Below are 288,358 nucleotides of genomic sequence, written 5' to 3'. Positions count from 1 at the left end.
ACTAATAAATCACACTTAAGGACAGGAACATGACCAAATATGGAAACAAGAGGCAGGAACACATGACAGACACGACAGAGGACTGACATTACTCCCCCCTCCCGGAAGGTGCGACCCACACCGTAACAGTTCCACCAGGGAGGGGGGGGTGGGCACTCTGGAGGCCCCTCAGGACAGACATGGACAGGAACACAGGACGGGGACCTCCAGAGCGGAACAGACAGAGGCCATGGCTGAGCTGGGAGCTCAGGCGGCCATGGCAGATGGTCTTCGTGGCCATGGCCACATTCTTCAGCCCGCCCACCCACCCTACCCAGAGCTCTACTCAAATTACACAAATGATTAATAATAGGCATATAAAATAGGCTGACGACTTACTCCATATATTGTGACAACATGCCAAATCATCTCTCTATATTAAATTAATGTCTACTGAGTTCTGAGAGGGCAGCTGAGAGTGTAACGGGGCAAACGAAACAGGAGTCGAGCGGATCCAAGTGCAAGCTTTTATTCCTTAACAATTAACATGATCATAAAACAGGCAGGGTCAAACAACAGCAAACAGGTATGGCACGGGCAAGACACAAGAGTATTCCTAGGACAAGCGTGGGTCTTCGATCTGCAAACAATATCCAGAGGGCTTGACAAGAGGGGTAATCTGATAACGTGAGCAATAATCCAAACAGGAGCAAACAGAGTACAAAGCGACAAGACTAAAGATAGATCCAAGGCGGACTATAAACTAGATAAACTAGACTTAAACTTAGACTAAGAAAAAACGGATGGGCTCCGTAGAGTAGCTATCACTGGGAAAGCGATAAACACTAGACAATACTCGGCAACTAGATCAGGATTTGAGTGTGTTTTATATAGTGTAATATATAGTGTATGTAATATAGTGCAATAGCTTTCAGGTGAGCATGTGATTGTTTGATCAGTGCAATGGATGATGGGAAATGCAGTCCAGTGTGAAGTGTGGTGTGAGAGTCAATATGATGAAGAGGCGACGTCTTGTGGCAGTCGGACAGAAGGCCACGAACCAGATTCGTGACAGAGAGTGCTGTGTAATAGTTTCTATAGTAACAAGAATACATCCACCTGCCTAATCTTCAAAATGCTTCATTACCACATACGACCTACACTAGTTCACAAACAGTAGACAGCAGTGAAACAGAACATTTCCGTATTAATTCTATAGGTTAAAACTAGGTAACCTGCCATTGTTGTTCTGATAGAGGTGCACCAATAAGATGTGTCACTGACTCACAGTACAGTATGATACAACAGCATGAGACTCTCTGCTGCCCCCAACAGCACTGGAGTACCAAGAGTGTTTATGTGATATTGCTGCAGGTTGATAAATGTGAATGATGTTCTCGAGAAGATTTTAAGAGTTTGAGGTAAGTTGTTTATTATGTAATCTATTCATATTATCCCAACATGGCAATCACCAGATATGAATGGAGGCTTCATCTCAATTTATGTGCAATTTAAACAAAATGTGCTATTGAAAGAACTTCAAGTGTAGGACCAATAAGTGAACATGGACCTATGATCTTTTCAGAGTAGGGCCTACAGGTATATAGGCACCATGAGACAGAAACAAAAGAGAAGGATAAAAATCTCTTCTGTTATATTGAAAATACGCACGTGTACACGGATTTCACTATTAGCTCTGTTTGTGTAGGAGAGAGGGGCGGAGCAGTGGAGCGCTCTGACATTTATAAGAGGAAGACAGGAGGACCCAACGCTTGACTGTCATCTGACTAGCAGCATATGGCTATTCACATGGCCATTGAAAGAGCCTTTAATCATGTTCTCACTAAGCCATATACACTAATGGCTCTCAAGAGACAACATCTGCCAGCTTGATTCTTCTAACTTCAGATGCCTTTAAAGGGACAAAGATAAAGAAGCCTGGCAAGAGTGTTTTAGTCCAACAGGGCTACATTAATTAGATGGAGGGAAAGAGAGACAGTGAAACAAAATGTGGTGGTGTGTCTTCGTGTCCAGCTCTCACTCAATGTGAAGCTAAATGAATGTTAACTGGAGAGTGAAATTATCAGTTTGGAAGTGCAGTCACCATTAAGGATTTCATCCACAGCTGCAGTTTTTAAAACTATGCTTGCATAGTAAATGGCAACTTTTTGATGTGTTTGCAAAAGTCTTTTTCCCTCATTGGGTTAAACAACTCGGAGCATGGTGGGTAATACCTGTGGCTTTTTTTTTTGGTGACATACTTCTCCACCCACTTATTTCTCAGCACAATTAGCTAACCATAATCATGACAGAAGATCTATGCTGTTGGTTATTCACTTTCTATTTTAATACTGATTTTGCAGATTACAGATCGGTTACATAATTATACGTTTCTACGTTAAGTATTTGGTGTGATGGAAAAGTGCTAACAAATCCATTTAAAACCATCAAAATAAATTCTTAAAGTTGAATAACTACATTGAAATCAATTAAGCATTTTTAGAAAGGGTTTCTTACAACATTAATCTGTTCTTGTTTTGTTCTTCTAAAAGTATCCTCACATCACATGTGTGCAGCTCAGGAATCATTTGATATGAAACTCCCTTGGCATAACTTTACAGGGAGCTGTTTAATGAATAAATGCAGTGGTGTTTTGCTTTTCCCTCTGAAATCTGTCCTCTGAGCTTCCAGATTATTACATGTGAGACTTTACAGCAATGAGCTGAGACTTGCATAAATTACCCATCATTTTGTTTTACTAATGAGCAACGTTGTGCATTTGTGAACTGATGTATAATTTTTCAAAAGAGATTTGAAAATGGCTAAGTAGGAGGACATTGGAAACTGAGTAACACACTAAAATGATAACATTCACAGAGGCAATTTTCTGATAATTGTACATAATGCATGCATAGAAGACAATGTAATGATTTCCTTTAGCTTAGGAGCAGGTTAAAATGGTACTAAAAATACTCTGTCATTGTGTTTAACTCCTTTTTTATTCCTTTTCTTTGCCATGGAATTCCTGATAGGCTGTTTTGTGGACTTGCAAGGTTTTCTGGGGGCAGCAAAATTATATGTCAGCACTTCAGACCACAATTTCATACATTTGAAAAAAGGAGTGAGTGCACTTGAAAGGAGAACACCTTATTCTGCAGCCCTGGTTTGAATTTGTTAGCATTAGCTTCTTCATAGCCACCAACAGCAAAGTCACCACTGATAAAATAATTGGAATTGTACATGCAAAACTATTTTACTTTGTGCTATGTCTTATGCAACTATGTCTTATGCAACTATTTCTTATGCAAATCAGGCCCCTCGTAGCATATTTAATCTATGGGTTCAGAAAGAATGCATAGTGTTAGCGTCACCTGTTTGACACAGGATTAATTACCACAATATCCAGCGGCACTGGCTTCCTGTGTCCTCTCAGTGCTCAGCAGTATTAATATTAGATATATATAATATTAATATAGAGAGCTCTACGAAGGGAGGAAGCCAAATACAGACATTACACAACATGCACTTTTAATATCTTTTTTGAGTTCAGTGATTGTGAATTAAAAATAATTCACTTTTTATATTGAAGTGTAAAAGTAAGATGAAGAAGGAAGATCCAAAGCACCAAATTCAGCCCTTGACATGAAAAGAGGCTTTGAGGATTTTTCACTTCTCGCTTTTGCTGTCAGTGACCCTGTTCTTACAAATTTTTGAAGAGGGTGCATTTTTGAACTGCATATAGGTTATATCATATCAACAACAGGCTGGAAAACCAAACTAATTAAACCAAACTCTTATATTTTACAATAAACAGACTCAGATCAGGAAATATAGCCTACATAATTCAATGTTTTTCAATGCACTCCTAAAACACGTTTTTCAAGCAGACTTTTTCCAGGACTGAAGATTTACAGGGGAGATACAGCAGATGAAAGCTTTCTGGGAGATTTCTGTTTTTGTCTACAGGTGGAGTGTGTCTGTACTGTGCAGTTTGAATGTTTTTCTGTGTACAGAGTGGAAAAGAACAACTGCAAACTAATTAACAAACCAGACCCCAAATTGTCCCCACTTCCCATTTGCTCAAAGTGTTTGCTTTTTTATTATCGTTTTGCTATAATGTGCAAAATAGCTCTTTCTGCATCTTCTGTTCTCTGTATGTTGTTGAGAATTTCCTGTTTTCCTCTGAGAGTATCATTACTTTAATTGGGATTTTCCATCAGCATCAACCCCAAACAGGCCATAACAAGCCTATGACCAAGAAGAGCCACAATGACCTAGAGGGGAAATGGAATGTCAAAGAGTTTATTTGTTAAAGAAAAACCTGTAGTAAGAAAAAAATTAAGTGAAAATAAATATATGTACTTTAAGTGCTGTAGGCCTAAATATATGGAAATTTGAGAAATTAAGTGAATAAAGTGAATTTTGCTGGAAAATAATTCATTATTAGCATAAACAGACTATAATGGCTTGTGAATCTGTGGTCATTCATGAAGCACTGATGAACATTGCCTGCAGGTGGGGTTCTGCCTGGGCTTTCAATTCTGTAAATATGTTTGTTAACCATGGTTCCATGGTTTCTCTCCTTGTTTGCAGAAATATGCCCTGGATGGCAGCATAATTTGGTTCATAATTATCCTATGATGATCATGACATGCACCTTCCGGTGATAAGCAGACATTTCTAAAGAGCTCATTGATTTCACTGGATGACACCATATTGCATTGTCTATAAACACATTCTTATAGTTTGTTTACCTTGGCATAATATTTATTATGATCCTTAGAAATGGTTTCAAGGTGTCAATTGGGGGTTCATAGCTTGAAGGAATGTCCTCTATCTTTTGAAATGAAAGAGATTTTATTAAAAACTGCCAAAAGGACTCATTTTGAACTTCGATATGTGAACTTGATTGCCACATTTACATGTTAACAATATCTTTTTGGTAGGCCTGGCATATCACCTGGACTAGCCCAATGATTGATGTGAAAGGACAGCTGACAATCAAGGAAAAGTCTTTGTGATAGCCATGGAAAGATAGATGACAGATAGAAATAGACCCCATTGGGGTTTGTCATGGGCTAGCTGCCTATGGCAGCAGTCCTCAGTTCATGTTGGACACATTCAGTTTTGGCTTTTATGCCAAATAGTCCCTGAAGTACCTCTCAGCAGTCTCACAGAGGACTACGAATGCTCCAAAGTGAGACTACAGAAGACAAGGACTCTTGTGACAAGACCATCAGAAGTGCTGCACTGACCTTATCAACCGGACAAAAGTGGATCCCATCCGACGTCATGCAGCAGGCAGCATAAACCATGAGGCATAGAAACATCCAAAAGGAAGAGGCAGCTTTGGTCTGGGGTCACATCACAACTCCAGAAAGATGATGGTGGTTGAGGAAGTGCGATGGCAGAGGCTTTATATCCACATCATCCTGTTTAAAGAGGGATCCATGGTCAATCTCTACAAACAACCATCAATTCCAAATCAAAGCCAGATTGCAGAAAATGTTTTCAGTGGCTGTGGATTAGGCTAAAAGGTCTCCTAGTTAGATATGGGAAATTTAGAGTTTAACGATTCTAGTTTCTGATCCCAGTTAATGATTCTTAAAGGTTCTGTTGATGATCTTTTATTACTTGACAAGAAGAAATATTTAGAAAAAAAGAAATGCAATTCCACTGCCAAACGATGAGATAACTACCCTGATCATAAGTCTAAAACAGATATTTCTTGAAAAGTTATCCCTCAATTCTGATTGGTTGATTGGAATGTTGTTCCAGGATCAACAAGGATGTTGATCCAGGAACATGTTGTACTTGGTGAAATCACCAGTGGGGTAAGATGAGCCGCAGATCCTGATTTTGCGACATGTTTCTGGATCAACATCTTTGTTGACCCTGGAACAACATTGTGATTAACCGATCAGATTTGAAGAACCACTTTATAGTTTTTGTGAAGTTTAGGCTTACAATCAGTGTTTGGTGCTTGTACATCAGTGTCATTCATCTATAATTTCTTCTGATTTTAGGGATTACTCATGGTTAAGGTTAGGTTTAGGTGCACGCATATGGTCAAGACTACATTTTTGGATTAAAATGTTGTTCCAGGGTCAACAAAATATGTTGACCTAGGAACACATCTAACTCAGCAAAATCAGGATGTGCAAGATGAGCCAGTGGATAAGCTGACCCATTCCCTGTAATGTGCCGACTGTACAGTTTTACATATATTTTGTAACCACCCATAATTTCTGCTAGACTGTGAAAATAAGAAACACACGGGAGGAGTGAAAGACACCCATTTACTTTAAAAAACAGGGCTACATTTTTTTTTTTTTCAAATGGCAGCTATATGGGGTGAAGTAAATCTAATGCTGTGGGGTAAAATGAACCAGCATTTAAACTTATCCCACCATAAGGCACTGAAGTTAAGTTAAATCTCTGAAGTATAAACTGGTATTTTAATGTGATATTACACATCTGGTTTTGTTTACCATACACTGTAAAAAATATATATATACAGTTTTTACAAAATAATTTTGGCAGCTGTGGTTGCCAGAATAATTTTGTAAAAAATACAGAAAAACTGTAATTTGCGAATAAGAAAATTTGAATGTAAACCAGTTAATTCAAAAACACACTGCTATTAGAATCTGTATTGTACATTTAACATACTGACAACCACCATAATAATGCAGGTGGTAAAAGAGAAAGCCACATGAAGAATCAAAGCTCATCACAAATAGCTTTGCCACAAGCAGAAGTATATACTAATATATGGAGGGTGCACATGTCATTCATGCAAACACAAAACACCATCATGGTAACACACATGATACGTAATAATGCAATAAACTTTCATTAAACAACAGAAGATGTAACATAAAGCCCAAATGTACATAACGGATAACAAAAACTATTAAAAAACATGATTATTTAAAGAAAATACTTTTAAATGTGGAGTGTCATGCAGGGAATTCTGGGAATATCAGTTTACAGTTTTTGACTGTAAATTCTACATTGATTTGTTATTTTTTACTTCTAAAAACTGTACAACTAACAGCATTTTACTGTAAAATTACATGAAATGTCTGGTTAGATCTTTTACAGTTTTTCCCTGTATATAGTACGGGAACTTACTGTTAACCTATTAATAGTTTTTTTTGTTTTTTTCTGTAGTGTTTTTACAAAATTTTACAGTTCAAATTACACTCATTTTTTACAGTGTATATATATAAGAATTTGATCATTGCTCAACTCATGTTGGTCCCTTAGTGCTGGCCCTGCACGGGCAGCCCTCACTAGGCCCACACAGGGCCCGCACAATTAATCTACAACGTACATCTGTTTCACTTTAAATTATTTTCAACTACTATAATTTAAGTCTTTGGGAAAAAAAACAGATATTATATAATGATATTATATAATGTCTGTATTGTCAAAAATCTAGAGTAGGGATTTCAAATCAATTGATTTATTAAATACAAAATAGAAAACATTAAATTCATATGAATACAGCTAATTTAACACTGAAACAGACTACAAATTATCTATTAAGTGGATCCTCACTGTTTTGCAAGGTTCATAATGTGCAGAACTCTCCCACTTGAAAAAGACAGCCGACTACAAGAAGAATTCAACTGGATTTCACTCATTGACCACACTTTTGCACTCCTTTTCCCTTTTTTATTTTGAAAGTTTGATGCAGCGTTCATTCAGTCAGTCAGTCAGTCAGTCAGTCAATTAACTAGTCAGCTGAAAACCTTTAAACAAATACAAACACCACTTTTAGAGCAAGCACAAGTAGATACAATAAATACACACAGGATTTAAACCCTTGGTTTTAAATTACCATAAAGCATACCATGTAAACCAGTGGTGCCCAACCCTGTTCCTGGAGGTCTACTTACCTGCAGAGTTCAGTTCCAACCCTGCTTCAGCAAACCTGCCTGTAATTATCAAGTGCTCCTAAAGATCTTAATTAGCTGGTTAAGCCGTGTTTGATCAAGGTTGGAGCTGAACTTTGCAGGAAAGTAGATTTCCAGGAACAGGGTTGGGCACCATGATGTAAACAGACAGCCAATATTCACACATTTACCATTTACAAAGTAAAAACACTGCTTTTTAAATTTTGATGATTTGATGATGACAAACAAACCAATAATGTTCAAATACATTCTCAGAACAATACAATAAACAAAAAACAAACAAAACAAAAAAATCCAATTTCAACCAAAAGAAAAGTATGAAAGCTCACCGGCTACAACTCTATTGATTATAGTGGGCTTAATTCTGCACAGAAGAATTTGCTTCAGTTCAAGTAATGGCAAGTTTGCCACTTCTCAGTGCTGCTTTCTGCTGCTGCTCTACAATAGGCTTGTTCGGCTTCATGCGGCACCACAAAGATCGGCTGCTGATGGCTCTGATGTCTCTGTAGTGGTCATATCGTTTTGGCTGAGCACAAAGTTATGTTTCATAAATTATTTATTTATTAATCGTAATACAGCGCGGACTTTGTTGCATACATTTGACTGAATTATTTGCTTTTGTCTTTATTTCCTATTACATAAGTCTCTTATACTTTATACTTTTATAATGGCTATTATTGTTCATTAAAACTGACATTTAACAAAAAAGGCAGAGTTGTGCTTGTCATATTTAATTTTATTATAAATACAGTGAAGAAAATTAGAGTATATGTGCACATATTGCCTAAACCACATATTAATATGTTTTATATTTTTAAAATGAAAACGAAAAGGCAGTGGTGTTTCATTTCGTTTTTATTGTAATGCGTCTCGTTCCCTGAACTACATTTTTGCGGCTATTAATATGTTTGAAATATTTCGTTGTATTGTTGCAGTGTTAACCGGAGTAGCCAAGCGAGCTGAGTGACATTATCAAGTACACTGCTGTTCCATTTGCAGAATTAACGGACTTGTGTTCTCCGTCCTCAGGAGTCCGCACGCAGTGGCTCGAGCCCCTGCCCCTTTGAGGTCCGACGGTAAAGTGCCCTTGCGGTCCGGTGCCCCCAGTCTGCGATTTCTGCCGAGACGATATGACGATTTTTGAACACGATTTTCGTGAATTATAAAAATGTCTCCACGATTTGCTTTTTTGAAGAAATATCATATTATCGTACTTCAGCGCGCATTCTATCAGCTGCAGTTCTGGCGCCGCCGTCTCTATATACTGTACAACGCCACATACATTCACATCAGTGTTAACTCAGCGGTAGAGTTACTCTCACGGGACACTGCACTTATTCGCAGTCACCAAAAGTGCATTATCTGCATCTGCTTCAAAGACTTACTGGTTAAACGTTTCACTCAGTGTGCTGTTCTGACGAGCGCCTTTTCTGAGCGCATACACCCAAAGCGCGTGCTCTAAAAAGCCCGTCAAACAGCGCCTGATTACTGAACTAAGTTATGTTTTGTGCTAATACTGTCGAAACACACCAGGTTTATGTATAGACTCAGTTGGTTATGTCTAAAATGAAGGTAAACAGCTGAGAGAAACGCATGCGTGCCTGTATATTAGATGCGTGCAAGTCTTAAAGGGACAGTACTAAATATGCTGCCGACTGTAATTAAAGGGATAGTTCACCCTAAAATTGTAATTCTGTCATTATTTACTCACTCACATGTTGTCCCAAACCTGTATTAATTTATTTCTTGTGCTGAACACAAAAGAAGATATTTTGAAGAATGTGGGTAACCAAAGAGTTGCTGGTCCACACTGACTTTAACAGTAGGAAAAAAAATACTATGGAAGTCACTGTAGACCAGCAACTGTTTGGTTTTCCACATTCTTCAAAATAGCATTTATTTTCAGCAGAAGAAACTCGTTCAGGTTTAAAACAACTTTTGAGTGAGTAAATGAAGGTATACAAATCAAACACTAGCCTATTTTAATTTTGGGGTGAATTATTCCTTTAATGTTAATAAAACACCAAACACAAAGAGAAAAATCACTCACTACTCTTGACTGAAAAACTTTAATACAGATGCTTTAATAGTAATCAATCTATACAATGTTTTATTTTTATATTTGTTCATTATTGTAGACTACCTGAAAATAAAACACTGTTTATTTTATTTGTATATTATGTGTATTTGTAATGTGTATCTTTGCTCTCATTTTTTAATAACAAAGATAAAATAATGACAACGATTTTTATCTTCACCCACTTTGGCCTAAATATCCGCCATACTTTTTTATATTTTGTTACCTTGAAAGGCTTTGTCTTTATAATAGGGAAATTAGTTTGGCTGTACTGCTCAAACAGCTTGCAAAATATTTTGAAAGTTTGATGCAGCGTTCATTCAGTCAGTCAGTCAGTCAGTCAATTAACTAGTCAGCTGAAAAACCTTTAAACAAATACAAACACCACTTTAAGAGCAAGCACAAGTAGATACAATAAATACACACAGGATTTAAACCCTTGGTTTTAAATTACCATAAAGCATACCATGTAAACCAGTGGTGCCCAACCCTGTTCCTGGAGGTCTACTTACCTGCAGAGTTCAGTTCCAACCCTGCTTCAGCAAACCTGCCTGTAATTATCAAGTGCTCCTAAAGATCTTAATTAGCTGGTTAAGCCGTGTTTGATCAAGGTTGGAGCTGAACTTTGCAGGAAAGTAGATTTCAGGAACAGGGTTGGGCACCATGATGTAAACAGACAGCCAATATTCACACATTTACCATTTACAAAGTAAAACACTGCTTTTTAAATTTTGATGATTTGATGATGACAAACAAACCAATAATGTTCAAATACATTCTCAGAACAATACAATAAACAAAAACAAACAAAACAAAAATCCAATTTCAACCAAAAGAAAAGTATGAAAGCTCACGGCTACAACTCTATTGATTATAGTGGGCTTAATTCTGCACAGAAGAATTTGCTTCAGTTCAAGTAATGGCAAGTTTGCCACTTCTCAGTGCTGCTTTCTGCTGCTGCTCTACAATAGGCTTGTTCGGCTTCATGCGGCACCACAAAGATCGGCTGCTGATGGCTCTGATGTCTCTGTAGTGGTCATATCGTTTTGGCTGAGCACAAAGTTATGTTTCATAAATTATTTATTTATTAATCGTAATACAGCGCGGACTTTGTTGCATACATTTGACTGAATTATTTGCTTTTGTCTTTATTTCCTATTACATAAGTCTCTTATACTTTATACTTTTATAATGGCTATTATTGTTCATTAAAACTGACATTTAACAAAAAAGGCAGAGTTGTGCTTGTCATATTTAATTTTATTATAAATACAGTGAAGAAAATTAGAGTATATGTGCACATATTGCCTAAACCACATATTAATATGTTTTATATTTTTAAAATGAAAACGAAAAGGCAGTGGTGTTTCATTTCGTTTTTATTGTAATGCGTCTACGTTCCCTGAACTACATTTTTGCGGCTATTAATATGTTTGAAATATTTCGTTGTATTGTTGCAGTGTTAACCGGAGTAGCCGAAGCGAGCTGAGTGACATTATCAAGTACACTGCTGTTCCATTTGCAGAATTAACGGACTTGTGTTCTCCCGTCCTCAGGAGTCCGCACGCAGTGGCTCGAGCCCCTGCCCCTTTGAGGTCCGACGGTAAAGTGCCCTTGCGGTCCGGTGCCCCCAGTCTGCGATTTCTGCCGAGACGATATGACGATTTTTGAACACGATTTTCGTGAATTATAAAAATGTCTCCACGATTTGCTTTTTTGAAGAAATATCATATTATCGTACTTCAGCGCGCATTCTATCAGCTGCAGTTCTGGCGCCGCCGTCTCTATATACTGTACAACGCCACATACATTCACATCAGTGTTAACTCAGCGGTAGAGTTACTCTCACGGGACACTGCACTTATTCGCAGTCACCAAAAGTGCATTATCTGCATCTGCTTCAAAGACTTACTGGTTAAACGTTTCACTCAGTGTGCTGTTCTGACGAGCGCCTTTTCTGAGCGCATACACCCAAAGCGCGTGCTCTAAAAAGCCCGTCAAACAGCGCCTGATTACTGAACTAAGTTATGTTTTGTGCTAATACTGTCGAAACACACCAGGTTTATGTATAGACTCAGTTGGTTATGTCTAAAATGAAGGTAAACAGCTGAGAGAAACGCATGCGTGCCTGTATATTAGATGCGTGCAAGTCTTAAAGGGACAGTACTAAATATGCTGCCGACTGTAATTAAAGGGATAGTTCACCCTAAAATTGTAATTCTGTCATTATTTACTCACTCACATGTTGTCCCAAACCTGTATTAATTTCTTTCTTGTGCTGAACACAAAAGAAGATATTTTGAAGAATGTGGGTAACCAAAGAGTTGCTGGTCCACACTGACTTTAACAGTAGGAAAAAAAATACTATGGAAGTCACTGTAGACCAGCAACTGTTTGGTTTTCCACATTCTTCAAAATAGCATTTATTTTCAGCAGAAGAAACTCGTTCAGGTTTAAAACAACTTTTGAGTGAGTAAATGAAGGTATACAAATCAAACACTAGCCTATTTTAATTTTGGGGTGAATTATTCCTTTAATGTTAATAAAACACCAAACACAAAGAGAAAAATCACTCACTACTCTTGACTGAAAAACTTTAATACAGATGCTTTAATAGTAATCAATCTATACAATGTTTTATTTTTATATTTGTTCATTATTGTAGACTACCTGAAAATAAAACACTGTTTATTTTATTTGTATATTATGTGTATTTGTAATGTGTATCTTTGCTCTCATTTTTTAATAACAAAGATAAAATAATGACAACGATTTTTATCTTCACCCACTTTGGCCTAAATATCCGCCATACTTTTTTATATTTTGTTACCTTGAAAGGCTTTGTCTTTATAATAGGGAAATTAGTTTGGCTGTACTGCTCAAACAGCTTGCAAAATAGAAAATCCAATTTATTTTCTAAAAAAAAAATTGTGGTATTTTTGCCATATCACACACCCCTAGCTGAGGGGGACCAAACCCATACATGGTATTGAGAAACGGCCTCTGTCTTTGCTCTGCCAATTAGTAGATCAGCTTCACCTGGTGCACGTGGCTGGTGCATTCTGGCTGGGAGAGGCACCCCCAGCAGTCAGTTTGCCATAACAACAAATATATACATATGTGTATCATATACATGCTCAAAGCAGTGGAGATGATTGTAGACTTCAGGAGAAAGCCCCCTGCACTCCCCCCACTCACCATCATGAACAGCACTGTGGCTGCAGTGGAGTCATTCAGGTTCCTGGGCACAACCATCTCCCAGGACCTAAAGTGGGACACTCACATTGACTCAGCAGAGGTTGTACTTCCTTCGCCAGCTGAGGAAGTTCAACCTGCCAAAGGAGCTGCTGAAGCAGTTCTGCTCCGCCATCATTGAATCCGTCCTCTGCACTTCAATAACTGTCTGGTTCGGCTCAACTACCAAATCTGACATCAGAAAACTACACAGGTTAGTCCGGACTGCTGAGCGAATTATTGGTACAACCCTCCCCACTCTCCAAGAACTGTACTTATCCAGAGTGAGCAAAAGGACAAAATCACTCTGGACCCCTCACATCCAGCAAACTCCCTCTTTGAACTGTTGCCATCTGGTCGACGCTACAGAGCTCTGAGCACCAGAACAGCCACGCATAGGAACAGTTTCTTTCCTCAGGCAATCCATCTCATGAACACCTGACAATAAACGTGGAACACACAACACTATTTATACACTTGTACGCTTATCTAACATACATAGTTTACTCTTTGACTTTGCACATAATATACCTGTACATACAAAACTGTCTATTGTAATATACCTGTACATACAATGCCACGAACACAAATTGGCAATAAAACTCATTCTGATTCTGATTCTGATATATATATATATACAGTGAGGAAAATAAGTATTTGAACACCCTGCTATTTTGCAAGTTCTCCCACTTAGAAATCATGGAGGGTCTGAAATTGTCATCGTAGGTGCATGTCCACTGTGAGAGACATAATCTAAAAAAAATCCAGAAATCACAATGTATGATTTTTAACTATTTATTTGTATGATACAGCTGCAAATAAGTATTTGAACACCTGTCTATCAGCTAGAATTCTGACCCTCAAAGACCTGTTAGTCTGCCTTTAAAATGTCCACCTCCACTCCATTTATTATCCTAAATTAGATGCACCTGTTTGAGGTCGTTAGCTGCATAAAGACACCTGTCCACCCCATACAATCAGTAAGAATCCAACTACTAACATGGCCAAGACCAAAGAGCTGTCCAAAGACACTAGAGACAAAATTGTACACCTCCACAAGGCTGGAAAGGGCTACGGGAAATTGCCAAGCAGCTTGGTGAAAAAGGTCCACTGTTGGAGCAATCATTAGAAAATGGAAGAAGCTAAACATGACTGTCAATCTCCTCGGACTGGGGCTCCATGCAAGATCTCACCTCGTGGGGTCTCAATGATCCTAAGAAAGGTGAGAAATCAGCCCAGAACTACACTGGAGGAGCTGGTCAATGACCTGAAAAGAGCTGGGACCACCGTTTCCAAGGTTACTGTTGGTAATACACTAAGGCGTCATGGTTTGAAATCATGCATGGCACGGAAGGTTCCCCTGCTTAAACCAGGCCTGACTTAAGTTTGCCAATGACCATTTGGATGATCCAGAGGAGTCATGGGAGAAAGTCATGTGGTCAGATGAGACCAAAATATAACTTTTGGTCATAATTCCACTAAACGTGTTTGGAGGAAGAAGAATGATGAGTACCATCCCAAGAACACCATCCCTACTGTGAAGCATGGGGTGGTAGCATCATGCTTTGGGGTGTTTTTCTGCACATGGGACAGGGCGACTGCACTGTATTAAGGAGAGGATGACCGGGGCCATGTATTGCGAGATTTTGGGGAACAAACTCCTTCCCTCAGTTAGAGCATTGAAGATGGGTCGAGGCTGGGTCTTCCAACATGACAATGACCAAGCACACAGCCAGGATAACCAAGGAGTGGCTCTGTAAGAAGCATATCAAGGTTCTGGCGTGGCCTAGCCAGTCTCCAGACCTAAACCCAATAGAGAATCTTTGGAGGAGCTCAAACTCTGTGTTTCTCAGCGACAGGCCAGAAACCTGACTGATCTAGAGAAGATCTGTGTGGAGGAGTGGGCCAAAATCCCTCCTGCAGTGTGTGCAAACCTGGTGAAAAACTACAGGAAACGTTTGACCGCTGTAATTGCAAACAAAGGCTACTGTACCAAATATTAACATTGATTTTCTCAGGTGTTCAAATACTTATTTGCAGCTGTATCATACAAATAAATAGTTAAAAATCATACATTGTGATTTCTGGATTTTTTTTTAGATTATGTCTCTCACAGTGGACATGCACCTACGATGACAATTTCAGACCCTCCATGATTTCTAAGTGGGAGAACTTGCAAAATAGCAGGGTGTTCAAATACTTATTTTCCTCACTGTATATATATATATATATATATATATATATATATGATACAAATTAACATTAAAAAAAATATAAATATATTACTTTGACCTCTGCTGAAAATATGTTTTAGTGTGCTAAATTCATTGGCAAAGCTCACTCTTCCCCTGAGGTCTCTCAGCTAGTCAGCAGACGGTGGTAGCGCTCCTTTCATCCACTCGTTCTGTCTCTTGAATTCTGCAACCAGACCTTTATCTCACTCTCAACTTCAGAATCAGGAAGACTTGGCTGAAATGGCCATTTTCAAACAGCCTCTGAAAAGCAAATAGGCCTATATGAAACAACTCTGTGTGTAGTAAGTAATTTATATATGCTATTTCTAATACTACATGCTAGCTTACCTGTTACAACCCTTCTTAGCCTCAGGTTCTGAAAATGTGTCTTTTGGTTTGAGCCATTCCAGTTGATTGGCTAATGAATGGTTAATCAATGTTGTTAGTATTCTCCTATAGTTGCATTACAGGTCTGTCTACACAAAACCTGCATGGGCCTAAATGTCCGTAAGGTGATCTGGGCCCGAACGGGCTGGCCCACACTGGGCCATCATGGGATTAATGTGGGCAGTCCCATAGTGTGGGCCCCACAGAATCATGCTTGCTGTCTATTGTTTAACTGAAAAGAACAGGCACATTAAAAGCATTTGGATGCTGAGATTTGGGATTTGGGACTGAGTAGTTTTGATTCAATAAAAAGAACCATACGAGTCATTCGTTTGTGAATCGCTTGTGCTGACTGTATAATGCCATAGTTTCAGTAGCGATGCTGCAGTGCCGCTGAAAATGTACGCAGAATAAAAATGTAGCCTGGGATCAAACTACTGTATGTCGGAGTATTTTAGTGTGGTTTTCCATCTATATTGGGAATAGTAAATTAAAATGTATACGGTTTGTTATGTAGTTCTATGCATGTGCTCTGTGCTGTCTATATTTTTCTTTCCACTTAAAAGAGTAAGCTGACATAGCTATCACAAATCTCTCTCTCTCCCTTTCAAACACACACTCACACAGAAACGCTTTTTACGAGGAGTCAGCAATGCCAAAGCCAATCAACAGCAAAACAAAAACAGGCTCCTGAACCTAAATGAAATGAGAGAGACAAGACTGTTGGAGAAAAACACATTTATTGAGGATTGATGTAGGAATGCATGGATGGATGGACAGATGGATGAACACACAAATGAATACAAGGCTGAAAGGACAGACATATGAGACAAAAAGATTGCTGGACAAATGTATGTGTGGATGGATGAATTGCCTTGACATTTCTGCATCTCTGAAGGAGGGGCTGTCCCTGCCCGGCCCTGAAGCCAAGCGCTAATGCTATCAGAGGGCCGCTGACTCAGTGCATGATGTCTGCCATGATATTCCAAACAGAGCAGACGGAGGAGGATGTTACAGATGATTACTGCTATTAACTCATTCTGTCAGTCAATGGAATAAAAAACACTGTATACAGCACAGGCTAGCGAACCACATTTGGTTAATGTAGAAGTTGGCACTACATGACCAAAATCTTATATCACGATATGAGTAATTTTATATCACGATAAAGATTATACATGATGGAGTTATTTTGCTTTTACAAAGGTTTTTATGATATCAAAATTTTTGATACCATAGAATTTACAAAATTATTTTCACCTGTGTCAATATCACACACAAAAAACTAATACAAACCTAAAAAGAAGAAAAAAAGGGCTGATTTTCAATTTTGGGTGAACTAACCATTTAATCGTGTCTATTATATTAGGGACGTATATTGCCTACATGTTTGGCCCTGTGGACATTAAAGGATAATTCATCCAGAAATGAAAATTCTGTCATCATTTGCTCACCCACAAGTAGTTCCAAAACTGCATGACTTACTTTCTTCTGTGGAATAAAAAAGATTTTTTTTGTAAACAAAAATAATATTTTAAAGTGCCCCTATTATGGGTTATGAAAGGTTCATATTTTGGTTTTGGGAGTCCCCAACAACAGGTTGACATGCATGCAAGGTCAAAAACACTTTCATTGTCTTATAATATGATTTTTTTTTTTACCTTATTTGTTCAAGGACTCCCAAACATTCGCTCAGTGATTCATTTTTTCAAACCCCTCCTCGCCGATAGTTGCATTACAGGTCTGTCTACACAAAACCTGCATGGGCCTAAATGTCCGTAAGGTGATCTGGGCCCGAACGGGCTGGCCCACACTGGGCCATCATGGGATTAATGTGGGCAGTCCCATAGTGTGGGCCCCACAGAATCATGCTTGCTGTCTATTGTTTAACTGAAAAGAACAGGCACATTAAAAGCATTTGGATGCTGAGATTTGGGATTTGGGACTGAGTAGTTTTGATTCAATAAAAAGAACCATACGAGTCATTCGTTTGTGAATCGCTTGTGCTGACTGTATAATGCCATAGTTTCAGTAGCGATGCTGCAGTGCCGCTGAAAATGTACGCAGAATAAAAATGTAGCCTGGGATCAAACTACTGTATGTCGGAGTATTTTAGTGTGGTTTTCCATCTATATTGGGAATAGTAAATTAAAATGTATACGGTTTGTTATGTAGTTCTATGCATGTGCTCTGTGCTGTCTATATTTTTCTTTCCACTTAAAAGAGTAAGCTGACATAGCTATCACAAATCTCTCTCTCTCCCTTTCAAACACACACTCACACAGAAACGCTTTTTACGAGGAGTCAGCAATGCCAAAGCCAATCAACAGCAAAACAAAAACAGGCTCCTGAACATAAATGAAATGAGAGAGACAAGACTGTTGGAGAAAAACACATTTATTGAGGATTGATGTAGGAATGCATGGATGGATGGACAGATGGATGAACACACAAATGAATACAAGGCTGAAAGGACAGACATATGAGACAAAAAGATTGCTGGACAAATGTATGTGTGGATGGATGAATTGCCTTGACATTTCTGCATCTCTGAAGGAGGGGCTGTCCCTGCCCGGCCCTGAAGCCAAGCGCTAATGCTATCAGAGGGCCGCTGACTCAGTGCATGATGTCTGCCATGATATTCCAAACAGAGCAGACGGAGGAGGATGTTACAGATGATTACTGCTATTAACTCATTCTGTCAGTCAATGGAATAAAAAACACTGTATACAGCACAGGCTAGCGAACCACATTTGGTTAATGTAGAAGTTGGCACTACATGACCAAAATCTTATATCACGATATGAGTAATTTTATATCACGATAAAGATTATACATGATGGAGTTATTTTTGCTTTTACAAAGGTTTTTATGATATCAAAATTTTTGATACCATAGAATTTACAAAATTATTTTCACCTGTGTCAATATCACACACAAAAAACTAATACAAACCTAAAAAGAAGAAAAAAAGGGCTGATTTTCAATTTTGGGTGAACTAACCATTTAATCGTGTCTATTATATTAGGGACGTATATTGCCTACATGTTTGGCCCTGTGGACATTAAAGGATAATTCATCCAGAAATGAAAATTCTGTCATCATTTGCTCACCCACAAGTAGTTCCAAAACTGCATGACTTACTTTCTTCTGTGGAATAAAAAAGATTTTTTTTGTAAACAAAAAATAATATTTTAAAGTGCCCCTATTATGGGTTATGAAAGGTTCATATTTTGGTTTTGGGAGTCTCCAACAACAGGTTGACATGCATGCAAGGTCAAAAAACACTTTCATTGTCTTATAATATGATTTTTTTTTTTTACCTTATTTGTTCAAGGACTCCCAAACATTCGCTCAGTGATTCATTTTTTCAAACCCCTCCTCGCCGATTGGTGATTGGTCAATTTCATTTTCATTTCATCATGCCTGTAATTCCTGATAAAGCAGCCTTTGTGAGCAGTGCTGCTTTGTGTACAGCCATTACCGGGGAAACAGCTATTTTACTGCTCCAAAAGCGGCACCTAGTGGCAAAGAATGAATTTGTATTTTTATTCTTGGATTTACCCTTTGCCTTGCTGTTTCTAACTGTGTTTGCACCTCGATCACGTTTAAGACATTTTAAGTTTAATTATAACACGCATATTCACTATTATTCAAACAGCGAACAAATTATACAGCGAACAAAGAACATTTACATTATCAAAGAATATTACTGAAGTGTGAGTCTAAGCACTCCAAAAAAACTATAAGCTATAATCAGTGATGTTGTCTGCTATTTATGATGAATTAATCTCTTACATCGCACGTAGGTACATCTGCACTTTGTTATTTCTGATGAGAGAATTCGATAAATTGCATTGACCAAAATTTTTGCGTATCAGCGATGTTAATATTTAGTCAAATCCCCTTAAATAATAGAAATATTAAAGAAATTACTGAACTAAAAGCACAAAAGCACAAATAGATATTGGTTCGCATATAGGCTACATCTTCATTTGTATGTTAATCTATAAGAGTTTGGGCTGTTTATAAGATTTTGTCAAAAATCCCCCACTGTGGCCCCGCACTCCACATCAAGCCTCGCCCCCGAGCACCCCCCCAGATAAAATATGTTCCAGCGGCTATGGCCGTCACGTCTCAGCTAATCTTCCAGAGTCTCATCATGTTTCAGCTGATCTTCCCTGCTGATCTTCCAGAGTCTCATCACGTCGCAGCTGATCGCCCAGAGTCTCATCACGTCGCAGCTGATCATCCAGAGTCTGGTCACTTCCTATCTGTTACTCCCAGATCTCCGAGGTCAGTTTGTCAATATTCCAGACTGGCATCCAGCGTGGATGATCCACTATTGGTGTCAGCAGGCGCAGCTGGTATCCCCAAACCCGTTCACTCTAGCCCTCCAGTTCCTGAACTGATTCCCCTGTCTGAAGCGCTTCCCATGATGGGGATCGCTTTTTGGTGTGTTTGGGCTGCATACACCACCACAGAAGCTCCTGAGGCGGCGGAGTCCACTATGGTATCTCCAGAGGTAGCGGCTGATGCTGCAGAACCTCCTGAGGTAGTGACGCCCGCTGCTGTGTTCCCCGAGGTTTCAGTTTCTCCAGAGATGGCGGCGTATGCTGCAGAACCTCCTGAGGCGGCGGTGCTCGCTTCAGCTCCTTACTCGGTGGTGGCGCCCAACGATGCACTCTCAGTCTGTCATGTCGCTGTCGAAGGAACCGTTGCCGAACTCTTTACCTGTCCTCTTAAGGAGAATGTTAATGAACTCTCCCTGTTTCCTGATGGTCCCGCTGTACAACCTCCAGAGGTGTCAGTGGTATCAACCACCTCTGGAGGCCGTCTGTGAACTCTCTGCCAGTCCTGAACTGGCCATGGAGGCCAATTATGAACTATTGTCGTGTCCCGACCCAGCTGAAGAGGCTGTTTTTGAATTATCAGCCTTGTCTGTCATTGCCAATGTAGGGTCAAAAATAATCAAAGACTTCTGCTTTCCTGTCCCAAACCTATCTTGAGTAAGAAAAGGGCCATTTGGCATTCCTGAAGGCACAGGTTTGCTAAAAGTGATCAAAGCCTGTAGGCCAAGATGTGTATACATTAGGGGTCTACTAATTGTCACACCTTTTGCCCAGTGGGTGAAGCTGTAATCTGCTGATTGGTCAGTTTGAATGTCTCACATTTGGGTTTTAGTCACACGGTCAAGGAAGGGATAAAAGAAGATTGCAACTGTTGCTCTGTCTCTCTTTCCTGTGCTGCCTCTTTTCTTTGCTGGAGCTCTCTTCTTGGGGTTCTGCCTTCTCTCCCTCTTTTTCTTCCTCTCTTCTTCTTGATTTTTAGCTATCTGCCAGTTCTATTCCAGCCAATACAGTTGATTTTGAATGGTCTGTCTTTCCAGTTACAGTCAATAAGCCTGATTTAGAACTGTCTGACTGTCCAGTTTCAGTCTGCGAGCCTGTTTATGAACTGTCTGCCTGTCCCGTTTCAGTCAGCGAGCTTGTTTATGAACTGTCTGCCTGTCCAGTTTCAGTCAGTGGGCCTGTTTATGAACTGTCTGTCCGTTCAGTTTCAGTCAGTAGGCCTGTTTATGACCTGTCTGCCCGTTCAGTTGTCACCAGGGAAACTATTGATGAATTTTTTGTGTTCCCTGCCTCGGCCCTTGAGACCGTATATGCATGTATCTCTGCCATGGGTCTCTGCCCCATCTGATTTGGCCTGGTGGTCTTCTGTCCTGCTCTGGTGGTCTTTTGCTCCGTCTGCTCCACCGTGGTGGTCTTCAGCTCAGTCTGCTTTGCCGTGGTGGTCTTCAGCTATGCTCTGGTGGTCTTCTGCTCCGTCTGCTCCACCGTGGGGGTCTCCTGTTCCGCTGGTTCCGTCCTGGCTCCCTGCTCTGTCGGCTCCGCCCTGGGTCCCCGCTCTGTCAGCTCCACCCTGGCCTCCAGCTCCGCCCTGGTTTCCTGCCCCGCCGGCTCCGCTCTGGCTCTCTAATTCCACATGGACCTGGTCCCCCGTCCCTCCCCCTGTTCAGCCTCCGCTCCATCACCCTCCTGGATTGTGTTGAGTTGGGAGCGTCTGGAAGCCGCTCCTTGGGGGGGCGCTCTCTTGCCACCAGAGGTCACCCTCCCATTATATTGACTTTCACATTACACAGACTGTTGCATGTCAGCTATGCGAATGGATACACCAAAGTGTCCTACTGTTAGGAAGGTGGCTGTTTATGTCTCAATATTTGATTGTTCAGTGCATTTCATTGCGGCTTCTTTGATACTGTAAACCAGTTGTAATTCAGATTTACAAACAGAATTTTACAGAAAAATATGGACCAGACAATAATGCTGCAACATGTCATGTTGTGTCATGTACAGTCAGACAATTTTTGTCACAGTTTTTGTCAAAAAATTTGCTGTTTATGCACTAAACAGTCAACTTCACATTTTTCTTTTAGTAGCATTAAAATTTTATTTAAATTGTGAGGTGATTTAAATTATATACAGAAGGTGAGCAAAGAACACTGACTGAGTTCTACTCTCTCACTAAAACTCTCATTATCAGTGATGCTGTACACAATGAATCTCTTATTTACATTGTGTCTGCTGCATTGTATTAGTAAGAATGAAAACATTAATGAGAGTACTGAAATTAAGTTGGAATGTAGCGGTTATTGTAATGGGAGAAGAACTAAAAAAAAGGAATGTTAATAATCAAAATTTTTCACAATTAGTTGATATTAAAAACTTAAAACCTTATTGTAAAAGTAAAAACTTAGCAAGCTTTTAAAAGAGTTCCACATGTAATATTTCATATGCAAAATGTTACCCAATCATATAGGAGGGTAACATTAAATACTAATTTAATATTAGTAGGAGTTTAAAACTAAATCATTAAACAGTTCTTTGTTCTACATGGAAATGTTATTATAAAAGCTGCAGTGTTATTCAAATTGTTTTTTAAATTTTTGAGCCAAATGTCAAATTTGTCCTATGGTGTGACTGTCTCAAGCATGGTTCAATAAATTCCAACTTTTATAAATTAAAAAGAAAAGCATAAAAATGTTAATTGTACAGGTATCTATTCTAGTGAATGGCAATCATTTTTTTCATCCATATATTTCTGAAAGTGTAGGAACTTGATACATTTTGTCTCTGAAAACCATGTCCTATGATGTGACACCATATCCTGATTTTAAATCGGCCAATTCCAGAGAAAACTTTAATTAGTTGAAGGACCCCATTCATGGTCCTGTTACTGAAGCCCACTGTGAAGCCCATGACATGTGTACATGGTCAAATTTTGTCTCAGAATTGTTCAAATATTTAACTTTTTTGGAACCACCACAAAAGTGTTACGTTTTGTTGTCCTTTGGTGTGACACCCCTAAATAATATTTTTTAATTAAAAACTGCATGTTAAACTACATAATCATGGAAAATTATGCAAATGTTTCTTGCTTACTGCTAATGGCAGGTTAGCTTTGAATAGCAAGGTCATTAATTTACAGAAAAAAGGCTGAAACGTTCTACGGTGTGACAGAAAACATCCTCTGGTGTGACGTCTGTACTGTCACACCACAGGACAAAGATGTCACACCAGAGGACAACGTCTCTTTAAAAAGCATTTTAAATAATTAAATAAGATTGAACTCCTTTTTATTCTTTTTTGAATATTTTCAGTGTTCTTAAATGCAATAATTACATTAATTAAACTATTTTCTGATGTTTTTGCAGAAAACGTGTACTGTTATAAAGTGTCATGAAAATAAGTATAAAATGTGATACTTTGTTTTTGAAAAATTAGTGGAAGAGAGAGAGGACGCGGAAATATACAGAGAAAATTAACAGGGATCCACCAGAAGCGAGGAGATCCTAAGAGAACAATGCAGAAAGTAAATAGAATCAAAATCATGCCTTAAAAAGAGTAGCTATATAGTTAAAAATAATAATAATTGACTACGACTGAATTTTGTTGATGAAAATTATTTTGTTTTGTTTAAAAAAAAAAAAAGCATGATATTGTTTGTATCAAAATTAAACTTTCTTTCTCATTTGACATGTTCAGAATTAAATAGAAATACTTTAATAACTACCATTTCTGTTCTTTAGTGTGACATTGAAAAAAAACTGTTGAGTATTGCAATAGGGGAGATATCTCTCATCTTAAAATGGTTTAATTTTCAGCAGTTTTGAACAGATGACAGCAAAGTTTGTCTTGTTGTCAACGTTGGTCTTGAAATTGTCCAACAAGTCATGGTGAAAAAATTATGTTAATTATAATTTCATATTAAATAAATGACACTATATGATAATAAGTGTCTAACAATGAAAATAAATATCTCTCAAGCTATTTATATATTATTAAAAGTTTTTTGGGGTTTTTTTCTTAATTTTTGCTGTCACACCATTTACATCACAAATTTATGGTACAGTTCAGTAAAAATGTAAAAAAAAAATAATAATAATAATTCTCAAAGACCAGACTTCAAAGACCTTATGCATTTCTTCTTAAAAAATGGTATTTAAAAAAAAAAAAAAAGCATTTTTTACTGGCTATTTGTCAGCTAACAATATCAGCCACTTGGCTGGATATAAAAGTACTCGCAGTTGAAGCAAAACTCAGACTCTCAGTGTTTTGTGTATGTTTTTATGTATTTGTAATAAATATAATTTTAGCGTATTTCTTATTCAAATGCTTTCCTTTTTGCTGTCTCCATCCCTCTTGCGGCCAGAGAATAAGCAGCTGACTGTCGGATGTGTGAAACTGTTCCTTAGCTCTTTGTTAGATTAATATTGGGCCTGCCCCCATGCACTCATTGGTAATGGAAGCGAGTTAGGCATTAACTGCAGGCATCTCTATGGCTAGCCACATGCAAGAGTTGCTGTCTCTGCAGAAATGATCCCCCTCCCTCTCTTTCCCCTGCCATTCCTCTCTCTCTCTCTTCAGTTAATTACTGTAATGGTTCGGCTGTCCTTCGGGGGATGCTGAAAGGTCAGGGTTTGGCCGAAAAGAAGAGGGAGAGGGAGAGGACTAGTAAGTCATGGTTAGCAGCAAACAGTGGCACTAACACCCCAAAGACATGTTCATTAAGAGTGGACCTTGTAATACTTGTTTTCTTTCATGGAACACAAAACAAGATATTTTGAAAAATGAGTAGGGAAAAATGCCTTGTTTTTTTTTTTTTTTGTCCATGCAATTATGACAAATGAGTCAAAGGTTGTTTTGAATCTCAGCGAATTTCCAAATATTCTTCAAAACTCTCTTTCCCCCCTCATTACATGTGTAAATGTCAGTATGCACAGGTTTTCTCTCTCCCCCAGGCATGTGTAGACACTGAAGTGATTACTGTGCTGACTGGTTTTATTACTGGGTCGCTTCCTCAGCCTCTTTTTTAATGATCACTTCAAACCTGCAGAAAAGCCAGGCTCCACTAGATGATTAACTGTGACCAGCGTGTATTTCCTTTATTTTCGCATATGGCTAACATTCCTTTTAATGAATTTGATATTGAAAAACCATTATGTTTAGCAGGCGGTTCACTCAGTCAAGTGTTCGATGTGCTCACAAAATCGTGCGTATTTGACATCATGAATGATTTGGTGTCTTTTTTTAAATACAAGCCTATTCTTTTTTAATTCCTGTTTGAGAGGTAATTGATGTCTGTCGATTTCAATTTGGAGTTTTGCAGGAACAAACAAGGATTGTTAACAGCAGCCTGTGTATGTAGCTTCAAGAAAGTAACAATACATCTGTGTTGTGATTTATTGCCTTTATTATTATTTTATTTATAATTATATAATTATGATAATTTAATAATTAAATTTAATCACATAATCATTTATTCATTTTTATTATATTACTTATTATTTTGCTTATTTTCCTTGCCCTTGCATGCCTGCTATTGTTGTGTAGTCTTTTGATGATGGGGTTTAATGTGTTGTTTGTCTTAATGAGTAAGAGATAAGAGGGACAAAGTCAAGATGAAGTTCAGATTATGTTTTAGCATTGAAACATAGACTACTTTTATTTTATTTTTTAAATGTAGAGGATAGAAATGTACATGAATGTGAAGGAAAATTGAAGTAAGAGAGAGAGGCTGGAGGGGGTTGTGGGGAGGACGAGAGACACGAGTGCATGAGCACGCAAGATTGAGTCTCATTACCGGAGTGACCCCAGACTCCCACAGCAAATCACATTTATTAAGTCAACAGACGAGCATAAGCATGCACACGCATACAACCGTTGCTGTAACACAACATATCAAATGACAACATGCACACACAACATTAAAGCTGGATGATACGCACCATTTGTAATGTGTTTGTTTGTGTATGGGGGAAGACCCTTGTCTTGTTTGTTTGTTTTTTTCTCTTCCTGACTCACCCTGTCTGAGAAACTGCATCACGCTAACTGAACCGAACCATAAACCATAAAAAAAATCTACACTCAAATAATTTGATCCAAAACCACCATACTTGTTCAATACGCAGAGAGCACAAGCGGCATGAAAATAGATCCCAAATCAGTGTCTGGTGAACCTCCCTTCAGGACACGTTTAGAGTCCTCATCATTCCCACAGTGAGATGTTTCATTAAGATTGAAAGGAAGTGGCTATTTTTAATACTTTCACACGGTGAGAGTGGTCTTACATGTGATGGTTTATTTATTGCCTGTATGTCTGTGTGTGCAGCATGATTTATTTATATATTTCTTTCTTCCCTGAGCAGACACACTGACCTTTATGCGGCTCAGGCAGGAGAGACGGCTACAGGGTCACGCACAGATCTCAAGAGCCATGAGCAGAGAATACAAGATGTGCAACAGTGCGTTAACTGTGCGTGTTTGTGCTCAGGAATGAGTGGAGTTTCCACACTAAAACCCAGACAATTACTTCTGTTCCTGGTCCTTATTTTTTCTCTCTGTCACACACAAACACAAAGCCTGTACAACTTTTGTGGCGACCACATTTCAATATCACTGTCGATCAATTTAAAAATGGCCATCAAAAATAATTTCTAGAAATGCAAAGCAATTTGTCAAGATACATTTTTTGACTTTTTTTTTTTCCAGACAGTTTGAGAGTGGAGAAAAGCAAAGTAAAAGGATACTGGAGCGTAAATTACATGATTCCAACAGAGCGCTGCCCACAAGGATATTGGAAACTACTATTATTTTATATAATAAAGAGATATTTTTAATGAACATATCTGAAATTACAGCGCTGTGGTCTCTGAAGTCAGTGAAGCCCTGTGGAGCCTCTGTGGAGCCTCTGCGGCCAATATGCCTCAATTATTAACTTTATGAGGGAAAATGTGCACCATGTGATTTCAAGCTCAATTCGGATGGCCATGGAATGGTTACATTTGAGAAATGTTGGTGAAATTCAGCAGGCAAAAGGTTCATTGTGCATTAAGTGCATTAAGCACTGCTCACACAGAAGTCACTTTTAAAATGATTTTCTATTGATCAACACTAAATCCATGTGACCAACTTGAACCTGCTTGAAGTCACCTTTATTTATATAGCGCTTTTAACAATACAGATTGTGTCAAAGCAGCTTTACACTATTAATAGTGTGTAATAATGCAAACCAGTAAGCAAGCCAGAGGCGACAGCGGCAAGGAACCAAAACTCCATCGGTGACACAAATGGAGCAAAAAAAACCTTGGGAGAAACTAGGCTCAGTCGGGAGGACAGTTCTCCTCTGGCCAGCTGGCAAATCTGCGAGGGAAAATTTTAGCAAAAATGTCATTTTATAAAAGAGGTTTTATGTATAATTAATAAGGCATTGCTATGTGGAATTTCTAAAGATGGACTTTTCACACACTTCTTTTTGACATGCATATGGTTTAAGCCTCACCCACATCCAGTTGTAATCCAAATACAGATACAAATCATTTTGTGAAGAGTTACAGATACATGAACAAATAGTAGCTGGATACTTTGCTCTTTTTATTGAGTTCAAAGAAATGCACTTTTGCTATAGTCAATATTTAACCCTGCACGCAGGAATGTTATGAATATGCAATGATTTCTCAGGAAATAACATTAGCCGTCATGATTTATGAAAGAACATGTCAGGAAGTAAACAAGTGAAATACTCCATCATCGATTTAATTAGTCTGGAAAGACAGGCACCAACATGTTCTGGGGAGAAGGTGTTACACCTGGGCCAAATTAGCATTTTGATATAAAACAGCACACACATACGCACAGCCGTGCACAATAAACACTTTTTGAAGAAAGGCAACTGTGAGAAGACATCCCTTGTGAGAAAAACTGAGAAAATTGATGGGCCTGTGTCCTAAACTCTTCTGTGTCCTGTGTGTGTGTGTGTGTGTGTGTGTGTGTGTGTCTCATATCTCTGGCTGTTGAGAAGGGTGTTAGCCCCTAGCACCACTCTGGGAAATAACAGTATGTCTGGGCAGTCGAGGCGTGAATTCCTCATAGACATTTCCAACACGATTCTCCTACCCTGCTGTTTTTCTTTTCCTCACAGCTCAGAACGTCTGAAAGCTCCATAGGCGACAACAGACTTGTCGCTTTGTCTAAACAGATAAGATAGTATCGAATCAATATGGATTATTTTTTCCTCACTGGAAAGTAATTGAGACATGACCTCAATTCAGTGGCCCCTTAAAGTGACAGTTGGTGATTTGAATTGGTAGATTCATTTTTTTTAAATGAATGAATGAATAACCTTGTGTTATGATTTAATGCGCATCTCTTTCACCTTCAAAGTGTACAATATGTAAATGAATTAACTCTAAAGTTGAACATACAGGTGCTGGTCATATAATTAGAATATCATCAAAAAGTTGATTTATTTCACTAATTCCATTCAAAAAGTGAAACTTGTATATTATATTCATTCATTACACACAGACTGATATATTTCAAATGTTTATTTCTTTTAATTTTGATGATTAGAGCTTACAGCTCATGAAAGTCAAAAATCAGTATCTCAAAATATTAGAATATTTACATTTGAGTTTGAATAAATGACCATCCCTACAGTATAAATTCTGGGTATCTATTGTTCTTTGAAACCACAATAATGGGGAAGACTGCTGACATGGCAATGATCCAGAAGACGAACATTGACACCCTCCACAAAGAGGGTAAGTCACAGAAGGTCATTACTGAAAGGTGTGGCTGTTTACAGAGTGCTGTATCAAAGCATATTAAATGCAAAGTTGACAGGAAGGAAGAATTTGGGTAGGAAAAGGTGCACAAGCAACAGGGATGACCGCAAGCTTGAGAATACAGTCAAGCAAAGCCGATTCAAACACTTGGGAGAGCTTCACAAGGAGAGACCTGAAGCTGGAGTCAGTGCATCAAGAGTCACCACGCTCAGACGTCTTCAGGAAAAGGGCTACCAAGCCACTTCTGAATCAGAGACAACGTCAGAAGCATCTTAACTGGGCTGTGGAGAAAAAGAACTGGACTGTTGCCAACCTGATCTCACAGAATTCCATGTAATGTTCACAGACTTAATTAACCCCGAATCTGTGGTGGTATCACGGAATCGCCGAAAATTCCGTGATGATCTCACAGAAGGCATCAGCCGTGGTCCATGCACGGATTCACTGGTTCAACACCAGCGCTGCATCGGACCACGTAAAAAGAGTGACTCCGATGCAGTTATACTTTCACTGGAGTACCTGACCCCACCCCTACCCTAAACCTACCCAGTTCTGAACAATAATGATGACGATAAATTTCCCAGTATCGCGTCGGCATATTGATGCTAAGGGTTTCCGTGCGTGGAGCACGGCTGATGCCTGTCACTGACTTACATTGGTATCACTTCTGTGAGCCCATCACGGAATTTTTTTCTGTGAGCCCATCACGGAATTTTCGGCGATTCCATGATGCCACCACAGATTCGGAGGTTAATTAAGTCCGTGAACATTACACGGAATTCTGTGAGATCATGTTGACTGTTGCTCAGTGGTCCAAAGTCCTCTTTTCAGATGAAAGTAAATTTTATATTTAATTTGGAAATCAAGGTCCCAGAGTCTGAAGGAAGAGTGGAGAGGCACAGAATCCATGTTGCTTGAAGTCCAGTGTGAAGTTTCCACAGTCAGTGACGATTTGGACTGCCATGTCATCTGCTGGTGTTGGTCCACTGTGTTTTCTGATGTCCACAGTCAACGCAGCCATTTACCAGGAAATTTTAGAGCACTTCATGCTTCCTTCTGTTGACAAGCTTTATGGAGATGCTGATTTCATTTTCCAGCAGGACTTGGCACCTGCCCACACTGCCAAAGATACCAAAGCTGGTTCAATGACCATAGTGTTACTGTGCTTGATTGGCCAGCAAACTCGCCTGACCTGAACCCCATATAGAATCTATGGGGTATTGTCAAGAGGAAGATGAGAGACACCAGACCCAACAATGCAGATGAGCTGAAGGCCACTATCAGAGCAACCTGGGCTCTCATAACACCTGAGCAGTGCCACAGACTGATCGACTCCATGCCACGCCGCACTGCTGCAGTAATTCAGGCAAAAAGGAGCCCCAACTAAGCATTGAGTGCTGTACATGCTCATACTTTTCATGTTCATACTTTTCAGTTGGCCAAGATTTCTAAAAATCCTTTCTTTGTATTGGTCTTAAGTAATATTCTAATATTTTGAGATACTGATTTTTGACTTTCATGAGCTGTAAGCTCTAATCATCAAAATTAAAAGAAATAAACATTTGAAATATATCAGTCTGCGTGTAATGAATTAATATAATATACAAGTTTCACTTTTTGAATGGAATTAGTGAAATAAATCAACTTTTTGATGATATTCTAATTATATGACCAGCACCTGTACACCATGCAATTTCCGTCTGATTTTCAGTCGATTTCTGAGTCGTACGACTCTTTTTTTGAGTCAGGCCGAATTTCGCTGCTGTTACATAAAACTGCAATTCGGTGGTGATCATGAACAGAGTATTTAATATAAATAATGTTTAACTTCTCGTCTACTCTGACATGCGGGTGTCTGAAACAAAAAGCTGTGCAGTGCTGCCCTTGTACACTACTGCATTTTTGCTTTCCATAAGCATTCCATTTTTTTTTGTTTTTGTTTTTTTTACATTGTTCTGAACAGACAAATGCAAAACATTTGTGTTTTATTGAAGATACTATTGGGCCGTTCACAGAGAACACGTATTTGCATTTAAAATGCAGAGCATAGACATGCAAGGTCTGTGCAAGAGATGTAGATGTGTTTTTTGTAAATGATGAAATTATTTAATTATTTAACATTTTTAAAACATTGTGTCACACACAAAAGACGTGAGCGCAGCAGTCAAACATATCTGTCTAGTGCATGTTTACACAGAAAGCTCAGTTCACCATCCACTGCATGCTACTCCGATGCTGTTTACAAACCCATATAATGACTATTGTTCATAGTGTTTTGTGTATCTTAAGCTGTTTGAAGATGATTGATAGGTATAACGACTACATGGTGAATTTCTTAAACTGAAAAAATCGACCCTCCAATAAAAAGGCTCGACTTGATAATCAACAGTTTTATTTACCAGAACTCTTTTCTGCAGGCTCTAAATTATTGAGAAGTTTCCAGATCTGGCATTTTGTCAGAGTTGTTGTTGTTGTTCTTAGTGAATTACTTGTCAAGATAGTTTGGTATTGTTTGCATAAGTGTGTGTGTGTGTGTGTATGTGTATGTGTTTGCAAGCATACGTGTGGCCTTTATCAATAATGCAGAACTAGAGAGAGCTGGCTGTTAACAGGAAATGAGTTCTATGCACAGTAGGACTTTCTTCTGTGACATTTATAGGCGTCCGGATCTCCACACATGCCCTGGCCACCCACCAGCCCAACGAGTGGCTTTAATGACACCCCCCACAGCCACACGCACTCAGGATATGCAACAAACACCTGTTAGATGGGAAAACTTGAGGTAGTGTAATGTGTATATGTGGGTGCACACAGGTTATTTATTCCGTTCTAATGTTTGATTGCATCTGATGTTGAAAACCTTTAAAAATATAAAGCCTGTGTTTAATACTTCATTAGCTGCAATTCTCACCTCACCTACTCTTCTCTGAGCCCCTTTTGTTGCCCCCTTCTGTGTTTCCACAGTGGTATCTCCTGACGTCTGACACACGTCTCTTCCCCTGACACCTGAGCTCCTCATTAATGCCAGTGCTATTGGGGAAAAGATTGGAACAAGGAAGAATGGCTGAATTAAATTATGCACAATCTACTGTTAGACAGAAAAGAGAGAGCGAGGGAAGGGCTGATGAATAAAGAGACAGCGAGGCAGAGAGGGAGAGAACAGCTGAGGATTTGAAGAACTGGGTTGAAAGAAACTTCTCTCTCGCAGACCATATTTCACTCTATTTTGTTCCAGTCTTGATTCATAATTTAACTCCAGTTATTAACAGTCCCATCTAGTTACTGATGAAGAATGTGCACCAGAAATATACTTTTTGAGAATCTCTAGAAAGCATTGTGTGATTATCTATTCATTAGTTAACTCTTTGTTGTTTACTGCACTTCAAAATAAATTCATATTTTAAAAATCTGAATTAATTAATCAGAAACCATAAATAGTCCTATCTGAGACATAATTCAATTGTCCAGAATGAAACCAAAACGGTTTACTTAAATTGGTGATTTTAAAAGCTGGATTTAAAAAGCTTTTCTTTTTCAGTTTAGATAAAAATGGTGTAATAAAAATGTATGACATTGTTCATGCTTCTTATTAGGTTTTTTTTTTTTTTTTTTTTTTTCATTTGCTTCTGCTGACACCACGTGGATACAGGATGACATTACAATAGCACATCATCCAGTGACAGCATGTAAGTTTGTATTTCTAATTTTGTTTATTTTGTTATATTAATCACCATATCACGCGTTTTCTTTGTTTCTTTCATTTATTTTTTATTTTCTTTTATCCTTACCCCAAACTTTTTAATGGTAGTGGATCAAAGTTTTCACAAAAACATTAAGCAGCAAAACTAGTTTTTAACATTAATAACAAGAAAAGTTATTTAAGCACCAAATCAGCATATTATAATGCTCTCTGAAGGACTGTGTAATGGCCTACTGAAGACTGGACTAATGGCTGCTGAAAATGGAACTTTGCCACCGCAGGAATACATTATATTTTAAAGTATAAAATGTAAATACAGTAGGTGATTTAAATTAAATTATTTTAAACTGATAGTTAAAGTTAGGGTTACAGTTTATGTACAATATACATACATACATACAAACACAGAGCCTTAACTTTTTTTCTTGTTTTAATTGAAGTGATTACTTCATATAAAACATTTACTTACTGTATGTTTGTCAGAAGCCATATGTCATTCCTGGCCACCAACAAACACACCATACTGCAACTTATTAGGTAATCTTCAGAATCAATGCATGTGCAGATTCTGAAATAAGTTTTTGTGTATCCAGCAGGGAACTTCCTCCTGTGGATGCCACTTCAGAAACAGTTCATAGAGATAAAGATCAAAATTTAGGCTCATGATTAACCAGTGACTGAGACAGATGTTAATTTTATTTGACATATATAATTTACATAATTTTACATATAGTTTGGTAGTAAAACATAAAGCGTTGCAAATCTTATTTGTGCAAAGATGAGTTTGTTTATTTTCTACAACATTTGTAAGTGCTTTTTATCACTTAGTTAGAAGGACCACAATTACAATTGTCACAATTGCTATAGGGACTACTGAACAGACATTTAGTTTAGTTTTAGTTTTTAAGGCAAAGTATTGAAAATCAAAATAAAGCTCTGTAAACGCTTGCATTTTCACAACACTAAAAATGCAAGTGTATCCTATCAGGGAACGAAAAGTTCTACACACACTTGTGGTCTTCACCCCCACTTGAACACTTACAGGAACACTTACTTGAACAAATACAGTATGTCATGTAAGTAGACAAGTGATCAAGAGCAAAGACCGCAAGTGTGAGTATTTGGACAAGCTCAATGTCTTGTAGAGTGAAATGTGTTTTAACTGGAAATGACATTGGCGCCAACCCACAGCCAATGAGAGAGCAAGATTACGGGTAACACTTTAGAATAATAGTCCGTTGTTAGTAACTATGCAGGAAGTAATAGGTAGTACTACATTAACACTCAACTTAATACTATTAACTAATAGAGAAGCAAGATTAACTAAGCAGTAAGTAGTAGCAAATTTAGGAGAAAGGTAGTTCCTTATTAGATATGTGATAATTATTAAATAAAAATCTCCTCATTGAGAACTACTTGTGAACTATGACCAATTAATTAAGAACAACCAATTAATTACTAATCACAACAGTAACGTCTTAAAAGTGAACAATTGGGTTCTTTGTGGAAACTAATTTATGAATATGATATCCCCCAAATAAGTCGGCTACAGTTTGAAATTATGACTTCTACTCTTACCAAAGGATGGATGTTCTCCGTTTATTTAAATCAAAAACAGAATAATAATAAAAAATAATTCATTTAAAAATGTTAATAATTAGGAAGTGATTGAATTAGTTAACAATTACGAGCTCTAGTTTGTGTCAGTTCAGTATGCCTCCGACTCCAAAAGACCTACCTTTAGTGACAGTAGGCTTCTCTTGAATATAAATAATGATGTTCTCTTGACAAAAGCAATTTACATCCTTAATGAAGGCATCGACTGCATTTATATTGTGTTAAGCACAAAACAGCATATTCCAGATTACAGTGTCTGGTAAAATATCACTAGTGCCTCACACAAATGTATGAATGTACACTATGTGTCAGATTTAAATATTTTGGTTTCACTTTATTTTGATGGTCCCTTTAACACATTCTGTTGACTATAAGTAATGTTGCACCTACATTTCTACTGACTCGTGTTAGAGTGTTAGTAGTGTATTAGTTGACTGGTAGAGTTAGGGTTAGATTAAGTTGACACGTTCTTGCAAAGTTACTTATAGTCAGTAGAATATCTGTTGGGAGACCAACACAATAAGGAGTTAGTAGATATGAAGCAGACAGTCTACTAATACTCTTATGAGAGTTTGTTGACATGTCGTTGCAACATTACTTAGTGTCAACAGAATGTTCAAAAGGGACCATCAAAATAAAGTGTTAAATAACTTATTAAATTACTTAGTAATTACTGAGTGGTTAAGGTGTTTTTCACTTTAAAATAATGGTCCAGATCACTAGTAGTTCCTGCAGGCTGACAAGGTAATGTTTGAGAGGGGTTAATGTATTTTTCACTTTAAAGCTAAGGTACTACTAAGGAACTACTAGTGATCTGGACCATTATTTTAAAGTGAAAAACACCTTAACCCCTCAGTAATTACTCACACATAAATTAATAAGTTATGTAATGTTTTATATCTGACACATGATAAAGTCATACATTTGTGTGAAGTACTAGTGATATTCTACCAGTAGATCATGTGGAGTGGGATACATATTGAAATGACATAAAACAGAGTTCATAATTTTGAACTAATTCAATCATGAGCTTGTCAGCATCACTTCCTAATTATTAACATTTTAAAGTAAATTATCGTTTTTATTATTATTCTGTTTTTGATTGAAATAAACGGAGAACATCCATCCTTTGGTAAGAGTAGAAGTCACAATTTCAAACTGTAGCCGACTTATTTGGGGGAAATCATATTCATAAATTAGTTTCCACAAAGAACCCAATTGCTCACTTTTAAGACGTTACTGTTGTGATTAGTAATTAATTGGTTATTCTGTATTAATTGGTCATAGTTTGCAAGTAGTTCTCAATGAGGAGATTTTTATTTAATAGTTATCACATATCTAATAAATATCTAATAACTACCTTTCTCCTAAATTTGCTACTACTTACTGCTTAGTTAATCTAGAGTGTTAATGTAGTACTACCTATTACTTCCTGCATAGTTACTTGTTAACAACGGACCATTATTCTAAAGTGTTACCGTCTTACGTCATTCCCCTCATGCATACAATTTGTAAACAAAACATAGTTGCTGGGGATTTCTCCTAAATATTGTGTAAGGTGTGACCCCCAGTTGCCGATCCGTTGTGTAATGTGCAAACCACAGCAACTTCTTGATACCCAAAACAGGCGTGTAATGTGAAAGGAACAGTAATCCATTCCTTTGAAAATCATATGTATCGGATGAAATGTAATGCATCCCTTGCTCCATAAATCAATCAATCAGTAACCAAAAACTTGTTAACAATAGTGTTAGGTAGATTACATTTATGCAAACCTACATGTGTTGTTCACACATCTCTAATTTGGTGTCTATAAATATTATAATGGAAACAGTGGGGAAATTTAACAAGGAAGTAGTGCTTGTTTAAAAAGTCATTCCAAATGAAAATGAGGAGATATGAAAGAGAACTAGAACAAACAATAGACAGCACAATTGCTGTGAATTCCAACTGTGAATATAATGAACATATTTTTAAACAAGAAGTTCTGACTGCTCTGCAAAACAACTGGTTAATGAAAGAAAGAAGATGAGATAATAGATTGGTGTAAAATTTCTTAGACTTGGACCTGTTATAGAAAGCTAAATTTCTATAACAAATATGAAATATTAAAAAGAACGTATGGGTCAGTCTTGGTTACCCAACTGTGCTTTTGCTGAGCTTACCACTGCAGGCCAGAATTCTCACAGACTTGTCAGGCTGTAGACACTCACGTAAGCTAATTCTCCTATCAGCTGTTTTCTGTTTGCACAAAAGAAACCTGTGTCACATATAGCAAATTTGAATAGTCTTTCTCAAAATCATGACAGGACAGGCATTCTAGACAAGCAGGGTCACGCAGGGTCAAAGTGTTATGTGTAGTATCAGGGAGAGTGTATGTTTGTTATGGACAGTTCAAACAATAAAATAATTTCCTTTAAAAGTCAACAGGAAATCAAAATTGACCCGAATTTCTTAATGTGCATTCTTGTCTTATTGCGAATGATTCATCTGTGCATGTTATTCCAAAAAAAAAAAAGAAGAAGAACATTTGTCATCATAATCTTCATAATTCTTCTACCAAAATGCAATGACTTCCTCTTCTCCTGTAACAGCTTTCCTTTTGGCAGAACTTTGTTTATTCTGAGGTTTAAAAAAAAAATTGCAGATTTTCAAATGTTTCAGACTTTTGGACCCCACTCTATACAAACACTGATGACAGCAAAAGATACTGGCACACTGCACTGGACTAATGAGTGTTAATAATTTTCCTGTTGACAAAAGTTGATTAAAGGGGGGAATGTGAAGAACATATATATATAAAAAAGTTTACAGTAAAAACAGTAATTGCACAAATGCTTTAATGTACATTTGACGTCATTATTAGAAAAAATGATGCAAAAATCAAGGCTTACATTAATGTTATTAAACAAGGTTGCAGTGCAGGAATTCAGAAAACAATATGGGTCATTTTGGTTAAAAACATAGAAATACTTAGTACATATCAAACAATTTGTAATAGACATAGCAATAGTAACAGGGTAAAAACACTGTTACTATAAAATATATATATTTTTATATATGACGTCAATATGACATCATAATGAGACGAAATATGAAATCAAACATTTTGGCTGCTTGGTTTCAATAAAAGCTGTTTTTGGCCTAACAAAGATGTTTTGAGTTCTGAAACAGGATGTTTTCATAGTGTAATGACCATTTATATGTTACAAGATCAAGGTAAATTTCACAATTTCAATCCATGACCCCTTTAATTTCTGCTTTAATATACAGATTTTGTGGGCACTTTATGTACATCCCTGATTACATGACTTTTTCATGACAGCTCTCGTGCAGAAAGCTTTGCATCATCACACTCTGTTGACTGTTGGCCAGTGTGGCAATCTGTTTGATTTGGACATGCCTCTGATATCACTAGTCTGGCCTTGGCAGATGATACTTTGTGTTTACATGTGCTGCAATTAAATGAACACATTGCCTACTGACATTCTTTTCTCTCTTTTCTATTGGATCAACATTGATTTAAAGGCAACACTTGATAAAAGACTGCGAGTGTGATAAGATACACGCACGGCTTGTGATGTTCTACAGCTTAATCTTTGGTGTATTTTTAAAATGTTATGTGGAAATTAAGTATTTTATCTACCATGCCATATACTAAAATATTTAATGCTTTGAATTCCTCCTTATCATTATTCTTATCTTTATACGGGTTTTTCTTTAACAATATAAAGCCAGCAGCTGCAGTAAAGAAAAAGGACAGATGTTCTGTGCCATGATCATGAATCCATGATCCTCTTGGAAGGAAAAACATTTTTAGATGATAATCAGAAAGGTAATTAGTCAGTAATGTTTATGTAAATATTTCTGTCTACTGTTTACTTATTTCTACTCCATAGCATCAACCATTTAAGCTTAGTTTTGTTGCAAAAAGAAGGTCATGAAAACCTAATGAGATGCTTTCTGTCTAGTACAGACACTTTAAACAGTTGTCATTCTTACTGTCATATCTTTCACGAATGCATTAAATTCTCTCCGCTAAAACTCTTCAGACACAGTTTGAAAGTGATGGGAACCTATAGTATTAATGTTAGTATTATGATTATTTTCTTTCTCTATTTCTCTCTTTCATTCTGTCTTCCTTGGTATTTTTCTTCTCTGTTGTCATGTGATATGGAGAGACTGTGTGATTACTATATTCCTGTTTTAGGAGTGTGAAGTTTTAGTCAAAACAACATTCTGAAAAAAAATCAGCCGTCATCTGACAAACCTAGAAACAAATGCACTCACAGAGTGAGAAATATGAAGAAAGCTAGAGAGGGTGTAAGAATAAGTGAGACTGGAACTGAAACAGAGATGAAAGTGGGAAATTTTACTGTTAATATAAGGATGGGTGAGGAATCTTCATGAGAACAACAAACAGGAGATAAATTGAGTTGCAAAACCTATTTTTCTAACATGACTAGTTTATTGCCTTATCAGTGCAGGATAACCATTCACCACTGTTTCTGTAGAATAAGGGCCTTAGCCTGTGTTGGAAAAAGAAGATTATTATTATTATTATTATTTTCAAAAATGTCATCAATATACACACTACTTGATACATAGTCCAATTCATAATGTCTCATAATTAAGCACATCCCGTGAACAAGAGTGCTGTTGTTTTGTTGGAGGAGCATACAAAGTTTCATAAACAAGAAATTGACATTTAGTAACTTACATTTAAACACAATGTTAACAGTTACTTTGTCTATTATTGCTCCTCCAGCAAAAATGATTTCAAATGAAGGCAATTTATTGGCTGCATTCAAAATCACAAACTTCCCTGCTATAAAGCAGGCAAAGAAAAAAATGAACAGTATGTAAAAGAGTAGTATATCTGTAGTATGTTAATAAAACAGGCATAAAGTACCAAGATGACCTATTACTTTTAAAGCATGAATCGGATGGGCACTTTACTATCCCATGAGGCCATGGGAGAGGATTTGTGAATGCCACTGAAGTGACGCATCAGATGATGGTAGGTCACATGACAATTCAGAGGCTGAATCCTTTGCCAGCTGCATTAGCCACCATGTTAAATCTGTGTCTTAAGATCTAGTTTAACTAGCAGTTAATCAAGTGGTAATCATCCTTACTTCTGCCTTATTTATACTAGACCAATCTACATTTTTGTAGATTTTGTAGTAACTGATTTTGAAAAGTTATGACTAGTCTTGCAGAAATAAATTAGATGACTAACTTTTAGTCTAAGCAGTTCATACAACTGGCCCCTGCTGTTGTTAAATGGGATGGTCTAGCCTGCAGAGGATTGCTCTTGTCGCCTAGCAACTGTGACAGCTGCCTTTTTTAAAAGTTATATTCCACTGTCTGAAAACAAAACAGGGTTCACAACCTGTCTAAATACGGTATGTTCACCTTTGTCTATTTATGCACATAATATAAAGTATAAACTATCTATAAATTCTAAAGTGTTTTTGTAACATTTGCATAGACATTTCACAATGTTGAAACCCATGCACAAAAAAGAAGATTCTTTTCATCAATTGTACAAACCCGATTCCAAAAAAGTTCCCGATTCCATATCAAATGTTGAAAGTGAGACATTTTGAAATGTCATGCCAAATATTGGCTCATTTTGGATTCATGAGAGCTACACGTTACAAAAAAGTTGGGACAGGTAGCAATAAGAGGCAATAAGAGACTTTTAAAGCAATAAGTTATCATCATCTACAGTGCATAATATCATCCAAAGATTCAGAGAATCTGGAACAATCTCTGTGCGTAAGGGTCAAGGCCGGAAAACCATACTGGATGCCCGTGATCTTCGGGCCCTTAGACGGCACTGCATCACATACAGGAATGCTACTGTAATGGAAATCACAACATGGGCTCAGGAATACTTCCAGAAAACATTGTCGGTGAACACAATCCACCGTGCCATTCGCCGTTGCCGGCTAAAACTCTATAGGTCAAAAAAGAAGCCATATCTAAACATGATCCGGAAGCGCAGGCGTTTTCTCTAGGCCAAGGCTCATTTAAAATGGACTGTGGCAAAGTGGAAAACTGTTCTGTGGTCAGACGAATCAAAATTTGAAGTTCTTTTTGGAAAACTGGGACGCCATGTCATCCGGACTAAAGAGGACAAGGACAACCCAAGTTGTTATCAGCGCTCAGTTCAGAAGCCTGCATCTCTGATGGTATGGAGTTGCATGAGTGCGTGTGGCATGGGCAGCTTACACATCTGGAAAGGCACCATCAATGCTGAAAGGTATATCCAAGTTCTAGAACAACATATGCTCCCATCCAGACGTCGTCTCTTTCAGGGAAGACCTTGCATTTTCCAACATGACAATGCCAGACCACATACTGCATCAATTACAACATCATGGCTATGTAGAAGAAGGATCCGGGTACTGAAATGGCCAGCCTGCAGTCCAGATCTTTCTCCCATAGAAAACATTTGGCGCATCATAAAGAGGAAGATGTGACAAAGAAGACCTAAGACAGTTGAACAACTAGAAGCCTGTATTAGACAAGAATGGGACAACATTCCTATTCCTAAACTTGAGCAACTTGTCTCCTCAGTCCCCAGACGTTTGCAGACTGTTATAAAAAGAAGAGGGGATGCCACACAGTGGTAAACATGGCCTTGTCCCAACTTTTTTGAGATGTGTTGATGCCATGAAATTTAAAATCAACTTATTTTTCCCTTAAAATGATACATTTTCTCAGTTTAAACATTTGACATGTCATCTATGTTGTATTCTGAATAAAATATTGAAATTTGAAACTTCCACATCATTTCATTCTGTTTTTATTCACAATTTGTACAGTGTCCCAACTTTTTTGGAATCAGGTTTGTATAAGGTTTCTCATAAATTTTTACATAATTGCGTCATGTTAAACAGACTTGAAATGGTAACCTTTTTGCTCAACTCCATGTTTACATTTGGAAACATGTTTCGAACATGTTTCAATCCAGTTGCTCAAAATAAATTTCACACTTTCCATCATGCAGTGCATGAATTTTTTAACAAGATAAGAAAAAAAAATATATATATATATTTTTTTTTTCATATGTTTAAATAAATCTATAAATAACATATTTACTGATATATCACTCAAGACTTACTGATATAAAATTTATAATTAAACTTTATTTGGAGTATTTGTGCACAATGCACATTTCTTAATATTAAGCCTGAAATGTGTTTTAATGTCAATATTGATGAGGTTTGTGTGATATTTGAATAATATTGGTCTTTAAATGCAAAATATTTAAAGTGTACTTAAAGTATACTTGCAATGGTTCCACTTTAGAACAATCAATATATTTCATTTTATCTTTAGTTATATGCACTACTCCTGCACAATTAAAGTGCATTGTTAGTTGTTTCAGTTTAGCAGACTTTAAGTATCCCAGTTTTGTATACCAACAGTACAATAAAGGTATTTTTATTAAGTACAACAATATGTATATGTATTTTTAGTATACTTAGCATGAAATAAATGTTGTTGTTGTTTTTTTAAATGGGTCCTTTTATGCTCTTTTACAAAGTCTTGATTTTGTTTTGGGGGTGTACTAGAACATGCTCTCATGCTTTGTGGTTCGAAAATCGCATTATTTTTCACATAATTTACATTATTACCTCTCTCACCAGCCTGGCACAAACGGCTCGATTAATTCTGGTTTGATGAAGGCCCGCCTTCTGAAAAAACGAAATGTGTTGTGATTGGTTAGCTGTCCCAGTGTGTTGTGATTGGTGAACAGCTTAGATGGTGTTTCAGTACTGCCCCGCCCCTTTCCAAAGCAGCATGTTCGTCAATATTGCAAGTATAGGTCTCTGCAGCTAAGTAATGGGAGTTACCAGATCGGGGCGTTTTTCGACCATGTTACCTGATTGGCTGAAGTCATAGTGACGGTAGGTTTAGGGGTGGGGTTAGGTCAAGGGGATCATTTTGATTGCATGATTTAGAAACACCCAGCAGTTTGAAAACGCCCAGCAATTCAGAAACACCCAATTTTGCTCTGCAGAGACCTCAATCTCCAATATTGCCTTATCAATTCAGACCCCGAGAATATTGAACAAGAGGATCGTGCAGAACCTTTGCACGCACGGATATTGCAAGACATATTAAAGCGGTAACGTTATTGTTGTTGGGTTTTATTTTGTGTGGCTAAATCACGTTTTAGATAGGATGTCAACAACAGCTTAAAAATAACTCCATTTACTATGTACAATATGAATGAGAAAATGAATGAGATGAAATAATAAAATATATTTATACTTTAAATATACGTAAGAGATTAAATGAAAATGACATCCAACATTTTCTGAAAACAGTCGGTTTCCTTCAGAGATACAGTGATATAAAAACACCCGTAGGCTACTGGGTTTCGATTTTGAAACGTGCAGTGCTCAACCAAGCGTTCTCCACACCTGCCAACCATTCGAATTTCCGTAGGCGGGATTTATTTTAATGATATTTCAATGGGCCAATTTGTGATATACAGGAAAACAACTTTGTAGTCCCAACGAGCCATTCATTGTAGTTCTTGAAAAGGGATTTTTTTAAAACGAAATATCTCCCTTTGACTTTGAGATTTGTAATTTTGTAGATCTTTTTATGCCCAAACATATACACTACATAGTGACTAAAATTTGAAAAGTGAAAAAGCACAATAGGACCCCTTTAATACATTTTAGTGTATTTATTTTTCACTTGTGTAGACTCCACAATGTTGGGACGTTTTTTAAAATTTGAATAAAATGAAAACTAAAAGACTTTCAAATCACATGAGCCAGTATTTTATTCACAATAGAACATAAAGAACATAAATGTTTAAACTGAGAAATTGTACACTTTTATCCACAAAATGAACTCATTTCAAATTTGATGCCTGCTACATGTCTCAAAAAAGTTGGCATGGGGGCAAAAAAGGTCTGAAAAGCAAGAAATTTTGAAAAGATTCAGCTGGGAGAACATCTAGCAACTAATTAAATTAATTGACATCAGGTCTTTAACATGATAAGCTATAAAAGCAATGTCTTAGAGAGAGACGTAAAGATGGGCAGAGGCTCTTCAATCTGTGAAACAACATTCCTCAACGTCAAATTGCAAAGGCTCATCATCTACAGTGCATAACATCATCAAAAGATTCAGAGAAACTAGAGAAATCTCTGTGCGTACGGGACAAGGCCAAAAACCTTTGTTGGATGCCCGTGGTCTTCGGGCCTTCAGACGACACTGGATCACTCATCGGCATGATTCTGTCATTGACATTACTAATTGGGCCCAGGAATACTTCCAGAAACCACTGTCGGTAAAAACTATCCGCCGTGCCATCTGCAGATGCCAACTAAAGCTGTATCATGCAAAAAGGATTCATATGTGAACATGGTCCAGAAACGCCATCGTGTACTGTAGGCCAAGGCTCATTTAAAATGGACTGTTTCAAAATGGAAAAGTGTTCTATGGTCAGACGAGCTAAAGAGGAGGGAGACCTTCCAGCATGTTATCAGCGTTCAGTTCAAAAACCAGCATCACTGATGGTATGGGGGTGCATAAGTGCATATGGAATGGGCAGCTTGCATGTTTTGGAAGGCACTATGAATGCTAAAATATATAAAGGTTTTAGAGCAACATATGCTCCCCTCCAGACGATGTCTATTTCAGGGAAGGCCTTGTGTATTTCTTCGTAGTAGAAGAGTCTGGGTGCTGAATTGGCCTGCCTGCAGTCCAGATCTTTCACCTATAGAGAACATTTGGTGCATCATTAAACAAAAAATACCACAAACTCTTCAGCAGCTGGAAACCTATATCAGGCAAGAATGGGACCAAATTCCAACACCAAAACTCCAGAAACTCATAACATCGATGCCCAGATGTCTTCAAACTGTTTTGAAAAGAAGAGGTAAACATGCCCCCATCTCCAACTATTTTGAGACCTGTAGCAGGCATCAAATTTGAAATGGGCTCATTTTGTGCATACAATTGTAAAATTTCTCAGTTTAAACATATGTTATGTTATCTATGTTCTATTGTGAATAAAATATTGGCTCATGTGATTTGAAATTCTTTTAGTTTTCATTTTATTCAAATTTAAAAAACATCCCAATGTTTTCGGAATCCGGGTTGTAACATTTAATGTTTTATTATGTTAGCATTTTAAAAGACATTCTGTTATGTTTTTGGGTGAGTTACCATTGTGGTGAAGTTTCCATACAATGGATAAATGTTTTCTCTACTCTAACGCTTCATGTAGGATGAGCTAAAGTGAACTCAGTAACTAAAATTAGACATGTCAGATAAACTGATTCAATCATGTGGAACCACTGTCCATGATTGAATCAGGTTCAGCCAAAAACTTTTATTTACTTAAAAGTGTAATCTGGCATTTTCTCCCAAAAATTCATCATCACCAGCATTTAGTGAATCTTGGGATGGTCTAGGCTGCAAAGGATCTATCGGTTGTATTTTTCATAGCCTGGGAAATGAAGAACAATTTTCGAATACAGCATTTGAAAGATGCAGCCTCTGAATTGGGACACAGCTTATATTGCACATGGGTCATTCCTGGGATTTGGTAACATTTCAACTTATTCAACTACATATGATTCATTTTCTAAATACCCCACATCATTAGGCACATATTAAACCTCCAAAAAATAATATTTTCCCACCTCAGGCATTAAAGACCTTCTATTGTTTTCAGATTTGTGTTGTTGTTTTTTCAGATTTAGACACCTTTTTTTTTTTTTTTTTTTTTTACATAGGATTTTATATATAACTTGTTATAAAACAAACATCTACCTACTGCTCATGTCCCTCATAACAATTTAATGATAACAAATTTAACATCTATCATAATTTTTTACATTTTTATAGGACTGAAGCTAAAAATAGACAAATTTTGTGTCTATGGACTCTTTATTTTTATAAAATAAAATAAAAGCACAGTTTTATTGTATTAGTCCTTACCATGTCAGATGGTAATTAGCAAGAAATGCATTAATTCCTAATTGTCTTCCCAATTTTTCCCCAAAAATATTAATGTGACAAGGTGTGACAGGGTTGAAGACTGTAACACATTTAAAGGGATACATTGCCTTCAATTTTAATTTTCTCTTTTGTTTATCTCTCATATTGTCCCCTTGTTTCTGGGCCAACATATCTGCAATGTGGGTGCAATTTCTGATGTATGATGCTTGTCAAAGTTTAAGTGGACATATTACATCAAAAATTCGATTTATAACAAAAATATGAGTTGTCATGGTTTTGGTAAGTATATATTTACTGAAACCATGACTATTTTATATTTTTTAATTATAATTATTAATAAATGAAGTAAATAACTCAAACCTGTTACAAGTTTACAACCATGTAACAATGAGAAATATATTTGTGACAGGGTTGTAGTTTTTCACACAAAATGGCCACTGCTCCTCATGTAGTGTAGAAGAGTAGATCATACATGGCAGCAATAAAAAAAAGTACATTGTATATACTTATGGATTAAAATAAAATGTTGAAAAATAATAATTTTCCATGTTAATTTTATGTGACGGTGTTGAGTTGTTAAGTTTGACAGTACCTGGCTCCCTGACTATAATACGCCTCAAAAATAGGAATAAAAGGTAATGTACTGCTAACCATTTCTGCACCACTATTAAAGAGACCTGAATGATAATATTTCTGGTAAATAATGTCACATATGAGTGGAGTCTAAATTATTATGAGCGTAGAATGGTTAGTGTGATGGGGTTGAGTTCAGACTGAGGGACATAGAGTAACTTTAAAATCATTTTTTTATAAAATATCTGGCATTTGTTTTTTAGAAAAATTATTATTTACAAGAAAGAAACACTAATAAATGCTTACATTATTGCCAAAAATCATAGACACTATGCACATTTTGTAAAGAATTTTCTAAGTACAAAATTGCCTCAGGGATAAAATGCTTCATTTAAGATAGATTTAAGACATTATTTTATGCTAAAAATATTAAAATGCAATTATTATTTTTATTTATTATAATGGGCACTTTAAAAACATTGGGAGTCTGAAGTGTTACCGAATCCCAGGAATGACCCACATACTTTTTGAAGTCACAAAGTAATTCCTTATTCAAAAGAAATCCCTCCTTAGGGAGTATGCAGTGGCTGCAATTACACTGTGATTCAAAAGTTTGGAATCAGTAAGATGTCTTTAAAGAAGTTTCTTCTGCTCACCAAGGCTGCATTTATTTGATCCAAAACACAGAAAAAACTGTAATATTGTGAAATATTAATACAATTTTAAAAAGTTTTCTACTATAATATACTTTAAAATATATTGTATTTCTGTGATGCAAAACTGAATTTTCATCAGCCATTACTCCAGTCTTCAGTGTCACACGGTCCTTCAGAAATCCTTCTGATTTATTATCAATATGCTGATTTATTTTATTTTTCAATGTTGGAAACAGTTGTGCTGTAATTATATATATATATATATATATATATATATATATATATATATATATATATATATATACTGTATATATATATATATATATATATATATGGAACCTGTCATACTTTTTCCAGGATTTTTGATTAACGAAAAGTCTAAAGGAACAGCATTTATTCAAAAGAAATATTTTCTAACAATATAAGTCTTTACTAAATAAAAGTATTACTTTCTTTCAAAAAAAAAAAAAAATGACCCCAAACTTTTGAACAGTAGTGCATATTACAAAATATTTTGTAAATAAATACTGTTATTTATTTTATTTTTGAAAGAAATTAATACTTTAACTAATTAATACGCTTTATTCAACAAAGAATCAGCATATTAGAATGATTTCTGAAGGATCATGTGACACTGAAGACTGGAGTAATAATGCTGAAAATTCAGCGATGATCACATGAATATGTTTTACAATATATTCACATGGAAAACAACTATTTTAAATTGCAATAATATATATATAAAAAAATTATTTTCTTTTCTGTATTTTCGATTAAATAAATGCATCCTTGATGAGCATAAGACACATTTAAAAAAAAAAAAACGCATTACAACATGGGCATGTAATTTATGTCCCCTTGCAAAAATGGAGGGTTTTTGAGAAAGGGCTGCATCCATAGGTTGCACCCCATCAAAGGGCCTGTGAAAATTTATTTTGTGTTCCCCTACTTATAAGAACAACTTTTCTCTTGTGTTTGGTTTGATTTCCTTCACTCTCTTTATATAATGCACAACATTCAGTGAAACTCTGTTTACCATTTCTCTCTTTCCCCTCCTCCTCATCCATCCCTCCCTCCCCATCTCAGTCTTTAAATCCTGCCGCTCTTTGCCAGTGGAAACAGAGCGCCTGTGGTTGGCCCATATTCACGGGGGTGTGTAAATGTTACATAATCATTAGAGGATGAAAACCTGCATCTAGTGAGTGACAGAGAGAGAGAGAGAGAGGTCAGAAGTGAGAGTGAGTGAGAGAGACAGAAAGAGATTAACAGGATCCAGGCCTCCCAGTCTCACAGCCAGTGCGACAGAAGAGCAGCACTGACTGTGTACATGATAGTGAATACGCCTGGGTGCATATCACATCACTTGCCAACACTCTCCGTTCTCTGGATCTGCTCATTGTATCATAGGATTGCAGCAGAACTTTCTGGCCTGTTCATTTGTTTACATCTGACACCTGCTCTGGTTTTGGACTGAATCTGGACTCGACTGGACAAGTGAGTACAGCGTGGTCTGTTGTGTATATGATGATAAATTAGGGGAAATGTATTAGATACTTTTCATGTTGCAGGGAAAAGCCTCGTGCTGTTAACTTTGTTTTGAAGAGTGTGTATGTTTAGAGATCATGTGCACGTGGTGATGCAACTACTACTATGCCAATATTATGAGTCGTTGTGTGTGTATGTATGTTCAGAACATTTCCTAAACCTAAGAGTATTCTGTGTCAGATTAATATGTGCTTATATTCAGTGAATTTTTATTCATGAGGATTTGGTCATATATAGAACCACCCAAAGTTGCACAGTATATGAAATGGCACTATATCAGATGCTGGTTAATACTGGATATATGTTGGTCAGTTTGGGATATTTAATTGCTTATGTTTTCTCCATTTTTATATTTAAATGACCTTTACCCTCATATAATGCACACTTATACTTAATCTTTAAAAACGCTAATAATTTAATAAGACTGTTACATTTAATATTTAAATCAAATTTCTAAATGAAAATCTATTTTTAATGCACATTATACAGTAATGTTGTGATGCCTAAATTTCCTTTGTAGCATTTAAAATTACTCATTTGAGTTCTTAGTATTTATTTATTTTTTTATACAGAATTGTATAGAATTTTAGTATCATCCTTTTTATTGTTTATTGGTCACAACATACACATAATTATTAGCTTAACAGACACCATTTTAATATCAGTCCAACACATTTTTTGTCCAAGTGTGAGTGAGAGTGTAAGAATGCATGTGCACGATTATTTCAAGAAAGAATACAGGACAGTGGAACACAGAAACTGAATCTTGAATCTTAATACTCTATTTAAAAAAAAAACCCCAAAAAAAAAAAACATGGATTGTATGACCTTCGGTCAGTTGTTTGGTGTGGAACTGTGCAACATAAACTAGCTCACTTATTCTTGCAGAATTAAGGACATATCAGCAGCATTGTTATTTACATAAGACGACAAATATTTGCACAAGAACAATAGAATGAAGTCATACTACCTGAATGATCAAAACAAAAAGCCACTTGAGTGATAGTGTGTATCTGATTGCATGTCTTACTGACATGGAATGGTATTCGAGCAACTTGGCAAATCAATTGTATTTTGTTATCATTAACTTATTCATCATTCAGCTCCAGAGAGGATAAAAGCCTGTACAGAGTTCAGTCTGGTGTTGTTTAATATTTAAATGATTATAAAACACCACAGAGAAACAAACAAAGAAGAAGACCCCCAACTTTAACACTCAGTCCATGTAAATCTCATCAAAGCAGGATGGAATAATTTGTTCTTGACAGGAGATAACAGAGCTCATGTACTACACATCCACAAAAAGTCAGTCACAGTGTCTGAATTAGTTCACCGAGGGAGGTTAAAGGCTACAAGTTCTCCACATTGTGTTTAATAAATCAAGTTGCAAAACAAAACAAAACAAACAAACAAAAAAAAACTTTGTGAATGTGATTCACATTGTGAATGTGGATGGACGATATATACTGTATTATATATAATATAAAATCTTATTGTTGTATATATATATATATATATATATATATATATATATTATTTATATTTATTAATAAATATTTTAGTTTAGTTTACTCTTTACTACTCTTCATTGTTTAAGCATGTCCATATTGACTTCTGGGGTTGACATTAGCTCAGCTTGTAAATTCATAAAGTTGTGAATTTGTGTTTGTATTGCCTGAGCAGGACTCATCTGTCCTAATGGCAAAACATTTGCACTGCTCAGAATGTAAAGACACAGAACATCTATCTACCTGAGCTCTAATGGACAAACACCGCAGGAAGTGTTAGTCAGGTGGAAGGAGAGGTGAGGGAATAGACTGAAAAGAGAGCAACAGCGAGCAACAAAAGGCCCCAAAAAAGCTCTGCTGATGTATGGCTCTATTTAGATTGTGTACGGAGGTGGCTGAGCATGTTGATTTTACCCAGCTTGGCCTTTTAGGGCAGTGTTTAGAGTAATTTAACGCTAACTGAGCAATTTTGGAAGGCACCAATAGGCTGAACATTATATTTTCTCTGTAATTTCCCCTCTTGGAGCTGTCGACAGGTTCATAGGTGTGCCACAGCCATCTAAATTATGGTTTATTATGAAAAAAATATATATGTTTTTCCTTTCCAAAGGTGGGTAGCTTAACTCAAAGCAGCTAATACACTTATTTTACTGCACCTCACTGATGTTAAAAAAAAGAGGTTGTTCGTTGGATTTCCCACACGAACAAAGTTCATGTTGACACAGAAATCTTGATGAAGGGACACCTAATCACCCAATAACTTTCCAGTTCAAAGTTTTTCTCTGTTTATGAGCTACAAACCCACTGACTCTTTCATTCAGCCACTGCTGCCTTTGACCTGTGACCTTTAACCCAGAAAAAGCCACTCAAGGAATTTCTCCATTTACAACTACTGTCTTTACTGCCTATACTTATGGACTGCACCTCTCAATATGTATATGCTGATCTACTGATGCTTTCTAAGTCTTGTATAAATAATTATTTCACTCATACTTAGAGTTACAGATTTGAACAAATCACCAACCCTGATTGTTGAACTTTGGCCTGCAGCCTGCTGTAGGTTATATGTGTTAAGATTTTCTGCAGAGAACAAAATGAGTGTTAAAATCCCGTAGACATGATACATTGGAGGAAAGACAGAACAAATTAGGGACAAGAATATCATAGAGAGGGCATAGGGCATTTTTTTTTTTTGTCTTGGGACAGTAAGCAGCTACTTAGCAACTGCACAGTTTAAAATTACATGAATTATATGAACAAGATTGTGGCAGACACTTTTGCAAATCCCAGTTTTTAAAGAAAATGTAGTTGAGTTTTTATGCATTTTTATTTCAAAATATATAAATTGAATGTGCTAAAATATCAGCATAAATATGTGGTTAGTACTTGGAGCCAATCATAGAAAAATCTAACTTGTAAATATGCAATGCTGTTCAAAAGGTTAGTGTGTTCGTATCGAATACACAGGTGGGTGTAAAAAGAAAGGGTTTTAATATTACGTCTGCCATCAGAGACAGTGTAGGTGAGATACAGACAGAAATAGAGTAAAATAGTGAAATGAGAGTTAGCATACCTGGGCGTAATTCATAGTTTGCCTCCCACTGAAACACATCTAAATACAGGTACATTTGAACAGACACAATGGAACAGTTTTTATAGACCAATCAGGGAAGTATAACATTTCTGATGACCCTCTCTAATTCATCAAGCAGCATCTTCAATTATAATTGTATATATATATATATATAACTGATATATTGAGGGTTTTTATTTAAAACACTAGGATAAACTCAAAGATACCCAGCCACCCACACACACACACACACACACACGCACGCACTAATGTAATGCTCTCACATAGCTACAGACACAATTAATTCAACACCAACACGGAAAGACGTAATTAAGTAGCTTTGGAAGATAAAACAGTTTAAATGACGACCACAAGATGGCAGCAGTCCCTTACTACAGCAGCTTCAAAACAATGTGGAAAGTATAGACATAAACTAGTGGAAATTGAAAGGTTTTGAAATACTTAGCGGCTCGTTCGAGTTTAATTGACCTATTTTGTTGAAGACAGTAAGACACCAGAAGCCTTGGTCCATTCTAAAGTGTGTACAGATCATTCATTTTCGATTTTGTATGTATTTTTAAAACGGATTTATGAAGGATAACTACAACCGGGGCGATTTGTTCATCTTTGTCTTTTCTGTTTGTATTTCTCTAGGATGCTCCTGCATTTGGGAGGGTCCAGGGGGAAGATGGGCATCCTGCTCATCAGGAGAGTGGGTTTGTTTTGTCGTTCTGCCCACTTGTCTCCCCAAAACCTGGAGTATCGACCAATCAAAAAGGTCATGGTGGCAAACAGAGGTAAAACTTGTAATCGAGATGAAATATTTTGCAAACAGTGAAAAGACCGTGGAAAGAGAAAGCTTGATCCCTGGATTAGTGCTCTGAAAATCTAAATACACACAGGCCCAGGACTCAGGAGTGCTGCATTTTAAATTAATTTTCAGCAAGATCTAAAATTATTTACTTGTTATTATTTACCCACCTTCTTGTCATTATTTACTCATCCGATGCTTGTGTTATTATTTATTCACTCACTCACTCACTCACTTGTCATTTCAAATCTGCATGCTAACGCATGGCCTCATAAGATGCAAGTTTTCAACTTTTTAATGCCATGTACCCCCAAATATGATGATCTCCATTTCATACACCCTTTTTCAACCATTTTTTTTATGGTGCTTTTTGCTATCATTGTCTTTTGAGGAACTGACAGTTGTGCTCATTTCGGGGTGAACTAGCACTACCGTACACTAACAGTATACACTTCACACATTTCAATTCATTTTTTTTTTCTTTCTTGTTTTAAAATCGTTTCTCTTTCTCCCATCAGGTGAAATAGCCATCCGGGTGTTTCGTGCATGCACAGAGCTTGGGATCCGTACAGTGGCTGTATATTCAGAGCAGGACACCGGGCAGATGCACAGACAGAAGGCAGATGAAGCTTACCTCATTGGCAGAGGCCTGTCCCCCGTTGCAGCCTATCTCCATATCCCCGACATAATCAAAGTGGCTAAGGTTAGGCAGTTATATATCTATCCATCAGACTGTGATTCACCTCATCTGTCACTCTCTGAATGACGGCCTGTCTGCATTGTGCAATAAACGCATCTCTTCCGGTACTTAGTATTCACATCAGCACTTCACTATATGGTGCTCAAATAGATCCATTCCTGTTTTTTTGGATCAGTGTCAGAGATGCCAGCCAGATTCAGATCCTTTGGCGAACTCTCTCATTATGCCACAGGCAGCTCATCTCTCAAACCAGCAGCTTAGCCACCACAACAATGCACTAATAATGCATAAACACAAAGCATAACACACACACAACACCACACCGTATTAAAACCGAACAAGCAGCCAACATCATCGTCTCTAACCTCAGCAGACGGCCTCAGAATAATTAGTCTTTCTCCAATGCAATTACCATGTTGCACGCAGTCAGCCAACAGAGAGAGAGGGGCCTTTCAAATTCTCTCTGATTGGGATTTTAATGAAATTAGTATTTTCCAGCATCAGAATAATTAGTCCTGACTGCTGTGCCACATAAACATCCCTGACTAATGTTTTTTTCTTTCTGTTCTCATTTCTCTCTCTGTCTTTCTATCTCTTGCCCCTTCTGTCTTTCTCTGCTTGTGCTTTTCTCCCTCTCAGGAAAATAATGTGGATGCAATCCACCCTGGTTATGGCTTTTTATCAGAGCGTGCAGACTTTGCCCAAGCCTGTGCTGACGCCGGGGTAAGATTCATTGGTCCTTCCCCAGAGGTTGTGCACAAGATGGGGGATAAAGTGGAAGCCCGTGCCCTGGCCGTAAAAGCAGGTACCAAAAAAAAAAAAACTCTTTACCCCAGAGATTCCCTTCGGGGTAGGATGAACAGTACCAGGGGAACCCTAGCACCAGGGTACTTGCAGTATAATAATGCAATTCTAGATTTATATTATTAACTTAAGTGTTGCAGTTGATGGAGCTGAAGCTTTATAATAACAGTGTAGAATAAAACAACCAATAAGTTATATATTTCATATTAATTACTAACATTTGTTCATATTATTAATATTTCATTCTATTTTTTTTTTAAACTAGTATTTGCAGGCAAATTATTTTTTGTGTTACTTTGTTTATTTTTTCTCTGTCAACAAAAATAGTTCTAAATGAACCCACAGCAGAATAAACTGCATGTTCTTGAACAAATTGGTTGAGTGAATGAATCAATGCCTCACTTGTAAACACTCGTTTCCTGAATAAATCAGTGTTTTGAAAGAATTGGTTAAATAAATACATGTAATTCAGTGAATCATTTAGACAGTCTTATCGTGTCATCATCATCATCATTCTGGCTTAACAACGTAACTGGCAGAAAGAGTCACTGAAAACTCCCTGCTACTAATCCATCTGCAGAGCCGCAGAGTCGTAACAGCAATTTTTGACCAGAAGTCTCAGATACAGTAGGAAGTTAAGGCACAGCTTGTAGACACTTGGACTGTTGGTTAGGGTCAGTGGTGCAATGAGGTTAGGTGTTCCTTAGCTCTGCTCTAACCTCCATACTGAGAATGATAGTTGGAACCTGCTGTCACATATGGCTCGCAGCTGGATATATCTGACTGATTGACAGTCTGTCTGGAATGCAAAAACACAGACAAGCAGGTACAAACAGTGAAAAATGACTAAATATGCCGCTCAGCAAATCAAATTAAATCAAACCAGGCCATATAATGAGAAAATTTGTTCAGGGTAAGAGCCTTTTATGACACTGTTACTGCATTTACGCTGCAAGGTGTAAATCACAGATCCGATCTTTTGACAAATTTTCCGTTTGGCCCATCTGTTACTTTCACTTCATGTTCACTTCAGACATAGCCAGCTGTGTTTACATGAATACCTATCAAGGCTGTCAGACAGCATGATATAACCTTGTTAGGCATTTCTTGTAGGCCTAGTAGTTCTCAAGTGTTTAACCCAAACACCCCAATGAACATCATTATTTTACATGTCCTTGTTTTTGAAAAATCAATAAAACTTCTAAAGAATGTAATGAATTATTCAATGGAGAACAGGCTGCCTCGTTAATTCACATAAAAATTCTGTTGAATTGAATATTTCTGTGTGTGGTCATTAGAAAAAAAAAAGGCATATTTCTCTTTGGGAAATATGGGAGATGCTTCCTCTTACAATGTATGTTGCTGCATTTCACTAATTCTTCGCATAATTCTTAATTTATTTAAAGGTTAAAAAATGAATTGCCCTTCATGTCCTTCGCATTATGATAAAATGTGGCCACAAAAGGCCTTTCAGTGTGTATAGCACACTTTTATGAATCAGTAATTTGATGTTTGTATATTTATGTATAGTATGGTCTTTGGTGCAAAAATTGTGCTTGACAAAAAATAAAAAACCTTGAAGGTGTTCTGCTGGTCTTTCCTGGTTTAATCTGGTCTAGTTGTTCCCCTGCCTTGCCAGGCTGGTGTATCTCCCACCCTAAACCACAGACAAGTGCATCTAGTGTAGATAGTGTAGATCGTATCACTGATTTTAATGGGTTGTATTGTCTTTTGTTTCATCATGCCTCATGCCCAGTGTAGACGTGGTGTTAGGCTAGTTTTATTTATTTATTTTTAGTGCCTTAAGTTTGTGAAATAAGAATCATTTCCAATGGTTTAAGTAATAGTAAAGGGATATTTTTATAAGACATAAAACAAAAAAGCACCGTGTGAGGTGGATATTCACCTACAATCCATTGTAGAAAACAAAACTTGCAAATGTCTTCAATCATTTGTCAGCAATGAAGCAGCTTATTGTGTGTGCAGCTTATGAATGACTCTGTACTCCAGGTAAAGACTATTTATCGTATATCCAATTATATCCAAAACATTATTTAAAAAAGGACCAAAATATGTATCAAATATGTGTCAAAAAATGGGCACACTTTTTTGATTGGGGGCTGTGCCCCAGTACTGAAGAAAGTCTAGAAATGCCCATGGTCCTACAGTTCAATATAATAATAATAGTGTTGTTATACACATATTTCTTTATTACAGTACTTGTTTGTGAAACTTGTGTATGTGAATCATTGAAAATGTGTTTCTGTGTGTGTGTGTGTGTGTGTGTGTGTGTGTGTGTGTGTGTGTGTACTTGTTTATGCTACATCGTGGGGTCCAAATGTCCCCACAGGGATTGTAAAACCTGAAATTTTGACATTGTGGGGACCGGCCTGCAGTCCCCACGAGGGAAAAAAAATATTAAATATACTAAATGATGTTTCTCTGAAAGTGTAACAATGCAAACAGGTTTTCTGTAAGGGGCAGGTTTAGGGTTAGGGGATAGAAAATATTGTTTGGTCAGTATAAACGTAATAAAAGTCTTTGGAAAGTCCCCACAATTCACAGAAACAAACGTGTGTGTGTGTGTATGTGTGAAGGTGTTCCAGTTGTTCCCGGAACAGACGCTCCCATCTCATCTCTTCAAGAGGCTGAGGAGTTTGCCAAAACATACGGCTTTCCCATCATCTTTAAAGCTGCATATGGAGGAGGAGGCCGTGGGATGAGGGTGGTCCGAGATTATGAGGTCTGTGTATCTTCTAGCCCAATGAATGCCTAAAAAAATAAATGACCAGGGAATCAGAAAACCGTCATGTGTCACAGTGATGATAGCAGGCCAGCCACCTAAATATGCCACAGCATTTACACTTATTACTTACAGTATAGCTGCCTCTATAGTTTAAACTGGAATAGAAGAAAGTATTTTAAAATCGAAAAATTTCATATATATTTATTTATTTAAAATTGTATTTTATATTATAATTTATTTTATTTATTTATTTTTGTACTCAAGGGCACCTTTCACTCAAAATCACCCTTCTCCCGTATAAAAAAAAAACTGTGTTCTGACAGTAGTGGCCTTCTCCCCTTAAACGGATAACTGAAGTTTCAAGGCTAGCCCACTAAACCATGTCGATCACGACTGTTAATGGGCCTCATTTTCTGCACGTGTACAGCATATATTGTTTATTTTATGTCAGTGGATACTGCCTATTTTACGACAGCATTCAATTACGTTACGGTACGATAGATGCTCATTGTCCTCCACTTGACATGTGGACATACACATGTGACAATTATTACTCCAGTGTAATACTATATCACATTGACATTGCTCGTTCTACATAGTCCATTTGCTTTATTTATTGCCTGTATTTATTGTCGCTAGTGAAAAGTGTTTAGTGTTTATTACCTCCCTCTACCAAGCTCTGTGAGATAAGTGGACAAGCACTGTCTTGTAAAGAGTGTGTTAAATATTGTGTGTCATGGTTTCTGAAGAGACTTCATTTCATGTCTTCAACTGCTTCACAGAAGAGAAATGAAAGTATACCTTTCACGAAAACAATTAAGTGCTTACCAAATTACATTAGTGGATGTTTTGCCTTTTTTCCACTAAGAATAGAAATCATTGCCATTTTATTCTCTCCTAGATTAGTTTATAGTTTATTAGACACACTCGAAAGCAGAATATTTCAATTTAAAACATGGTTTCTATTATATTCTATTTCTATTCTATTATATTAATATTACTGATGTTACTGTATTTTATCAGTTAATTGTTATAATATTTCATTATCGTTCATTCCTATTTTTACAGTGTTTTTTATTAAATTAATTCAGTATAAGAAACTTTTTTCAAAAAAAGATGAAAAATCTTTCTGACCCCAAACTTTAGAACGGTAGTGTATATACAATGAGTATTTTTGTCTTTTTATTATTTTAATAGTGAATGTTGTGACTTGTTTTCAGGAATTAGAGGAGAATTATCAGCGAGCATATTCAGAGGCTCTGGCAGCATTTGGTAATGGTGCCCTGTTTGTTGAGAAGTTCATCGAGAAACCACGACACATTGAAGTACAAATTCTTGGTGAGTATATTAATCCATGCATTTTGTGTTTGTGTTGACAAAAGAAACAGAGAGGGATATTATAAGAATTTGTCTGGTAGTCCCTAGAATGTGTGCACATATTTGTTTACTATGCTTACTATGATCTATTAGCTTCTCTCTGGTGTATTTGAGCCATTATAGCTGAGTATTTTGGCTCATTAGACGTGATTTGCTCGTCTGGAACAGAGCTCATAGTCGATAACATACAGCTGGAATTGAATTGGGCTTGTTAACAGAGAATGGCTCTGTGTGTGTCCAGGGAACACCAACCACATGCTCTCTCTCTCTCTCTCTCTCTCTCTCTCCCTTTCTCTCACTCTCAGATAAACTGATTTTATGACCGTCTTCTTGTCCTGCAATGTGAATCTAATACCAAAGATATGTAGATAAATATCTGCGATACAAAAGAATGAACTTACATTTATAAGAAAGTATCAACAAAACCCAGCATATTTAATAAAAGTAGATTATGTTTTTAAAACAACTTTATTGTCCTGCTTTCTGTCATTTTCTATAACAGGATGAAATGTTTTAGCGATAATACAAAGAATATCACATATTTTATCTGATAGATTGTTAAATAATTTCCTTTTTAACTAAAGGGATATTACGTACGACTAACAAGATGAAAGCGCAATTGTGGACACATTAAATATCTGCAATATGAAATTATCACCAATTAAATCAATATTCATGAGAAAACATACTGGTTAGAGAAAGGAAATAAGAAACGCCTGAAAAAGATCCTAATAAAATACTATTTTTTTCATGACAATAATGACAACAACTGAATTTTCTGAACAGCAGAAAATTGATTAAAAAAATCATGCTTATGTTCACTTATTTGTGATAAAATATATGTGATTTTCATCTTTTATCTCATTTTGTTTATATCTTAAGAAAATATTTTATTTAGTATATTGACACATATATGATAGGGAAGTATATGATGTGAAATCAGGCAAACTTAAACCTCTCTCTTCGTATCTCTCTGTGTCCATTCTCTCAATATTTATTCTTCTCGCTTTCGCTCACAGGTGATAAATATGGAAATGTGATTCATCTGTATGAGAGGGATTGCTCTATCCAGAGAAGACATCAGAAAGTGGTAGAGATCGCTCCTGCTGCCCAGCTCGACCCTCACCTTAGAGACAGATTGACCTCAGACTCAGTCAACCTGGCCAAACAGGTACAATACCGACAAAAACATGAATGATTGACATGTGTGCAACCTGCGACCAGAGCATACACACATAGATTTCTCTTAGCTATATACTTAGCATGCCCTTCCTGAGCTTCCCTCTAGACAGTGTGAGTCAATCAACTCAAGGTTATAATACCTTCTCAGTTCTCACACTTCATTATGCCTGGTCACACACACACACACACACACACACCCTCAAGGCATGTGCACCCAGGCCCAGATTTCTCTTGACTCCTTTGCTGTATATGTGTACTGAATGATTAACATATGTTAGTTTTCAGTGCTGCTCTGTCAAAAGATCTAGTCACAGAGGAATGTGTTGATTTATTTATTGATGTATTTAGCCGAGGCAGATAAATGGAAATGGAAGCGATCAATGAGTTATTAGTAGTAAACTCCCAGTGATGTCTATCATTATGGAGATATGTGTTGCACTGCCTACATAATTTCTCTCTTACACTTTCTCTGTAACTGTCGTGTTATCTTATCTCTTTTTCTTTATATAAATGATTGGTAACAAAACATGCAGTCTGCTAGCAATCACTTCTTACTGCATTACTGCATGGCACAAGCTGATTGGCTTCTGCTGATTCTACAGCTAAAGATTTTTTGCTCAGCATTTCAATAGTTGGTTCTGTGTTTGTTGTAAGCTGGAGTTCCTCTGAAACCCTCCACCTCCCCTAGCTCCACCTGTCTAAAACTGCTACATGATTTATGTATGCCTAATCATGCAGCAGCAACAGCTTATCTTAAATGCTATATTTCTGTCAATATACTGTATATATATTTTTGATTCAAGATTATGTAAAGTGTGTGTGTGTGTGTGTGTGTGTGTATATGTGTATATACACACACACACACACTTGTATATTGGGTAGGATTAGGGATATAGAATATGGTCATGCAGAACATGTGCTTTATAAGTACTAATAAATAGCCAATATGTTAATAATAGGCATGCTAAAAAGCAACTAGTTAATAGTGAGAATTAGTCCGTATACTAAAGTGTTATTATGTATATGGAATACTAAGAATACTACGAATACTAAGTAGCAATGTACTGTATTGCCACTTGAAATTTGAGATGGCCAGAATGAAAATCTGAAGAATGACAGAGGTAAGCATGATATAGAGATATGTGGATATTTGGGCTAATGTAGTGGGACACTCGAGTTGAGTTTTTTGAAGTCAGAACGTTCCAGTGGAAAATCAGAAGCCTGACATTTTACTTTTGAGAAAGGGGGGAAAAAAGAATAAAGAGTAGAGGGAAACCGTCCTGGTGCATGCTGGGAAAGTGTTTCTATTTGTAGAGATTAATCTGTGTTGATCTGCCTGCTCTGTCAAAACTGAGTGCAAGCTTGCACACACACACACACACACACACACACACTTTTAGATATCTCCTCTGACCTTAGAGTTAGTGACAGAAGGATTACAGATTTGGAGAGATGGACTCGCCACCCAGTGATTACAAGGTGTGTGCGTGAGCACCGTTACCAATTCCCATCTGTTGATAAACCACATGCTGTCAGTTTTGATAAGTCACTTGCCCCTGTAGGAGTCAAATTTGTATGTATCATCTTTTGAAATGATATTAGTGATGCTGGCAGCAGCAGAGAAAAGGTGAAGAGAGAGAGAGAGGGAAAGAGAGACCATCCAGGCGAGAGAGAGAGAGCAAGAGATGACAGATAAAGATGGAGAGACAGGATAAATCAATATTGGGCAGGTGCAGCAGACAGGATGGGTTTACTGTTCTATTTTTTGGCTTGATGAAACCTGGCAAGCTGTTGCATGTCCTCAGTCCCTATTGTTTTCTTGTATAAACTGCTTGCAAAATAGGTACATTTACAACAGGTGGCGGTATTTCATTCCAGCTTATTTTAGGCTTGTATGTATTCCTTTGAATTGTTAAGAAGATTGAAAAACTGCACCTTAAATGACCCTCTAATTACTTTTTGTACTTGTATTCTCCATAGCAAAGTAAGGAAGATCTCATTTATACACAGAGTTAACAACACAAGCTAATTAAAAGAGTAGTGCGGCTACTGAAAGCTTTCCATAATTAAGATTTCACTGTTTTCATTCATTATCTGCGCAAGGTTATAGGCCTGTGTTAGCCTCTGGTTGTTTCAAATTACAGAGCCAACTTTTATCTCAACTGTTGTCGGATTACAGTATAAGAACACTGTGCTTGTATTTTAGCATCTTTGGAGGTATACTAACACTTGATGTGGTATATGTTTGGCAAGTTTAATAGCCCGCCTGCCTCCTACAGAGGTTACACAGGTGTTTATGGGCTTTATTGGATGGTCACATGATTGCTGATGTAAAAGCCTTTTGAATACTTTTGATAGTAGTACCACTGGATGGAAAAAAAGAGAAAATGTGAACTGCAAGAGAGATGCTGGAAGCAGAGGTGAGACAAAAAGGCAATATAATAGTAGCATTTGCAGGAGGTTGTGAACACGTGTTGTTGCTGTTTCATAAGAGCTGTGGGCTTATTTGACAACTTTGGAATATGCCTGATGAATATTTGTGAGCTGCATTTGGATGAGACAATTGCATTTTAATAGACATTACATTGAGCTGAGGCACAGTGACAACTGACAGTGAGCCAGTGTGGGTTAGTTAATGGCCAATTGCTAATGTAATGCAGTATTATATAATACAATTTTTTACACAGCAATTCACCAAATTGAAACTAGGCAAAATGGTGATATTGACACTATAGGGTGGAATGACTACTGTACTTCTGTTAATTGGTCAATCTAGCACTTTATTTTTAAATTTATTGTAGCTCAAGAACAGGATTGCTACATATATTTACTGCCTGGCAAGGGGGTATTTTGTAACAATTAGTAGTAATTAAGGGGACACTATTACAAAAATTCTCACAAGGAAAATTATATGAAGTAATTTATGTAGTTTGTATTATGTGTTGTTTTGATTAATTAAAAAACAAATTAGTAAACCTTAGGTTCACATACACATTCTGTCTAAGGTATTCACAGCTGCTAGTAAAAAATAATCATAAAAACTGAAGAATAACCAAATATGTGATACTGTAGCAGTGTTATTTTGATATCAAGATTGTTGGTTTGTTGGTTTAATTACTCATTGTTGTCAAATGTTTCTTGTTAGCCTGTGTTTCTCGGGCTTAGCCTTCCTCTTCCTTTGTTCAGGGCCAAGTCTTATTCTAACAATGTCCATGTATTGGACTGTTACCATGGAGTACTTTATTTGATACCTTTTCGTATTTTTCACTGTTCTCAGTTATGTAGTGACCAATAAAGTTTAGATTCTAAAACCTATTCTTCACTCTCCTTCTTCACTCTCATCCTCAAACCCTGTAAAATATAGAGATATTCCAATTTCAGTGTTTTCTGTTAATGATTTCAGTCTTTAAATGGATTGTTAACCCCAAAATGAAGATTTACTCACTGTCATGTAGTTTCAAACCTGCATGACTTTCTTCTGTAGAACTCTTAAAATGATATTTTTAAGAATGGTATAGTATAAAAAAACACAGAGATTTTTCTTCTGTTGTGAAATACATTTTAGACCACAGTTAAGCGGCAGTCGTATTAGACTTTGAGCATCAAAATATCTATAGACACTGCAACGGTATTAATATGACGTATAATACATTGAACATATAATAATACTTTGGGGGAAAAAATTATTATGCAATCTACACAACTTTACTGCAACACTGCAATCATGCATATTTAAAGTGCCCCTATTATGGGTTATGAAAGATTCATATTTTGGTTTTGGAAGTCTCCAACAACATGCATGCAAGGTTAAAAAACACTTTAATTTTCCCAACAAGTGGGCGGGCAATATGCTAATGTTTCATGTTGACGTCAACATGAAATGGCTTGGGATTCGTTTTAAAAACTGCTGATATTTTTAGTCACATTCTTCATGTAATACAAATTTGCAAGGGTGGAGTTCACCAAGCTTGAACTTTGGATTGTGCTTGAGCTTGTGTTTCCGGTTTCCTGGAATCATTCATATGCGTATCGATGGAAGTCGTGATGGTGTGATCGCACCTTTATAGTATTCTCAAAATGGCCAAAGTTTTTATCAGTTTTTGTTCCAGTTTTATACACTCTCCTGTGCGAAAAGGTTTGCTGGTCCCACATCACTTTGATGATTTCAGGAATTGCTGTTACTGGATGGAATAATGCACCAAGACCAGAATGAACTCATTATCCTGGATTTAGGTAGCAGCCCAGTTCTTTCAAAATTTCTATTAGCTGGCAGTCTTTGTAAGTTTTTTACTCACAAAAGCCCAAAAATCCCACAACTAATGCACTTGCCTTGCCAGTAGAATTGATCTTTAGAGCTCTTGGTGGTAAAGCTCTCTTGCTCCATTACAGTCTCTGTTTTGGATTGAAGCCCAACCAGCAGCTCTTTTTTTTATTCCTCTGGCCTACATGACATGAAATATAGGCCATTTATTATAATGTCATACTAATTTGATAATAAATTATACTCGCCTTCTTGGTCAGACTCCAATGCTGAAAGTGCTGTTTGAGCATGAGTGTTTTTTTTTCTTTGTCTGTGAAAAGAGCTTTATTTTACATCCACTTTCTTACCCATTACTGAGTCCGTAACAGCTGATGGAGTCCAGGCTGGTCTGACCTTGCAGGAATAACACGAGATGCTGAAGTCCTCTTCAGTCTACGCCGTTCCCTCGGTTCTCCCTCGCTGTGTAATTATTAGCCCTCACCTGAGTAGCCTCGAAAGCTCTAGCGTCTCGACAAGTTGGTTGGCGTCCTGGGGGTCTTGCAGGCTAAAGATATGCTGTTTTTGACATAACCAAGAATGAAAGTCTGACACCTTTTCTGTCACCTGGCAAAAGAAAAGACATCTATTAGGCCTAAATAATATCTCCCTTGTTATTCACCAGACAGAGATGTCAGTAGGAATTGACTAGCCAGGGGGTGCACTGGATCTTTTCCCGATGGGCTGGGCAACAAATTTATATATTTTATTGATTTATTTATTATATACACTGCCTTTCAAATGTTTGGAGTTGGTAAGATTTTTTTAAAAATTTGTTTTTCAAAAAAGTTACATACCAAGGCTGCTTTTATTTGATCAAAAATACAGTAAAAAAATAAAAATAATAATATTGTAAAATATTGTTAATTTTAATATAATTTAAAATGTAATTTATTCCTGTAATGACAAAGTTATCAGCAGCCATTACTTCAGTCTTTAGTGAGAAGATCATTCTAATATATTGATTTGGTGCTCAAGAAACATTTGTTTTAATTTCTTTTGACCATCAGTGTTAAAAACAAGCTGTGCTGTTTAATATTTTTTGTGGAAACTGTTTTTTTTTTTCAAGTTCAGAAGAACAGCAATTATTTGAAATATAAATCTTCCATAACATTATTAATATCTTCCTTGCTATCTTTGATGGATATTGTATATATACAAGCACGTTTATTTTTATATTTAATAACATAAATATAGTATTTAAAAAATAAATAATACAATAAAAATATCTTCTAATTATATCAGGCCAACCCATTTAAATCACAACTACAAGTCATGGCATAGGCATTAGTGTTCTTTAAGGATAAACAAACAAACAAACAACAACAAAAAAGAAAAACAATGTAAAATAATGTTTTTGTATTGAATAATCAGAATAATGATCCAAGGTTTATACTCTGGTCTTTTTTATTTGTTTATGTCTTTCATTCTGTCCAGAAGATCAATTTCTCTTTACTATATCCTCTTTCATTTTTTTTTTTTTCAAGATTTATGTCAAAATGTTCTTTTTAAATTTGTGTTGCTGCAATTTATTAAGGTTCTGTAACAAAATAAACTGTTGGGCTGGGCAACAAATTTATATATTTTATTTATTAATATATTATATACACTGCCTTTCAAATGTTTGGAGTTTAAAAAAAAAAAAAATTCCCCCCAAAGATGTTATGCCCACCAAGGCTGCAGTTAATTGATCAAAAGTACAGTAGTAATATTATTATTATTATTATTAATAATAATAATAATAATAATAATGTGAAATGTTGTTATAATTAAAATAACTGTTTTCAATGTTAATATTAGTGGTGGGCCGTTATCGGCGTTAACGTGCTGCGTTAACGTGAGACTCTTATCGGGCGATAAAAAAAATATCGCCGTTAATCTATTCTCAAAGTTGGGTTGGGAGCTGGGTCTATACTACGCAAGCTATGATGACTTTCACCTTGATATTTTAGCGCGGATGTATACCTAGCAGAATTGCACTGTAGGGGGCGAGAACGAGTCTTCGAACCTGTGTGTATGCATGCTAACATGGATGCAGCTATGAAGCCGCCGGGTTTGCTTCAGGGAAAATTTATTTTTAAGAAGCTTCCCAATGGAAATCGGCAAGTCATTTCTGTCTCTACATGGTCAAGCTCTCTGTATTGCGCGCACAGCGGAGTTCCGCCCCGGTTCGCGCACACACACACACACACACACACACACAAACACACACACACACAAACGTAAGCGCACACACAAGTGAGCACACTCCCACTCCTATTTGTAAATATTAAGCCGCAAAACGTCTATTTAAATATGACTTCTGTGTGTCTCTGTTAATGTATGGCGCAGACGCGGGGGTTTGTTCACTACTCATACAGAAGACCGCGTGACGCTTGCAGCGATATTAACGTCTGTAGTCTCACTAAGGACATAAATACTTCATGAGCATTCGAGCGTTTCATTTGAGAAAAACTATCCTCACGGCAACCCGTCAAAATAAAAGTTCGGTTTCACTTGAAGACATTGGGCAGAACGTAATAGGCTACTACTACTAAAACTATTAAAACCTTATCTTTAAGGAATAATCATACAATGTCTTCGATGTTATTATCAATATTAAATTCTTGATGACTGCTAGTTGTTTACTACTAGTAGTAAACTTATTCTGATCTACTTGGCAGAATTCAAATGAGCCATTTTAATCTAGATTAATCTAGATTAATTCCAAGATTACAGTGAGATTAATCTAGATTAAAAAAATTAATCTATGCCCACCACTAGTTAATATATTTTCAAATGTAATTTATTGCTGTAATGGCAAGTCTTTAGCCAGAAGATTCTTTCTGATATGCTGATTTGGTGCTCGAGAAACATTTCTTTTTATTTCTTTTTATTATCAGTCTTAAAAACTGTTGTTTTTGTGGAAACTTTTTTTTTTTCAAGTTCAAGAACAGCATTTATTTTAAATAGAAATAATTTATAACATTATAAATATACTTACGTACTGTCACTTTTGATGAATGTAAAGCATTGTTACTAAATGACAAAATCTTACTGCCCTCAAACTTATTATGGGTAGTGTATATATTTACAAGCAAGTTTATTTATATATTTTATAGCATTAATATCGTATTTAAAATAAATAAATAAATAAAAATGTAACCTTCTAATTATCTCAGGCCAACCTCTTTAGGCCACAATTGCAAGTCCTGGCATAGGCATCAGTGTTCTTTAAGGATTAAAAATAAATAAAAATAACACATGTAAAATGCTGTCGTTCTATTGAAAATTGAGAATAATCATCCACGATTTTTACCCTGAGCTCCATGACATTGTTGCAAGACTGTTTTTGTGATTGATCAAGGCTTTATCCTTCCAAGTGTGACTCTTTCTGAAATTCTGTGCCTTAATGTCATTGCTGTCCATGGTTCTGAAATGCTTTCATTTTAAATGCTGTATACATTTGTCTTGTGAGCTTGTGAGTAAGCAACAGTGGATAGTTAATTCTCAAGCGGACCACCTCAGTTCTGAGGGGACAGTTTATTTTGTTACAGAACCTTAACAAATTGCAGCAACAACAATTTAAAAAGAACATGTGGGCATAAATCTTGAAACTCTGTTCTTTTTATACCCTGTAACTAAATTAAATGGAGCTAGACTGAAAAAGAGAGTGAGGACATAGTAAAGAGAAATGGATCTTCTGGACAGGATGAAAGATGCAAATGAATAAAGAAGTAAACGCTGGTAGGGGTGAAAAGAGCAGCGAGGAGACAGTCGGTACTGTACTGTGAAGGACGTTCCCTCGGTTGCAAAATAAACACACATTTTTTGACATGAACGCATCACACACACGCATGCACACACACACACACACACACGCCTGAGGCTCCCACAGTATACCATGTGGAGTTGTGCTCTGCTGTTGATGGCCAGAGCTGTTGAATTGATTTATTACTTCTGGCTGCTGTTGTTGACATGGCTGAAATCTAAATGGCTACAGCCGGCTGGCAATGTAAGCACTTTAAAGGGCACCGTAAGTCATATATACTCGCTCTCACACAGTTTTATTGTATTTTCAATAAAAAGTAATTCCACAGTCTTGTGGTCTGTGCTCAAAAACATTGAATTCTGAGATTAAGCACATGGTATCAGAATCTCTTTGTGTTCGGAAGAAAAGGCCTATTGTCGCTTCCCTTTCCTTCCTTTACGGCATCCGTTCACACACATTCGCATGCACCTCTCCTGTGTCCATCCAAATGCCCCTCACTAAATAAAATGCTAAGTGCACTTAACCTTTCATAAACAGCGGAAGCCGAGGGATAAACAACAGAATAGCCGGCAGCTTGCTATCGTCAGCAGTCTGACTCGCTCCATGTGTCTGTGCTTGTTGGCTGATATCTCTCGCTCCATTTCGGTCTTTCTTTCAGGGGTTTATATGCAACGGATGTGATTTAAACAGAAATGAGCACGCTTTAAAGGAACGGAGAGCACAAAAGCGTTGTTGATAGATGCAGTTAACACACCACATGTACATCCACATGTGGTATAGTGTGTAATTCAGACTTTGAATGTAGATTTGTAATTGCTTTTCAGCTATTTGCATAGACTTGTGTGTGTGAACACCCACTTTAAAGCCCTGCTTATCTGTTGCGTATGTGTCTGATCTAGTGTCAGGGTGATTGCAGATTCTGTAAATGTGATCAGAAACATGTCCTCCCTTTCTTTCTCTCTCAATATCACTTTCTCACTCCCCCTCGCCGATTTGAAATGCAAATAGTTATTGGATGACAATGAATTTTGTAGCTAAAAGCCATTAACTCCGAGGTGATTGACTATAGCAAGCAAAATTCATGAATAAATCTTCAAGAAAGGATTATAGATAAAACTAGCTCATCAAATAACACAGAAGCCCGAGATAACCCGATTCTATCATTCTCTCCTCACATCTCACCTCTCTACTCCCTACAGAGAAATACAAACCATTCTTCAGCATACTGCAGTCTCCCTCATTCTATGCTTGCTCTTCCCTAAGGCTGTGTGGAGTGCTGCAAAGTGGGTGTTGCGCAAATGACTGCCAAATCTCTCTAAAACAGACGGGCCGCTGGTGCTATAAACGCCAGTCTTTTGTAGGGGTCCTATCCTAGGGGTTTAGAGTGAGCTCTTGACCCACACTCAGACAAACACATGTAGGATTGGCCGTTAAGGGAGACTTTTTCATTTCCCTGTTAAACAATGTGTCTATTGACTTAACCATAATTACTGTATTTATTTACTGTAAATATATACTCATTTGACTAATTACGCACTTATGTATGCTACATAGGCCTGCACATCATAGATAACTAGAGTACTCTTTATGTAAAGTTTCCTATAGATACTAAGATCAAGACTGTACTGCTTTTGCACTCCTGTTTTTTTTTTTTTTTTTTTAACCCAAATGGTTTTAAATGAGCACCAAAATCAACTGAGGACTGAAATACTCTAAAAGTGTTTAGTGCACTACTATTCAGTGTAGTTTGATTCGTGAATTACTGCCTTTTATGAGCCGGTTATTTTTAGTGCATCAAAAACACACAGCACGACCAGTGTATTCTAATTTCCAACCACATGATGGTTATAATAATTTTCATGTTTTTCATGTTGATCTCAAAATGAACCAGTAACTGTTGATGTGTTTTGCTGCACTGTAAGGCTTGTGAGGCATGTTTGACAATGTAAAACTAAACATTATGAGTTGTATTGTAGTTTTGATTTGATTGGATTGAAATCTGATTTGCATTTATTCTGTTATAATCTGAATGATTGGAAACAGATTTGAGGGCCAGAAATGTGATAAGTATTCAATTTCATTCCACAGAAGTTTGAAATGGAATAGCAAATCATTAACTAATGGAAATGTTTAAATTCTAAAGAAACACAAGTAGTGACAGATCTTTTCTTTTATATTGTGATGTACAGTACATCTATTTATATATTGGATTACTTAAAAAAAATAATAATAATAAGCAGACTAAATGACCGGTGACGTCTGACATACTTTACATCAGAGAGAAGTAATTTTACCTAATCCCCACTTCAAACACATACACTTCTAGAAATACACTAACCTACATATAAACCGGCTTATTCACAGTTCACTGCATTTATAACCTCATCTTCTGTGTGTATCTATACATTTTCATGCCTGAAAGTGTGTACACACAAACACCCTTTAGCAACAAATACATTTCTGTTCTCTAAGCTCTTAAGCTCTTGTTTGTGCCACCTGATGTGAGCTGCATTCACAATTGTTGTATAAGTTCTCAGAAACATGTATGCGAAAACTTTTACATATCTCTCTCTCTCTTTCAAGCTATTCTAATTGTGCTGTTCATGCGGGAGCTTATATTTAATGCATTTCACAGAGAGACTAAGAGAGACCGGCAGAAATGGTCTTCCGCAGAATGTCCTGGTGTTAACAAGCTTTAGGACTGCTCTTATCTGCTGACTCTTACTTTATATTCTGACTGAGAACATCAATCTTAATTCCACCAGACCGCCAGCAGGGGAGTTTTTGAGGGATTTCATTGGTTTCATCTGGAGTGTGTGTGTGGAAGGGGTGGTGTTATGAATTTTGTTTGTTTGTCTTTCAGTTTAGCATGGATGCCTTGGATTATATTCACTGAAGCTTTGGGGTCTTTTGGGGTCTTACTGAGTATTATGGGACATTTGCCATGGTTTTTATTGTCTTGTCTATGGGCCAGTTTGGTGGATTCAGAAGAACTTCAGCCTCAAGATTTTATTTTTTATTTTTTACAAAGCAAAGGAAGAGGGAGGGGATGTCAAAGCATTGAGAAGTAGAGCAGTAGGGCGAAGAGTGAGTTGTAGAGCAAAGTACTGCATTTAGCTGCAGTATGTCTGTTACAATTACAGTCCAGAGAGATAAGGGGAGAGAGTATTTTTCCTCTATTAAGGTGATAGAGTGGATGAAAGGTTACAAATAAGGAATGGAATTGAGAATGGAGAAAAATGATGAGCCAGATCAATGAGCAGATAGCAAGATTTAATGAGAATTTTTTTTTATTTTATTCTGGTTTATTTGTCATTGTCTGTGTTGCCATGACAACAGTTATCATGCCTGAAGATTACTAAAGAGCTGTGAAGTACAGTTGTGAAGTACTCTTGACCCCTTCACTCACTCATTCAGGCTTATTCACTCGTTCACCGACTTTTTCATTGATTCATTCTTTTACTGACACCCTCACTGACTCAATTGCTCTCTCTCACACACACACACACACACACACACACACTCACTCACTCACTCAGTTATACTTATTCCCAAATGATATGAACTATGAACTATGCACAGATTCTGATAGCCCATCCCTTTCCTTTTAATTGACGAAGTGCATGAAGTGTCCAACATTTTACACTTGTTGTTGTTGTTGTTGTTGTTAAATAAGTGCATAATCCAGGTATTTGAAGTGTACTTTTTCTTTTTAGAAATTTCAGTGTGAACACACAACTCACACTATTTATACAACAAAATGGCATATACTATTGCATGAGTATGCAAATTGGTATGTACCTATTCACACTCTCACTGATTTGTTCAATCACTGACTTATTTGCTTGATTACTGACTCATTTATTGACTCGCTCACAGTCACTAAATATCTCACTCACTCTCACTCACTCACTCACTCACACACACACACACACACACACACACACACACACACACACATTCAGACTCATTAACTTGTTCACTTACTTGCTCGTTGATTCACTCTTTTACTGAATCACTCACAAACCCAATTGATCATGCATTCACTCACTCACTCACTCACAGACTCATTCACTTTTCCACTGACTGACTTACTGATTCATTCATCGACTCACTCCTTCACAGTCTCACTCATTTGCTCATTCGCTTACTGACTCACTCACTCAGACACACTCATTTACTTCCTCCCTCACTTGTTCACACTTGCAGTGAGCTTGTTTTTTTTTATGTAACTCTGTTTTTAAGGCTCTGAATCATAATCAAAGTTTTAATTCTTTAAAACAGTTGAACAGATTATTTTCTTCCTTCACTCTTTGGTCCAGTGTGGGATGATCTGAAGGAGGGGATGAACCCAGTGGTTTTCCAATATTGCGCTTTTCACAGAATGCTCACTGTAGTGCATGAAAGGCCTTGTTTGTGTGAGTACTTCTCTAATGTACTCCGAACAGAAAATCTGCCATCTGCTTTTTTGTCTGAAACACTGAGATATAAAATCTATAAACAGTAAAGCAGATCCTCATAATAGCAAGTTTTATTTGAACTTGTCTTGTTTATTATACTTTCTTACACTCAGTTAAATGGTTTCATTAGTTCATAACATAAAGTGTTCTCTAGATGTCACTAAAGCAGCGAGTTGAGTCTGAGCACGTCTGGAGCTCTGACGTGCTGCCGGTAGTGATTGAACAGTGATGATGTGTGCTAATAACCATAGTGATTTTCTACTTCTCTTTGTATTCTCATCATGTGTTCACATCTGCTTTGGACCCAATCTCTATTTTTCTCATTGGCGTATTCTGGGTCATATCTGTAGGTGAATGGTCACCATAGCAGCCACTTGAGAGCCGATTATAATCACATGTGTCACCGCAAACACGTCTGATCAAAAAGACACTGATTGCATCGCTCTCTCCCCACCCCCCACTCTTTTCTCTTCTCTTCACCATCTGTCCTTTCATCAGGCCCCTCCTTATGGAACTCGTTATAACCTGCCTATTTGATGCTGCATCCTAAAGGGAAGTAGCAAAATAAAGTTTATTGAATTCACCTCAAAAGTATTTTGTAGAAACCAGAAATCCAATGGTGAGGTGAAAGGATTAGAAAAGAGATAGGGAGGTATATCGACACTTCTGCAGGTCAAGGAGGTCTGTAGCATCTTCAGGAAGCTATCTGTTAGCATTCCTGCTCATCTCCTGAAAAACTGAAGAAACCTAACCGAAGCCATCCTTTCTTGTTTGGGGCGTAAATGTACCATTTCCAAAAAGTTGGAACATTTTGTAAAATGCAATAAATTAATTTTGATGCCTGCAAAGTTGAGACAGAGATAAAATGAAAGTGAAAAGATTATCCAAGTTAAACTGTTTTGAAACATTCCAAAATAAGCAGGTCAATCTCAGTCAGCATAGGGAAAGGCAGGAAACCTTTGCTGAATGTGCATCACCTTCGAGCGCTGCGTGAGAACCCTTCATGCTACTGTGTTAAATATAGCCACATGGGCTCAGGAGTACTTCAGAAAACCGTTTGTCTCTGCGTTAAGAAATGCAGCTTGAATCTTTGTTACTCAAAAACAAAGCCTTACATAAATTCTATGCAAAGATGCTGCCAAGTTCTCTGGGCCCAAGCTCTTCTCAGCTCATCTCACTGTCTAAAAGACAGCAGTAATATGTGCTGTGGTCAGATGAGTCCATGTTTCAGCTTGTTTTGGGGAAAAAACAAACATTGAGTTCTCTGTGCCAAAAACAAAAGAGACCATCCAGACCACATCAACAGCATTTGTCATTGTATGGGGTACATCAGTGCCCATGGGCACGACATTACATATGTAGAAGGTGCCATTACATTACATATGAAGGTACCATTAAGGCTGAGGCATATATTAAGATTGAACAAAGACATATGCTGCCACAAAATTACGACTTTTCCAGGGAATTCCTTGGTTATTAGAGTGAGACAATGCAAAGCCTCTTTCTGCACGAGCAACAACAGTATGTTTTCATAGACAGAGCAGATGTGCTTGACTGGCCTGCCTGCAGTCCAGATCTGTCTCCTACTGAAAATGTATGGCATCTCATGAATAGGAGAATAAGACAACAATGACCACCGACTGTTGAGCAGGTGAAGTTTTGCATTAACCAAGATTGGTTGAGATTTTTTTTTTCAAATGTATTTTTTTATTGAGCAAGCATGCATTAAATTGATCCAATTGATCTGTTCCAAATAAATGCTGTTCTTTTGAACATTTTATTCATCAAAGAATCCTGAAGAAATGCATCATAGTTTCTACAAAATTATTAAGCAGCATAGCACTACCGTTTTTAACATTTGATAATTAGAAGAAATGTTTCTTAATCACCAAATCAGCATATTAGAACTATTTATGAAATTTCATGCGACACTGAAGACTGACTTTCTTTTCTAAATAAATGCAGCCTTGGTGAACATTAGACTCAAAAACATAACAATCCTACTGCCCCCAAATTGTTTGAATGGTAGTGTATCTTGCAGTGCTATAAAAGGTTTTGACTGGTACAGATTCTTCTATACTGTTTATAAAGCTTAATCTACAGTATATTGTATGTATTTGTAATTTTGTAGACCGTATGAGGTGAAGAGGCAAAAAGGTATGACATGATGTGACAGGTTAAAATAAAATTAGCATCAGCATTTTGGTTGAGATCTCTGTGGTGCTTTACAGGTAAGGACAGTGAAGAGTGAGTAGTTGAGTAAAGTTGAACAGCATAATTAAAGGAAAGGCCTTATTTTCAGGTACAAAGTAGATGTAAACCCAACTTCCAGTGGGGCCTCAATAAGTCTTAAAGGTATTATAAGGTATGAGAGACCATGCTGCATTGTGAATAAGTCATGGCTGAAGGGTGTTGTTAGGCATGATACAAAGCAGAGTATCTTCCAAGAGAAGTATCTTTCGTATGAGAAGACTTTCTTTGACAGCGTGAAGTGTGAAGATAAAGGTGAATGATGCAACATAAGGCCAGCAGGGGTCAATCATAAATTATTAAAGAAATAATAAACAGTTATTTTTTGTTGAATCACATAATACATGTTGCAACGTGTGGTTGCTAAGGGTGTTTTGCAATGATACACAAAGCCGTTGGGTGAAATAGTCATAGCCGTTCTTTATCATGAATAAAACACAGCTGTTGAACAATCAGAATCAAAGACTGAAGCTAACCATTTTATAAATCAGTTATATTAACATAATCTTAATTAAAATACTAAAACATATACTAAAAATAAAGAAGCAGAACATTTAACAGACACCATATTTTTGCATTTATTTTTATTAGAACAGAAGTCGAAGAGGTAGGCGTACACATTATCTTAGATACGATTGCCTTTGAATACTGTCTTGGATAAAGGTGAACCTTGGAGTCAAAATGATTGAGAACCAATGGTGTAAAAACTATTATGTTTCTCTAGCTATGCTATGTCAGGGTTTTGTTGTTGTTTGTTTAGTTTGAGTTTGGATTGATTTTACAGTGTTATTTAACTCTGATGTATGATTTAAGAATGTCCATTTATATGATGTTTATTAATGTATAGAACAATAGACACATATAATATGATTTATTGGATAAATATGCATGCATTCTACTCCTTTTTATATACAAGTCAGTTATAGTATATTTATTTAAATGAACGTATGTATAAATCAGTTAAATAAATCAGTTTATTATGGAAAAAAAAATCATGTCACATTAGTGCATGTCAGAAGACCAGCAGCATTGGGTAAATCAACATATTCTCACAATTTTCCATTTATGACTGTAGTTACATTTGTATCCACATGAATCAGATCAATTCTTGCCTTCCAGTGGTATCAATTTGTACATGTAGTTGCAGGTTCTGAAGCAACATTCAGGCTTGATAAATCACTTTGTGGGTGCAGTTTAATCTATTAGCAATGGCATCAGCATGTATTTTGTGCATGTATTGAGAAACGGTTTTACAGATTACAGATTACAAATTCAGCACCCTAAAAAATTGACAAATTGACAGAAACCCTTGTGGTTTTAACTCAGAATTCACTAGTTCATTCATTTTTTATTTTTTTCATTCATTGATTTATTTGTTTGTTCAGTCACCCATATGTTTTTTTCATTGATTCATTCATTTGTTCCTTCTCCCTCCCTCTCTCTAGTGGTTTAGCTGACATCAGTTTGAACCCTGTTCTCATGGTCATGTTAGTCGGTTAAGATTAAAGAGCTTCAAATCCTCCTGGCACGATTGGCATGGGGTGTGGAGGGATGCGGGAAAGAGGGATGAATGGAAAAAGGGCGGGCGCTGAGTAAAAGAGTGAATTAATTTTGTCAAATCAGCGTCACAGCAGTTTAAAAGTCTGTTTGTTTGTGTAAAGCATCTAAAAGTGTGGATTTATGTCCATGTATATGTGGTAAATATTGTAATATGTCAGAGTGAGTTTACAAAGCTATGTTTGAAATTATATGTGTGTTTGTGTATTTGTGTTTGTGTTGTTTGTGTGGGTGAGCGTCTGCTTTTGGCAAGCTCATTGCAATGTGGGATTAGTAGGCAATGCTGAATTGTGGGGAGAAATTGGATCAGATTACAGTGAATTTTGGCACCGGATTATCTTCAATCCCTTCAGTGTATCCAAGTAGCCTGAATGAGTGTTTATGAAAGAGAGCGTGAGAGAGAAGACACCAGAAAAAGAGAAGAGAGTTGCAGACTTTAGTGGATTCTTGTATTTTCTTCTCTTATGTTTAATATGAGACTGTCTTCATCTCACCTAGGATATCTGTCTCTATATCTCATGCACATCTCCTGCTCCATGGGTTGTGTTTTTGACTGGTGTCAAGACCAGCGGTCCTGCTGATTTCATGGCTTTTACCAGAAGCCTCTTTGCTTCCTTCCACTGGCACCACGCTGTTCAGCAGAATTAACCAATCGCCTGAGGATTTTTTTTTTCTTTTTTCTACAAGCTTGAGAGATTTAAAAGGGAAAGTTTGGGCTTTTTAAACTAAATCTCTGCTCATCATGTTAGGTTCAAATTGTCATTCCTCTGGGAGCTCAAGCAGAAGCCCCTGGGAATACCGGCACATGTAAATAAAGTTCTCAAACTTACTCATCTTCTCCCAATTTCCATACCAAAATATCTGACATTGTTACCACTATTTCTAGTTTCTAACAGAAAGCATCTTTTGATTATTGCATGCTGTGGAGCTTGTGTGTTGGGTTCTTGTATCATGTCTTAACTTAGCAACCGATTTTACTGGATGCCTTCCAGAGAACAGTGCTGCTTGAACTATATCAGAGATAGGCAGCTCTGGTCCCGGAGGGCCACCATCCTGCAGAGTTTAGCTCTTTCCCTAATCGAACACACTTGAAAACTCTTTAAGAAAAAATTATACAGTCAGGTGTGTTTGATTAGGGATGGAAATAAACTCTGAAGCTGCCCATCCGTGAACTAGAGACTTATGAGGCTAGAGACTTACTCAACTAGATGTTCACTTCCAACTGACCTAATTTTAGTAGAGCTGTGTGATAAGGAGGTTTAAGGTGGTTCGTAAACAACATATGCTCACAATGCTAAATGTTTTTTCTTGCAAACACTACAACTCTTAAATGTTTTCCGTAGGTGGGCTATGAGAATGCAGGTACAGTGGAGTTCCTGGTGGACAAACATGGAAAACACTACTTCATCGAGGTGAACTCCCGACTGCAGGTGGAACATACTGTTACAGAGGAAATCACTGAGTGAGTGACCAATTATGTAATGACATTTTCAAGATGCACATAATAAACTCCCAAAGATGTTGAGGATTTTATAGCTTTTTTGCTAGATTTATAGCTTGTTTTGAGCTATTTTCCAAAATGTTAAGTTGGCATATGTTAAGCGTTAAATGAATAGCAAATCAAAAACACATCATAGATTTGTGTTTGTGTGTATATGCTCCATTCATTTCTCTGAATCAGAATGTCTGGAGGATATTACATTTACATTTGCTATTATATTCTATTAGGTGCTTTTTTTATCAAAGCAAATTCTAAGAAAGCACAAACATTATGTACACTGCAATTACTTCAACAGTCAAGCAATGAAGAGCACTTGTGTGCAAATATATATATATGCTGAAATAATTGCATTCACACACTACAGTAGCACTCAGAGTTAAGACAATCTGATAGCTGATAGCTGAATTTATTTGGTTTCTAGCTGGTTCAAGCTTGACCTGCTCTCAGGTAGACAAGTTTTATTTATTTATTTACTTACTTACTTAAAAGGACTATCTATACATTAAAATAATTTTATATATATATATATATATATATATAGTGCTAGCGTGCGTTTAAATATTATTGTAGACAATGATGGGCCTTTGTTAATAAGTCAAAAAAGTCAAGAAAGTTAAAAGGTTAAGAACCAATGCAAAGCAAATTCTAAGGAAGCACAAACACTATGTACACTGCAATTACTTAAACAGTCGAGCACTGAAGAGCACTTGTGTGCAAATGTACAAAATCTGCAATAATTGCATTCACACACTGCAGCTGCACTCAGAGTTAATTTACATGGTTTCTAGCTGGTCCAATCTTAACCTGCTTTAAACCCGGTAGATCTGTTTTTCTTTTTTTTTTTTAATTCATTCATTTATTTGTTTATTTACAAGGAATTCCCATACATTAAATCAAGATAATAAATAAATAAATAATAAAACAGTGCTAGAGTGCATTCAAATATTGTTGTAGACAATGTTGGGTCTTTGTCAAAAATGTCCAAAAAGTTAAAAAGGTTGAAAACCACTGCATTAGGTCAAACTGTACACTAAAAAAAAAAAAATAAATCTTTAAAATTAACAGCAAAAAACTGGCAGCTGTGGTTGCTAGAACTTTACCGTAAAATATACGGTAGCAACATTTTAGGTTTTACAGATTTAATACAGATAAAACCATATTTCATGAACTGATATAATGTTAATATGCCAACCCATTGAAGTATTGAAATTTGTTTAGTAACTTTGTAATACACTGATAACCACCAAAAGCAGGTGGTGATGAGAAAGTCACATGCAGCTTATCACAAGTAGCTTTTCCACAAACTGAGAAGGAAAATACTAACATATATACTGTAGAAGGTGCACAGTCTCATTCACACAAACAGTAAACACCATCATGGTAACTGAAATAATGCAATAAACATTAATTTAACAACATCATATGTAACATACAACGCTAATGTACACAACAGATCAGAAAAAAAAAAATAAGAAGAAACAGTTATTTCAACAAAAAAGCATCAAATATGAAATGTAAGCAGGGAATTCTGGGATTGTCAATTTACGTTTTTTTCACTGTAAATTATACGTTCATTTTCACTTATGGTAAAACTGTATTTTACTGTAAAATTACATGTAATGTCCAATACAGTTTTTCACCGTATGTAGTAGGGGAACTTACCGTTAACCGTCACTTTGGACCAGCAACAAACCAGCTACTGTTTTCCAGACAGCTTAAGCTGTTTTTTCCCTGTTTAAGTCAAATCAACAAACCTAGTAGTGCTAGTACTACTGTACGTACAGAAGCACTAGTGAGAGTGCAGTACTAATTTAATGGTCAGTGAGTCCTGAAAGAGATTTTGTATGTTCAGTCGATGTGAATGTGATTCCTGAAAGAAGTAAATCATAAATTGGTGCCTGAAGACAGTGAATTACACAAAATGATGTGTCGACTGTTTTTGATTGGTTATTTGATGTATGTGCTTCATTGGTTCCACAATGAATGTGTAGGCCAGAATATCACTAGTGTGTGAAGACATTTAGCATGCATGTGAATTTGCATCCATACGTAGGTGCATGTTTTTTGCAGACTGTCATAAAGTACAGTGTCTAGGATAAATGCTTGTCTGCCACCCCACCTTGAGAAGTTGGTCAAGGGGAGAGAGAGATGGTAGGAAGAGAGAACATGTGTTAGGAACAGCATGTGTATGAGAGAAAAAGAGTGTGAGAGAGAGGAAGGAAAAGAAAAGAGGCGTTATAAATAGCTCTCACCTCCCCTGATAACCTATGAGCTGCTCCATAATGACATAGAGATGAGCCTGATCTCATCACACACACACGCACACACACATACACACCCATGCTGACAAGCACGCAGACATTAACGCACTGATGAGTCAAATGATTGATAGCGCTCCTTTCATTCTTCCTCTACACACATACACACACACAAACGCATCTTTCTGTTTTCCAGCACAACTTCCTCACCACAGAAATGGAGTCTCATACATTATAGATATCAGAGTTGTCAAGTGTAGTTGACAGTGCTGCTTTGAATCGGCTCTCATTGCGTGTGCTGCCATCGTACATTTGCAAAGGGTTTACTGAAATATATAATAAAAATTAGTCTGTCATTTGTATGGATATTATACTGCCTCCTTTACATGGGGAAATATAGATGGTCTGTAATGCAGTCATATTTGTACATGTTATTTGTACATATTTTGCTCCACAAAGTGCGTGCGTGCGTGCGTGCGTATGAAAGATAATAATATATTCCATTTTATACGCTAATGTGATCCATTCGTTGTGGTTTCTGTTTGTTTACTGTTTAATGTCATAAAGTGTGACTGTTTTTGATTTGATACAAACACTGTAATTTCTTTTGCATGCTTATTATAATGAAAGAAATGGAAATGTGGTCTTAGGGAAAAGACCTTTCTATATTCTATTTTTCTACACTTTTATTTACTTTACGGTAACAAACTATCCATCTCTTTCCTAGTTCTGTGTTTATTAGTTGTATACAACTGTGTACAGGGTTTTTTGTTCCTGTTTTTTTTTTTTTTTTCAGCATAAAATGTGAGTATAGAGCTATAAAATGAATGTGGACAGAGAGGACTATATTGTTTGTTTGAAAACATGATGCGAGTATTTCATTTTTTAATAACACAGTTATCATCAATGCTGCTGTTGACTCTCCTAGTTTGAATTTCTACTGAAATATACTGACCTTATATTTGACATCCTGACAAATCTCAGCGCAGATTGAGATATTGTTGAGATCTCTTCTAAAACTCTAACGTTAGAGATTATTGGAGCATTTTTATCAGGAGCAAGATGCTGAGAAGCAGGAGACTTACAGTAAGTCTCCAATTTCTCCACATTTAATCTCATTAATCTGTCTGGGGAAACCATTAAGATATCTTGTACATGATTAAGCACAATTAAGCACATTTTCCCCCTTAATTCTCATTACTGTAATGCCAGCAATTAGTAATGAAAATAGTCCTGCCCAGAAACAAAGATTTGTTTAATGTAAATTTGTGTAAATTAAAATCAGTACATAAAATACCAATAACACATTTTACATTAAATTTAAATATCAGGTACTACAAAAAAAAAAAAAAAACTGTATAATTTAAATAATTTATCATTATTTCCTTTCACATTACTGAGAACTGTTAAAATAATGTGCAAAAATCCTGATGGTCCTAACAGGCTTCATATTATATTATACTTCTCATGATTTTGGAGTGAAATATGGCCAGGGTTTTTGTGCTTATCTGTGTGGATGTATATATGTTGTAATAGTGTTTGTGTGTTCTGGGCAGCCCACCACATATTGAGTAATGACTGTTCAACAAAGTCTCTAAATTGCTGCAGTAGATCTTTATTTTGGGTTGCGCTGTTTGAGACAGAAGAGGACACAGAAACAAGGATAAACTGCAAACGAGCCTAAAAACTAAGAGAAATAAGGTTGTAGAAAGGCTAAAGTCAGAAGTGAGTGAGCGTTTTGGTGACCCATGACCAGAAAACCTATTTCACCTTTCTTTCTGACACTAATACCCTTATCAATTTCTGTGATTTAGTTCACAACCTTTCCCTTCCCCTTTCCTCTTCTTTCAGTTTCCTTCATGTTTTTCTTCCATTTCTTTATTTCCCTATCCTTCTGTGCAACCACTTCTCTCTGTCATATCTCTTCTCTTTCTCATCCTCTCTGGCTTTTGTTTAGACTCTCTCTCATCCTTCATCTGTCTTGTCTATTTTTTCCCTGTTCTTTCTTATCGGTTTGTTTTTATGTTTCTGTTGCAGGATTGAGGTAAGCAGCTGTTTATATATGCATATTCTTATGATATGACTGGCTGGATTAGATGAACATTCTCCTCCCCAAACAATCATTTCTAACATTACTTCATTGTTTTTTTGGGGGGTTTTTTACACACTTTTTTTTTCTTCCAGCTCATTACAGCATCATTTGCTGACAGTGAATTTATGTTCGTAAAGAGGGAAATGCTCCATTGAGATTTTTCATCATTTGTTGACACATTCTTTGAAATATGAATTGAGTCGCTCTTCTCTGTTTCAGACTGGTCGCTCTATTGAGGGTCATCCGGTTTATATTGATCCTTACCTTCCTTCCCCCAAACTCTTGCTCTAGCATCATAAATCAAAGCACAGAAATGACCTCAGAGGTCATCCTCCTCTGACACTCTTCTGTGCTGATCCCAGACCAGTTTTACCATCTCTGCTGTACAGTTTGGACAAATGAAGTTATTCTTAGATCAGGATATAAATGGAAGCCCTAGTGGGATTGTATTTCCTTTAAAATCTGTTGGAGGTCTGTAGAACAGTAGCCGCTGGCTTTATGTGCTTAGGGCATTGCAAAGAAGGATTTCATTAAATGTAATGGCTCCTGGTGGATGTAGTTCTGCACTGGAGCTTTACCCTCTGCTGTTTTTATTCGTATTTTTGTCCATCTTTTTTTCTGAAAACATGCTCTACAATAAACTGAGGTGTTGCTTTTTAAGCTTACATGACTTACTCTAGTATGGTGTGATGAGGGTCTTTATGGCTCTGTGTGTGTGTTGTTATTTGCCATTTAGCAGACATTTGTCATCCGAGTACACTAATTGCAGAAACGGTTCCCCTAGAGCAGTCAGGTTAACAGCCTTCCTGAAGGACACAATGATGACAGAGCAGAATCTCAGTAAGTCTCTGGGGTGACCTTTACTTACAACTCCACATGCAACCTTTGGATGTGCAGACCATTAGGCTGCCGCTTTTTTCTTTTCTCTTTCTTTTTTCCCCTCTTTTTTTTTTCTTTCTTTTCTTGTAGGTATTTTCCAGTAGTTTTAGACAGATATATCAGCCAATATTTTGTTTTAAATTACACATTTGACCCTGGACCCTTTTTAAATTGTGATCATCTGAAAGAAGAATAAATATGTGTTAGGATATGGAAATATTTGGCTGAGATATAACTATTTGAATGTCTGGAATCTGAGGGAGCAAAACAATCAAAATATTGAGAAAATCGCCTTTAAAGTTGTTCAAATGAAGTTCTTAGCAATGCATATTACTAATCAAAAATTAAGTTTTGATATATTTACGGTAGGAAATATACAAAATATCTCCATAAAACATGATCTTTACTTAATATCCTAATGATTTTGACCCATACAATGTATTGTTAGCTATTGCTACAAATATACCTGTGCTACTTATGACTGGTTTTGTGGTCCAGGGTCACATTTTTATTTTAAATTACTCATCAGCCAATACATTTTTCTGAAAGGTTAATGAAAGCAAATCGAAAGCAGGACTTTGGTTTTGGTTCTTCATTAGTTTGCTGCCTGATTCGGATGGTAATTGTTTTTTATGGGGACGTAAGGTATTTTCAACATTTAGGGGTTAGTCTGTGATTTTATTGCTGTCCGAATCCAGAATGTCTGTGTTTTTCTCCCACCACTCTTGTAAAAATCCCTGGCTGAATTACCTACTGTTTTTTGACGAACACTCTGATATTTTAATTGCCGTTCGAATACACATCTCTGAGTTTGCAAGATGGGATCAATTCAAAATTCACTGTTTAAATCCTTTTTGACCACTGCCGTACAGTAACTGTTGCACTTTGCTGTAATTTGCATGCATATTTATTACCGAAATTGCTGAAAAGTATTTGCAAGAACCATATTTCATAACTGCTCCTCCCCAGTGAGTGAGAGCTATTAAAGGAGTCATCGGATGCAAAATTCACTTTACAAGTTGTTTGAACATAAATGTGTGTTGGAAGTGTGTATACACATCCGTCCTATAATGATAAAAATCCACCCAGTGTTTTTTTTTTTAAATCCCTATTTTAAAATCCCCTTTCTCAAATCAGGCTGTTCTGAGATTCCTGTCAAAATGACGTAGTTCTGTACGGGCTGCTATGACGATTCATTGAATTCAATGAAAAGCATGCAAAAATGGACGTGAGGCTTTAACTCTGCAGTGCTTTGGTGTGATGTGATGACAGCTTGGTGTCTGTCATTATTACTAGTATGACCTGAGGGTACTTGCACAGTTTCAGCACAGAACCACCTACAGGTCAAGAAATGTAAAAAATTGACATTTTGCTTATGTCTGAACAGTGTAGCCAAATTGGTTGCGTTAGACTTGGCGCAGCATAGTAAGTCAAACAATACAGTTTTCTCATGTTGGCAATTTTTAGCATCAGCTATTTTCAATTCTGTTGTAAAAATACTGTTCTTAGCTTTTTTTTAAACATAGCTTTTAACAGTTTTATAGTTGCATAGGGTTTTGCTAGTGTTTTGAGTTTAGGTGGTCATTGAATGCATTTTGTATCAAAGCAAAGACGAAATAATCCTTAGTTTAGTCCACACTGCTGTTGTGCTGACTGTCTTAAGAGCATTTAAAACATGTACTAGGTATTTTGTAAAGCAATTTAACAAGTGTAAAAATTCTCTTTGCCTGTAGCTTTTTACAGAACCTGCTTTCAATCATATTTCCCAGCTCAGCATACTGCAGGCCAGTGAAATCCAGCACAGCTACTTGAGAATGGCAACAGGCTGCGGCCTCTGCTTTCAATCAGCTGTGCCTCACAGTGCAGCTCAACGTTCAGGCCGATTCACTCTGACCTGAGGTGCAGTATGAGGCCCATAGCAGAGCTCCATGCTGAGCTCCACTGTGCATCATCAAACAATGTGGATAACCTAAGCTGTGAGGAGCCATGCCTGCTTGTATTTGATATGATTGGAATAATGAGCCTTAGGGTGGAGCTCCGTGCTGGGGCCTGCTCTGTGTGATAAGAGCTGGAAATGGGCTTTGTTGTAGTTGCATGCTGTGCTCTGATAAAGATAGTGAAGTGCTGGTTTCTTTGCACGCTTTTACTGCTCTATCTTGCAGACCTGTCCAAATACACATTTACCTGACTTTAAGTCCTTGTGAACCGGAAGTTGCTGCCAACTTTATTTCAGTATAGTGACGTATTTCCAACTCCACTAACTCATAGCAAACTAAAAGTTGGAGGAGCCGTGGTTAAGGATAAGAGTGACGTCGTCAGAGAAGCAATGCCATTCCAAAATGGAAGCAAATATTCAGATTTTGATTAAAGAACTTGCATGGATTATTTTTCACCTCAACACTAGCAATGTGTGTTAACTATAACGAATGGTCCACTGAAGGCGAGTTGAAGTGAGAACCCAAATGCAGTTTATTTACATAAAAACAAAACATAATTCAAAAGACTTCACTTGAATAGACTCACCGACAGCAGGGTTACAACATCAATACACGACGAGAGACAATGGCAACATGAGGGCTACTTATAGCAAACAGTAAGGGTAATGTAATGAGCAAACAGAACTGAGAACCACATGGCAAGACAACCAATGAGGAACAAGACACATGGCTAGAACAACCAATCACAACATGACACATAGACTAAGGGAGCACATGACAGGAACATGAAACAAGGCAAAATATCAAAATAAGACATGAAAACCTTAACCAGAAACAAAACCCAAAACCCACGTTACATTTCCCCCCCCTCTAAGGCTCCAGACGCCCTCACAAACCACCCAAAACAAAACCCAAAAAGTCCAGGAGGGTGGTATAGTAGAGGCGGAATGGGGGGAGGAATGGAGGGCCAGGCCCATGCAGGGGAACAGGATCAGAATCGCAGAGCAGTGGTGGACCTGGACCATGGGGCAATGGCAGACCTGGTCAGTGGAGCCATGGTGAACCAGGGCCGTGAAACAGAGGCAGGTCTAGGCTGTGGAGCACAGGTGGGCCTGGACCATGGAGCAGTGGCAGACAGTGAAACCGTGGAGCAAAAGTCCACCAGATCAGATCCAGAGGAGCATGGAGCCATGGCGGAGCAGGCAGAGCAGGATGGCCAGGTGGTGCCGGAAAAGCAGGAAGCCAGGGTGGAGCAGAGACATGGACAGACCACTTGACTGTGACACAGCAGGCAGAGAGTTCATGAACGGACTCCATGTCCTTGACAGAACAGACTGTAAGTTCAGAAGTGTCCTCCATGGCCGTGGCAGGACAGGCAAAGAGTTCAGAAGAGGACACTGCCGCCTCGGGAGGTTTTGCAGTGGACACCGCCACCTCTGAGGCAAACTCATAGACAGGAGAGGCTTCTGAGGCAGATTTATGGACAGAAGAGGCCTCTGGAGCAGACTCGTGGACAGGAGAGGCCTCTGGAGTGCAGTGTGCAGCCCACACACTCAAAATAGCCACTGCCATCACGGGCTGCACAGTAGACAGTGGGATGCCTGCTGGGCTTGAGTGTGTTGAAGCTGTGAAGCTTGAAAGTGTACAGGCCCGTGAGATGCCAGCCACGCGCACCGACATCAGAGGTGGATCCTCCACACTGGCAATCAGTCCTGCCCCAAGCTCCGCATCCTCAGGAGCTTGGGTACTATAGCCCCCCCAAAAAAACATCCTTAGGGGAAACTTGCTTGGCAGCAGGGTTACAACACCAATACACAAAGAGAGATAATGGCAATATGAGGGCTACTTATAGCAAACAGTAAGGGTCACATGACAAGAACCAGCCAATGAGCAAACATAACTGAGAACCACACGACAAGACAATAACCAATGAGGAGCAAGACACATGACTAGAACAACCAATCACAACATGACACATAGACTAAGGGAGCACATGGCAAGAAACATGAGGGCAAGGGAATCAAATGACAGGAACATGAAACAAGGCAAAATATAAAAATAAGACATGAAAACCTTAACCAGAAACAAAACCCAAAACCCATGTTACACTAACAAAGTATATAGAGTCAATTTTGAAGTACACCATTGTTCAAAAGTGGTTAAGACATTAAATTGTCTGACAGTAAATTGTCTGTAAGATTTTTTATGTATGTATTTATTTATTTATTGTTATTTTTAATAAAAAATGCAATTCAATCTTTTTCAATTATTCCAATTCAAATTTTAATTGTTACCTATATTCAGCAAGGAAACATTAAATTGAAGACATTACTATTTCAAATAAATACTCTTATTTTTAATAATATTAAATATAATATAACAAAAAAAAATTACAAATTAAATATAAATAAATACTGCTACTTTTTATTCATCAAAAATTGTTGTTGTTAACTACTTTTTATGCATCTTTTTTTGATTGTTTTTTTGTTTTTTACTTTTGACGATTTTTACAGTAGGTTTAAGTTCTTTTAAAAGGTATCTGTGAAAACCCACACTCAACAAATGTGCTTGATTTGTTACAATGTTAATTAAAATGTCTAAGAAAACCCTCTTAATATTGTGGTCAGAAGACATCAAAGAAAAATGCCTAAAAGCCTCATCGATAATGGAAAAACACAGATCCGCAGAGAAGTGTGGTCTTGTGTGTTCTGGACTGAAAACTAAGAAATAAACATTTCATGCGTGCTCACACACACATTTCAGGTTGTTGGCCACTGAACAGCTCCTGAAGGAGACTGATGAAAATTACATCAGAGGTGGCTTTCAAAAATGAATCATACTGTATGAGAAAACTCCAGCTTTTATTTATTAATTTTTTGAACATTTTATTCATGGCTCATCCATCAAGGGAATGTTCCATCTTATCTGACCTTTACCATTCTCTGTCTCATATCCTCTTGATTGCACTGAATGACATGAGCAAATAAGTAAACACCTTTATTAAAAAGTAAGGCTGGAAGTCTGGAAGTTTGGTTTTATCATGCATATTCATGAGAGTGCAAATAAGATGGAATCTTCATTTGGGATCCAGCAATCTATGACCTTCATTTGCAGATAATAGGCAGCAAATATGAATATTCAAAAAGTCAATAACCACCCCCCAAAATGTGTACATCTGCCATTATTTATCACCTCCTGAGACTGATTTTTTCCATCCCATTTCTCTGCATGTTCTTTGCCCTCTTTTTCTTATTTTTTCCCTTTTTCTTTCATTTGAGGCATGAGAAAAAATGAGTGCTAACACCATTGTTTATTTAGCACTTGAAGGCCTTAATGAAAGCAGTGTGGATAGTTTTTGATGGACAGCTGTTGTTAAGCTTTATGGCTGTCAGGAAATAAACTGATTTTCATTTTTATAAATGTTTATATTAAAGCTGAAATATGTTATTCCTGTGCCACTAGTTGAACCAACTGGAAACAGGAAGTTCCACCCCTAAGTCACACCATTAGTAAAGCCGAAATCTGACATGTTTGCAAGAACCACAGTGTTTACACTTTTTGGGACAGGTATAGGGTGCAGTGTGGTCCAAAATTCATGAAAATGCTTTTCTTTTCTTTTTTTCTTTTTTGCATTAAAAAAAAATTGTCAGCATAATCATTTAAAAAAAATCATTTGCTGCATAAATTGAGGCAGGACGATCAATTTCACAAATTTACTTATTCGATTAGTGACTACAAAATCTGAAATATTACTGTTATAGTGTTACATATTTCTTTTATTTTAATGTCACTACAACCTTTTGTTTATTGCAGGTTTAACTGAACAAAATCACAGATTTTCAGAATGATTTCTTTTGGATCCTACTGTAGTTATGTCTGTACTACACACTAAACTTGTGTAGGAGAAAATGTTTCAACATTGCTTTCCCTTTAAATCTAGAGCAATCTGTAGTTGTGATTTTCTTGTCCAAAATTATTTTGTGTTTTTCTTGATCTCATAACAGTCCTTTGCTATTGCTGCTTCTCTCTCTCCCTCTCTCTCTCTCTCTCTCTCTGTGTCTCTGTTGGCCTCATTGTCTCTTTCATGTTGTATTTATTACTTCAGATTTTTTTTTTTTTTCATTATTATCCTATTATCTCCTGAATGTGTTTTCTGACTCATGAGTGTGGGGTGGCAGATAAAAGCGGTAAGCCAATAATTAATGCTTCTGTGAACAGCAGGCTGAGGGTGAAACCCAGATGAAATACAAGAGCTAGAAAATAGAGGTAAAAGTTAGTTTATTGGAAACATGGATTTGTCCCCTCAGTACATACAGTATGTGCTTTTCTATCTGCGTGCACGTATTGTGTACACCTTTTCGGTCGGATATGCAGAAAATGCAGAGGTGTGTATGTGTGTTTGTTTGTGGGAAGGATGTGGCTTCGACCACTCAAGGTCAGCCCCGGTGTTAAAGGCTCATTAACACATTCCTGCTGATCTTTGATCAGTATTGAGTGACATGTGTCCTCTCTGACCTCTTCGATTTGAACAGCACATGCTTGACCCTGGACCTGTGGTGAGTGGCTGTCTATACTGAGAATAAGACAAGTAAGCAATATTTGCTCATTGCAGGGGTCTTCAACCTTTTTCATGACCCCTGTTACTGAGTGCTTAATTTTAATCCTGACTTAAAATAACATGCATGTAGTGCAATAACTATGATTTTTTTTTTTTTACGTTCAAGCAATCACAGTACATTACATTACATTTTCACTTCACTTCATTATTCATTGCTTTATTTTATTGTTGGAGGGACAGAGAAGGGACACATTTAGCTGTACTTTTTTCAGGCTTTCATATGTCTCAGCGAATTAATCGCAATCTTACCTTCTCTCTTAGTTACACTCCCCTCTCTCACTCCTTTTTGCCATGCAAGACATTAGATATTCTACACATCACATGCTCTCAACTTCTCGCTTGGTGTCTCGGCTCAATAGCAGTGGCAGACATTAATTATGAGTTCGCAGTTTGAAAATAAAATGATGCCTACAGGCAAAAACGGCATGTGTGTTTTATATGCAGATCACAGGTGAGAGCATGTGCGAATATTTAAATTACAGAAATTTATGTAGCTGCTGACACCAGTATTGATTGCTTGTGTCGTTGTCCTTGTGTGTGAATTGCACAGTGGGGCATTCATCATGAGTGGACATTCCCCTCATTGTAATTTTGGGATTGTTGTGTTGTTCTAGACAGGCTTTGCTAAATTATTCCTATGCATCTGTGGATAATTATGCAGAAATCTACGCTGAATTTACACAATAAAAGTTCCACTCAGGTTCATTCTTACTGGTGCATTAAACCACAACAAGAGAAAGAGTCCAAGCAGAATACTAGATAAGATATCAAAGCATAAGGGCGGATTCATCTCATATGTGACCCTGGACCACAAAACAAGTCTTAAGTAGCACAGGTATATGTGTAGCAATAGCCAAAAATACATTGCATGGGTCAAAATGATCAATTTTCCTTTTATGCCAAAAATGATTAGGATATTAAGTAAAGAACATGTTCCATGAATATATTTTGTAAATTTCCTACCGTAAATATATTAAAATATAATTTTTAATTAGTAATATGCATTGCTAAGGACTTCATTTGGACAACTTTAAAGGCGATTTTCTCAATATATATATATATATATATATATATATATATATATATATTTCTTTTCTTTTTTTGCACCCTCAGATTCCAGATATTCAAATAGTAGCCAAATATTGTCCTATCCTAACAAACCATATATCAATGGAAAGCTTATTTATTCAGCTTTCAGATGATGTATAAATCTCAATTTTGAAAAATTGACCCTCATGACTGGGTTTGTGGTCCACGGTCACATACGTATATGATGCTGCCACTGACACAGTGGCCTGTCCTGTTTGTTACAAATGAAATGTTTAATAATTACGTTGTCATAGGGGGAGAATAATTATTATTACTACTATTATTAGTAGTAGTAGTAGTAGTAGTAGTAGTAGTACACTCTTAGAAGATTATAAGGTTCTATATAGAACCTAAAAAGGTTCTATCAGGCGCTTCATAAATGGAACCCTTAAAAGGTTCCATATAGAACCCTTTTTTAAGGGTTCAATCAAAAGTTCTTTGTAGCCTGGAAAAAAAGGTTCTATATAGAACCCTTTAGGGGTTCCCATCATGGGATCATGTTTTGGATCTAATTTTTGTTTTATTTTAATTAAATTTTAAGACTTAAACAGCTCAAATAGCTACTTTATCACTAGAAAAACTGAAATAACTATAAGCATAAGACATCAAGGAGTTGTGTGATCATTTAAGACACTTTTATTAGCATTTACAATGACAAGCAATATATAACACATCAATTCATAGTGCAACAGTTTCTTTATTTATTTATACTTTTTTATTATTTTTACCTGTCTAAAATAGCACTCTCCATTTTAGAAATATTGTTTTTTCAACCCCCTCCACCTTACTCACCCATCCAACATGTCAGTCACAAATATATGTTAACTTGCACAAATAAAGTTAACTTGCAAAAAAATAAAAAATTAAATAAATACATGAGTAAAATTAGAATGTCAAAATTTTGTCATTAAATAGTATATTAATGCCACTCTTATTTTGCATCTCACCACCAGGTCATTACCCTTCACCTTAAATAAATGTCAAGTATTTACTCCACATTCCCCTATAAACCTATGAAATGTATTTAGTAGTAGTATTTATTTTTTTATTTTTTTTGTACGTTGCAACTTTCCCCAGTTCTATAACCCATGAGAGATGGTGAACCACATGTTTCTGAAAAGGAAGCTAAAAGACTAACTGTAGTATTGTTGTTGTTTTTATTTTTTTATTTAGTTATTTATTTATAAGTGTTAAATATTAATTTTACATTCAGATAAGCATTTAAACAATAAAAAACAAAGGACCCATGACAATTTCAGCACTGGGAAGGGCTAAATAGTGCTGATTGAAATTAACTGAGTGATGGCTTTTGGATGCTCCATACTGAACAAAAAGTAGACAGCAAACAGATACTTCTGGTATCTCTGTGTTATTGGTCAGTGACACATCCATTTTGATGCTAACTCTCTTTGCGATGAGTAGGCTTGACATCCTAAGACGGGGATACAAGTCAGAAAAACATTTATTAGACCTATGGAGAGTACAGTACAACAGGAAAAAGAAAAGAGTCTCTCACAATTAAATCAAATCTTAAAACTTACTTGAATTAGAGAGAAGTGTGGTGTTTTCATCTGAATGTAGATGACCAAACAAGTAATGCTGCACTCCAGAGTCTAGACCTGCAGTGACAGTGCAAAATATTTATTTATTTATCAATCAATCATAAGAACTTGCATGATAAAAGGTGGAAAATAGAAGAAGAAAAAAAGATATCAGTAACTTAAGATTAGCTGATTGATGAGTTTCAGTTGGTACTGTTAGGATAAATAACGTATATAAAAATAATGTAAATGTACCTTTTGTGTTATTGTTTTGTAGCAGGTTGGTCATGTTTCCTCTGACTTCCACTTTCCATCACTCTGATAAGATGGTGCTAAAACTTTAACAGAGCTATCCGTAATACTCACAGTTATCCACAGGAAAAAAAGGAAACATCCCCATCTGCTTCTCTCTTTGTTCTTCTTGGTTTGAATTCATGTTTATAACTGCAGTCTGACGGCGATTTGACCGAAACTTTGTTTCATCTTTTCCTATACGTATAGGTCCAATACACTCTACAGGGCAAATAAAAAAATATATGCGTATATGTATGTATGTATGTGTATATATATATATATATATATATATATATATATATATATATATATATATTACGTTAGGCTATAACAAGAACTCTCGCCAGCATTATTGATCAATTCACAACAGTTTTATCAAGATACTTTAGGGATTTCCCATGTCTTACCAGTTATGAGCCTGTCATATTTAAATAGCAATATTAATTACCACATTTGCTTTTTCACTTTCTCTGCGTCGCGCATGTAACCTGCCAAATCTCAAATGAAATCGCAATTCCTTTTGCATTTGAATTTCCCATGTCTACACGGAAAGCTGTCAATCAATGTGAGGGGGCGGGACTATACTAGGGGGCGTGTTTGTATTGGGAAGTGACGTCACTTACAGACGACCGTGCTGAACGCTTTGATTAATGGAGGTAATCAGTAAAAGCTCAGCTAAAGGCAGCTGTCAATCAGTTCGTGCCTGTGTGAACGAACAGACAACCTTCTTGGCGCAATACATAATTCTGTCTTTTTTTTACCCCAAATGTAGCGATTATCCCCTGCTAACAGTGGTATTTGTGATCACTCTCGCTAGAGGCGCGCGACTGAAATACGGCGCTGTGCAGACGGGACAAAACTGATCAGCGCATAGATACACGTTCAAATTGTTTTCCGTTTATGTCAAAGATAATTTTATGCATCTGTTTGGAGGGATGAGTTACAAGAATAACCTTTTAGAATCTAACTGAAACACTGAAACTTGATATGAGCATGTTGCTCGTCAATAAAAGAGCTGCACGGCATCTTGCATCACATGATAACCAAAGAACTTGCAATCATGTCAGTGTGCTGAAGACTAGCGTGTTCCTTTTAATAAATAGATAAAACTGTCCAGTTTGCTATACACTGCTACACATGTATTTAGGCTATACCTGATCAGTTTGTTGGTATAAATTAATAGGTTGATTCAGTGCAGATGTTTTAAGTTTATTTTCTTCAGAATAAAGGTGTCAAAGTAAAATTGAAATAAAAACACAAATATAATGTAGTATAATAATTTTAAATAGCCTAATGTGTAAACATACATAAAGCATGGTTCAGCCCAAAGAACCCTTTTGTGCTAAAAAGGGTTATTTCTCCTTATATAGAACCTTTTTGGCATAAAGGGTTCTTTGGAGTTGAGTAAAGAACCCTAGGCTTCTATATAGAACCCCGAATAAACTTTTTTTCTAAGAGTGTAGTATCATAAAATTGCAAAATCTCATGTATGGAGATAAATATTTATGACTGAAAAATTCTTCATGCCATTGGCAAAAAGTTAATTTTGGACCTGTGTGTGAGGAAAGAGAGGCGGACTACAAAAAAAGGCTTTTAAATGAAGGAAGATGTTTATTCAAGTTTTCAGTAGACAAATACTGCTTAAAAGTATTATAGCAAAATTCAGCAAAATATTCTTAACTCCTTTTCTACATTGTCTGTGCAGCTTTATTCATGAGCACCTCCTGCTTGTCCACTCACAGTTATTTATTTGATTTTGTTTCTCATTAAAAAGAAAGCAAAAACAAGAATCACTATTGAAGTGGAATGCCTTGCGGCCATTGAAATTAAAAGTATCTCTGGACTTAAACTCGCTTTGGAGTTTCACATGCACAGAGACCACAAAAAAATACAGAAGGCAGGATTCACTACAAATAAATTGCACCCACTGATTTACCCACCATTTAGTTTGCACTCACTATTTACAATGCATTTAACACCTATTTCACTAAAGGAATTATAAATTAATTACTCAGGTAGCAAATAACAGCACGGACGTGCACAAACATTGTGCTAAATGCAATTTGCATCAATCTTGTAGAATCTGATTCTGAGCGCTATCTAGAGATGTCGTTGACCGCTGTAATATGGCATACTTGAGACTAATTATCGATGAATTACTGCTGTCTTGGTAAACAGACAATGTTCACAAACATTTATGCCATGGTCTGTCTGAATACTCGATTCTGATTGGCTGGCAGGTGCTGATTAAATTCGTTTAACTGCACAGGTAGTTCCAGATCAGTTTAATCACGTTCCATATTAATGCGCTCCCTATAAACATTGGTAACCATAGTAACATACCGTTACAGTTGAATAGTAATACAGACGAAAAGACAGGAGGAGCCGTTTCATTTTCAATATTACTAACTTTTGAATAATCTGTAAGGTTTACCCTGAAAAGAATGCCAATTTCATGGCACTATTTGCTCTGAGTAAACAGTTTGAACTATATGTGACCCTGGACCACAAAACCAGTCTTAAGTGTCAATTAATAAATAAGCTTTCCATTGATGTATGGTTTGTTAGGATCGGACAATATTTGACAACTATTTGAATCTGGAATCTGAGGTGCAAAAAACTCAAAATATTGAGAAAATCGCCTTTAAAGTTGTCCAAATGAAGTTCTTAGCAATGCATATTACTAATCAAAAATGAAATTTTGATATATTTACGGTAAGAAATTTACAAAATATCCTCATAGAACAAATATCTTTAATATCCTAATGATTTTTGGCATAAAAGAAAAATTGATAATTTTGACCCATACAATGCATTTTTGGCTATTGCTACAAATATACCCCAGCGACTTAAGACTGGTTTTGTGGTCCAGGGTCACATATAAGAAAATATATAGCTTAAATAAGACAATAATAGACACATAAAACAACAATAATAATGCAATTGCAGCTTTTAGAGACTTTAGTGTCATTTTAATATGGATTGGATATGATTAGTGGAAAAGCTTTTGAGCTGAAATGCATGCAGTGGCAAAAATTATTTAGTGAATTCACTCACATTCTTCTGGACAAAAAACAGCTGTATGTTTTCTGGTCACTGTTTAAAAAAAGATGTTTCCAAAATTGCATTCCCTTTCATCCAGAGTTGTTCTCAAATTTCTTTTTGTGGGTATAATCAGTATATTTTCATCCCATCCACATCCCACATATTTGGTAGGCACAGATAATGAGGGAAAAAGCTATAAACAGAAACAGGCTGAAAAATAATACTTTCATTATAGTTTAATGTGCTGGGGCTCTGGGGCTGTACTCAACCTCCAGAAGAAAACTAACGATTATTAGCTGGGTACTCCACAAGATCAGGCTTAAATGGTGTTCTGCTTCGCTACGGTTTGGGCTCTTGCCCTGCTTAAGTGTACAGTTGGTTGCTTAATTTCATGTGTTGAAATGTTGATAAGATGTTCACTTTGTCTGGAGATATATAATTATAGATATGCATAAAAATAGTTTTTGGGCTGCCGTGCATGTTTATGTATGTGTCAGTCTTCATAGAATGTTGTGAGATTCATCCTGATACTATGTGTATCTACTGCATTTGTGTGTTTGACAATGTTTGTATGGGTTGATATTCCCCAGTTCACACTTTGACCTATTCTAGGTTTTCATGCATTTTGATCCACGCTCCCCAAAATACACAAGCACACAGACACTAGACCTTTGAATCTATATCAGTAGTTTAATACTAATACAGTAACATTTACTATGCCCTACTCTTAACTTAACCCTGTAGCTTCTTGTGGTTGACATGATTTGTTCATTTTAAAAGCTTTTCAAATAGTTAGGACCACTTGAAATGTCAGTTCTTGACATGCTTCACTTCACTTCACATCTTTTTTTAGTTAATTTGGCCCAAGTATAGCTAAACCTACACAAAATGTCTCTCTCTCTTTCTCTCTCTCTCTCTCTCTCTCTCTCTCTCACACATACATTTGTTTTCTTCTTCCCTTTCACATTCTCTGACAGTAATGTACATTGCTAATGTACTGTACTTCCTTTGTTCAATAGCAGGTCGTGTCCACTCTACATGTGTGCGTGTGTGTGTGTGTGTGTGTGTGTGTGTGTGCTATATTCACCCTTAGATTTTATTTCAATTAACTAGGCCATTATCTATTTGCATTACAGTCCACTAGTTTTGTGTTTACCTGGACCATTAACAAACATTAATTCCTCAGTTGACCCGGCACCAGACTGCAGCCAGTGTGGAATAAGAACAGCTCTGTGCAAAAGAAAAGATCTCTGCTAATGCTTAATTAATACACATAGTAAATCAGTCATCAACATTAATTTGTTGATTAAGCAAAATTAAGATTAAGGCACAATAAATGCCTGTAGATTAAGGCACTATTCTAGCAACATACCAGAAAAAAAATGCAAATAGACAAAGATGAAAATGTATTCAAACCTGAGACTTTAAAAAGTTCAACCTCACATTCAGACAGAATTTCAATATCTATATATATGCATATGCCAATTCCATTTGAATGCGAGCAAACTATTTTAAGTCTCAGGTTTGAAATTTTTTTTGTCCTAATTGCATTTTTTTTCTAGAATGTAGCTACTTGTATATGAAGAGTTCAGATGCAAAAGCCTCTAAGTGCCGTCTGAAATTTTCATCTAAAATGAGCATTTTTATCAGGCTGCTATGTTTAGGTTCAGTAATTTTACTCTAATGGCAATGTATAGGTCATTTTCTATGCAATTAAAGTGACATAACTGAACATATATATTTATATATATATATATATATATATATATACTGTATAGAGCTACATTTTTATCTGTCTGTCTATCTATCTATATATATATATGGATATATATAGATAGATAGACAGATAGAGAGAGATCTCTGAATAGCTTATGTGCTTCCGCTGACATTACCCTATGCTACTGTTGACAAGTAGAAGATCTATACAGGTGTTGTATGTTAAATGCTTGACAGCATGCGGTTTTGTGCTTATTTTTTACATTTTCATACCAAATCATTAGCACACCTCCTGTCTATCAAAGACATGTCAAAGCAGCTTCTTAACCACCATATGCTTTACATCCAACTAAGAACATAAAATACATTTTAAGACTTTCCTATCTCTCTCTCTCTCTCTCTCTTAAAAAAATAAATAAATTTAAAGTGGTTTATCAACTTTGTTAAGCAGCTTAGCTATAAAATTAGCATAGTTCCTGTCAGCTAAAATAGCAGATCGCTTTAGTCCCTGAAGTGATTTGCTAGATATTTCCTAAGGTAGTTTTGAGAGCAAATAGGTATTTGTGCTTAATGCTTTTTGTATAGCCATTTTAATTCATTTAATCTAATTCTAAATGATTTTTTTTTTTTTTTTTCAAACTCTGAATCAAGTCTGAAAGATTTTAATTAGATGAATTAAGGAAGGATTGATTTGGATTATTAGAAACTGTCTCTCATTGACAATCAATACGTCTACATCATAATGGATTAAAATGAATCAAAGCAGATTGCTTGATATTGGTGTGAGTGCTAAGTGGGCAAACTACTTTCATGGATAAACATTTCAAAAGGAAGAAGATCAGCAAATTAATTATGCAGCTGTGATTGTCAGATAAAAGTGAGATTGCTGTTTCAAGTTGTGTAATGAATTCTACTCCACTTCAGGGTTTATTCATCAGTTAGTGCTGATAATGGCTCTCTCTCTCTCTTTCTCTCCTTCTGTTAGTGTGGATTTGGTTCACGCACAGCTGCGTGTGTGTGAGGGCCGCAGTCTTCCTGAGCTGGGTCTCGAGCAGGACAAGATCCAGATCAATGGCTGTGCCATTCAGTGCCGGGTCACTACAGAAGACCCCTCCCGTGGTTTTCAACCAGACACAGGTCGCATAGAGGTATGCCTGCTAAATGACATGCAGTTATGCAAATTACAGTAACATAGCCCTATTAATAATACAGGACTTGACAGATTGTGAAGTAACAGGAAACAAATGTGAAGCAACAAGAAACTAGAAACAAATCTCTGTTATTAGTCTATTCAATAACATCTTAATTCATAATAAAATAAAGGTATTTTCTTTCCCTATAATTTTACTCGTTTTATAACCATTTTTATGTTTTTGGGAGCTTTTTTATAACTGTTTTTGTCCAGAAACCAAGAATTGAATCTAAAGCTACAATCTTGTTGTTTTACGATCTGGCCATTACAGTGGCTACACTCATTTATCTGGATTTCTCTCTGCACTCTCCATTCATTCACACTAAAACACACACAAAAACTCACACATTTTCAAAGAGGCGTTATTTTGATGAGTCATCGAGCAGCGAGCATTGATCGAAAGCGATTTTCAGAGAGTGCTCTTATTGAGTTGAAAGAGGAAACTAGCCCTCTGCATTGCTTGAATTGACACAACGTTCTGTGGAAACATTTTAATGTTCCTGAGAAAACCATCACAAGAGCAGAACAAGCCCCATTCATCTGGGTTGGGTGCTGCTGTGTAACTGCACTTAGCTCTCATCTTACAAAGAAATCTGGCTTTGTATAATGCCATTTCAACTGTGGATGGTCTAAAAAAACTCAGCATGTTGGAACAGGGTTCATGAGTAATAGGCCTTAATTACTTAAGCCTTGACTTGAGGATTCTGTGCTTCACTTAAATGCTGTTCAGACCAAACACTTGTATTCAACATTTGTAAATTGTGTGTGTGTGTGTGTGTGTGTGTGTGTGTGTGTGTGTGTGTGTGTGTGTGTGTGTGTGTGTGTGTGTGTGTGTGTGTGTGTGTGCATGTTTATGTGGTTTACGGGGACACACATTTGTATAATAACATGGGTATGACAGAGGTATTACAATTTGAAGGTGGTTTATGAGGACACTGCCTATGTCCCCGTAAATCAAAAGGCTTAAAAAACATACTAAATGGTGTTTTTTTTTTTTTTTAATCTAAAAATGCAGACAGTCTCCTGTAAGGGGTAGGTTTAGGTGTAGGGTTGGTGTAGGACAATAGCACATACAGTTTGTACAGTATAAAAACCATTACACCTATGGAGAGTCCCCGTAAACCACATAAACCAACATGTGTGTGTGTGCGTGTGTGCGTGTGTGCATACACACGCACACACACACACACACATACATATTTGAGTCCTAAAAATGTCATTTAGACCTTTAAAGTACAGTATTGTCATCATGCAGGTCATGATGACTGAAATCTTTTTTTTCTTATGGAGCTGCTAAAAGCCAACCAAATCATGTTTCTGGGTATTTTATTTTGACTTTTAAATAAATATCAATGAAACCCATCTTATTGTCAGAACAAATAGAATTTAATTTATTCATTTATTTTTTTAAATAAAAATGTGATTGCATCATGACTTCAAAATGTGACATGTCTACAGATTCCCAACCCAAGATAAGTTTTAGTGTTATAGAAATTGCTTTGACATTAGGTGATATAACTACACATTTCATATTTCATCTTCATATTTCAACTCTGAATTGGATACTATTTGACATATCAAAATAGCTTTAGTAAAAGTTTAGGAAGTTAGACCAGAGTGCCTATGGAAACACAGAAACACTCTCTCTCGCTCTCTCTGACTCATCTGTTTCTCATTACTTGTTACATCTTTCCTGCCTGAAATCTTCACTTTATCTTTTGTTTCTGTCTTTAGCCTGGTGTAATAACAGATACCTGAGTCTCATGGGGCTTGAGTGTGTCTGTCTCAACCAAAAAACTGTGATTATTTTTTTCTTCTTTAGTTCCAATAGCTGCACAAGTTTTCTGCATAAAAAAATGCTACTGCAGTTCAAAATTCCAAGTTTGCTGTGCTTGTTTGTAGGACTGCAGAATTTGTTCAAAACTGTGTGATTAATCAATATATTAATCAATATGGCTATAAAATAATAATAATAATCATCATTTTGTGTTATATTATAATTAAAATTACAGTACTAATATTAATATTTTATTTTATTTTAACTGAAAACCACAAGGAACTCCTAAAGTTACTCTTTTCTTGATAAGTGCTTCTCATTAAAAATATGGGAAGATGGCTGCCACATGTTGTGTTACTAAATGCATTTTAAAGTGACTCACAAGAGATGGAGTTTGTGTGGGACTAGCAGCTCTGAGACAGTGCAGACACTGGCAGATGAGCTGCGCACGTGTGAAAGAACACTGTGCCATACTTCACTGTGAAACATGCACATATATGTATTTAATTAAATTGCAGCTTTTGCGATTTGATAATTTGGTTTTATTTTGATTAATTGTGCATCCCTATGTTCCCCAATAATGAATGTGCATGAATAACAAAAAAGGTATCCACACTGTAAAATAAATAAATTAAAATAATAATAATAACAACTAATTTTACAGAAAATAACTCTCTGTTTTCTGTTATTTCAAATTACATTCAAAACTTAGTAAAATTACAAACAATATCTGTAAATTAACAGCTTGACTGTTGTTTTTGGTACTATATCATTAAAGACAAATTGCAGTATTTTTTCTATTTTACAGGAAAATTACTTTATTATTTTTAAAGTATTTTTGTATTAATTTAAATTATGTTGAAAACTTTGTAAAATTACAAACAATATCTGTAAATTAACAGCTTGACTGTTGTTTTTGGTACTATATCATTAAAGACAAATTGCAGTATTTTTTTCTATTTTACAGGAAAATAACTGTATTATTTTTACAGTATTTTTGTATTATTTTAAATTATGTTCAAAACTTTGTAAAATTACAAACAATATCTGTAAAGTAACAACTTGACTTATTTAAGTATTATTCCATTAATGATGAATTACAGTAATTCTCATTTTATACAAAAATACTGTATTATTTATACAGTATTTTGTTTTCTTAAATTATGCACAAATGTACGTAAAATTACAAAAATAATCTGTAATTACATAATGTAGCTTATATTAAAGGTTTATGTCCATACAAACAATTTAGTGTTTTTCTTTGTCATTTTAAAGTAAATCTTATTAGTTTTATATTTAGGTGTATTTTTGCATTCAAACTCTGTAATTTTATATAGAATAGAAATAGAATATAGAATCATGTAACCGTTCAATAAGGAATGCATTGCATTAAAAAAATATATATATATTTTTATAAAGAAAAAGTCAAGCAATAAAGAGTGAGTGTATAAAGTATACAGTCTATAAGAGACACGTAACAGACAGACACGTGTAATCACAAGAACTGACTGCAGAAATGTCAAAAAGCAACTATCCATCCTTTTCTTTCCTCCCACATCCTCTGTTTGCTTAATTTTCTCTTTCTTGTTTTTTCTTCCCAGCAGATAGAACAGCAGATATGATCAGAGAGTGGGGGGCACAGCAAACATAGATGCAGTTCAGCCGTGGAATGTGTGTACCTAAAAAAATACACTGTTAAAAATGCATGGCCAAACATTATAAATCCTGGGTTGGATGAATAAGTCATGGCTTGAGTGCTCCAGAGAGGTGGAAGAGATGCACAGAGGGAGGAAAGAGAGAGAACGCTCAGTGAGAAAGGGCTTAAAATGTCTGGCCCAGCAAGAGATCATAGCATTTTAGTTGAGCGAGAGAGAGAGAAAGAGAGATAAAGAGGTGAAGAAAATAAAAGAATGACTCCCAGAGCACAGAAATACACACAGTCCTTCTCAGAAACAGTGGGATACGGAAAGAGATGGGGACAGTTGAATTAAAATGCTGTTGACCGTAGATTTCTTTTTACTTGGCTTTTGGAGACTGTCTACTCTACTCACATCCTTACATACTCACACTCTACTCACACACTTTAGTTGAATTTACTTGCTAATTTGAGAAACTTGTTCAATCAAATGAAAATGGTCTCATTAAGTTCACCTAATATGGTCCTCTAAAAGAGTCAGCTTAACAAGTTAATTGAAGCTGTTTAATTGTACAGTAGGTAGATTCAGTTAATTGTTTCTACTCAATCATTTCAGTTGATTCACTCTCATTAACTAAACTATAGTCATCATATTAATTATATTGTCAATTATCGGACTCTGGCTCAGTCAAACATGATAGAGTTACCCAATATTTATGTATGCCTAAAGCTCATTTTTGATGAGCAAAATTATTTCAAACAGTTTCCAACTTTGTTCAAAGGGAACCCTAATCACCCTAATGATGACTGCGTATGTCTGTGTATGTGAGTATTATAAAGAGCAAAAACTTCTATTAATTCTTAAAAACAACTATGTCCCCCTAAATTGCTACCCTTTTTCAAGCATACAGAATTAAATTATTCAAGCGCACAGGCTTATGTGCATTCCCCCAAGCTACAGTGTTCAGTAGCAGACATAACAATACGAAGTTCATTGCCGAGGCTTAGATTTATTAAGGATTTATCATTCAGTCTAATTAGCCGAACCAAAAAAAAAAAAAAACATTCAACAAGTTTCTACCAGCCAGAGCAATATTTCTTCCAAATAAAGAGATACTGCATGTTGTTGTTTTTTTTGTTTGTTTTTTATGTTGTTTTTATTGTGATTGTAGAATGAACTCATACACACAAGTTAGTATGGCCAGTCAGATCAAAGAGAGAGTATTTTGTAATTCATCACATTTTATGAACACTTTTTAATTTGAAGATTTATGTAATCCAAATACTTTCAGGAAGAATGTTCCCCACTCCCTTCTTTTTTATTTATTACTTTGTTTGTTTGTTTATTTGTCAAAAAGAATGCACATCACACCTCTTTATCAATTGGCTCTGCACCCCTTTACCTAAATTCAGTGCTTCAGACCTATGTGCCCTCTAGAAGCTTGCGTTCTGCTAGTGAACGGCACATTATTGTGCCATCCCAAAGAGGCACAAAATCACTTTCACTAACTTTTACATTAAATGTTCCCTCTTGGTGGAATGACCTGCCCAACTCAATCTGAGCTCAATCCAGTCCTTAGCCATCTTCAAGAATCGGCTAAAACACATCTCTTCCATCTTTATTTGACCCTCTTTAAACTCTAGCACTCTCTATTCTAATTCTATTCTTTAAAAAAGACTTGCACTCTATTCATTTACTAACTGCTTGTTTTCTTCAAAAAAAAAAAAAAAAGCTAAACTAAACTAACACAAGCTTCTTTATTATTTTGTATTCTTTTATTTATTATACAATTAACAAAAAGCAAAAAAAGGCCTCTAACACTAGCTTGCTCTATTCTTTTTCTGTTTTTGTTATTTTTATTTTTATTTTTATTTATTATTTAATAAAAAGACTGAGACTTGTCATACCGCTTGCATATTATTGCTCTTTTGATGATTTTGATTGCTTCATTGTCCTCATTTGTAAGTCGCTTTGGATAAAAGCATCTGCTAAATGACTAAATGTAAATGTATTTATTTATTTTGGAAATCTTCTTTTTCCCCCTCACCTCCTCTTGTACTGCTTTTATCAGATTATTTATTCATTTAATAAGTTTGTAAAGGTAACAGGACACACAAATTATAGCTCCAGTTAGAGTTGTCCCTTTTAAACATGCCTGACTATGCTTCTTTATTATGAGTTTTGTTTTGTTTTGTTTTGCAAAACAAGAAATAATACATTGCCCATGATCTGCAAAGAGAAGAGTAAGAAGATGTAAAGAAGAAAGAATGGGACATAAGTGTGATTGAGTGAATATGGTATTGTTCTATATGATATATGGAAAGAGAGAAAGAGAGAGAGCATGGTAGAGGGAGGTATGTAAATGTAGGAGAGACGTGAAATGCAGACAGTGGCAGAGAGTGATGTATTTGGGACATGTTGATGGAAAGATCAACGGATAAGAGGCATGGATTCCGTTCACACAGTTAGTGTTTAAGATTGTAACAGTCAGCTAGCTGACAACTGTATGAGTTCTGCTCCTATACAGCACATATCATCCAAACTTGTTCTGTGGTTATAGAACCAAACTCTTTTTTTCACAACTGAACTGTTTTTGAACAGTTTTAGCTGTCTGATCATGAATGGCAATAGTTTTCTGCTGCAATGTGAGCAGCCGCTGTGAATCGTGCCCCGCCTGCGTGAGACCTTCACATGCACATTCACACACTCTCTCTCTCACACACACACGCCTGCTTCCTCCATGCAATCAGAATAAATTGAATTCCTCTCTCAATCACATATCTTTCAGTCTCTCCCTCACTATACTCCTCCTCCTCTCCCCATCAGCCCTTTTCTCTCAGCAGGGAAGAAACCTTACAGCGTATGTGAAATACAAAAATACATCAGTTTACACTGACACACTCTAAGTCTCAATATTAAAACAATTTGTGGGTGACACACTCTGAGCAGAGACTCCCAGCTATACTGTACAGCTTATGTTTTATTATGCATATACAGTGGGAACCAAAAGTCTGATATCATATTGAAAATCTGAGGGTATTTCCCATTTAAACCTTGTAAAGAGCAAAGTTTTAGTGTTTAAAATGATGACGCATTCGAAAATAAAATAAAGTATATATACTGTGGTGGCCAAAATTATTAGAACACTAGTATTTTCACCAGCTAAAAATGGTTTTAAGTCAGTTATTTCTATCTTTTTCTGTAGTGTGTCAGTAGGAAATATCAGTTTACATTTCCAAACATTCATTTTGCCATTTTTGTTTGCACAAGGAGTCTGACAACAGCCAGTGCTCCACACAGAGATCGGATCTCATCATGATCCATTCTGTCTGGAATGACACGAAGAAACAGAACAAAATGAGACAGACTAAATCCAGAAGAACTGTGGCAACGTCTCCAAGATGCTTCAAGAAACCTACCTGCAGTACTGTTATAAGTTTTAGGAAAAATGGTGATGCTGTCAAAATAATGACATAAAATATATTTTCCTTTGCGTTTAAAGCAGCTTTTGCCCTAGGTGGACTTGCACATAGTTTTTCATGTAGCTTTGCAGGTAGATCTCTTGAAGCATCTTGGAGACATATAATTTTTATTTATTTTTTTAATAGAGTAGAGTAGAGTAGAGTAGTAAAGTTGCAACATTACTTATGTGACTTTTTGTAGACAGCCAGATGTTCTTGCAGTAAAGCATTTTAGATCACCTCAAAATCTGAGAATATCATCTTGTTTTGCACAAAACTATAGACTTAAAGTTAAATACTAAGACGTTAACATTTCACTCAAATTTTTATGATGACAGTATAATTTGGAAATGTTCAGATAGAAACGTATTCAATAGCTCAATAAGCTCATAATTATGAACCTAACTGTACGTAAAAAATAAATAAATAAATAAATTCTGTAGTTTTTACAAAATGATTTTGGCAGCTGTGGTTGCCAGAATAATTTTGTAAAAAATACAGAAAAACTGTGAACACGTTTACGGCCAAAAACGGTAAATTTTACAGTATAAAACTGTAATTTGCAAACAAGAAAATTTGAATGTAAACCAGTAAATTCAACAATGCACACTGCTATTAAAATCTGTGTTGTACATTAAACATACTGATAACCACCATAATAATGCAGGTCGTAAAAGAGAAAGCCACATGAAGAATCAAAGCTTAGTAGCTTTGCCACAAGCAGAATACTAATATATAGAAGGTGCACGGAGTCATTCACACAAAACACCATCATGGTAACACACATGACACTTAAATAATGCAATAAACATTCATTAAACAACAGATGTAACATAAAGCCCAAATGTACATAACTGATAACAAAAAACTATTAAAAACATGATTATTTAAACAAAATACTTTCAAATGTGGAGTGTCACGCAGGGAATTCTGGGAATATCAGTTTACAGTTTTGACTGTAAATTATACATTGATTTGTTCTTTTTTTACTTCTAAAAACTGTACAATTAACAGCATTTGACTGTAAAATTACATAAAATGTCTGGTTAGATCTTTTACAGTTTTCCCCTGTATGTAGTACGGGAACTTACTGTTAACCTATTAACAGTTTGTTTTTGTTTTTTTCTGTAGTGTTTTTACAAAATTTTACAGTTAAAATTACTCTTATTTTTTACAGTGCAGCTCATAATTCAGCCCACTGCTGAATTATATATTAACAGAATAATATATTATTAACAGATACAAGCATCATGCTTGTGCTTAGAAGGCTTTTGTTGTGTTGTTAAACCTTCAGCAGGAAGATGATGAAAAGGCTTAGGTAATGAAGGAAAACATTTTAAAATTTTCCTTCAAAATGCCACTTTTATTTTAGTTTTTACAGCTCGTATCTCCCATCTAAATAAAATTCTGCAGATTCCACTGAAGGGTTAAAGCGAAAACACAAAGATGCCCATATTAGCATTCATGCAGTAGCTATACATCAAAGAGGCCTTGCCGAGATAGAGGGCAAAAAACATAGGGTGAGAGCATGTTTGATCATGTGATAAACATTTAGCTTCCTACTGAGAGGCTTCCTGAGAAGAAATGTTGTCATTAATGACAGCATTATAATTATTCTCCTCATCAATGCAGTATTAGCTCTTGATTGTTATCTTGATTAAGTCGTAGTCTTCCTTATCAACATCATTATTGTTATCATGAGCTCCATCAAGTTTGTAACCAGGCTGTTTTGGGGCACCATTGACTTCCATAGTAGGAAAAAAAAATACTATGGAAGTTAATGGTGCCCCAGAACTGCTCTGTTTCCCACATTTTTCAGAATATCTTCCTTTGTGTTCAGCAGAACAAAGACATTCATACAGGTTTGGAACTACTTGAGGATGAGTAAATGATGACATAATTTTCATTTTTGGGTGAACTATTCCTTTAATAATGCAGATACACATGCATGCAGACATAGAGAAGTGGCACAGGGCTAAGGTTTGTGGTCGGGATGAAATCGTTTATCACGGTGGTTGGTCAAAGAGGACAGTGGAATCACTTAGACCACACAGAAATGAATAATGCACACAAACACACGCATCTCTCTAATGCAGTTCTTTCATCAATGCTGAAAGCTCAGTACAGGATCTGCAGTGGTCCCAAAAAGTATTTGGACACTTAAGACACACATTGAAATGTTATGTAACAAAATATCATCCAACATTTATTTTTTATGTAGCACAAACAGACTTTCAAACAAAACAAAGTTTTTGAATACTTTTATTGAATACTTTTATTCAGTTGGATCCATTAAATTTATCAAATTTGACAGCAACTGATTTTAACATTGATGATAATAAATGATTACCAAAATTAGCATATTAGAATGATTTCTGTAGGATCATGTGACACCAAAGACTGGAGTAATGGATGCAGAATATTCAGTTTTGCCATCACAAGAATAAATGATATTTTAAAATATATGAAAATAGAAAACTGTTATTTTACATTATCATATTTCAGTGTTTCAGTATTAAAAATTTTCAAATCCAGTGTTACTGGTTTTACATATTTTGATCAAATAAATTCATAAGGGACTTTTTCTCTCTCTCTCAAAATTACGACAAAATGTATTTGACCACTTTTGATCATTTGAATCTAATGTAATGACATTCTGACATAAGTCCCCTAACACTTTTTGGCACCACTATACATTGCAGGTCTAAGTTTACCTCATCTCTCTGCTTTTCAGTCCATCTGCAGTAAAAACAGCAATGAGATATGATTAATTTTAATGAGGGAGAGATGGGTTCTAACAGGGCTGAGGGGAGTGGATTGAGATATAGAGATGTACAGAGAAAAGACATGTCTTGATGTCTTCACTGCTTAATGTATTCCATTCTTTCTGTAAACAGCATCTTTCCTGCAGAACCAAGGAGGTCTCGTTTGCTCACACACACTCACTCACTCACAGACCTCCCACACTAAACTGCAGCGCCACCATAATTAATTCAGTAGAGATCTGATAACTGAGTAATTACAGGTGTAGCAATGCACACAAACACACACACACACACACACACACACACACATCCACCACTCTCCTTTTTATTGCCTACTAGTATACATGGAGTAGACGTCCTTCCGTTTTATTTTTGTAAGGAATCTAAAAAAATAAAGAAATAAAGAAGAAAATAAAATGAAATTAATTTTAATAAACCTTTCTTTCTTACAATAGAATATTATGTTATAAAATGTCACATCAGAGATAAAATATTTATTTTCCCTATTTGGGACGTGTTTCTCACCTTTAGTGACATTAATACTCTGAGCCTTGTATTATTTTTGACCCAATTTCCATTAAAAATATCCAAATGTTGTTAAAACAAAATGAATATACACTATAAAAAGAGTTAAATTGCTACTGTTACATTACGGATCTATTTCTACCTTATCTAACTCCCTTATTTGGATAGCATTGGTTATATTGTTATAGAAAAAGTACGGAGGAGGATTAGGGCCAAGCAATAATAAAAAAAAGAAAACCATCTCAAGATTAAAGTTATTATAATGCGAGATTAAACTCGTTAAATTTCATGAAATATGTTGAAATAAAATGTTAAGAATAAACTCAATCAATTTATGAGAATAAAGTCGTGTTTCGAGAAAAATTTTTACATTTTGAGAATTTTTTTCTCAAAACACAATGACTTTATTCATGAAATTGAATGAGTTTATTCTCAACATTATATTTCAACATTTTTCTTGAAATTTAGCTAGTTTAATCTCGCATTACAATGACTTTAATCTCGAGATGGTTTTATTTTTTTATTATTGCTTGGCCCTAATCCTCTTTTGTAAAAAGTGGTTCAAAACAAATATTAGGAAATTATCCATCATACTTTTAATTCATTTTTATTAGCGGTCATAATTTGACCCAGTTGTAGTAGTATTCTGTCTTTTTCCTATATAATATTCTTGTTTTGAGCATGCACCTAAATACATTTTAAGTGAAAAGGGGGGAAAAAAATCTATGGAACAAGATATTGACTGAATAAAATCTGAATAGCTGTTGTGCCTTATGGGTAAATTGATCTTGTTGTAAGGATGCTTTTACAGGGAAAACAAGAATGATTTTGAAAATGATTTTGCGGTGCATTCAGTCAATAACGTAAACTGTTTGGCACAACAGCAGAATATCTAACTTGTATTTACATTATGATTTTGGCCTTCTTGAGCAAGCAGATTTATATCTGCAGAGATGAGTAACCTGTATATTTGTGTTTGCATCTACCAGTTATCCCAAAGGGTGTATGTGAACACAGTGATATGACATTTATCACTCTCATCAGTGATGGTTGTGTGCAAATATCAAAACTTCCCTTAGGAATGAGTTTCCTGTCAAAGATGAAGAGGCCTGACATGAGCTGTGGCAATGGAGGGAAAAAGCAAACCTGATGTAACAGCAACATGTTGACCTGACATGCTCTGCTGAATGATGCACTCTTGTTAGATATGTCTTTTAACTCTGAAATAATAATGCACAGCACATGCTGACCTGCTCATTTTAGATTATTGCAGCTCTGAGGCCCAACTCACATGGGTTCATCTTATTTAGATAAAAGGTACCAACATTGATTTCTGTCTGCCTGTTTTTTGTCTTGTGCTCCTGCATGAAGCCTCTTAATTGAATGCATCATGACTGAAACTGCAAAAACAATATCTTTGGGAAAACAATAACAGAGTACGAGAGAGAGAGAGAGAGAGAGAGAGATGGAGCTGTCTGATACGGTTTGTCTAGAGTGTTATATAAAAGGTCAGATTGGTGTTTCCATAGCGATGGATGATTGACAGGTGTTTTAGTGGAAGCATAGCAATGAAAACATAACCTCTAACCCTGTAAAGGTCTATTTCGGTATGAATGGGAGCTTTGTGTGTGTGTGTGTGTGCAGGCTGTGTGTTGTTTCTGTTTTCTCTCATTCAGTCTCTGTTTTTGAAGGTTATACTCTCTTTCTGTTTTAATTATTAAGTAAATGAGTTATTTGTGTACTGATGTGGAGAAATACACTGAGTGGCACGTTGTATGAATATGTCTTAACTGTCTGTACTTTTCGATTGTGAACTGAGGAAACATTCAATTAAACAGTGAACTCAAATACATTAAGTTGCCATCACATAACACATAAAATGGAATATAATTAGCAGTGTGCTAATGTAACTAATGTTGTGTGTGTGTTGCTGGCATTTCACAGTTATTATACAGCATCAAGTAATATACTTTTTATATATGGTAGCCCTTGAAACGTCAACATAACAAAAACTGATCTAAATCCCAACATATAAGAACACTAACAAGACACTTTCTTTTCTTGCTCAAAGACACATAAAATAAAGTAATTTAAACCCCATCCAGTTCCATGCAAAGCAGTAGTCGTAATAGATTGCATGCAGTCAAAGTAAGTATGGTGAAACACTGAAGAATTGTGTTGCATGTGGGTCATTAACTAAATTGAGCAAGCAGTAGAAATAATTTTTAAAGTGCATGTATCCACCTCTAAATCTCTGTCTGGTTTAAGAAAATACATTGCTAAATCATAAGACCACAAGTGAAAACACTGCAGTTTTTAATTTGTCAAGTACTGTATAACCCTAGATATATTTCAGATTCTATTAATTTTGTTCACCTTAATAGTAAGTGTATTATTTGGCCAGCTTATTATTTCAGTTATTTGCAATGGAAGCACTGCAAATGTAAAAACAAAAAACAAAAAAAAAAACAGCAGCATGAGGAGGCTGTGTATCTATTTTTATTTTTTTATTTTTTCTGGACACCGAGAGTTGAAAAAATATTCAATTTTGAGTAAAATGCAGCATTAATCCACTTTTTTTACCAAGCCATCCAAATCACAGTGGAGGAGGGGTGGGACAAAAACCAGTCCAACCAATCATCACATACTACTTATAAAAGTATATATGTCTGTACCGCATCCCCAGACTACCACAATTGATATAAAATAATAATGCTCAGAGAAACATTTAGTTCACTACGGGTCTACCATATTACATCTGCGGATATTATGTATTTTTTTTCTAAGTACTGTGACTGTACTGTGCCTCAGTCTGTCTCTCAAGCGTTAAATTGATTAAAATTGACAGTAAAGAATTTTACACTGAAGGAGAATTTTTGTGTAACCAGTTTGTATTTTGCACAACTGTTTTCAACATTGATTAATATACACCAAACTTTGAAGGGTTCTGTTTGCTTTTTTAAAGAATATTCATCTTGCATACAAGTAATAAATTATTGCAAAGTGCTTGTTTTAAATGTCATTTCTTTTAGAAACTTTTCTCTTACCATTTCTACATCACTCTTACATCGCTTTTCTTTTTTCCCTTTTTGCCTCGTTTATTCTTTCCCATTATTTTACACTTCTCTTTAATCTTTATCTTTGTAATATTCATCTACTTTCTCTCTCTCTCATTTTCAAACACACACCCACACAAACACACACACAGGTTTGTTTTTGTGAAAAGTTGGGACATCCCATAGGCGTAATGGTTTTCATAGTGTACTTACTGTATGTGCTATTGCCCTACACCCATCCTACACCTAAACCTACCCCTTACAGGAGACTGCATTTCAACTTTCCCCAAAAACCTCACTCTGTGTGATTTATAAGCGTTTTGAAAAGTGGGGATATGGGTCAATGTCCTGAAAAGTCACCTTCATCTTGTAATACCTATGTCATACATTTGTAATTATACAAATCTATGTCCTGACTTTTCACAAAAACGCACACACACTGTTCCAGTTGCTGATGTGTTTTCACACATCCTCAGTTTCAATTTAGTTTTTTTTTTAAAAAGTATGTTTTCCAGCCACAGTGTAGTTTGTCACTGTTCATTTCTCTCTCCTCTCATCCTGTCTCTATAGACTCCATCACTACATCTCTCTTCACCACCTCTCTTTGCTCCTCTGTTCCATATATTTGCCTGTATCTGTTTCGCTGTATAGGCTCTGTCTAAACATATTTGTTACGTCTCATGAGGGATATTGTTTTCCTTCCATCCCTTTCTAATAACCCGTTTTTCCCTAGATTATTCGTCCTCTCTATTTCTCTCTCACTAGCATGCCATATCCCTTGTCCTCCTCTTATGCTCTACTCGTCCTTCTTTTCGCCTACTCACTGTCATTCCTCTTTTTTTCGGGTAGCACTGGTGTTTTCCAGCAATACAGTCTAATTCAGGCTAACACATTTAGAAAGGCCTTTTCTCCCTGACTTAGCACTGTTTCAAAATCGCAGAGCTGAGAATCTATATGTGAGTGTTTTATATGCTCAAGGGTAGTCTTTTTTTCTTTAATATGTAATATTACACAGTCCCAGACAGATGTCCTCCCATTTTTTCCAGTGCAAAATGCATCTTTTTGTTACTACTATACGGCTCTCTAATTATTTTTTCTGTAACATAAAAAAGTGATCTTGAGTACAACTCTCGACCCTCCATTTCCAGTGTAAAATATGAACCAGAAATCAGTTATACACACACATACATATATCATGTAAAGTATGTAAAAATCCTGAATTGATATATTATACATGCATAGATAGATAGATAGATAGATAGATAATAAGCTTAGTTTTTAAAAATTAGTGAAAACAGGGCATTTACATATATGCCGCCTTTATTGACCTAGTGAAGGCATTTTTGTAGACAAGATACTTTTCAAAAAAAAAATTTATATACACATTATTTTTATTTATAATCTTTTTATGTACACACATGGACTAATTGGAAAATAAGGCACAGGTCAGGACAATCAGGTCAACAAAGTGAAATCACACTGACAACAGAAAAACACAAGATACTATCCAATTAAAACTCACAAACAAAGATAAACTTCAGACACTCTCATTCCTTCTGTGCCTCTCATTAATTTACGTGTATGTGCATAATTATGTTAAATTCTTCAATTTTTGTGTTTGTTACCTTTTAAAAGGCACAAACCCTTTTTAAAATCACTTGTTCTCTTCTTTTTCTTCAGTTGTCCCAATAATTGCCATTTTTTTCCAGAAGCTTGGCACCAGGCTTTTGCCCTTTTAGTGACAGAGTACAGCTGAAGTGGCAGCATCCTAAACAGGAGAGGGATGGAGGGAGGGGAGGTTGGTGGTTATCAGCACCAACAGATGGGTAGTCCCTGCATTCATTGTAAGGAGACGGAGACCCCTTTCAGAAACAGGAGACAGAGGCAGTCACAAGGGAGGTGACAGGGCCAAGAAAAGAAGGAAAGAGAGTTATGAGCACTTCAGTCTCATATCAGTATGCCGGTGCATGGGTGTGTTGCACTGTGAAAGTGAGAATGCATAATCCTTTTTTTGTTTAGAATGCATTATAATTTATTTGTACAGTATGTGTTTGTAGGTATGTGGCCTTATTCGTTCTCATTCCGCATTTACAGACTTGTGTGTGTGTGTGTGTGAATGTGACGAGGTTAATATTTTGCGTGTGTGTGTATGTGTTGGCTTCTGCATAGTCCCGTGTATCCAGGCAGCTGTCAGTAGGCATAAAGTCAGGTCCACATTGCATCTAATTCTGGCCAAGAACCGCCCACTCAGACAGGAAGAAACCAACCACAGTTTGTTTTCTTTTACATACTGCTTAGGGTTTATTTGAAATAGATTATACTGTCCCCCCCATACTGATTATCCATATTTAGGCAAATTTATATATATTTGTTTTCCAACCTGAGAAGTATTATGGTTTTTTATTTTGTTTTACAGTACAGTTCAAGTTTTCCTTCTTTTTTGGGCTTAGCTAATTATGTGCCTGAATAACCATCCAAATCAACCATGTTAATTTGCCTCAAACAAAACTCAAATTTTCAAAACTTTCAAAGATTTAAAGCCACTACATTTCCAAACCTAATTAGTTAACTTAAATAATAAACTTAAATAATTAATTCATTAACCATCATGAATTAACAACGAACAAGAGTTTTGAAAATTCTGAACAAATACAGCATTTATTAATCTAGGTTATTTTTAATTTATACAAACACTAAAACATGATTAATATTTTTAAGTGATTACATGATTTATATTTTAGTTGTGTAAGCTAACATTATTGTGAACAAACATGAATTAACAATGAATAATACTTTATTTAAAATTAGCATTCACCCAGTTCAATTTGGCAGTCTAGTGAAATCAAATATTGCGAACGACAAGAATGAGCATTTATTTGCCTCATCGGGTTAGTGGTTTATTTCATCATCACAAAATTCTGAATCTGGTGTAACTCTGAATATCTCTCTGGGTTAGCCTCCATTAGTGTTCGGATATGGTGTTTTATGTAAAAGTATTTATCATTGTTGGTTTATCATACTAATGCACCTAAAGTGTTATCTAGTAGTTTACACAGTTTCATTTCCAGGCGAACTGATAGAACAACCTATTGCTATTTACATTGTGCAGACACATCCAGTCAGATAGAACTAAAGTACGTTCCAGTTTAATGTGCTATATACATTGCGTCGTGAGAATAAACTTTGAGGTCAAGTGAGATATTAAAGCTAATTTATAATTTACATTTGTGAAGCTGCTCAATGGACTTTTTATCGACAAGGACAAGGTGCTTCCCATATGTATGTCTGTCATGTGCACATCAAGTCTCCCATGTCTAGTAACCTAGCAACAACTTGACACTTGTCTCTGAGCAAAAACAAGTGACAGTCAAAAAAATGCTTGTGACGGGTATGAACGTCTCCATGCAGAGCCTTTCCCGGCACAGCTGCCCCTGCGGAGTACACTGTGGACAGCTGGGACATCTGCTTCTCTCTTATCTCATCAGAGTGAATGGAACGGACCGTGAGAATCCAGAGAGCGATAGCATCATGGACTGGATTTACTGTGTGCTCCTGGATTCTGTATGTAATAGAAAAAAATGAAGACAACAAACAGACAATGCAGGTAGAGAAGGCAGAGAGATGAGATAGAGAGACAGACAGGAGAGGTGGCCCAAAGGACATTTTGTGAATGCATAGAGAGGGAGCAAGAGGCTGACAGATGAAAAACGGCTCTCCATCATCCTGCTCTCTGTTATTAATCATTGTGTTTGCGCAGAAATGGCATGCCAGTCTTGATACACCACTTGCTGTTTGTTTAATGCTTGTTGCCATAGCGTCTGGTTAATCACACTTAGCAGCACAGCACAATATTGTTAATCACCAGTGAACAGGCATGTGTGTGCAGGTCACTGCTCAGGCCACTCTCATCTCTGAAACTGAGAGAAGGCTCTTTCTAATGTCCTGCTTTCAACCCAGGCTCATTGTAAATATGGGGCTGTGACGACATTTCTGCTAATTGAAATGCTTCTTGCAACACTTCAAAGTGAAATGTCCAGAGAGTAATGCTAAAATTGTGTTCAGTTTTATCTGAAAAGGATGGACATGAATTTAGCAATGTTTTATGCCGTTGGTTGTTGTATGTATCTTGGCAGTTCAGAAATGAAATGTCTGGTGAGTGGCACTGAAAGGTTCATAATCTATTGTGTTTGAAAATATGTACCACCTACACTAAACAACAATAACCCGTAGTGTTAACAGAAGCAAATGTCAGGTAAAACACAGTTGCTGAAGCAACCATTCCATTTTAGCTTGCTATTATAAGTTTTTTTTGTTTGTTTGTTTCATGTGACTCACAAGTGCAGTGCTATACCAGGTGAGCTACTGAGCAAGTTTACTACTGTATGCCATCAAAATGTATTTGTAGTTTACAAATCATGCATGGTAAAAGTGCTTTGATGCGAAAATAGCTAATTACCATGCAAATAAATGTTATTGGTGTTTTGTTGCCAAATTTCAGTGTTAATATTATCTGGAATCTCCATTGAATTGTATTTGTAGTTACAGTACATTTTTGGTGTTTTGCCAAAAAAATAGGTATAGAGGTGTGTATTTCCAATGAACCTACTTGGTTTTTGTTTAATTGTGGTTATTTCTGTATACTATAGATGCATGCTGTGAAAATTAATCTGCATTGTTAATCCTTTTGATCATTTATTAAAAAATTCACAAAAATCTAACCTTTCATTGGATAATAAGAATTTAAAATGGGGGGAAATATCATTATGAAATAAATGTTTTTCTTAAATACACATTGGACACAATTATTGGCACCCCTAGAAATTCGTATGAGTTCAATATCTCTCAAGTATATTCCCATTTATATTCACAATTTTGAGCACTTCAGGTTGATTATGAACATGAAATTATCCACCCATGGCTTCCTGTTTCACAGAAATATAAATAGTAGGGAAAACAAAACCCAAATTCCCTTAATCATCCATTACATTGGCTTTAAGAAAAGAGCTAGAGCAGTCAAAATTCCCATTTCCACCATCAGGGAAATAATTAAGAATTTCCAATCAACGGAAAATGTTACGAAACTGCCTGGAAGAGGACGTGTGTATATATCCTCCTAATGCACGGTGAGAAGGAGAGTTTGAGTGGCTAAAGACTCTCCAAGGACCACAGCTGGAGAATTGCAGAAAATAGTTGAGTCTCGGGTCAGAAAACTTTTTTTTAAAAAGTTGTCAAACAGCACCTACATCACCACATGTTGTTTGGGAGGGTTTCAAGAAAAAATATCTCTGACCTGAACCCTGTAGAAAATGAGTGGGGTGAACTCAATAGAAGAAGCACCAACATGGAGCTGGGAATCTAAAGGGTATGGAGTGACTGGATGAAGGAATGGTCTCTGATCTCTTGTCAGGTGTTCTCTAACCTCATCAGGCATTATAGGCGAAAATTTAGAGCTGTTCAACTGGCAAATGGAGGTTTCAAAAAGTATTGAATAAAAGGGTGCCGTTAATTGTGGCCAATGTGTATATGTGAAAAACATTTATTTCATAATGATATTTCCCCCCATTTTAATTCTTATTATCCAATGAAAGGTTAGATTTTTGTGATTTTTTTCAAAAGGATTAACAATGCAGATTAATGTTCACTTCCTTCTTTAATCATATTAAGGAAATACTTAACTTCTTATATTAAAACCAAGAATAAATCATGAAATAAGCTCGGTAAACACTAGTCACAGACATTTTGATCACTAAAAAACCTGGAACATACTCAAGAGGTTGGGTTTATTGCTTGAACCAATTGTATCCAATCATGACCAATCATAGCATGATGAAGGGATTGCCTCCTCTTAGTGACTTTCCTTCATTCATTCTCAATTACCCCGTGACAATCCCACAGCATGCCTTAAGGGTCTGTTAAAATGCCCCTATTATGGGTAATGAAAGGTTCATATTTTGGTTCATATTTTCCCACTATAAATAATAATCAGAAACAGTATGGCCCAATTGTCCAATGTTTCCCCAATGTGACTCTTTTGTTGTTGAACCCCTGACTTCTAATTTTCAAATATCGACTTCTTATGTAAGTACTGTAAAACTGAATTTTTCCCTTAATTTTCAAACTGAGAAATGTGTAGACAACATTTCCTTTGTGAAACAACAGTATGGCACAGATTCTGTCTATTGAGTTTAATTAACTTATATTGAACATTCCCCCACAGCTCCAGTATACAGGTGCTTTTCTAAAGAAAACCAGGATGAACATTTGGGACTCTACAGGTTCTCTAATGGCATCAGTCTGCAAAACCTTTTTACTTCTCATTGTAGTCTTGAGTGAGAGAAGGACATATACACACGTTGTGCTGCATTCTGTCTCTGATGCCTCTGCATTGTTCATGTTGATGTTTGAACAATGCAGAGACAAAAGCATATGTTAGGGGGAAAAACCCCAGCAGGCACACAACAGGCACACAACGTCATAAGACGTTGATATTTGGATAAATTTCGGTTGTGATGTCGGGTGACCAGAATTCAACGTAAATTCAACGTCTAATGTCAATGTTAAATTGATGTCCAGTACCAACGTTGAGATTTTATTGTTTTTAGGTTGTGCAACCAAAATCCAACGTTAAGTCAACGTCAAATTGACATCAAATATTGACGCCAACCCGATTTTCATTTTCAACCAAAATGCAACGTCTGTCCGACACGTCATGTCCAACGTCAACTTGACGTTACATAGACGTCTGGTGCCTGCTGGGACAAGTTAGAAAGTAAGTAAAGGAAGAATGATCAGAGAAGATAAGGTATGAACAATGAGAGTGTGAGGGTAAAGGATGATGAAAACGAAAATTGTGAATCTCAGTGAAAGAATTGTCACACATTGTACAAGTGGTTGCAAAGACAATAACAAGTACAGACAGCAGGTGAGGAGAAGAGACAAGCCAAATGCCCAGAGTAAAATCTTCTGAAATGAAAAAGAGAAAGCTTGGAACAACAACACAGAAAGTTGAAGTCATTCAGTCAGCTTTAAAGTTTCATCATACTCTGAGGGGAGACAGAAAATTGACAGTGAAGAGAGAGCGATAGGGGATGGGGGGGTTGGTTGTACATGTCTTAAAAACTGGAAAAGACTTATTTTTGGCTATAGATGAGGCTTTAACATATCCATATATGTATTTTTGAATCAACCAATATAAAACAGCAGGAATGCATTTTTAAATTTAATTTTAAATTATAATTTTAAAGCAAAAAAATTAACCACAGCTTGTTCAGATATGTACATTTAAGCCAATTACTAAATTCTGTCAGTTTGTATTTTTTCAGGGACTCCAACAGTAAAGCTACAGGGAAACCACAGCAGGTATAGGCTACAGCAAAATACTAATATTAGAACAGTTACCCAAAATTAAAAATGTTTCATTATCTACTCACCCTTAGGCTGCTCCTTTCTGTGTAACTCGTACTCTGTTTTGTCTTTTGAAGTCTATATTGCTTTGTGTAAGGAGAAGACTTTATTAGTTTTTTAACCTTTTGTATCAGCACTAGTGGTCATTTCATATGAAAACTGCCAAAATTGGTACGTGCTGCAGCAACATTTTGTAAAAACATGCTTTTACCATGAGATTAGGCAGCAAAATCTTGAATGAATAAAAACGACAAGGTCGGTGGCAAAGATGAGCAACAGAAAAGTGCAGATAAGAAATAAAAGAAAAAGGGGGATATATTTTAACTGAAAAAGCTGTGAAGAGTGAGATAGCAGCACAGTAGTGAAAGCTTTTATTGATGTTCTATAGAGTAAAACGTCAGTGTTGCAGTTCAAGCTGCCGTTAAGCATTATTTGTAGCTCAAAGTTAACCACTAACAGCCAGTGATTTCTATATCATTGGTATGATATGTCATGCCAGTGATCTTTGGATTTCCAATGAGAGGTTCAAATTTACACCTTTTTTACACCAAGATTGTGATTTTTAAACAATCTTACCTTGCTAACAATGACATTTTACTGTCAATTTTGATCAATTTAATTAATAAAACTGACTCCAGTGTATTTATTTTATTTGTATGCATTTGGCAGATATATACCTCATCCAAAGTTTCTTACATTGGATTTGAGGTATACATTTTGAGTTGGAAAATGAACCCATGATCTTGGCATTTGTGCCCCATGATGTTTTCAAACACGTTTTATGTTATTTTTCTGTGCGCTATATGTACTTATTAATTTCTAATGGCCTTTCCATGACACTGTCTGTGATATTTTATTTTATATCTGTGTACTTTGAAGCCCTGCCTGAAGCCATTTAAAAAATGCCTTATGGAAGAAATTGCTGAGTCGTGGTGTTGAACATAATTAGAGCAAAAGGAGCAGGACAAGAATGAGTGATGAAGGAGTGCATGAGGAAACGAGACAGGAAAGACAGAAAGAAAAGCAATGATGAGGTCATGCAGGGTATGCGGCACGTCTTGCTTGGCGAGTGATCAGTCCATGAGGTTGGATCAAAGGTTTTTCTCCTCGTTAAAAAACCCCCGGCTGACAAAGGCATGTTAATTATTCATTGGAATCAAAAGCGGCGTCCATGAATGCCACTGATTTGCTTGCTGTGTTAAAATGCAGTGTCAAATTTATTATAGTCATGACGCACATATTAGAAAAACACCAACACAGACTTGTGCAATTAAGCAGGCCTGTACACTGTACACAGTAGAGCACTTGAGTGTAGTTATAGGCCAAAGGGCCTAGTGTGAGCTACAGCTTAATCTTCTCTACATGGGGTGATTAACTGTGTTTGGTGGCTTGGGAAATGTAGTGGATAAGGGAGGACAAGACAGAAAAGAGAGAGAGAGAGGACGGCCAGACTGGAGAGCTTGTGTAACTACATACAGTGTTTTTTAATCACTGTGATTGTATTGATGGTCGTAGTGTCCGTTCCTGGATGCTCTAACATTGGTGGGCTGTGTATCTGTAGAAATCATTCCTTATATTTCATAATATGAGGGGAGAGGGGATGGTTGAAACACTGTTTGCTTTAACATCTGTGAGTATTTAATGCTATTTATATCTAACTTTGACAGAATTTTCCTGATGTCTGTCTTCTATTTCAAGAATTTAATTCAAAAGGTAAACTAATAATGCAAATAATATGTATCCTGTAAACATGCATTAACCTGAATGACAAGTGAATTATAATCCAAAATGTTGATATTTGAATTTCTAAATCTTGAATATTTTTACACAGAAACATACAGCTTATACTGTCACAACCATCCCTGTTGTCCCCTATTTCTGTATGCAATGTCCACATAGCAGCAAAATACAGATGTCAGTTCAGTATTTGAGACCTTAATATGATTGCGTTCACACACAGTTTAGTTAATTACTTAAGTTAGAACCAAATTCTATAAATGAACACAACTCAAATGGAATTTTGTCATTTCAAATGTGATATGACTTTACAGCTTTATTTACTTGAAGGGCACCTATTATGCCCCTTTTTACAAGATGTAATATAAATCTCAGGTGTCCCCAGAATATGTCTGTGAAATGTCAGCTCAAAATATCCCACAGATCATTTTTATATCATTTTGAAAATGCTAATTTTGAGTGGAAGCAGAAACACGCTATTTTCTGAGTGAATGGCTTGTTCTGAGACACTTCTTATGATTTATGGGGGTTAAAAAAAGGAGTGGGTTGATTTTTATCTTTATAGGGTGGTTGTGTACACACTGCCAACATACATTTATGTTCAAACAACATGTGAAAGTTAATTTTGCATAATAGGGTCCCTTTAAGTGAGAACCAAATTCTATAAATGAACACAATTCAAATGGAATTTTGTTGTTTCAGATGTGATATGACTTTACAGGGTTTTTATTTTTTATTTTTTTTGTACATTGCCATGTTTGGTATTTCTTTAGTCAGTGTTGCTATGGTTACAGGTGATAGTCACTTAAGACACTATTGTAAGCTGCCATGTGAACAGGATATTTTGAAACTCATACCCGTAAGTAAATGCAGTTGTCAATCCCAAATGCTGACATAGCATAGGTGAACATGGCCCATGAGAGCAGAGATAAATCACATAATGAAATCAATCACTCTTCCCTTCACATGATTCACGGAAGCTCCTCTATCTTCACTCCCATTGGTTGTGGCCACAAATTGTAAAGGGTCTCATCGCTGTGTACTGCCACATCCCAGTCACTGTCACTCATGTTTGCTGGAAATTGCCAACTCTCATGGAAAATGAAAGACTTCCGGTTGCTTTGTCGCTGCAAATCCCTGTCCCTTAATAGAGTCTTTTGAAAGTGGGTAGGAAGGTGGAAGAGGAGAGGGAGAGAAGGGAAATGATGGCAAAGATGAGGTGAAAAGGATAATACGAAGGATTTAGGAGGATAAAAAATGTACCTGAAGAGGCGGGGGAGAAAACGTTGAAAGTTGAAAATGGAGCATGAGGGCAAGAGTGAGCTATCAGTAGTAGAGAGATGTAATGAATGTCTAAAAAGAAGAGAGAGACCCTTGACTTCATCCCTCTCTTCCTCTCTCGCTCTGTCATGTATTTTTAACTGCTTGGGGGCATTTGTAGCAGTGGTTCAACTTGTCAAGCCTGTAAAGTACTTAAACTTTGACTGCATAGAATGGAAGAGACAGAGGAGGAACAGGAGAAAAGAGAGAAGCAAGGAGATGGAGAGAAGAGGAGGTTATGGTAATAGAGATGCTCGCATGGAGTGAGAGATAAAGGAAGGCTGGGGTGGGAGAGGAGGGATGGAGGGAGTAGCGGAGGTGTAGTGACCTAGTTTAGAAACAGAGGGATGGTGTGTTTAATGGGAAAAAGACGGAGAGACGCAGGGAGGGGTGCTTTGGCAGGCTGCCATGTTGGATTGTCTGGTTTCCGTGGAGACGGAGCATGAGAAGAGCACACTCGTCCGAAGAGATGCGCACACGCTCGTCCTTGGCTTACTCATACACTCACACCTCGACTTAACATCCCATTCTTTCACTCGCTCTCAATCCAGAGTGTGCAGGAACACCTAATCAGCATGAACCTTAAAATCACATGATTCCAGATACCACAGTCATTTAGGGCTTGGCAGTCATGTTTGGTGATATAAAGCAGGCTTTGGTTGTTTCTCATTTACTTAATAATCTGGGAGATAGGGCTGGGCGATATGGCCAAAAAATCTGATTTACGATTTAAATCGACCCCCCTACTTAAAATCAATCTGCAGACGACAAAGAAACTGTCCAAAACAAGTTTTAATTGTATTTTGTTTTGATTTTCCCTTCTGGGATTTGATCTGGATTTCCCCCTTGGGGTTAAAGTGCAATCAGAAACAACAAGCCAAAGAGACAAGATGGCAGGCCCTGCCATTGTAAACAGTGAAAATGTAACATAAAACATAAAATTATGTGACCCTTTTTGATAAGTTTTCTTTAAACACAAGTTTAACATCTTGCTATTCAGTAGATAGGAGGTAGTTCTGATAAACGATGGACGATGGCATTGTGGGGGTTAGGGGGTGTGCCCGAAGCGTGAATCCGTATTCAGAAAGGCACGGAAAACAAATAACAATTGCTAACCGTTGCCTGTTACAGTTACATTACAGTACATAAAATTTCACTTACCACATAAACAGAGTAAGGAGAAATGACTCAGGACGATGACGAATGATTTGCAGATCATGAGTAAAACTGACAAACATCTAATCTTGTAAAATGTGTGGTAAATACTGCCGCTCCATAGTATAAACACGGACGTGCGGTCGCCAATTTCGCAAGTGAAAGTGAAACTAAAAAGCAATCGTGCATTCAAAAGCAGTTGCAATGAATAATAGCGGCTCCCTGAATCCTGCAATTTTATATACAGTATGATGATCACCCAATTATGAAACTGTGAGGGAAAGAAATATACATTTTCCTCCCATCTTGTATTTATTCTCTGCAGTGAGTCAATGTCATGGATGTAAGGGCAGAGCAAGTTTACATATCTTTCTAGTCTATATTTCCATCTTGTAATCCCGCTGTTTTGGGTATTTAAAAAATATATATATTTGTAATAGAGCAGACACTGACTGTTGTTCATGTATTTATGTCCTCATTTGGCGAGACGGCAGACGCTGAAACACTTCAGTATGTGTAGTAAACGAAACTGCGCGTCTGTGCGTGCATTCATTCATAACGAGACACGCAGGATTCATATTTAAATGGTATTTTTGCAGCTTAACATTTACAGATACTAGTTCATATCACGATTTGATTTAAGTGTAATGACCTACTTTTGATTTATTCATCCAAACTTTGACAAATTCAATGACATTCCGCGTTATACAGTAAATTCTGTTTTTATAACTAGATTCCGCGATTCCGTCTGCGTTTTCCGCATGTTTTCATATGTTTTTATGAAATCTCTGTTTTGCTCATATCATCGTATTATTTACTGCCATGCGAGCCACAAATTAAAGCTTGGCGAGCCGCATGAGTCACGTGAGCCGTGCAATGAGTAACACTGCTTTAAGGGATCCACATTCCGCAGTACACATCATTTTCTTTGCGAACACGTTCGGATGAGGCGGATTGCGGGGGGATCACGCAACCCTACTTAAACTCTTAATATGGCAAACGCGCGGGGGGGGAGGGCTGAGCCCATTCGGGACTACGGGAGCCCAGAGGGGAGCGTTGGCGGATGTTAAAGAGAAAACCGATTTTCATTCAAACAAATCGACGTAAACTACACATTCAAGTTAATCGATAAAATCAATTTATCGCCCAGCCCTACTGGGAGATAAACAAACAAGATAAGTGAACAGTGCTTTTTTGTGTTCTTTTGTTGCTGTTGGCAAAAAGCTATGGATCTTGCTCGAAATAAATTATTCTTTTGCAGTTCTGTATTTTTAACTGCTGCAAAAATTCAGGATGCAAATTTGTGGCTCAGACAGAACATGTTGCCTCAAAACAGCAGCGTGGACATCCATGTATTGAATGTAATCAGATGTACAGGGATGCATTTCAATTCGCTCATTTAGAATTGTCAATAAACCACATTTCTTTTCAAAATGTCACATTTGTGCTAAGGCCATGGCTATACAGTGGATTGTACTTGTGGAGATAATGGTTACAAATGTTGTAGGCCTGTATACATTCAAGTATGTACAGTGGATATAAAAAGTCTACACACCCCTGTTAAAATTACAGATTTCTGTGATGTTAAAAAAACAAAAACAAATGAGACCAATATAAATAATTTCAGAACTTTTTCCACCTTTAATGCAAACTATAACCTATACAACTCGATTAAAAAACAAACTGAAATATTTTAGGGAAGGGGAAAGTAAAAATAAAAACTTAAATAATGTGGTTGCATAAGTGTGCACACCCTTAAACTAATACTTTGTTGAAGCACCTTTTGATTTTATTACACCACTCAAGTCTTTTTGAGTAGGAGTCTATCAACATGGAACATCTTGACTTAGCAATACACTCTCAGAAATAAAGGTACAAAAGCTGTCACTGGGGCGGTACCTTTTCAAAAGGTACATGTTTGTACCTAAAGGGTCCATTTTGGTACCTTAAAGGTACATATTAGTACTTAAAGGGTGCTTTCACACCTGCCTCATTTAGTTCGGTTGAATCGTACTAGAGTTCGTTTTCCCTCTTGGTACGGTTCATTTGGGCAGGTGAGAATGCAGCGGGTCTTGCCTGGCGGACCAAACAAGCGTGCGAGACCCAGCTGAAGAGGTGGTCTTCCAAACGAACTCTGGTACGGTTCGTTTAAGGTGTGAATATGAACCGGCCTTGATCCGATCCAATTGCAAAAAGCACGCTCAGAAAACACACAGCTCGCGCATATAGTGCTGTTGTTTGCATTTCAATCACTTAAATCACTCGTTTTCAAACCGCAATGGTTAAAAACGCGTGCAAATTATGATTTTTCGTGACCATAGCGCCCACAGCAACGTGACATGAGTGCACTAAATAGGCTAAAGCTTGCCGCAAAGTCCCGGCAAAAGTTACAATGAATGTGTCTGGGGAAAATAGTAAGGAAATATTTGAATTATTTATTAATAAACTAGTGTTCTCTGAGTTAGTGTTACAAAGATGAAGTTAAAAATCTTGACTCGCCATATCCTCATTGGACGCGCCTTTAGAAAGAAATGCATCTTTACGGATTATAATGAAAGAGTTTTTGTTTTGGATATAATTTATTTCTTTTTGTAGAAATTCAAAGCTTTCTATAGATATATTCATAATGCCTGTAAGGAACATTCACTGAGTTACGGTTCATTTTTGATGGGAAACGCATGTTTTCTTGATATTGTGAGTGAACACAAATACAAATATACCCTTTACAGTTCCGAACGATGTATTATTATTACCTTTATGAGCAACAATTACGGCGTAGGCTATTTGTATGATGTCCTGAAGCGCGCTTCAGCTTCCACTCTCCGCACAAACGATATGATATGCGCCTAGCGCACATTTAGGTTAAATGTTTAAACTAACATTTTGATATGCTTTGAGTATTTCATATCTACAGATTTTATTTTTGGCAAGTCGTAATTACAACATTGTATGACATTGTCACATATATGATGCTCATAAGTTTTCTTCATATTGCGTTATCATCTCATGACAGCAAATCAGTAAAAATAAAAATTGCACTACGAAAGATCTCCATGATTAGCCTGTTTTTGCACTTCCTGTTTTTTTCCCTGCTTGAGAATTTCTGTCCAATGAAAGAATGACCTTAGCACACGTGGGGTTTTGTTTACAATTTCTAGTTCACTTGCAAAAAGGGCAGTGTGAAAGCGAACCGCACCAAAAAAAATAAATAAATAATTCTATTTGGTCCGGACCAAAGCAAGTGAACTATCGGACTTTTCTGGTGTGAATACACCCAAAGTGTACATATTTTAACCTAATAGGTACAAAAGTGTACCTTTTGAAAAGGTACCACCCCAGTGACGGCTTTTGTACCTTTATTTCTGAGAGTGTATTTGCTCATTCTTCTTTGCAAAAATGCTCCAAATCTGTCAGATTGCCAGGGCACCTCCTATGCACAGCCCTCTTCAGATAACCCCACAGATTTTCAATCGGATTCAGGTCTGGGCTCTGGTTGGGCCATTCCAAAACTTCAATCTTCTTCTGATGAAGCCATTCTTTTGTTGATTTGGATGTATGATTTGGGTTGTTGTTCTGATTTCTAGCAGAATCCTGAAGGTTTTGTGCAAATATAGACTGGTCTTTGGAACTGTTCATAATTCCCTCCACCTTGACTAAGGCCCTAGTTCCAGATGTAGAAGAACAGCCCCAAAGCATGATGCTGCCACCATGATTCACTATGGTGTTCCTTTGGTGATGTGCAGTGTTGTTTTTTCACCAAACATACCTTTTAGAATTATGACTAAAAAGTTTAACCTTGGTTTCTTCAGACAATAACACATTTTCCCAAAACTTAAAATGTGTTTTTGCAAAATTTAGCCAGGCTTAGAAGTTTTTCTTGCCACCCTACCCCATAGCCCAGCCATATGAAGAATATGGAAGATTGTTGTCACATGTACTACACAGTCAGTACTTGCCAGAATTTCCAGCAGCTCCTTTAATGTTGCTGTGGACCTCTAGGCAGCCTCCCTGACCAGTTTTCTTCTCATCTTTTCATCAGTTTTGGAGGGACATCCAGTGCTTGGTAATATCACTGTTGCGCTATATTTTCTCCACTTGATGATGACTGTCTTCACTGTGTTCCATGGTATATCTAATGCCTTGGAAACTATTTTGTACCCTTCTCCTGACTGATACCTTTTAACAATGAGATCCCTCTGATGCTTTGGAAGCTCTCTGCGGACCATGCCTTTTGCTGTAAGATGCGACTAAGAAAATGTCAGGAAAAGCCTAACTAGAACAGCTAAACTTTATTAGGGTTTAATCAGAGGCACTTTAAATGATGGCAGGTGTGTACTGACTCCTGTTTAACATGAGTTTGAATGTGATTGCTTAATACTGAACACAGCCACATCCTTAGTTATAAGAGGGTGTGCACACTTATGCAACCACATTATTTTAGTTTTTTATATTTTTACTCCCCCTTTCCCAAAAGATTTCAGTTGTTTTTTTGTTTTTTTCCCCCAATTGAGTTGTACAGGTTATAGTTTACATTAAAGGTGGAAAAAAGTTCTGAAATGATTTATCTTGGTCTCATTTTTTTACACCACAGAAGCCTTGCATTTTAACAGGGTTATGTAGGCTTTTTATATCCACTGTAGTTGTTGGTGGGTAATCTAGCAAGAGTTCAGTTTTTATCACCAATTGCGAATATAAATACTTTAAATCTTTTATTCAATATCTTGGAGACACCACCTGTACTTGCAATGTAGTGTAATACTTTTGGAAACCTAAAGTCAATCTTTAAGTGTCAAATGATTATTGAAAAAGAATTGTAAAAATATAAGGCAGGGGTTGGTTGGAGGCAGATGTGAATGAGAGCTTGCAGTTTGGTTGTAAGAAAGGAGGGAAGTTTTAGAAAACTATACATCTCTGGGGTTCTCAGAAGTGGAAGTCATCATAGTTGGATAAACTTCTATAGTGAACGATATAATTTTCGCACTCCTATTTGCTCCTATATCAAAAGAAAATCCATGATAGATTCACTGACATTCCAAAAGAGGGGAAATAAATATTGAGAGACTGATTTCAGAGGTCAGAACAGAGAAAGATTTTTGCTTTCACTACCTCAGCTGTTGTAATCGAAACACTCAAACAGCATCTTTAACTAGTTTTCTGTCATTTAAAGGTAATATAACACAAAGAATAGTGTTAAATGTACATTAAATATGCATTATGGGTTTATAAATGTACACGTTTTTAAATTAAAACATAATACAAAAAAACTAAATGCTTTGCTTGATTTTCCATAAACTGTGGAAATTCATCATCACGATCTGTGAACAGGGTCCATTGGAGAAGTCTGGCACTCCAGAGACACCAGAAAGAGCTAATAGGGTAAATTAATGACATTTAAATAAAGGTGTATAAATCATTCACAATAAGGTCAATAACAAGTATCTAGAAAATAGATAGCGTGGTGTATTTCCATTTCATGCCAAATTTAATCCATTTAGATTTATTTTCATGTTATTTGTTTCTAAACGCATTCATTCACCTCCATTTAGTTGATTTTGCATTCTAAAAACATGTTTTCATATAACTGCATTCAATACCATAGCCACTAATTCTACAATTTTTAATGCACTGTTAGTATTTAGGATCTGATGAAGCTTGAGCGATGTTCACACGCACACACATCGTTTCATGCCCATGCTCGCAGATATCACACATATGATTGCAGAATTAGCTCCTGCAGGCTGAGAGGCTTCTGACATGCATGATTAGATCCCTGAGGTGCCCATCTGCATGACCATGTAAATTACATCGCCTATTTTCCAATTGCTTCCAAAGTGTGCATGTGCAGGTTTGCATCATAATTTTGTCATATCTCTTCTGCATTCAACTTTTTCACCTGTCTGTGCAAGCTCGAGAGCAACTTCGATGTAATGTATCTATTTAACAGTACTCGTTTCCATCTTGAATGCAATTGAACGCCTGAGAGAGATTACCGTATTGATGATGCAATTGAAGAACAAGGCAATTTTCTTCTGTTCAAGAACCACTTACAAGTAGAAATTTCTGGCTAACACAGCATGCATTACATGGTATTTGAACCCATACAACAAATAGAGCAGTAATGCCTCTCTAATTATTCTCTTTCTCTCACTCTCTTTTTCTTTCCTTCTCATTTTCTTATTGTTATATTGGAATAATCCATGATGGCGGTCTTTCACGGCCCCCGTGGTGCACAGTATATTCTGAAGGAAAGAGAGAGCAGGAGTGCTTAAGTGAATCATTAGCCTGCACCATTAGAGTGCGTTGAGAGCCTCTTTTTTATGCATGTGACCCTAATTGAAGGAGCAAAAGGAAGTAATATTTTTTCAAAGATACTGCCTCCCTCCATTAGCACCATTTTCTACTATTAGCTCGTCAACACACAAGCAGTTAAATGCCAGATGTAATTGTGATCTATTATTTTTTGTTGTTGTTGGTTTGTTTTGTTTTTTCACTTTTTTGTAAGTTTTATCTTTTCGAAGTTTCATCCTTTTTAGGGGTTCATGCAGTGGAGTTGCTGGACCCCTGATGTGTTTGTTCTGATGTTCGTCTTCATTATTTTTCTGCTTTAAAACAGTTTGGGCCTCAGAGACCAGAAGTCAAAGCCTCCAAACTTGACCATCGCTACTCATACATCTTTCCGATTTTAGGTGATGCTATATAAAGCGAATGTTTTTGCTCAGCTCAGGAATTGCGCTACAAAGAATGTCCCATACCAGCAAAGTCAGTTCACTCAGCGGCTGTATTTGCAATGTCTCAGATTTTTTGTCTACTTAAACGAGTAACTACCTAGATCTCAAAAACCACTTGCCAAGCTTGCATTTAAATAACGTATTTTAAATCAGTAATAAAATCAAAATTACCTTACAATGTTGTTTCTTATTATCAAATAGCATCTAAAAAGTATATATTTCAAGTTGGTTCTGCCAATGTGCATGTGAGTATACATCTCAGCAACAAACAATGACTTTACCAATTGCTGATTTAGTCTGCACTTTCAGCTTCAAAGTAATACGAGTGAACCTTGTTATATACTGTCTATAAAGTAAAAAAATAAAATAAATAAATAAATAACTTTTTTGATCTCCTCCCAGCCGTGTTCCACCTCCTGTGGGTGCTAGTGGTGCCAGTATACAAAGCAAGAGCAAGAGCAGAGAAGAAAAGAAGGCAGATAAGAAGAGAGAGAAATTATGATTTTAAACAACAATTTTGGCGCATGAGTGTCTACAAGAGGATGTAAAACCATATTTTGTAGGAATTGAATTGAATGAACTTCTGCACCATTTGTTCATATCTCAAGTAAACATACGGGCTAGAATACCCAGAATGTTCTGAACTAAATATAGTGGTAACACTATTTTCCATGTCTTCATTTTTTCCTCCTTTTTTATATTTTCTGGGCAGTGTTACGGTTAACTCTTTTTGTCTGACTCCTGTCAAACAGAACAATTTCAGAATAATCTGAGGATGCACATGGACACAATCTGATGACACATTTCATCAATTTCCAGGGATAGAGACCACAATAGTTTAAAAAAAATAATCAACAAAACTTTACAACTGTGATAAAGGAAATTGTCATTTAACCCCACAGCACCTGTATTCACAACACCCACAGTATCTATTTTTTCACAATGGTTATTGTGGTAATATTGTCCCCTTTTCCATTCTACATGGGTCCCGATGATTACTGCTTACGGCTACATTTTTTTAATTGGAGTTGCTTGAACAGTATTTCCAATTAGTGTGTATGTATGTAGGCAAAATTGTGTCAGTATCGTGCTCTGGTGAACTTGCAGGTAGTGCAAAGGGAGAGAGTTTCTCTGCCAACACATTGAAAGAGAAATCACAGCTAATTAGTCGTTTAACATTTCAACCAAGTGTATCTACTAGGGTTAGAAAGAAAATCAAGACTGATATTCAGAAACCAGATTTTTATATTTGAGGGGTGCTTGTTCATGCGAAACATTTATTATGGCATTCCAGCATGTTAGTATGCATTGGCTATGCAATGTTCCTGAGGGTTGCTAGGTGGTTACTTACTACCCAAAAGTAGTGAAAGAGCCTTTGATTCTAAATATGAGCAGTACTAATATGTGCCTTAGCAACCACAACTAAATATATAGTACAAGTCCCATTTCAAACCTTTGCTGAATAGTCTAGTAGTTGATGTCAAGGATCTTAGATTGTGCGTGACTTTAATTACCCTTATACCCTCAAAGGGGTTCTACACTCTCAGAAATAAAGGTACAAAAGCTGTCACTGGGGCGGTACCTTTTCAAAAGGTACACTTTTGTACCTATTAGGTTCAAATATGTACCTTTAAGGTAACAAAATGGACCCTTTAGGTACAAACATGTACCTTTTGAAAAGGTACCGCCCCAGTGACAGCTTTTGTACCTTTATTTCTGAGAGTATAGAGTACATATATGATTGTGGTCATGGAACTTGTCAACTGTGTATTTGTATTAATCAGTGTGATCAATGGTGTTTTTTAAAGAGCACCGAAATTAAATGGTTTTGAAATGTGCTTTCAGACAAGTGTGTGTGTGTGTGCGTGTGTGTGTGTGTTTGTTGGTGCTTTGTGAAGATGTAATCAGCATTAAACCAGTAGAAGACAGTTAGAAATGAGATTTGGCATCCTCTGAGGACAAAGAGGAGAAAAGTTTCAACAGAAAATGAATGACAGAAAATTTTAATGATGTGGAGGATTGTGCGGGTAGAGGGGTGGAAGGAGAGCAAAGAAAGAGAGAGGTGAAACCTGCTGGGTCGTAATGTAATAATGAATGTAACAGGCTCCATACAACTCATATGAAAGTACGATTCTCTATAATGGTCAATTTCCCTGCTCTCGCTGAGCTGCTTTTGATTATGAAGGAAGCAGCTCTAGAGAAGTGGCTCCTGTGGATTTTAGACATCACTAATTGGTTTAAGGGCATCTGGGTACCTGGATCTTGGCTGATCAATACAGTCTAATCATTAAGCCTTGATGATACCCTGATTAATGTGTGATTGGAGATAGACCCCCACTTGGCTGCTCTCATTTATTGATTTGAATTTTTGCTTTCGATTTCTACACACAGAACAAAGAAATGTTTTTGGTGTTAGGGTATGAATGTGCATCTGTGCTAAGAGTAGACTAAGGCTGTCAGTCGATTATAATGCGTAATCATAATTAATCTTATTTCATATCCTTTGTAGTTATCATATCATCCTTTTTAATAGCTGTGTATGGCAGTTTGTTTGGAAAACTCTTACAGGTGGAATATTTGTGCATTGTACATAAAGGCAAGATTGAAAGGTATAAACTTTGTTTTGTCTATGTACTCCCAATGCTGTTTTTTTAGCATAACATGCAATGACAAAACAGAGTTTTACTACAAATTATGTATGTTTATATGCACTAATTTTATGTCAATCTGAATAAATCCAATATGGATTCAGATTCTGAAAGTTCTGTTTATATGAACCCTTAAACTTTGCAATACAATTCACCTTTTCGTTTACATGTGAATTTCTGTATTTTAAACAAAGCCATCTCTATACGTTTGCAAGAAGTAAAACATATCTAAACAGAGATCTTATTATAGAAGTGCTCTGGTAAAAAATACGCGTCACAGCATTGCACATGCACAATTAAATTTTTGAATCTGATTAGAAAGGGAGTTGCATAAGTGTTTACGTGTTTATTTTTTTAATTTTTTTTTATTGATCAAATTACTTTGGGTATACACCACCCCTTCCAATCTGATCAAAATTTCATGCAGAGCAAACACAGTTGGATCGATTAAGGTATTTACATGAAAGCTTTTAGTCTGATTGAGCCATCAACCCGATTACTAATGGATTATTTGGGTGTAAACATAGCTATTGAGTTTGAAATTGGGCTTGGTAAACTGTGAAAGTTTGCATTGACTAGGATTTAAAAAAGCAGAGAGTGATAAGGGATATCAAATCAATTAAAATTCAATTAAAAAAACTTTAAAGCTATTTTGTTCTCATATTCAGTGTTGGCATAGTTGGCTTTGTAGAGCTGTGCTGTTTTCTGACAGTTTTCACATCAGTGCGAGGTGTCTTCTGGAAGGCTACCTTCCTGCGGAGTTTAGTGCCAACCCTAATTAAACACACCTGAACTAGCTAATCAAGACCTTCAGCATCTCTAGGAACTTCTTGGCAGGTGTGTTGGAGCTGAACACGGCAGCAGAGTGGCCCTCTAGGAGCAGGATTGGACACACCTGCTTTCACGTTTCCAAGAATAATGGTTTTTCATGCTTGTTGATTTTTGTTGATAAGGATGTTCTGTTGAATTGTTGTTAAATGTCCATCTGTATTTGATTATTTAATTTGCAAAATAGATCTCCAAAATATGTCCTCATTTAAAAGAAAAAAATCAGTGTAACAATTGACTTTTGTAAAGATTCTCAGTAACACTTTAGAATAGGGAACACTTATTCACTATTAACTACGACTTTTCCCTCAATAAATTCCTAATTTGCTGCTTATTAATAGTTAGTAAGGTAGTTGTTAAGTTTAGGTATTGGGTAGGATTAGGGATGTAGAATAAGGTCTTGTAGAATAAGGCATTAATATGTGCTTTATTACTACTAATAAATGACTAATATTCTAGTAACATGCATGCTAATAAGCAACTAGTTAAGAGACCCTAAAATAAAGTGTTACCAGATTCTCATATTAAAAAAAAAAAAAAAAAAATCTGTTAGGGGTTGGTTATAGTACAATGTCCCCATTTAGACAGCTTAGTAAATAAATGTTGTTGAATAATGACACTTGCGCTCATACTTTTCCAGAGGTTCTTACCAGTTTTACCAAAATTACACAGAACAGAGAGAAATAGTTCTAATGTCACATTAGATAAATGTGTTAACTGTGTTAAAAGGAATTAACACTGTTAAACAGAGTTTCTTAATCACTGGTGTTCATGTATTGTGTTCATTTTGACAGACCTAGATCAGTTCCAGTGGATATACTGAAACAAACAGCAAACAATAAAATACAATTCAGACATGTCTGAGCACCAGTCAGCATTACATTAAAGTAAAAGCAGTATTTTAATAACCATACCTGCACCCTGTGACATTTCTTTTTTCTTCTTCTTTTTTTTATTCACAAATGTTTGTCTGATAAGACTGCTTTATATGAGGAGAGAATGACCTCAGCAAGAACTGGCATAGTTGGTTATGTAATGCGATTATTTTGTACTAATATGTGGCACAGCAGGCTGATTGCAGCATAAATAATGCAGGCATGCCGAGACTCACAACGCTCTACAGCACACGGCACTGCACTGAAGAACATACCCATGAAATGAAAAATGAAAACATTAAAGCTTTATTAAAGTGTTGCTTTAATTGTAGCTGAAGCAGTTTATGTCTGTGTGTGTGTGGTTAGGCTTTAGAGCTATTGTGACCAGTAGGGTCCTGAGAGAGCGATTTGGCTGGCTCAGTCTTTGCAGTTTCTTCAGTGTGGCTGTACGAGCTCTGATAACAACAGCTATTTCACGATTCACGACTCAATGACGACAATGATGACGTGTGTTTCATGTTTATTCTGACACTTTCACCTCCCCTAATACTCACAAATTTGTGATTTTATAACAGTAAAACCCTTTGTCATGTAATATTGATGTTGTATTGTGTCATGTTTATGGACATACAGTGATAAATAAATAGATCCCTTTTTATTGTTGTTTAAATAATATACTCTTATATTAAACACTCTATTAAGAAGCACATAACCTACTGTATTTGCTGAAAAGTGACCTTTTGCCATCTCCCCCGACTGTTGTAAGTCTTGTTGATCAGTAAGGCAAGGCACAGCCAAAGTCAAACACACCTAATAGATACAGTAACCAATGTGTCATATACTGGAAGAGTGTTTTAATGTGTGGGAAAACAAATCCCACTTAAAACCAGGCCTGCTTGTTTATGACAGTTACCTGGAAATGAAAGAAGAGAAATTTCCAAATGTTTTGGGTATTTTTAAAAATAAAACATTACTTTATAGACTGCTAATATTACAGACATTTGTGCTTTATTTGAAGCATAAAAGTTATTTATTTTGTCATCAACTAATTATTTTTTTACCTAGCTTATTTATTTTTGTTTACTTTTTTTTACCAACCAATTAAAATGTGTGTGTGTGTTAGTTAGATCGATCAGATCGATCCATGGCAAACAGACAATATATCCATGCTGTTTAAAGCATTTGAGACGTTGTGTTTTCCTCAGTGCATGACTGACATGTCACAGGTATATTTTTCATCTGTAAATGTTAGAAAGTCATGCAAACATAACTATTTTACTGTCAGGAGTGGGCGAGGCACACGAGAGCAACGAGGCTGCTGCGCGGCACCCATGCGTGCTAAACAGACAGAGTGCAATCGAATAGTAGGAGCGCAATAATTCTGAGTAAAATATACATTTTGCTAAAATGTTTGTTGTTGGACAGTGAATGTGTCTTTTGTGGAATTTTAAACCTACATATAAGTGTATTTTTTATGATAGCAGTAACTGTAAAGGGACTATTGTAATGGGTAAATCAGCCTACAGTACTAATTACTAAGCCCAAATGAGTTAATGTGTTTCTTATAGCAGTTAAAATAGTCATTTTCTTTATTATTTATTTTCATTTTTAATTCGGTGATTTTAACTTTTAATTGAGTTATTTTAATGTTTTAAAGAGCAAGTTTAGATTGTAATGTTCTAATGTTCTGCTCTCTGTTCTGCAAACTATAAAAGGTACAGCTGTCATAAAACCAGGTTATCATAGACCAGATTAGTTTCCCAGTATAAATTGCCACAGTGACTAAGCTTGATCTAGGCCTATGTTAAATTTGCTTTATGGATCCAAATCATTTGACAATGAGTCAGAGTAACTGAAATAAGCCTGGCTTATCTGGTTAACTTGTTTTATGAAACAGGCCTTGAGGCATATACTGATTCATTTGTATCTTTAATGTATCGTATCGTTGGCTATGCATCGAGATGCGTATCGTATCGGCCTCAATCATGAGATGCACATCTCTAATATATATACAGTATATATATATATATATATATATATATATATATATATATGACAGTAAAGGCTTCTATTTGAAATAAATGCTGTTCTTTTAAATGTTCTACTCATCAAAGAATCCTGAATTCCACAAAATTATTATATGTTTTCAACTTTACTAATAACAAATGTTTCTTTAGAACCAAAACAGCATTTCACAATGATTTCTGAAGAATCATGTGACACTGAGGACTGGAGTAATGCCTGCTGAAAATTCAGCTTTGCCATCACAGGAATTAATTACATTTTGAAATTTCTTAATTAGAAAACAGTTTTTTATTTGTATGATATTTCACAGTACTGCTGTTTTTACAGCCTTGCAGCCTTGGTGCACAAAAAGACATTCAAAAACACTTAAAAACCTACCGACATCAAACTTTTGAATGGTAGCATATGACGCATTGCTAATAATTGTATCTATTAAATAGATTGAATCTGATCATCATGATGTTGATCATCAAAATATTACATAAGCTAAAATAATGTATCTTATTGATAATATAGCACTAGAAGACAAACCACAGCACCTTGTAAAACCTAAAATATTCCCTGTACCCTGTGTGTCAGCACTGTAACTGTATTGTTATACTTACACACATCCTCATTCTAGCAGTATTTCTCCTGATTTAAACCTTTATCTCTATTTCTCTCCCATTATTCAACAGGTGTTTCGCAGTGGAGAGGGTATGGGCATTCGTCTGGATAGTGCATCTGCGTTTCAGGGGGCCATCATCTCCCCTCACTATGACTCACTGCTGGTTAAAGTCATAGCCAGTGGCAAAGACCACCCCACCGCGGCAACCAAAATGCACAGAGCGCTCACCGAGTTCAGAGTTCGTGGTGTTAAGGTAGGTGTAAAACCGATCCTTTAGGAATTGGCTGCTTTAATGGCACCCCAGAGCGTCACATGCAAGGTTGGTTGGTTATCAACTGTTTTAATGCTGTAAAAACATCCATTCAAAGGTAACAATGCTGACGTATAGCTTTCTCCAGGAACCTCCTTGGTCATATTTAAGGCCATACATTGAAATGTTGGAAGGGAGTTTCCACGCAGATGTTTTATCTCATGTATGTTGTGTTGAATTTAGTGATTTATGTTTACCTGTGTCAACTGAGAACACATTTAGGCTTTGAGGCTCCCTGACTTCTAAAAATTTCTACTTCTTTTGTATCAGACAAGCCCTTTGACAGTGTCGCTGTTTCAAAAATCCACAGAAGCCCAAGGGATGAGAGGTTCCTAAGACATAAAGGCACCTTTTTATAGAGATCTGAGACTGTCGCAACCAGCAGTAGACAAGTGCATACAGATATTACAGAGAGAAGGGACTTTTTTGAAAGACTGTTGACTAATAAACAGGCCTGAAGGACAGAAAATAAGGTACATTGGCAAAAGGCTTGTATGTCCAAGCCGAAAGCAAAAATACTGCATAATGTTACACAACCACAGTCAGTCAGAGCATATTTGATGTGTAGTATGCAGCCATGTGGAACAAGAGTTGGGTGTCTTTAAGTTGCTGTCAGTATGTTGATATTATTTAAAACAAGGGCTTGGTGACTCAGAACATTTATTAGTCAATGTTGTTGTTATTGCAGTCATGCCAGTTTCTCACATGCCCCAAAGCATTTTGCATAATAGCCTAATCTCTCAGTTGGCTGTCATATTTCAGGGTTATGAATCTCTTGAAATGATCAAGATTAGCCCAATAATGACTACTGTCATTCAGGCTTTTTTGGATGTTTGTACAACTGTACTCAATCAGTTTGTATTTGTGTTTGTATTTTTTATGTGACTGACCAAAATGGCCATATTTCAGATCCCCGTAAGTCTCTTGTGTCAAAAAAAAAATTGTACACTAGTCATACCATACTGGCAGAGCAGAGCTAGTTTCATCAGCCGATCAGACACCGTCCAATTAGCCAGAATGAATTATTCTGCCTGCAATATTTCACCAGTGGAATCTCTCCTGACACTCGTTATCTTTATAGACGAGATGTCTGAACACCAGATCACACCGACCTGAAAACTGTTGGAGCAAATGTAGTGTGTGTGCATGAAGTGGGGAGTAAATGTACATAAGGAGGAGAAGAGAAAGGAGTGGGGGGTGCACGAGGTGGCAGAACAGGCAAAAGAGCAACACAGTGGGAGAGATGGTAACTGTAAATGACGTGTGAGTTGGTAGTGCCCATAGCAACTGTCACCAACAAGCATGTCTTTCTAAGAAGAGGCACTGGTTGCAGTGTTTTTCGCATTTGGGAGAGAAAGAGAAAGACCTGTCGATGCCAAAGCTGAAAACCACCTCCGCGCAATGCAGCGAGCCCAGAGCTTTTACGGTCACTGCACACTGCTCAAAACAAAAATGATTCGTTTTTAAGTTGAAATATATACATACTGTAGGTTATCCCATTAGTCGTTAAGCATTCTGAATGAGTGACAATAGCGTGCAAATGTATTCAAATTTATTTGATGTTAGTTTTTGATATCTGAGGAGCAGTGTACTCTTTTGAATATTTATAGAACATATAATATAATGCTTTGATAAAAATGGATTAATCATTTAATATGCATTTACATAGAATTTTGTATTCCAAATAAAATGATTAACAATTCATAATTATGCAATAAAATTAGTTTATAGTTTATAATCATAGTTTGTAAATTTTATTTTTTTATTATTATTTTTTTTTACCTACAAATATGAGCACAGAGACCAGTTTGATTTTAAAGGAGTTGTTATAAAGTCAATTGATACACATTTATGCCTAATGTATTTGGAAACATTTTAGGAACACTCACTGTTAATGCAATTTATGTCTAATAAAGCTAGGTTTAAAGCACCTAACTAATGGCAATTTTAGTATTTTCTATGACTTAATCTTAAGTAAGGACTATAGTAAGTTATAGTTAACAGGTTGTTAATTATTGGATAAAAAGCATTATTTAACTCATTACATATAAGCTAAACAATAATAATTTGTTAATTGCAGTGACAATGAATGAAGAACTCACTATTAGTATATTTCCTATTAATGTAATAACAATGTAAAAATTACAATTGTATACAAATTACTAGTTTGCACATTATAAGTGCCGTAAAATTATTGGTGTTACTGAAAAAAATGTGTCAGTGGTGTGTGTGTGTGAATTTTATGTCACTAACTGTGGACGCATGTTTCCAACAAAGAGTAAAAAAGGTAACTGTTTAAAATAAAACATTAAGTATGAGATATGAAGGGACAATTGCAAGATGTGAAGTTGCAATTAAGAGATATAAAGTCATAAATTCAAGAGAGTTAATAAAATGGATAGTTAATAAAATTATTTATTTGTATATATATATATATATATATATATATATATATATATATATAAACATAGTCCTGAGACATTTCTCAAAATATATTTTATATTCCACAAATAAAAGAAAAAGCCTTGAGTAAACAATGAAATGAAATTTTAATTTATGGATGAACTAAATTAAAATTTAGTTAAATGTAAAGTTAACTAAAGATACAATAATAAAAAAAATAAAATAGAGATACAATAAAAGATACAATAAAAAAAAGGTATCAATCACTAGAAATGAACTCACAGTCTTCCATAATTAGCAGCATCATATGGATGTGCAAAAAAAAAAAGCACACCATTCCTTAACCCAACATTCACAGTGTTCGCTCTTTTCAGAAATCAGCCTATGAATGGCTTCTTTATAGTTGTTTCTGCAAATTACACTGGGATATAGGAGAAAGTGTTTTAACACTAAAACTTCCCCTTGAAAGTATGCAAATATTACATGATAAATCATCACATTCACTTTGAGAATGTGCCACATCTAATGTGATCTGATCCACTATGCCTTTAGGGTTTTCTGTACAAATGAAAGTTGCTGAAGTCTTCTTTAGATGTACCCACAAAAGTGCAAATTTGAAAAAGATGTGTCTCTTCTCTGGGAGAGGATATATGGAGAGCATGAAGACGGCAGCATTTGAAAGACTGAGGAAAAGAGAGGGATGTGCTGAAGTAGCAGTCTAATATACTTGAAAAGGTTTCTGTGCTGAGAGCTTGTCTGTCTGTGGCTTTTCTTGCTTTGAGCCATTTCTTACTTGGTTTTGATGTGACTTGTTTGTTTGCCGGCGTATTTTCAGAGATGATGCTATGGTTGAAAAATGATTGCAAGGACAACGAGATGAGTGCAGGAGAGAAAGAGGAATAACATGATAAGGGAAAGAGAGGGGAAGCTTTTGGTGAAGTGTATCTTTGAAGAAAGACCATTCAGGAAGCATTAAATCAAAGCCAGATGGTCTTCTGATGTGCCTTACAGCTCAGTCTCAATCTGTCTTTACGTTTTCTTGCTTCTTCTATTCTTCCTAGCATGTTTTCCATCTTTGCATCCGATCATCTCTTTCAACCATTATCTGCCTTTCACTGCTATCTGGAGACACTTTATGAACAGGCAACAGAAATCAGTGAACTTTGGAGATAGAGTAAGATCAGACTGCAGTGTATAACAATAACACAGGCTCATGGAAAGTTAGGCAGCCTTATCTGTGCTTGAAGTGCTTATCTGTGCTGAGAAAATGAACTGGAGAATAACACTCGCATAAAATAGATCAGTAGGATCACTTGAGCTTAAAGGGTTAGTTTCCCCAGAAATGAAAATTCTGTCATTATTTCCCAGAGTGTGTGAGCCGAGCAGAGCAACAGCAGTTCCCCCTCCCGCTTAAAGTGTTCTGTAATCACTCCATTTCAGCTCCACTCCAGGTTTTCCACTTATCGTTCATATTTTATGCTCATGATGGAGCAGTATCAGAGTGATCGTGGAGCGATTGAGAACACCAACATGCCGAATCTGCTACAGGCTAAACCGTGCCCACTCTGGAGCACTCACGTGTTCTGTCATTTACTCACCCTCATGTTGTTCCAGATCATTGCGACAATGTGACTCCATGGAGAAAGTTTGAAGAATGTTCATGCTGCACTTTTCTAATACAATGAAAGCATAAAGTGGCCATGGGCTGTCAAGCTCTAAAAATTACAGTGCTGTTATGCAATGGATAACTGCGTTAACACTAGAACTGCCATGACGGTCAAAATGACCGTTTTGAAATGTATATGTACAATAACTTTGTTGAATAAAAAAATACAATCTTGCTGGTTTGTTACTTTTCCTAAAAGTGTTTCTATTTTTACTTACAATAGATTTTATATAAATTACATAAAAGGCAAAAAAAATATGAGCATTTCTACCTATTAAAGCCATAACGGTCATATTGACCGCTTTAAATCTCATGTGATTCTATTGTTCTTTCCAGCGGTTTATTGTCTCTGTCAGCGTCTCCAGTACTATTAGCATATGCTCATTTGATTATAAATACAAATTCTTGGACTACAAATTATTATTGCCTTTTAAAAATGGCAGCATCGCAGTTGACACAAGGTCCCAACCAAAAGCACAATCAACCCCGCAACTGACACCAAACGGAGACAGTGCCAGGTGCGGAGAATCTGCAAACAAAATAAAGCGCGCGACACCTGTTGCAAATGCCACAAACCCGTGTGTGGAAATTGTGCGAGAAGAACAGAAGTAACTTGTGTTGACTGTGAATCTTAAATAGCCGAGCATGATATAGATATATTTATTTAATATAAAATTTGTAGCGTAATTGTTTTATGGTTCCAAACTTCGTTCGTGACTCTTTTTAACTTTAGAGCTGCTTGTTTCCAGCTTATGTTCTGTGTTATAATGTATCATAAATGTTGTAAAAAAAAAATCATAATCAAATAGATCATTTTAAATGTTATTTTGTTGTTCTGAGTTATGTAAAATAAATACAGAGAAATACTGAATATGCAATAATTACATTTTACTATGAAATGATGCGAATATTTCTAAATTTATAATTATCATTTTTAACTAAATAAAAAGTCTACATGTTGGTGTTATTTGTTTTTTTTTAAAGATATCCTAACACAGTTAATACATTAATCTCTCATTTGGGCAATTTATTTAGAGATTATAGAGTTTATAATATAGCGGTCAAAATGACCGCTCACGGCTGTTCTAGTAGTTTTGGAATTCTGGCGCTTCTAGTGTTAAATAGAGAGTTTCTTAAAATGTCGCATTCACTAAGCACATGCTAATTTATTAACCGCTCACGTGTGTCATGCTCTATGAAGAACAGTAAGTAGAACATATCGCCAGATGCGAGTATAGAAAAGCAGCATGCAGTGCAATGCAAAGAGACTTTTTAGCATTTTTCTTACATTATTTCTGAACATATATACTGTATGTTTAAGACAAGTTTGTACGATATGTGCTTTCATATTTGAAGAATCTTTTTTGCAAAGATATTTAACAAGTGGATTTGTTTCTTTAATGATTAATAAAGAAAATATTGCTTGAATCATGTTGTGGTTACATTTTTAAATTGACTACTTAAATGTAAAAAGAAAAGAAAAAATAAATCTTGAAACGGTCAAATCGTTCATTCATTCACTAGTGAAAAACATATTCTATCATAAAAATATAAGTTAGTCTTAAATTAAACAATCATTACTTGGAAATCTCTCTTTGCCTCATCTTCATTTCCATCAGTCTTTGTAGGATTTGACTTGATCTTCAGCTGATGCTTCATGCATTTAATTGGCTTACGTGCTGCATTCATTTAATTGGCTCTTAGGTAAAGTTGGTGCATGTTCAGTTGTTTGTGTGTAGTTTGAGTATTGCGGTTTGTTGTGTATGGAAGACTTTGAGATTAATCATTAATGAGAATTGTTGCAGTGATGGAAAGATCAGACAGAAAGATCATTAAGGAATACATGTATCATTCATATCAAAAGAGCCGAGATCTCAGCAGAGAAAGAGAGCAGGGAGAAAAGTGGGAGGAAGAAGGAAATTGAGAGATGAGAGTAGGAGGGACAGGCACAATAAGATGGAAAAAGCCTTTGGAGAGGAATAGAGAGGGAGATATTCGTTTTAGGGAAGATACAGTAACATTGAGAGTATGAGTAATGGTCTTACACTCCAAACAGCTGTTTCTTAAAGAATCACATCAGAAGTATACAGCCCGAATCTCACACATAATGCACGCTCACACAGATCAGAGTTAGAGCTGAAGTGTGTCATTTTTCTTCTATTCCAGCTTAATATGCAGAGACAACTGTAAGTAAGCCATTTATAGGCTGATTCCTCTGAGAAAAAGTGTAAACACTGTGGCTCTGTGACTCTGTTAAAGCAATAGCACACAGTACTTGTTTGGTGACAGTAGTTGTACAGAAATGACAGACAAACATCCACCTCAAGGGGTTTTTTCACCCAAAAATAAAAAATATGTCATTATTTACCCACCCTTATGCCATTCTGAATTTGTTTGACTTTCTTCTGCTGAACTCACACTCAGCAGAAGAATTTTGGTAACAGTTTTAGTGACCTTTGACTTCCATTGTAAGCCGTTGTTAGAACAAGACACTGGGTCGCTTTGGGGAACGCCGTCAGCGTGACCCGTGTCTGAAGCATACATACAAAAACCACAACATGCCACAACTTACCTGTTAGGGGCCGGGTAGAGCTCGAAGGCTTGGAATCAGAAGAAGAGATTCCTTTAAGGGGATACGGCCAAGCGCCTAGGATAGTAACTAGGTCTTGGCCTGTCACCCAGGGCCTACCACTTGCTCTGCATGAGCTCGCTGAGGGAACTGTCTCAACAGACCCTTGGTAGTAACACCCTGTTCAAGTATCATTGGAATACATAGGTAGAGACAAATGCTCGACCTACAGCGTGCTTGTAGATAACTCTGAAGTGTAAGTGTACTGCAAGTTTAAACATTAATTCAGCGTATCAGGAGGGCAGAGGAAGGGGACTAGGACCCTGTTGTTTCTGGTTCAAGGAGCTCTGGGAAGTGAAGAACTCAGTCCTCAATGTAAGGGGGGAACTCAGAACCCTCAGAAGGGGGTAGCGTGCTCATAGGTGACCCTTCTGGACCCAACTCTCAAATCGGAGAGGGACTTGGATGCTCAGCTTTGGCATGACGTGCTCGTAGGTGACCCTCTGACTGAGGGGAGCAGTACTAAGCCCATACAGAGAAAAGAACAACTCAGCAGGGAGGCAGAGAGAGGCCTTACAATCTGAGGTTGCTTCTAAATAGAGCTCCAAGGCATAGAGGACCCAGTAGGGGGGACACCTCAGGCGCCTGGCTGAGGGCAATGCTCAAGCCATTGCTAGGCTCAGCCCACTCGGACAACTCATCAAGGAGACAGCAAGTGGCCAGTTGTCTGATGATGCTGTCACGGAGCTCAATACACTCAACAGAAGTGAGTGGTCAATGCCCCAGGGGCAGGTTTCTAACTTCCGAGTAGAGAGGAGGAAGACCTGATCTGCCCAGGTGTGGCGAGCTCATAACAGACCCTCCCATGGGTAGGGCGTCTCAGTCGGTGCAGCCTCTCAAAGCAACTTGTACTCACCCACCATGGTTCCCGTGCATGAGCTCAGTTCCGGAGGCGAAGTCCGAAGAAGCCTCGGGTCCGGTAAGGTAGTTTCTAAGAGACATAGAACCTGACCAAAAACATCATAGGTCCAACATGAGAGACTGAAATTTGAGCGCAGGAGGTTCCCACCTAACCTCGGTCAGGTGGAGTTGATGGTGGTTACAGGGGAATTAGAGAGGGGAAGATGAGAGCAGATGTAAGGCCCCCCGAGGGAGGGGAGTAGATGTTCAGGTCTTACTCTGGTCCGGAAGAGAGCGTTGAAAACGCCTCGTCTTTATCACCTCCCTTAGGTCTTGCCTACCTCCCTTTGACTCGTGCTTCCTTCCTTCCTCCTCGAAGGAAGGAAGTCGCGACACTAGCCTCTGCACCCGTCTTAAAATCTTAATTTGACCCATTAATCAGCAATTAAAAAATTGCTAAAGGTAATGTTCGCATTTCAGAAGTGAGTATGTGTGTTTGTTTACCTAGTTACATGCTTATGAGCTGAACACCTTCCAGTAAAGCGCTCTGTCACACACATGCACACACATGAGCTGAACACCTTCCAGTAAAGCGCTCTGTCACACACATGCACACACATATGTACATGTTGAAGAGGGAGGAGTAAACGGAGCTTTGAAGCTTAATGGGGATTTTGCGGTTGGGAATTGCTGTGACCGCCTTTGAAAGCAGCAACAAAAAGTCAAGATTGAGAGAGAGAGGACTGAGTGGGTAGATGGATAAGGATGAGTGGAAATCCAAAAAGAGGGATAAAAAAATGTTTTTTTGTAGGTTTGAGCTTTTATGCTGTGATCTGAGGGGTTTCGCTGTACTGGGATGGATGAGTGTATCAGGGGGAATCTGGACAGCGGTGGCGTTTCAAGCATCCAACATCAAAGAGTGTCGGCAACTATTCCTGCGACACTTGACACACAAACTCATACTCAAGCCAAAGTGCTAAGCATATGGATAGGGCCTTGACTCATCGGCTCACTGCATGTTATTTTGTGTATTGCACAATGATCTACCAAAAAAGAATATATATAAAGAAACATGAAATATTTAAGCGGTCCACTGAAGCGCTGCTGGTGGTGGAAAATATTGTATTTATTTATATTTTTGTATTATTATTCACATTTTTTCTTCTCTGAAAGTGTCTCGGATACACCAGACTTGGGTAGGATGTTCTCATAGCTAATCAAAATTATCTTTTTCATCTGAATCCTTGAGTTCTCCTGAATCTGTTGGCTATGTGGTTTGCCATTTTTGCCATCCTGATAGGCCTTTTGTCCAATTTATGCAAATATTATCTCATGACAAAAAGTTAGCAAAAGAATTTTGATTTTGTCTTCTGACAGCATATGATTGAAATAGCTTTCAAATCTTGTGATCGTGTACATTCATATTGGTGACTGTATGTTTTAATTCAATGGAAACATTCTTCCAGATTTATGTCTAGTAGACACTCCGGATATATATGCCAAATATAAAAAATTGAATCAGGTTAGAAGTTAACTTTGCTCTTAATCCTGAGTGTGTCTGAATCTAGAGGTCTTGTCCATGTTTGGAATTTAATGTTTGCCTGCTTTATGTTTCATGAGAAGCACTTGCCCTCTGATACTTTCATGTACAGGTGTCAAACTCAAAGGCACACACATTTAGACTTAGTCCAGTGGCTTATTTGATATTTCTTTTAAAAAAAATACCACCAAAATATTCTTAGGACACACATTGTGGTGCTGCCAAAAATATGCAGGTACCAGGCTTTCTTTTTAAACCCTGAACCAAAAGCAGGCTTGTTTTCAGCCAAAGGTCTCAGGACAGTAGGAAGGTAGTAGTAGGAAGAAAGAAAAACAATGGAGAGGGATCCAAAGGTGAGGGCAAGAAAGAGAAATAGCAGTTTTAATGATCTTCCTTTTATATCTACACCTCAATTATACTCTCTACTGCAACCGGAGACACAGACAAGGTGTAAGAGATCATTACACTGCTCGGCCTTAAAGGTCGACCTCTCACAAAAAAACACACAAAACCCCTTGTAATCTCCTCTCATCCTCCAAGGCTTCTGCTTCCTGTGGCTTTAGAAAGAAGAAGAGGGAGCCCACATAGAATTCATAATGAATATATTAGCTGATAAAAAAAAACATCATGGACTTACACCAAAAAAATGGAAATGTACACAAAAGATGGCAAGATAAAGTATAACTGTGGACATGCACATTACTCCATGCTCAGTAATTACAGAAAATTAATAATAAATTCTAGTGTGGATAGAAAGGCCCTCCAGTATAAACTATCTGAGCCGTTTTTTTTTCCTAAAACAAGACTTCCTGCGAAACTCATATTTGAGAGTGGCAGAACTCCCTTGACTATGTGCAGAGGCGCAGCAACACACTTCTGTAGAAATGGAGCATAATTGATCATTTCATATTCAGCATCACCTCATAAAAGAGAGATATGGTGAAGCTAGCCACACATCTACAGATGTGAAGAATGAACCAAGCATGGTTCTTACTGCCGCTGCAGACACAGACAAGATTTAGAGGGTGAATGGTCATACTCTGTATGAGCTCCCTTTTCTGTCCTTGAGGAAAATTCTCTCAGTACATTTAAAACAGACTAAAATCACTGTCAAGTAATGCGACTTTAGTTATGTATTTATACAGAAGTCTTTCTATAAATTTTGAAATGTTAGTATTTACTTTCCGTTTTTCCACATTCCATCATTTAGAGCATTTCATATGGAAAATACAAAATTATAGATTGGTATTTTTATTTTATTTTTTAATTGAAAGAAAACTCTTTTGTTCCCCAAGGCTCTATTTATTTTATCAAAAATATAGTAAAAACAGTAATATTGTGAAATATTATTACAATATTAAATAACTGCTTTTATAAAGTAATGTATTCCTGTGATTGCAAAGCTTTTTCAGGATTTTTATTTTTATTTTTTGTTATTATTAATTCAAAGTTTAACAGAAAGAACAGATCTGAAATGGAATTGCTTGTAACTATTCTCGATAGAAAATAAATCAACTCAATTCAAAATAAATAGTTTTTATTGTTTTCTTTATTTTCAGTGTACATCTTCTAGCCAGAGACAGATGATAACAATAGATGATGACGAAGTCATTCTGTCACAACATCTGTAATGTACCTTTGTAACTAATTCATTCCGTGCCTTCCCAGATGCATGGGAAGGGCTTTGGAAAAGCAATGAGCGATTTTGTTTAGCATGCACACTTACATTTGTACATGATTCCAGATTCACAGGCAGCCCACACATCTGTCTTGTGTTGTGCTGTTCAGTGGGCATGAACATGTAGGAGAGGTTACTATGAGGTTACGCTGAAATGTTAATTGAGAAGAACAGAGATTCTAAATTTGTATCTTCAATGATTGTTGGTGCTTCTGTTTTGCTATGGCTGATTAAGTTGATTGCGTTTGATGTCACACTTGTTAATTGTCAAGGCAACAATTATTGATTGAAATGGAAATGGGACTCTCTTTCCCCCATTGTTTTGTCTTTCCTTCACATTCTTCTTTAACATTTTTATCCGAGAATTTACATAGTTCCATTTATTCCCAATTATTTGTCCTTCTACTCATTCTCTAACTGCTTTCCCTGCCTCATCTAAGTCTTTGTGATTAGCAGTCTTATTTGTATCCGGTCACTGCTATCGTCTAAATGATGTATTTACGCTGGACGCATGTCCTTGTTTTATTCATTTCCATTTATTTATTTATTTAGCTTTATGTGGCTGCTAAGTGCCTCTCTGTCGAACCCTATGTTATTTGCTGTTAACAAATTACGACAGGCCACCCAGAATACTGAAAGCCAGCATAAACAAACCATTAGCTGACAATATGTACAATGTGTGGACTTGTAGTTAAGCAGAGGGTTTTGATTAAAGCACCCTGTTCAGGTTTTTTTTTTTTTTCCACTACTATGGCCAAAAGCTTAAGGCAAAAGGGCTGCTGGCATTTGAGTCTGTAACAAAGAAAAAATCTATATAAATGAGGAAGGATATTTCCTTACAAAGTGCATAAAAGCTCTTAATCTGGACATAAAAAAAAATAAAGTTAGCTGTTGTTAAGATTTAGAACATTGCTGACAAATTTTCAGAGATGGCTTGAGAGGGAGTTGGAGAAATATGAGGGAATTTTTTTTTTCTTTTTTTTTTTTTTTTTTACATTATTTTATCATAGCGCTGTAAGACATCTTGCTAGGCTCAAGAGAACCTAAAAAGAACATTACACATACGCGTGCTGGAAACGCTAACATCTTTGCCTCTAGTTAGCACTTGGCATTCACAGTGTGAAGCTGGTCTGTGGTATGTATGTCTTGTGTTAGCACTGGCTGTTATCTCCAGTGTGGGCTTTGCACTGCAGGGGAGATGAAAAGTGCAAGCCATGCACCGCTGAAAGAGATCAAGACAAAGAGAGAAGCTGGGTGTGAGCGAAGAGAATAGAAAGTAGGTAGCTGAAGCTCTCAGCAGGGTTGGTCAGTGGTTCAGGAAACTAAAACGATAAAGTTGTGAAGAGTGAACATTCTCTGTTCCTTTGCTGGTGCATTGTAAAGAAAAACAAATGCAGGAACTGAAATAGCGTGATTAATTTCTGCGCATATGCCAAGCTGGGTCAGAAAATAGTAACCCAGGCTCATTGGAAAAACGTGCCTGTGGCGACATTTCTACAAAATGATGTTTACGTTGCATCTTGCACATTTCGATACTCTTTCAATGTGAAAAGTCCAGTGTGTGCCACTAAAAACGCATTCAGTATTGTCCAAAACAGATGAAACTGATTCTAGCAATGTTGTATTAAATTTATTGTGTGTGTCATGGCCGTTTGGAAATTAAATGGCCGGTGAATGGCGTGCAAGGATCGATAATCAATAAACTGCAACTATAATCATAATTTGTGTTAAAAGAAATAAAAGATGTTGGTTTATGTATATGTACATTTTTCGAGTTTTGCAAAAAATGTAGGCACTTTTTCTTAAAGCTTAAAAATATGATATATGAAAGCTATATGGGATAGTTCACACAAAAATGAAAATTATGTCATTAATTACTCTCCCTCATGTCATTCCAAACCGTAAGACCTTTGTTCATCTTCGGAACACAACTTAAGATATTTTTGATGAAATCTGAGAATTTTATTTTGGGGCTGATCTATTCTATTTAATAGGCCAACAAAACCAAAATCCTTTTTGTTGAGCAGAGTAAATAAAATGTTCTAGAAGAATAGAAACAAATAGCTTTAGTCTTCTGAGGTTATCTGGGCTTTTTGATAGGGTTAACCTTCATCATGTTCAAATTCATGTTCTACCTTTTAATGCTGCCCTCAGAATGATCTACAGATTTGTTTTCTTTTCGAGCTGTGGCAAGTCCTTATAAATCACTGCAAACAAATCTCTGTCATTCTGACAGTCAACAACTCCAATTGGCTTCCAAAGCCAGGTGGCATTACTTGTTACCATGCCAACAAGTTGTTCTGGACTAATTCATTAGCTTGTGCGACTGGCAAATTGCCAGATAAGGTCCGCTAGTATATTTGAAGTTAGCAGGAACACATACAACTGATTTTAGCGAATATTGCAGAACATTATGCGTACCAATTAGGTAATCAAACTTAACTGCATTTAGCCTTGAAGTCTAGTCAACTGAGAGGTTTTAATTACCCTAGAATTCATTTAACAATATCATGACTGTTGTACTGCAAATGACCAAATTTAATTATGCCTCTAGCAAATCCAGTGCTTTGCTGAAGACGAGAGACGTTCATGTAATGAGATGAAGTTGTAAATACTGTTTGACTGTTTGAGTGGTCATCCTCTTCCTCACAAATTAAGGACAGTGTTTTGTGCGACAATAATTGTGAATTATACTAAATATGGAAGAAAATGGTGGGTGGGTGAAATCTTTGAAATTCTTCAAACAGAAGAAAATCTTTCCAACATATATCTATATGCCCCAATAGGTTTTTCTTGTAACATAATCTGTTGAATTAGTGTTAATATTAGGGATGGCAACGTTAACGCGCTAACGCATTAACGCATGCGATTAATAAAAAAATTTTAACGCGTACATTTTTTTTTAACGCAGATTAATCATTTGATAAGGTTTAACCCCAACTTCTTCCCGTCATCGCAGCGCGGAAGGTTATCTATCATTGTGTGATGAGGGTACAGCGAACCAGTGTTGCCAGTAACGGCACAAGTGGTTTATTTTGAAAATACAGTCGTGGGAAAAATTACAGAGCTGTGGGTTGCGGTTTTTTGGGCTACTTTTTTAATGTACTGCGGCTGCCCAAAGTGTATATAGACAAATAAAAATAAAAATAGATCCTTTTACTAATGTGTATTATACTTGGAATGTATCCCTGGCGATTTAAGAACGGAGAGGCGGTTGTAACATCACAAACAACGTGAGTTTCAGCAGAGCAGCAGAAATAAACATGACAACAGCCACTATAGATTATATAAGATAATAAACACACGATTACGATAGATATGGACTGTATGTGATTTTCTTGAGATGAATGTGCACATCTGAAATGCTAATTTGTGCAGCGATATAAAAGGCTATAAATAGCATATTTTAACAACAGTAAACGACCTAATTCCACATGTGATCGTAAAAGGAAGTTATTACAAACACTCGATGGTGGTTTGAAGTGAGTTCTGAGTAAAAGTGTACTATTAATCTCATAAATTGTCTTATGTAGCATGATGCTAATATTAGCTCTAATGCAGCTGCAGAACAGGTCCAATTCTTCTTCATAATGCATTTTGTCATAATACTTCACGTAAGGTCGCAAGAAATGTTTTGTTGTATTTATTTAGAAATACTTTTGATAATAGTTGGGTAAATGTATACTGGGATTGAAGCGATGTGGCTTGGTAAACGTTTTATTGCCAGTATAAGGGCTGATAATGGCTGAATAAAAACAAAAGAATAATGATAAAAGAATAATAAGGATTATGTCTCATACCTGGCGGAAGGGTGAAAGGTTCTGTTTCCTTAAACTAGTTTGTCATACATTTCTTTTTCAACACATTTACAAGTAAATCCTAGTATTTTAAATTTGCTATTAATCATGATTAATCACAGTCCATGACTGTGATTAACGCGATTAAATTTTTTAATCGATTGACAGCACTAGTTAATCTATATCATTTCCACTGATTTCTTCACTCAAACATTAAGATGGCATCTTTTACTTACCATTATGACATTTTAAACCCATAATTTCTATCTTCTGTGAAACATAAAAGGAGATCTAGCTGCTTTTTGCTGTTTTTGTCCTTCCTGATTAAATTATATCTGCCTATTTTGTCCTAGGTAGTATAATTCATAAAGTGTTGCAACCTAGAATATCTGCACACTGGCAAAAGGTACCCGCTAAGTGCTTGACAGACTGACAACCCTGGCTGGTAAGGTTATGTTTAGGAATAAGGATAAGATTTGGCTTCCGTGTTTTGATTCACTCAGACATGTGATATTATTCCCTGCATTGTTCATATGATAATAAAAGGTTGCAGAGGTCTAAAGGAATCATCTGAAATGAGGTGAGAATGTCACCTGAGTGACTTTTTGGTGGTGCAAGGCTATAAATCGCTACAGTTATGTTTCCCTTATGAGACTGCCCTGGATGACAAGTTCATTCTTGGCCATTCTGTTGCCAGCCTATTAGAGATGAACCAGTTTATGTGTTTGATTTGGCTGAGTGCAGAAACATTGTAAGAATAAACTGTGTATGTGTGTAAACATCAATCAAACTGGTTTTAATTAGTCAAATTGGGCCAGAATTTGCTGCAGGCATGTAAAGTAGAGCTGGATGTCCTTTATTTTAGGCTACATCTCATACACGCACACACTCTGGGACTGGGTGAGAAATAGCACATTTTCTCATCTCTTTTTGGCCCATCTCTTTCAGGCACATACACGGTCATGGTCACAATAAGCACTGAGCCAACTTTAATCTTCTCAAATGATATAGACCACTGGGATCCGATTATGTAACACAGATCACTAAGGTTACGGCCATTCACTCTATAAAAGTCTGGTGTTGTTGTTGTTTTTTAAATGTAAATTAGGTAAAAAGAAAGGCATTTTTAAAGGGATAGTTCACCCGAAAATAAAAAGTCATTGTTTTCTCAACCTCATATCACTACAAACCTTTCTGACTTTATTCTGTGGAAAATGAAAGATTTTATATACTGTAGTCCATACGGTGAAAGTCCATGAAATCCAAAATAACACTGGACCACTTTGACTTTCATTGTATGAGCATAATAAACACCTTTTTTAAGAAAGAAAGTCATACAGCAACGGGGTCAGTAAATTATTTTTGGGTCAGCTAACCCTTTAAGACACCACGCACAAGTGAATGTCTGCATGTTTTAGCATTTTCTAAAAAGACTCATATTTTGTCAGAATTAGACATTAATGATGCAGATTCCTCTCCATTATTCAGAAGTCCTGGGTTGGTTTGACCAAATATAACTGCCTATTGTGTCTGTGTTCCCAGAACCTGCTGTAAGCCTGTCTGTTGCTGTGGGTAAATACAGAAGGCAGAGATGTACACAGTGTCTGTGCAATCGTCCATCCATCCATCCATGCACACACACACACACACACACACACACACATGCGACTCAAGTCATCTTCTCCCCCTCATTTCACCTAAGCCATTCTTAAATGGGCTTTATTGGCAATGAGATAAATTCTGGCAAAGTACTTACATGACAAAAATACCGCTAACGCGCACATTACAGACACAATGTCCTCTCTCTTTTTCTCCAGCTCTATCCATTGTGCTCGCTCACTTTAGCTCTTCCTCTCTCTCTGTGTCCCGCATCAGCACTCTTGCAGACAGTGCTGTCCGTCCTATCTCTTTCCCTCAATCCGTCTCTTTCCCTGTCTTTATCTCAGCCTCACACACTGCCCTTCCTCAGCAACTATCTCAAACTGCAGATAGACAGGACATGACAATGGAAAAGAGGAAGAATAATTTAGCAATCAAGTCTCCTGCCCTCTTTTTATGGCAACAAAAGACGGGTAAAAAACTTATGTAACTTAAAAAGTAACTATTTTCATCTTACCTTTACTTAGAGTGCGTAACAGTGCTGTACACTGTCCCTTTTTATTTTTTAATTAAGCTTCTGGGTTCAATACAAGGTAAGCTCAGTCAACAGCATTCGTGGCATAATTCTGATTACCATAAAATACAATTTTGAGGTTTACGGTGTAGTCATGGTGATAAGAGTGCAAAATTGGATATATATTACTGTTCCAAAAGTTGGAGATTATTTATTCTTGAAAGAAGTCGGTTGTGCTCACCAAGGCTGTTTTAATATCCTGTAATGGCAAATCCTTCTAATTTGCTGAATTGGAGCTTAGGAAACATTTTATTATTATCAAAAGCTGATGAACAGATGAAAACAGCATATGTTTGAAACATAATTTTTTTGTAACTGTAAAAAACTGTATTTACTGTCACTTTTGATCAATTTAATGCACCCTTGCTGAAAAAGTGACCTAAAACATTTGAATGGTAGTGTAACTTTTTCACACTGAAATCATGTTTACACACGTATTGTTTAGATACTGTTGCAACAGTGAGTAATGTAGCATTTACAATTTGCACCATTCACTGACATTGTAAATGCCTCAGATTTGTTTTTGACGAGCTTTTGACGAGTTTAAATTCATTTTGTGGTCAACATAATGCCATGAATGTGGTCAGTTAAGCTTAACTTGTAATGACCCCGGAATATTCCTTTAAGGATATAAAATCAAGGTAACAATGGTTGCTTTGGCAAAATATGATACAGTAATAAACAGATATTAAAATGGTTATTAATATCAGTGGTTCCCTTATTTTAATCTTCATTTCTATACTCAGTAAAAAATCATTTAACACTTAATGACATTGACATTCCGTTTACGCCAACAACAAAAAAAAATAATCTTTGTTTTTCACTGCTAGTATATTTCATGAAAAACAAAAGAAACATTTCTGGCAAAACAGCTCATTATTGTCCTTTTCGTCCATTTCTCCAAACAAAACATATTTTAAAACAGAATTTATTCATTGATTCTGTGGTTTTGGAATGGCATTTTTTTTTTAATTAATTTTTTTCTTCTATAATAGTCCAGCATCCTTGCCGCCAACATAATAGTCACAGAATACATTCCTGTACTGGATAGTGGTGGTCACATGATACAGTAGATCCAGTGGTGTCATAAAATTACTTTTGATTATTTTTTGTGCATTAATCCACCCACTCACCTACACACTTACAAACACATACACATACAGGCTCACGCACAAAATATCTGTTGTCAGTCAATGCCCATTTATGCTTTAAAAGTGTTCCAAATCATGCCACCATTGTTCAATTTGTACACTTTCACTTTCCTTGCAGTTTGCATCCTCTACATGCCACATTTGTAATACCATTGTTGCAGTTATTAATTGATCTCCTCCGATCGATTGTGCATGAGTCGGCATGTCCACTTGCTGGCCTTGTTCCTGTAATGCACGTGGCCACAGGAAAATGAACCATCATATTTGCCCAAGGTCCACGTGAGTTAGAAATCACTGTTTCTGTGGGCCTGCATATATATATTTGTTTTTTCACATTGACTGCCTTTTAAAATGAAATATAGTTTGTGGTTCTCCAAAATTCACTGACAAACCAGACTGTTTGTATGGGTTTTTTTTTGGAGTCTTGACTTTTATATCTGCTGTCTATACCCTTGCTGCTTTTTTTCTTTCTGGAATGATCCATCAAAATTATATGAGATCTTCAACAACTTTCCTTCTGAAGAGCCAGTCTAAAACCATCCAATGACTTATCTGGCTTAACTGGTCTCTCAGCCTGGTCAAGCTGGTCTTCAGCTGGTTTTGCTGGTGTCACAGGCTGCCCAGCTGGCAAGTACTCCAAACCCCTCTAAAACCAGCAAACCAGATGACCATTCCCAAACCAGAGAGCAGCTAAGACCACCAAACGTTGGGTGGTCTTAGCTTTTGTTGTTTTTTTGGGGGGGGGTTCAGCCCCACTTACAAAGTAACCTTACCATATTTTTAGCTCTCCTTTAAACCGTTTTCTCCTTCGCATCCATCTTTTGGTCCTTACAGCCTGTTTCTTCATTTATCTACTTGCATGTCTCATCTGTTTTCTCTTTCGCTACACCACACTCTCCTCAAGTTCTTCTGCCTTTTCGTTGTCCTTTCCATTATTCTTCAGCCACTGGTTCTTTGAATTTGTTGTAACCTCCGCTTTCGGAGGGTTGGAATTTGAGTTGGTGGCATTGTAGGCACGGATGTATCCGCGTGCATGCTGCATGTGGAAATCGTCGCTGCCACTGCTGGTTGTTGAGGTGCTTGTTGCTGAAGTGCACTGGACAAGCATGCCATGTAACGACTGGCTCCGTTTGGTCCAGATTACGCTAAGTCTCTTGGCATAACTGTAGCAGGCTGTTGTGGCGATTTCACCCATATCGAACGATGAGCTTCTCTTGTAGCGCAGGGCACTGTGAGGAGGACTCTCGCGGGACAACACAGGACTCTGATAGGCCAGTGAGGAATTCCACTGGCTCTCTGGTCCTCCCCGACGGACTACAACGCCCCCTCCTGTGCTGAACCGCCTGCCACGACTGTACGTAGGGGGCGGAGCCAAGCTTAAACTGGCCCGTTTACTTGTGTCCACATTAGCAGGACGCAGTTTGAGCGGTTTCGCTCCTAATTGCCGTGACGGACGTGGCAGTGTGGAGGGGGAATGATTACTGGGGGTATAATACAAAGACATTTGCTCTTTCTCCAGCGTGTATGGAGGAAGAGGCCTGACAGACCCCATCTCGACATCTAGTCCTGCCCTGAACTGTTCCAGATTCACCTTGGGCTTTGGGAGGGTTTTTGGTTTCACTTTGGAAGTTGGTTTGGGTGGTGACCCCAACCCTCCCTCTGCCACTTTTCGTTTTTGAACAAGCCCGTTGGGCAGCACCACCATCATCACATTCCCATTTCCATTACTCTGAGAAAAGACATCGGCTCCCTTGGCAGGAAGAGGCGGGGAGTCTGTTCCTGAGCAGCCTACCTCCTCGCCTATTTCATGATGATTGTCATGGTTGCTGCACACACGGTGACGTACCATCAGTGCCACGGTAAACACTAACAGCGTTACCACAACAACTCCACCAACCAGAATTGTAAGAGTCCCGCCAAGGAAGTGGGCTTGAAGCGAACGGCAGTCTGGGTAATTGTCCTTGGTGCTAAACTGGGTGCAACCAAGGACTTTTGTGGCGGCCATGGAAGTGACTGTGTCATCAAAAATGGCTAGCACACACAAATTGTAGTCTGAGCCAGAGACCAGGTTTTTCAGCAGAAAGCTGTCACTCGTGGGGGGCAGAATCCTGAAAGAGGAGAGGAGGGAGAGAGAGAGAGAGCGAAAGAAAGAAAGAGCGGATGGTTAGTAACCTGTAGCAATTACCTTCTCCTAATTCCATCACAACGAAACAGCATTTTACTTAGGCTCATGTTCCTTTATTCTCTTGTTCGTAGCACAAAAGCCTATACTATCCTTTAACTATGGAAATGTACTGGGCTATTCTGGCAAACCACCAGCCAAATTAAGGCCTTCCCAAACAATACCTCTAATATTGACATATAATTACAGGCTCGGATCAAGACCTTGACACATTACAATACTGCTTCAGTCACATTATTAAAACCCCCTTATCCTCCCACACGCAGACGTGTTTTTTTTTTTTTTTTTTCTTTATCTTTCTCTCATGGAAGAAAAGCATCAGCTAATGCCTGCAGTCCACTGGTCCTGATGGGTTTAATTATGTCTCCGCTAAAAATGAAAAGACACCTTAAGTAATGCACATGGAATATTAATTGCAGACAAACATTTTTTGGCAGTGGGCATTTTTACTGCTTTAATTGTTCAGTTATGTCCCAGAGTGTTTTCAAAGAATATTTTTTGTTCTCCTTTTTTGTCCTCTATTGTCCAATTTGTCATTTTATTGTATATTTTCTTATTATTTAGCAGTACTTATTATTTATAAAATAAATAACAAATGATTTAAATTATTATTTGAGAAGCTTATTATTTGAAAATCCATTTTGACCTTTTTATGACAAGCTAAGGTTAGTTCATGTTTTAAATTGTTGTGGTGAAGCTCCCCCAAATGTAATATGAATTAATCATTTATTATCGTTTTTACACACATGCATCCATTACAGGCTCATTAATGTGACATGTACAGTAATGTTGAAATTATTCAAACTGTATGTGGAGGTATTTTGGCTTATATATGTATATATTTAGAATAATTATAAAATAACAGTAATTTTTAAACAGGTTTGCCAAACATACCCCCATCTGTTTGGTAAAAGAGGTGGTCCTGCCTGAAACTGACTCCCTTGGTTTATAGCAATCTTTTGAAAATTCCATTTTTCAACATTTAGCTGGCTGGCTTACTTTAATTGGCATACTCTATCTCTGCACATTAAACTGGGATATACAGTATGATACAAGTATTTAAAGTTGAAAAAAAGTCACTCTAGCCTCAGATTTGTTCTTATTTTAAGACTGGACAATCTAACATTTGTTTTCCGATATAAATGCATAGGCGTAATTTGTTTATTAAATCAATAAGGTTAAAAAAAGACTCTCTCCCACTCTTTCTCTCTCTGTCGAACACACACACACACACACACACACACACAAACACTCTGTCTGCCTGAACTGCTCTGTCATTGGGGTCGGAATCTATTAAGCCCGGCTGTGCTGTAAATTATGAGTTACAGCTCAAGGTCATTCTGTCTGCCCTCTTCTAGCTTTGTATTTCCAGACTCTGTGTAGCTCTGCATGCCCTTGTTGTGTTGTTTTTCAAGCACAGGAAGAGATATACTATTAAAATAAACATGAAACAATGTCTCAGTAGCTGTATCCAAGGCAGTATATTGGAGCTGACATATTTTAGAAGTTACTGACCATACGCTAGTAGGTAAACATCTCTCTTCCAGGACATAAAGCTAAAACATGGCATTACCATGGAAAACACGTAGGTGCACTAGATATAGTATGTCTGTTGGTGGATTCCTTTTTTATCTAGATGAGTAGGTGCACTAAGTGTGAATGACAGAGCAATAATGATAGCATTGGTGCATTAATTTTACACGTCAGTTGAATTTGTACTATTTTTGAAACTGGATCCACAAATGTAAAGCAAGGGGGAAAAAAGATACCATAACAACTAATTATATGTCCAGTGGAAAAGGGATAAAGAAAGACAAGTGCACTTGGCAGGAAAGTGACAGGTGTCTGTCTCTGGGTGACAAATCAGTGCTAACTGCATTGCAAGCTAGATCCACATATTGACAGGGCAGATCAGTATTGGCTCGGGTCCCGTACAAAGTGGACGTGACCTTCAGCAGTCTTAGTGTGTTTATGAGTGTCTGTATTATTTATATTTTCCTTGTTGTTTTGTTTTTGTCCTTTTTGAACATAAATGTTGTAAAGCCTGATACAAGACTGATACTGATACTCAAACTGAGCCCAGCCAAGAAGTCAGAGATTTCAGTTTGAACTGAAATATTCCCACAACACCAAATTATCTGAGCTGATGCTATCCATATTAAAGGGATAGTTCACCCAAAATTTAATATTTCTGTCATCATTTATTCACCTTTATGCTGTTACAGACCTTTTTGACTTTCTTTCCTTTTTAGAATGCAGAAGGTGAATTTTTGAAGAATAACTTGGCCACTCTGTTCCATATTATTAAAAAGAATGGGGGGGGCTGACAACCTCCAAAATAGGTCATAAAATAGGTGAATTTGTTGTCTTCTAAAATATAGCTTTGTGTGAGGAACAGACTAAAATGTACAATACCACTCAAAGGTTTGGGGGTCTGTAAGTGTTTTATTTATTTATTTATTTAAAGAAATTCATACTTTTATTCATCAAGGACACAATAAATTGATCAATGTTAGAAAGATTTATATTTCAAATTATTACTTTTAATGATTTTGAACTTTCTGTTCATCAAAGAATCCAGAAAAAAAGAGCATGTGAGAGAAACATTAAAATAATCTTACCCACCCCAAACCTTTGAGCAGTTGTGTACATCATTATTCAAACATTTGTTTCATTCACTTTTATTCTGTTACCCGTTGTGACCAAATCTTTGACTCAGTGAGTCACTCGGACTGAATTTATGAAAATAAATAATCGATGAACTAAAAAAGTACAATTCGTTTACAAATCAGACCACTGCCTGTCCTAGACTTCTGGGGGCCCTAAGCAAAACTTTAAGCAAAACCAAACCTGTAATCTCTTCATTCAGTGCAGTTTCACTGTCACCCAACAATAGTGAGTTAAAAACAGTCAGTCATACAATAAAAAGAAAATTACAAATAGTAGGACAAATACTATAGTAAAAGATACAAATTAAATAAACAATTTAGCCTACTAAATATACTATACAGAAACTGAATAAAGTAATCAGATGTAAAAATTCAACACTGCGTAGTCTTCACTGTATAAATTAACTATACGTTGTATCTTATTACTGTTCCTAACTGTTTATGTTCACTTACAACATAACAAATCGCTTTTAAGTGAAAACTCATCAATGCTAACATTTTGACATATTTTTTGTGTGTATTTAAGTGCACACTTGTAGCCCATACTTATCCATGTGAATCAGACATGGCTACATATCTCTTGTAATCTATTGAACTCAGAGAGAGATTTTTTGGCGTTAACTTTATAAATTTGGGGAAAATGGTCAGGCTATTTAGCTTAATAGCTTAAGCTTTTGTTTACCATGTATGGAGGAAAGTCACAGGGGTGATGGCCATTTTTATGGTGAACTGTCACTTTAATTTTATAGCTCTATAAACTTACTGTACCATATGTCAACAATTGTCTCATTTTTGTCTATTTTTTTTTCTCCTCAGTTGATAGATGAAATTGAAAAATGATTGAGAACTCCATTAGGTCTCCTGAGTAAAACAGCCATTGAGCAATACAATTTTCTTCTGGATTGTCAGCACTCGTAATGTTTCAGAAGAGTGAGTTTGACCTTTTCTTCTAGTGCCTTTAATTTGTGTGTCTGAATTTGTGAGATGGAACTGCACAAATTCAAATTTTGCCTTGTCATACGTCAACACACACACATACACATCCATTCTGCAGTAAAAACTGACAGGGAAATGTTTTGTGAAACTGGTGACACAGAAACAGTCAATTATTAGAACACTCTAATAATAGAGAGAGAGAGAGGTGGGATGGAGCCTGAACGAAAGGGAAGGAGACAGAAAATACTTTCATCTTTTGTCTCCACTAACTTAATCTTCATAAACAGACTGCTTTTATTCTCTAAACTCAGTCCTGCCTTTTTCTTGTCACACTCTTTCCTCCCATCCTCACCCAGTTAATGTCAGTCTTTTTCTCTCTTGCTTCCCTCTACAGGATCTACCTCTTTCTTTTTGCATTTCCTCTGTGTATCCACTGAGACACCTTTTCTGCTGTTTCTTGTACTTGAGAAAAAGCTATACATCCAGGCACCAAACCAAAGCCAAGATAAAAGCTTTCCCTTTACCTGTAATCTCTCTCATTCTCGATTTTTCACTCTCTGCTCCTCATCCTGTTGTTGTGGTGGCCGTCAGCAAGATAGGTTGTGACATACTTATTGGCACTGCAGTTTAAGCTCATTTAAAGACTTCATTATTCTTATCCCTTGAGCCCTCTGTCAAACTCTCTATCTCTATCTCTGTCCCACCCCTCTTATTTATTTCCCATTCCCTCTTTCTGTCTCTCTCTCTCCCTGCCAGCCCCCCTGTCAGATTCAATGTCTGTGGAGTCAGAAGCTTGTAATTCTCCCACACCACATACACACATTCACTCCCTCTTGGCCCCTTAATGAAGGACAGACAGCAAGAGGGTGTATGTCACTTGCCACAGATAATGTCTCAGAGAAGTGCAAGATGTATCGAACATGCTCCGAAAATGTCTGACAACAACTAGGCTGAAGCTGCTGCTAGAGCCACAGACGCTGATAACATGAGAAAGCAGTAGGACTGCCTTTGCCTCAGGTTCAACATGAAGCTCATTATTATCACGATTCATGCTGACAAGAATCAGAGCATGGCATATTCATTATTGCAATGCTGTTAAATGTCATATTAAATGGGTTATATAAGCTGGCTTTGAATGCACATAAGTGGGTTTCTGAACAATTAGCCTGTAATATGACAGTAGATCATATTTAAAAGCCTGTTTTTAAGCCCTATTGAAATTCCAATCCATCACTTTAATGTCACTTTCAGTGAAGTATTCTTGAAATCCAGATTTAGTCAACATATGCTATTCTGGTTAATTTACAAAAAAATAAAAATAAAAAAATGGTTCACTAAACTCAGTGACACGATTCATCTGTGGTGACTCATTCTCAGTGACCTGATAAAGCACTAGACAGCACTGGCACAGTTTTTGCAGTTGTTGTAGTTGAAGACTTGGAGTTCATGTTTGATCTTAAGACGTTAATTTTCACTAACAAGATATTATTGCAAGTTACTTAATGAATTGTCAGCTTAAACAGAATATAGATATATTTTGCTTTATTGGGGTTAAAGGGTTAATCCACGCAAAAATGGAAATTTCTGTCATTAATTACTCATCCTCATGTCGTTCCAAACCCGTGAGACCTTTGAACACAAATTAAGATATTTTTAATGAAATCCAAGAGCTTTCTGACCCTGCATAGACAGCAACGGAACTACCACATTCAAGGCCCAGAAAAGAAGCAAGGATAAGGAGTAAAATAATACATGTGACATCAGTGGTTCAACCTTAATTTTATGAAGCTATGAGAATGCTTTGTGCGAAAATAAAATAAAAATAACAACTTTATTAAACATTTTCTTCTCTTCTATGTCGGTCTTTGACATGTGTTCACAAGAGTACCACGACACGTGTGTGGTGCTGCTAACGCAGGAGCCGACGTTCTGACATAGAACACAGATGCGCTGCACCTTGTTTACAAGCAGAGGAAGATGCACGCTGTACATAAAACAGTGTTCGTAAACATGTCTGAAGATTTCGACAGAGAAGATCAATTGCAATTTTTTGCCCAGCCTTACTTATTTGAACCATAACTAATGCCTGGCTCACACTACAGGATTTTTTGCCTGATTTATCCCCGATTTCCCCCTCCCGAGAATCGGAGGGAAAATCTTGTCCAGCACCTCGATTGGTCCCGATGTTCGGCGTGGATTATCTGGTAATGTGAGGCATTCACTGATAGAACTTTGCACCTCCCGATCTTCTAGCACACAAATCGGGGCCGCCCCGATCATATCAAACATGTTTGATATTTAGGATTTAAATCGGGGTGATGACGGCTATATGATTACGTCAGCTGCTGTACGGCTCTGTTGAATAGTGGAGACGGAGGAAACTGCTTCTTGAAGTTTTGTAGTAACACGATTGTCTGTATAATATGTCGAACACGTATCACAACCGATAAGGAGAAAGAGAAGCGCTGGGGTGAAATCGCCTCAGTTTTGAACATACCAGGTGAGTGAAAGCTGCTAGTATGCTAGCTATTATGTAAACATTGCTGACGAGCTGCTGCGTGAGATCACGTGAGGTGCTCCCTCTGGAATGATAATCTTAATAATATCTTGTAGTGTGTGAGGCGCCACGAATTTCAAATTTTGTAGTGTGTGCATGTTTAAGATTTGAGGGAAGATAATCTGCAAAGATTCTCCTTATGTGTGTGCTGCAACCAGATTTCATAATCGGTTAGGATTTTAAAACTCCTGTAGTGTGAGCCCGGCCTAAGAGAGATGGAAGTTCTATGTCAGAACACTGGCTCCTGCGTCAGCAGCACCACACGCATGTGTCATGTTACTCTCGTGAACGCACATTGAAGACTGACACGGAAGAGAAGAAATTGTTGAATAAAGTCATTATTTTTGTTTTTTTACACACAAAAAAGTATTCTTGTAGCTTCATAAAATTAAGGTTAAACCACTGATATCACATGAACTATTTTAATGATGTCTTTACTACCTTTCTGGGCCTTGAGCATGGTAGTCTATGTCTATGAAATCTTAATTTGTGTTCCAAGAAGAACAGGTTTGGAACGACATTAGGAATTGTAATTTTTGTGTGAACTAACCCTTTAATTTGTATTAGTTCATAATGGAAATGTGAAATATAATACAAGTACATATATGTGTGTGTGTGTGTGTGTGTGTGTGTGTGTGTGTGCGTGTGTGTATTTGGAACCTCTGCCCGGGTTAGGCAAATTTCAGAACTGAAATTCAGAACTTCCTTTTAATTCATAAGTGTAAATTTTAATTGAACTCGACACATCAATCGCACAAGACTTACAATTGTAGCAAATTAGTATCTGGTTGTTTATCTTTTTGTCTGTATGTCTGTCTGTACATAAGGCTTATCACCCTTCAGTCTCCATGGTTTTTTTTTTACTTTTTTTTTTTCAAAACTTACAAACAAAGTTTTCTCAAGCCAACATTTACAGATTGTCTGAATAAACTTTAATTTTCAATAGTTATATGGATTTTGTTTTAGTTCAATTCTACTTCCTTAAATTCAAATTCCAAGCTCCATCTTTAATTCAGATTCTCAAATTAAATATGAATTACATGCATTCTTAATTCAGTTTTGAATGATGCATAAAATTCACTTCTACGGAATCTATATTCCATTTGTTTCAATTCTTCAACTGAAATCACCTTGTAAATCCATCATGTGCATTTGATCCTAACCCTGAAAGCTGATGTCATGGTTTCAATGTTGACACTCTTACTCACCTGTAAATTAGTGTCTCATCAGCAGTACAGTTATACTGTATTTGATACATCCACACCAGGCTGGCTCCCATCAGTCGACCCTTATCCCATCTCACTTGTGCTGAGGTGGAGGTCACTCCTTGTACTCCCACCATCTGCTCCTCAACCCCTTCGCTGACCACATCCTCACTCTCTGCCTGACCCTCATCCCGTCCCTCCTGGGGGTCACTGTTAGTGTCCATACCAGGGCTTTGCCCACTGGAAGTCTTCCCTCTGGTTATGTCCGATGATCCTGGGTCACGAGTTAACAATACCGTTCCATTTCCACGATGAGGGAGGGGAATAACCTTTAGATCAACAAGTGAGGTGGCCTCACCAGCAGCATTGATAGCAATGCAAGTGTATGTACCATCATCACGGGCAATAGTCACATGTAGCTCAAGAGTGCCATTTCGGAAAGATGTGGTACGACTGGAATTACCAATGATGCGGTCATCTGGTGAGACCCAGTGCACCACTGGCTCTGGATCACCAATAGCACGACATTTGAGAGTTGCCCTTTGACCCTCCAAAACCCAGAGTTTGTGTGTATGTCGAGTAATAAGCGGAGGTTCACATGCAAATTCCTCCTCAGGTATAGACCAGAAGTAACGTCCCGCTAAATGAAGGGGTGTAGCACACGTTTCCATATCATCACTGCGGATCAGCCTCCTCAACCAAAGCAGTTCACAGTTGCAGTGTAATGGGTTACCCCCAAAATTTAAGTTGATTATGGCATTGTAGGGTGTAGGGCTGATGACCCCCGTCTGGGAGCGAGCGAATAATGGATCGGGTGGTAAAGTCTGTAGGCGATTGGAGGTCATGTCCAATCGGGCTAGTTTGTAGAGCTCACTAAAAGACCCCTCAGCAATCTGGTCAATGAGATTGTGATCTAGGTTCAAAGTGTGCAGACTGGCCATACTCTGAATGGCATCCCAGGGAGCCTTGCGCAGATTGTTATAGGATAAGTCCAAATCCTCTAGAGTGAGTAAAAAGTCATCAAAGGCCTCAGAGGAGATATTGATGAGCTGGTTGTTGTTGAGAATGAGATGCTGCAGGTTTATCATGCCTACTAAGTCTCGTGGGCCCAGCTCTGAGAGTCGGTTGCCATCTAAGTGCAGCGAACGAAGACTTTCCAGATCTGCAAATGCCAGTGGCCGGATGTGACTGATGGTATTCCGGGATAGTGTCAAATCCACCAGTCCCGTCATGTTGTCAAAGTCAGCTCCACCCACTTCTCGAATGAAGTTATCGGCAAGGCGAAGTTCAACAGTTCGGCGGTCAATGTTTGGCGGGACAAAGAGAAGACCTTTGTCGGCACAAAGTGTGCTTAGAGATTCTGAGAGATTCCTGCAGACGCAATGGAAGGGGCACGCCGACACTACACCCCACGTCTCGCCGGCTACAGCTCCTGGAATCTGACTGAAAAGAGCGGGCAGCAAGCAGGCACAAGTGACCAGTGCCAGCCAGTGCAGTAATTTCAGTGGTAGTGTTGGTGTGGATGCGTCTGGGGGTGAGTATCTGCTGGTGAACTTTGGCCACAGTGGAGGAGAGGGTTGACGAAATGCTTCAGAGGGTTTGAGGATATTTTGTTTCAGATGGATGGATGGATGAGAGGGCAATGAGGGGGATTGTGTGTTCCTGTGAGGATGGCATAAAATGTGGGACGGATGTGGTTTTCTGAATGGCTGAAGGGGTGGGGAGTCTTGCATGGTAGATAGGGGAGTGATCCACAGACCTAGAAAAAGCAGAAAGAGAAAGACATCAGTCATCATGTTTCAAGTATCAACTTTGTAGTGCTGATGTGTGTGGTTTCTTTAACTCTGAATGAACTCATGCAGTTGCTCTCCACAGGAATTTCTATGCTTGGGCACCCTGTGCATAACTGCATGTTAGATTTCAGCAAAGCCAATGCCATAACCACACTCTCAAACACTGTTGGTGGAAACTGCACATACTGCACATCTACGAACCTCTAAAAAGCATGGAAAAGACCATATGACAATTATTTTACTGCTTTTTGGAAGTGGAAGCTTGTAAATTTACACTCCCACCTTTCTGTGTGGCAGTTTTCTTTGAAAGAAGAGCTGTTTGCTTCACTTCAAGAGAAGAAAGAGCCACAAAAACTCTAGTCATTTCACTGAAACTCAGCACTGATGGGCAAACTCTGTTTAAGAAGTTTATTTTTAATGATGTGGAAGCTACATGGTAAAGATAAAATAAAATATGGTATAACAATCTGTACAAATAAATTCAGAATGCAAACATTTTCACTTTGGGCAGTGCACTTGCTTGAAAAGATGAACTGGTGTGTAAACACGCAGGAAGAGAGAAGGACAAAAAGAACGAAAGAATTATCACATCACATAAAAATGCAAATTACAGGTTTGAGACTGAAAAATCTATAATATCTGTAATTTGATCTCTTGCGCCAATGTGTCCCTTGCACTGAGTTGTCATCGTAAAATATGGGTTTCAACCCAGAGATGAAGCTAAAGAGGTATTAAGTTCTTTGTCCTACATTAGCGCATTCAGCAAATGCTCTTTAACTGTGTCACTTAACACTAAGTGCATGTAATCATCCAGGTACAAGCCAAGGAAAACAGCGATCAGAATCAGCAAGAAATGTTCCATCTCTGCATGTTTACTGAGAATTTGGGCCACAGCTCAGACGAGATGACTTACAAATCAAACATTCTGTCTTCCTCAGTGTTGGGAAATAGCTTACTAAAAATAGTGACACTACTAACTCAAATACATTTTTCATTTGTGTGACAGTTAAAACAATGTAGCTTTTCCAACAAGGTACTTTTGCACTGCAGTGCAACTAAATGCTACATACAATAGCTGGTTTTAATGCAACGTTATATTTTGTAAGCTTTACATCCTTAAACGTCCTTCTGTCTACAGTATATATATATATATTGTTTAAAACAGATTTATTGTAGTGAGATGGTTTGTTCGAAACAGTCTTGTTTCTCATATGTATCCTTAAAGTCTGATTCATTCTAGTGATTCATTCTCTCTCTTATTCAGGGGTTGGACAAAATGACGTGGACACCCATTGTAATAATATATATCTTTTCATTGTCTATGTTCTCTAGTTTGTATATCAGTGTAGTATAAGTTGTACTCAGAAGTGTTTAATACAAATTGTCTGTGAAGTGACTTTTCAGACTTCCAAAAAGCCCATTTAGCAGGAGCGGTTTTAATCTTAACAGTTCAGTTGTTTGGTATTTGAAGAACAACAGCCTTTATGATTATGGAGTAGTACACAAAATATGGCATGACTTCTTCTGCAAAGAAGAAAAGTGTTCGCAACCTGAAAGGGAATGATAGGGACTGTCGAACACAAGAAGGATTGTGTCCAAACACAAAACTACTGCAGCAAAGTGACAGCAAGCCTGCAATATTCATCTTAAAGACCCTGTTTTCACAAAAACCAACCACAGAAAATTTCCCAAAGCCAACATCAGCTGTAATTGCTCAAATTTAAATCGCAGACACCAGTGCTAAGATGAGAAAAAGATATAGTCATGATCATTAAAATTAGACAGTTGGAGCTCAATTGCCAGCTCAATCACCTGACTTAAATATTATCAAAACCACTGTGGGCAGCTTTGAGGAGAAGAGTCAGAAGCCAATTTCTTCCTCCAACATTTCTAAGCAACTGGCAGATGTTCTGGTAGACGTCATTCCACTGGAGACTGTTCACAGTTTGTATGAATCTTTTTCTAAGAAGGTTGGAGGCTGTATTAAAAATGGTGGTGAAACACATAAGTAAATAAATGTTGCCTATTTCCCAGGTCTTCATGTTATTTTGTTCAACCCCTGTATGTAGAGTTGGGAAGTCCTGGGAAGTTTGTCCTGCTTGGTCTTCTCTCTCTTGTACAGTATTGGAAAGCCAGATTCACTGTAGTGAAAAGGTTCGTTCAACATGGTTCACATAAATGAACAGAAAATAAAGATTCACTAATTTGAGCCCCAGCACTATATTTTGTATCTTTTTTTTTTTTTTTTTTTAAATGTTACTTGTTTTGTTAATTACTTATGTCATATATTAATTTATACTCTTGATTTTTTTTATTTGTACATTTAGAGTAAATGTTTCAAAAGGTTATATAATTTTCAAAGTAATTGCCCTTAGCTTATTTTTAGTAGCTAACTTTTTTTTCCAACAATAAACTGACTTTAGTTTAATTAGCTTAGCAAGCAGCATCTTCAAAGTAACATCCCCAGCACTGCTCACGTCAGACTCACATCTGTATCAGTGATCTTTAAATAACCATTCCCAACTGTTTGTGACCATGCAGTACTTCACATACCCGTGAATACACCTCATTAGTAGAGTTTGTGCTTGCTCACCCCTCTTCGATATTATTAACAGTACAGCAGTAATTATGCAAATTTCAAACCGACAAGATAATAAATTTTGCAAAGTCATTACACTGAAAAATGCAGATAAATATAACCACGGAACAATCAGACTTTACTCAATTAAGCATGTTTTTCAGCACATTACTCATTAAATAGTGGCAGATTCTTATTTTGTGTTAATATAATAAAATTAGGTGAGTCCTAGTGAATTTGCACTTGAAAGTGCAGAAATGGGAGGGATCTTGAAGATTTATAATGTTCACATAGAAAGTGACTGATTAAACCTCATGATTAAATTGATTACTGTATTGACTGGACAACCTATCCTGAAAGAGACCATTAAGATTCTTCTTACAGCATTATGGTTGTGAACAATAACTAAATATGGTATTTGACAGTAAGTATGGTTGCTATGGTAATTTTTTTAAAGGGATAAATCATGTGTAACTGGAAATTATGTCATCATTCTCACCCTCGTGTCATTTTAGACCTGTACAACTTTATTTTGTGGAACATAATAAAAGAATAGTGTTTTTGTACATACAATGAAATTCAGTGGGGTTCAATGTTCTTCAAAATGTCTTATTTTGTGTTCTCTAGAATAAAGAAAGTCATACAGGTGTGGAACAACAGTTTCATTTTGGGAAAAACTATCCCTTTAAGCGATGAAATTCAATGAAGACATATGGGGAATGTCAATGCTCAGTGATTAATAACTAGACATATGCACTTTCATAAGTATGTGGAGGAAAGTGCAACTGAGTGCAATTTACAATGTGAATTTTAATGTCTTGTAACTCTGCATTCCGAGAAGTCTGTTGTAGATAGAGCGAAAAAAAACCTCTATATTGCTATGCCAAAGTATCGAATTGATCTGTCTCTTTCTCTTCTCCTGTGTGGTCTTCCTTCGACCTCCTGTGACCTTCCTTCTCCTCTCCCTCCCTACCTAATTCTTTTCCACACCCCTCTTTTTCAGTTTCCTTCTATTACCCAGGGTTCTGCTTATCACCTGTGTCCACTCTTCCCATCTGCCCTTGAGGTAACTTGAGAAGTGATGCAACATTAGTTAAGTATCCCTCCCCTCTCTCTCCATCTCCCATTCTCACCATCTTTAGCCACCTGAGAACAGACCAGCCGAAATAGATCTTGTCTCTTTCCTCCATCGATCCGGCCGCCCGGGATAGATAGCAGCCCTTCCTCAATATTATCAGGCCTCTTCCTCCTACCATCCTCTCTCCCTCTTTTCTCATCCTCCACCCTCTGTGTCCTTTACACATATTCGTTTCTAAGTTCAGGACATGCCAGTGCTTGTCTTGGTCTAATTTTATCTTCTAGAGCTATTGGGTGTGCGTGCATGTGTGTGTTGGTAGGGCGTAGATTAGATTAGAATAGAATATAAATTCTGGTAATCCTTTTGTAATCCGTAATGTTATTCATGATTCAGACTGAATGAAAAACTACTGCGAGTGCCTGGCTTTAGAACGTAATAACCCTGTCCATTATGTGTGCGTGTGCGTGTGCGTGTGCGTGTGTGTGTGTGTGCGCGTGCGTGTGTGTTTGTCTCATGCTGAACATCTCTCTGCACTTAGCAACTCCCTCAGCCCTCTTTCGCCAACACATTCTGTCCTCAGTGCACCCCTTCTTTCTCCCCGTATCCCTCGCTGCCTCATATTAAATCAAACACAGTGTCTTGCTGCTGTTGCCAGTGTCTCCACAGCTTCAGTGGCCACAAAGCGGATGACCATTTGCTAATGATTATCACATCAATTACGTTCTGTACTGCACAAGACTCTGAAGAGAGCTGTCACACACACACAGTGGCTGAAAGACTAATTGAAGCAGCATTGACCAAGTAAGAATCATTAGCATCCTGGCTTAGTTTTACTGACTTCTCGGTGCTCAAGTTGCACAACAAGATTTTTTTTCTCATTCCAGGAAGGCTTTTATTTTTTCTCCAGGGTAGCATGACACCATAAACACAGTGCTCAGAGACCTGTCATCAAACCAGCAGCAGTGCATGTTATTTTTTTTATTGTAGTCACTGTTATCCAAATCTTGCATTTTATTTTATTATTTTATTTTATAGGGTATATATTTAGTTAGTTAGTTCGTTAGATAGTTATTTTTGTTAATTGGTGTAATCTAATAATGTTTAGAAAATTCTGTCTACTTTACATTTACATTTACATATACATAACATGTAGTTTGAATTTATTATTAGTTCAGTTTATTGTATATCGCTTTTCATAATACATATAGTTCTGGGGCAGATTTACAAAGCATAGTGCATTATAAAGCACCAGTAATGAACAGACCAGAGGTGAAAAAAAAAAAATCTCCATAACATGTTTATGTGTTTTTTGCATGCCTTTTAGTAAACAATAATGACAACCGCATTTTAATTTACAAGAAATTCTGATTTAATTTAATATTGTTTAATTTGGAAATAGTTTAGTCTATAACTAGTAGCATTTTGTTGCATTTTATTTTATCACTGACTTCATTATTGTGGTCTCTAGCAGCTGATGAGGCTTTTCGCATAGCCATACAGGTATAAGCAGCACAAGTGTGATGTGGTGATGGGAAGAAGAGTATAATGCAGGGTGCTGCCCATAGAAATGTTTCCCACTAGAACACAATTTATTGTCAACGAGAGTGGTCAGAATTTAGAGCAGGCACAATCTCATAAAAGTGATGAGCGACAGAGAAGCGAAGTGCATTTCTGAGACAAGAAAGTCTATAATACCTGGAGAGAGCTAACCATTAACATTAGCATAGCAACCGCTTACCTAGCGCAGGAAGTATATGTTTTGAAATCTCACCTGAGCCAGAAAGTGACTAATCACTCTGCAGCTGCAGGAAATGACATCATGACTAGGCTGACTGGCTGATGGCAATACACACCATCCCAAAACCTTATCTATCAAGAACTATGAGTCCATTGCCTGCTTTTATACTAGACATTTTTAATTGAATGGCTGTCAGTGGGGGAAAATGATGTAGTTACAGCATCCACCAGCAGTGGCTTATTTACATATTTTCACACTAAACAGCAAAAGCTCAATGCTGATCGACAGTAGATCTTTGTGAAATTTCTCATTACCCAGTTGTTTTATCTCGTCACATTCCATTCAGTTGTAAAACCGGAATTTGGGTTGCATATATTTTTTTCAAGAACACTGAACATTTAATGAATGGCCAGAGAGGAACTAAGCTCTGATGGCTGAATACTGAAACAAGCAACTTTAGGTATTGCAATAAATAAAACTGTCATATCTCAAAAAAGTGGCAGCTCTAGTCTTTTTTTTTTTTTTTTAATACAGGAGGCATATAAATACTTGAGGAGGGAGAATAACAGCATTTTGTATTTGTCAGATGTGATTTTCTGTTTGCTGAGGCAGTCTTTGTAGTATTTATGTGTGCTGGCTGTATTGTGCTTGAATACATGCTTCATGAGGACTCAATTGTGTTTAATGACATGGGTTTTACAACATAAACATTTTATGAGGACACTCCCTGTTAAAGACATACTCAAGTGTTTTTTTGTTTTTTTTTTCAAAAAATGGCAGTAGTTTTTTGTGAAAGGTGGGGTTGGGGAAAGAAAACACAGTGTGTACAGAAACCATTACGTCTATGGAGAGTCCCTGTAAACCATATATAAGTCTGTGTGTGTGTGTGTGTGTGTGTGTGTGTGTGTGTGTGTTTGTGTACTAAAGCGAGAGGAAGACTGAGATAGCCAGAAAGAAGGTTGAGACAGGTGGCACAGGTCACAATGAGTTTAAGTCTGCATTATGCTTTTGTGTGGATATAAAAGATGAGCTGTAGATAGGTGTAGCCCCACATATATCATTCATATCATCTGATGTGTGGTATTAAAGACTTCTATCCTCTAATGAAATATCTTACTGTGAATTGAACTGGAGGATTTATTATCTGTGCAACAAAGAGAATCAATGATCCTCAGATGTCTCCAGCTTTTATAGGAAATGATCTCCAACACACACATGCACATGATCAAACGCGCATACACACACATACTCTTTGACAAATGGCTTTCATCTTCCTGGTTCTCATCTCACAGTTGTACATCAACTCTCTCATATCTTCGCCATTTGCCCCTGTTCTTTCTCTCTCTCTCTCTCTCTCTCTCTTTCTGACTGTGTGAGCAGTAGACGAAGTGACTTAATGTCATGAAGTCATTAGGATGTAAAGAGAAAAGGCAGAGATGTGGAAGGTGCTCACAGTATTGTTCTTACACCCAAACACACATGCACACTCACATGCACTGATATGGAGGCGGATGACGGCCTGACAGCAGTGATCCATCAAGCGTCTGAAAGGGAACTTGCCGGAGAGAGAGAGAGAGAGAGAGAGGAAAGCTGGTGGAACGGCAAAGAAAAGTGCATTGGTATTCGTTAGGCTATGTAGTTGTTGATGTTGCTATGGTGTTTATACATCTAGACATATGACAAGATATCATTTAGTATATAATGAAATGTTTGTTTGTATTTTTTTTTTTGTAAATCAGAACCCAGACTTTTTGACTCCAAAGGATGAATTCATATTTCAGTAGAGTCTTATTTATCTGGCCCGGCAGTGACCCTTTGAGCACTGCACACTCAGACTCTCAGCATCGATCCTTCTAGGCATCTGATTATCCATCTAACCATGCCTTCATATGCCTGTCCATTTCTCTATTTATTCAGCCGTCCATCATCTTTCCATCCACCCTTCCAATTTGTCTGCCTGTAGTATCTTTCCGTCTGTGTCTGCCATTCTGTATGAGTCTTTCTGAGGAGGTCAGTCTCATAATTCTCCTCATTTCCTGTTCTTCTGTTTCTGAATTCACTCTCAGTGCAGTGAATCAGCAGAATATAAACTCTAATCCTTAAGCACTGGAATACGCTCGATATTCTGTGTAATATGATACTCATATCTGTCAGTCTACATCTTGCATTTTATGTATTACCGGCAGGTTTGTTTGTCTGTCATGGTGGGGACTTTGCATTTTTATAATGCCATAAAGACATTTACTATACTTATTAAGCTGTTTTCTTCATTGGGACAGTTGGCTGGTTCACACAGTGCAGGTGTTTTTTAGGTTTTACTATCCTTCTGGGGGCATTTGGTCCTGACAATGTAGTCAAAACTAGACCCACACTGTAAAAAACGACAGTGAATTTAATGGTAAAAGTCTGTAAAAATGCTACAGTAAAAACCTGTTCAATTGTTAACTGTAAGTTCCCCTACTATATACGGTGAAAAACTGTATTGTGCATTACAAGTAATTTTTCGGTAGTATATCGTTTTTGGAAGTGGAAAAAGAATGTATAATTTACAGTGAATAACCGTAAATTGACATTCCCAGAATTCCCTGCATTTCTTCTTAGTTTTTTTCTTATCAGTTGTGTACATTAGGGCTGTATGTTACATCTAATGTTGTTAATAATTTCAGTTTAATGTGTGTTACCATGATGGTGTTTAGTGTTTGTGTGAATGAAACTGTGCACCTTCTATATATGTTAATATTTAAAAGCTGCTTGTGATGGGCTTTGGTTCATCATGTGACTTTCTCATCACCACCTACTTTTGGTGGTTATCAGTGTATTACAAAGGTATTAGTCTTAATACATAAACTTAATTTATAAGGTCTGTGGGATTCATTTTATAACTAGCCAGGTATCCCGAGCCAATCTCATGAATTGGTATTGGGGTACTGATTAAGCATTTTTTTAACTGATCGGTATCAGCTATCCTAAGCCTGATCACTTATTTTATGTCAACTATCTCGCAGGTGTCATGCAGTAGGCCTTCAAGTAGATTTGCCAACTGCCATTAAAAAGAAAAGACGTGACATGCGAGAACCAATGATGTCTGTTCTAGAATATCTCGCGTGCTCAATCTTCCAACTTTAGCGTATTTAATGCGCACTTTGTAACAAATCACTCGAAAGTCATTTATTTACCATTTACTTTCAACTGTGAGAGATGGTGTTGCCATAACGCATTGCTATGGGTTGCATCTTGCTTCAGATTGAGACACACTATTGTCACATGTATGTTCCCGTTTAGTTCCTGTTTGTCCTTATTTGGTTTAGTTCCTGTAATCAGTAGTTAATCATTGTTCATTCAGGTCACCTGTGTTGTATCATCTCGTTTGCTCCTTTGGTTTCCCTGTCTTTATACGCCTTCTGTTTCTGTTCAGTCTTTGTCTCGGATTAATGTTATTTTCAATGGTCTATGTGTGTTGATGCTGATTAAAACCCCTTTACGTTTACTCCTTCGTCTTTGCCTCCTACTACAACCACGACCCGTGACAACTATGCCTATAAATATAATCACTGTAGTATCCTATTGGGCTATATGCCTCGTTTTTTACATTTGAGCCCCTGCCCCTGAGAATCTCTCCGCATGGCCCTATATACACTGGATGGAATTTAATAACTATAATGTATTGTAAAGTATTGGCTCAGGACTTGGTATCGGCAGATACTCAGTATTTAATGACTCGGAACTTGATTGGGACATCTGTATTAATAACACTTTAACAAATAAAACTCTCTATACCTAAATTAACCAGTAAGTTAACCAGTTTCACAAGCTAGGATTTGCTGGTAAACAGCATGTCTCTGTGGGCACACCATCTGAATCAGCCCCACACCAGCATACACTGCCACTGAATTTATTGTGGCTCAAGCTATTTTTCAACAGGGTTAGTGAAATACCTGGATGGGTATCACAGTGTAGAGTTTAGAACAATGTCGCATGCTCAGTGAGCACCTTTCTCTTCTACATGATCTGTCCTCCTTCATCATAACCTGCTGTTCCTGCACAGGTACAAGCTAACTGCTAATGAACTTGTTCAGTTTATATAATGCTGCTGCAGGGACAAACTCAGGAATAGAGAGAGAGAGTTGATAGACATGAAGGTAGGACACAAATGTTTGGCGAGGTGAGGTGAGGTGAGGAGAGGAGAGGAGAGGAGAGGAGAGGAGAGGAGAGGAGAGGAGGAGAGGAGAGGAGAGGAGAGGAGAGGAAAGGAAATGGACGGGACAGGACAGGACAGGACAGGACAGGACACAACCTTTTTGGATAAAACTGTCAAGGTAGGAAGGGAAGCCAGCATACAATTCTCTCAAATAAATAAGTGGGAAATTGTGAAATCTGAGTGTATGTAAACACCCAGCCCTTTCTTTGAATTGAGAAGAGGAAATAATAACTCAGAGTAAAGGACTTGGAGAATAAATATGAATAAATAGACAAAAGTACTGAAGAGGGTTTATAGGGCGGTCCCTGAAGTATGGGGTGCTGGTATTGATGTTGGCATGGTTACAAAGAGAATGCATGCTACTTTTAAAGCAACCTCTCTCACACTTAATGACACACAGAGAGAGAGAGAGAGAGAGAGAGAATACAGCAGCGTGAGAGAGGCAGAGAGATAAAGGCTGTAGTGCAGTGTAAAGTGTCCTTCATGTGTGCACATGAATATGCATAAAGAAGCATGCACTCTGGATAGAGAGCACTAGAGCTCTTCAGCTGTTTTTGTGTGTGTGTATGCATGTGTTGTCATTATAGCACTGTAAAATCAATCTCTCTTGTGTTGTGTCACCGCATTAGCCGCTGTTGGATATGTGCTTGTGTTTATGCAAGGATATGAGGGAGAAAGAGGGAAAATAGGTGGAACAATAAATGGCTTCCACAACATACTTTGAGCTCCATAAATAACTGGATATTCACATCTGTCTTTCACTGGAGGGAATGAGGTGTTAGTGTGCAGTCATAACCGTTTCTAGAGCAGAATGTTGTTCTCTGACCCATTCATGTGTATCCAGTCAGGCATCGTCAAATTTACAGCTGCTTAAATGACTACAAAAGGTCAACATCTAGTTCTTCCTTCGAAATACCCCACCACATGTATTTCAGACAAGAAGAGAAGCATAGGAAAGAAAAAAAAACAATTAAGGTTCACAACTTAAAATGTGAAGTGTAGAATTGATGTGTCAGCAAACAGAAATGCAAAAATAATGCTTCCAGAACACTGCTGTCTGCCATTGGTCTGGCAAACAGATGGCCCTGCCATTGGTTAAGCCAGTGTTGCTATGGCTGTGCGCTGTTTTGAAAGGTAGACAACTTAATTACACAGCCTCCTAAGATAAATCATTTTGCCCAAATCCCAGAATCCATTGCAGTCACCTCAGTAAACCCTACATCCAATAAAGTGAGAGAAATGGTATTTTGATTGAAATCTTGATATTCAATAGCAAAAACAACATGCAAACACCAAACCCTATTGGAATCAGTTGTGAATTGTGAGTATCCTTCCATCTCTGTAGGATACTGCTTGTAGGTGTGGCAAAAAAGGTCCATTTCTGTTAGTCAATGCAACAAATCCACACGAGCAACTTCAACAACTTGAAAATGGTTCATCCTCACAAGAAGTTCCAGATTAGGTGGATTGCTATTGAAATGTGTTTTAAGAAAGCTGCTGTCGGCAAGGACCCTGTATGCCAGCCATTAGTCTCATTTATTTTTATTTTCGAGACAAAATCAATACTTAAATGAAACTCGGAACACCATTAAGTCTCCTGAGTTCTGAAAGAGCAACCTCTAAGAGATAAAATGTTCCACTGTGTGTGCTGAAGGATGTGAAACAGGACTGTGCATACAAAAGCTGGGTAAAGATTTTTTGCCCTGCATCTTTCATCTGAGGTTAGTCAATTGCCTTGTCCATTAGTCTTCAACCATTTCAGTATATATGTGTGTTAGTGTGAGTGAGAGTATTTACCTTTTTTGTCTGTGTTGATCCCAGGTCAATTAGCTGCTCATTTCCAGGTGTTTATCTGCATGTGTTTAAGTTTCTGAGGTGCGTTTTAATCCAGACTGAGGTGTTGTCAAGGTAGAGGAATGTCCGTGTGTGCTTATGAGTTTATCCTGTGTCCATGCACACACTTCAGACATGAGGATTTAACTTGAATCGGACTCTCGATTCCAATCGTATCTGGGATATGCACTTGGATATGCTCTTCCCTTGTTAAAATGTTCCTGCTGTGAAACATTTTGGCCTTGGGGCCTACCAGCAGTTTCACATTTCCACTGAACGCATTTTAAGATTCTCACCATATTCTTCCACCTTTGACTCTTTCCAGCAGTTTTTCCCTCTATTTTCCAGATCCTGCTGTTTTTATCTTCCTCTCACCTTCTATTCCTGCTCCTTTTCATCCACCTGCCATGTTCATGTGTTCATTTTCCCCTTTAACATCTTCTCATCTCGCTCTCTCTCATTATGTCAGTCTGTTTATTCCTTATTCCAGATGTGCACCTTGTTTGTGTTCTCCTGCAAATTGCTCTGATTGTTGTTTTCATGCACTCGCCTCGTCAGTTGTTCGTTCCATTCGTCTTTCAGTGTCGAATTCCAGTGAGCTGCCAGTTCTGAGGCCTTTGTGTCTCATGGCAAAACAGCGTCCTATGCACAGAGAAAAACGGGACGATGGGAGGGAGGTAGCGATGACTGAATGGGGAAGATGAGTATGGAATGAGAGGAAGGAAGAAAAAAAAACAATCAATTTCAATTGTTGTTAATACACTCAGATACACAGAGATACTAAAACTGATACCCAGAAGACAATTTAATGGGACTTAATTGAACTGCCGTTTGTTAAATGAGTTATATAGTTCATTGCTGTCACGGGTGTTTCTGCTAAAATTCCTGGTTAGATATACAAATATTAACAAATGAGGCAACTGTTGGTTGAACACAGATAAGAACACAGAACAATAAAATAAATATGGAAATAAAAATAAATATGAAATTAAATGCATGAAATAAGATATATTTAATTTAATTAAAATGGTAAATAAATGCAAATTATACATAATTAAAAAATAAATATTTAAAAATATATATTTAAATATGATTTTGAAGATCTCTTGGCCATTCTGAGATCTATTCTGATGTGAATATCAGATTGTTGGGGTCTTTTTCGGGAGGAAAAATCTGAGAAACAGGAGACCTCAGCTCCATTTGCTTTTAACTTTCCATCAAGGAGAAATTATTGAGATATCAAAAAGATCTCATTTGGGATTTTTCCTTCCTATTCAGTAGGGAGAGATAATATTTAATTACATGCTTCTTCTGATGTCACTGAGGGTTGCCACAGTACTAAATGGGCCCACTGTCCCTTGGGCTAAATGATTAGACCCCCCCCAATATCCCCATCACTGGGCTCAGGACATCCCCCTCCCAGCCCTGGACACCATCCCTGATGTCATCTCTCCATTTTGCACTCCTAAAAAAATTCCTCTAGACTGCATCTCTCCTCTTGTTTAGTCATCTCTGTCTCTCACTGTTTTCCATGTTTTCTCGCCTCGTCCGATTGCAAAAAACATTGATCCCTCTTGGAAATGTCACCAAAGTGTTTTTTTGTCATTTTGTCTCTCACCTTCTCTCTCTCTGCTCCGTCTCTATCACACACACACACACACACACACACACACACATCTCTAGTTATTTTTGTGTCCTCTTCAGCTTGTCATTCATCTTGAGCATGTCTCAGACAGCACAGAAGCAGCATTCAAATTAAACACCTCCTGTGTGTGTGCGTGTGTGTGTGTGTGTGTGTGTGTGTGTGTGTGCTCGCGTGTGTGCTCGTCAAAAGAATCACATATCCAGACAGAGTGTTTTTTTAATCTGTGGGTGCGGTGACAGTGTGTGCTGCTTTGTGTGTGAGACTGTGACTACTAGTTAGTTAGTGTGTGTGTGTGTGTGTGTGTGTGAGAGAGAGAAAGAGAGAGAGGAGTTAAGCAGCTGTCTTATATGGCATCAGGCACGTCACCATGCAGACTGACAAGCTTTCAACTAAGCATCATCTCTCTGTCTTAACATCCCTTTCTCTTGTTTTTATATTCCTTATCAGAAATGTCTTTTTCCTCTTTACTCTCATTATCCACTTTGAAATCCATCATTGAAATGACACACACATACACACACAAACGCTTCCCCACAAACCTGCTTTTCCAGCATTTCCAGTCGAGTAGTCCTGCAGGAAACGGCGATCCGACTCCTGGCTTCCTCAAAAGCAAAACAAGACCCTCTTTCTCTCTCTTTCGGACTCCGGTCCTCTTCCCTCCCTCTCTTGATTTCTCTCTCTCCGTCTAACACTCCCTCGTTCTCACCAGCTGTGTGCCGCTGAATCTCTTCAGAGGACAAACTCCTCTTTTTTTCATCCCTCTTTCTTTCTCTCCTGCCACAGCTGATTGAAATTTAAGTCATTTTTAATCCTGTCGGTCAGGTATCCAGGAAACAACAGAACAGAAAAAGAAAAATTAGAGCGAACGTGAGAGGAAAAATGATAGATCTTTTGTACTGCTAGATATTTTTAGCAGTGCCCCTGCATACTTCTCTCATTTGTTTCTACTGTAGTTCAGATTTTCTCGGGTTTCTACTCATTTATTTTCTTCTTTTGCAAGCAGCTGAGATGTTTGCGTGAGCCAGCGAGCGACTAAGGAGTGAGTGTCGACTACACACACTGATACCGGGAGAGACAGAGTGAGGGAGGGGGCTAAAAGACAGAGAGAGAGAGAAAGCGAGAGAGAGAGATGGACAGCCTCCAGCAGTATTGGCTGAGTGTGATGGTTGGGGTAGCGAGGGAGCGATAGAGGAAGAGATGATAGAGAAGCAGAAGGAAGAGCTAAGTATGGAGAAATGGATGGAAGAGAGTGATACGGAGGGGAAGGAGATAAAGATGTACATCAAACGCAGAGAGGATTGATATAGCCTGATACCTGATGTTAATGAGAGATTTTCACTCTCAAACACTTGTAATGTTTAACATGGTTTATACATGACATATACAAGACATAATATAATATTAATGCTAATATTGCAACTCATTTTGTGTTTGAATGTATGTGGCTGTTTTATATACATGCATACTGTACGTGTTTGTTTTGCCTATATTGTTGAGATCTAAATGTCCCTGGAAAAGATCGAATCACCTAAAAATCACCTAAATGGTCCCCACATAAAATGGTCCACATGAGGAAATCAGCTTAATACACTAAATTAGATCATTTTGTAACTCCTGTTTCTGTGACGGTTCGATTTAGAAGATAGGAAATATCATTAACTAGAAGTCAATGGAATTCTCCATCATGAAAAACAAACTTATGTGATATTTGTATATCTGAGAAATAGAAGGAAACAGAGAGAGAAGAAAGTGTGTGTGTCTGTGTTTATCTAGCTGTACCATCACTGGGAACCTCTCTCCATCTCTGCCTGCTATATTTGTCTTGTCTTATTAGTTATTATTGGAATAGATGAGTTATGAACAGCCTTCAAATTTACCCAGTTAAAGGCAAACACACACCGAGAGTGAGAGATTTTGATAATGAGAGAGAGAGAGAGAGAGAATATGTAATGGTGTTATCTTAAGAGAGAGTTTTATATTTTCATTGGTGTCATTTTTCATTTTAAAAAACATTTCAGAATATCTGTTGGCTGGTTTATTTCCATAATGATATTGAAAATGGTGGCCACGTTCTAGCAAGCACAAACGAATACCACACAACGCTCAAACACATTTACACAGACATGCCACTAAAAACAGACTCACACGTCAACAACACATCAACACTCCAGACTAATAATAAATATACAGCATCCATGCAACCATGAAAGCAGCTTGTGCAGGTATGCATATGTGCGTTTATTGTGTATGAGGTTTATTAGAAATGAAGACTATTCAGATGTGACGCACCTAATTTGTTCAGTTGATTAGAGAATGCAGTGAAGTGTACTGAAAACCAGCACTCCTTCCTCATCTTTGTCCTCATTGTTACACTTGTTTTTCTTACTTATATAGTGGGCAGGTGGATTAATCTGACAATATTTAGATTACATGATATTATCTGCATTAGCCAATAAACTGTGTCTAATGAACAGAAGAGTTACTTCACCATATTTTGTGTCTGGAGTGATTTCATTATAGCTGCAGTATAAAAGATTATAAGTATAAAATGAACAAAAATTCATTACTGAGGAAGCACATAAAAAAATCAGTGTTCAAAACTCGCCTTGTGCCTACTTGCCTTACCCTGACACTTGCCTTACCCTGACTCACAATGGTAAATTTATAATCTGAGCTCTTCGTCTGATTTTATGGGAAATGTCAATTTTACATCATGTATCTTTGATTAGCTATGGCCATATACAACCATAAACCAAGAGAATTACTGCGTGTGTGTGTGTGTCTGGTGCATGGTCTGCTTGTTCTGACAGCTTGTATCCATAACTAATGATTAGCATTATTAACAATGAATCGTCCAAAATGTCAAAAAAAAAAAAAAACGAGAGGTCAAGAAATTGACCTGTTTAAAAGACAATTATTCACAGATATTCGGATACAGATACCATTACAAGGTACAGGCTGAAAAATGGAAATTAATTTTTAGAAATATATTAAAGATTACACTTAACAGTGTTATTAAAAGATTACCTTTCAGTAAGCATTAGATGACTTTAAAATGAAAAAGCAGAGATGAGTCAACACAATTAAATATCCAGTATCAACCAAAATCAATAAAATAATAATGATAATAAAAAAAATGTTAATGACTAATATGGTATTGCTATATGGTGCATCCCTAATGATGTCTTTATCTACTGCAAAGACATTTATAAAGATAGCTTCAATGCCCTAATAATGTTGGAGCCGCTGTATTGGGTTTTGCATTAAGCCATTGAAAAGCCCATATTAGTCAACTAATATTTATTTTAACACTATACAGAAGGGCCTCCACCCCCACCCTACTGAACGCATCTGAGTCTGTCTGTGTGAGAGAGCAATGTGTGTGTTTTGTGTTCTTCTATATTTAGTTCCTCCCCCATCCTCACACACGTTTAGTCATAGCACATTCACATTCACACCATTACCATAACATATACGAATCAAAAATGAAGACAATTAATCACTGAGACAGTGTCACGCTTACCATCAAACTCTTCCTTGTTTTGTCTCATGCACACAAACTCTGTTCAGCACCACGGACAGCGCATTGTATAAATGCAGCGTTTGCTTTGCACTGAAAGTTTGTGGCGCTGGCGAATGTTGTTGTCTGCTTACCATCTCTGTTAATACACTTTTGCAGTTTAGTAGAAAAAGAGAGAGAGAGAGAGATGGATGGATGGAACGATGGATTACTTGACAGGCCTCTATTCATGCACTAATGGCTTCACACATTCAGGAAGAATGTGTATGTGTGTTTTGGTTGTGCATATTTTATTTCAAGAACCGTGTTTGTTCTTGAACAGATGTCAATTAAGCTGACAGGACTATACTTTGCTTTGTCACACCCTGCTAGACAGACAAATAAAGGCCTTTCATTAAACTGTCTCAGACCTTCATTTTGCATAGAATTGTGCGCATTCATGATAATTTGTTTATTTGTTTGTTTGTTTGTTTGTTTGTGTGTGTGTGTGTGTGTGTGTGTGTGTGTTTTGTGCAAATAAAGAGATTGTGGACAGTCACAGATCTGTTTGAAATAGGCACATTTTGCCCCAGGGCTGTTTGGAAGTTTGAAGTGCTTAACAAATATTCAGTTTATCTAACATTTAGTGTGTGTGTGTGAGAGAGAGAGAGAGAGAGATAGAGAGTTTGTATAAGTTGGGGTCAGATCTGTCTTTCATGTTGCTCAGTTTGTTATTTTTCTCTCTAATATCAGTTGGTTTTTGGCTTTGGTTCCTGAACACAGAACAGATGGACAGCTGGAAATAATAGACTTCAGCAAGTTGTGAGGCATCACTAGAATTTCTTAAATCTCTGTAGATTATAACATGAGCTCAAGTTTTCTTCTAATTATTAGAATATATCTTGGTTGCATATGCTACAGATTTCATTGCATGCACTTACATGCATATGCACAAGTTCCGTCATAAAAAAAAGTAATCCATATGAATCAAGTGGTTTAATTCAATCTTCTGAAGAGATGTGTTTGCTTTATGTGATGATTTTTTCACTGTGATGATAAACACTGATCAGTGCACATATATCAAAACACATTAAATACAGAAGCTTGTGCATGTTCAGAGTTTTGCACGAACCAATGAGTTTGTTTTCAATATTGTTGAGTTTCCGTGTTTACCATATTTGATGAGCTCTGTATACAGTATCTGCTTTAGTCAAAGTTTACTGCTCAGTTCATATGGATTACTTTAAGGGTTTTTATGAATTTTAATTAAGTTAAACTGAACAGAACTGTATGGCAGTGAATCAGTTATCTGGAATAATAAGTCAAATTGATTCAAACTGAACTGAACTCAGATGAGTCGAATCAAACTAAGTTTAACCAATGCTCATAAAGAGTTGAACCAAACTGAATTGAATAAGAACTGATAAGAATAATCAGAATAAGCTAAATTAAGTCAAACTGAAACTGCTGAATCAATGACCAGGAATAATAAGTTAATTCAGTCAAGGGAAATGAGTCAAACTGAGTCATGTTGAACCAAATTGTATGATCAGAAATAATCATCTGAACCAAACTGAATTCAGGGGAATGTACTGGAATAAAATCAAGGAGCAAAAAAAATGAAGACCAAGAAGCATAGAGAAATGAGAGGCTTCTTTATCAGAAGACAGACATGATTAAACAGAAAACGTTTTTGAGAAAAATAGAGAGATAAGACCGCTGTGAAAGCTGATCTGTTAAATGAAGCCAAAAAAGCTAAGACAGAGACTGAATTTGACCCTGCAGTTCTTGGAAGTAGTGAACGACAGCCAAATTAGAGCAAGAATGACATGAAAAGAAAGACATTCTTTGCTTGATCTCAATCAAACATACAGTACATATATATAAGACCAAGATTTTCCCATTCCTTCTCTCATCCAGGACTTTTTAGATCTTTCCTTAGCACTTATCTGTGTTCTCTCGAACTGTTCTTTTCATAGCTGTTCATCACTCATCACATTAGATCCAAGCAGGAGAGGAATAGGAGGGAAAACTGCATTAAATCCTCCATTAACTCCTCAGCTTCCATTGGTATCCTCTTGAGAAATCCCCTATTTTCTCTCAAGATTTGCTTGGTAATTGGGTTTTGATCCCTTTGTAGAACACAGTGTGTGACGTATGTGAGATGAGGGCATCCCTGTGTGTGTTTGCAGGAATACTGGCAACATAGTAGAGACAAATTGTCAGTTGGTGTAGTCAGCTCTGAAAGGGATTGAATTCAGATCTAACATCATTGCTCTTTTTACCACAAGATCTTTTTTATATTCCTACTGTGACATCATCTTCTGTCTCTCCTGTAGTCCCTTTACACTCTAGATCTCTTTCTCCCTCTAGATCTGTTACTGCATGTCACATAAAAATACACACAAACCCCATCTCTTTTCTGTACTTGCTTTGCACTTGTTTCTTTCTGTCATACGACACATTCCTGTCTCATGCCCCATTGCGTACGCTAAAACAGTGTTTATTGGTGCAGTGAGCAGTATGCACTGCTGTTTTGATAGCTGCAGTCTAGGGGCCTATTCCAGTGCAGGAGCTCTGTAATGGCCTAAACTGCAGCTGTCTGAAATGCTAATGCATTTATAGACGCCATCAGCGAAGAACCGAGTGCTTTCAGACAATACAGATTACAATGCAACCTTCCCACGGCCTATGAGAGTACTAAACAATGCTGCCAATGAAGTGGACAATTATGGGCCCCAGTCGATCTTGATGCTTCGTTCTTCGTTAGCATCACAATAATGTTTTGCATTGTATCTGTTTGTTTATTTGTTATCGTAAGTGGTGTTTGTTAAGGAAAATATAATGAGTATTGCTCATACTTAGAATTAGATGGATGATGAAACAGGATTAAAAAAAATCCTGGAGGACCACTGTCCTGGAAATCTAACCAAAGTCTTCAGGATTACTTGGATTACAGGCAGATGTATTTGATTAGGGATGACATTAAACTCTATAGGACCAGAATTGCCCATCCCTGCTCTAAAGCCATTCTGCACAACTTAGTGACTATATAGCAACACTCTAGCAACCACATAACTGCGTTGTAAAACCACTCAGAACAACTTAATGACTTTATAGAAACACCATAGCAACCACATAATTGCACTCAGAACATCTTAGCAATACAGCAATTGCCAGTTTTGCACATGCGAAGACTCAGATAATTATTATTTGGAATTTACTATAACTTGGTCTATTTCTTAATGCCATACACATGTGACTGTCAGTTGATTATATAAATATCTCTCTCTCTTTCTTTCAGACTAACATCCCCTTCCTGCAGAATGTGTTGAGCAATAGCCAGTTCCTGTACGCCACAGTTGACACCCAGTTTATTGATGAGAACCAGAAACTTTTCAACCTCAAACCTACACAGAACAGAGCCCAGAAACTCCTGCACTATCTGGGTCAGTGTGTGTGTGTATGTGTGTGCATTCATCATTGTTTCGCACCTGTGATAGCCTAAAATGTATGTGAATGCATTTGTTTAAACATCTGCTGTTTTTCTCCACAGGTCACATAATGGTAAATGGACCCATGACTCCTATTCCAGTGAAAGCCAAATCCTCATCTGTTGATCCAGTTGTTCCTTCTGTTTCTCTGGGTATGACACACACACACACACACACTACTTGGAAACTGTAGGTTCCCAAGACACAAATTATTCTTTATTGTTCCAAATTTGCTTGTTTCTGTAAAAGTTGCACTGTTTATAAATAGGTCAAGTCTTAAAAAATGTTGTTGAAGGGAAAATATTGTTACCCTATATTTGTTCCATTAAACACCATGAAGGAGAAGTTTTAAAGAATGTTCTGGTCCAACTAATCTCATGAGAAAATTAACTATTTTAAGAGTTGCTGATTGTATGTTAGTTCATACTATCTGATTCGTTCAAAAACGAAACAAAAAAATGCACATGAAGGTCCAAACTAAAACCTCAGTGGGACGTAAGCAGATTGTACAACGTACAAATGAGATCATGCAAATTCATAAGTATCTGCAGCCAATTCTGTAAAACAGTTACAAACTGTCATTAGAGTGCGTTGCCTGGGCATGCTTTTACATTGCATTTACATGCATTTACAATGCATGGAGAGTGGAGCTTTTAAGCTTCAGAAAGAGTGAACAAGCACCATAAAAGCGTCATTAAAGGGGTTCAAATGACCTGTGCACTATATTCTAAGTACTCTGAATCCATACAATAGTTCTATGTGAGGAAGAGACACAAATTTCAGTGATTATTCTCCAATAATTCTCCCCTCTATTGAGCTGTTCACTGTTGCAACCAGATCATTAAGCCATTAAGTTAAACTTGAGAATCAAAGTAAATGAACCAGACTTTGCTACTTTTCTGTGAGTTAAGCTTTTCGGTGAATAAAGACTTTTTATTCAGCCTGTTCTTCACACAAAGCTTTCATACGGCTTCAGAATACAATAAACAGCAAGTCACGTGGACTGCTTTCATAAGACTTTTACAGTTTTTTTGCATCCTTTAGGAAGGATGCCATTCCAAAACCATAACACTTTCATTCATCTTTGAAACAAAAATTAAACATTTTTAGTAGGCCTGCACTTTACTTTAGGGACCAATTCTCACTATTAACTAGTTGCTTATTAGCACATATATTACTATAATATTAGCTGTTTATTAGTACTTATAAAGCATACATTAATGCATAATTCTGCATGACCAGATTTAGATCCCTTAACCCCATACGTAAACTTAACAACTACTTTACTAACTATTGATAATCAGCAAATTAGAAGTTTATTGAAACAAAAGTCGTAGTTAATAGTTAATAGTGAGAACTGGTCCACCAACTAAACATATGACTGATTGTTGTGTGTTTACCTGAATGAAAGTCTAAATTAAATAAGACTAAATGAATCATTTTTATTTTTGGCTAAACTATCTGTTTAATTTAGTAGCATAGTTCCTTTAGATTATTTTTAGTTCTTTTTAGTTAACTTATAGTTTAGTTTTTCTCACCAATACTTCACACACATATCTCAGGTTACGGACACACTTGCCACATCAAAAGTGTACCACAACAGATGTTAGTGGAATTCATACTCTTGTTTATAGCTACCCTAAACATTGCCAGCACCCCCAACTCTCTTCTCTTCTCTTCTCTTCTCTCTCTTCCCTCTCTCTCTCTCTCTCTCTCTGTGGATGAACAAGAGTGTGATAATGCAGCTTTAATCCTTCCCTTCTCTCCTTCCCTCTGCCAAATGAAAGAGGGATCCGGCCACATTAGAAATCTCATTACAGGGGTTTAGGTGTGTGTGTGAGCCGCATACCACACTCCCTCTGTGTGTGTGAGAGAGATTCCTAAGGGATAGATATGTGTATGCATATGTGTGCGCAATTAATTTAGCCAATTTTCTCCTATTCTCATTGGTATACCTTTTTTCTTGTTTGTTGAACATGATGTGTAAAATAACTCTCAAAGGACCCTTGATGGATTGTATGCATACAAGTATGCATATCCAAAAAAAGTTTCCTCACTTTCTTGCCGTTCTCAGTGCTTTAGAAGTGGGTTCTCAGTGGGGCTGGCTGTAGTTTGCCGAGCATGTACAAAATCATCCCCCTACACAATTGGACCAAATATGTGTTGTGTATGTAGGTGTTTGTATGGAAAAGGTCTTTCATGGGATAAAAAATGCATGTGTCTGTGTAAGTAGGTCACATCTGTGGTAGGTGTATCCCAAGCCTCATGAGATGCTCCTCTGCATTGTGTGTGTTGCATATGCTTTTCAGACACACAATGAGCGATAAATAGGCTTTGGCCTTCATCTTTCCTTTCATATGGCCGCCAGCGTTCCATACAGAGAAATTCCCACAGCAGCACATACATTAAAACTCACATGTGGGTGTATTTATGCCTTGAAATATGCAAATCTATGCATCAATGTCTTACTTACTGCACTTCTATCATTGGTCTCCCCCGTCCCTTTTTATCTCATACTCCCTCTCTCATTGGACAGCATGATTTTATTTTATTTTCACTTGAATAAGCTTGCAACCCACCCAGTTTTTCTAGAGTTTTTAAGCGTTTGCCTCATTTGCATTAAAAGAGAGAGTCGGTATGTCCGACTTTGTTTGTAATGGGAGTTAACAGTACCACCACCTGCCTGCCGGGTTAATGGCCCCTCAAACTGCCACATCTGAAATCTATAAATAGTAGGAATTTCCCATTGTCGGTTGGTTGGCGGGTTCTTGTAGCTTTGGCACTGATCTGTGAGCTCCAGGCAGAGAAACAATGCTTAGGTTTAGCAGAGAAATGTGGTCTGGTTTAAACTATTCAGCACATCATTTTCTTCCTGTTCTCCTCAGCAAACATTCATGCGGTGTTCCTGTTCTTATTTCGAGTTTACTTTGATTGGGTGCCAAAACGAGACGTTGCATGACAGGGAATCAGTGAGAAGTGTCAGTGGCACTCATTTAATTGATCACCTGTTTCAAAGCTGTACGTGTGACAAGCTCACAATGAGAAGCAGTCAGATTACTGCAACGTCAGTCTATAGCTGTTTGTCAAAGACTGTCAGTAGTTAATAGTAGATAAATAGTAGATACAGTCCCTAGGGTGTGCGATTATGTATCTACGATACTACTATAATTGTCATTTTAAACATGCAAGCTGACAAGTAGCTATGTCACTCACTTTGCAAAACCAAAAAAAAACACACCTTTAGAATGCACACTTTCACGGCATGATTTAACTCATTAGAATGCAGTTAGAAGGCCCCCAGCATGGGCGATATGGGGGGGAAATGCCCCAATTTGAGTTTTTGTTTTATATCATTTGATATAATTAAGCAATATCACTTGAGCAAGAGTGTAATTTTACCAAAATATGGACATGATTGCAAATGTTATTTTAATTTTATACAACATTTCAATAAACAATAAATATTCAAATAAACTCAATATCGTCACAATCCCAATATATATATATTTTTGGAGAGGGGTATATATTTCCACAGCTAAAATGGTCTAAAATAGCAGTTTTAAATCTCCAAGCAACACACACCAGTTTTTTACTGAATGATTGAATCCACATATTTGAATGAATTGGGTGAGTCAGTAATTCAATGATCAATGTGTAAATATTGTACACCCCTAATAGCCCCCTACTTTTATCAAGATGTTTTGACTTGGTCAAGTGGCTTTATGTGTGTGTGCTGCATACACAAATAATTTTTTCTTCCTTCCAGGTGAGCCGCCCATGGGCTTCCGTGAGGTCCTGTTGAAGGAGGGTCCTGAGGGTTTTGCACGGGCAATTCGACAGCACCAGGGTCTTCTTCTGATGGACACTACCTTCAGAGATGCCCACCAGTCCCTGCTGGCCACCCGTGTCAGGACACATGACCTCAAGAAGATTGCTCCCTTCGTGAGCCACAACTTCAATAATCTCTTCAGCCTGGAGAACTGGGGAGGCACGTGACACATTCACAGAGTCTTCAGTCATTTCTGAATACACATCCATTCACACAGAAAGAACTAAGTAATACGTTTTTAGATATATTCCCCAGCTCTGTTTTAGCTGACTGAGGATCACTTCAAGTCTTTGACATGATCTTGATATCTCTCTTGCTTTCTCTAGGAGCTACATTTGATGTAGCAATGCGTTTTCTGTGGGAATGTCCGTGGAAGAGACTTCAGGAGCTCCGAGCTCTGATTCCCAATGTCCCATTTCAGATGCTGCTACGTGGAGCCAATGCTGTGGGATACACAAACTACCCTGATAATGCAGTTTTCAAGTGAGATCACATATACAGTTCCATTGGCTAATGTTATTTTCTATCCTCTGGTCCTAATCTTACCCTTGCAGAAACCTTTCTGCCTATTTAAATGTTTAAGATATTGTTTAGTATGTTTATTAAGCTGTTTTCCTCGTGGGTGCTGTTGGCTTGTCCACACAGTTTAGGTGATTACAATTGTAGGCACAAAATAAACACACACATACACAAAAGAAGGCAGTGCATGAATTGAGCCATAGAGAGTTAGAGCTAATACCATATCAGCGGTGAACACTGTTGTAGAGCTCTTCACATTCATTTTTTAATATTAGTTTAAATGTTAAGCTAATAATTAATGTCACGTACTGTACACACAGTATTTAGGATTGTCTCACAAGTTCATAATAGGCAGAGTTTGCTCACAACTGTAATAAATGCACCAGTAATCTCCCAAGATGTACTACTTTGGTAAATATGCTCATATTCATTTGTTGGAATAAAACAGTGTGAATATAGTGTGGAATAACATGTATATATGCGGTATATTGGACATAGATGTATCATACCCCTTACAACTACATAGCACCACGGTAAAATTCTCTCAGAACTGATTATCAGCCGCATATCAACATGCTAAAACCCTCTCAGCACATCTTAGCAACCACATGGCAATGCTCTCGTGACCACACTTTCTCATAGCAGTGAGTTTCTTAGAATTTCCACATTCCATAATAAAAACAACTTCTGATGATAACTGTATGAAAGTACATAATATTCTGGCAGGCATTGAAATGTCTGATGTCAGTGGCTTGACTTGAATGTGCATTCACACAAATGTCTCTCTTTACTCTTATAAACCATAAATGTCAGAGCTGACAACCTTATTTCCATTTATCTTCACTCTCTCTTTCTCTAGATTCTGCGAGGTAGCCAAAGAGAACGGAATGGATATCTTTCGTGTTTTTGACTCCTTGAATTATATTCCCAACATGCTTCTGGGGATGGAGGCAGCAGGGGCAGCGGGAGGCGTGGTGGAGGCGGCCATTTCTTACACGGGAGACGTGTCTGACCCCATGAGACAGAAATACTCACTGGAGTACTATCTGAAGCTGGCCAATGAGCTAGTTAAGGCTGGAACACACATACTGGCTATTAAGGTAGATCACGCGTGCAAGGAAAAACACACACACAGAATTGGCCTGACAATCATATGTTCCACATTCACAAAGGCTTTATATTAGGATTTGCTAATATAACCGCTGTTTTTTGCGTCAGGACTCTTAGCATGATATTTTCAGCTGTGTTTGGCAGTTACTCAAGGGTGTAATGACTGAAGACATTGACAGTAATACTCATTCTCACTCTGTTATTTCTGTTTCTTCTTTGTTGAGCTGTCATAATGTGATTTTCTTTTCTGTGGGATGCACTTAAGTGGTTAAAAGCAGCTCTGCTCTCTTTTCTTCCTATAGGACATGGCTGGCCTGCTGAAGCCCGAAGCCAGCCGTTTACTGATTGGAGCATTGCGGGACCGCTTCCCTGACATCCCTATCCATGTTCACACTCACGATACTGCAGGTGCGGGGGTCGCGGCAATGTTAGCCTGCGCACAAGCAGGTGCAGATATAGTGGATGTAGCTGTGGACTCCATGGCTGGCATGACCTCTCAACCAAGCATGGGTGCCATCATAGCCTGCACCAAAGGAACCAAACTTGATACTGGTGAGTGGACAAGAAACGTGTAAAGCTATGGTCAAAAAAATAGCTTTTTAATAGCAGTTTTTAATAGCAATTCAGCTTTAAAAAAAAGAGTAATGGTAAAGTGATTATATTTCGTTTCGTTTTTTATAAAGCTAATTTATAAAAACGTTTGGAGCACTTTTTGTTTCGTTAAATGTAAGTTTTTTTTTGTTTGTTTGTTGTTGTTTTTTTAAGCAATGACCAAGCGGCCAGCGGCAGACAGTGATCAATTTAGCCTTCTCAAATCATCACGACTTGCCTAAAATATAATCTATAGATATAAACAGTTCAAGCATATCACAATGTTAGTTTAAATGTTTGAACTATATAAATGTGCGCTAAGGTGCATATCTAATAATTTGTGTGAAGAGTGGAAGCTGAAGCGCACTTTGCAGGACATGGAGGCGCCAGAGCGGTCACTTGCATTTTTTTCTTGATAGTGGAAACAACTTATAAAGGTAAGAGTAATACATCATTCGGAACTGTAAAGGGTCTACTGTTATTTGTGTGCATTCACAATATCAACAAAACGTTGTGCTTTTATTAAAATAAATAGGAAAACAGATGCGCTTGCCGTCTCATCTTGAATAGGAGCGCCTCACAATGATGAACCGAAACTCAACGAATTGAGTCACAAATATGATAAATATGTCTATAGAAAGCTTTAAATTACTACTTTAAAACGAAATAATTCAAATCGAAAACAAAAACTCTTTCATTATGTAATCCGTAAAGATGCATTTCTCTCTAAAGGCAAGTCCAATGAGGAGATGGCGAGTCATTTTTCATCACCGTCTAAAATATAAAAATAAGGAAAAGCCTAAAACAGGCCCGATTATGTTTTTTCTGATTTTATGTTGCTCTGCTCTGAATTCCTTAGAATTTCCTTAAAATTTAAAGGATTTTCTGCAACGTAATTTTGTCTGATATGTGAATTATTTATTAGCCTATTTTTAATCCATGCAGCAAAACAGCTTTAAAAATGACTTTATTGCATTCCAGATGATTTTAAAGAACTTTTCACTATAAATTTTTCGGGTAGCTTGAATGTAAAACATTGTCATGAATTCGTTGTATTCCTTTTTGTAAAATAGGCTTCAAATTAATTGTTGTAGAATAACCTGATCTCATGAAAGTGCGTGTAGCACGATTTTCTCTTTCTATTTGTTTATAAGCAGAAATTGACTTTGGCATGCAAAAGATTGATACATTCATTATTAATGGCATGGCTGGTTCAGTCGACAGAAATACGGGACAAACAGTCCTATAATTTACTGCTGAAATGTTTGCAGGGAAAATCTCAGGACAGTCTGAGCGCTCATGGTACGCACAGTGCGTACAGCCGTACACCTGCAGGCGCCACTGGTTACTATTAGTTAAACTGTGAAAACCACAAATTACTTTTTACACTTTTTTACTATAGTAAAAACAGTTAATTGTATTAAGAGTTATTCTAGTCTTAAGTGTCACATGATCCTTCAGAAATCATTCAGATATGCTGTGTTCTTGAACAAAATGTGATTTTTGTCCACACTTTTATGTTTACATAAAGTGTGTTTCTGGCCTAGGTCAGGACATGTGCAGTTTAATTCAACAAGCTGCTCATGATCAGTTTAATGTTGCCCAAGTTGCAGGCAGGCTCAATTGATTAATGATGTCTAATTAGTCAAGTTGCTAAGCTCATTAATCAAGGGACCCAGTAGGGGTTGTCATCATATATCAATACATTTGTACTTTTATACAGTTATGTGCATGTGCTGTACTGTCCGTGTGAGTGTGATAATTGCCGTATTCTGAGAGGCATGTTAAACAAAAGGTCTTCAGTAGCAGAGAGGGGAATGTGTTGACACACTTTGGACAAAGACTAATGACGAAGAAGAAAAGAGAGGTAGAGAACCTTCCCATTCTTTTTAACTGCACTTGCACATTTATTTCCCCTTCCTCCACTTCATTACCGTCAAAGTTAAATCATAGCTCCTCTTCCCAGCTTTTCCCTCCCTCTCTCCCCCTCTTCTGTCCCCCAAATATGGTTCCTCTGAGGCAGGGTGGTTAGATAATGGCCGCTGCACTTCAGTTTCAAATTCTCCAGAGTATAATCTTATGTTCTTGAACAGTCTCTCATGTAGCCACACCATATGCAATAATATGTCAATGTCTCTCTTTAAACACTGAGATACCCCCCACCTCCAAACAAAATGTGCATACAAACATAGCCACCACAATGCAAGTTCTGGGTGGTTGCCAGAATGTTGCTATGCGGTTGCTAAGGTGTTCTGGGTGCTTGCCAGGAGCATCGCTATGCAGTAGCTGGGGTTGTTGAGGTGGTTGATAGATAGATATGGCTGGGGTACATCTTACATTGTAAGTTAATGGGATAGTGGTAACATTTTAGTTTAGGGACCTAATCTCACTATTAATTAGTTGCTTATTAGCAGTGTTGGAGGGTAACTAGTTGCATGTAACAGAATTACGTAATTTAATTACAAAATAAATGTACCTGTAATCTGTTGCAGTTACACTGTAAAAAGTGAAAGTTGACTTAACTTAAAACAATTGAGTACATTTTTTTTTTTTTAAGTTAAGTGAACTTGACAATTCAATTAACTTATTTTTTTAAATTATCATTTACTTAAAAATTTTAAGGCAACGGATTTCCTCAATTTTTTTAAGTTAAGTCAACTTATCACTTTTTACAGTGTACTGAGAGAAAAAAAATGTAATTAAGTTGCAGTTACTTATGAAAATGTTAACAATTGCAAAGGGGGTTACATCTGAATATTTTCGCACACATACAGATTTGGTTGATTTCTTTCCTAAATTGCATTGACTGCAAAAATATCAGTCACCAATGTAAACAATGCAAGGCATTGCTAGAAGTGTTTCCTATCATAGTTGGGCAAATATTTTATTTCAAAAACAGTATCATAGCTATTAAATTATATCTAATGATTTTAAATTTGTATTTAACCTCGGAAAGAATCTCAAAGTAAAAAGTGGTGCTAAAGTCTGATTTTGTGGTGGCTGTGCTTTAAAATTAAATTATTATAATTCAAGTAATGAAGAGTTTCGAAAGTCTGACAGTAATCAGTGTTAAGTACTACTGTAAGGTTAACCCTGCCTGCTTTAAATGTTTCAAAATGATTAACAGTTTATAAAGTTTAGGAAAATTTTGAAATTTTAAATTAGCAAAGCAATCAAATTACAAAATTTTTATTATCAAATGTAATCAGTTACATTAATAAAGTAATTGAAATTATTACAATTTAAATAGGGTAACTTGTAATCTGTAACCTATTATATTTCCAAAGTAACCTTCCCAACACTGCGTATTAGCATGAATGTTACTAGCACATTAGCTGTTTTAGTACTTATAAAGCACTATTAACGCCTTATTCTGCATTACCAGATTTTAGATCCCTAACCCTAAACTTAATAACTATCTTACTATTAATAAGCAGCAAATTAGGAGTTTATTGTGGGAAAAGTCATTGTTAATCGTTAGTGAGAAGTGTTGTTCTACTGTGTAAAGGCTACACAGTTTGAAGTATCATTCATTTCAGCAACACAGATTGTGCAGGTTTACATCCTGACCTTTAAATCTTAGAGCTAAAGGGCCCAAACCTTAAAGGTCTGTTCACACCAACACAAATATTTAGTTCCAGTTTTCAGATGCAATCTCTCTGATATAGATGGCACTTATACAAAAGAAAAAATAGCATGGTTACCCCAGTTAAGGTGCGAGCACAGTACACTTTTCATTTCAATGAATTCCATTCATACGCATTTCAATGCTAGAATGCATTTAAATGCAAGATTGTGCAAAGAAGTTGTGCATTTCACTGTGTTCTAAAGTTCCACTTTGATGCACTCTGACCTGCAAATTCGTATCTTGTGAAGACGTCTGGCCAATCGAAGATTGCTATGTCACGCTGTGACCTCTTATCTGATTGAACACAAACTCTAAAGCTGCAGGTCTGCAGTGTTGCAAGAAAATTTAGTAGATTGTGTGTGTATATATATATATATATATATATATATATATATATATATATATATAAGACAAAATAACCATTTCCAGATTCTTCTTCTACTGTACATTTATACATTCGTTTAGTTATATACAGTTGCTTTGCAAAACAGTCTGTTCATGAATGCCACCAAAACGTAGCTTTGGCTCTGGGCATTTGACTGAAAGAGCAAATCTCTATTAAAAAAGAAAAGAAAAAAAAACACATGCAAATGGTTGTGTCAGTCGAATACAGATTAATTTAAAATAATCTTTTTTATTTATTTACTTTTATTTACATTTCAAACAGCTAACTACATTAGTACACTATACTGTATATACGACCCATCCAAAAATGGAAAATTATTATTTTTTTAAATGTGTGAGATTAGAATTGAGTATATACTGTATATACATGTGTGCCATATATATTTTGTGCTTTTCTACCACCTAAGCATGTGTGTTTGTTTAAGCACACAGGTTTTATTCATGAGCACATCTGTTGAGGTAATTGGTCACAGAAGACCTCTAGATTCTTGAAGATCCCTCATTCCCTCTCATCACTCTCTCTTACTGTCATTGGTTTTCTCTCTAGTGCATTGCACTGGTTAATTTAGTTGCAAGCTAGCACAGGTAAAGCTTTAGCTCAATGTCTCTGCATCAGCTGTTAGAACAGTTTGTTATTAATGCTAGAGACACATTTGTTGTACCTCACTATTGTACCCCACACTTGTTAAAGCCTCTTGTGCATGTCTTGTTTTGATTTATTGTTAGTTAGTTAGTTTATTTATTTATTTATTTTTACATTTCTTTCTGAATTGCCCCATCTAGCTGCCCTGCTATTGATTTCTGTTTTTTCTTTCTTCTCTTTTCTCTTTTCCTTTCTAGCACACTTTGTCTCTCAAATATTCTTTCCCTCCATTTTTCTCCCTTCAGGCTTTTTTGTTCACTTATTCTAATCTTTTCCTTTATTTCCAGTTTCCAGTCGCCCATTCTCTTTTGCCTACACTCATCTCTCCCTATATGTTTGTTTTGTTTTTGTCCTTCTATACTGTATCTGTTAGTTCATTTTCTTCCATTTCCATGTATTTCCATGCAGTATTCAAGCCCACTGCTTCCACAAACACTTCTCTTTCGTTCTCCATCTGTCACTTTTTCTCTACATCTCTCAATTCTCAGTGGAAAGTTTGGACTCACTTTCACAACCAAACCTTTTATCCGTCTGCAAGCCCTTTATGTTCACTTTTAAAAAGATCTCTGCTTTGTCTTCTCTTTCTCACTCTCTCTCTCTCTCTCTCTCTCTCTCTCACACACACACACACATTCTTTGCAATGTTGTGCAAGTCTGTATTGATGTCAGCATAATATGAACAAATTGTTCTGACCTCAGAGCTCAACACAAAATGCAACACTTAGCTTAGTTTTGTTTAGTTCAGAACACTTAAGTTTTAGCCCTTGCTTTTGTCAGAGGACACAACGTATATAATTATGTCATATAGTTGTGCTGTTGTGTGTTTTCCCTGCTGGAAAAACATCTTAAACCAACGTTTGCTGTTCTTAGCTCTTAGCTGGACTCCCATGCAGAAGCATACAAATTTGTATCTCATAATTGCTACTTTTATTATTGCAACTTTATATCTCCCAATAATGACTTTGTCTCAGTGTGATTTGGTATCTCACAGTGTGACTTTATATCTTACAGCATGATTTTTCATCTCACAATGCAACTTTATTTTACAATCTGACATTTATTTTAAGCTTTATCTCCTATACTGCCAGCCTGATTCAAGTGGGTGTTAAATTAGCTGGTCGGTCAACTGCTCTCCTAGCTGAAAGTACCGAAAACCACTCTAAAACCATCAAAACAGACCAGAATAACCAGGCTTTGCCACACTGGGAGACCAGGCAACCACCTTAGTCTGCAAGTGAATGGCATACTTTGTTTGAGCATCTTGTCTTAAATCTGCTGTAAGCATTTTTTAGAATATCATGCAATGAATATCCCTATTACCTGACAGATATCACTGAAATATGTGCCCTGAGAAATCACACTTGTCTCTATGACAGCCAAAAGCTCTGTATGCAGCAAAAATAATCTGCCAATCAGAAAATTGTATCATCATTTATAGTTCATGCAAGCACACATACATACATACAAATACACATTCATAAACACACATTCATTTTAGAGGCATTTAGGGACATTTATCTAATGTAGTACATTGAGTACAGCACACAATGTACGCTGACTTCACTTAATGGACTGGTTACTATTATCTGCTGGAATGACGCAAACCCAGCAGGAGCATTATAATAGCAGGGAGATTCTCACTGATGACATGCAAGTGTGTTAAAAAAAAAAAAAAAAGTGTGTGTGGCCTGGAAACTGGAAACCGACTCTAGTGGCCTCAGGCTTAATTAAATCCACATTGATTATTACAGCCTGGCTTTATGCAGGGCCTTTATTGATGGATTGATGGTGTGTTTTGAGATGTGTCAGATTAGGACAACAGTATCTATCAGTCAAATGTCCCCAGCAAAAAGAGGAAGAAAGAGCTACCAACACTACCACTTAAATGCATATGAAAGAACAGGGTGATTAATTTCACTAAATGAATACTTTCAGCCCAGTCGTTCCCATCTTTAATATAAATATATGTCTTTCCTAGGTTTTAAAGACAACTTAAGTGATGAATAATTACTCTGAGCAGTCACTATCTTGTTAAACAGATTTGAAAAGGCAATCTTATGTCACATTCTGTGTGAATATTAAATTCATATTATGAATATGGAATAGTAGCATGGTTAAATAATGTTTATGGCCTAAGCTGTGACCTGTACATCATCTGAAGGATTTTTGATTGTTCTATTGCTCGGTGCTTATAAACAGCCTACACTTAGACTATATAAAGGAAAATCTACAGTCAATACAGACTCGTGTTCTGCGTAGGGGCAATGATCACGCTGTCTGGCTGCCTGTATTTTCCTGCTAATTATATGGCTACTTGTCAAATAAATAAATAAACCAAAATGAAATATAGATTTTTTTTCTTCGTGACCCAAATAAACCAGCTTTGAGGGAAAGCATGACACTACACACTTTGATTTGTAGAAAATGTATATTTGAAAAAGACAAAAAGTCTTTTTATTTTATTTTATTATTTTTTTACCACAAATACCATGATTAAACTATGGTTAGTGTAGAAAAACCATGATTACTTTATTTTTACCGTGGTTTAACCATAGTAACCATGTTTTTTTTATTTGAAAGTAAAACCATGGTTAATTTTCATAAGGGATGGGAAGTAAGGAGTCATTTCTCTGCAGAATCATGGGTAGTGTAGTTCAAATTTAAATTGGTGTCTTATGTGAAGCCTTACGTTTGTATGAAGCCCCAACGCTTATTATCCTACAGTAAAGTTGCTGCATTTGTAACACATTTCTCCTGTCGTGCAGGTGTTTCTATGGACAGAGTCTTTGACTACAGCGAGTACTGGGAAGTGGCTCGTGGTCTGTACGCTCCCTTCGACTGCACCGCCACAATGAAGTCTGGTAATGCAGATGTTTATGAAAATGAGATCCCAGGGGGCCAGTACACCAACCTACACTTCCAGGCCCACAGCATGGGCCTCGGTAACAAGTTCAAAGAGGTGAAGAAAGCCTACACCGAAGCCAACAAGCTGCTGGGAGACCTTATCAAAGTAAGACCTCCAAAAATCTCATTTTGATTCCAAATGTGTCACCCACTCTTTCTTTTTCTTTCTTTCTTTCTCCTCCTCCCCTGTTCCACATAGTGAAGAGTGTCCTTGAAGGCCAGTGAGTAAAGTGGCTTCTTTCTTTTCCATTGGATTTGCTGTCATTTATATTCCACAAGTATATAGTCGAAGCTCTTGTCCCTGTTGATTCAAACCTAGCAATTAACTTAAAACATAAAAATTCAGTGTACCCAAAGTGGAGACAAAATAACAATTTGATCACAAGCTCACTTCATTCTTTCCTTTGTTCAAATTTAAATAATTACATATTACAAAGTTATTTTAGAAACAAGGCATAGTACAGATTCTGGATTTACAGTTCTCATTCAACATGATGAGCTGACGTTCTACTACCATCCAGCATCTCTTTAACTAACATAAGAACAAGTTCTGCCGCTTTTTTGTCACAGGAACAGTGTGAACAGTGTTCTGGTTATCAGATGATCAGTCTCATAACCTGATACAAGCAGTCAGTGTCACCTGCCAATGTTGGCTTCTGCTGTGCTGCACTCTGCCCTCCAAGGCCGTATTAACCAATCAGCTGAAATGTGTCTGACATCGCTTGCTTCAGACTTCCGCTCAGTGCTATCAATTATTGGGATTCTCCTAATAGAAGTTTCTGTTTACCTACAGTCTATCTGCATGTGATTGTTATTCAATTCACACTCCACCCCATCCAAACGCCATCTCTCTTCAATTTAGTTCATGGGTTGGGGGGAAATGGGCTGGACTTTGGGATCTTGTGGTGATAATCTATTTATAGCCTATTCCTTTTGCTTTTGCCATCTCTTTCTCTCTCTGTCAGGTTATGTTCAGAATAGCATGCCACATTCTATTTTTGAAAGAAAGTAGTAGCCTTATGCATTATTTATACGTTGTACAGTATGTGAATTTCCTTTATGCACGGAAAACCTTGATGGCCTACTACATTTGCCAGAATGTGCCGATTAAACCATTTCTGGTATTATGAATGAGCCAAGAGTGATATCCTTCACCAAGTGGTAGGGCAAAATTTTTGTTATTTGTTAGTACAGACTTTTACATTGCAACAAGATTTATGTTTCAAATAAATGTTAAAATTCTGAAAGAAATGTATCGGTTTCCACAAAAATATAAACTAGCACAACTGTTTTCAGCATTCATCATAATAGGAAATGTTATTTGAGCACCAAATCAGCATAGTAAAATTATTTCTGGATGATCATGTAACACTGATGAAGAAAGTCATGAAGTTATAAAGTAATAATATTTCGCAATTTTACTGTTTTTATTAGATTTTTAATCAAATAAATGCAGCATGGGTGACACACAAGCACAAGAGACTTCTTTCAAAAAACATTTTAAAAAATATCTAAATATTAGGCAGCACAGTGTATATTTTGCACAGTAAGCATTATGCTAGTTTTCGGTTCTGAACACAACCTCCATGTCTTGCTCTTTCTTGCTATCCGGTTTGCTGAGACACACACCGGCGCACACGTACACACACTCCACTAATTCTGTTTCTTTTGAAGCAGCAGCAAGCACCGACACACACAAACCGTTCTCTTGAGTTCAAAGCGCTTGCTGTCCATGCCGATGGCCAAACAGATGTACCCTGTCAGTTAGCCGGAGATACCCTGCACAATAACACAGGAGAGAGTAAACACTTCTAGACCTGTGTGTGTGTGTGTGTGTGTGTGTGTGTGTGTGTGAGAGAGAGAGGAAGGAAAGACTGAGAGACAGAAGCAGAGAGCAACTGAGATGTACACAGAAGGATTACAGTTCGTCAGAAAAGCAGTAAGAGGAGACACTGACGGGCATGAGGATTACTCTGTGTGTGTGTGTGTGTGTGTGTGTGTGTGCTTGATCCCCTCTTAATCCCGTCTCAGTCTCATCTTATAACACTTTTCCCCGACAGCCTCCATCACAGTGACTTGGCCTGACCGAGTTTTGCATTGTGTCTGGGTACTTAACAAATCCTCTACTTAATTAACAACTCATTGATTTTTCTCTCTATTCCAAGTCAAGGCAGACATTGAAGGATTTCTCAGTAACTGAGGGCAGCATCCTCATAATTTGAATCTTTCACCAGAAACATGCTTTCTGTTTGATTCAGACGATCCTGTTGAGCTACAAACTAACAGTGTAGCCAAATAGTCAAGACCAATTGTGATTATTTAAGAATTGATCATTGATGAGCCGATATTTTCTGTTAGTGACAGCCCTGTACTGGACAGTATATACTGTTTAATGTGTACTGTTTTAAAAAGTATTATGTTATATTGTTATATTACATTTTCAAATGGTAACATGCCACATTCTTGTCACATGAACTTGCTACATTGGTTGTTTAAGTTTGTAGTGACTTCCGGTCTTTACTAAAAAGAAAAAGAAGTAATTTGCATGTTTTTTTTTGACAAATGCTCTAGTGCAGTCAATATATTTTGTAGCAGGGCCTAAAATTAATTTCTGAAAATGTATTATATATATTATTATATTTTCAGTTATTTGTATCCCAGCAAGGTGTGATGCAATCATGTGCAATATTGTTGTTTATTTAGCTATAAAGATAGTTACGGGTGATGAATAAACTGAATAAAGTTAAATAAATGTGTGGAGAAAAACAAAACAAAACAGATAAAATCCTGAGAAAGGAGACCTTGCTGCAAAATCAGTTGTGAAAGTAGGTCATCATTTATGTATGAATACATACAGTATGAATATGCATATAATATAACAATCAGACTAACAGAAATTAAACCAAAACTGGCTGATGCAGAGAAAATAGCTGAGAGATGAAGATTGGACATATAGCAGGCATGCTATGAATGTAATTTATGTGTTGGGTAGGTTAATATTTACATTTTTGTACCATTAGTTGTTTATGATACACTATCATTTAAATGTTTGGGCACAGTATTTATTTTATTTATTTATTTATTAAATAAATGTACACTTTTTTCAGCAAGGATGTTTTTATTTAATCAAAAGTGACAAAAAAATACAATCATTTTACAAAAATGACAATAATAATAATTGATGATGACAATAATAATAATAATAATGGCTGCTAAAAATTAAACATCACTGTTACGGGGCGTGTGGTTGTGGCGTAAACAAAAGGAGTATAAATGAATGTAAATGAAAGACGGGAGAACGAAACGGCTTCAACACACTTTTTCCCATTTATTTTAAACTCAAGAACGGACAAACAAACAGGGAGAACTGAGGACTTATAAAGGAACAGGAACAAAAGAGCAAACAACGTAATTAAACTCAGGTGGGGACAATGACAGATAATTAACTAATCGGGACCGGAACTAAACCAAATAAGGACAACGTGGACTTCAGACAGGGCAGACACGTTACAATCACAGGAATAAATAACATTTTATTATATATTAAAATAGAAAACAGGTATTTTAAATTTTAAACATATTTCGCAATATTAGTGTTGATGTGCAACATTACTTTCAAAAACATTTAAAAATCTAATCAACCCCAAACTTTTAAGCAGTAGTGTGTAACAAATTTGCTTAAGAAGGGAATTATTTATAATTAATTATAACTGGTTATAATTAATAATAAATATTTAGATTAGATCTTAGAATTAACTGTAGCAGAATCGATATTACAATTATTTGATCTGTCCATCCATCGAGCAGACAATATAATTATTTATCAATTCTAGGAAGATTATTTTCCTGGCCAAGGAACAATAGCCTTCCTACTTATACAGTGCTAGCAGTAGTTTAGCATGTAGCAAGGAGCAACATTCAGTGACTTTGAATTGTGAGCGGAACACAGAGACAATCAATTGTGAATATAAGGGATTTAATAAATGAAACTATAACTAGCATACACCTAAACTAAGCAAAACATCATACAGAATGAAGGAAAGTAAGGAAAAGAGAGAGAAGAGCAAAGAATGGCAGTATTTCACCTCAATTAACCACAACCTAAATGAGAATCATCAGAGAGTCACAATTCACCTTAAAAGGGGTTCAAACTTAAACACACATCTAATTAGTTGTAAATGGTAACTTGCATTGGTTTGTTGCTGAATGTCTTGATGCGGTAGACGAGGTTCTTGATGATTTCTTTAGGAGTGAGTTGAAGAATTTCACAGCGAGTCCACAAAGTTACTTGAAGGTAACACTGCCAGAAGGTTAAACTCAAGAGGAGAGTTTTGGAGTGTGTCCGTCTCAAGAAGAAGAGTTTTGAGTGTCGATTAGTCCGAGTTCTGAACTTTTGATAGTTCATAGCCGCACCCATTTTGTGGGTGGAGTGGCCAATCAGAGGCATGCATTTTGAGCGGGAGAGACTTCTTTGTCTCCGTTTATGGCTCATTTGCATTTTATTGCTGGTCTGGAACGTTGGTGCAGCTTTTAATTCAAAACATAGTAAGAATTGTTTGATGCATTTCACGATCACATAGTGTACATCATTGTGTGAGAAATAAAGAGAAGATCATTTTGATACAAAGAAAGTAACCTCCAGACTAGGGCTGTCACGATATTAGATTTTTCATATCACGGTTATTGTGGCCATAAGAATCCACGATATCAATATATTGCGATATCTATAGAAACAGGGGTGGGGGTATCAGTCAAATTATTTTTTACTTTGTTTATTGAGTTTTTCTTTTTCAACCAACGAACATAAAGATACTGATAAACACAGGGTACAAGACTCTGGCTTTCTCTGTCTTCTTTTGAGCTCCTATGAAATAACAAGAGAGAAAATACTGTCAAGTTCATCAGTATGATGAATAAATATTAATGGTAACACTTTAAAATAAGATGTCATTTGTTAACATTAGTTAATGTATTAACTAACATAAACGAACAATGAACAACATATTACACAATTTATTCATCTTTGTTAACAAAAATACATTGTTCATGTTAGTTCACAGCGCATTAATGTTTACTTATGCCATTGTCTGTCTGAATACTCGATTCTGATTGGCTAGCAGGTGTTGATTAAATTCGTTTAACTGCACAGGTGCTTCCTATAAACATTGGTAACCATAGTAACATACAGTTACAGTTGAATAGTAATACAGACGAAAATAACCGTAATTTTTATCGTTCCAGTCAAATATTGCAGCGCAAATATTATTAACATCTTTAATATGCGAATGCTGGCAAATGACCATGGCTTAAACGGGATAATCAACGGCTAGCTGTGCATTAAACGATTTGAATGCACTTCGCGGAGCCAACCACCCTCGCCTCCACGTAGTGCATTCAAATCGTTTAATGCACAGCTAGCCGTTGATTATCCCTTACAAAAACAACTTGTGATTTTAATAACGCATTAGTAAATGCTGAAATTAACATGAACTAAGATTAATAAAAGTATTGTTCATTCTTCTTTCATGTTAACTAATGTAATTAACTAATGTTAACTAATGAACCTTATTGTAAAGTGTTGCCATATTAACATCTAAACTGATACTTTAACCTGTTAACTTGTATACCTGTATTTTAAGCTCTTTAACCTACAGTTGCCCCAGCGCCACTGAAGTCATGCAGTAAGAGCGCTGCTAATTCAGTTTTAATGTGCATCTAGAACAGCTGTAGATGAGGCATTAAGTGCATGGCACTGCAACCAACTTACCATTTTACAGAGTTTAATATAGCAATGTGGTCGCTCAGTTTTTCAAGATCAGTTTTAATCGTGTAACTGTTGATAATAGATTTGAACAAAGAAATGAAGTGTTACTACGCACAAACCGTATTGCAAATACAAAAATAAGACGAGTAAAGAAAACATGGTACTTATTAAAATAATCACCCTTTCCTTAAATATATGAACACAGAATACCTCTGTAAACAGGTTAATGTAACATTTCCCATTCTATGACTAATAAAATAATCGCAACTTACTCTTTATAACCGAACATGGGCTGTATCCGAAATCACCCCCTATACCCTCAAATAGTGCACTATTTGAGTGGACAGCCATTTTAAGTGGTGTTCGAAACCATAGTGGATGTTCTCGAGTGCACTCATTCAGTCCCACAATGCACCGCAAAAACGAGTGTACAACCGATGTACACCAAAGACTATAGAATACCCAAGACATGTCACTCGTATAGTTTTGAATGGGGAAAAATGCAACGTTCAATATGGCCGCTCAATCGCAGGACGCCCCGCCTTCTGAATGAAAGAGCCAATCAGTAATCGGTAAAGTCAACGCGTCACTGCAGCTGCCGTTAGAAGTCCCGGTTGCTATAGAAACAGTCAGCGTTTTGAGACATGCGCATGTGCACTGGATGATCTTGCCTGAAAAATAAGCTTTTTATAACGCTATTTGAGCAAAAGAAACAACATTTATGATACAGTTGTCGTCAGAGTTCTTTGGTGATTTCAAATATGAAATTTAATTGTAAGCTTAGTGAACAGTTTTGGAGAATTTGATGTTTCCCCATTCAAAGAGATAGGAGCTGCACTTGGATGCCCGAGAGGCGTTTCAAAGATGGCCGCCGAGTGACATGACTTGTCTTAAAGAGACTTAAATTTGTGAACACTCAACGGCTAGAGAATCCCCATAATGCACTGTGAGAGTCGCGCGCCAAATGAATTCCCATCTCGCCAAAAGATGGCGCCCGCAGCTGAATCATCCATTCATTAATTTTAGAAGCACTCGTCCATCTGCAATTTAGCACCCATATAAATGTAAACGGTGAGGCCAGGTCGGTAATTTATATGCAAATATCAAAAGGCTAAAAGGGTTTCTTAAAACAAAGTGTAATCAGCCATCACTGATCCTACACAGACGTTACATGTATATTATCATATGTTTTACAAACTAAGCAGGTCATCATACCATTACACTTCCTTTGCTGAGTGATTAATACAGTCTGATAGAAGAAACTTTAATTCACACCTGTTTTTATGTCTTATGTTTTGAGAATAATCGCACAATAGGCCTTTAGTCATAACATTTGAGAGAAAAAAGTAGTAATATTTTTGCATACTACTAAAAAAAAAAAAAAAAAAGGCCAATTATGAGTTTTTTTTTTAAACACATTTTGAACATGTAACAGTTGTGAGCAACACCCAAAATAAAACACTGCAAAATAGCATGGTACTCTGCTATCCCAAACGCAACAGAAACAGGAGCACCTCAGCCACCATGAATCTTTAGGATCTGATTTAACATGAGCTCCAGCGTCTTGACTTCAAATGACTGTGGCAGGCTTCACGCTTAATTTAGTGAAATCACATTTGATTATCCAGACAGTTAAGTGCTCATCTTATGGAGAGTCTTTCCTCTATGAGCAGTATTCCCTGGCTGAGATGACTGAACTTCTGAAGCAGAAGAGAGTTATGCAAGAGTGTCAGAATTTTAATATTGTTCAAAGAACACATGTAACTCATGTAAATGTGTATAATGTTGACATTTATATGCATAAGAAGTTTTATAATTGGTCACATTAGAGTTTGGAGGTCTCCGCTGTGTTATCCTCTACAGTCCCAGCGGTGCCCGAGTCACTCAGGGTCTGTGAGGTTGTTGTTAAATCCTTTGCTCTCAAAAAGTCTTTGCACATGTCATGTCTGTGGCTTTGTATTTAAACAAGTATATTAACCTTGCGTAACCTTTGTCTAGGACTCTATTACAAAACTTAATCCTAAATGTTACTCTGTTTCTTTCTTTTTTGACCTACTCTCAACCATCCATTCATGGAGTGGTTACAGTTTTTGTTTAGTTGGTTTTGTACAAAAATATACCATGTTTTGGGGCATGGCATCATAGTAATACCATTGATATCCTTTTAAATACCTTGGAGCACAATGTTATCAAAATATTCGATATGCCAATACTGTACTATGGTACTTTTTTATCTAGCCTACACTGCTGTTGAAAAGTTGACAGCAGTTTTGCTGTACATACAGTAAGGTATTTTTCTATTTATGTGAAAGGAAAAATGGCGTGACATTTAACATTTTATTCCTCTCCTTAATCTCTTGCTTTTCCCTTTCTTCACATTGTGTGTCTTTCCTCTTCTCAAATCCTCATGGATCTCTTATTTTCATACAGTTCTCTCACTCTCTTATTTTGTTCTCTTGGTTTCTTTTGTCATTTTCTGTCTCTTTGCTGAACTCTTCATACATTCACTTTATTGGCTGAATTTGAATGACCTTTAGAGGATGTCTAAAATAGATTTGAAAGTATTTTTCTCTAATTATTTGGTGTTGTTCACATTTTAAGGCATAATTCACACAAAAATCATTCATACGCATATGAATTACTTTCTTCCGTGGAACACACAGTGAATTTTTAGAATATTCTTAAAGAATGACCAGTATTATGAAACTAAATGAAGTTACCATAGTGATTTTACCATTTTGTGCCCTATATTCCAAGTCTTTCGATTTCTTGAATTGTTTTGAGTTTATGTTCTTAAAGTTCTTGTTTTCTTCTTGGGGTTTGTAGCATTGTAATGTGAATTGATTATAATGCTCAATTTGTCAGTAGAATCATGTGCATTTTGAACAGGGTGAACATTTCTAGCTGACTAAGGAGGTCAGTTTGCAGTTTGCAGTACTTCGCATTAAAATGTGCTGTGTGAGTTTGTTTTCAAATATTCCAGAACTGAATAACTCTTTTCTGGACATAATTTCGGTCTCTATCACTTTTGTTTCTTCAGGTGACCCCCTCCTCTAAGATTGTGGGTGATCTGGCTCAATTTATGGTGCAGAACTCTCTCTCCCGGGCTGAGGTAGAAGAGAGAGCAGACGAGCTCTCTTTCCCTCTGTCTGTTGTGGAGTTCTTGCAAGGACACATTGGAATACCACACGGAGGATTCCCTGAGCCCTTCAGGTCAAAGGTGAGATTACACTGTTTAATGGTTTCATGGCTTTCTGTCACTGTCTGAATATTTCCAAGAAAAATATTTCAGATTTCTATCCTTAAAAATTGTGACTTTAATATTTTGTTCATCGTTATAAGACTGGGGACATAAAAATGTACTGCATAAACAGGATTTACCCTTCTAATTGTTGGGGTCAAGAATACATGAGATTCTCAGACATGCAAACAAAACAATAGCATTCATTAGATCAAGAAGGGTTTTTAAAAACCCATTGAGACTGATTTAAAAAGTGCCACTTTATTTCTCACAGAAATATTCCCTGGAGAATTGAGCTTTCTTTATTACATTTAGTCATTTAGCAGATGCTATTATCCAAGACACCTACAAATGAGGAAGAACAGAAGCAGTTTTTGTTTTTGCTGTTGAGACTGACAGTGGCATTGTTTTTGAATAATCTCTAGCCACACATAGAGAGGAAGAGCGTGAGAGAGAAGAATAAAATTAGAAGGTAAAAGGATGCGCTAAAGTGAGAGAAAGGCAGTTCAAGAGATTGAGCGAATAGCTTTGTGTGCATCCATCACAAAGTTTGTGTATATGTGTGAAAGACAGGATAAGAGACAAAAGGTTTAAGGCTGAGTAAATCTTGTCACTTGCCAGGCGCTTTCTCAGTAGTGGCTGTGGCGTTTCCGTCGTCTTGTGCTCAAAGTCTTGCTGAGAAAAGAAACCACGCAGAGTCAGACTGATCCACTATAATGCACACACACACACACACACACACACACACACACACAAACACATCTACAGTCGTGAGGTCACAGGAGAGACTTTTGCTCAATTTTCCTGCTTGTGAAGTTGAGGGCAAATTTACTTTGATTTACTATTTCTCTGGCACACACACACACACATAGACAGACAGACAAACCCTTTTGAAGCACTCTGAAGTCCAAAAATGAAAGATCAAACGCTGTTTGTCTGCACTGGCAGCATTTCCATGTAAGAGAGCTCAACGTGTGGCCTCAATTTAACACAGAGTGAAAGAGACAACCAGAAAAAGACGGAGAAAGAGATTTGAACAGTTTATATAGTGACTTAAATTCTGTGTCTTAGTAGCACAGAAAAAATATAATCAAATCTATATTATGAATTATTTTGTGGTTCTGAATGAAGTCAACTTTTTAAGTGTGATTGACATTTGCAGCCTGCTTTAAATTTTCCTCAAACAGAACCATGAGGTCACATGATATCTTAGAGCAGTGGTTTTCAAACTTGTTCCTGGGGACCCACAGCTCTGCACATTTTGCACGTCTCCCTAATTTACACACCTGATTCAGATCATCAGCTCATTAGGAAAGAGCTCCATGAACTCAAATGAGTGTGTCAGATAAGAGAGACATGCAAAATGTGCAGAGCAGTGGGTCCCGAGGAACAGGATTGAAAATCACTGTCTTAGAGTAGAGACAAAATTATGACTGACTTGTCCACTAGGCAACAAGGATATTTCTGATATTGGCGTCTAAATGTGTGATCACTGATATAAATGTTCCAGTAATTACAACAAATCCTGTACATTTACTTCCTGTCTCTTTCAAGTTGCTAAGTAACTGGAAAGTTTGTTGCTAGTTCATATACAGTATTCTTCCAGCAAAAAAAAAAAAAAAAAATGGTGTAGAAATAATTTTCTCTCAGGATTTGTTAGTAAATTTAACAAATAATTACAAAGAAATGGCAAGTAGCACATTTAATTAAATGTGAAATTTTGAAGTAGAAAGACTGAAATAGTATTTTCTTGTAAAACTCTACTCTAATAATCTGTTTTATATAAAAGTTTGAAAAAAATACAGTGTATTTTTTCTTTATAAGCCTTTTAGCTGTAATATGACAAAAGTACTTAAAAACAACCATATGTCATTCATTCAAGATTGGCATGTATGTTAATGCATAGGGAATAATGGCGCTACATTCTGCATTAAAAACAAATTAGAAATGACGGCAATGTCTCTCAAGTTTGTTTTCAGAATCTGAAACAAATAAGCAGCAATTATTCCAACTGTATGCACTTCATCAACAGCCATTTAGCTCATAGTACACATCTGTCGTAGCATGTAGCATGTAGCATGCCCACAAGCAATTCAGATGATCAGAATGCACTACTAATAATTCATTTGACTGTGATGTCAGCATCTGTACTTTCATATTTACCTTCATATGCTGTTGATATTGAAGTATTCACCTGATCTTACTTTATGATGTGAGATGTGAAAGGACACATAGCTAATACAATGAGATCACTCTACAATCCTTTCATATGTTGGCAAAGGTCAGACAAGAAAAATGATACTTTTCCCATATCTCATAGGTAAACATGCAAAAACATCTCTTATATTCATCTCTTTTACATTACAAGTGCCTCAAACAAAACTCTTGAATATATTTACATGTCATTGAATAATATTTCTAACCCATCTAACTCGCTTCGTGATTTCAAAACATTATTTTTGTTACCTAATATATTCTATCGTGTCTCACATTTTTTGCCTTCAGTGTGGAAAGACAAATTACATGTCATTGGATCATTGGATTGAATCATTGGGTAATAGTGTATTGTACTGTTATTTAACAACATACTGATTGTTCTGCTGACAAAGCAGACTAAGTCTTCAGTCTTCAATGACTAAATACAAGCTGGCACAAATGTGCTCCCTAATACTTGGGGCATTACCCATAATGCATTAAAGCTTTTTAAAAGGCTAATGATATTATGTCCTCTGACCTGGACATTCGTACACCATCACAGCCCCAGGCATGGTCAACATATGTGTCTGTGGGTGTATTTGAGACACACTCGTCATAATAGGTTGGAAAGGGTCATGCGGCAGGGCCTACGGTGACTCACTCGTGCATCGGCGGCTCTATCTCTGCCAATCAGCTCATCCAGATAAACTCAGATAACCAGACGTGGTGCGTTACACACCACTGGACAAACGCTGATAAGACTGGGCAATCCTCTCCCACAGGCGTACACACGAACACACACTTTTACAGGTCGAGATGGAAGAAATACAACCGCAGTCTTAATGATATGATCAAAACATGTCATGCGCCATCATGTCTGTAAATCTACGATGGATTGAAAAGGAAAAACATGACCACTGGAAATAATCTAAATACTTAAAGTTTGTATTTACATCTACTGTATATAGTGACCAAGAAACAGCTTGAGGGGATCAAATTCTTCACACCTTTACGCATGCGGTTTTAGTGACGTTAGTAGACACTTCAATTAAACATTGCTCCGGTCTCAATCCTAAGGGCAATTAACCACTCTATCTTTAGAAACCCTTCCTGCCACACACACACACACACACACACATTCCTGGCTTATAAATGGCCTCAAAAGCTGTCAAATTAATGAAGAGTGACTGAATGAAGCGTGGAGCATCTTTGAACTGCAGCCACTGTGACTAATAGAATTGGTGAGCCCTCTTTTGTGTCTCATGCCTCCGCCAAGGGAAAAGCCTCTAAACCCTTTCCCGGCAATCCTCAGGGAGCTCCTCCATACACTAATCAGCATGTTTTATGTATTATTTAAAATGCATTAGCTTGGCTGAATGTGCTAATAACTGGCTCATCTAGAGCAGAGACACTTCAGCACTTTAATCGAAGAAGCAGGGTGATCATGGGAGGGTATGTCACATCGTGTTTAAGATGCGTGGAAAGGTCTGGAGAGCCTTGGCATTACATACTGATGACGTGAGCAGCTCACAAGACACGATCGTATCTTATATGATGTAGATGACGGTACCGGAAAGCGTTTTCGAGTGGGCAGATTCTGATGTTACAATATAAAAAAAGGGGCTTATGCATATTTATTCGCTGTTTAGTTGCTTACCAATTTCTAGTCATGTTATTAAACCCTCCTCGCTATTTATGAATTGTTGATCTGTGCAGATGTGCTTGAGTTGCATGAGCTTGTAGGCAGATTTCGGGTTAAGTTTTATGTTTGCTCAGATATTTTTGTAAAACCTTTTTAAAATTAAGCAATAAATTAACCAAAAGAGACATTCTGACTAATTTAACATCAGAAATAATTTTAAAAAATTAACAATGAAAATACTTAATACTAGAACAGAGAAATAGCACACTAATTGGATATTTGTTGTGTTTGTCAGGTAAAAACTCCCTGAGTTGCTTCTTTACACCCAAGATGCTGAGTGACTGCATCAGTGAGATGCTGCAGGAATTTAGTAGGTCATGAAATCACTGTTTAAAGAGCTTGTAAGATAAAAACCCAGTCCAAAATCTTTCCCGTTTCTCATCTTCAGATTAAGATTTGTAGGTGAGTCACAAATGAAATATCTGTCAGACATAAACAACCATGGACTCTCTGCCATCACGTGGGTTCTTTATCAGTCCAGACTGATCGTACACATCTGCACACTTCTAACTGTTAGATGATTGATTGATTGATTGATTGATGGACTGACTGAGATAGGTTTCAGAGGGTGTGTGTGAATGACAGCACACTTCTTTGCATCCTTTTCAACTCTGAGTCTGCCAGACCATTACTGTCACAGCCCGTAGGCACAGTCCAAATGCCTTGAACGTACACTTCCCCTATAGGTGCCTGTCATGATTTCACCTCTACAGCGGTGTTGGGGAATAACAAACTAAAAGTAGCAACGCTAGGAACTTTCATTAGTGTCACAGTAGCTCAGCTGTTCTCAAAACAGAATATTTTTCCAGTAATGAGCTTCTTTTACCGATAAGTGAAAAGGCTACATCAGTACTTATTTATCAATGTGTCTGCACCTAAGATCTCCATTCTCTCTATGAATCATTGGTAATTACAGTTAATTTTAATTAATGGTTTGATTCCAAATGCTTCCTTTGAATTAAATGAACTTTTTATGTGTTTCTTTTTGCAGCAATAGACAAAATTTTAATATTTACTCAAATAATTTGACAAAATAATATACACAGCTGTTTAAAGGTTTGGGTCAGTAATGTATTAACAACTGTGATAATAATAAGAAATGTTTCTCTTGCACCACAGAGCATATTATAATCATTTCTGACTGAAGACTAATGATGGCTGCTGAAAATTCAGCTTTGTCATTACATTTCAAAATATAATAAAATAGAAAACTGTATCAATATTTCACCATATTACTGATTTTTACTGAGTATTTGATAAAATAACTGCAGCCTTATAAAGGACAAGAGACTTCTTTATAAACTTTTAAAAATCTTACTGATCCTTGTTGCCTAGTGAATGGTAGTGTACTTAACATTAGTTAAATTCTGTTGACTCGGTTATTTAAACAATGCTGCTTATAGTGTTACTTAGTAGTATTTAAACTCATTTGTTAAAATGAGTATTGTAATTATTTTTTAAACTGGTATCCAGTCTCAATGTCTCAAGTCAAGTATCACAGTTCTACAAGATATTGAACTGCATGTACTCTGGGCCAGAGATGGTATAAAGAGGCAGTGCAGTCACATGCAAGCGTGCTTATTGATGCTAGCACAAACACACATGCACACACCTGCTTCGGCTAAAAAGCTGCTGTGATTTTCCTTCATGTTGCTATATATGATCTGGCAGTTAGTACGTAAACATACTCTCAGTTGGAACAATTACTCAGCTCCCTCTGAGGCTCGACCACAGGAAGATGCGTTCAGGTCAGAGAGCGAAAAGCTTCACACTGTTTTATGGCTACATGAGTTCCCATTACATCCCACTGCTTTGTAGTCTTCTCTCCTGTGGATCCTGTGAGGAAAGCAATGGACCATCACGCCTGACGAATTTGATTTGGGCCAGTGAAATGAGTCTCTTTGTTAGCTAAAGTGCATGAGAGCACTCTTAGACAGATGGAGAGCAGAAAAACTCCTAGTGGATTTTCAGACATATAATTAAATGCGATCTCTTTTATACCCATTTCAATGGAAATTTTGCGTGCGAATATTCCTAGATATTCTAATATTCCTGTAAGAAGAAATCAAAGTGTGAGGGGCACATAAAGGAAGATTTCTTATTAATTGACGTATTTAGCGAAGCACCACAAAGAACTTAATCAGTTTAGCTCTTCATAAGTCGCTTAATGTATTTTAAAATTCAATTAAGCATCACTCGACTTCTTATCTTTGCATTGACAGACAGATGTCTGGTGATTAATGGTCACAGACACTGGTAATATTTCGGTGGCACCTTTTTTATCCAGGCTTATTGATCTTTCCAGGAGGACTGTTTAGCACATGACATAACCCCAGCGATATTTCCAGCCAGGCTATGACAGAACAGAATGACAAACAGCCTAAATGCACACACTTGGATGGGGATAGATGATTCAGGGAAAAAAAGAGCAAATCTCATCTCCTTCCAATCTGTGTCAACAATGTCAAATATCCCCTTTCACCCAGCCCAGCAACCAATGTGAGGGAAACAGAAGCTCTCCTAGCAACTTCTCTCGCCTCAGATGTCTGATATACTGTAGTAACTGCTATTTTCTGAGTTATGAAATTACATAACCCCTGACAAGAGTCCATAAACTTTTCCACAGTTTCTCTGCAAATCACCTGGTAATCCATGTAGCACTGTTTTCAAACTGTATAGCAGAGAGTCTGAGTGCACATGCCGACAATCTTAGAAAGCGTCTTTCTCCACTGTATGTGTAGCAGCACAATTGCTCTCGCAGTAGTTTATGGTAATGACAGGGCAGATAAGGAATACATAATGCTATGCTTTAACTTACTATGAAATAAATGCAGTTCAAGTCTTCTCCTTAAGCTCCTTACATTACCTCAGGCTTGGAAAGTTAGCTTTCAAGTTTTCTCACTAACGTTGCATAGCTTTACTGTCTTTACTACTTTCTTTTTTAGGTTTTGTGAATTTTTCCACATTAGTAGGCTACTATATGTACATTCCCTGGAAGAAGACATTAAATGTGGAAGAGATAGAGACCTTTCGCAATCTTTAAAAGGAATTCTGTTATCATTTACTCGCCCTCATGTCGCTCCAAACCTGTGTGATTCTTTTGCTGGACACAAAGAAGATATTCTGAAAAATGTCTCAGTATTTATTTTGTCTATTCAATGAAAGTCAATGCGGGACCTTACTGGGTTTCACTGAAACATTCTTCAGAATAACTTCTTTTGTGTTCAGCAGAAGAAAGAAACTCATACAGGTTTGGAACCAGATGAGGGTGAGTAAATGATCACAGCATTTTAATTTTTTGATTTTCAAGATTTTGATACAGAAAGCCTATTGCTTGGGGTAATGCAAAGAAATAGAAATAACATCCCATTTGTAATGTATAAAATCACCTTTGTAAAATTAATGATGCTCTTTTACGCAGATATTTTGACCTTTGGGTCATTTTAAGAATGAATTTGCAATGTCTGCCACTGATGCATCCAGTGAGATGTTACTCTACTGATAAAAACAAACAGCCTTTCAGTTCTGAGGTATTGAGATTGTTATATATGAATCATAAGCTTCACAGGACTGATGTAGGAAAATAGATAAATGCCCCTGTGGAATCTCAAGTGATGGAGTGATAAGGGAAAAAAAAGATTAGAAGTAAGGAAGTACACGAGTGAGCTTCTCTACCCCAAAGCTAGCCTGGACAAATAAGCTTGCATACAAACGCTCAGACAGGGTGACTGAGTCACAGAACCGCTAAAATAAACCTATAGGACGCATCAAATAAAACGGAGCCCATATGGCCTGAAATTATGACTCAACTGCTATTAAGTGGCAATTTATTCAAAAGTTAGGTGGGTTGGGACTGCAGGCAGCCTTTTCAACTATTTTATCTGAATAACAAAATGGACTGCTGAGCGTTTTATGAGCTGATCTGTTTTGTTTTCTCCCTCTCTCCTGCACCAGCCCTTTTGTGTAGTCTATTCACTTTGCTCCTGTTAGCCACCAGACTGTTTCTCAGTGCAAGTCCAAGGACCATGTTTCAATTCATTCTCACTGCTGCAAAACAAAAAAGGAGAAAATAGTGTCACTTGGTTGTTGTTGCCTTGCCAACACCAAGAAATCAGCAAGTTTTTGTCCATAATGAATTGAGTCATTTTAATGGCATATTGATGGTGTAGCTTCTCCTTTGCAATTGACCTATTTGTCAAAGTGTTTCTGCCTTTGTTCATTAACGCCCACTCTGACAGCACTAATGATGTATTTAGTATGTTTGAGCTTGCAAAGTCAGGCACTAGCCAGAGGACAAAAACATTGTAAGGTAGTGAATGGTGCTATTGTTGACTCATTTGCTAAATATTTATGCTTTTTGTGATGGAATCCATTCAAAATGTGTGCTGGAAATCTCAAAGTTGCAGGAGTGATCCCAGAGAGATGTGACCCATGACCTGAAGACTGACTCACATTAGTATTTAGCTCTCTTGTTCTTTTGAGCTGTTAGAATCTAAAACCTGGATTGGTTGTCATGAGGAAGTCATTTCACTCAAGACAAATTCTCCTTGGCCATTCTTTCAGTTTTATTAGTAGTTCACTGAAAAACATTATTGCCACTGTCCATATCATGAAAGTGAATCAGGGCAGTGACTGTCAAGCCCTAAATTTACAAAAAACAATTGGTCCCCAAGTCCCTAATATGCAACCTACTATCAACCATTTAGGGGTCCATAAATACAAAAAGATGCCTCTGTAAGGGCACTGCCCCAGTGACAAGCTGTTGTACCCTTAAAGCTACAGCTTTCACATTTTTCCCAGATTATAACAAGTTCTGTATTTCTCAAAGGTTCTCAAGTCATTGCCTCGATTCGAAGGTCGTCCAGGTGCTTCACTTCCACCAATGGACTTTGAGGCTCTTGAGTCTGATCTGCGGATGGCACATGGTGATGAAATAACTCCTGAAGATGTGATGTCAGCAGCCATGTACCCTAAAGTCTTCCAGGAGTTTAAAGAGTTCACATCAAACTTTGGCCCAGTGGACTGCCTTAACACTCGCCTGTTTCTGGATGGCCCTAAAATCGCAGAGGAGTTTCAGGTGGGTCACAATAAGCCTTACATCAACTGACTTCAATGATGTGTCTCTTTTTATTTATTTATACAGTTCTGCTTATACATTTACATGCCATTTGCAGAATATGCAAAATGTTAATCATTTTAAAATGTACTGTCCTGAGCAGCATATCATGAGGAAAATCTGACTTTTTCTGTGTTTAAGTGTTATAATCGGGTCCCCGGTGCAACTCAGAAAACGTGAAGAAGAACAACTCACTAATTTTCTTTTTTTCTTTTTTTTTTTGGTAAGCCTTTTTCTGCAAGCTTGTGAAAAAACGTGTCAGATTTTGTCAGATTTATTGATTTATTTACTGTATATTACACTGCTGCCACACAGATCTAATATAAGTGTGTTTTTAACACAAACTTGTGTGTATTTGACAATTTAAGTGCAATAACACACGAAAGAAAGCTTAGTTTAGCACTGCACACCACGTGACATCCGCTTTCTATGCGCGTGCTTCAGACATGTGAGCTCAGAAAACCATATATCAGAAAACTTTAACTAATATGGTTTAAAACGCATGATTTCAGCTCGATAGACATGATAATCAAAACCAAACATGTTTTTTTTAGCAGTGTATCTGACGTTGGAGCTGTAAAGACACAGCCCTGGAAAAGGGGTGGGGAGCAGCAGCTCATTTGCATTTAAAGAGACATTCACGAAAACAGCGTGTTTCTGCTTCCACTCAAAATGGGCATTTTCAAAATGATATAATGAATGATCTGTGCAGTATTTTGAGCTGAAACTTCAACGGACACATTCTGGGGACACCTGAGACTTATATTACTTATTGTAAAAAGGGGCATAATAGGTCTCCTTTAAGCGATTTCACATAGCAGTCATTTACACATACACAAGGCAACATAACAACTGAATATATAAAAATTACCCTGTTCAAAAGTTTACATACCCTTGAATCTTAAAACTGTGTGTCATTTACATCCAGGGGGTATAAACTTTTGAACAGGATGATGTGTACATTTTTCTTATTTTGGCATAATGGCATAATAAGTATTTCCATTATTTATCCCAATTTACCCCAATTATCCAATTCAAAAAGTTTACACGCTCCAGCTCTTAATGCATCGTGTTGCCTTCTTGGGCACAAGTAAATGTTTTCACCTTTTGTAATAGTTTGTGTATGTGAGTAGTAGTATGTGAGTCCCTCAGTTGTCCTCAGTGTGAAAAGATAGATCAAAATCATATAGCCGTTGTTGCAAAGGGTTCAAATATGCAGAAGATGCTGGAAAACCAAAGAATGTGCAGGACCTAGAGGATTTTTCGTGGATCATCCAGGTAACACACTGAAATAAGATTCAAGGCTATTGAACGGGGTCCTTTTTATAAAATCAGTTATTATTTTGTGTTGTGGACTATATGTACACATCTGTTATGTGAAATAGCTTATTCAGGACAGTACTAAAAAAAATAACATGCAATTTTTATGATCCCTCTTATTTTGTTAAAATTATTAACATCTTGCATATTCTGCAAGGGTTATGTAAACTTCAAAAATTTTCACTGTGCCTTATTTCTTGTACTAAGTTATTTCAACTATATTTCACCCTGTTAAATTTATAACACTATGGGATTTGACCTTTGAAGCTTTAGCCAAGAGCCTGACTGCTCTCTCACCGGGAGATTTGCAAAATTAGATTTCCTGTGTCCTCAACTAGCCTCCACTTTCACAAAGTTTGTTAGCACACTTTATTGCGGCCGTGGTTGTAAAATTGATTAGCATAGTAAGATTGAATAGCATCCCTCTTTTGTGTTCAAAATATATTACTTTGAACATCTAGGCTCTCTTTGTGAAGGTATTGTGAAGTCATATAAACCATAAATTATGTTTTACAGATCTAATTTAACAGAGTTTAACATTGTAATGTTAAGAGAGTCTACATTTTTTAGCTTATTCTATGCTCGTTTCTGAATAATCTCAAACTGTTATGGCTGGAGCTCTATCTAGCTATGCCCTACGGTGTTTCTAAATGTGTTGATTGGAGCTTAGCCGTGTGTTTGGCTCCTAATACCCAGTTATGAGTGAAGTGGGTGTTACCTGGCAGGCATAAATGTGTCTCGGAGTCCTACTGCAGGCACCATGAGAACTGAGAGCACCAGATGCAGGACTCGCATAGCTGATCACGCTCTGAGACAGAGCGAGAGCCAGACAGGAAGTGAAGCGAACTCACCTACAAAGTCATTTTACTTTGAAAATGCATCAAATCTGTTAGATCGAGTTTGCTTGCGTTTCCTAATCGTCTTCTGGCCTGATTCTTCAAACCAGGTCTCTCTGTACCCTTTCAAACTGAAGCAGATTTTCCTCGGTTAACGTGCGTAATCGTAAATTTCTCAGGGACTGAAGTTATTTGGCGTCGTGTTTCTCCACCCAGTGGAGCTGTCCAAATGAGATGTTAGTCGTGGCTGATTAGCGTAGATTAGCATGAGCTATATTAAGCTGTCACTGAGGCGAACGCAGGCACACCCCAAAATAGCATTCCCTCCACATCCAAACAGCACATGGTACAGACCTAAAGCCTCCCAGAGGCCTGTGCTAATCACTCATCCCTAAATTTTTCCTTCATTTTGCCCATGTTTTTTCGGCCTATTGTACTCCAGTCTGGTTTTGTTTGTTTTTCAAGCACAATCACACCGCATTTCTTTTCTCATACCTACAGTTGTTACTGTGAATTTAATTAATTAATTTTTTTTGCTATTTTTATGTGACTCTGGCTCTTTCGTCTCACAGGTGGAGTTGGAGAGAGGGAAAACGTTGCACATCAAAGCCTTGGCCTTGGGTGACTTGAACAAGTCTGGTCAGAGGGAGGTGTTTTTTGAACTCAACGGCCAGCTGCGTTCAGTCTTGGTCAAGGATACGGCAGCAATGAAGGTAACTGTTCGCTGTTTATTTTCCTCCCTAGATTGGTTTGTTTCATCACTGAAAAGCAATTATCCTGACACAAACAGTACACTCAATCATTCAGACATGTTTTGCGAATGTTCCCTTTTTCTATCTCGAGGTGTGAATAATTTCTGTCATAAGCTAAAAATGATCTTGCTCTTGCTTTCATGGGCATTTATCACGTAGAGGCTGCGGTGTTAAAAAACATCTTTTAAATTATCAGGAAGCGCCGCATACACTTTCATTACAAGTCAATAGTGCTGTGTAGGAACTTTATGTCAGCCACGGACACAGCCATTGTAACTGCACCACACTGCTTGTAAAAATATAATTTGGCAGATTACAGCATGATTTGACAGAACTGAAGATCTCACTTTCATTGCCCACACATAACACATCATTTTAAAGATGATTCATTCATTATAAGATATTCTCTCTGGTAAACAAACATTCAAATAGTCCTAGCCTGGAAAATGGTTTCCTCTCTTTGTAGATGCTCTTTTTGTTTATTATTGTCTTCTTTGGCATAGAATGGCAGACTGATGATGTTCTAAACACACTTAGTGTCCGATAAGTCAGAGTGATGGCACTTACTCAGCATGTGCTCAGCAGAGCTCTCCTTCTGCCTGAACACAGCTAGCAAGAGCATTCTTCTGCTGTCTAAAGTTTTGGTTCCTTTGAAATGAAACTTAAAACTGATTTATCTCTAGACTGTTTGTTAAAAGTTAACATGAATGACAGGTTCTGAGATTGTCACTGGTTTCTGCTTTATTTATCATGGCTGTGAGGTTGGGGAAACGGTAGTTGTGTAACTGTAGTTGTGAAATAAATATTGTATTACTTATGAATGAATCTATCAAATATGCACTATTTATGGGCCTATATGGTAACACTTTATTTTAAGGTCTCTTAACTAACTATTTATTAGTTGTAATTAAGCACATATTAATGCCTTATTCTACATGACCTTATTCTACATCCCTAATCCTACCCAATACCTAAACTTAACTACTACCTTACTATTAATAAGCAGCAAATTAGGAATTTATTGAGAGAAAAGTCGTAGTTAATAGTGAATAAGTGTCCCCTATTCTAAAGTGTTACCTTATATTTATATGTATTTTGATGGTCCTTTTACTCAAATATGTTTCTAACAGCAAAAGATGACTGTCAGTTTGAAAAGAGCTGTGAGGGAAAATGTGAAAAATGTCTCTGTTGCCCCTGGTCTCCCCTGTAATCATCTCATTCTGCTTTCTGCTCCACCAGGAGATGCACTTTCACCCTAAAGCCTTGAAAGATGTGCGGGGACAGGTTGGAGCTCCCATGCCCGGGAAAGTGGTGGAAGTAAAGGTGAAGCCAGGTCAGAAAGTGGAGAAAGGTCAGCCTCTCTGCGTCCTCAGCGCCATGAAGATGGAGACAGTTGTCAACTCGCCAATCTCAGGCATCATATCCAAGGTGCACGTCAATGCCAACAGCAGCCTGGAAGGAGATGACCTTATCCTGGAAATAACCGAATAAAGTTTAAAAGCTACAGAGGTTAAAGGTTTCTTTTCTAAAAAACATGTTAAGAGTGATCTTGTAATTTGGTGGACTGATGGTGTTGTAATTACTGATGATTTTAAGATTTCAAACATGATGTTCATAACTTCAGAATAAGAATTTATTATTTTATTTTATTTTTTTTGTCTGTTATTTAATTCAAAATAGAAGCATATAGGGGAAGCATTTATAGCCTGTAACCAGAAACTCCAGAAGCCTTTGTGATTCACTCTTTGGTATTCAGTTCAAGCTCTGTTAATACACCGAGGACAGTGAATCCAGTGAATCTACTTGCAGCCTCAAGGAAGGGAGGACAAATGATACCTACATTACAGACTGATCATTCCAGTTTTATTTTTATTTTTAAGTTGAATTAATAATATATTAAAATTAACAAAGTTCATTATGAATCCAGATGACAACAGAGTTTTTATGCGTGTGTGTGTGTGTGTGTGTGTGTGTGTGTGAGAGAGAGAGAGAAACACTGCAAGTTGTAAGTTTGAAGAGGAACAGCAGTTTCATATTAATATCATATTAGTGGAGTGTAAAATCAGTTTTAAAATGTCTGAAATATTAATACCAGCAGATATTCAGTGTCATCATAATAACGTCATTCTGCGTAATCTTGAGTAATCGTGAACTCATATATATTCAGATGTATATATAAGCAATCAACAATAATCAAAACCAGCCATTACTCTGGACCAGTTCATTATAAGGAATGCGAGTGTAGCTAATGCACTGTGTATCACATGAGTGTAATAATTTTCCACACAACAAATTCCTTATGATTTCTTTCTCCTCTCCCTCATCCTGCTCTTCTTTTTAATCACTCTATCACCTTTGCACCACAGAAGCACTCAGGTTTGCGCTGCTACTATAAGTGAACAGCAAGTCATTACACAAGCAATAATGAAGTAAACAAATGCAAAATGTGTCTGTGGGGCAGCGAAGAGAAGCTTCATTTTACAAATGCTTCAGAATGTTTTGCAAATGCAATTGTGTAATATGTTTACATAAATCCCACTTAAAGGCTCAAACAACGTGCAGAATGCTTTAAAACCATTTTAATGCTGTAGAAAAAGAGACTATAATTACTGGTGCCAGTCTGTGTTATTAATGATATGCTGCACAAGATATTTCCTACTTGACCTTGAAATAAGTCTTGATTATAGTTTCGTATAGAAACCTCACTGTGACATTTCAAGGTGGATATGAGCTGAAATTGGGATTCGCGATCGAAAATCCGGATTTTAGCAATATAGGATCCGAAATAGAAATGGTCAGACTGATTAAAAAGTTGATGCAGCCCGATGAGATCAGAGGACAAGGATGATTGTATATTGAGCTCATGGATGCATTCAGTTTTTCTGATTGAATCTTTTGGCTGGCTTATCAACGGTTTAGTGCAGAGAGATAGAGCTGTCTTCCATTGTGATACAGTTTCACAATGGCTTTTCGATATGCCATATGACTTGCACATGGTTCTCACAAATGTTAAACTTGTATTATTTTGTGCTTTCAGAAAGAGCCTGTGCAAACAGTCTGAGTGCATGTATGAACAGCATGATTTTGTTTGCATGCATACAACAGACAGAGACGCATACAGACACCCACGTGTTACCAGGGATACCAAAAAACACATGCAAAATGAACTAGCGTTCATTGAAGCTGCTCAATTAAACATAAAATAGCTTTATGTGTTTGTGTGTATTTTTATTTATTTTTTTTAAATGGCACTGTTGGATGGTTTCGGCCATGTTCTGAAGTTTACAAGGGAACAGCTCAACCAATAAGAAACTGTAATGTTCTTTTTGGAACCAAAAGCTTGTGGGTTTGATGTGGATAATTTCTATTGAGCTAACAAGACTACAGTTGCTACTTATATAAAAGAAACTTCATAATTATCTTCATAGTTACAAATATTGCTTATCAAAGGTTTTTCTTTGTATCCTTTTGAGATAATTACTGTTAAATTTGTAATTCATAGTAAACTCAAATTCTGTGTGTGGGTGGAGAACTGAGAATATTTGCAATTCAGTCCTTGAGTCTTTCAGTTTAGTTTTTCATTATTGAAGCTGAAGAAGTAAAGCCCCAAATGCTTTAGTTTAATCATTTAAATTGTGATGAAAATGAATGTTTTGCATTAACTATGTATTTGGATGCCATTCACTTTAAGTAATACATTGCATTTACATGATTTTATGAATGCTTATTTTGTTTCCCGATTATCCTCAATTTTAAACTTGTCTAGATGGTTGTTGCTATGTTGTAATCATATCAGAGATGTTTAATAAAGATAAAAAAATAAAACAATAAATTAAAGAATTACATCAAAAAAATCTCTCACGTGAGCTCTTTATTCACAAAAACAGTGTTTATCGCATAATGATTTGTGATAGTGTAAGTGAATTTAATGAGCTAGTGTACTCAGTACTCACATGTAGGCCATTAGACAAAGACTATGCCTTTTACAATTTTTCACAATACAGTATTTTTAGGTACAGCTTTGAATATATAACAGATGTTAATGCAAGGACAAATGAAGGTGATGGTACATACATAATCCATTATGAAACATCTGCAGCCTTCAACATAAAACACCATTAACCTTACTTACCATATTTTAATGTCGTAAATAAATTCTTACCGTATTTAAAATATTTAATGTTGAATAAATTCTTGACTGTAATGTGTGATCACAGATGCATCACTGAAAATTTCACTCCTAAACTCACTTTTATACAATTATTAACTGTTAACATTTCTGTTCATGTCAAAGCCAGATGTTTTGTTGTTAGCAGACGCTTTGGAAGCATATGACGTGGAGGCTTCCATGTTTGTTTCTGGAACATTTGTCATGTGACTGATCACTCGTCAAATGCGGCAGACAAGGGGGGAAAAAAAGGCAATTTCACGCCTTTGAGGGCCATCTAAAATCTGTTGCTACTAAGACATTTACTATTTTAAAAAAATGGTAATGCTTTAATTTAGGGATCAGTTCTCACGATTAAGTACTTGTGTATTAGCATGCATATTATTGGCTGTTTATTAGTAATTATAAAGCACATATTAATGCCTTATTCTGCATGACCATATTTTAGATTCATTAGTCCTACTCCATACTTAAACTTAACTACCTTACTAACTATTAATAAGCAGCAAATTTGGAGTTTGATGTATAAGCCATAGTTAATACATCCACAAATATTTGTGGTTTCTATTGTATTTTGTTTGTTAAGTGTCAATTTATCGAAATTGAGATATATATATATATACATAACCTGAAAGCTGAATAAATAAGCTTTCCATTGATGTATGGTTTGTTAGGATCGGACAATATTTGGCTGAGATACAACTATTTGAATATCTGGAATCTGAGGGTGCAAAAAAATCAAAACATTGAGAAAATTGCCTTTAAAGTTGTCCAAATGAAGTTCTTAGCAATGCATATTACTAATCAAAAATTAAGTTTTGATACATGTATGGTAAGAAATGTACAAAATTTCTTCATGGAATATGATCTTTTCTTAATATCCTAATGATTTTGACTCATACAATGTATTTTTGGCTATTCCTACAAATATACCCCAGCGACTTAAGACTGGTTTTGTGGTCCAGGATCACAAATATCTACCTATATTGCTATATACATACATACATACCTACATATGCATATGCATGTAACTATCTTCTGTAGCCTCTGAAGGGCTAAAAAAAAGATATTAAGGCAAAATAAGAAAAATTGTTCAAAAGTTTTCCTCAGTGTGAAAAGATGGATCTCAAAATCATTGTTGGAAAGGGTTCAAAAATGCTGGAAAACCAAAGAATTTGTGGGACCGGAAGGATTTTTCTGAAGAACAGCAGAAAGTTTAACTGTTCAGGAAAGACAAGGGACTCATGAACAACTATCACTAAACAAAAAAAACTAAACAAAAAAAAAAAAAACTGTGGATAATTCAGGTAACAACACAGTATTAAGAATCAAGGGGGATGTAAACTTTTGAACGGGGTCATTTTTATAAATTCAACTATTATTTTCTCTTGTGGACTATATGTAAACATCTTTTGTGTCAAATATCTTATTCAGGTTAGTACTAAACAAACAATAACATGCATTTTGTATGATCCCTCTTATTTTGGTAAAATAATTAACATTTTGCAGATTCTGAAAGGGGGGTGTAAACTTTTGACCTCAACTGTATATAAATATCAATTTACACATACACACATACACACACATGCACATTGAACTCTATGTCACAAAGCATCATGCTACAGTGTCACTCTCAGTACAGGTCAAAGTAAACACAATTTACCAGACAGTTCACATGTTGTGAGTGGTGCCAGCTAGATTATCAAAACAAGATGGAAGACTGATCCCCAAGTCTTACAACACAAGGTCATGGGCATATCATGACATTTAGAGAAAAGGAATGCTTGCTGCCTTGTATCAAAACAATCGCAAGGACTTTTCCTCTTTCATTGGCTTTCACTACATTATAGTTTACTGAATGCACTTCCTGCACTCTTGCAATGTGGAAACCTTATAAAATAGTCCTCCTATGATGCTGTCTGGAACACTTTCATGTGGTAGTCAAAGCCTTGCATTGAAGCCCTGATGTGAGTCATGTGAAAGGACTTTAACAGTATAACGACAACATCTAGTGAAAGTGTGTAAAACAAGCTTGTCTCAGTTAGTTCTAGTACCCTTAGTTCTGTCTTTAACAGCAATAGACATTTACAGTAGTCTCTCACTGCATAAATAGCTGCATCATTGCATAAAAAGGGAAAACCTTGATGAGAGTGGAAAAAACATTATTTAAAATAATAATTAATAATACTGTATAAACTGTATATAATAATAATAATAATTATTATTATTATTTAAACAAGAGACCATCAAATGTAAAGTGTCATGCCGGGAATTGTGGGAAAGTCGGTTTGTTTTTTATTTCACTGTAAATTACAAGATTACAGTTCTTTTTCACTTCCAAAAACTGTACTTTTAACAGTACTTTACAGTAAAATTACAACAACAAAAAGATCTATTTTTAATGATCTGTTATTTTTCATGGCGTATAGCAAGGGTATTTGCTGTTAACCAAACGAGTCTTTTGCTGTTTTACAAATTACAAAAGTTACATGTCATTAGATGCTGTCTATTCTAAAAAGAAAATAAATAAATAAAAACATCAATCTCACAGATAGCTTTCTTTAGTTGTTATATAGACCTGCTTAAGGTCAACCAAGGGTAAAACCCTCCTGGGCCATTCTCCCTCATCAACTATCCTGCATTTTTTTTCTCTACGTCTATTGCGTTCTCCACATTCCTCAAGCCTCCATCTTGTTTGGCAACAATATCCAGAGCGGGAAAGTGGTGGAGAGCCGCGGGCTGTACAAAGACAGAGAGAGAACAGAGTAGAGGTGAGAGGAGAGCTGGATTAGAAACAGATTTCGCCTGCAGGTCCTGCTCTGTCTCGCTCTGCAACTTTCCTTCATCTATCCAGTAAGAAGAGATGGACAGTTTTTCTTTCCCTTCCCTTAAAAGGTTAAGTTCTCTTTACCTTTCCTCATTGTCTGAGACAGTCTGTCCTCTCCCAGACTCTCTCTCATTATTCTTCTCTTTCCCTTTCCAGTGGTTTTCATTTACATACTGTCTCTCAGCCTGCCATTTGATTTGTATGTATCATATGCAAGAAAACTACATATTGCAGTCTCTCTTCCATCTGCACACATATAAACACGCTTGCATTCAGACAAACACACAATGTTTTGTTCCTCAGCAGTGATCCTCGAAAAACAAAGCTGCACTCAGTCATACTGACATACATAAAGCAACATGGCTGGGGTGGAAATGAGAAAACAGTACTGAAGAAAGCAAACCTGCAACCCAAACACATGTTTGATCAAAGACAATGCTACAAAAAATGTGCACATAAAAAAAGGGGGGAAAAACCTTGATGCGTGAGAGTGGAGAAAACACTGATGAATAAACCTGAGAAACAGCAGATAGCATTTGGTGAAAAAAAAAGACAGAAAAACTCTTTTAACGTGGAGTACGAAAAAAAAATCCTTGAAAAAAGCAGGCCATAGCAGCAGATGAAAGGAACAACCAAAGGAAAAAGGAAAAGTGCATATTTGAATCCATTAAAACAGCAATGTTAATGATTAATGCAGTATTATTAATGATTTGATTTCAAGGTATTAAATGCCAATAATGACGGTTAGATGCATAAATGGATGGATGAGATGTTGAGATTAATGTTATTACACATAATAACAGTATGGCTTTGAAATGTGTATTGTGACAAGCATTATATAAAAATAATTTGACTTGACAATAAAGAAGTATTCAGTTTGTAGTCCTAAAATCCAAAAGAAAATGAGCATTTTTAAGTTTTATAGAAGTGGTCTAGGGAAAGGGATTTTCAAACTGGTGCAAAAGGGTGCTTAAGGTCCACACAAAGTTTGAAAGAAAAGAAAACTGACGTACTGTATGTTTCGTTAAAGCTTAAGGGGTTAATTCACCAAAAATGAAAATTCTGCCAACAATCCTTACATCATTACATCATTCCAAACCAACAATGCTTTCATTCGTTTAAATTTATGCATTTGGTAGATCCTTTTATCCAAACTTTGCAATGTACATTGACTCACATTTACATTTTATCAGTCCCATGCTTTCTACAGGCTACAGGAAAGCAACTCATTAATGTTCTAAACACAAATGAAGATATCTTTAAGAAGACAGCAAATAATTAAGCTCAACCAAACATGCTTGACACAAGACAACAATCCTCATTGGTTCCCTGGCATCAAGCAAGGGTTGGAAAACCAATTAAGAAATAACACAATGACTGTTTAATAATTTACAAAATCTATCATTTCATTAGATTAATTGGAATCATTTGAGTTGTTTCAAAGTCTTCTGAAGCCATTCTACATCTTTGTGTGACCATTTTCCATGCTTTTCATGACAATTTCTGAAGCTTTTTGAAACCTCAGTCCACTTTCACTGTAATTGCATGGTTTTTTTATTTTTATTTAAATCTTCCTTCTGTGTTCCACAGAAGAAAGAAACTCATACAGGTATTGGAAACGACACAAGGGTGAGTAAATGATGAGTTTTGAGCAAACTCCTCCTTTAAATCTTTTCAATTCTTCTTCACACCCATCTTCTCTCACTTTGTTGTATTGCATCATTCTCTTTCTCTTGCTGCTCTCCACAATCCATCTCATCCCCACCACTGCTCTTGTGTCCGATCGCCCTTCTCGTTTGTCTTTTTCCATCTTTCTCTCTTTTTTATCTCGGTGAATTCAACCCTGAGGCTGTGTAGTCGCAAGGACAGGTGGTCTGGCTGTGTGTGTCAGCGCGTGTGTTACACAGATGACAGGTAAGTGTGTATGTCGTGCATGCGCCGCACACAGTCACGTGTGAGTGTGTGTGTCATCTCAGTGGTGGGTCCTGAGGTTCTCACGGTGCCCTTTCATCTCCAGGAATGTTCTGTCATTCCGTGTTTGTGTCAAAGGCCCCCCTCATGCTGTCACGACAGGGGGGAGGAGAAGGGGACGGAGAGAAAGAGAGGGAGAATGAGGAAATCTTTTCCCAATATATATATATTTTTTTACTATTTTAAGCCCCCTCACTGAGCAGTAAAGCAAGATTCTTCTGTGTGAACCACAGAGGCGGACAGTAACTAAGTACACTTTTTGAGTATCTGTACTTTACTTGAGTGTTATTTTTTCTAGAAACTTATGAATTTAACTTCACTACATTTGAAAGACAAATATTGTACATTTCTATCAAGGTCCTCAAAGTAGAAAGTCGTCAGCAGCTTAGAAATTCAGTGAGTTAATTTTTTTTCTTCTCTAAAACGTGACTTTCTTTCTTTTTTTTTCAGATAGTCTATCAGTATTCACTCTTGTAAGGCTACATGAAGTGATTTCCCAGCATTTTTGAGAACACTGACCAGTTGCAAATGTGATATTTATTTACAACAATTCAATAAGAAGAAGTTAATATTGTGGTATATATTAGACACAATATTGTCTGATTTTGCTAAACTGTGTAAACGAAAATATTACCTATAAAGCCACAAAAGAACTGTTGTGCATCTCCTAATTAAATACAGGTGTTGGACTTGAAGCAGCACTGCACAGACCGTTCTGTGTGTGACATCAAAGTACAGCGAGAGCGATTAGAGAGCATTTTTAAATTTTTTGTTTTGATGTCAAATAAATCTTCCTGTTTTGTGTTTTGTTAAAGCAGTGTTGCTGTTGTAAAGTTATACAGCTACAGTTGTGTTGCTGGGTTTTAAAGCAGGTTTGATTTTTTTTCTTCCTTATCACTCTGTATTTACAGGATTTCACTGTCCACTCTGTTCAAATGTGGATGAACGGCTACACATACAGGTGCATCTCAATAAATTAGAATGTCGTGGAAAAGTTCATTTATTTCAGTAATTCAACTCAAATTGTGAAACTTGTGTATTAAATAAATTCAATGCACACAGACTGAAGTAATTTAAGTCTTTGGTTCTTTTAATTGTGATGATTTTACAAAACAAAAACCCATCAATTCACTATCTCAACAAATTAGAATATGGTGACATGCCAATCAGCTAATCAACTCAAAAAAGGTTTCCTGAGCCTTCAAAATGGTCTCTCAGTTTGGTTCACTAGGCTACACAATCATGGGGAAGACTGCTGATCTGAGAGTTGTCCAGAAGACAATCATTGACACCCTTCACAAGGAGGGTAAGCCACAAACATTCATTGCCAAAGAAGCTGGCTGTTCACAGAGTGCTGTATCCAAGCATGTTAACAGAAAGTTGAGTGGAAGGAAAAAGTGTGGAAGAAAAAGATGCACAACCAACCAAGAGAACCGCAGCCTTATGAGGATTGTCAAGCAAAATCCATTCAAGAATTTGGGTGAACTTCACAAGGAATGGACTGAGGCTGGGGTCAAGGCATCAAGAGCCACCACACACAGACGTGTCAAGGAATTTGGCTACAGTTGTCATATTCCTCTTGTTAAGCCACTCCTGAACCACAGACAACGTCAGAGGCGTCTTACCTGGGCTAAAGAGAAGAAGAACTGGACTGTTGCCCAGTGGTCCAAAGTCCTCTTTTCAGATGAGAGCAAGTTTTGTATTTCATTTGAAAACCAAAGTCACTGCACCCGTTTACCAAGAAATTTTGGAGCACTTCATGCTTCCTTCTGCTGACCAGCTTTTTAAAGATGCTGATTTCATTTTCCAGCAGGATTTGGCACCAAAAGTTGGTTAAATGACCATGGTGTTGGTGTGCTTGACTGGCCAGCAAACTCACCAGACCTGAAACCCTCAGAGAATCTATGGGGTATTGTCAAGAGGAAAATGAGAAACAAGAGACAGAAATGCAGATGAGCTGAAGGCCACTGTCAAAGAAACCCGGGCTTCCATACCACCTCAGCAGTGCCACAAATTGATCACCTCCATGCCACGCCGAATTGAGGCAGAAATTAAAGCAAAATGAATGAATGAATGAATGAGGCATTTATATAGCGCTTTAAAAAGGAGCCCCGACCAAGTATTGAGTACATATACAGTAAATGAACATACTTTCCAGAAGACCATTCACTAAATTCACTAAAAAAAATGTTTTTATTGGTCTTATGAAGTATTCTAATTTGTTGAGAATTGGTGGGTTTTTGTTAAATGTGAGCCAAAATCATCACAATTAAAAGAACCAAAGACTTGAACTACTTCAGTCTGTGTGCATTGAATTTATTTAATACACGAGTTTCACAATTTGAGTTGAATTGCTGAAATAAATTAACTTTTCCACGACATTCTAATTTATTGAGATGTGCCTGTAGATGTGTGCACACACTGTCAGAGCTGTGTGAGATCACTTCCCTCCTGCTTTTGTTGGGGTGGGTAGGGATGTTATTAATTTTTTTTTCTCCCATAGGTTTTAACATTCTAAAAGCTCTTTATTCCAAAGATACTACAAGCTAGTCTGTGTATTCAGTAGGCGTAATGTATTGTAAGTTGCTTCAGAGGTATTGCAAGTATTACGTTCAACAATAATAAAACAGTGCATTGACATAAAAAACGAAATTTACTTTTTAGTACTTCAGTACTTTTAAAAGTTTAAGTACTTTTACTTGTAATGGAGTAATATTTGACCAGCAGTATCTGTACTTTCACTCGAGTTGTGTACTTTGTCCGCCTCTGGTGAACCGTTTGAACATTTGAGGGCTCCTGATGTCAAACACATATAGATCTATTTATAACAATACTGAGAAAGGGAGAAAGAGAGAAAGATGGAGAAGGGAGGCCCTTTATGAGTCATATGCTTATTTTACTGTCTCCACCTCCATGCTGGTGTGTATAAATACCGTGGCCCCCTTGTAAAGAGCACGTGGACTCACTCTCCCTAAACACCACACAACCTGTGTGTAGCTGCTCTCTGACTCATACACACACAGGCTCTGGTTTATTCATCCGTTAAACGAACGTTCACTGATTCGGTTACATCCTGTCTGGTCGCCAGCGTTTTAATATTAAAGCGGTAATGTGTGTGTGTGTGTGTGTTCTGTGTGTGGGGGTGTATTTGCCGTTGGCTTGTCTAAAACGATGATATGACGTCTACAAATGCCTATGTGTGATTAACATTAGAGACACCCTGCAGTTTTTTCTCAGATTTTTTTTTAAATGTCAACCTTACACGTTTTTAAGAATATATCATTTAAAGTATGGACTGAAATTGTATATTAAATCAAATGAACTTGTTTAGAGCCCACACAAGTGACTCCTGCCCTACATATTCATTTAATAATTTGACTCTTGATAGTATGTTATGAGAAGACATCTATCTGTTAAATTATGACAATGGAAAGCTTATTTATTCAGCTTTCATATGATGTATAAATCTGGTTTTGTGGTCCAGGGTCACATATTGTCACATTGTGTGTGTTGTCGAGCAGGGAAACAAAGAGACGCGGAGACAAGGAATCTAACAATTAATACAATCTTTAATGAAGTGCTTCAGGAAACCATGAACTACAAACACATTGACAATATAAGAGGGAACACTGAGGAGAGGGAACACAGGACTTATAAATACTGGAAGATTAGGAAACTAAACACACAGGGCTGGGGACTAATTAACTCATAAACACTTAACGAGGACAGGAACTCCAAATATGGAAACAAGAGGAGGGGAAAAACACAAGACACGGAGACACAGTCTGACACATATAATGTTACAAACAATTCTAATTCAAAGAAATGCTGATCTTTTGACCTTTGAATTCTTTGATTCATCAAATATTTTAGAAAATGTTTAATGGTTTCCACAAAAATATTAAGCACTACAAATAATAATAATAATAATAATATGTTACTAGAAGGAGAGTTCTGAAGGATCATGTGATGTTGAAGACTGAAGTAAAGACTGTGAATTCAGTGTTGGCAATAAATAATATTTTAAAATATATTACAATAAATATATAAAAAATAAAAAAAAAGATAACTTTAAATTTTAACAATATTTTACAATTTTTTTTCCCAAATGCAGCTATCAAATATGCAGCTTTGGTGAGTATAAGAGACTTTTTCAATAACATAAAAAATCGACCGTAATTTTGAATGGTTTTAGCATATATTAACACAACACTAGCTATGAAATCATATCAAAAACACATTTTGTGTGTTGTTACTACTAACCATCATTTTAATATTATTATTAATAGTCATTTTTTTCTGTCCATTATGCAAACCCTTTGTAAACACCACAGTAATCATCAATAAAGGAGAAGCATAATTACCTTCAGCGAGTTGAGTGCTCACTAAACAATTCCAATTCATTCCAAGCATTTTGATTCAGTTTAAGTTGATATTTCCAAATATTTCTCATTTTTATGTAGGCTGTTGATTATATTGATGCATTGATACATCCATTTGCATGGGTAGTTATAATACTAATAGAAATCAAGCTGGTGCCCTTTACACACTGCACACCTCAACATTTGACCATGATCAAGTGCCTCATAATGTGACCTGAAATTGTATTTCAAACCAACTGAATTTCAAGCCTGTATTTAGTCTTATTAAGGTGGATCATTCCTGCTGAGTGATAACAGATTGTGTAATACATCCTTTCATCGTGCCAGCAAGTAAAAGTAGTACCTGTCAGAGAAAAAAATAAAATAAAAATGTGCTAAATTATTTTAGCTTGTTACTGGGGCAGTACCCTCATTTTTGTCCCTAATAGTACCATAAGAGTATGCATTACTATTTTAAGGGTACATATTAATACTCTAAGGTACTAATGTGCATACTTTAGGGGTAAAAAATGTACAAAGGTGTACTACCCCTAAAGGTACAATACTCTGACAGTGACATAAAATTTGAATGTTCTATAGGCTATTATAGATCAGTGGGTAGCTCTGATATGTTCTGAACTTCTGAATCTGTCTGTCTATCCATCCATCTGTTTGTCTGTAATTCTGTTTTACCACCTGGAGATGGTTTCTGTTTTTCCTTGAATAAAGGGATATATTTTTTATATCCATTAACATGTCTAAAAACTGAGGTGGGATTTGTCATACCCAGAAGCAGTCTGGTCTTTCTAGCCGAGGTTGGACAACCTGACAGCCCTCGTGCCCATTCTCCCTCTCACTGGTTCTCTGGCAGTGTGTCTCCCCAGAGACTCCAAAACATGGGTGCTTGGATTGCCAATGAGAGCATGAGGCTCCAATTCTTATTTCAGGTGTTGCTTTGAGGCGATGTGTGTGAGTTTGTTATTACAGGGGATTAGCCGGTGAGCTTGTGTGTTTGAGACTCACAAGTGTATGTGTGTGTGTGAAATAAACTCAGGGCCGTTTGCTGGTGTGATACGACAATATAAACTCTTCAATATAAAGGTGTTTCACGATGCCATAGAAGAGCCTTTTATGTATAAATGTTTCCATAAAGAACCTTTAACATCTGAAGAACCTTTCTGTTTCACAAAAGGCTCTTTGTGGCGAAAGAAGGCTCTTTAGATTATAAAAAGGTAAGAAAGAGATGGTTCTTTAAAGAACCTTTGACTGAATGGTTCTTCTATGGCATCTATGTGAAGCACCTTTATTTGTAAGAGTGTACTTCTAGATGACATGTGAACATAGTGCTTGATGATTTACATACATCGTGAATGAGTCACACAACATGTCAAGGGTTAGATTAGAAGAAGACTATCAAGACAATATGAAGTTAGATAGCTTAAAACAGAGAGACTGGTGGAGAAAAGAGATCTCCCCAGCTGTCATTGAAAGACAAACCTCTGCTCTTACTCAAGGACAATCAGTGGTGGATGATATGAACAGATGTGCATGCGTGTGTGTGGCAATGCATGTGCGCCTGAGTTAAGAATCCTACTCTATGTACTGTATGTACAGTGCCCTCCAAAAGTATTGGAACAGTAAAGACAAAATTGTTCTGTTGGCTGTGGAGTCAAGACATTTGCATATATGATTAAAAGATGAATATGAGACAAAACTACAGAATGTCACATTTTATTATTAGCCGTTTCAACACATACATGTTTTAGCAAATAGAAAGAACAGCACTTTTAGAGTTCATCCCACTCATTGATGTGAGCATAAGTATTGGGGCAGTTGAACATAAGGCAGATATAAAATATTAAAAGCTATTATTTAGTTGCAGATCCCTTGCACACTATAACTGCAGTGAGTCTGTGACCCATAGACATCACCAGACTCTTGGTCTCATCCTTTGAAATACTTTTCCCAGCCTTTAATGCAGCCAATTCCAATTGTTGCTTGTTTTGGGAGTTTCTGCCTTTACTCTCCTCTTCAGCTGGTGAAATTCATGTTCAATCGGATTTAAATCTGGAGATTGACTTGGGCAATCTAAGACTTTCCATTTCTTTGCCCTTATAAATTCCTTGACTGAACTGGCAGGGTGTTTTGGGTCATTGTCCTGATGCAATATGAAGCACTTCCCAATGAATCTGGTGGCATTTTCTTGAATATTGGTAGGCAAGATGGTTTTGTACCCTTCCAAATTCATTCTGCTACTGTCATCATACAGTAAGTCATCAGTAAAGTTGAGAGGGCCTGTTCCAGAGGCAGCCATACATGCCCATGCCATGACACCACCTCCACCATGCTTTACATATGAGGCTGTATGCTTGGGATCATTGCAGTTCCCTTTTTTTCTCCACATTTTTGCTTTCCCATCACTTCGATAAAGGTTCATCTTTGTCTCATCGGTCCATAAACACAGTCCCAAAACTCTTCTGGCTCACCTTTGTACTTTTTTGCAAACTCTAACCTTGCCCTTCTAATTTTGGAGCTGGTCAGAGGTTTGTATCTTGCTGTGTAGCATCTGTAATTCTGTCAAAGTCTCCTGAGGACAGTAAATTGTCAGAGCATCACCCCAGCTTTCTGGAAGTTGTTGGTGATTTTACAGACACGTCTTTTAGGGTTCATTTTCACAGCTTTTATGATTTGTCTGTCATCAACCTACTGTTGTTTTCTCAGCCGATCAGGTTGTTGTTGGTTGCTGGTGTCGCTGGTGGTTTCCAAACTCTTGATTTCTTCATGCCCTTTGTTTTTGCTATACAGGTGCTGGTCATATAATTAGAATATCATCAAAAAGTTTATTTATTTCACTAATTCCATTCAAAAAGTGAAACTTGTATATTATATCCATTCATTACACACAGACAAATATTTATTTCTTTTAATTTTGATGATTATAACTGACAACTAAGGAAAATCCCAAATTCAGTATCTCAGAAAATTTGAATATTGTGAAAGGGTTCAATATTGAAGACACCTGCTGCCACACTCTAATCAACTAATTAACTCAAAACACCTGCAAAGGCCTTTAAGTGGTCTCTCAGTCTAATTCTGTAGGCTACACAATCATGGGGAAGACTGCTGACTTGACAGTTGTCCAAAAGACGACCATTGACACGTTGCACAAGGAGGGCAAGACACAAAAGGTCATTGCAAAAGAGGCTGGCTGTTCAAAGAGCTCTGTGTCCAAGCACATTAATAGAGAGGCGAAGGGAAGGAAAAGATGTGGTAGAAAAAAGTGTACAATAGGAATAACCGCACCCTGGAGAGGATTGTGAAACAAAACCCATTCAAAAATGTGGGGGAGATTCACAAAGAGTGGACTGCAGCTGGAGTCAGTGCTTCAAGAACCACTACGCACAGACGTATGCAAGACATGGGTTTCAGCTGTCGCATTCCTTGTGTCAAGCCACTCTTGAACAACAGACAGCGTCAGAAGCGTCTCGCCTGGGCTAAAGACAAAAAGGACTGGACTGCTGCTGAGTGGTCCAAAGTTATGTTCTCTGATGAAAGTAAATTTTGCATTTCCTTTGGAAATCAGGGTCCCAGAGTCTGGAGGAAGAGAGGAGAGGCACACAATCCACGTTGCTTGAGGTCCAGTGTAAAGTTTCCACAGTCAGTGATGATTTGGGGTGCCATGTCATCTGCTGGTGTTGGTCCACTGTGTTTTCTGAGGTATAAGGTCAACGCAGCCGTATACCAGGAAGTTTTAGAGCACTTCATGCTTCCTGCTGATGATTAAACTTTATGGAGATGCAGATTTCATTTTCCAACAGGACTTGGCACCTGCACACAGTGCCAAAGCAACCAGTATCTGGTTTAAGGACCATGGTATCCCTGTTCTTAATTGGCCAGCAAACTCGCCTGACCTTCTATGGTACCTTCATAGAAAATCTATGGGGTATTGTGAAGAGGAAGATGCGATATTCCAGACCCAACAATGCAGAAGAGTTGAAGGCCACTATCAGAGCAACCTGGGCTCTCATAACACCTGAGCAGTGCCACAGACTGATCGACTCCATGCCACGCCGCATTGCTGCAGTAATTCAGGCAAAAGGAGCCCCAACTAAGTATTGAGTGCTGTACATGCTCATACTTTTCAGTTGGCCAAGATTTCTAAAAATCCTTTCTTTGTATTGGTCTTAAGTAATATTCTAATTTTCTGAGATACTGAATTTAATCATCAAAATTAAAAGAAATAAACATTTGAAATATATCAGTCTGTGTGTAATGAATGAATATAATATACAAGTTTCACTTTTTGAATGGAATTAGTGAAATAAATAAACTTTTTGATGATATTCTAATTATATGACCAGCACCTGTAGCTATAATTGACTTGCTCTTTTCTTTTAGCATCCAAATTGCTTGCTTTTCTCTCAAAGTCAGCTCCCTCATCTTCATCCTGGTTTGTGTGTGTCATCATCGAATGCAAGATTCAGAATGCAGAAGTAATGGGTATAACTGATACGACACATTCCCTGCTTTTAATATCTGAAGAATTAATGCAACAGGACACAGCTGATCACTTAGAAAGACCTGTGAGGCAACTGTTCCAATACTTATGCTCACATCAGATAGAGGGATGAAACTCTAAAAGTGCTGAACTTCTTAGCTGGTAAAACATCTATGTGTTGAATCACCCAATAATAAAATGTGACATTCTGTAGTTTTGTCTCATATTTATCTTTTAATCATATTTGTAAATGTCTTGACTCCACAGCCAACAGAGCAATTTTGTCTTTACTGTTCCAATACTTTTGGAGGGCAATGTATATCACTCACTTTAGCACGTTCCTTAGGGTCAAATAACCTCTCTCTTTCTCCACCCTCAGGTAAAGTTTCATCTCATTTAGTTAATTGCTGTCATCTCTGCTTTGTTAAGGATTTTGTACTACACACAAACATATTACACACACAAGCACACCCACACTGAACACTGCATACTAATGCTTTCAGCACACATAAACACACAAATAAATATACACAAGGTATCAAATATAATGTAACACGGAACTGATGGTTCAAGCAGCAGATTTCATCATGCTGGCTTCGGTAATGTCAATAGTTCAACCCTGGTATAGAATTATTATTTATTAATTTATTTTTATTTTTTTGCACAAAGCAGAAGAATACTGCTTGTAAATAATGTTGGGTTATACAATGATATTTACTAGCTGACATCTCTGAATTCAATAATGAAATGCCTTTAACTGAAAATTGAGTATTTAATCTTATCATTATACATTACTGACACTCTATCCTCCAATTTGATACTGTTAAGTGCTTTGACACAATCTGTATTGTTAAAAGTGCTATATAAATAAAGGTGACTTGACTTGACTAGCTAAGACTGATCTTAGATTTGTTTTTGTTTTTTTGCACAGATCCATTCAACCACACTATATAAAATGAGATTTTTGAAAGGTCAGCAGTAACAAAATAATGAAATAATAAATACATTTTTCAGAAAATTTCAGGAACAAATGGCACTGTGTCCTGATATGGTTTGGTGGTCTTGTCAGGAAGCAGAACTTGACAAAATATTTAAATTAAACAGGTACATTTACTCACCTGAGAAATCTTGGGACCTTCCTTATTAAAACACCCACATTGTATAGACTATATACAGACTGTGAGAAAACCTGCTCGGATAAAATACTCAAGTTTCTTTAATGCCATTCACAGCAGTTTACACATGGGGAGGTTTATGAAAGTGAGTTGGAATGAAAAGAATCACAGAGGAAAACGCATTGACCTTTTTTTGTGAGCATGTTCCTGACTCTTATGATTCACTTCTGCTGCCTTGGCAAACTGGGACAGACTGTCTATGACACACACATGCTACTTAAACACCTGCCTGGATTAGAGAGTACACTTCTCTCTGTCTCTATATACCAGCTATAGTGGCCCGATCTGTATGCGTCTCATTCTCTTTCATTCTATCAAAACCTCACTGTTACACTTACTAAGTTATCGAATAAAAAATTACGTACCTGAATTCTATGGTGCTGTTTCAAAACTTGGTGAGACGTCTTCAAGGCAGCAATTTTAAGCATCACAGACACACTTCAGATGTAAAGACAGTTATAAATGATAGACAGCATAATTATGCTTCTTTGTAAGACTACAATTTTGCCCAAATTCTAAGGCAGCATAAAAAACCCGGAAAATGCGGGAGAAATAACAAATATGCTGCATTCAAATACCAGAAAATATTCATTTTATCCAGTGTTCGTGTGTGTGTTAGATATATTTCTGTGCTAATTATAATATGTGACATGTTATCTAAGTATCATGCTGTTCACGTAGCAATATGCACCAACCTCTATTCAAATTAATTGGCTGCATCCAAAAACAGTACTTTCAGAAAAGGTACTTTTCAATTAGAAAAGGTCTTTTCAATTAGTAATCACTTTGTGACTGCTAAAAAAAAGTATGTCCTACATTTATCATTTTGTCAATGACATGTAATCTACAGTGTCAGTTGCTTAGCTTCGCTGCCTTTCAGGACTCCTCTCCCAAGGTCTCATGGGATATATGTCCATGAAATGTGCATTTCAGAATCTCACCAGAAGTATTAGGTCATCTGTGTACTTTTTGCCTGCTGTTTTATAAATACTGTGAATTGGGACATTCGGTTTTTGCCTACTGCCTGTATAGTGGCAAGTGGTGACTTCTTTGACCAGGTATGCAAAAATCTTAAGTTAGACAGCTCTATCTTTAACAAAGCACATAGAAAATACCTGAACCGGAAGCAGCGCAACCAGTTTTACAGAATACAGAAGTTTGTTATACATAACACTTATTTCCGGACAGCTTTTCTTGCACACGAAATAAGCCACATGCCAACAAAACAATGAGAATGCAGAACAATAATGATGATGATTCACAGCTATAGAGCATAGGGGCCAAAGCTGTTGTGGATCCGCTTACCTGAATCCCTCCATAATTGGCACAGATTCGCAGAAAATTACTACTGTTTGGCAAATAAATAATTTAGGGACAGTTGCATTCGTATTACCAACATTTTATTATGTAAGCCCTATGTTAAACCTCAAATGACAAGGCAAATTTATAGTAACGTTGATATTAAGCCAGCCAGCTGAACTCATTCTCTTAAATGACTATGTAGGCTGCTCAGTAGTTTCTTGCATAGAGTTCACTAGGTTTCTCCTTCCGTCTTTCTCAAATACAGATCTCCTTCTTTCTCTCTTTGTCTGTCTCCTACTCTTCACACCCACAAGCTGGGATAATAGCGCTGCGTCTGCAGCTTGGCAAGATGGAAAGTGTGCAGAGGGAAAGAGGAAGTGCTAAGAGATCGAGAGAGGGGGAGGGCGAGCAAGCGAGAGCATCTCCAGTGACATGATATTTAGCACAGCCAAAGATACCAGAGAGAAGAGGAGGTCACAAAACTGGATATGTTAATGAGAAGAGGAAGCCTGGAGCTTTTTAAAAGACCAAAATATCTGGTTACCAGTACGTGTTGTATTGTGACGCTGATGTCCTTTCCTAAAAAGCTAGTATTAAGTTATTTATATATGGAGAACCCAGAAAAACACTGTGATAGAGATCATAGTTCACAAGAAGAATCACACCAGGATTGAGTACAGAAATGGTAGTTGACGTTGATGCTGATGTCTATTTAAAGCAGATGTGAAACATTTGCAAATAAAAAGTGTTAAAAAATGAAATGTAAATAAGTTTATTACTAAAAACAATCTAAGAACTAGAACTGCAGTTGATATTTCTGTTTAAAAAAGACGAAAAACTGTAGCAGACTAGTTACATAAAAAAAAAAAAAAAAATATCAGTTGTGATTCTATATTTCCCAATAATATGTCTTAGTAAAATTGTATTTAAATGCTTAATTTTATGATCAAAGCTCTTTTGTGTGGGCAAAATTATAATGCAATGTAATTCAATCACGACTGAGAGACATACAAATAAATAATCCTAAAAAGCCTGATGTATCATATTTGATACTCGCATTTGATTTTTCTAAAATATTATTTATGGATAATCACATAAACCAGCTTACTGAACTTGCTTCAGTCCAACACGTGCTTTGGAATATTACAATATAAAAATTATTCTTAAATTTATACCACAACCTGAAGAGGGACATTTTTACATTTAAAATGCCTTTTACTTGCTACAAAAAAAAAAAAAAAAATGACAGAAGGCATGTAGTAGAGATTATACAACAGTTTTTTCATCAAAGTTTTTATCATTTTGATAATTTAGAGGTCTTGGAAATTTGCATTTCAAAAATGATACAGTAAACTTAATAGGGTTAACTCACAACGCAATCTATCCTCTACTGCTAACTCAATCTAGTAATGGCTAGCTTACATACTTCTTTTACCAATTGGAATATACCCTATACATAAAATTAAGTCTTGACCATCGCAAGAAATAAATGACAATATATACGCAGGACAGATAAAACAAACCATGCATTTGCACATTTGACTTTCTTTGTATGCGTAAGCTTTTTTCCCCTAAAAAAATATATTTTGTGTTTCACTGAAAGAAGAAAGTCGTATGTTTTGAATGACATGACAGTGAGTAAATGATGACAGAATTTTCATTTTTGGTTGAACTATCACTGTGACAGTCGTGATTTCCCTGGGCACTACTGATCTGTCAAGAGCTAGACACGAGAAAAAAAAAAAAAAAAAACTTATAGCAGCAGACAACTAGCCTATACTTTCTATATATTGAATTATAGTTTCACCAAACCAGTATAAACCATTCATGCTGATCTAAGTTGGTCTTTACAGCGGGATATTTAGTGCAGCCAAAGAAACTGGGAAGAAAAGCACATGGCAAGAGCAGAATGGATGAAAATAAAATGCTCAAATAAGAGTGAGGGAGTGCAAAGAAAACTGTGGAGAACAGAGAACAAACAGGAGAGAGTGAGAGAGTAAGGAGTGCTAATAAACACAGACTCTGATTGACTTGTGTGTTTTTAACGGGATGCTGCCCACGTCCGGTACCGTCACCCAGGCTTTGTTTTCACTCCGTCAAGCCTACTCTCCTCTCTTCTTCGCTCCGCTCGCTGGAGTGTCTCTGTACGTTCTGCTCTGCCTCTCCACCCCATCGCACATATGAATGATGGGGAGCTCAGAACATGTAACTAGGCCAAAAAAACTGGAGGATGAACAAAGGGACAAATTATATGCGAGACCTTATTTTCTGTTTTTGCATGATTCGTTTGAGCAGGAATGAAACCGGGGTCATGTGCATGAGAGCAGGTGTTATACTGTATGTGTTTGTATGAAAAGAGACAGAGCAATTAATAGGATGTTAGCTGGATGAATTTATAGAAAGACACAGAATGTAAATGTCTCAAATAAGAAAGAAAAAATCTTGTGAATGGTTTGATGTACAGAATGCAGTCATCATTTAGCCCACCCATCTTCATGTTACTACAAACCCATATGACTTTTGTTCATCTTCAGAACACAAAAAGCTATTTTAATAATCTTTCATCTATTTTTTTCTATCCATTAATAGTCCATGCAACCAAAATATTCACACAAGAAAATGTCCAAAAATACATTGTAAAAACAATCTGTATGAATCAAATTGGTTAAAGGGGTCGGATGACGTTGCCAAAAAGAACATTATTTTGTGTATTTGGTGTAATGCAATGTGTTTATGCGGTTTAAGGTTAAAAAAAACACATTATATTCCACATACCGTACATTATTGTTACTCCTCTAAGCACCGCCTTTCTGACACACGCCGATTTTTACAAAGCTCATCGTTCTGAGCATAGACATAATATACGTAGACGCCTCATAGACTGACGCTGCCTATTGGAGCTGACGTATCAGCGCGGCCGCCATCTTGGATGGGTCCCCAATGCGCCCCCCTTGCATTTATTTCTACTGAGGAAGGTGTATCCCCAACTACAATAATCATAACTCCCCGAATTTTTACCGGATTTTCACACGGTTTGGTTTGTTACAAACGGCAGAGATTTAGTTATGATACAGGATGCTGTCACACATTGAAAAATACGTGCTTTCATGCTAAAAGACTTTGTATTATGCTCTTTAACAAAGACATATGGTAGGCTATGGCATATTGATAAATGTATAAATTAATTAATTATTTGATTGTTCATTTGAATTTATTTCTCTCTCTCACTCACATACACACTCACATGACCCTTCTGTAACACATATACATACAAGCTCCCATATATACTGTATCAGCTCAGTACATTTTTTTTAAAGGCCTGGAAAAGTAAGCGTTATAATTCCAGGTCATTCCAGCATCTTACACTACCCTGTCAGGCTTGCAACTGGGGCTGGGGAGCTAAAACCCTTGAAAAAGAACTGTTTTGCACAGCTTCTTGCATATGCTGGCACTCTGTAACTCCAGGCTAGTTAATTTTGCGATGTGGTGCAGCCTTACTTTGTGAAATACAGACACCACAAATGACACAAGCATGAAATGATGGTTCTCAATTCCGAATTGGGTTTCTGCAATGTGCTCCCCAAGTAAGAACACATCCTCTGGCTCTGAACCAATCTCCGCCCGAACGAAACGGTTGACGAAGGACCCACTGACACGTTTTGTCGAATCACACGCTCTGCTGCTCTGACCACCTTCACCTTCCACGCGATCTGGTATCAATACTGCGCCGGTTATTGCAACCGTAAACTGCACAAAATACGGGCATAGTTGCTCGCTCTCCGTTGACTCCGGTGCTAGCATAGAGTGAGGAGACCTAACCAATATGGTGGCGACGCTGGATTACGTTCCAGCACGTCATGAGGCATCTACGTATATTATGTCTATGGTTCTGAGAAGCTAGGCGTGCTCTGATTGGTCAGCTATCCAGTGTGTTGTGATTGGCCGAATACCTCAAGCGTGAGACGGTAATGTTACGCCCCTTACCGTATTGTGATGCCGTGTCCCGGTGTTCTGCCGATTTGTGCTACCCTGTCAGATTTTGCTACCTCCCATTAAAACAGTAGATAGTACAATTTGACAACGAAAAATGCTACCTGTAAAATGATGGTTTATTAACGTCTACACTTACCCCAACCCTAAACCTACCCTTACAGTAATGCAGACACATTAAATATTGTTATTCAGCGTGAGAAAAAGGACGCAATATTGATGCGCGCATGCGCAGTAAGCCCTGGTAGGACAATCTGACAGGTAGGATAAAATGTCAGGACACCAGCGCGATGACACAAAAACAATAAAACCCATTACAAACGAGGCATTTGTTGCATCCAGTGGGGACATAATTACTGATTATAATGACTTATACTGTCTTTTTACACGTCGCGTTGCATCGCGCCGCATAAACATTACCATGTCTGCATATGTAATCGGAGAAACGACAAACAACAAACAACAAGCACTAACGGTACTCTACACGTAGTACACGCGTTTGAATAGTCAGTGGCAAATAATATGAAAACGTATTTACAGGCTGTGAGTCAGAAGCGCCGGACTGTCCTTGCAAAGTTGTAATTGCCCCACTTTATAGAAACAGTCTTTGAGCACAGCTGGCAGGCTACTCCCAGGTTCAAGAAATAGTCAACTGTTCTGAAACAGTGTTAACCACTGATTTCTAGTTGTGTCATCTCTTGGAAGCCCAAACAAAGTAGTTTCGCTTTCACAACGAAACACAGCATCTCCAGAACATGGCGCCAGCGGCAGCACAATACTACATCTTCCCACACCGTGATGTAGACATGTGGGGTGTGTTTGAACGAGCCGTTTTAGGGGGGTGTGGTCGAGTCTTAACTTTTATAAAGAATATCTCTTTGGTTTTGAGACTTTAGTCTTTGCAACTTCAGGGATCTTATCTATGCACAAACAGCTTGTAACGCTCCAAAAAGAAAGGAAAACTTGAAATCGCATCATATGACCCCTTTAATCCAAGTCTCCTGGACAGATGCAATCCGTTTATATGATGAACTGATTTAATGAAGGCTTTTATTCATATAAAAACATTGATCAACACACATACAAGTTAGGTCCATATACTGTATCTTTGGACACTGACACAATTTTCATAATTTTGGCTCTGTATGCCACCAGAATAGGATTAAAATGAAACAATTAAGATGAAATCGAAGTGCAGACTTTAAGCTTTAATTCAAGGGGTTGAACAAAATTAAAACATAAAATGCTTAGGAATTACAACAATTTTTATACTCAAAGTCAGATCAAACTATGGCAAAATGTTTGTTTTGGCTCTCTTGTAAAGTTGGTGAAATGTCACTTACGCCCTTCTGGTTCTCACCCCTTGAAACATAATAATAAATAAAATGTAAATAAATTGTTGAGAATCCTTTGCAGACAATGATTGTATTAAGCCTGGAACTCATGGACATCATCAAAGACTGGGTTTCCTCCTTTGTGATGCTTTGCCAGGCCTTTACTGCAGCTGACCTTAGTTGCTGTTTGTTTGTGGGTCTTTCTGTCTTTAGTTTTGTCTTTAACAAGTGAAATGCATGCTCAATTGGGTTGAAATCGGCAGATTGACTTAGCCATTGCAGAATATTCAGCTTTTTTACCTTCTTTTACCTAACTCCTGGATTGTTTTTGTTGTATGTTTTGGGTCATCATCCATTTGTACTATGAAGCGCCACCCAATCAGCTTTGCTGCATTTGACTGAATCTGGGCAGGCAGTATATCCCTATAAACACTTATATATACAGAATTCTTCTGGCTGCTTCTCTCTTCTGTCTTGTCATCACTAAACACCAGTAACGCTCCGGTTACTCACGTAACCTCGGTTCCCTGAGATAAGGGAACGAGCGTTGCGTTGTCATTGACGACTGCTTTGGGGGGAAACTCCTGTTTACTCTGTTACTGAAGCCAGATTGGTTAACGTTTGTGTAACTGCACAAACCATTGGCGCTTGATTGCTATATAAGTCAGCGCAGAGAGCAATTTCATCAGAATCAACGACTGAAGCAACAGCCATCCATTTGCGTGCAGCTACAGCACGGCCAGTTACGCAACGCTCGTTCCCTTATCCCCTATCGAAAGGTAACTCCCGTTGCGTCGTCATTGACGACTGCTTTGGGGAACGCATCCAGTAACGGCGTGCTATAAGCAGAATCAGAACTGAGCCTGCTCCGCGAGCTCAGCTCAGGCACACTCAGTGAGGGCCCCGTGAGTCGAGCTATAAGAGACCCGAGTGGGATCTGGGGTCTGCTTGTTATAAGCCTTTCCCGCCCGAAGGGGGGGGGAAAAAGCCTCTACTATACAATGTGATAGCCTTTGCTTTGTGACCAGCAGCCCTTTAGAGCAGCCTCCAAAGCACACAAAGAGCTGTTCTGACTGTCTAAATGACTTACAACGCTCAAAGTACACTCGCATTGCCAGGACTGGGCATAGCAAGTTAGGCCCCTGATCACCATCCGTTCCGGGGAGGGCTAGAAGGGAGATAACCTGGGCTCTGAACGGAGTTGTGAGCACCTTCGGTACATAGCCGCTGCGCGGCTGAAGAACGACCTTACAGTCGTTGGGTCTGAACTCAAGACAGGAAGCACTGACAGACAGGGCTTGCAAGTCACCCACTCGCTTGACGGACGCTAGGGCCAAAAGCAGAGCGGTTTAGAGCATCATGACCCTTAAGCCAGCTGTTTGAAGCGGCTCAAAGGCCCAAGGACTATAGACAAGTCCCAGGTCGGTACAGTCTAGGATTTAGCCGCCGAGTGCCTCTAAGGAACTTAACAACCAACTCATTTCTGCCAATAGTCCGGCCAGCCTCGGGAGCGTGATTCGCCAAGATGGCTGCCATATAGACCTTGAACGTGGAAGGGGTGCGCTCCTTGTCCAGCAGCTCTTGTAAAAAATTTGCACGTGGGACACGTCACATGAAATCTGATCCTGATTACGTGCTGAACACCAGTCACTGAAGACTGACCACTTAAGGGCATAGAGGCGCCGTGTGGACAGAACTCTAGCCTCTAAAATGGTATTAGTGACTCTCGTTGGGAGTTGATCAGACTCCCGTCGAGCGGCCAGACATGAAGGCTCCATAGTTCCGGCTGGGGATGCCAAATCTTGTCCTACGCTCGCGAGAGAAGATCTCTCCTCAATGGTATTGACCACGGTACTGCAGACAGCAACTGGATCATCTCTGGGAACCAAACTTGGTTCCTCCAGAGGGGGGCCACGAGGAGAAGAGAGCATTTCGTTTCTCTGATTCGCCTGATAACCTGGGGTAGCAGGGCAATCGGAGGGAATGCATACAGACTAGGACGTGATGTCCCTTTAAGGCTGGAAGGAAGATCTTCAGGGCCAGACAAACAGCCATCATTTAGAGACCATTTATATGCAGGCGTCGCTCGTGGGTCGTCCAGGAGCCGTACGCCGGATTGCCCTCATGCAGAGTGCCCCAGCCTGAGCTGGAAGCGTCTGTCGTCCCCAGCTGAACGCCTGACTGAAACAGGCGAGAAGTTGTCCAAGGGGCCACAGCTTTGAGGCAGCGGCGGGTTACCTTGACATGAGCGCGGCCCAGGCGCCAGGCGTGGGATGGAACGCGGGCTTTTTGCCAATATTGGAAGGGCCGCATATCCAGCAGGCCCAGAGGAATGACTGAGGAGGCAGCCGCCATGAGGCTGAGCATCCTCTGAAATGCTTTGAGGGGACGCAAGGTCCCCAGCTTGAAAGATGCTGCCCAGTCGCTGGATAGTCAGGGAGAGTTCTGGCGTAACCCAAGCCCGCATTTGCACAGAGTCTATGATTGTTCCCAGAAAAGACGCTCGTTGTATGGGATACAGAAAACTCTTGGATGGGTTGATTTTCAACCCTAAGCGCTCCAGGTGGTTGAGCAACAACGACCTGTGAGCGATCAATTGCCATTCTGAGTTGGCTAGCATCAGCAAGTCGTCGAGGTAGTTCAATATGCGGATTCCCATCTGCCTCAGAGGGGAAAGAGCCACGTCTACGCACTTCGCAAAAGTGCCGGGGGCCAGGGACAGTCCAAACGGAAGGACTGTGTACTGATAGGCCATTCCCTCAAACGCGAATCTCAAGAATGGTCTGTGACGGGGTGCTATTTGGATGTGAAAGTAAGCATCCTTCAGATCCACAGACAGGAACCAGTCCTCGGGCCGAATTCGCGCGAGAATCTGCTTCAATATTAACATTCTGAATGGCTGTTGCATGAGGGCTCGATTCAGAAGTCTGAGATTGAGAATCGGTCTGAGCCCACCGTCTTTTTTGGGAACGAGGAAGTAGCGGCTGTAAAAACCTGACTCGCTGTCCGCTAAGGGGACCGTTTCCACGGCACCCTTTGCAAGAAGTGTGTGCACTTCGGCTCGGAGAACGTGAGATTCGTTGTCCTGCACGAAGGTCTGCACCACGCCTCTGAATGCAGGTGGCCTGAGAATGAACTGGAGCGAGTAACCTCACTCTATGGTTTTTAGAACCCAACTCGACATGCCTGGGATGGCTTTCCAAGCCGGCAGCCGGGAGGCAAGAGGTTCTATTTTTATCAACGAAGTATCGCCACCCGCAGGGGGAGAACTGACATTTGTGGACATCTTCGTCGAGGGCAGCTCGCCGTACGGGAAGCTGGCCTTCGTGAGTGTTTTTGCCTTTAGTAATGACTGCTCGCTGCCCAAAGGGGGAGAGCAGACGTATACGAGAGGCTTTACTGATGACAGTTCGCCGCATACAGGGAGAGCAGTGCCATGTGTGAGTGCAGGGAGAGGAAATTTGCTCTTTATTGTATGTGGGTCCGCTATCACAGTGATAGTTTGGGGCACACACTGCAATGACAGGACGTGCCCTGTTACAACACCTCCACCACTCAGAGGCATTCGAAGGGGTAGGGAATAACTGCGAGCTATCTTTGAGGGGATTCCGGCATCCGCAAGAATCATCCCTCTCCTCTTCACGTTACGTGAGGGCGGGGGCCCTGGCACTTGGGGAAGGGGGTACCTCTTTGCCAATCTGGGGCGCTGCTGAAGCCCCGGCTAGTATTCAGGGCTGAACTGGCCTGGCCAGCCGCTGCATAGGCTCTGTTGGCAAGCGCTGACGTCATCCTGCAGGGCTTTGAAGGATGCGTTGCCGTCTTCAGTCCACGGCTCGTCGGCGGAAGCAGGTGTGCAGCCACCGCCTCCTCGAGAGGGGGGAGCTTGCAATACCCCTTTTCCTCAGCGCCGTCAACAGTGGTGAGAGCTGCTGCAGTAGAGGGGTTCACACGTGCCGAGTAAGGAGCTCACCAGGTTTTAGTGAGCTCCTCGTGGACCTCTGGCATGAATGGAGCTGGTCGCTGTCGTGAGGAAGGCTGACGATGACCTTTGAGGAACCACTCGTCGAGGAGGCCGGGGGTGGAGACTGGGCCACGCAGACTGAGATGGAGGGGGAGCTTCGGGCTCTTCGCCGGAACACGCTGACTCGTCATCAAAGACATGGTCTCGTCGACGGTTATCTCCTCCTCAGATGCGCCGAAGGAAACCAGGCCACTCGGATCCAACGAGGGGCGCTGATCCTTGCGTCTGAAGCACACCTGCGGCATTAGGCACTGTGGGGAGAGTGGAGTGCGCGGGCGCTGGGCCGCCGCGGCACCGCTCGTGCCCAAAAGAGAACCCCCGATGTTCCGCTGCTTCTTCCTCCGAGGAGACGGGGGAACGGAGCGGGGAGGATCACCTTCGTGGAAAAAGCTACATTTGAATCAAAGTGTTTAGAAATTTGCTCAGGAATTTGCTCTTTTTCCTCGCCGGATGGCCGAAATTGTCCACTGACAGGGCTGGATTCGACAACGGGAGCGGTGAAGAGCAGCGTAGAGCAGGTAAGCTTCTTTTCTTCGGCTTCTTGCAGAGTCAGCGAAAAGATGGTTGATGAAATGGCGCTCTGGGCCGACTTATATAGCAAATCTATATATTTTAGAATTCTCTAAAATATATAGCTTGATTTTATTTCATTTTTTAATTGTTTTTTGGCAAAGTCTAATCAGGCCTTGTTTGCACCCTCTGTATTTGCTCTTGTTAAGTCTACTCTTGACTGTAGACTTTGACAGTGAAGCGCCTACCTCCTGGAGAGTGTGCTTCTCTTGGCTGGATGTTGTGAAAGGGTTTTTCTTTACCATGGAGAGGATCCACCAATCATCCACCACTGATGTCCTCCATGGACGTCCGTGCCTTTTTATGTCGCTGAGCTCACCAGTACGTTCTTTTTTCTCAGAATGTACAGAACTGTTGATTTGGCCACTCCTAATGTTCCTGCTATATCTCTGATGGATTTGTTATGTTTATAAAGCCCAACAATTGTCTGTTTCACTTATATGGAGAGATCCTTTCACCGCATGATGTGGGTTCACAGCAACAGCTTCTAAATGCTAATGGCACACTTAGAATCAACTCCAGGGGCCTCATTTATAAAATGTTGCGCAGAAACCATCCTAAAATTTATCTTACGATCATCTCTCAAATATGTGTGCATGTGATTCATAAAATGAACGAACATACAGAAAACACACGTATTCCTCTTTCAGATGTGAAATTATGAATCGCAGATGATCTTGAACTTGCGTGCAAATTAATGGTTTCAGCTCTATGTCTTGCAAACGACTCCTAATTAATGTCATTAACATGTAAAAGATCACCAGTCATCATCCATCTTCTTTCATTTAGAACAGCGAGCTGCAAGAACAGTACATTTTCAAAAACCTGTCCATGAAACAGCTTTTGAGTCAACTGTCCAATTACTTATGGTCCCTTGAAAAAGGGGGGAGGCACATATTAAAGATCAGAGTGTGCACTTTAAACACGTATTTACTATAAAACTGCAACTTGAACAAAGTCAGCAGCTAAAATAATAAAAAATGTGCCTGTGTCCAAATAAATATGGACCTAAATGTAACTGGAAAATAAAAGCGAATTACTTTCCATTAAAATAAAAAAACGGAAAGCTGCTTGCTTGATGTTTAAGAACCAATGAGGCTGAAAATATAAAATACTTTAACTTGTGCTCAGAAGATTAACGGAAGTCTTATGAGTTTGGAACAACATAAGGGTGAATAAATGATGACAGAATTTTCATTTTTAGGTCAACCATCCCTTTAAAGGTGTTGTACAAACATTTTTGTTCCTAGTACCATGACAAATATCACTCTTTTCTTGGGAAATCACACCTGTCTCAGTATGTGACGGTGCTAAGCTCTAGCCAATCAGAAACACTCAATGACGTCAGTGAATCATTTTGCATGTCAAGTTGACATGTCTTGGTAAGGGATTCAGAGAGAGATGTGTGGTAGAACAAAATGGCACACAGCACCCTTGGCTTAAAGCATACAAAAAGTATGATCTCTAATTCAGGATGCTGATTGGTTAATTAAGCACTTAAGCAGTGCTAAAATACAAGACAGTAACAATCAAAATGCCATGCTTTCACTGTTTAGCATGGACAGCTGTTTTTACACACTATAGGTAGATGGGCAAAAAGCATCTTATTCCACTGATGGCTACTCAAAATCAGACGTGTGTATACTAAAATTAAATTAAAACAAATATAATAAATATTTTATATAATAAATATTTAATTCTTCATTTCATACTCCCTAGTAACAGCTATTGTATGACATGAAACATATGTTCAGCATGCTTCTGTGTATATAATGCGCAACACCCACCTCTATTAACCTAGTTTAACTATCAGGGACTATATCCAAGATGACACATTTAATGAACTTGCTTTATAATATATTTTATTAATATTAATAATAAAAACTGTTCTTAATAAGGCCTCCGAGGTTATGTTATATTATGAATATAATCACAGCCTATCGTCCTTTATTACCTAAATAAAATGCAGGACACACTGCTGTATCCTTTACAGCTCTCTTGTGTAGAGTATTTATGGTCCATACCAGCCATTTTCACGCAACTCTTTTTATGGTCTATCCACCTTAAATCCTCAAGACAAGATCTTACCTCTTCTTCATCTCTTCAAACTCTATGAATCACGAATCACTTAGAGACTCTTGAATCGTTAGATTCATTAAATCTCGAGGACCCAATAATTGAAAGCAGAAGAGTCTGTACTTGGATGTACACCAGGGCTGGAGTTTTTAATTTTCAAATGTATAAATTAAAATTAGAACTTCTCGAGTTTTCTAATCCCCCGATTGGCAGAGAGAGAAAATGATTATTTGTTTTCCATTCATTCCTTTCATTGTTTCGTTAGGTGTTAGTCCCATCTAGTGGCTCAAAGCAAACTATATAGCTCATATAGGGCTTGGTTACCCTACAGCGCCCCCTGGAGGGCACAAGCGGTGCCTCCAGCCTTTGACAGTCCTGCAAGGTTTTAATGAATGAGCCATTAAACAGCAAATGTAATAAAAGTTTAGATTTTAATAATGCTTCTTGTTATAAATACATGATTATCTCGAACACTTCATAAATAAGTTTTAAAAAGCACCCTCTGTTTCAGATCACTTTACAGATGTCTATAAATACTATGTATTACAATAACAGTCTTTCGAAATGTACTGAAAAAAAAAAAGTTACATCTCTTGTTTTTCTGAGTGCAATCACAATTCAAGGTGTTTGATTGTGTTCTGGGTAGAGACAGCGCTTTTCCTTCTAATATACAAACCGTAGCAATTAAAAACAGATCCAAGAACAGTTTAAAGAAGCATGGAAAAGAGTCAATGTGTGAGTGCAGTCCTTTTTGCCCCTGTGGTGTCTTTAGTGTACATGAAATGGACTTTTATAATCATTTTAAATGACAATGACAAACGAACAAACAAACAAACGCACAATGATCTGAGTGTGTATCAGACTTCATATAAGGTCAGTATGAAGTATTATGAATGTATACAGTGTGATAAGCATTATGATACAGAAAGACTTTATATGGTCTTTTAGCATTTGGTCAACAGGCTTTTTAAGTCCATGTTGTGTTTGAATGAATGAATACACTTTAGCTGCACCAGAAATTGCCTACTTGATGCCAACAGTGTTGCTCTGGAACCAGATCCCTCTTATTATCATATTCATAATAAAATATGTATATAAAAAAGGCAAAATTTATCTGAGATCATAAGTCACTATGCATAAAGTCTCTGGTCTGATCAATATCAGTGCATAGCATTAAATTGGATTTTTTAAATAAGCTGTTCTAAAGGTGTTGGTAAATGTGTGTGTTATTTGTTAATTATTAAAGGGTAGGTTCACACACTCTCTGAGTGTAACGTTTATCTTCTCTAAGCTTTTCGTATGGTGTATTTGCCTTTCTGAAGTTGGGAGACGTAGATTTTGGTTTTGGTGCCATCTGTGCGCTTGAACCAGACCTCTCCGGTGCTGATCCCTGTTATCACGGCCCTGAGAGAAACACACAAGAAAACAGGGAGACCATTTCAATTGAAATGTTTTTGCAAACAAAGCCAAAGCGAAGACAGATGCGGTCTTATGTCTTATGCTCTACTGACTGTGCCGGGCTGTCGTCACTGACTTCTAGAACGACACTGCTGCCTTTGGAGAATCTCTCTCCATCATAGAAGAGAGCCCCACCTTCACATCGCACGGACACCTGCCTGTCTGAGAGACAAACAGACACGCACACCATCTTCAACATGTTACGCTTTAATAGCTCTATAATAATGCTCTAACTCTCTGTTTTCAAGACATTTTATGTCACTGTATAGAGCTGTCTAGCTAAAGTGAAACTGCTGTCATTAAATGGTCAATGAAAAAAAAGGTACATGTACAAAAGCTGTCACTGGGACGATACTTTTTCAAAAGGTACACTTCTGTGCCTTATTTAGCTCTGAAGGATGAAAATTAGTACCTTATCCTGTTAGTGTTCCAATGTACCGTTAAGGTACACTTTGTGCTAAGCTAAATTTTCCAGGAATGCTAAGAGGTTAAAGATATGTATTAGTACCTAAAGTGTATATATTAAAATGTAAATGGTACCTTTTGAAAGTGACAACTTTTGTACCTTTTTTCTCAGTGAATGCATTCAACAAGTTATAAAATGTATCTCTTCCAAGTAAATCTGTAAACTAGCTGTGACCGCGACAAGATGAGTGATCAGAAATGTTGATCAGTTTCCATTTCTGTGGCTGCATTAACTAGCTCTGCTTAACTTTGAAATCTAAATTCAGTACAATTAAGCACACTTCTTTTTCACAAGCGCAGTATTATAACAATGGTGTATGGTATTTGCTTGTGATTCTTATGATGCAAAGGAAGACAATAAAGAAATGGAGGGATGAGAGTGAGAGAAAGAGCAACATCTGGGAGAAATAAAAAGACGAATGAGAGACAGAGCAGAATCAAATGTTACATGTCAAACCATTTTTCTTAGAGATAGAACAAGACTCTAAATGTGACATTAAAGCCAAAGTAGTTTCAGTCGATCAGTCTGGAGTGACAGAAAGAGGGAAATGGCTCTATAAATCAAACGTCTGTATCTAACTTAATCAGAGGCCAGACAGATAGAGCTTGTGAGTGAGGGTCAGGGCTAATGGACGCAACTGGGTGTCAAAGGACAACATGCTTAAAGGTGCCATAGAATGGAAAACTGTATTTACCTTGGCATATTTGAATAATAAGACTTCTGTACATGGACATGACATACCGTGAGCCTCAAACACCATTGTTTCCTCCTTCTTATGTAAATCTCGTGAATAAAAAAGACCACTGAAAAATAGGCGAATCAGAACATAACACCGACTGTGATGTAACAGTCGGGATCACTAATAGTTATGCCCCCAACATTTGCATATACACGCCCATGTTCTAGGCCAGCCGCCAGACAAATCATCAGAAATTCTGCAGGTATTGTGAAGAAACAAGCAAGGACAACAGCGAAAATGGCAGATCACGGAAATAAATGTTATGTTCCAGGCTGTGCAGGGGATGTGAAGTGCGGGGATGGGTTGTAGAGCCCTGCACGGGCCTAAAATTTAGGCCCTAGCCCGGCCCTGGCCCGAGACGCTCAGGCCCTAGCCCGGCCCGTGTCCGACAGCTCATCAGAATTCTCGGCCCGAGTCCGACCCGAGCCCGTCTTTTTTCCCCCCTCTCCCGAAACAGCGAAAGAGTACTATTTTAATACTGTTTCAGCTATTAAAATAGTTCAGTTTTGTATGAAATGGCAAAGTGATTGTATTTCGTTTCGTTATTTTATTAAGTTAATTTAGAAAAACGTTTGGAGCATTTTTTTTATTCGTTAAATGTAAGTTTTGGTTTTTTAAAGTTACGACCAAGCGGCCAGCGGCAGACAGCGAGTTGATCATAGCCTATGTTTGATCAATTTAGCTTTCTCAAATCATCACGACTTCTCTAAAATTAAATCTATAATTATAAAACAGCTCCACAATGTTAGTTTAAACGCTTGAGCTAGATAAATGTGCACTGATGCATATCCAGTAGTTTGTGCGGAGAGTGGAAGCTGAAGCTTTACTGGACATGTAAGAACGATCACTTGCATTGGAAACATTTAAAAATACGCTGTCATTTTTGCTCATAAAGGTAAGAGTAAAAGGCTACGTTGTTCGGAACTGTAAAGGGTCTAATTTTATTTGTGTGCACTCACAATATCAACAAAACGTGCTTTTATAAAAAAATAAAACTAAAAAAAGCAGTTTCGGTTTTGAGCAGGAACGCTTCTGAAAAACCGAAACACAGCATATAGACTACTTGCCTCACTGACTTGATAAATATAGTATCTATAGAAAGCATTGAATTACTACTTTAAAATGAAATAATTCGAATCGAAAACAAAAACTCTTTCATTATAAAATCCCTAAAGATGCATTTCTCTCTAAAGGCGCATCCAGTGAGGAGATGGCGAGTCAGGATCATCATCAAATGTATGGCTGATCAAAATGAATATAATCAGTATTTAATACAGTAGCCATGTGTGCTCTCTGCGCGTATATGGGCACAAAAAAAGGAGAGAAGCTAAATGAGCCCGAGCCCTACCCGAGCCTGATCTGTAAAAAAAAAAAATGGCACGAGCCCAGCCCCAATGGACTCAGCGTGTCGGGCTCCGTCGGGACCCGACGGGCTTGCAGACCTCTAATGGGTTGATGTCTGTATTCAGAAAGGCACAGAAAACAAATAACACGTTCTAATAAACTGACGCAAGCCACTAAAGGGACATGGTTAGCTCCTTGCTAGCGGTAGCCTGTTACATTACAACACATAAGATTTCACTTACCACATAAACAGAGTAAGGAGAGATGACTGAGGATGATGGTGAATTATTTACAGATCCTGAGCACCACTGACAAGCATGATCTTGGAAAATGTGTGGCTACTGCCGCTCCATAGTATAAACAGAGTTTGTGCGATCGCGAATCTCGAAAGTGAAAGTAAAAAGCGATTTCAGTTCAGTTTCAGAAGCAGTTTTAGTGCCCTGCATATTAATAGCGGCTCCCTGATGCCCGCATTTTATATACAGTATAATTACCTGACGATATAACTGCGAGAGAAAGTATTGAAATATATATTTTCCTCCCTGTGTTTCCTTCTTGCTGTGAGCTACTGAAATGAGCCGCACTGGGAAACAGCCAATCAGAGCAGAGCCGCACTGTGAAACAGCCAAACAGAGCAGAGCTCAACATTATTATTCATGACCCTTCCAAATAAGCCAATAACAGACCATTTCATTCCAGGGAGAAATCCTAGGGTTGTAAATGCACATGTAAAACCGTTTCTGGAGAATTTTTGCCCTTACCTAGGCCACATACCTTCTATGTAGATATCAGAGAACAATTTAAAATATTGAATCAATGCATTCTATGGCACCTTTAAGCCTTTGCATCCATTTAAGCTAGAGGCAGACAGTAACAGTAACTGTTGTGTGTGTTTGTCTATGAGTGTGTGAGTATCCCTGAAGGCATGTTTACTAGGAAGTCTAATCATACCAAATAAAGACCTCATTATTTAAAAGCATGCATCAACACATACATACTCAAAAACAAACTTGAATCTCGAATTAAAAATGATTATACAGAATTATGTAGTTAGATTGTTAAAGATAGAGAGAGTCCTATATTGCACTATGAAATCTATGCCAATCTTGTCGTGAGAAAGAAATCACTGGTTAAATATATTTAGCCCAAGGCAAGGTCAGTGCACATGATTGCCTTCAATAAATTTACAATGAGATAATTCAGTCAGTTTAATGAGGTTCACCTGACTACCATGAGGTCCTTGACCTCCCAGTGTAGCTTCCTGAGAAAGACAGCAGAGCTTCAATAAAGTACTTAAATGAAAACAGTGCCATTTAATAACTGACTTACTGTCTGCTTTCTTCTTCAGAGGCATCAGTGTCGCTTTTGCCTGGAAGACAGAGAGATAAAAGTCACAATCCATCACCGTGATTGAAGGGCTGATCACTCATCATGAATACCTTCTTGATGGCCGTCCAGTCCTCTAGTATGTCAATGTCTCTTAGCATATACACTATGTATGGCCCTGAAAAATAGACAGACGTGTTGAGCAAGACAACTTCTTAAAACAGAGTGAGGATAAGAGGTATAGCATGTTGGTTAAAGTAGCCTGTTGGTTGGCCTAAAAATTTCTTTCCCAGAAAAGAATAAATATTCATACCATTTCAGGACACAGTTTTTTCTATGCCAATACAATGAATGTTAAGACAGATACATTATTTAATGAAATGAGCCATGTGTGATTACTGTATAATCAATCTGTTAATTGGTGGCCTTTATAACTTTATAAATCTATTTTAAGACCTTTTGAATAAAGTGTCAGATAAATGACTAATTAGTAACTGTTGGTGCTGGAACAAGATTTAATCCAGAAGGCAAGTGGTGATATAAGTGGTGACTAAATGAGAGAGGAAGAGATGGATCTCAATCTAAAGAGAATACTTTATTACCTGACACAAGAGCTGCCTTCTTCTTCCTGTCTGGGCGAATCAGGTGACTCCTTCTCTTACATTTCTTCATCCTCACTTCATCATTCCACCACTCTGAATGATATAGGGCAAGTTTGTGTGTTTATGGATCTTTTGATTTCAAACATGTCCTCCTTCAGGTTGCAGTACACTTGTCTTTTTGCTGTGAAATCTTTATAAAACTAAACGTAAGAATAACTGGACAAAAGATTTACTTGATTATACAGTATATACATAGAATAATCACATTAAAATGCACCAAATAAGATACATCAGGCTTTAGACAAGCGTTTTTCTACATCTTATCATTACATTGCATTGCATTATATTTTTTGCAGAGCTTTGATCGTAAAACTAAGCATATGAATGTAATTTTATTAAGACATATTATTGGGAGATATAGGCCAAGTACACACTGCAGCTAAATTCGGTTGTTAGTTCACCTTTTACTCCTTAATCGCATTCTGTACACACATAATTCACTAAAATACGGGAGTGACAACCGCATTAACTCCTGAAAAATACAGGTAGTGACAACCGCATTTACAGAAATTCTATGCAGTGTGTACAGAACTGAACTGAACAACTAGTTGTTAATGACGTATTTGAACGTGCATCAGAAACGAGTCTTCGTCTGTATGTGAGATGCAAGAAAATAACAATAAAAGAAATCTTAACCTTAGCACATTTGACATGGGGCTAGTTGCGCTCACGAGCCCTGTGGTAGTGTCAGTTTTGCCAGATCTTCATAGAAAAAAAAAAAAACCTCACACAAGAACAAGCAGAAAAAACACTAAAACACCAAAATGCTTTAGGTTTTATAACACCAAAAAAAAATATATATATATATCTCATATCTGCAGCAGACCACTTTAACTCCATAAAAAGCCTATCTGTATGAGCTAAGACCAAACAACATGCCTAAAAACACTTGCAAATATGAGGACATGGCAACACTGCAAGACAGCGCTCTCTACAGCAGCCTCCCAAGCATAAACAAAATGCGGCAAGTCTATTAGCGGTAGTTTAGTTAAAATTGATGGACATAAAGAGTCTTTAGCCAAAAAACTGCAGGATACCAAACCACTAAATTCTTCTTCACTCCTGCAAGACGGCAAAATGTTGCTATGGTTAAAAATGTGGGAGTAAGTGCTGTTCCGTACACACATGACTGTATGTCTGAGGGGAACTTAGTGTCTTTAGAAAAGTTTAGATGGTATTTTTTCTTTTCATCTTGCCTCTGTGGCCATGTACACACTGCAAGTTTCAGGAGTGACAACCAACGCGGGAGTGAGTCCCGTAAATTATCATTCCATGTGCGTACAGAAAAGCAGTCACTCCTTTGAAACCATAGCAACATCTTGCCGTCTTGCAGGAGTGAAGAAGAATTTAGCCATATGGTATCTGCCACTTTTTTGGCTAAAGACTCTTTTTGTCCGTGGATTTTAAGTAAACTACTGCTGATAGAAGTGCTGCGTTTTGTTTATGCTTGGCGGCAGCTTTAGAGAGCGCTTGTCTTGCAGTGTTGCCATGTTCTCATATTTACAAGCGCTTTTAGGCATGTTGCTTGGTCTTAAAGATAGGCAATTTATGGAGTTAATAAAGTGGTCTGTTGCGGATATGAGATATATAATTTTTTTGGTGTTATAAAACAAAGCATTTGGGTGTTTTATTGTTTTTTGTGATTGTCCTTTTTTGTTGTTTTTTTTAATATGAAGATCTGGCAACAGACACTACCTGTCCAATCCTGTGTCAAAATGTGCTAAATTAAGACTTCTTTCACTGTTATTTTCTTGCGTCTCACATACACACGAAGATACATTTCTGATGCACGTTCAAATACATCATTAACAACTAGTTGTTCAGTTCAGTTCAGTTCTGTACACACTGCGTAGAATTTCTGTAAATGCGGATGTCACAACCTGTATTTTTCGGGAGTTAATGTGGTTGTCACTCCCATATTTTAGTGAATTATGTGTACAGAACACAATTAAGGAGTAAAAGGTGAACTGACAACCGAATTTAGCTGCAGTGTGTACGTGGCCTGTATAATGCATATAAAATTCATAAGTGCAGCGCTGCCTTGTTTACAGCGGAAACCAAGAAAACGCTTTAAGCGCCACCTGCTGACAGAGAGTGAATCTGCATCTCATTCAGCTCGTCTGCTGTTTCTTTTTCATGCAGATTTCACAAAACTGAAGTCAGACCATTCTGTTTTTGCTTCTAATTTCGAAATTATACAATCTAATTTAGATTAAAAACTGCTCATGTTGCAGCATCTTTGTTTGGATCATGATTAAAATGCAGTGGTTGCCTCTAATTTTAAATGGAAAGAGCACAGGCAAAGCCTTATTTTGATTATATGAAGAGATTTATTTTATTTGTGTTACTTATTTATTTGCTTTGGGGCTTGTTTTAAAATTTCAATTTAGTTTTTTGTTATTTACATTTACATTATGTTTAAATGTTGTTATTTAGCAAACAATTTTATCCAAAGCGACTTACAAATATGGACAATAGAAGCAATTAAAACCAACAAAAGAGCAATAATATGCAAGTGCTATATTAGTATATTATTATAGTGTTATATTTCAATTTCACAAAGAAACATGCAGCATTTTGTCCAAGCAATAATAGAAGGACACATTTAATTTATAATTTGTCTTAAACTTCATTTTGTTAAAAGAAAAATTGTGAATTGAATCGAATCGTTAAATCAAAATCATGAATCGAATCGTGAGTTGAGTGAATCGTTACATCCCTAACATATAGTGACAACTGATATTTATGTGACAACTGTATTTTATGTAAGTGGTCTGTTATATGGTTATACAGAGTTCACTGATTTACATTGCAAGCTGTATAGCACTGTTTAAATTATTTTAAACTGTTATATGTTCATTCACTGTTATATGTTTATTCACATTATTCGCTGTTTATACATAATCCAGTTAATACCATCATTTTACTTCATTATTTTTTCATCTGCTGTTGTTTCATTGCAGGATGATGTTTATTTTATGTCTGTTGTGCAGCACTTTGCTTAGAACTTGTGTTACTTCTAAGGTGGTATATAAACAAACCTTGACCTTGAATTACAAAGATCAAAGGAAAACCAAAATATGAAGTAAAAAAAAAACTGTCTTGAAATAAATTGACGAGTCCCATTTTCTATTAAGGTTAGGGATCCATGTGTGTATGTGTGTGTGTGTGTGTAACTGGTATTATCTACATTATGTGGAACAATGTCCCCACAAAGATGTAATACCAGTAAATTCTGACATTGTGGGGATATTTTATGGTCCTCATGAGGAAACAAACTTATGAATTATATAGCATTAAGATTTTTGAAAATTCAAAAATGCAGAAAGTTTTGTGTGAGGGGTAGACTTAGGGGATAGAAAATACAGTTTGTACAGTATAAGAATCATTACACCTATGGTTTGTCACCATAAAACATGGAAACCAGTGTGTGTGTGTGTGTGGTACCTGAGGTGATGTCAATGCTCTGTTTGTCCTCTTCCAGTCTGCGGATCTTCTCCAGCAGTTCTGTTTTCATGGCATCAAATAAGAGTGTCCTCTCACTCTAGAGAAACAAGCATCTCATTACATACACACACTGACTCGATATGATTCATGATCATTACTGTAAACAAACACAACTGTATTGGCAGAGACATAGAAGTATTTATTTACAGCAGTGCTTTTTCACTGTGGTGTGTTTTTTATGTGATACTTATAGATTATGGTAAATGTGGTATGTGCATGTTTGTGTGTAAGAAACATATTTAAATGTTCGATTATTACTAGGTAGGTAAGTAAGTTTGTTGAATCATACAATAGTACTATGGTATTATTATGATACCAATTTCATAATAGCTTTTTGTACCATGACATTTCTGATACCCTGGAGTACCGTGTAAATTTCATGGTACATGAATATGGCACATTTAATACCATGGTGTGTTACTTTTTGTAAAGGATACTGCATCTAATGGTGCGCGGAATTAAAATGTTTTTCAGGAGTCACGGCAGTAGAGGCGGAGCAACTATAACGACACGTGAATAATCCTGCCCACTTTAAAGCGGTACTAAACTGCAGTGGAAACGCAAACCGAGCCGAACTGAGCCATGCCGTGCCGTTCTGAACCGTGCCGAGCCGAGTCGTACCACACAGTGGAAAAGCGGCATAAATATGTGGGTCAGCTGAGCCATGTTACCTCTAGATGTTGTCTGGCCCCCTGGACTTCACATTCATGTTTGTGTCTGACTACCTGCAGACAAAGTTCTCTGTACACACCTACAGGAGAATAAACAGTTGACCTGAGACCTGTGGTTCATATGTAAGAGAGATATCATAAAGCAAATTTATGTGTCCTGATGTGTGTCACCTGCCACTTGTGTTCTCTGCTGTAGGTTCTGCTGCAGTGTTGCCAAAGGTTCTCTGTACTCTCCTGCCTTTCCTGTCAAAACCTCGTCTAGCTTCATTTTAACCTGGTTCAGACGTTCTTGAAAAAGCCTGAAATTAAAGAGGAAATCATCTATAGAGCTCTAGAATATAGTTCTTAAAACAACCCAATTTGTCTGAACAATTCCCTATAGAATATACTATTGTTAATAGTGGCCATCCACCCCAGATGACGGCCCTGTTCCTATTGGTCAAAAAAATGAAATGCCACCCAGCCTAAACCAATCAGAAAGACGTATTCTTACTTGTCTTTTAACTCAAAGAACTGTTTTTCCAGGTCAGACATTTCATCTAGGCACTGTAATCGTCTTCTCTCACAATCTTCATCATCCATTTCTAAAAAAGAGAAAATTCACTTTCATTCAATTTTGTTCATTCTTTTCCTGTCAATTCCAGTCAGTCTTCACATTCCTATACTTCACATCACTATATGATCAATTTTGGCTATTCGGGTGCTATTCTAAAAAACTATGCAGCCAAGTTACAAGATTTGGCAGGATTTGTCAAATAAAATAAAAAACTTTTGAAGTAAAACAAAATGCAGTGCAACCAATTTGACAGCTGCTGCAACACAATTGCAGACAGTTAATAAGAAAGCATTCGGCAAAATTATGCAACATTCAATCAGCAGACCTGAACTTTCTTCCTCTTCCTCCTCTTCCTCCTCTGGCTCACTCTCCTCCAGGTCGCTGTCCCGCTCCTCTCCACTCTCCTCCATTGTCTCCTCTGCCTCTCCTCCCTCTCGCTCCTCCTCCACCTCGCCGTTAGTTTGAGGAGCCTCCGGGTCAGCCTCTGTCTCCATCTCCTCCTCTGGTTCTCTGGCAGCCGGCTGAGCTGGCATGTCTGTTTATAGCACTGTATTGAATAGTATTATAACAGCTGCAAGATCTCAAGGTGTCTAATGCAAATTAAAAACCCACAGTAATATGAATTAATGTAATATAAACTATGAACATAACATAAATTATAATTATACATTTATTATATATATGATTAAAATCATTTATAATTTCATTTATATATGATTATAAATAAAGTATTTAATTAAATAATAAAATAACAGCATATTTTGTCATGTAATCTCCAATTTTATTTATTTTTTTATATTATCTTATTTATATTTATCTTATCTGTATCTTTCTAAGCGATATAATGATTTAAAACGTTGTAGCATTAAAAATCAAAAAGCACCATCCATTAGCACCGGAAGATGTGAAATGATGTGCATTTAAAAACAACTGACCAGACTAAAGACCTTTAGATGACATTAGCAACTATAAAAGCACCGTATCCAGAGACAGCAGGAGCTGTTTAAGGCCCTATTAACCACTTTATGTTTAATTAGAAAGAGGAAACTGCATGCACTCGTCTGATACAGTTCGTAGTGTGATGAATTAGCACTCTTCAGTGGGATTTATGAGATCAGGAGCGTGTTCACAGACTCGACGTGTATCATGTACATCCTCTAAAGGCCGCACTGCACTGACTTACATTACAATCTCATTACTCATTCTCCACATCTAATAGCTCATACATTATATGATGTGAGAGACTTTAATAGTTACAGTTACGTGCTGTTCACATATAATTGCGGATTGAAGTTAGTTATAAAAACTCGTTTTCCAACTGAACAACTTCACACTTCATTCGGAAACATAGTGTCCAGTATAATGCGGTACAGTAATGTTAACGAACAAGAGTGGAAAAACAAACGGTTGCGCCTCTTAAAAAGCCTCAATAACAATGTAGTAATAGATTAAGTTACCTTACTTCGTAACGTTGTATTGAATCTCTTAACCGCTCCATGAATGTTCGCAAATTAACCGATGCAAGACACAGGATAACAATACACGACGATCTTACAAACAAACTGCGTGAAGTGCATAAACAACAGCTAAACAGCTTACCTTCTCGTCGATTATTGTTTAAGTCATGAAAAATATTACATATTGTCGACTGAATTTGCATATCAGGGCAAGTTGACATCGGACAAGTCCACTTCCTCGGCGTTTATACGTTTGTTGAAACGTACTACCGTTTTGAGGCGCTAGCCAATCAATGAAGACCTCGGTGCTTCTGAGAACCAATAGAAGCTCGACGGTGAAGAATCGCAGTCTCATCGATTTCTGTAAGGTGGTCAAACTGGCCAATAGCAGAGCGGAAAATCCATGAATTTTCTACCAACTGACAAGGTTTCCCCCAAAAGACCGACTTGAACTAACGGCTAATGGACAGAAGAGAAACATATTTTTAGAAAAACATTTTAGAAGAATTTTTAATCAGTGAAGTAAAGAAAAGGAAACGGCCACACAAAAATGTAATTTAAAATTTTTATTAAAGTTGCATAAAAGTGTAAGAAAATTGGGCAAAAAACCAAGACAGTTTAGTATTGCTACAAGATTTTTTTTTTCTCCCCAAGGTATGGTCTCGAGTACAGTCTTACTCAATTGCTTACATTTCCCCTAAATTCATATTATTGTTTCTCTTATAAATCCAATCGATTTTTTTTCAATCCTCCTGTCTCATCAGACACAGAAAAGAAAAGAAAAATCAACAGCACTGATAAAAAACAACTGATGACTCAATTTTATGTTAATAGTTAATGCATCTAAAAATTGCTTGGTATATAACTTCCTTATCTAGAAAAAAAATAATAATAATTGAAAGTACAAGAACCTTTAATTCTAAAAATTCAAAAAGATTTCCACTTTTGCAGCTATTTTTCTTGTATGTTCCTCAAACATGATTAAATTCATTTGGTTGTCATAACATAAATGTAACCTAAGGCAACATCTGAAAGTATAGGTAGAGCGACTCATGTAAGAATGAAATGCTGAGAAGCAGGTGAAATAAAGACAGAAAATTGAAATGCACATAGGAAAAAAAAAAAAAGAGTGAGCAGAGAAAGAGAGAAATATTTGTTAAGCATCCAGGACAGTTGTCAGTGTACCTGACTTCATGTAATTCATAAGTGAACTCAAATGAGATGAGGAGCATCATCAATCAATCATCAATGAATGTCTAATATCTACAAATGCTAGTGATGTGTTAGTTATGTGTACGTTATGGGAAAAGCTCTCCTAAAACACCTGCTGGAAATGTTGGATTGGTGACTTTCAAGAGCACTGAGTGAGACTATTAGCCCTCTTATTATAATGTTTGATTGGCTGAGACAAAAAGAGCAGATGGCTTCATTTGAAAGATGATTTAGGAGAGTCATGTGTGAGGACTAATTCTAAACGTACGTTTGGCAGTGACCGTGACGCACTGCAGCTCGTCTAGCCTGCTCTCCAGTCCCTCCCAATCGGCCTCTGGAAAAGTCAGTGTGCACATCTGTAGATGTGTGTGAGGCCTAAGAGCCACAGCTGTGGTTATGTGTATGTGTGTGGTAATTTCTCCTGATCCCTGAGGGTGGTGATGCCCATGAATTTCTGTGTGTATGTGTGTGTGTGTGTGTGTGCATGCGTGTTTGTGGTATGTGTAAGATGGGAAAATTAAAGACAAGAATCAAAGCCCCATTTTTTTTTCTACACACAGCTCCCTTCCCTGTTAATACCACAAATCCAAAGTAACTCCCTCACTTTAAATCAGCTTTAATCACTCTCTTTATTAGTTTTCCTTTTTTAATTAAAATGTCCATGAATGTTCCTGCACACTTATTCAAGGAACAGGAGAATCAAAAACAGAGGGAAAAAAATCCACAAGGCCGCTTCTGTCTAATCTCTTCCGATGTGATTTTAAACCAAGTATCATCACAGTTTCACAAAAGGTTTCAGTCCATGTGTTCATCAAGACAGAGCAGGGAGCTTTGAAACCCAATGAAAACAAAATTCTAACAAAAATCCAAATTCACAAAATAAAACCATTCTATGCATAAAGATAATATGCATAGTAATGTATGCTAACATGAAATACATTTCAAAACATTTCAAAACAATGACACCCCCCCCCCCTTTACAAAAAAAGTGAAATAGAATAAAATAATACAAATAAAATCAACAAAATGAGAAAAATAAGCCCTGCTTATAAGGATCTGATTGAATCTCCCATAATTTTGCCTCCACCTCCTCCCCAATGGATGCAAAAGAGGCAATGGGATTGGATGAGCACCTGCTCAGGGGTGAAAGGTCACGCCCCCTAAAATTGGAAAAGGAGGGATGAGATTGGTTGAGGAAAGGTGGAGGTGGGAGAAGCTTCATTTCTTCTGAGGAGTACTGAGCTTCTGCATGCCACGGATCCTGTCCAGCAATTCAGCTACAAACTCCTACAGAGGGGGGAAAAAAAACAACAACAACAAAAACTTTTAACAAATTTAACAGAGAGGTGGGCTGTTGGCACTTCAGATTCTGCAGATTTTCACACAATTACAACAGTCTAAGTCCTAAAACTGTACAAATCACCTATCTGTGTTTATCCTCATTACAATGAGAATTATACTACGGGGCCGTTGAATGCTTGAATCTGATTGGTTGACAAATCAGTGTATGTTCACAATCTACAGTGAGCAGTTATTTTCAGGGAAACGCACAGCTAAAGTAGTTAGTAGACAGTGGTAACCATAGTATAAGCAGAATAATTGATGGCAGGCTGTTGAATTATTAGAAAATGTTGTTGTTTAAATTGAAATATCTTTGTCTAATTTGATTCTGCTAACAATATGTGCATAATTTGCCTGCTCTTCGATATGAGAATGTACTCACTTCAGTAGGTTTATAACAGTCTACAAGCAGTTCCTGTTGGACAATAAGAGGAAAAAAAAAAAAAAGTCATACAAATGTAAAATCTGTTAAAAACTGAAGATGTAATAGAAAATGTGATAAAATGCTGAATCTGTAATTCTTGAGAAGGATACCTTGACCCTTGCAGCACGGTCTACATCATTCTCCATGTCCAACAGTTCATCCACATCAATCTCCAGCTCTGGAATCGCCTCCTCCTGTGACACATAAGCATAAACAACATGAAGTGAAAGGAAATGATGATCTGTTTGGATCAAAGATACGTCTATATTCGAAGTAAAATCTAACTGGAAATTACACAACTATTCTTAGTAATTCCCTACAGCTCTAAGAAATTCTGCAGTATTCCCAGAAGGAAAAGTAACCCAGTGAGGAAAGAGTAGCTAGGCAAAGACAATGTGACGCTGGTTGCACAGAGGTTTCTGGAATGTTTGTGTGTGTAAGTGTGTATCAAGATCTGTCTTTAAGGCAGTTATATAGCATTTCCTTGTTAAATCCCCATCAGAGTTGATGAAGGCCGGTGTAATGCTGCCTTGTCAACACTAGAGGTATCTCTTGTGTCACACAAACAGTTGTCTTTGGGTCAAACCATGCTTTATACAAAATCAGTCATCCAAGTTGTTTGCAGATCAGCACAAAGAGAAGAAATTTCTAAGCTTTTTTTTTTTTCAGTTTGATTAAGGCATGTTTCCATTTGCTTTACTTTCCACTTTATCACTTCTGTGGAATTTATTAATGGTTATGTTACTCATTGATATGTGCAAAGATCAGCGTCTACTTGCCCTAGAATGTAGTACAAATGTCTAGATTGTGTAATATTTTTGGGGGGTATTAATGATTTATACAACAAATAAAATAATACAACCTGTGAAGCTTATCTATTTTTTTTTTTTTTGTATAAGTTATACAAAAATTACAAACACTTCTGTTCAAAAGTTTTGGTAGGGTCAGTAAGATTATTACAGGATATATACTGCATTCAGCAATATTGATTTAGTAACAATATATATATTTTTTAAATTCCCCATTCTAAACTAAGGATTAAAACTGGTTTAAAAAGTTTACTAAAATAAGTATTTCCATATCGACTTGTCCTAGCATGCTGCTTACATGTAGTCTGATGCTGCTATTAATCCTGCTGTCTGTCTGCCCATCAATCTTAAAATAGATCTACTGTTTGATGATGAGGATGTCATTAATTGACTGTTAATATGTAAAAGATGTGACTGGCAAGTTATTTAATCATGAGCAAAGACATAAAATCAAGACTGAAAAAGAGAAGAGAAATTGAATAGAGTAAGTAAACTTTGGAGACCAAATGTGATTTTGCACAGATTCAGATGAGTATGTTTGTTTTGAGAAATACTGTCATGTTTGGCTATTTTTATCGGTCCAGTTCACATATTTGGCCTTGGGCTGTAAACAAGGCACTGGCCATGAAACATATCCGTCTGCTTCTTTTTCTTTAGTCAGACGCCTTTGTCTCTCTCCGTTCGCAAGCAACTTCCCTAGTAGCTCTAATTCAAATCAAAACCCTGATTCAAATTCAAATTCAAACACTATCTCTCTCTGTGAGTTTTAGTTGTGTTTCCAAAAGCAAAAATCCAACTGTGCCAGTGGAGGCTCCAAACCTCAATTATACGCTGCTGTATTTTTGTCGTCCCGTCCATTTGGCCTCCCAATTTGGTTTCTTTCTATAAAGTTGTCTCTTTCAATAAAGACTAGCTAATATATCTCTCTCTCCACAAAGCTATAAATGGTCTTCACAAGACTCATACCACCCCCACCCCCCTTTTCTCTCTCACGTTTCCTCTCCCCCTATTCTGCAAACATTTGCTCCCTCAGAGCCTTTTCCAAAACACACTTCATCTTTCTCTTCCAGACACACACACTCACAAGCCTTATGAACACGCATAAGCTCATTGTGGTTTTGGTGCAGTGACTCATACGGCATATTAAAATATCGTCTGTCTAGAGAAACAAGCGCTGAAGCGAGGAACATAAAACTGCCCATTGCTTCACAATGGAAAATCAAAAGGCACTTGCAAAAACAGGACTATTTCTAGAGCTGAAGCTTTTTTTTTTTCATTCAAATGCTCCCTTTCTTGTGCTCAATGCTACTATCAGTACTTCATCTTTTCACCAGTCTTTTCCTCCCCCTTGGTTTGAGCTGCCCAGACCAGCTGTCATTGCACCTGCCTGAATACCCCTTGCCCAAATCTCTCTCTCTCTCACCAACACAAGCACACACACACACTACAGTTCATTCAGGCACACTGATATTGCCATGGCACCGTCACATGTCAATGAAAGCTTTAATTGCTCTATTGAATTAACAAACCTTCAATTTGTGTCTACGCCCGAGTAGTGCACATATGACTAGGGTGCACGAGTACACTGGAGCGAACGAGCTGTAAAAACCACTTGAGCTGGCTGTTAGGGGCTGGAATGTGAAACAGTACGTACGTGTGTGTGTGTGTGTGTGTGTGTGTGTGTGTGTGTGGACACTGAGACAAAGAATGCAAGGCACAACATGTGGGCACCATGTGCTACTAGTCACTCAGAGAGACGAGAAAAAAGATTACAAAAAAAAAAAATAAAGAAAAAAGATTAAGCCGAGCAAAAGACAAGAAATACAAACTATATATAATGAAAAAGCTTCTCACTATCAACTAGAGATTAATTCAATCCACAGAGCTGGTCATTTGAACCAAATCGACATGCACAGACAACCAATTAATGGTCATTTAGCCAATGCTTTTATCCAAAGCGACTTACTTGTAAGAAGCACAGACCCCTGGGTAAAGGGGTTAAATACCTTGCTAGAGACAAGGTACTGAGTATTTTTTTTTTTTTTTTTTTATGTTTAAGAGGCCTATAACATTTATGTTATGTCATTTAGCAGATGCTTTTATCCAAAGCAACTTACAAATGAGGAACTTTGCAAGCAATAATAGTAAATGACAACAATAGGTGATGTACCGCACAAGTTTCAGGATTAAGCTCGACTAGACTAATACAAAAACTAGAACAGAAGTTGAAAGAAAGAACAGTACAGAAATGAAAGAACAAGCAGATTTCTATATGATGTATTATTAGGAAGTACCATTATGGTTTCAAGTTACAGGTTTGTAAAATATAATGCAATATTTCATTTTCATTTTTTCATGTGAAGTTTAAGCTACACATTTCTCACTTGTGAAAAAATAGCTCCTGCGTAAAAATGAGAGTAATTATTCAAACAATAATTTAGTTTCCATGTGTTGAACCCACATTTGGCGTCTTCCAGCCCAGATCCAACTTTTACACTTACTACAGACAAAAAAAAAACTATGTAGTTATATATTGTTCAAATATGTCATTTAAAATGCATAATATTCTATTTGCAATGCACACTTGTTGTGTAAGAGCTCCCAGTTGTTCTTTAAGTAATCCTAAATCAAACAGTGCTGTCAGCAACTCAGACACATGGGAATACAATTTCATTCTATTTACTCAAGTATGAGATCCAACAGCGATCAGGGCCACATACCGTGGCATGCGAACGTTTGGGAACCCCTTGCAGAATCTGTGAAAATGGGAATAATTTTAACAAAATAAGAGAGATCATACAAAATGCATGTTATTTTTTATTTAGTACTGTCCTGAGTAAGATATTTTACAAAAAAACAAACGTAGATCATCCAGGTAACAACACACAGTATTAAGAACCAAGGGTTCCCAAACTTTTGCAGGGGGTTATTTTAATAATTTCAGCTATTGTTTTGTCTTGACTAAATGTAAACATCTTTTATGTAAAATATCTTACTCAGGACAGTACTAAATAAAAAATAACATGCATTTTGTATGATCTCTCTTTGTTTGTTAAAATTATTCACATTTTCACAGATTCTGCAAGGGGTTGCCAAACTTTCGCATGCCACTGTATATACACAACCTTTCAAAAGGTCGGAATCAGTAAGATGTTTTTAAATAATTAAATACATTTATTCAGCAACAATTCATACATTTATTTAGCATGGACACATTAAATTGATCAATAGCAACAGTAAAAAGTTCTAAATTGTTAATAAAAAAAGAGTCTTGAAAAATGTATCGTGGTTTCCTCAAAACATTAAGCAGGATAACTGTTTGCAACACTGATAATTATAAGAAATGTTTCTTGAGCAGCAAACTAACAAATTAGAATGATTTCTGAAGGATCATGTGACACTGAAGACTGTAGTAATGGCTGCTGTAAATTCAGCTTTGCCATCACAGGAATAAATGACTTTTTAAACTATATTAAAATAGAGAACATTGTAATAATACTTAACAATATTACTGTTTTTACTGAATATTTGATCAAATAAATTAGGCCAATATGAGCATAAGAAATCTTACTAAAAAGGTAAAAAAAAAAAAAACTTTACTGACCCCAAACTTTTGAACAGTAGTGTACAAGTCAAAAACTGTGTAATGGAGCATGTATTGCAGGACCAGACTATAGGGCTGGCTCGATACCGATCCCATACCAAAAATTCTGAGTATCTGCCGATACCGATATTGATCCGATAGCAGCGCAGTTTTTTTAAATCAGTGTAGAATTTCTATGTGTTGACCTGCTCATTGCTCTTTTGTGTTTTACACACAATCTACTAAATAGACAACTTTACTGTAAAGAAAAACAACAAATGAATGAATATGTAATTATAATCTATGACAAAAATACTTTTATAAACTAGGTTAGTGGATAATTCAGTAGCAAAAGTTACTCTAGAAAAACCATGAGTGCACAATTATTTTTATAAAATCTAAAATTAGTGAAAAAAAAAAAAAACATTTATTGGGGAACAAAGAAAAGTGAATAAGTGTAGGACTAAATCTAGTAAAAAATGATATATTGCTCTTTGTAATGTTGTAAAATACATTCATGGAAAACAAGTAATATATTTATATATAAATATATCTACTGTAAAATTAAAATTCATTTTTTTAAACGTACTGCACAGTAATGAGGCAGCACCATATGACAGATGAGACGAACAAGAAAGGCTATTAATAATCTTTCATTGTGCAAAAACATTATAATACGAAACGCTCCAATACAGAGCGGCATAAAGCGCTTATGCGCATTCCGTGCGCAGAATGATGTGCTTGAAGCAACACAGAGTCACAGCGCTCTGGAGTCCGCATAGAGAAGTTCAAAGCACAAAGGAAGGAGAGAGATATTAATGCGTAGTGTATTAAATCTGTGCGACAGTTTATTGAGCCTTTTCTTTTAACCGTTTTAAATTTCAGTTACTATGCTTGTGAAGAACCATTCATAGACACCCAGTAGAAAGTAACACGATTTAGAAACAGCACGAAACTCTAGCAAGATAAAATTCTTTTATGCAAAACCATTGAACTTTATTTACAGATCAAGTATAATAGGAACAGTGGAGAGAGTTTTATCGTCTTGACTAGTAACCGAACGCGACACACAGTTTGAACGCTGAATGGAGGATGACAGACAGCCGCCGCGGAGAGAAGGGTTTACGTCAACTTGACTTAAATATTCATCTGTACTTCACATTAAACTATGGAATGGCTTCAGAACACTTGAAATATAGTGCATGAAAACTTTGTTGTGCTTTATAATGGTTTTTGTGGTTTTCGTAGGTCTTAACAATAACACAATAGTAGCTACGCAGAATATCGGATTTGGATCGGCCTCGACTGCCCGATAACCCGATCCGGCAGAAAATTCCAGTATCATAGCGATACCGATACTGAATATCGGATCGCGCACCCCTAGACCAGACTTCTGATTATCAAATACAGTTTGATCCAACTTTGAAATAAACTGTCTCACAAACTGATTATTCCGATTTCTCAAATCTGTAATTGATAATACAAAAAAGTATTGGGGGGATCAGACTGGAACTGGTTATTTTTGTGTATAATATTCATCAGCCAGTGAGTGAATGAACTGTGGGCAGTCTGTGGCCTGTCTGAGCTTAAGACTAAGTGCTTTGTGTCCATGTGAGTCAACGCTTTGGTCAATGTGCAGGTGTGTTGAGTTGCTTTAGTCAGAACATGTATACCCTGGATTTATGGATGACTGCATTCATGTCTGGAGATGCGTGTCTGTGTTCGTGTGACCTTTATAATTCAACATATGAGTGTATGAGCATCTACAGGTCTCTTGAAGTCATGAATCTGATGTGACATTATGAGAGCAGAAGGGTCTTGGACTCAGCGCTGCTTTGACCTACATTACACAACTGTCTTTATCACTGAGGATGAGAATGATGGCAATATGGATTCCCCAGTGGGGCCCTTGAGGTGCCAGACATAACTTGAACTTAGCCAAAATGCTTTCAGTTCCTGCATGTCCTTCTCCAAAACAGTGACAAGAGCATTAGATAATAAAAAAAAAATGTTCCAAGCATAGCACAGAAGTTGCAATTCATTAAAACATCCAATATTCTGGGTAAAGATAAGCTCTATCAATGTAAAAAATATATGGAAAACATCACAACTAATGGAAGCATTTACAAAGGAAGTAAACTAGACCAGTGTTCTAGAGGGTTTAAAAGACATGTCGAGCATGTAGTTTTGTAAATCATCCTTCTGAGGTGGGAACACTTGTCTAAATAGATACATTTCTAGTTATGTGTATACGCAGTTCCCACGAGTAGAGTTTACTCCATGTAAACAGTGCTTTAGACCTCCTTGTGATTTACAGATAGTTACCTCACATGCTATTGTAGTATTATTGATGTATTTTGAAAAAGTTACTAGGTTACATCATCATGACAATGAAGTCAAAATTGGACAGAACTTTACACAGGCAAGGTCAGGAAACAATTCTATTATATTAAGGCCTGTTCACATAAAGAACAATAACTATCTTAGCTCCTACAAGAATGAATGCTCTGTTTATTAAAAGCACTGCAGTTATGTCTTCTGCAACTAAATGCTTGAGGTCTTAAAAGCTAGGTGCATTCTAACTGTCAATATATATTTTTTGTTCATCAAATGTTCTGAAAAGTGATTCTAACAGTATTGTTGGATTCTGTGTTATCGTTTGTGGTGAGAACTCCATTATTCTCATAGAAATAGACAAAATTTTAATAATTGTTCTAGCTAAAATCATTGATGTCACTGACAGAGGATGTTCTGGGGTTTCATTACAGGTCCTGAGTTTCACATGACAAATGAGAAGGACAGAGATTGACGTCATGAAGGGCAAAACAGATCAACAACATTCAACTGCCAGTAATCAATTAATACCTAATTTATCATGCAGAAGATGAAGCAAATCACTTTTTTTGTTCATTGCCTGGATAAACAATCTGCCACAAATTTAATTAATTATCAGTAAAACTTATCAATTGAAAAAATTGAATGAGGTTTGCTGAATAATTGAACTTAATGACACGAAGCTGCTTTGTAGTTAAAAACTGAAGTTATTAACAAGTAATTCAAAATAAAACCAAAGATTCTTCAATTTGCAATACTGACACTGGTTTTTCTGTTTATTTCTATATTGTATGTCATACTGCATATAAATAAACCCATAGATATATAGTAATTATATCACAAAAATTATGCACCAATGATACATCTTACCCTACTCTTGCCTAAAATATTAACCAAGCTGTCGATGTGCCTTTTGTTTAGGTGAGTTTGAAGTGACCCATCTATCTGAACACATGTTGTACTACATTCTTTACGCTCTGATGCAAGTATATATGTGCTCAGCGCTGACAGATATATTTATGCCCGATAGCTGATATCTGATCACATATTACACAAGTGCCAGCATTTCTACATGTGGCTAATGACTGAAGGGGTTTCCGCATGAGTTGGTTAAACTCTGATGCCATGATAAGATCAGGGAACAGAGATAAAGAGCATAGAAGAGTGAGTCAGTGTGAGAACCTGTGATCAGACAGGAAGAAGGAAATGAGTAGACATCAGACAATCAGCTCCACTCATTTGAATTTATCGATAAGTCTAAGAGCCTTTATACCCACACATTCTCTCTCTCTTTCTCTCAGGCTTGTACTGTGAGCATATGCAAAAAGTTGCTTAATATTACCCAGGAGACAAATTATGTTTGAGTCCAGGTGTGCACATTCAACAGCTCTCATCATTGCACAACAATATCCAACATAACTGGAGGAGTAATTCCAGAATTTCCTTTAGATATTTTATCTGTTGGTAAAAAAAACACATCCTGAGCTGCAAGAGCAATACGCAGAAAGAAAAAATAAAATGTCATGATGTGTGGACTATGCGAGTAAATACATGTGTGGATAAAAAGGTTTAAGATGGCATGAAATTGATAACCAAGAAAAGAGACATGATGGTGAACATTGCTGACGTCTTAGCTGTCTGAAACAAAGGAACAAGACACAGCAGAGTCTTTTTGGCTAATCCGAAGATGGGAAGAGTTCAGTTTGACAAAGTAGGACATTTAACACAAAACAGGCTTTGCATGAAGATATGTGAGGGGAAAAGATTAAAGAATGCATACAAATAGACAAGAAATTCACATTTAGGAATCTTCACTTTCCAAGTTTAATCTATCAATTGAGGTTGATAATTAATGGTTTATCAGTAACAAAATAAACAATATCACCAGTGCCCTGAAACAGAGTCTGGCACAGTCCACAAGAAGGAGGTTCTGCCCACCAATGGAAAAGAAAACAAATTCTGGTTACTAGTTATCCATTCATTTCTATGGTCAACTAAAAATAAGCTGCAATTCGCCTTATTTTTCAACATGGAAGTAAGCTACTTCCTGTGAATGTGTGAGAATTCTTATTCATTAAACCCTACAGACCTTAGTCATGGTGGCGTCATATTTAATTTAGTTGATAGGAATGAAACCGAGGCTGTGAGGGATAGAAGTAAAGTGAGGTCAAAAGATCGTAATGTTGTTTAACAACTCACCAACTCTCTATACACCAAAACGCCATAAAACAGTTTTGAAAGTTCTAAGTTTCACAGTGCATTCAAGTCTATCCCTTACAGCTTCGTTTTCATCTGTGTTAAATTCAACATGGCATCGAACCTGATTAAGGTCAATGGGTAAATAACCAGAAGGTTAACAGTGCACTAAATGATAAAATGATAAAACGTGCAGTATACAAAACGATTTGCTCTACAAACCAGTGTGCTTAATATGGCTATAATAAAACAAATACTAGTTTGCAACAAAGCAGCATATTTTTGTGCAACTAAAATAATTGGCCAAAGAAAGAATCAAAGAAAGCGGTGCTCAGCAAATGCCATTTCGCGCCATTCATGTAATAATACATACAATTACTATAGTATAGTATTATAGCATTCAGGTGAATTCTGAGCTAAATGAGAGAGATAAGAGAGATGAGAGGTCTCAAGTCAAGTCTAAAACCTACAGAAATTTGCTCTGAATCGTTAACTCTCCACCTCAAACAGCTCACTTTACTAACCTCTGATCTATCTCATGTAAACACACACAGTGCTGTACTATTGATTTATTCTCAGCGCTGGCTGCAGTCTGACTGTATGACAGACAGCAATGGTGCTAACAGAAAGCTGGGAGAGGAGGACTAGGGACACATGCCGCCCCAGGAGAGAGGCCTCTGGCTGGGCTGAAGTGGGCCAGTGAGGGGTGGGGGTGTATTTCCACACACCCGTTGACTCTCATCACACACTGGGGGCTTATCAGCAGATAACACACTGACGAATACACACAGGAGTAAGCAGGCCTTTTTCCTTTCATTAGAACAAAAAAAGACATTTTACCTTTATTAAAACAACAGCAATGCTATAAAGAGAAAGGAACCGATCTTTTGTTTAAAAATAGTTTCTATCATTATGTATTACACAAGTAGCTTAGATTGTAGTATGTTAGAGTGTAGGGGTGTAACCAGGGGGGATGAGGGGGGATGGAATCCCCCTGGTTGAAAAAAAATGACAAAAAGCATCCCCTCTGTAAAACTACCATCCCCCCCTTACCATCCCCTTTGGATCATTAATGTGTATTATGTAAATTATGTAATTATGCATCATACAAATGTTAAAATTATCTACTTGTGATAATTTACGAAGTAAATAGCAGCCATTGGCCAATCAGAACTTAGTACTGTAACAAGCTGCGCACAAGCTGAAGCAAGTCTTCGTCATTTTTCTTACAAAATGGTTCAAGCGCAACTTTTAAAGTTCTTTAAAAAGAAGACAACAGAAGGTATGATTTTTCCTTGATTAGAATTTAGACATTGCCCTGACATAATGTTATTGTGCTGTATGTGTGACAGGGACTTAGAGACGATAGGAGAGCTGACATTATCGAGTAGCCTATGTCATGCCCGACTTTGCAAACAAACAAACAAACCAAAACTCCTCGAGAGTCCAAAAGTATTCACTCCGCAACCTATTCAAATGCAGTTAGAATGCCCTTATAATTATATTAAAAGGTTTTTCTTTTTATATTCATTGCACAAGCAATGTTTTGCACATGTGCACGAGCACAAATGTGCTAGGCTATTAATTTTATACAACAGTGCAGAGCGACACGTTTTGTTTCTTGAATGAATCTGTTTTTGAACGAATCAAGTGAGCCGGATTCAAAGGTCCATTCTGATGGACTCGCTTGTTTTGTTTCTAATTGAATCAGCCGTTTTGAATTTATCGTTTGATTTGAATGATTCAAAAAATAATTTACTTATTGGTGGTTTTGTCATATTTATTTATCCATGACAGGGATATATTGTTTAAATTATCAGTATTGACCAACATTCTTCCATTTCAATCCCCAGAAGGAAAAAAAAGCTTATAAATAATAGGTCATTTGATAAGGCAAATTTTTCATGAAATAAAAAAATTATAATTGTAAATTGAGACAAATTTTGTAATTGTTGTATAAAATTAGCCAAAGAAATTGACCACAATATCCCCCCTGAATTATTATTATTATTATTTTTTTTTTTACAATTCGACCACTGGGTGTAACGGTACATGTGGGCCTATTCATACCAATAATTTTGGGTCTTTAGGGTCTTTAGGTTCGGTACACATCATTCAATTTTTTCAAGAAATTCAAACAATAAATGCCTCGCTCTTTTTCGCTCGTTGATGTGGTTTATAGTTTAGAGCAGAAGCTGAGGTAGATTTTTATCCCTAAGAAAATTTTAATTGTAATTGAATTTATTTAAAGAAAAAGCTATTTCTTCAGTAAGCCATTGTTTAAAACATACATTCATACAAATATATATTCACAATGTCAAAACCGAGGGACGTACCAAACCGTCATGTTTATGTACCGTTACACCCCTATATGGAAATTAAATTAATGAATTATTGTAAACAAAATGTTCACATTATGTAGCAAATACCATGACCTCTAGGGAGGGAGAGCATGCTTTATACAAGAGACCAAATCATATGGGAGCTGTTCCCATAGAGATACTGCAGCTCATCTTAACACAAACACAATATCAACAGGCCACTGCACATCTGACCTTCCACTTCCTTCTTGACAAAAATGTAAGAAAAAGAGAATCACAAACAGCCATTAGAGAAAAGAATCCAGATGGACTGAGAGAGTCTGTTGTGACAAAGAAAAATGTAAGCGCTAGTAGTGATTGGATGGATTGTTGAGTCTGTGACAAGCAGAGAGGCCTAATTAAGATAAACCATAATGACCTCACACAATGAAAGAAATCACAATCAGTCCACAAGCTTAATCAACTGGCAAACCCACAGAACTGTTAAGAGATTTAAGACTGCTAAAAAGCAAGTAATATATTTTGGCTCAGTCTAAATTCATTTCCCTTAATCTGAATGGAAATCATTTACACTCTCTGGCATCCTCTCTTTCAGGATATGTGCAACCAAAGTAAATGTCTGATTATTCAGCACTGGAGTGTGGTGAGTAAATATAGAATTATCTCTAAAGTGGAATTCCATATTTTTAGCAACAGTTTTTAGGTGTGGCCAGTTTTAACTTAAATGTGAAGCTTCCGGTGTCACCCACTTCAGTTCTGTAGCTGTACAAAAAAGTACTGCAAACTGGTAAACATTATCATATTAATTTAATACACTACTTACATAACCATGAACACACGTTTTTGTATCACACTTAGTTAACAATTACTGAACTTTTTATTCTTTAGTTATTTACAACCCGAATTCCGGAAATGTTGGGACGTTTTTTAAATTTGAATAAAATGAAAACTAAAAGAATAGCCAATATTTTATTCACAATAGAACATAGATAACAAATGTTTAAACTGAGAAATTTTACAATTTTATGCACAAAATGAGCTCATTTCAAATTTGATGCCTGCTACAGGTCTCAAAATAGTTGGGACGGGGGCATGTTTATAGGGATGCACGATATTGAATTTTTGCCGATATGCCGATATTTTTCAAATCATTTTGTCTGATACCGATATATGTCCTTTTTGTTTGGAAAGGACACCAAGTCCCTCCTGTGCAGAAATGATAAACAAAATATTTTTAATTTTGTTAAGTTTTTAACAAGAACTTTGAAAATAACTATAAATAAACTAATATATATGAATAAAGAATGTCAATATATGAATTCCAAAAAGAATGTCACATTTGGACTCGTCTGAGCATAGAACACTTTTCCACTTTGAAACAGTCCATTTTAAATGAGCCTTGGCCCCCAGGACACGACGGTGCATCTGGACCATGTTCACATATGGCTTCCTTTTTGCATGATAGAGCTTTAGTTGGCATCTGCAGATGGCACGGCGGATTGTGTTTACCGACAGTGGTTTCTGGAAGTATTCCTGGGCCCGTTTAGTAATGTCAATGACAGAATCATGGCGATGAGTGATGCAGTGTCGTCTGAGGGCCTGAAGACCACGGGCATCCAACAAAGGTCTTCGGCCTTGTCCCTTACGCACAGAGATTTCTCCAGTTTCTCAATCTTTTGATGATGTTATACACTGTAGATGATGAGATTTGCAAAGCCTTTGCAATTTGACGTTGAGGAACGTTGTTTTTAAAGTATTCCACAATCTTTTTACGCACTCTTTCACAGATTGGAGAGCCTCTGCCCATCTTTACTTCTGAGAGACTCTGCCTCTCTAAGACATCCCTTTTATAGCTAATCATGTTACAGACCTGATGTCAATTAACTTAATTAGTTGCTAGATGTTCTCCCAGCTGAATCTTTTCAAAATTTCTTGCTTTTTTAGCCCTTTGTTGCCCCCGTGCCAACTTTTTTAAGACCTGTAGAAGGCATCAAATTTGAAATGAGCTCATTTAGTGGATAAAAGTGTAAAATTTCTCCGTTTAAATATTTGTTATGTTCTCTGTGTTCTATTGTGAATAAAATATTGGCTCATGTGATTTGAAAGTCTTTTAGTTTTCATTTTATTCAAATTTAAAAAATGTCCCAACATTTCCGGAATTCGGGTTGTACCTATACAAGTTAATGAATCTCGCACATTCACATGAAATAACTCACTTCTGCATAAAACAATATGGGTGGAAGAAATGATCATACAATTTAAATTAAATTTAAATAACAGTCTGTCATATCAGATACTCCATGCACAGTTTAAACAATTTGGTTATATCACAATTATTTAATATGCAAAAGTACAAGTAAAACTCTCCTCAAAGATAGGTCTGTCTAGACATAACTAATCATTCTCTGATAAATCTCCGCACACTTAATTTACAGATTTATAGTTATAACATTAATCAAATCCAGGTAACAAAACATAGTGGCCATTCAATAAGTCCTGTCCCAACTTCCTGTTTCAATAGAAACAATATAGGACAGAAAACTGTTCATAAAACCATTTTTCTGTGTTCTTTAGCATCATACACTTCAAACACTTTTGTGTGTTTAAACATCTTAAACATCTAGTTGGTTTTCTGTTACCATAGTATATTTATTTCAAAGCTGTTAGAGATGTTAGAAAATGATTTACTGAGCTGAATAAATAATGAATAATATTAAAATAAAAACAAATCATTAGTGACCACTAACCAACATCAGAGAACCATGAACATGCAGATGTGTTTGGTAAATATTAAAATACTGATTTCAAACCTCACTAGATAATTCAAGTAAATATTTTAGGTTTGAGGGCTGACAAAAAAGTTCTGTGTTAAATAAACAGGCTTCAAAAATTAGAACTGATGTACGCTATTTTATAAAATATCATGAGACCTCGAACCAAATACATTGTACAAAGAGTTGTGCTTTAGTCTTTATAAATCTGGCTATGTGGTCATTCTCTCTAAAGATAGAACATGTTGGAGGGGAAAAGAGAGAAAAAGCAGAGGTGATAAGAGAAACACCAACAGGGCAACACCTGCTAGCTTCTCTCTCTTTCTCTCGTCTGTTGTTTCTGGAGCGGAATAAAGCAAGCAAGCGTTCATCATATTCCCTAGATCAGAGCACTTTAGGATATTCAGTCTGGGCGCCTGCAAGTGTGTGCGCATGTGTATTTTATTCATACTTGATTGAAAGTCCAATTCACTATAAGTCACCCACAATTCCACCAAGTACTTCCAAAACAGGGCACTTCCATTAACAAGAGTTTTTAGTAACAGCAAATATGGCCGACAAACACTGAAAAGAAACATCCACTTCTGCATAATCCAGCATTTACATGAAGCTAGAAATCAAAGAGGGAAATAGGAAAGTCACTGTGCTCTGCTGCTCTAGTTTCTGTAATTACAGGTTTCTAGCGGTAATTAACTCGAAACCCTTTAGACTAATGAAAGTGTTTCGGTATCATTAAAAGACTGAAGGGTATATATTGCTGTGACTACACCCATTGACCTAATATATGGCTGGTGATGTAACAGGTACAGTCCAGGCCCTGCAGATGCGTTTGCATTGCGGAGATTGTGGTCTGAATGTTTCAGAAGGGATGAGAACTGATATAAGGAGATTTGTTTTTTAACACAGAATTACTTAACTGGATTATAAAGAAGCTAAAGAGCCAGACAGTCTGTCTGTTTGCAGAAGTTATCTTAGTTCACTTTGCTGAATCCTCTGCTCTTGAATTAGGCTGTGTACAAAAGGCAAAGCTATTTCCAGTCAGATCAGAGCCCTTTTACATAACGAACACTGAGTGACCAACGGAACAGGCAAGAACTGAAGACATCCTTTTGCGGACAATCAGATCAATAAGTCTCTAGGTCCATAACTGAGGACCATTTAAAATGGTCTGTGGTTCACTTTTCGAGAAAAGAACATAATAAATGTAGATCGTTTATAACACAAGATGATTTTATTGAGATCATTTGAGAGGTTACTAACTCTTAGGTTACAGTGAGGATAGTAAGGCATCAGCATTAGTGTGTATACTCACCTCTCCCTCTCTGTAATTAGATTCTGTGATTAGTGGGTATGTAAATATACAGTTATGTAAATGGTAGAATGTCGAATTAGATGTTGAGCAAATTAAGACAATGGCTGCATCCAAATTCACACTCTCACTAAGAACAAATCATATACTACAATGGTGATGGGAAAGAATTTAGTAAGTGTACCAATACTGTGCTACTACTACATTATAAAATAACATCTTTATACTGCTATATCTGCTTAATATACATTTGGGCTTCTAGCTAAATACATTACCTTTAAATTCATTAATTAACTGTAACAACTCGTGTTTCTTGACCCTTAACCAAAAGGTCTAAAAGAAAAAAACAGAAGCTGCTTCTACTCTTTAGGATGTACCGTATGTGAATGTAAACACAGGGCATGATATGATTACGAGGATGTGCATCTAATATTATAATGTATATGTCAGCAGTAATTATAAATTCAAATTAATCAAAATTGAAAGTTAAAAAAACTAAATAAATTTAATCAAGATAAATACAAAAACAACAAAAGCAAAAGTTCCCATGTCAAAACATGACAAATCATAAGATATGAATCTAAAATATGAAAAAAGGTTTGGTAGGTAATGTGTTGCATAATTAATCAGCTGAATGATTCATAATTTTTTACATAAATTCTGAGAAAACTATGTGTTTACTTAAAGGGAGTGTACTGACCTCAAAAGTGAAAACAGTCAGTAAACAACTGAGAATCTTTTGAGACACATGCAGAAAAATGAATCTGGGTGTTGTTACGAGTCATGTGTACTGCCATTCAAAAGTTTGCAGTCGATATGATTTTTTATTTTTCATGTTTTGATATAAGTCTTTTATGCTCACAAAGGCTGCATTTATTTTTATTTATTTTATTTTTATTTTCATAAATACAACAAATTAAAAATATTGTAAAGTATTAGTATAGATTAAAATAACTAAACAAAAAAAAACAAATACTGACCCCAAACTTTTGAACGGTAGTGTAGATTCAGTGTGCATTTTGTTTTTACAAATTTCAAACAGACATGCAAAGCTGTTTATTTAAATATGTATTCTGTGACGTCAACATTATAGACATGCCTAAACCTGTTCTTTCCCCTACACAAAAAAACACACATGCATGCAGAAACATGTAGCACACACACACACACACACACACGCACACACACAGGTGCAAAGAGAAGGGGTGGTGTGCCTGTCAGCCACTAGCAGGTGAGGAACTGAAGTATTCAAATAAGGTCTGAGTGTAAAGAAGGAAGGAGATAAGAGAACTCAACATGAAGCAAATATAGAGCCAATAAACAGAGTGGCTCAACATCCCGAAACAATGCATCAATGCACACACACACAGAAGGACTACACCAAAGCTGAGGTCACGCGACTGTTGTGACCTTTACTGCCTTCTTAAAACATCACAGAGTCACAACATACGCACACGCTTCCTGCAGTTTCGCCTGTCACTGGCATTTCCTTTGGTCATGACTCACGGTTCAGCAGTCTCCATTATGTGGCATCAACCCGATGATCCCAGAAACTGCCTCTCCCAGAAGATCCTTCATCCTCTTTTTCTTTTGCCTATTTGACTTTCTCCTTCTTGAATGGAGAAATTTGCTGATTCATTCCAAAGTGAATGAACTAGTGGCAAACGTGAGTTGTAGACAAACCCCGTTACTTCAACAAGGTGAGTGTTTAAATATACACACTTGATTCTTGACGTTTAAACCTAAAGTCCAAATAAGACACTTATTTTGCAATTACAGCATGTGTTAAAAAGTGCAGTTGTATGTAGCAAAGTGTAACACACTGTGTGAGTGTTAATGAGAGGAAGGAGGGGGAAAAAAACACCATCTTTGTGCTTCTGGCCAAAGGCACAGCTGTCCCTCTCTATACCTCCCTCCCTCCAAATCTTTCACAGACCGTCTGTTAGTCTCCATCAATGATTGTCTGTTTACTTCTCCCTTGATTTTTGCATCCTCATTTTTTAAACCGTTTAATACTGCCATCGGTTCTCAATTTCTAAACGACTTTACATCATTATCCGAGGATGTCTCAGTTTAAGGCAGTGACTCAGTCAATCATGCCAAGAAAGCACAGTAGCTGAGCTTAAAAAATGATTTTCTTGCCTCATGCTTCACCCTCCCAGTCTGTATTTTTGTTTTCTCCTCCCTTTTATTATCCACAGCAATTTTCCTTAACACCAAGCCACATCTGTAACATTGTTACTGAAGCGTTTCTGTCTAGTCTTTTAAAATACTACACACTCCATATCCAGGGAAACCAAACACTTGCTGTGCGGAAAGTGAGATTATAATGACTTGATTGCTTCTCCCTATGGCAGTATGCCACGCTGGCTCCTTCCACGCCAAAACTCGTATCTTGCTTCTGACAATTTAAGTAGTTTTAAATGAAAAGGATTAAGACTCTCAAGGGACTGCCACGTCACACATTATTGTTCACTAAAAAGCTAGGAAAGTTGGCAAAGCGGATTTAACATGCTGACATGGGTTTGGATAACGTGAGGAAGCAAGAGGGTACGTTTGTTTCTGGTTGTGTGGTTTATAGACTGGGGGAGGGTACGAGAGACATGAGGAGTATACCAAACCACATGTTCATCTCTTCTTTTTTTTTTCCCTCAAAGTGCTGGAGGTTTCCTCCTGAAACAGGATTATAGTTAATCTCTTCACTCATCTTTGACTTCATGTAAACAAAGCCTTCACAAACCAGTATTTTAAAAAAGAGAAAAAAAAATACACTTTAGATTTTCCTTTTACTTGCACTGAAAAGGAGCCACTTGGCTATCTAAAACACTGCGGTCTCACAAGCCCATAGTGTAAGTAGGCCTACCTGGAGAGTTGTTCATCATGGTTAAACTGAACTTTAAAAAAAAAAAAAAAAAACAACTGAGTGGATTATTTTTGTGGTGGTTGTTAGAAGCTAGGCCTATATCATAAATCAAAAGATATTTACACATAATAGTAGTTGGAAGTAGCCTATGCACATTTATGAAGGCGTGGACACAATTCTCGCCACCTATTGGTGTAAAGATGTAGCTTGCAGAAAAGGTCACAGAATTATTTTTAGTGAACGGAAAAGAATCTAATCTCTATAATAAATGAATGCGTGTAGTAGAGACAGGAGTGGCCTAAGCCATGTTCATCACCTTTGTCACGGTTCTACAATTTCCCTGCCGAGACGGTATATGGTCTTTCTCACATTTTCCAGACTTTAGAGGCTTTTTCATTTAAATTGCGCGCCATATAAAATATTTAACTATTAAGTTACGAGTTCCAGGTCCATTGCCTCACCGACGTTTTCGATCACGGGGTACGTGTTTGTGACGTCACCGCTAGTTACGGGATAACTCGCGCAAGTAGTTAAGAAGTCGAAACACAGTTAACGTAGTAACTAATGCGCTCTCCCTTTAGCGCTTAAAGTCTCTGGAGATAGAATGTGGGTCAACTGCAGATTGACGCTTAAACACACTTACATTCTGTCCATTGGCTCGTAATAATGTTACAGTGGCTGCGCAAGATAACTTAAGCACTGCTGCAATTACAAAGCGCACTTATCTATGAATATACAATGGGTTCTTGACCTGCTGGTGACTTTATCATTTATTATATAGCCTATTACCCCAATATTACCTACTATTTAATGGTTCTAAAAGATTCATAGTCTCGACTAGCTAACTATTAGACACGTTAAAGGTTTCACAAACGAGTCTTACCTCACAGTCGTAGAGATCCGTTAGCTGGTCAATAATCCACTCTTCCAGATTAAGTCTCTTTCTCAGTTCTTTCCGGTCGTATTTCACTGTGACCCGTCCTTGCTTGCGGACCGGGGTCTCGGCTTCTTCGGTTGAACCGGGGGGCGTCTGGAAGTAAACGCGAGCTGGCTGGCTCGATTCTGGACTTGTTACCGCCGCCATAGTCCGCTAATATTCTGCGAATAACCCGGCTGATACAGTAGATCAGGTTTTCTTCCCGGGTTTGCTGAGCAGTGTGATTTAAAAGGCCACTAATAGAGCTATTTATTCCTTCTCGCACAACTCAATGGCATTTGGCAATTATTTAATAATATTTCTAAAGTCATATAAAGTTACTTCTATATTCGGATGTTTGTTTTGCTTGGTCTTGTCACAATCTATCAAGTCGCTAAGCACTTACAGGACTGCAAACCGCGTGTCTCCCTTTGCTTTAGAAAGTAATTAAGCCACAAACGCTCAAATCACTTCAAACTCCAGCGTCTTCCTCGTGGCCCACTGTTTTCCTTCAAATAAAGATGGAAGCCGTTTACAAAGATTTATCCGTTCATTTAAAGAGAAAGGCAGACTTTTCCCCCCTCTAATACAAAGCAATAAAAACGAAAACAAACAGTGCAGTGTCCCCCTTCTTTTTTGTCCTTCCTTTCCCCCTCCTCTCTCTTCCTACTCTGCTTCCCTCACGAGCGATGTGTATGTAACCCCCTCTGAGCCACGGCTGTCCTTTCTCTCCCTCCCTCAGCCTGTCTCTCTCTTCCTTTCCCTCCCCTAGCTATCTCTAACGCTGACTAATAAGTTCACCATCCCTCACTTCAGGCTAAATACAACCAGATAATCCTGTTATTTCAAGTAAGTTGCTAAAATAAGCGAGGAATAAAAAAAACAAGGTTTCTTTGATAGTGCACTCTACAAGTGACACTTTTGCACTCTGTTAAAATGTCTGCTAGATTTTGAAACTAAAGTGTATGAGAGAAACAATATTTTTTTCTCATGACTGTTACAGAAGGATCTAACTAGCCAACCCAGAACTTGTTTTCATTTGTTAAAGGTAAAACAACCAGTTAAAAGTATACAAAAAATAAAAAATAAATAAAAATTACACTTAAAGAAATAATGTTTGAATCACTTTCAGGATTTATTTTCCCTAGTTGATTCCATCAAAATCCACCCAGCTTTGAGCATTTAAAGTGGTAGAAGACATAACTGTATAGCACGCTCAAAATACACAGAATGTTATCGTCTGTTTGTGTGGACAATAACTATCGTTTTTGTCTGTGACCTCCAGACAAACCAGTCTTCTAGTAAAAACAAACAAACATGTTATTCCATGTGGAGCGGGTCGCCCCCTCATGGGCGCTAGCAAATTGACATCACATGACAAGCCTTGTCAAACAGTTGACTGAGTTACTAATAATGCACCTCTAATATCATACAACAATTTATTGACTGAATCTAAAAAAAAAACATGTGAATATGTGGTATGAAAACAAACAAAAAGCAATAAAAGATAAACAAACAACATCGTTGAAGAAGCAGCATTAAACAAATTTAATGCATCTAGTCACCACTGAAACTATTGGGACAAAAAAAGTTAGCTAAACAGTTTAATTTGAAATAATATGCTAGCTTACTACTATTGCAATTATGACAAAAGGAGAGCAGTATGCCAATTTGATGTTTCAAATTAAGTCAAAACGTACTGAGAGCAGCTTTAAGAAGTAGGCTACAGGATAAGTCTTCCATCATTTATTAAAATACAAAAAAAAAAAAAAAAGTGGAATGTTGTTAGAATGCTGTAGGCTGATTATAGAGGCTACATACCTCTACTGTGACGTTTTACAAGTGGCATGAAGACAATGAATTATT

At 37.2% G+C, this 288,358-nt stretch overlaps 4 protein-coding genes and 1 long non-coding RNA gene across 10 annotated transcripts; 1 reads left to right on the top strand and 4 right to left on the bottom strand.

The window, feature by feature from the left end:
* Positions 1 to 3,947: 3,947 nt before the first annotated feature.
* LOC131543351 (uncharacterized) lies at positions 3,948 to 9,418 on the bottom strand. The gene is made up of 3 exons (XR_009271890.1): positions 9,290 to 9,418; positions 5,235 to 5,411; positions 3,948 to 4,253 (listed from the first exon to the last, which is right to left on the bottom strand). It is a non-coding gene; the product is annotated as an uncharacterized LOC131543351 (long non-coding RNA).
* A 38,332-nt stretch (positions 9,419 to 47,750) lies between these two features.
* On the top strand, positions 47,751 to 223,782 carry pcxb (pyruvate carboxylase b). 3 transcript variants are annotated; one of them, XM_058781442.1, is made up of 21 exons: positions 47,751 to 48,009; positions 51,796 to 51,938; positions 52,471 to 52,655; positions 53,292 to 53,457; positions 56,054 to 56,199; positions 57,423 to 57,540; positions 58,599 to 58,750; positions 76,420 to 76,538; positions 97,032 to 97,194; positions 135,857 to 136,039; positions 185,189 to 185,333; positions 185,441 to 185,530; positions 189,145 to 189,366; positions 189,534 to 189,690; positions 190,586 to 190,826; positions 191,139 to 191,388; positions 198,869 to 199,113; positions 207,812 to 207,991; positions 216,739 to 216,987; positions 219,755 to 219,895; positions 221,174 to 223,782. In XM_058781442.1, exons 2-21 carry the CDS (start codon positions 51,797 to 51,799, stop codon positions 221,423 to 221,425), a joined length of 3,546 nt encoding a protein of 1,181 aa, XP_058637425.1. In that variant the 5' UTR covers positions 47,751 to 48,009; position 51,796; the 3' UTR covers positions 221,426 to 223,782. The 3 variants fall into 3 exon arrangements, with proteins under 3 accessions (XP_058637425.1, XP_058637426.1, XP_058637427.1); XM_058781443.1 differs by lacking the exon at positions 47,751 to 48,009 and adding an exon at positions 51,525 to 51,679; XM_058781444.1 differs by lacking the exon at positions 47,751 to 48,009 and adding an exon at positions 51,533 to 51,708.
* LOC131543731 (leucine-rich repeat and fibronectin type-III domain-containing protein 4) lies at positions 151,818 to 179,673 on the bottom strand. Of its 2 annotated transcripts, XM_058781445.1 has the most exons (4): positions 178,925 to 179,673; positions 176,705 to 177,427; positions 163,526 to 165,281; positions 151,818 to 156,081 (listed from the first exon to the last, which is right to left on the bottom strand). In XM_058781445.1, exons 3-4 carry the CDS (start codon positions 165,253 to 165,255, stop codon positions 154,857 to 154,859), a joined length of 2,955 nt encoding a protein of 984 aa, XP_058637428.1. In that variant the 5' UTR covers positions 165,256 to 165,281; positions 176,705 to 177,427; positions 178,925 to 179,673; the 3' UTR covers positions 151,818 to 154,856. The 2 variants fall into 2 exon arrangements, with proteins under 2 accessions (XP_058637428.1, XP_058637429.1); XM_058781446.1 differs by lacking the exons at positions 176,705 to 177,427; positions 178,925 to 179,673 and adding an exon at positions 170,743 to 171,144.
* A 28,857-nt stretch (positions 223,783 to 252,639) lies between the features above and the next one.
* On the bottom strand, positions 252,640 to 264,672 carry brms1 (BRMS1 transcriptional repressor and anoikis regulator). 3 transcript variants are annotated; one of them, XM_058783197.1, is made up of 11 exons: positions 264,556 to 264,672; positions 263,282 to 263,503; positions 262,894 to 262,984; positions 262,572 to 262,699; positions 262,401 to 262,480; positions 261,670 to 261,766; positions 258,163 to 258,255; positions 257,674 to 257,738; positions 257,564 to 257,603; positions 253,739 to 253,847; positions 252,640 to 253,631 (listed from the first exon to the last, which is right to left on the bottom strand). In XM_058783197.1, exons 2-11 carry the CDS (start codon positions 263,487 to 263,489, stop codon positions 253,514 to 253,516), a joined length of 1,029 nt encoding a protein of 342 aa, XP_058639180.1. In that variant the 5' UTR covers positions 263,490 to 263,503; positions 264,556 to 264,672; the 3' UTR covers positions 252,640 to 253,513. The 3 variants fall into 3 exon arrangements, with proteins under 3 accessions (XP_058639180.1, XP_058639183.1, XP_058639182.1); XM_058783200.1 differs by lacking the exon at positions 253,739 to 253,847; XM_058783199.1 differs by lacking the exons at positions 252,640 to 253,631; positions 253,739 to 253,847 and adding an exon at positions 253,855 to 257,495.
* Positions 264,673 to 264,964: 292 nt separating this feature from the next.
* Positions 264,965 to 287,222, bottom strand: ppp1r14bb (protein phosphatase 1, regulatory (inhibitor) subunit 14Bb). Its single transcript, XM_058782855.1, has 4 exons — positions 286,460 to 287,222; positions 267,501 to 267,584; positions 267,349 to 267,381; positions 264,965 to 266,912 (listed from the first exon to the last, which is right to left on the bottom strand). Exons 1-4 carry the CDS (start codon positions 286,658 to 286,660, stop codon positions 266,844 to 266,846), a joined length of 387 nt encoding a protein of 128 aa, XP_058638838.1. The 5' UTR covers positions 286,661 to 287,222; the 3' UTR covers positions 264,965 to 266,843.
* Between the last annotated feature and the right edge of the window lie 1,136 nt (positions 287,223 to 288,358).

Source organism: Onychostoma macrolepis, chromosome 07, assembly GCF_012432095.1.
Source record: "Onychostoma macrolepis isolate SWU-2019 chromosome 07, ASM1243209v1, whole genome shotgun sequence".
NCBI lineage: Eukaryota > Metazoa > Chordata > Actinopteri > Cypriniformes > Cyprinidae > Onychostoma > Onychostoma macrolepis.
Note: the sequence above shows the minus strand (reverse complement) of the source record. Positions and strands in the feature narration are given on the sequence as shown.

Bases quoted from the DNA above. Each gene is read 5' to 3' on its own strand.
- brms1 (XM_058783197.1), bottom strand. From the start codon at position 263,489: ATGCCAGCTCAGCCGGCTGCCAGAGAACCAGAGGAGGAGATGGAGACA. The intron at 257,739-258,162 runs GTAATAAAGTAT...TCTATTTTTCAG, and splicing joins GAAGGCAGCTCTTGTGTCAG to GGCCATACATAGTGTATATG. The intron at 257,604-257,673 runs GTATTCATGATG...TCTGTCTTCCAG, and splicing joins ACTGGACGGCCATCAAGAAG to GCAAAAGCGACACTGATGCC.
- pcxb (XM_058781442.1), top strand. From the start codon at position 51,797: ATGCTCCTGCATTTGGGAGGGTCCAGGGGGAAGATGGGCATCCTGCTC. The intron at 57,541-58,598 runs GTGAGTATATTA...TTTCGCTCACAG, and splicing joins CATTGAAGTACAAATTCTTG to GTGATAAATATGGAAATGTG. The intron at 199,114-207,811 runs GTAAGACCTCCA...TTGTTTCTTCAG, and splicing joins TGCTGGGAGACCTTATCAAA to GTGACCCCCTCCTCTAAGAT.
- ppp1r14bb (XM_058782855.1), bottom strand. From the start codon at position 286,660: ATGGCGGCGGTAACAAGTCCAGAATCGAGCCAGCCAGCTCGCGTTTAC. The intron at 267,382-267,500 runs GTATCCTTCTCA...ATTGTCCAACAG, and splicing joins ACCGTGCTGCAAGGGTCAAG to GAACTGCTTGTAGACTGTTA. The intron at 266,913-267,348 runs GTGAGTACATTC...CCCCCTCTGTAG, and splicing joins ACTGTTATAAACCTACTGAA to GAGTTTGTAGCTGAATTGCT.
- LOC131543731 (XM_058781445.1), bottom strand. From the start codon at position 165,255: ATGCAAGACTCCCCACCCCTTCAGCCATTCAGAAAACCACATCCGTCC. The intron at 156,082-163,525 runs GTGAGTAAGAGT...CTCCTCTTTCAG, and splicing joins GATGAGACACTAATTTACAG to GATTCTGCCCCCCACGAGTG.